We start from the raw sequence: 224,749 nt of genomic DNA, 5'->3' as shown, positions 1-224,749 counted from the left end.
TCACCATGTTGGCCAGACTGATCTCCAACTCCTGACCTCAGGTGATCCACCTGCCTTGGCCTTCCAAAGTGCTGGGATTACAGGCGGGAGCCACCATTCCAGGCCTAGCCTATCTATCAGTTTCAGCTGTTCTGGGAAAGGGCCTTCTTGGGTGTCCTCCTGCTTCCATTGGGCAGATTGCTCTTCGGGCTTACTGCACAGATAGTGCTCTGGGACTCCCCTGAGCTTTTCTTCTGTGTTAGATTTCCTTTTTACTGGATCCCAAGTTCCTCCTCTCCTTTTTTATTTTCTTGTCTATTATATTTTTTGGTAGCTTCCTGAGAAAGACAGCATAGGAGAAAAAACAATTGAGACCTTGAATACCTAAAAACAATGTCTATTCTAGACCAGTCTGGGCAACATGGTGAAACCCCGTCTTTATCAAAAATAGAAAGATTAGGCATGGTGATGCATGCCTATAGTCCCAGCTACTTGGGGGGCTGAATTAGGAAGATCACCTGAGCTAGGGAGGCAGAGGTTGCAATGAACTGAGATTGCACCACTGCACTCCAGCCTGGGCTGGAGTGAGACTCCAACTCAAAAAAAAAAAATTAAATAAAAAAAGAAAAAAGAAAGAAAAGTCTATTCCATTCGCATAATTTAAAATTTTTTTTTTCATTCTACTTGACTACAAGGTTGAATACACCACCCTCACAATTTTAAAACTAATTGTAGAATTCTAGGTCCAAAATTATTTTCCCTCAGAATTTTGGATGGAATTCTCCCCTGCCTTCTGCTTTCCAGGGCCATTCTAATTCCAAATCCTTGACTTCTTTTTCTTTGAAAGCTTTTTGGATCTTCTCTTTGTTTTCAATGTCCTAAACTTTCATGATGATGAGTACTGTGTGGGTCATTTTTTCATTCGTTGTTCACTTAGGGGGCTACTGCAATCCAGAACGTCATGTCCCAGGAAATTTTAGTTTATGAGTTCTTTGATGATTTCTCGTTTCAGTGTTCTGAAAGGTTCCTCAGGGTGGGTTTGTTTTTCTACTTCCTGGGAGAGTCCTTGGCTTTATCATCCAAAACTTTCTATTGTAATAAAATTTTAAATTTAGGCTCTATTGTTTTAATTTCCAAGAGCTTTTCATTGGTTTCTGATCAATCCTTCCCCCCATTTACACAGCATTCTGGTTGTGTTTCGTGAATATGAAAATCTGTTTATTTGGCTAGCTGCATTCTGTTTTCTTCTCATCAACTCTTTCACTCTTATTTTTTTTTATTTTTATTTTTGGAGGGTCTCAGTCTGTCACCTAGACTGGAGTGCAGTGGCGCTATCATGGCTCACCACAGCCTCAACCTCCTGGGTTCAAACAATCCCCCTGCCTCAGCCTCCCAAAGTTCTGGGGATTACAAGCATGAGTCACTGCACCAGGCTAGCTCTCACTGTTTCTTCCTTCCTTTCTTTCTTTTTTGTTTGTTAGCTTGTTTTTATATCTGGCTTTCATTCAGGGAGCTTTCACTAAATGTCTGAGAATCATTAGTTTTTCACGTTTAGAGTGAGACACTAGAAAGCTGATTGAAAGATCTGAACGCAAGAGGCATGTTGTCTGATTTGTGTGTTTCATTCTGGGTTGATCAGGCAGTAAGCTGACTTTTCAATATGTGGAGGATTTTCCTCAAGGGTCTCAATGTCAGTCTGCGCAGAACTTTTCCCAGGGGTCTTTCTTTTTCTCCAGGGAGTCACTTGGACTTCTGCCTGGAAGGTTAACTTTAAATATTTTTTATGGCCAGGTGCAGTAGCTCACACCTGTAATCCCAGCACTTTGGGAGGCCGAGCCTGGTGGATCACTTGAGGTCAGGAGTTGGAGACCAGCCTGGCCAACATGGTGAAACCTTGTCTCTACTAAAAATACAAAAACTAGGCCGGGAGCAGTGTCTCACTCCTGTAATCCTAGCACTTTGGGAGGCTGAGGCGGGTGGATCATGAAGTCAGTAGTTTGAGACCAGCCAGGTCAACATAGTGAAACTCCATCTCTACTAAAAATACAAAAACTAGCCAGGCAAGGTGGTACACACCTGTAGTCCCAGTTACTTGGGAGGCTGAGGCAGGAGAATCACTTGAACCTGGGAGGTAGAGGTTGTAGTGAGCCAAGGTCACTCCACAGTACTCCAGCCTGACAGAGGTGACAGAGTGAGACTCCGTTTCAAAACAAACAAACAAACAAAAACATACACACACACAAAAAAAAAACCTAGCCAGTCATGGTGGCCCTCACCTATAACCCCAGCTACTCGAGAGGCTGGGGCACGAGAATTGCTTCAACCTGGCAGGTGGAGGTTAAAGTAGCCAAGATTATGCCACTGCACTCCAGCCTGGGAGACAGAGCGAGACTCCATCTCAAAAAAAAAAAATTTGTTTTTAATCTTTAATTTTTTAACTTACCTTAGAGACAAGGTGTCCCTATTTTGCTCAGGCTGTCCTCGAACTCCTGGGCTCAAGTGCTTCAGCCTCCCGAGTAGCTGGGATTACAGGCATGCACTACCATGCCCAGCTCCTGGAAGGCTGACCTATGACTGTCTGTGTTCCTGGGGCTGAGTGATGTAAAGAGCTGGACTTCTTGCCATTTACTGATCCAGACTCCCCTGGATTTCAGCATGGCCTCTCACTCCTCCCTCTCCTGTTACCTGGCACTCCTGTGTCTGGAGAATTTCTTGTTATACTCTTTCACAGAACAAACCTGTCATCTCCAGCCATAGCGGGGAAGGGTGGCTCTCTCAACACAGTCCTAGTTCTGTAAGGAAGAAGGGGAAAATTGACTCCGAGCAGATGTGGGAGAGACTTTTGGCTGTTTACCCAAATCCCCTTCCTTTCGCCCTTCTTTCTGATTTTGTTCACCTCTGAATGGCCTTGGCAAGGGATTTGCTTGGATGTGAATAGATGACACAATTCTGGCCAATCAGAAGTGATGGGAAATCTGCCGAGAGCTTCTAGAAGAGCGTATCTTACTTGTTAAAAGGATTATAAAATAGGACCATTCCCTTTTCTGCACCTGGATGTTGTCCTGTGGAAATGGGATGCTTGGAACTGCTTCCATCCTTCTCAATCATGAAGGCAAGGCCAAAAAAAAAAAAAAAAAAAAGAATCACAGAGAAGGTGATCTGATGTCACAGTGTCTTTGAACCCTTACATTAACCATCTCTAGAACCAGACTAGTTAAAGACTCCTTAATATCTGGGGTAATAAATACACTATACTCTAAGCCCTAAAGGACCAGTCAAATCAGCATCACCTGGCATCTTGTTAGACTCTTGGCCAGGCACAGTGGCTCTCATCTCAGCACTACAGGATACTGAGGCAGGTGGATTGCTTGAGCCTAGGAATTTGAGACTAGCCTGGGCAACACGGCGAAACCCCATCTCTACCAAAAAACAAAAACAGAAACAAAAATTAGCCAGGTGTGGTGATGCACACCTGCAGTCTCAACTACTTGGGAGGCTGAGGTGGGAAGTCTGCTTGAGCCCAGGAGGCGAAGGTTGCAGTAAGCTGTGACTGCGCCACTGCACACCAGACTGGGTGATAGGGTGAGACCTTGTCTCAAAAAACAAACAAACAAACAAAACAAAACAAAACAAAAAAACAGGTTTCATTCCAGACCTACTGAATCAGGATCTATATTTTTAACAAGATCCTCAGGGGACTGACATGTGCACTAAAGTTTGAGAAGCACTTTAAGCCATGTTTAGCTGCTTTCCTTCTTATTTGTGGCTGAACACACATTCTAATCGATAGAATGGGTGTAATACACACCTTGAATGCCGTGTGTCACATCTCTTTGGTCCACCTTGATTTTAGGAACAGTTTTTAGGCAGAACTCTTAAGATGTCCCCCACCAAGATTCCTGTCCTCTAGCTACTCAATTAAAAATAATCTAGTTACTGTTGTGAAGGGACCTTGTGGAATGGAATGAAGTTTACTAATTAGTTGACCTTATATTTTATAATTTTTTTAATTAAAAAAAAGTTTTAGAGATGAGGTCTCATTATGTTACCCAGGCTGCTCTCTAACTTCTGGGCTCAAGCAACCTACACACCTTGGCCTCCTAAAGTACTGGGACAGGTGTGAGCCATTGTGCCTGGCCTTTTTTTTTGTACCAACAGGGTCTTGCTATATTGCTCAGACTGGCCTCGAACCCCTGGGCTCAAGTGATCCTCCCATCTCGGCCTCCCAAAGTGCTGGGATTACGGGCATGAACCACCACACTTGGCCAATAATTAACCTTTAACTGGGGAAGTTACCCTGGATTATCTGACGGCATCTCATATATCACATGAGCTCTTAAAACCAGAAGAGGAAGGTAGGAGAGAGAGGTAGAGAGGGAGGTTAGAGAGATCCAAAGTGTGAGAAGGACAAGATCTGATGTTGCTGGCTTTGAAGATGGAAGAAGGGGTCTACAAGCCAAGAAATGCAGCAGGCCTCTAGAACCTGAGAAAGACTCCCCAGATGACAGTCAGCAAGCAAATGGGGGCCTTAGCCCTGCAATTGTATGGAACTGAATTCTGCCATTGAGCTGGATGTAGATCCGTTCCTAGAGCCTAGAAAGCAGTGTAACCTGACAACGCCTTAATTTTGGCTTCGTGAGATTCCAACCAGAGAACTCACTAAGCCACACTGTGCCTAGACTTCTGACTTACGGAAATCATGAGACAGTAAACTTTTGTGCTGTTTTAACTACTAAATGTATAGTAATTTGTTACGACAGCTTAGAAAATGAGTACATCTAGGATGGATGGTTCTGTGCAAGCTTAGTCTTCCTCGCACTGGCGGCATCCCACTTGAATAAATAATGTCTGTCTCTCTTTATACCTGCTTCAAAACCTTCTCTGATGTCCTGGGAGTCTGCTTGGCAACAGGAGACCAGAAATACAAGGAAGTTAACTCCCCTAGGGAAAATGCTTGACCAGTGGAGGAGGGGGTCAGTAGATAATTGCTTCAGCCTCACACCTCCTAACTCTGAGAGGCATTTGTACACTTCTGAAACGACCTGGCAGAATTAAGGCCCCATTATCTATAGCAGCGACATCCTCAGTGCACCATTGGTTTGGCTTTTCTTTTGTTCTTGTCTCATTCTGTTCACTTCCTAACTCTTACTTCCTGAGATTATCTCCCAAATGACCTCCTGCTCCCAAGTCCCCTTCTTGGTCTTGTCAGAGATTGATAGGCAATCAATAGTCAGCTCCATCAGCTCACCTTGCTCAGAATAAAAGGGTAACTTATTGGAAGAATGGTCCGGGTTTCACACTGCAACTAGACTGCCGGGAAAACTGAAATCAGGACTCCAATACCACTAAGTTTCTCTCTGTCCCCTCCCTCTAATGGCATTATCTTGTTTGTTTGTTTGTTTGTTTGTTTTTGAGAGAGGGTCTCACTTGGTCACCCAGGCTGGGGTGCAGTGGTGTCATCACGGCTCGCTGTAGCCTTGACCTCTCAGGCTCAAGTGATCCTCCCACCTCAACCTCCCGAGTAGTTGGGAGTACAGGCGTATGCCACCATGGCACTAATGTATTTTAATTTTTTGTAGAGATGAGGTCTCACTATGTTACCCAGGTTGATCTCAAATGCCTGAACTCAAGTCATCCTCCCACCTCAGCCTCCCAAAGTGCTGCGATTACAGGCATGAGCCACCACACCCGGCAAATGGCATTATCTTTAAAGACAATAAAATCTCTCCTCCAGACCAGAGAGTAAAATCCCCAAAAATGATTGGAATTGATGCCCTTTGGGTCAGTATTCATGATTGGTCCAATGGAAGACGGGATGCTATCACTGGTCCAACTCTGACCACCAGGTCAGAGTTCTAGGCCTGGGTCAAACCATCATGGCCAGGTGGCAGTGTCAGGGACTCCAGGCATAGCCAACAGGGGAAACAACTGTTTCAGGGCATCCCAGAAATAGTGGGATGACTGGGAGCTGGGGAAACCTTCCCACTAGTTTTCCAAAACGACCACCACCCATTCCCTGTTCTTTTAGTTCCTAGTTAATGATTCCTTCTGTTTCCTTCTTAGACTCTCTCCTTCCTCTGCCTGTCCCAGAAATGCTGGTGTTACTGAGAGTTCCATCCTTACCCGTTTTCTTTTCTTCTCTCTTCTCTTCTCTTCTCTTCTCTCCTTCCTTCCTTCTTTCTTTTCTTTTCTTTTCTCTTTCTTTCTGAGAGTTCCATCCTTACCCGTTTTCTTCTCTTCTCTTCTCTCCTCTCTTCTCTCCTTCCTTCCTTTTCTTTCTTTCTCTTTCTTTCTCTCTTTCTCTTTCTTTCTTTCTCTCTCTCTTTCTTTCTTTCTGAGAGTTCCATCCTTACCCGTTTTCTTCTCTTTTTGGTTCTCTCCTCTCTTCTCCCTTTCCTTCCTTCCTTTCTCTTTTCTTCTTTCTTTCTTTCTTTCCTTCCTTCCTTCTGAGAGTTCCATCCTTACTCGTTTTCTTTTCTTTCTCTCTCTCTCTCTCTCCTTTCTTTTTTTGAAACGGAGTCTCTGCCATCCAGGCTGGAGCGCAGTGGTGTGATCTCAGCTCACTGCAACCTCTGCCTCCCAGGTTCAAGCAATTCTCCTGCCTCAGCCTCCCAAGTAGCTGGGACTACAGGAGCCCGCCACCTCACCTGGCTAATTTTTTGTATTTTAGTAGAGACAGGGTTTCACCGTGTTGCCCAGGCTGGTCTCGAACTCCTGAGCTCAGGCAATCCACCCGCCTCAGCCTCTCAAAGTGCTGGGATTACAGGCGTGAGCCACCACACCCGGCCTCTTCTCAGTCTTTCTATTCCCAGAGTCACCTCATTCTTTGGTAGACATGGTATTCTCTCCAACATTTAACCCACTCCACAAATGTAATCTAATCTAGTCAAGGTAATTCTATTCCCCTCGGCAACAATTTGTCTGGCATAAAAAGGCTTAAACCAGATTAGATCAATGAGATTCAATGAGATGTTTGTTTAGGACTTCTGGGAGAGAGAAATCAGTCTTACCCTTGCCTGTGGAATGGGAGGAGGAGTCAATGGCCATAGCAGCCACTTTGTGGCATGAGGGGAACAGGCTTTGTATATGAAGTCAGTGGTGGGGAGAGTAGAAGAGTGAGACGGGAACATCTCACTGATGACATTGTTAGATCAGAGAATATACCCACTCTGTCCTGCCATTGGGCTTCTTGCTTTGCAAGTTGATACATTGGCATATTCCTGAAGCCAGGCTGAATCGGGAATCTGCAACCTGGAGCTGAAGGCATTCCACTTCATTCACACTTAGCACCATAAGGTCTCTCAAGCTCACTTTCCTGGGCTGCAGATGTACCAACACTTCCCAACCTTGCTGCTCCTCTTCCTGGGTTCCCTATAATTCATTTTACGTAACCAATAAGAACTGGATGCCCGCCATCACCCTAAGCACTGTTTTAGACATGCAATGAAACAAAGTTGCTGTCATTGCGGATCACTGAAGGAGGCATATGATATTGCGGATCACTGAAGGAGGCATATGATAAACAAAACTATCTTCTGAATAAATGAAGTAATGAATAACGCAGTGTAGGAACTCTAGCAATATCCAGTGAAAAGCTTTTATCTACAGACTATCACACCAGGGGCTGGTACTCACTCAAACGGCACTAGGAAGCGAGTGTCAGATCCTGTCCTGGCAGCCCTTGGCGTCTAACAAGGTAAATAAGACGGGGCCTGTCCTCTGGAGCCCAGAATCCAGGAAGAAAGACACAAATGTACTGAGTAATTGCTTTTCAGATCGCGTGGAAGTGCTTTGGAGAGTGCGAGCTCTGGAGAGTGCGTCCTGACCCGGGGTCCAGGCCCAGTCAGTGTGACCTTGCCCGAGTCACGGTTGCCCTCCGCCCGCCAGTCCCCGGCGGGCGACTGTAGGGTCCGACTCATCGAGATTTCTCGACGCCCCTTCCACCGAGATTCAGGGGCTGCCTGGGGTGCCGGGGAGGGGGGCCGAGGGATGGGGTACGTGGGGCTAGAAGGGTGGCACTGAGACCCATAGGGAGGGGGCCAGTGAAGTGAGTAAAGAGGGATCGACAGAGAAGGAAATCCTTGGGGAGCGGACCACCAACGCGCGCTTCCTCCCCTTCCCGCCCCCGCCCCCGCCGCCCCAGCGCTGCCGCCGCGCCGCCCCTCTCCGGCGCTCCGGAAGGCCGGCGTCCCCGCTCCCCAGCGAGGCGCCGCCACCCGCCGCCCAGGCAGCCAGGCTTGAGGGGAACTGGCTTTGTATAGGAAGGACTCTTCCTCCGCGGGCCACGCGGCCTGTCTCAGGTCCCTGCTCCTGTGGCCCGAAACTCGCCGTTCGCTGGGCCTTGCGTCGCCCTCGGCGTCCAGTTCCCCCTCGGCTTGCGGCCACTTGGTCCGCGCCGCCTGCGTCCTGTGTGCCGAGCCCGCCCGCACTGCGGGGACAGGCCGGGCGCCGCCCACGCCGCGCTCTGCCGGGCGCACAGTCTCCCAAGGAAGCGTGCGGGCGGGCGGGCAGGCGGCCATGGCGCGGCGCGCGGGGAGGTAGCGGGGCGGCCGCAGGAGCGCACGGTCGGCCATGGCCCGGCGGCGGCGCCGCGCCTGCATAGCTCTGTTCCTGGTGCTGCTCTTCGCCTTCGGCACCCTCATGGGCCTGCGCACGCTCAAGGCTCCGGACGGACTCCCGGCGCTGGGCCCGGGCCTGGAGCTGGCGCCCTTTGAGCGACGCCCGGAGGCGGCCCCAGCGCCCGCTGCCCGGGCCCCGGCAGCCCCTGCCGCGCCGCCCCCGCCGCCGCCGCCGCCCCGCACCGCGGACCCTGGCGGCTCCCCTAGGCCGGCACCCGCGGAGGCCGAGCCCGCCCCCGGGCAGAGCCTGAGCGTCTACTCGGACCTGCACGCCTTCTACTACTCGTGGTACGGGAGCCCGCGGCGCGAGGGCCACTACATTCACTGGGACCACGTCATGGTGCCGCACTGGGACCCCAAGATCTCGGCCAGCTACCCCCGCGGCCGCCACAGCCCCCCAGACGACTTGGGATCCAGCTTCTACCCGGAGCTGGGGCCCTACAGCTCCCGGGACCCCGAAGTGCTGCGGGAGCACATGACCCAGCTCAAGGAAGCCGCCATCGGTGAGCGCCCCCCACCCCGGGCGACCCTGCCCCCCAGCCTCGCCCTTCCTCCTTCCCACATCCCAGCTCCCTCTGGTCCTGTCACCGGGCGTTTGGTCCCACTTACCCGCCAGCCTGGCTTCTTAGCTGTTCCCTCCCACTCTCATCCTGGGCCCACCATGCGACACCGCCCCCTCCGTCTAGTATTCAGACCCCCTACCTGGGCCCTTCGACCCCTAACATCCAGGGCCCTTCCATAGGGCGGACCTGCTGGGAGTTTGCACCAGGAGAGGGAGGCAGAGTCTTCAAATTTGTTGGGCAATGGGAAGTGAGGCCTGGAGTCCTGGCCCGCAGGATCTGGGGTTCAGAGGAGTGGAACCTACGGTCGCCTCTGCTTTCACGGCAGGTACAGGGTAGAGCAGCAGCCCTTCCTGCTTTTACTGGCTGCAGAGAGGAAAGTGTGCCCGTGTTCCATGAAGGCCTCTTGCTGTATTTGCAGTTGGGGGTAGTGTTGGGGGTTTAGAGGCTTTTCATCAAGCACCCAGCTAGAGGGAAGGTCCCTGGGCGCCTCCTTTGTAGGCTGGGGAGGGAAGGCTCACTTATTTCGGATATCATCACTGAATTCTGCTGGTTTTACAGATGCCCTCTGCTCAGGGCTCTTCTCCATGTGGCATGTTAGGGGTTAGGGGGCTTCTCTTTTTCAGAGGTAAGCCTGTGGCTTCCAGGTGGGTGTGGCACTGTCCACCCATTCCCTTTGTTCTACTACTTGCTGATGCACTCGAAAGCCTGGCTCCCTTCCGGCCTGGCGCGCTACGGTTCCCGCAGGCACTGCGCTTCAGCACCGCGGGCGTGGACAGCTCCGGGGCGCGAGGCTCTGGGACTCATCTGCCGGAAGTGAACCTGGCAGGAAGCTTGCTGCAGTTTTTTAGAAACCATTTTTGCAACTGGAGGTTTGTGAGAAAAAAAATCTCTGTTGAGGGGGGTACTGTGTGTCTCTGAAGTCGCCTCTGTATTGCGTCTCAGGCGTCCTGGTCCTGTCCTGGTACCCACCTGGCATGGCTGATGATAACGGAGAGCCCTCGGATGACCTGGTGCCCGCCATTCTGGACACCGCCCATCAGTACAGCATCCAGGTGAGTCTCCAAGAAGAGCCCACGTGCTCTCTGCCCTATTCTGGAGAGGTGCTCTCCTCCGCCCACAGGGTTAGTGCCTCCACAGAAGTTCTTGGCAGTAGCCCAGGGATAACAAATATGTGGCAAGTGTAGTTTTGGGGGAGGGTTCAGGTAAATGGTGCCTATGTTGCTCTTAGTGTTTTGAATTCTAAGAAAACTGAGAAAACTAAATATAGGACCAAGAGAAGACTAAATAATTATCACTTTTGTTAAATGGTAATAGAGGTTAGGTTGTAAACCCTGGTGGATAAAGGGTAGGCAAGAGCCAAAGGGACCTGCAGACTCAACTCTCTAGTGGGAGGCAGTGCTGGACCTTGAGGAGTAGACAGGTGTTCTCAGCAGGTGGGCTCACTTTCAAGAGGAAGGATGGAGCTGGACGAAGCATTTCCCTACATGTGCCAATCGAGTAAGTCATCCCTTGCTTCTGTGGTGAAGGAAGAAAAATGATAGAGAAGGAAGAAAAGCCCCACTCCCCATTCCTGAGGGGAATTCCACCACTGACATGTCTAACAGATCACAGCAGTTTCCCACCGACACAGCTTCAGCATACTTCTTCCACTGTTTCAGGCAGCTAGCACCAACCACTTGGTTGAAACCTATTAGCCACCAAAATGCTTCCCACATGCCATGCTGCGGGAGATGGGCAAACTGCTCAGCCCTGCTTTGGCCTCTAAGGACAGCAGCTGCCTTTATCTCTACTGTGCCCACCAGCCAGGCACTCTTTTGAACTCAGCCTCTCCTCCAGGCCATGGTTAGATCCTGAGCCTGATATGTTGTGGCCCCTGGATAGACACTCACCTGACCAGTTACTCCTCTGTTTGTGGCAGGTGGCCTTCCACATCCAACCCTACAAGGGCCGGGATGACATCACTGTACATGACAACATCAAGTACATCATTGACACGTAAGGCTGTTCTGGGGGCTGGGATTTCGGTGGGGATCAAAATGGAGGTAGGGATAGGTTTGGAGGGGCAGGTCAAGAGACACAGGGCATAATGTCTGTGTTCCCAGCAGCTGTTTTATAGTAGGAGAGTACTGGGCCTAAAGTCAGGCAGCCTGGGTTTCAATTCCTGTTCTGTGGCTTCTAATCTGTGATGAGGCAAGCCTCGTAACCTTGGAGTCTTGTGAGAATCACACGAGTTAATATATGTGAAAGTGACTTCTACAATGTAGGCACCTCATTTATTCATTCAAAAAGTATTGAATGAAGGCCAGGCGCGGTGGCTCATGCCTGTAATCCCAGCACTTTGGGAGGCTGAGGCAGGTAGATCACGAGGTCAGGAGTTTGAGACCAGCCTGACTAACATGGTGAAACCCCGTCTCTACTAAAAATAAAAAAATTAGCCAGGCATGGTGGTGCACACCTGTAATCCCAGCTAGTCAGGAGGCTGAGGCAGGAAAATCACTTGAATCCGGGGGGCAGAGGTTGCAGTGAGCCAAGATCACACCACTGCACTCCAGCCTGGGTGACAGAGCAAGACTGAGTCTCAAAAATAAATAAATAAGTATTGAATGAGGCTGGGTGTGGTGGCTCATGCCTGTAATGACAGTGCTTTTTTATTTTTTTTTTTCCTTTCTTTTTTTGAGACAGAATCTCACTGTTGCTCAGGCTGGAGTGCAGTGGCACAATCTTGGCTCACTGCAACCTCTGCCTCCCGGGTTCAAGTGATTCTCCTGCCTCAGCCTCCCGAGTAGCTGGGATTACAGGTGCCCGCCACCACGCCCAGCTAACTTTTGTATTTTTGTATCTTTACCTGGGCGTGGTGATGCACACCTATGGTCCCAGCTACTTGGGGGAGCTGAGGTGAGTGGATCACTTGAGCTCAGGAGTTTGAGGTTGCAGTGAACTATGATGGCACCACTTTACTCCAGCCTGGGGTTTCACCATGTTGGCCAGGCTGATCTTGAACTCCTGACCTCAGATGATCTGCCCACCTCAACCTCCCAAAGTGTTGGGATTACAGGTGTGAACCATCGCACCCGGCCTCCCAGGGCTTTGGGAGGCAGAGGTGGGAGGATTGATTGCTTGAGGCCAGGAGTTTGAGACCAGCCTAGGCAACAAAGCAAGACCCCATCTCTACTGAAAAAAAAATTAGCTGGGCATAGCAATGCATGCCTGTAGTAGTCCTAGGTACTTGGAAGGCAGAGGTGGGAGGATCACTTGAGCCCAGAAGTTCAAGGTTACAGTGAGCCACGATTATACCACTGCATTCCAGCTGAGAACAAAGCAAGACTCTGTCTCTTAAAAAAAAAGAGTATTGAGCGCCTACATGTGTCCAGGCATTGTCTTAAGCCCAGCTGTACAGTAATGGGTAGGACTAGCAAAGTTTCTAATTTCATGTTTACTTTCTAGTGTATGTTGCAGGTATTGTGGAGCAGACAGTAATTAAATGAGAAAAATCAAACTGATCTATACAGGATTTTGTGCTAGAGTATGCCCAAGAAACTACATAAGAATGGGTAGTCAGGTCAGGTGAGTCTGAAGAGACAACAGGTGAGCTAACACCTGAATGAGCAGTCAGGGCTGGGTGTGGTGGCTCACACCTGTAATCCCAGCACTTTGGGAGGCTGAGGTGGGAGTTATCACTTGAGGTCAGGAGTTTGAGACCAGCTTGGGCAACATGGGGAGACTCCCATCTCTACAAAATCTTTTTTAAAAAATTAGCTGGGCATGGTGATGCATGCTTGTGGTCCCAGCTATTTGGGGGGGCTGAGGTGAGTGGATCACTTGAGCCCAGGAGTTTGAGGTTGCAGTGAGCTATGATGGCACCACTGTACTCCAGCCTGGGCGATACAGTGAGACTCTATCTTAAGAATATTTAAAAAAAAAAAAAAAAAAAAGGCCAGGCGCGGTGGCTCATGCCTGTAATCCCAACACTTTGGGAGGCTGAGGCGGGTGGATTGCCCGAGGTCAGGAGTTCAAGACCATCCTGGCCAACATGGTGAAACACCATCTCTGTTAAAAATACAAAAATTAGCCAGGTGTGGTGGCGGGTGCCTGTAATTCCAGTTACTTGAGAGGCTGAGGCAGGTGAATCGCTTGAACCCCAGGAGGTGGAGGTTGCAGAGAGCTGAGATCATCTACTGCACTCCAGCTCTGAGCAACAGAGCAAGACTCTGTCTCAAAAAAAAAAAAAAAAAAGTAGTAAGAAGAAAAAAGAAAAAGGGTCAGCTCTGCAAAGATCCGGAGGCAGGGAGAAAATTCCAAGCAGAGGGCTGGCAGATGCAAGGCCCATAAGATGAAACAAGCTTGCATGACACGTGACAGCCGGATAGAAAGGCCAGATGGGGAGTATTAGGTGGGTAAAGAGGAGGAATGGGGTAGGCAGGGCCAGATCAAGTAGGTGGGAATAATGAATGGATTTTACGGAGGCAGGATGGAAGCCTGGAGACCAGTTGTTACAATCCAGATGAAAGATGGTAGTGGCTTGGCTAAGGGTAGAGAAGTGAGGCTTAGGAATGACAACTGGGGAGAGGGAAGGGAACGAGGTTCTTGCTTAGAGGCATGATGAGTCCAACTGTGGAGACTGACTGGCTCCAAAACTGGGCTGTGTGGCATCCAGATCTCATCCACGGCAGGTCCTACAGTTGTGCTGGTCTCTCCCATCCAGCTGAGGCTCTTCTTTCTCTTTCTCAGGTATGGCTCCCATGGTGCATTTTACCGCTATAAGAACAGCATGGGGAAGAGCCTCCCACTCTTTTATATCTACGACTCATACCTGACGTCCCCTGAGGCCTGGGCCCACCTCCTGACACCAAACGGGCCCCACTCGATCCGCAACACGCCCTATGATGGGGTCTTCATAGCGCTGCTGGTGGAGGAGGGTCACACCCACGACATCCTGGCCGCCGGATTTGACGGCATGTACACCTACTTTGCCTCCAATGGTTTCTCCTTTGGTTCTTCCCATCAGAACTGGAAAGCTGTGAAGAACTTTTGTGATGCCAACAACCTCATGTTCATCCCCAGTGTGGGGCCTGGCTACATAGACACCAGCATTCGGCCCTGGAACAACCACAATACGCGCAACAGGGTCAACGGCAAGTACTATGAGACGGCCCTGCAGGCGGCCCTGACGGTGAGGCCCGAGATCGTCTCCATCACCTCCTTCAATGAGTGGCACGAGGGCACCCAGATTGAGAAGGCCATTCCCAAGAAGACACCCACCCGCCTGTATCTGGACTACCTGCCTCACCAGCCCAGCCTGTACCTGGAGCTGACCCGCCGCTGGGCAGAGCACTTCATCAAAGAGAAGGAGCAGTGGCTCATGTGAGGGGCCTGTAAACAGGGGCGTGAGGAGCTGATGTCCTTGCCTTGCTGGAAGATGTCACCACGTGGGGTTCAGCTGAGGTTGTAGGCACTCACTCATTCCCAGGTCAGAGGTCAGCAGCTAGGTGCTTCTGGGTGGGCTGTCAGGCCTGGGCCTGTGCAGCACAGAGACCATTCCTCAGGCGAGTGGTGCTGGGGTGCTCTGCGGTGATGGGAATGGCAGAGGCTGGCAGGTGACTGAACTTAGCCCAGGGCAGCTCCACGTTCTGGGAACACTTTCATGTAACCCCTTCTAATTTTGAACTCTGCAGCAGGCTGGTGCTGTGTAGTGGCCACCCACTCACCACCCTTGGAAGGGTGTCAGGGTCTGGGCTCGCATGTGCCCTGCTCCCTTCTGCCAGTCTGCGTCCTCTCCTCAGGCCTCCTTCTCACATCATCTGTTTTCTCTAAGTTAGGGAACCCTATTTGAGACTTTCAAAAAGGGAACTTCTAGGTTTAAGCTCCTCCCAGTAGATTCCTGAACCCAATTATCAGGAAATCATCCTGAGCACTCACAGGTTCATGTAACACTCACTCATCAAGCACCTTCCTATGTGCTAGGTGCTGGGGAAAACTTGACCAAGGAAGAGTTCCTGTCCTGAAGCTTCCAGGACCCAGCTTTCCTTATCTGGTGTGGCCTTGTAGCTAGTGCCTGGGCACAGTTGTTTTTCTTTTTGCAGTTTTACCTAGTGCTGGGCATTCAGTTCTTTCTCCTCTAAAAAAATACCTCTGTGCTCCAGAGCCTCATTTTTCCCCAGATGCATATTTAGCTCCAGGGAGAGGACTAGGAGGAAACCCCCTCCCTTTAGCTGCCTGAACTGACTGAGGCCCACTCACTAGAGCCATGTTCAGTGCTACTGTGATTTGTAGTAATTAAATATGAACTGGTATTCTCAAGTAAGCATTCCTTTTGCTCTCTTTAAGACCTCACAAATTCTGACCTTAGATTCTGGGACAAACTGACATATGAGTTGGGCTGGCTATGGCTTTACCACAAGTAGGTTTGCTTAAGAAATTACTAACAAAGCCGGGCACGGTGGCTCATGCCTGTAATCCCAGCACTTTGGGAGGCTGAGGCGGGTGGATCACCTGAGGTCAGGAGTTCGAGACCAGCCTGGCCAACATGGTGAAACCCCGGCCCTACTAAAAACACCAAAATTAGCTGGGTGTGGTGCTGGGTGCCTGTAATCCCAGCTACTTGGGAGACTGAGGCAGGAGAATTGCTTGAACCTGGGAGGCGGAGGGTGCAGTAAGCCAATGTGGCACCACTGGACTCCAGCCTGGGCAAGAGCAAGACTGTCTCAAAAAAAAACAAAAAACAGGCCGGGCGCGGTGGCTCAAGCCTGTAATCCCAGCACTTTGGGAGGCCGAGACGGGCGGATCACGAGGTCGGGAGATCGAGACCATCCTGGCTAACACGGTGAAACCCCGTCTCTACTAAAAAAAATACAAAAAACTAGCCGGGCGAGGTGGCGGGCGCCTGTAGTCCCAGCTACTCGGGAGGCTGAGGCAGGAGAATGGCGTGAACCTGGGAGGCGGAGCTTGCAGTGAGCTGAGATCCGGCCACTGCACTCCAGCCTGGGCGACAGGGCGAGACTCCGTCTCAAAAAAAAAAAAAAACAAAAAAACAAAAAAAGGAAAACAAATTACTAAACAAGATTTCTAGAGGGAATTAACAAACCAGTACTTATTTACAAATAAATGAATATGCTAATTGCAGGCACCCTGATTAAAGTAGGCCCCTCCCTGTTAACACTTCACAAGATTCTTAGAATATACTTGAAAAGAGGTGCATTGGAAACCACTGTACTGAGAAGTTTATGGGCTCAAGACTGAATCGGGCGTGGTTGCTCAGGCCTGTAATCCCAGGACTCTGGGAGGCTGAGGTGGAAGGATCAGTTGAGTCCAGGAGTTCGAGACCAGCCTGGGCAACCCAGTGAGACGTGTCTTTAAAAAAATTAAAAATAGGCCGAGTGCCTTGGCTCACACCTGTAATCCCAGAACTTTGGGAGGCCAAGGCGGGTGGATCACTTGAGGACAAGAGTTCAAGAACAGCCTGACCAACATGGCAAAACTCCATCTCTACTAAAAATACCAAAAAAATTAGTAGGGTATGGTGGTGCACACCTGTAGTCCCAGCTACTCAGGAGGCTGAGATGTGAGAATCACTTGAACGTGGGAGGCAGAGGTTGCAGTGAGCCAAGATTGTGCCACTGCACTCCAGCCTGGGCAACAGGGATTCTGTCTCCAGAAAAAAAAAAAAAAAAGACTGAATTGGAATTTTGGGAACTAGGGTGCAAGAGGGAAGCGGAGGAAGGAGGAAACAGACCCCAGTGGTCACCTCAAGGACACCCAGCCCCAGTTAGGTAACTGGTATTAAACTCCACGGGAGAGATGAGCAGGCCTGGCCACCTGGTTTGGGGCTTAGCTGGGGAAACCAAGGCAGGCAGGGACAGTTGAAAGGGTTGGATGTTGACATATGGTAATTTACAGAGGGTAGCAACACAGGCTTCATTTCACACACGCACAATTTGAAAAATACTAAACATGGCAAGGCTAGGGGGCAGGGGCAGCCATTCTCACACATTGCTAATGGCAGTGTAACTTGACTCAGTTCTTCTGAAGGCTAATCCATATTGAGAGCCATAAATACTTCATACAGTTTGACCTAATCTCCTACCCTAAGGAAATAATTCAAAAGAAGAATAAACCATTTACAAATATGTTTAATAGCAGCATTTCTTTAAAGAAAAACAAAGTTCAAATGCCCAACAGTAATTATGTTTAACACTTGGTACACATATAAATAGACAAAAGGCTGCACAGAACACTGGATTTAAACAAGGCTATTACGGGTATAATTAACTATAATTTACGAATAAATAAGGAAAAAGTCCCTGGCTGAAAAGGGTAGTGGAGGTTTATTTCCCAGTATTCTTCAGTTTGGACTGAACCCTTGCCAACTGAGCAGACATCCCACTATTACACCAAAAAGACTGCTCTTCCTGCCAGCAATTACAATACATGACACCACTAGGCCCAGTGGCTCAGAGGGAAGAGTGGTCTGCGGCTCTTCAATCTTTATCCAAACCTGGTTCTAGCTTCAGGAGCCCAACCCATGCCTTTGGTCACCTGAGACTTTTTATTTATTAATTTTTATGAGATGGAGTATTCCTATGTTGCCCAGGCTGATTCTGAACTCCTGGGCTCAAGCAGTTCTCCCGCCTGGGCCTCCCAGAATGTTGGGATTACAGGCACAAGCCACCACACGCAGCCACCTGAGACTTCTTAAACAGCACCAGCACTTCTAGCTGGTTTGAACCTTAAATGCCACCACCCACCAGAGAGAAGGCTCTCACTAGATTCTAAATCTGTCATTTAAATTACTTTTCAACTGAAAAACAAAACAGACAGAAGAAATTTATTAGAATAAGGCCATCTAGGCCAGGCGCGGTGGCTCAAGCCTATAATCCCAGCACTTTGGGAGGCCGAGATGGGCGGATCACGAGGTCAGGAGATCGAGACCATCCTGGCTAACACGGTGAAACCCCGTCTCTACTAAAAAATACAAAAAAAAACTAGCCGGGCGAGGTGGCAGGAACCTGTAGTCCCAGCTACTCAGGAGGCTGAGGCAGGAGAATGGCGTAAACCTGGGAGGCAGAGCTTGCAGTCAGCTGAGATCCAGCCACTGCACTCCAGCCTGGGTGACGGAGCAAGACTCCTTCTCAAAAAAAAAAAAAGAATAAGGCCACCTAGGAATGTTCTTAACTTTTCCATTCAGCTTTTGGCTGATATATGAAACTACAAATCAATACATCCTGTCCCGAGCTGTAAACCAGCAGCTCCCAGTGCTCAGAAAGACACATTGCCTTAACAGTCAGGCTAGTGCCCTAGCTCCAGTGGCCTCTGCAAATGAGGCCTTGCCAGTCATCAGTGGACAGACACATAGTATCCAGCACCAGGCCTTGGGCCTTCCTGCTTCCCAGAGTTTCACAGGTAGGACGCATGTGAGGGAAGCAGGCCATACTTCTGTTGGAGGATGGCTGTAGTACTTTCCAGGGCACTGAGGAGGAAACAGGACAGTTACCAGTCTGACTTCTCAAAGTCCCAAGCCCACCAGAAGCTGGTGAGCAGGGACATCGAAACTGGCTAGCCTTGTTATGCCCTGTTCATCAATCCATGATGAAACCTTCTGAATCCTAAGAAAGCCAGCAAACTTAATCCCACTCCAACTACCACTTCTCCAAACCTGGCCCACACTCCCTCAGGGCAAGATAGGAGGCACCATCTTTATCTTGTCAAAGCTTTTTTGCATCTCTCCAACCTCCCTCAAATTATTTCCCCACGCCACAGGAATGAGACTTACCAGCCTGGACGAATGATGCCAAACTTTCCGGGCACAGACAAATCAACCACAGTTGAGCCGAGGCGACACTCGGGGCTCTGGCCACCCCCAATTTGTCCCCCATCAATGACCAAGGACAACTGAGGCCAGAGATCCCGGAACTCCTGAGAAGAAGGAGAAGGAAGAGCATGGACACTATCCCTGGTGTATGCAATAATGTTAAACTGCACGCAGTCATCAAAGGCCATATAGTCTCAAAACAGAAGTCACCTTCCTCCAAGCAGAGAAAGGAGCTTCATTTAGTTAAGGTCAGCTGTGCCAAGGACACTGCATTCTATGAGGTTTGGAGCCCTCCTGGGTTAGCACCCCAAGTAACACCTATCTAGGGCTTAAAGAATTCTTATTATGGCAAAAGGAAATGTCATACATTGCTTCAGTTAGGAAATGTAAGTACAACGAATGGAGTTCTGGGCACAGATACGGGCTCTAACTCTGGACTTTCCATTGTATCTCTGTGTGACTGCACGCAAGTTACTCTATCCAGGCCTACAAGACAAGTGGGCTGGACTAGATAATCCTATGTCTTCATTTGTTCTAATTTATGTAGCCAAGACAGGATTAGCATGACCTTTTCTTTGCCCTGGCTTGGGGCAGAGATAGGAGAACAGGGTCAAGAGTCAAAAACCAGGTAAAAAGGCTGGGCACGGTGGCTCACACCTGTAATCCCAGCATTTTGAGAGGCTGGATCTCTTGAGGCCAGGAGTTTGAGACCAGCCTGACCAATACGATGAAACCCCGTCTCTACTAAAATACAAAAATTAGCCGGGTGTGGTGGCATGCGCCTGTAATCCCAGCTACTCACTCAGGAGGCTGAGGCAGAACTGTTTGAATCTGGGAGGTGAAGGTTGCAGTGAGCCGAGATGGTGCCATTGCATGCCAGCCTGGGCAACAGAGTGAGACTCTGTCTCAAACAAAACAAAACAAAAAAACTAGGTAAAAATCTGGTCACTTAATGACTGTGTGACCTGGAGCAAGTGATTCCAGCTTCTTCTAGCTCTAGAACCATGCTCCTGGATCTCACTGCAACTCTGATCAGGGTATGAAGAATAGAACATGGTAGATTCTGCATGCCACCAGCACTCAGTCTTTGGGCTATGAGAAGGATACTCCCCTAGAACAGTGGACTGAATTGTTAACTGAGAAAGAGCTTCCCCAGTCCCTCCAATGAAGACACTGCAGTAGCAGTTAGGCCTGGGAATTTGGGACAGGAAATCATAAATACCAGTTACTGTGTTGGACAGGTCAAATGACTGCTGACAAGGTAAAAACCTCCCCTCTCTGTGCCACATCCCGATTCTTGCTCCTGGGGTACAGCCACCAGGACCAAGTCAAACCTGCACTCTGAGAATGGGAAGGGATGCTGAACTCTCACTTTCCAAGAACCCTGAGCCCCACTCTAGGTCTGGGCATGGAAAACCCCATCGAATGGAGTTCTGGGCAGAGATATGAGCTCCAACTCTGGACTTTCCATCCTATCTCTGTGTGACTGCACGCAAGTTACTCTATCCAGGCATATTAGCTGGATGTAAAAAGCCCAAGGAAGCCCAAGGCCTGATGCTGGATACTATGTGTGATACTATGTCTCTGGCCCAGAGTCTGGGGACACAATGTAGCTTACAACTACGTTTTACATCTTGGTAATAAGAAAAAGAACTGAAATTTCTACGTGTCCTCCTTTGTTCTAATCTATGTAGCCAAGAAAGGATTAGGATGATCCTTTCTTTGATCTGGTTTGTGGCAGAGATAAGACAACAGGGGCAAGAGTCAAAAACTGGAGCCAGGCGCGGTGGCTCACGCCTGTAATCCCAGCACTTTGGGAGGCCGAGGCGGGTGGATCACGAGATCAGGAGATCGAGATCATCCTGGCTAACACTGTGAAACCCCGTCTCTACTAAAAATACAAAAAATCAGCCGGGTGTGGTGGCGGGCGCCTGCAGTCCCAGCTACTCGGGAGGCTGAGGCAGGAGAATGGCGTGAACCCGGGAGGCGGAGCTTGCAGTGAGCTGAGATCCGGCCACTGCACTCCAGCCTGGGCGACAGAGCGAGACTCTGTCTCAAAAAAAAAAAAAAAAAAAAAAAAGTCAAAAATTGGGTAAAAATCTGAGCCAGTCACTTAATGGCTACGTGACCTGGAAAAAGTGATTTAACTTTTTGGAAGCTAAACTTCATCCTTTTTTTTAAGAGACAGAGTCTTTCTCTAGAGCCCTGGCTGGAGTACAATGGCACAATCTCAGTTCACTGTAACCTCCACCTCCCAGGTTCAAGTGATTCTCCTGCCTCAGCCTCCCGAGTAGCTGGACTACAGGCATGTGCCACCATGTCTGGCTAATTTTTGTATTTTTTATTAGAGATGGACTTTTGTCATGTGGGCCAGGCTGGTCTCGAACTCCTGATCTCAGGTGATCCGCCTGCCTGGGCCTCCCAAAGTTCTGGGGTCACAGGCATAAGCTACTGCCCTTGGCCTTCTTCATCTTTCTTTACAGCACTGTCGTGAAGATTTACAGCCTAAACTGTACTCTCCAAAAACTGTTATCTCCAGAAAAAGAGGAAGACACTGTTCTTACCATAATCTTTCCTATTATTATAAAGACAATAAGAAAAAAACACCAATTCTCCCCCTGGCTTTTCAGACTTTGAGACAAAATCAAATTCCTTTAATTTATATTGCCCCCCACCGCCTCCCTGCCAGCTGGGAAACCTTTCCACTGTTGGCCCAAGGACTCTCACGCCTGGCAATCCCAGTGCACTATCAATGCCACTGATTCACAGGAAACAGTGTTTGGGCTGGTGACATTTCCAGGGGAAGGACTGGGTAAACTCACCTCGACATTCAGAGAACTGGCCTGGGAGCTGAGGTTGGCGCTAGTGAGAGCAAGCGGACCCTCAAACATCTGAGCCAAGTCTTGCATAAAGGCATGATCAGGAATCCGAATGCCTACAAGCTATAAGGCAGGGGGAAGGGGATCATGAGAAAGGTTGGAAGGGGTAGAGGGTAAGTCTGATCTGGATCCTAGTGAAAGCCAAGTGGCCTGGAGTCTGGAAACACAAGAGAAAACTTGACTCACAGGCGTAAAAGGGTTTAGGTCCTTGTTGAGCTCCTCCGAGCGTTCCATCACCAGGGTCACTGGTCCTGGCAGTAGGTCTTTCAGGAGCCCCTCGGGTACTCTCACACGGCAGTATCTGGGAAACACAGGAGCATAAATCCATTCAAAATGAAGGACCACTGGTGGTCCTTTCCTAGACTCTAGGCACACGTAGGAAAGGAATCCTTCAAGTTTACAATGGGAGCCGCCTGTCTCCCTGCTTCACTTCCCTAAGAGCTTGAGCAGAAAGCAGGGCTCCAGAGGGGCACCCCTGGCTTGGCGCCTATGTGCCTCTGGTCTGAGGGACTACAACAGCTGCACCGCTGTGCTACCGTGATAGTGGGTGGGATCAAGCTCCACGTTTTATTTTCTACAAGGCATTCGCTATTAAATTAAGCTACTGTGTTTCTTTCCTTTTTTCCTGGGGGCCTCCCCGATTAGTACAAATGCGCCAAGGGTACAGGGCCCCCGCCTTTCTCGTGTGTTGCTGCCTCTCAGCAGCATGTAGTTCAGGGCCTGGGGCACGTTAAGTCCTCGGTACACACTTCCAGTTCCGGATTCCTTGGTAAGCCTGGACAAGCCCCTCCCGCTCTCTGCGCCTCAGTCTCCCAAGCCTGTCACCGGAAACCCCTCCCGCGGTGCCGCCCCCAGCGGGGCCGGGTCGGGGCGGCCTCACCTGTAGACGTCGGCCACGCGGCCGAGGCATACGGCCAGAGGCTTAGCCTCGCTGCGACCCTTGAGGCGGTACACAGCGCGCAGAGCCGCCGAGCAGCTCGCCGCGCAGGCCAGACCGTATAGCGTATCGGTGGGGACGGCCACCACGGCGCCGGCGCGCAGCTCGGCCACGGCGGCCCGCAGCGCCTCGGTCCAGCCGGCGCGCTCCGGGCTCGCGGCCTGCACGGCCCCGCTCCCCGGGAGCCGCAACAGCCGGGCCCCGGGGGCCGCCGGAGCGGGGCTCGGCGGGCGGAAGAGGCGGCCGCTCCGGGAGCCAGCGGACCCCTCGCTCAACCCCACGCTGGCAGCCACCGCGGCCCTCATCCCCCTGCACCGACGCGCCGGAGACATCCGCCCAGGCCCGCTTCCGGGAGGAAGTGACGCTCCCAGCCAGCTTCCGGTCCGGGAGACTCGGCCCCACCTCTGCGCCGGGCAGCTTAAAGGGACCACGACCCCCAGGAGGATTGAAGGAGACCGGTGGGGACGGGGCGGGGCCCGGCCTTGCGGAGCCCTAACACAGCGCTGGGGAGGGGGGCGGCCGAAAGGGGGGCGGTGGTCGGGCCGCGCAAGCGGAGATGGAATGGGGCCCGGGCTCAGACTGGTCACGGGGGTGAGAGGGGGCCCGTCGGGGCGGGGGGAAGGGGCTCGGCCCCGCGCAAGCGCCGGCCCTGACCGTCTGTCTCTTGCTCGGGCAGGGAGGCTGCCGGCGTGGACCGCGGGAAGGCGGGGCTGGGGCTCGGCGGGAGGCCACCCCCGCAGGCGCCCCGGGAGGAGCGCGCCCAGCAGCTGCTGGACGCGGTGGAGCAGCGGCAGCGGCAGCTCCTGGACACCATCGCAGCCTGCGAGGAGATGTTACGGCAGCTGGGCCGCCGGCGCCCGGAGCCGGCTGGTGGCGGGGTTAGTGCCCACCCTGGGCTGGGCCGGGGTGGGGTGGGGTCTGCCCACTGGCTAGGCTGGCCAAGCCCTAGCTTACCCTGGAGAGGGGAAGTATCTCTCCACTGCTTTGTCCCTAACCTCCGTTGATGTGGTGAGAGGTTTCGAAAAAGTTAATACTATCCAAATGCCAAATGGCCATATCCTTGTGGGGCCTAATCCAAGGCCTTTCCTCCCAGCCTCACTTTTTTCCTTTCTGTTCCAACTAGAACGTCTCAGCCAAACCCGGAGCGCCCCCGCAGCCGGCTGTCGCCACCAGAGGCGGCTTTCCAAAGGATGCTGGCGATGGAGCTGCGGAGCCCTGACCATCCCCAAGCCGGATGCCCTGACTTCTCTCCCTCCCCAGGGCCGATGGCTGGACTCTGAACAACTCCCTTCAGTAAAGGGGCCAGTCTTCACTGGCAGTGGCTGGTACTTGGCTGGCTCTCAGCCTGGAATGGCAGCTCTGCTAGCAGCTGGGTTCACTCCCACTTCATCCTGGCTGGAAGCAGTGCTGTGCTTTGAAATGTAGCCAATGAATACCCAGTCTGATTACCCAGATTTGGGCAGACCAGCAGTGCTCGCCAGAGTGGTCTGGCCTGCTATGGGGGATCCAGGTGATGTTACATGTCCATTTCATGCTTTGGGGGCTTTTAGCCCCACAAAACACCTTCAGCAGAGCCTTGATTAAAAGGAAACCTGCAGACTCTCCTGGTGACCGACGTTTCCTTTCTGTCCCCTCCCTCTCCAAGACTGATGGCTGGGAAGGGGGGAATGGTGGAAAAATGTCAACTATAGACAGGGTTGGGAAGAAATGCCACAGATACTACCAGATTTAAATAAGCATTTAATTAGGATTTCATTAGTATTTAATATTGCTTTTTCAATTCCAAAAAGTTAAATTTTCACTTCTTAGCAGATATTTTAAAGTACAATATTAAGTTTATACAAAATGAGCAATTAAGCAAACACCATTATTTCACATTCTTCAAAAATACAAATTCGTATTTATTCTTTTTTGGGTTTGGAGGTTTCTTCCTTTGGAAGTACTGAACCTGTAACGTTTTCATATCGCTCAGTGGAAGTCTGTTGTTCCCATGTTTCACACTTACTTTTACATAATCCAAATAAAACTATTTGGGATTTTAAAAGTTGTCACCAAGACCCCGGCCAATGATTAGTGTATGTCAAAAAAAAAGAGGGCTCTTGGGGGCTCTTGCCTTTCCTGGCTAGAAGATCTGAGCCAGAGATTAAGCAACAATCTGTTGCCAGCCACCTTCCCCAAACGGACTAGGAAGAGTTCACAGGAAAAGGGAACAGACGCTTTGAACTCTGACCCCCACCCTCACATTCTCCAAAACACAACTAAGGATGTAGACTGTTGAGTCAAACAGCCCTTGGGAGGCCTGAGAACACAGCAGGAAAAGGGCAAGAGAAGCCTCTGACTTGGCACACTACGAGGATAACAAGGATATTGCAAAAAACACCCCTGGGTTTTGGTGCAAAAAGGTTTTATGAAAAATTTTCCCATAAGAAAAAGTAGAAACTGCATTGAGCTGAGAAAGGGACACTACGTGATCGCCCAATTTTGGCCCAACAGGCACACCACCAAAAGGGCAGCATGTGGTTTTGAACCTCAATTCCAGTAGAAAAGCTTGTACTATGTACACATTGACATAAAGATCCAGTTTAATTTGCATTTTTCAGTGCAGACTGAGAAGCCCTCTCTTGAACAGGAGTAACAGTGAGAAATGCCCAGTGGTCGTTGGCTTCCCCTAAGGGCATGAGAAGAAATACAGGACCCCTTCCCTCCCTAAAAAAACATGCAAGAGGAAACAGGCTAATATGGCTAACCAATCAGAAATATGCTCCAGTTTTGTTGCCTCCACCCCGAAATATTAAGGAACAGATAATTTCTGATCTATGTCCCAGCAGAACCATTTGCATATTAGATCTATGAAAATCTTTCTGCTTTGGCTGAATTATATTTTAAAACTTGCCTATTCTATAGCCTGAGAATTTGAGAATTGAAGATAAAGTGGGGGAGATGGAGTAAAGGGTGGCTGAAGTATATTTTAAAACTCATCTATTCTATAGCCTGAGAATTGAAGATAAAATCGGGGAGGTGGAATAAAGGAAGAAAGTTGATAATGATTCATGGGATTTAATGTTTGTTTATAGGATTTAATGAAGGCTGGAGGCCTTTTTGCTTAAGGAACCAACACAGGTAGTATGGGGACCAGTATGGAAATGGCTCATGTTGCCCCCTGCCACCCATGCCCCCCCAAACATATTTCTGATTGGTGGTGTAAGACAATTGTAAACTCTTGAGAAATACTGTTGCAGTTCCACAAATCAATGGTTTCAATGACTCTGGAAAAGTCTTTAAGGACAATGGATGTGATTACAAATATCAAAGTCTAGAAGGTGCCAGGTTTCTACCTAGGAACAATCTGTTCCTTTCAGGCATCATTTTGTAATGGTGAAGAGGGAAAAGATGGCGAGAGACCAAGAAGTGATGAAAAAGGGCCTCAACAGTCAGCAGAAAACAGGACCCACAGCAGTTCTTCAGAGAGCCTGAGGGGGCGCCCTGGGGCACACAGGGAAGGCTTGCATAGATTGAGCGGTTGCTGAGAATGCATAATAGTGTTTCTCTATGGACAGCCTCATAGCACAGGGCTGATTGAGCGGAAAAACGCGGCCAGGCCAGGGCCACATGGGACAACGACCATCAAGCTACACATATTGCACCAAGGTAAGTGCTTTTCTTTTCACACCTCAATTTAACTTTTTATTCTGAGCAAAAAATAAACTTTGTGGAAAGTATATATATGTATATATACACACAAAAGAAATTGCAGCAATCGGGTTAAAGATAAAATAACCTAAAGTGCTTTTTTATTTTATTATTTCTTTAATATACCAATATGAGGTTCTGCAAACTTGTCCCTCTGGACACATTCAGCATTATACAAAGTCTCTCAGGAAAACCCACCCACCCTCCAATATCCCCATCAGTCCACAGCCTTGACCCTGAAAATAAAACTCTCCGATCTACCACCTATCCCAGAGGTGAAGAAGAGAAGCCCCTTGCCTTTTACTCAGAGAGATCTTCACATCTTAAGGCCCCTCCTGGGCTTTGTACCATGATCTCCTTCTAAACGGAGGTGGAATTCAATAAATGACACCACTTCTGTCACCACACTAGTGGTGCTCCCATGAGACTGGCCAGACCCTGCCAGGAAAGACTGGGCCACTTTCCCTCAATGCCCAACCTACCTGCCTGGGAAGGGCCAAGTTCACTAAGGCAGTTTGGTGGTGCCAGTCAGTTTCCTTACCACCTCCTAAGTCCATGAACCCCAATCCCTGGTGCTAAGCACCCTTTGAAGCGGTTGTCTAATTGGAGATGTTAGTAGGAACTAGAAGATAATGTACAGGGTGAAAATAGTTAAGTTTACTATGGGAGAGGAAAAAGGCTTGATTTTTACCTGCTAGAATTCTACAAATCCTCCCTAATCTCACCCTAGGTTCATTTCCCACGTTTGGGAAACCACACTCACCATGAAGGTTCTTTCTGGCTCCAGCTTAGCTAGGGGCCCTCTTTCTTCCAAGGTCCTTGGCACTAGAGACCAGGCTTACAGAAGGGCAGGTAGGAAAAAAAGAACTGGAAAAGGAGGGAAAGGAAGACTGCCTACCCTGGGAAATAAACCTGATCTTCACAACTCACTGGCATTTTAAGCACATTCCTGATTTTTCAAAAGCTGATTGGATCTGATAGTCTTTCTTGTAATCTAAAGTCACCCTCAAAAGGCAGATACTTCAGCTTCTTCAACTGGAAAAATCTGTCAGCCTAAATACTGTTTAAGATGCTGCTTCGTCACCCCTGATCTTTGAGAGTGAAAAGGCCACTGACCTGGGTAGGCCCCAACATGAGCACGCCCTGGCTAGCCAGGAAGAGTCGATATTTAAACCATGGGTGCTTCAAATCTCCTTCCCTGGGCTCCTATTTCCCACCTCCACTCCCAGGGAATCCAAATCCCAGGTGACCACAGGATGGGCATATGGGAAGGTCATTACTGCCCTCTGATACTAGCTTACTTTGGGGTCCCATCACTACTCTCTCAGAAGTTGTAAACACCAAGGGCCCTACCTCAAAGCTTCCTGTGGGTGCAAGGCCCAGAGAGATCCAAGGAAAACTCATGCTCAGCAGCTGGTTTTCCAGGAGGACTAACCCACTGTGTTAACAGGAAATTCCTCCTGCCTTATCAATTTCTGCTGAGGTCAGTGGTCATCAGAAGCCACAATCCTTTTGGAGAAGGGAGTGCAGAAGGTCAAAAAGAAGTCAATTCCCTAGACCAGGCACGGTGGCTCACACGTGTAATCCCAGCACTTTGGGAGGCCGAGGCGGGCAGATCACCTGAGGTTGGGAGTTCGAGACCAGCCTGACCAACATGGAGAAACCCTGTCTCTACTAAAAATACAAAATTAGTCAGGCGTGGTGGTGCACGCCTGTAATCCCAGCTACTCGGGAGGCTGAGGCAGAATTGCTTGAACCTGGGAAGCGGAGGTTGTGGTGAGCCAAGATCGGGGCCACTGCACTCCAGCCTGGGCAACAAAAGTGAAACTCCGTCTCAAAAAAAAAAAGAAGTCAATTCTTCTGGCTAGAGTCCTGGAATGAGAAATTGGCTGCTTGTAGGTAAGACCATTTCTCCTCATGGCAGTAACAACATTCACCACCACTGCCCTCTTTGTCTGTCCCTGAACATCCTTGCTAAAGCCAGGGAGGGCCCTTGGCTCCAAGGTAAATTATCTGCTCTCAATAATGTCTTGGCTGGCCCTGAGCAATGGCTCAGAGAACAGGAGAGTGACCAATGCAGATCCCTTTACATTAGGGAATGAAAATGCAAGGCAAAATTATGGCTGCTTCCTGCCTGACACTGTCAGTTTGGAAGAGCAGCCTTGTTTGTGGACCACCACTCTTTGCTCAGGGCAGGAAAATGGCTCTTGGGAGGCAGAGGCCTATTCTGCACCTTGGGCCATGCCTGGCCTCTGAGCTTGGTGAGTTTGGTCAGCACTCATGACTATGTTAATATAGCCTGTTGAGAGAAACCTTCATGCTAGTGTGGACTGTATCTTTTATTTTAAGAGGCAATGACTTGGAGCCAAAGGCAGACAGATGGATATAATTCTATACACACACACACACACAATTTTTTTCCTATAACACAACTTAGTGAAACATTCCAAATGAGATAACTTATTGCAACATTTCAGGCTTTTTGGTGGAAAGGGAATTTTTTTGTTTTGCTATACCCTGAGTAGAAGATCATCGTTTTGTGATTTTTCTTTTTTTTCTTTTTTTTTAAATAAATCACATGACTAAGCTGAGCAAGTCACATCCTTGTTTGCACTGTATGAGGCTGTATGCAAAATCCAGAGGGGGGCAGAGATGGAGGGGGCAACCCAAAGCCTGGCTGGAACCTGGAACCAGGACACCTGGCCTGCCAATTATATGCCACCTCATACGAATTCCCTTAAATCTGCACCTTCTTCTGATAAGCAAAATGCGGCCCTTCTGCTCTGAGGAAGAAAATACCATTAAAAAGAAGGCAGACCACCAAACAGCAACTGGCCATAAGCCACAAGTTCTCTCTAGGACAAAACAGCGATGTTCCCCAAGGAAAATTCACTGCGATCTGCAAGCCCTGGCAACCAACTGAGAGAAAGAACCAGGAAGGCAAAGACAGTGATCATGTTGCTAGAACCTGCTTTGCACATGTCATCGACAGACAGCAGTCAACAAGCTGCCTAGGGCCTCTGCAGAGCCAGATCAACCCCACAGCCTGTGAGCCAGGCCTTAAACTGCCTATTTGTGCTGAAGCGGGCTGCAGAACGACCCGTGTCATCCACCCTGAGCACCACCAACACTAAGCACAAATGACAACACCATCTCACCTGAACCCTGTCCAACTCACAGCTGCCTCACTGGCCTTTGCCACTGCCCTCTCTGATGAAGCAAGGGTCTGGCCTTCCAAGCAAATGTCAGCCTCAGATTCAAAAGACACACAGGAAGGAGCAACACCCAACACACTGAACTCTCCTGCCCAATCCACAAAGACCCCAGTGCAAGCGATGGGCAGCATCAGATTGATGGAAACCACACCCTTTCATTTAGAATTTTTATGCACACGAGTAACCTTAGTTTCCAAGTTCACATGACAACAAGCAAAAGTGACATACAGTGCAGCCAAACAGTTCACTTATAACTTAGCTTTTTTTGTTGTTTTTTGTTTTTTTCCAAAGATTAGTTCCTTAAAATGGATGCTCCTGGGATGTGAATAAAGAAAATACGTCTGAAAGGTGAGGATTTCAAACAGTAGATTTCTTCATCCTTCAAATTTCTGACCCATGATGGCAGGCATTGTACCTCATGCCTCCTGCTCACCCACTTTTTCCCGCAGGTGAGCACACACGGGCCCTTCACTTGGAGAAGCTGCTGGTGAGGCCCATCTCCTCCTCCCCCTGCAGTAGTGCTTCAATGGGAATCAGATTGGACGGAGTGTCCAGGCTCTGGAGGGACAGAAATTCTGACACATCCATGGCACTTAACGTTTCTGTCTGAGGGTCTGAAGGAGTCTCTGCTTGCCGGCTTTGCTCACAGGAGGAGGGTATGGTAGAGGATGATGACTGGGGAACAGGGGCTGAAGAGAAAGTCTGCGCTGGGAGCTGCAGGCTGGGCCCATCAGGAGCCTGAGGGCTCGGCTCTGGAGGGGGTGGGGAGGAGCAGCCCTTTCTCCTGCTGGTTGCCCGCTCCTTTGCAGAGTCCCGGCATGCACACTGACACTGACATGCCTCTTCTTGTTTGATGATGATCACAGGAACACTGAGGCCAATCTGCTGGACAGAGCTCCCTGCGAGAGAGGCGAGAGAGACTGCTCTTCAAGTAGCTGCAGAGGCAGGAGCATGAGGGACAGGGATACACGGGCTAGGTGAGAGCAGATTGCCATGGGAACCATGGGAAGGATGGTCACCACACTTCGGGGTTTGTTCTGCTTTAAATTGGACCACATGCCCTCTGAGGTAAAAGAGGGACACTCCCCAGCCGAAGACAAAGTCCCCTTTCCTTAGAAAGTCACACACACAATCTAGATGCACTCTGTATTTCCAGCTTCATTTCCAGTCATTCTCCACTGCACCCTCCATGTGGATGCCTACCTTGTTCCTGACACGTTCTTTACATCCCTGGGCCTGTGGGCTCTTCCTTATGCCTAAAATCCCTGGACACTACTCTTCTGGAGAACTGACACTCATCTTTCAAGACCTAGCTCACTCCCCCACTTCTGTAGGCCTATGCAGAGGGCTAGCTTGGATGAAGCACGTACCCAGCTTCCCAGCACACATGCACAGTGCTGCTATCTTCCTTCCACACCTCTCTCCTTGCGGTACAGGACCTGCTTGGTTCTGCCTGCCCAGGAGACTCTGAGCTCCTTTAGGACATCTTACTCATCTCTCTTTCATGTGTTGTGCGAACACTTGCTCCATATTCAGCCAGACTTTGTGTGTCTTGACAGAGCTAAGGACCAATGGGAAGGACCAGGTGCAGTGGCTCATGCCTGTATGTAATCCCTGTACTTTGGCAGGCTGAGGAGGGAGGATCTCTTGAGCCCAGGTGTTTGAGACCAGTCTGAACAATATAGTGAGACTTTGTTTCTACACATAATAAAGAAAAATTAGGCCGGGCTTGGTGGCTCACGCCTGTAATCCCAGCACTTTGGGAGGCCAAGGTGGGCAGATCACTTGAGGTCAAGAGTTCGAGACCAGCCTGGCCAACATGGTGAATCCTTGTCTCTACTCAAAATACAAAAAGTAGCTGGACATGGTGGTGAGTGCCTGGAATCCCAGCTACTTGGGAGGCTGAGGCATGAGAATCACTTGAACCTGGGAGGCAGGGGTTGCAGTGAGCCGGGATTGCGCCACTGCACTCCAGCCTCCGCAACAGAACGTGACTCCATCTCAAAAAAAAAAAAAAGAAAAAGAAAAATTAACCAGGCATGGTGGTGCATGCCTATGGTCCCAGCTACTTGGGGGGGCTGAGGCAAGAGGACTGCCTGAGCCCAGGAGGTCCAGGCTGCAGTGAGCTGTGATCGTGCCACCACACTGTGGCCTGGGTGACAGCAAGACCTTGTCTCAAAAACAAAACAAAACAAAGGCCAATGAGCAGGAGAACAGGGTGGGAACTGGGAGGCCTGACAACTAGTGCTTTGGTTCCACCATAAATTCACTTATAACCTTGGGGGAGTCATTTAATTTTTCTGGGTCCCAGTGTCTTAATCGATAAAATAAAGAATTTGAATAAAAGGAACTTTCAGCTCTCTATGTGTCTCTGACCCAGATGCTATTTCTTCATTACTGTAATTAGAAAAGAGTCCAGTGAATTAACAACTGCCCTCTTTAGCATTAACTGTGATTCAAAAATTTTTTTCTGGCTACATTTTAAAGCTGTATCTGAAAGAGAAAGAACTGTTACTAAAGAATGTTAAACACAGTATTTTGGCCAGAAGTATACTAACTTTTAATAGTTGTGAGAATATGAAATACTCTGGCCAACAATACAATGTGAAGAATTTAACTGAGGCTGTTTAAAGATTTTTAAAGTTTTAGAAACTGGGACAAAGCAGTAATTAGCTGTGCCTCAAGGGGCCCACAGAGTTGCCTTCTCTTAAGGCTAACATGGAATTACATACCTGGGCTACTGGCTACTGGTACTGCAGTGGTAAAAAACACCTTCTCAACTTTAGATGCTTGCTGCTGAAAAAAGAAAAAGAAATCCCATTTATAGCCACTGTAATATGGCAGATCCCCAGGGACCTGAAGCCTCCCTGATTGTAATGGTCATCCAAGACGACAGAAAACCCTTAGTGTTCAGGGGTTTTTGTACTGAGTGATGTTTTGTTTGTGCTCTGACATGAGGTCACTGCACTGTTTGACATTCAGTGCTGACAACGTAGCTAGCTTTGTACGCTACTAGTTGGCTGGCTCCCAGCTGCCTAATCCAGTAGGTTCTGTATCCAAAGGCTCCTCCTCCTCCAAGGTTGCTTTTCTCAAGCAGATGGTCTTCTCAGAGGGATCCCAGGGCTAGCTTTCCTTCAGATTCTCCACCTTCCCTGCTGCCTCCCAATACTTCTAAGAAAGCTGAAAAGTTTTTTTCCCCTCAGAGATTAAGTTGCATGCCAAGGACAGGCTAAGGCTTCCTCTCACAGGCAGACAGCCCTGTAAAGGCCTTGTGCTATAAGGTGCACAGCATAGTTCAAGGGTGGGCCCTAGATTTGGCCACACTTGGATTCAAGTCCAAGCTCTGCCACTTATTAGTTGTTGATGTTGAGCATGTGATTTAACCTCTTAGAGTCTTGTTTCCCCACCTATAAAAACAGGAATAATAACTGCTATGGATGGAGTATCTGTCCCCTCCAAAACTCATGTTGAAAGTTAATCCCCAGTGTGGCAGTATTGAGAGGCTGGGTTTTTAAGAGGTGACTGGGTCATGAATGAATTAATTCACTCATGGATTAATGGGTTATCATGGGAGTGGGACTGGTGGCTTTATAAGAAGAGTAAGAGAAGCAGGGTGTGGTGGTACATGCCTATAGTCCCAGCTATTTGGAAGACTGAGGGAGGATCGCTTGAGCCTAGGAGTTTAAAGCCAGCCCAGCCTGGAACATAGTGAGATTCTCTCTCTTAAACAAACAAACAAACAAAAAGGCCGGGCACAGTGGTGGCTCACACCTGTGATCCCAGCACTTTGGGAGGCCAAGGCGGGCGGATCACAAGGTCAGGAGATGGAGACCATCCTGGCTAACATGGTGAAACCCTGTCTCTACTAAAAATATAAAAAATTAGCTGGGCGTGGTGGTGGGTGCCTGTAGTCCCAGCTACTCAGGAGGCTGAGGCAGGAGAATGGTGTGAACCTGGGAGGTGGAGGTTGCAGTGAGCCAAGATCTCGCCACTGCACTCCAGCCTGGGCGACAGTGTGAGACTCCATCTCAAAAAAATAAAAATAAATAAAATAAATAAATAATAAGAAGAGAGTCCCGAGCTAGGATGTTCAACCCCTTGCCATGTGATGCTCTGTGCTGCCTCAGGACTCTGCAGAGGGTTCCACACCAGCAGGGCGGCCCTCCAGATGTGGCCCCTCAACTTTGGACTTCTCAGCCTCCATAACTCTAAGAAATAAATGTGTTTTCTTTATAAATTACCCAGTTTGGGGTATTCTGTTTTAAGCAACAGAAAATGGACTAAGACAATAACCAAAAACCTTTCAAAGGCCCCTGTGAGGATGAAATGAGATGATGCACGTAGGACACTTGGCGCATGGTGAACATTCAGTAAACATTATTATTTAAGGCCGGGCATGGTGGCTCACACCTGTAATCCCAGCACTTTGGGAGGCCGAGGCGGGTGGATCACCTGAGGTCAGGAGTTCGAGAACATTCATTATTTATATTATGACTAAGCAGGACTACAAACCCATGCCCAGAAAGTCACCCTTATCACTCTACTATACTTCCTATTACATGGGCTAAAAGGTTTCTACTTTCTTGAAGTCTTATCTTGAGGCAGCTTTGTCTTTTATCTCTCTAAAAAGGAAATTAAAAAGTGCCTCTAAGATGAGTGTGGGAGGAAAGTGAAAGCTTCTGGCTAAGTTATATAGCAGATGATACTATAAAATAATAATGGAGGCCGGGCATGGTGGCTCACGCTTGTAATCCCAGCACTTTAGGAGGCCAAGGTGGGCAAATCACCTGAGGCCAGGAGTTGGAGACCAGCCTGGCCAACACGGCGAAACCCTGTCTCTACTAAAAATTCAAAAATTAGCCAGGCGTGGTGGTGTGTGCCTGTAGTCCCAGCTACTCGGGAGGCTGAGTCAGGAGAATCGCTTGAACCCAGGAGGCAGAGGTTGCAGTGAGCCAAGACTGCACCACTGCACTCCAGCCTGGGCAACAAAGCAAGAATCTGACTCAAAAAAAAAGAAAAAAAAAGGAGAAGTGAGACCCATATTTAAATACCTGAAAAGAAAAGGGATGACTTGTTTCACTCAGCACCCCAGGACAGGGCCAGAGAAAACAATAAAAACCACATGGAGGCGGGCTGGGTCACAACACTGGAAAGCCCTTTCCAATGACTCTGGCTATCTAGAAATGGAAACAGGCTCTCTAGATCTAGAGAGGATTGGCAGCCTACTTCTGGAATTTGAGTGTTCTCCCTATTGAGCCCCAAATCGCCTTTCTAGTGTGTCTGATAGTAGCATACATCCACCTCTAGATTCTCCAACTTAGTACCATCCTTTTCTCCATCTAATTCCTACCCGTATCTCAAGGCTCACCTGACCTGTATGGTCACCCAACAAACCATTAGTGTCTGAACCCCTCAACGCAGTGGCCAAGAGCCACCAACTCTGGGATCAATCTGCTTATGCTTAAATCCCAGCTTTGCCACTTGTGAGCTGTGGGAACTTCAGCCAGTCACCAAACCTCTCTGGACCTCTGCCCTCCATTGGGAAAATTAGACCTACCTCCTAGGATTGTTGTAATATGTTAAAATGTGCTTTGTGTGACACACAGAGCTGCAGGTATACAGAGATAGTAAAAATATCAATGATTACTAGGGGAGGGGGAAGACGTAGCAGGGATGAATAAGTGAAGGACAAGGAATTTTTTAAAAAGTGAAACTATTCTGGATATTATAATGGTAGATAGATGACATTACGCATTTGTCAAAACCAGTAGAACTGTACAGCACAAAGAATGGACCCTAATGTAAACTATGGACTTTAGATAATAATAATGTATCAATACTGGTTCATCAGATGTAACCAACGTACCACACTGTTGCAAGATGTTAGTAACAGGGGACAAACACAAGATGATACAGATAAAAAATAATAATAATAATAGGGGAGGGAGGGCTGGGCATGATGGCTCACGCCTATGGTCCCAGCACTTTGGGAGACTGAGGCAGGCAGATCGCTTGAGTCTAGGAGTTCAAGACCAGCCTAGGCAACATGGCGAAACCCCATCTCTATAAAAAATACAAAAAATTAGCCAGTCGTGGTGGTGGGTGCCTGTAGTCCCAGTTAGGAGACTAAGGTGGGAGGATGGCTTGAGCTCGAGAGGCGGAGGTTGCAGTGAGCTGAGATAGCACCACTGCACTCTAGCGTGGGTGACAGAGCCAGATCCTGCCTCAAAATATATAATAATGATAATAATAAGAGGGGAAACTGGGGATGGAGAAAGGTTTATGGAAACTCTCTGTACCATCTGTTCAATAAAGTCCAAAAAAAAGTAATCTAAAAATAATGTACATAGGTAATAACTGACACGTTGCAAATCCTCAATTTTAAAAAATATGTAGCACATAAGTCCTTACACATAGTAAGGACTCAATAAATAATAGCTGTTGATGTTTTTTAAATTATCATTATTAGTATTTAGTACTTAATCTACTGGTAATATTAACTTTCTTTTTGGCATTTTTAGCCTCTTTAACTAGAATATACGTTTTTATAAAAAAATAAATCATGTTTTTTTTCTCTTTTCTGTATCCTCCAGATATTCAGTGTGGTATATGGCAAATATCAGGCTTTCAAAGTTGTGAGATTGGCCACCCTGAGACAATTCTTCACCATGAAGCATTAACTGAAAGACCAAGTCATTTCCCTAGTCATCAAGACCAAGCACTTCCTCAGAAAATGATTCTATGATGGGCTGTGGGAGCAGATTAGTTCTCTGACTTGGCCACTGCTATCCGGTGCCATCTGACTGGGTCACATCAGTCCCTCACATCAGTCTGACTCTGCCTTGAAGACAACCTTCTTTTTCTGGAATATTCTGGGGCCTCTGGAGTTTGCTGACTGCTTTTTTATACTAGAAGATGTGATTAGATTCCAGTATCAGTAGGAATATTTGTTCGAGTGCCTCCTGCTAGATAAAGACTGTTTCTCTGCCTCCTTATTGTAGGTACTGACCACAGCATTTCCTACATCTATACCACTTGATTATGTGGAAAATGACTAAAAGGTAGTCATTGACAAGTTTCATGGTGGATATGACAGCCACTTTTCTTTTTGAAGTAAAAACTTCTGAACACGTCACCTATGTAAACACACTTCACCCCACTGGGTATATTTATACATAATACTTACAATTTGTTCTTGGTTTTGTGGAGAACTGGTGGCACCATTTAATATCCATTGTAAGTTCTGTTCTCCCATGACTAGGCTGGATTGCAGGATAGCTGTGTTGGGAGTCGGGGTGATGGTTATTGTGGGATTATTAGTTAGGACAGAGTTGGCACCCAGGGGCAGAGTCTGGACCATGGCTGGCAGGGGCTCAGTAGTACTTTGTGGTGGGGCTGGTGCTGCCACAGCTGATGCCACTGCCGCTGCTGATGCAGAAGCCCCAGCAACAACAGAAAGTCCTGGTACGATGGGCTGCGGTGCCTGGGGGTGTGGAATAAACTCTTGATGATTAGCAGCAAACTGTGTGCTGTGGGGAACAGGCACTTCTGGAGGTTGTAAGAGAGCAGGGGGGTTGCCAAATGCAGCTTGCTGGGAGCCAGGTCCTAGGGAAGGAGCAGGCGGAGGAGCAGACGGAGCTGAGGCAGGTAGTAGAGGCTGGGGTGGCTCGGAGAGGCCAGGCTGCAGTACAAGTGGAAGAGATAAAGATGCTGAATTTCCTGTGGATGGCGGAACATCACTGACTGACTCTGCATCACCATTAAAACTTTCAATCAAGGAAGCTGGCAAGAAAAAGAAATAGAAATATATATATACATATCCCAAGCCTTAGATGAGCCACAAAAACAGTCATTATGGGCTAAACAAAACACAGCTGAAGTCCACTGAACTCATCTCTTCATAGCTAGCAGGCCAGCTTTCTGTCATTTTCATTTAGTGACACCTCTGGTCAAAGTATCAAGTTTCACCATCAACCTCACTTCCTAAATGTGAAGACCCAATGTAGGTCTAACCATTTTAAAAAGTGTCTTAAGGCTTTTCTGGCAAAGAGACTAAACATCCTTTTTTTGATATAACTAGTGAATATACTTTCTGACTAATGGGAAGTTTTACAGACAAATTTTCATCGAACACAGTATGATCGATGCATCTGAAATTTGTGAGTTTGTGGGTCCTGTTCATTCATAGACAGTGTATCACATCAGAAGAAAGAGCTCACAAGGCTGGGCACGGTGGTTCATGCCTGTAGTCTTAGAACTTTGGTAGGCTGAGGCAGGTGGATTGCCTAAGCTCAGGAGTTTGAAAGCAGCCTGGGCAACATGACAAAATCCCATCTCCACCAAAAATAAAATAAAATAAAATTAGCTGGGTGTGGTGGCACATGCCTGTGGTCCCAGCTACTCGGGAGGCTGAGGTGGGAGGATCACTTAAGCCTGGAGGTGGAGGTTGCAGTGAGCCAAGATCACACCACTGCACTCCCACCTGGTGACAACATGAGACGCTGTCTCAAAAAAAAAAAAAAAAGGCAGAAGAAAGAGCTCACAGCTCCTCCCATTTTGTTTTTTACAGCCAACAAAAGATTCTGGGAAAAGAGACTCTCTTCTTCAGGACTGAGGGAAGTAGGGGAAAAGATGGAATTAAACTGAAAGACTCAAACTTTTCTGACCCTTTATAGAAAGCTCACTTCATTTAAGCTAACTAGAATGATTCATTGTGCCTATGACTCAGTGTGTCAGCAAGTGCTGAGATGTGAGTAGAAAGAGTCCATGTGACAAACCTGTCTGTTGAGGATCTTCCTGAATTGCCGTATCATCTGAATTCTGGAACATTGATTCAAAGATGATTGCTGGTGAAATTGTGCTGAGGTCCTGGCCCTGGGTCTATTGGAGAAAGACAAAGATGTGAGATTGGCCATCTTGAGACAATTCTTCACCATGAGAGAAAACATTCAAAGCAGCAGAACTAGAAAGAAAATCTTTTTTATGCATCTTGTTTCTACCTTTTGCTATTTAAAGTAACACATATTTTCTTAAGCCTTAGACACTAAAGATTTGGGTCCTCAAATATTTTATTTTTATTTATTTATTTTTTAATAGAGATAGAATCTCACTATGTTGCCCAGGCTGGTCTTGAACTCCTGGGCGTAAGCAATCCACTCAACCTCAGACTCCTAAAATGTTAGGATTACAGGCATAAGCCACCATGCCCAGCCCCTCAAATACTTTAAAACAGGAACTGGCACACTATGACTTGCCAGTTATTTCCTGTTTTTGTAAATAAAGTTTTATTGGAACACAGGCAAACGCATTCATTTACATATTATCTGTGCTACAGATGGCAGAGTTGCTACTTTTGCTACAATGGCAGAGTTGACTAGTTGTGACATAGACCATGTGATCGACAAAGCCTAAAATATTTACTATCTGGCTCATTACCAAAAAACCTTGCTGACTTCTGATCTAAAAGACCAAATCTTACATTAAAAAATGAGATTATAGGCCGGGTGTGGTGGCTCACGCCTGTAATCCCAGCACTTTGGGAGGCTGAGGCAGGCAGATCACCTGAGGTCAGGAGTTCGAGACCAGCCTGGCAAACATGGTAAAACCCCGTTTCTACTAAAAATACAAAAATTAGCAGGGCGTGGTGGCAGGCGCCTGTAATCCCAGCTACTTGGGAGGCTAAGGCAGGAGAATCGCTTGAACCTGGGAGGCAGAGGTTGCAGTGAACCAAGATCACACCATTGCACTCCAGCCCGGGTGACAGAGCAAGACTCTGTATCCAAAAAAAAAAAGAAAAAAGATTATATAATATTCATTACCCTGCAACTTGCTTTCCTCGTGTAATAACATTGTGAATATCTTTCATAATATCTATGATATTCTAATATGTATGCATGGTAATAAATCAAACAAGACAATGATGATAATAGTGATAGCTTTATACTTAATAAAAGGTCAGAGGCATTAAAAACAAAAGGTAAAATGTGAGGGGGAAAAACCCAACACAATCCCTGAGGGCCTGCCTCCCCACAGGCACTAACTAAAATGAGCACTCTTCACTTTAGTTCAGGGAAGGGAAAAGACTACAGTTCTATCCATGGTCAACCTCCAATCCACCTCTACCCCTACAGTCTGTAGGGCAAGAGTGGTAAGGGCAACTGCCTACAAAGTTCAGACAAGGAACAGAAATACGTGAAGCAAGGGAGGTGGGTTGTGGCATACTGGAGAGAATGCATGCCAGTCACCTCAAGGGCTTCAGCCAAATGCTGTCACGGGACTATGCAGGCCAGGAATTACCAGAACTCAAGTGGCAAAATTTTGATTTTCTTTTTTTTGAGACAGGGTTTCTTTATTCTATTGCCCAGGCTGGAATGCAGTGGTATGATCATAGCTCCCTGCGGCCTTCAACTCCCAGGCTCAAGCGATCCTCCCACCTCAGCCTCCAAGTAGCTCGGACCACAGGTATGGGCCACTACATCTGGATAATTTTTTAATTTTTCTGTAGAGATAGGGTCTCACTATGTTGTCCAGCCTGGTCTTGACCTGGGCTCAAGGGATCCTCCCACCCCAACCTCCCAAAGTGCTGGGATTATAGGTGTGAGCCACCGTATCAGATGCAGAAATTTTGATTTTTACATGAAATCTACCAACTTGTGGCCAGGCGCAGTGGCTCAAGCCTGTAATCCCAGCACTTTGGGAGGCCGAGGTCAGGAGATCGAGACCACCCTGGCTAACACGGTGAAACCCCGTCTCTACTAAAAAAAATACAAAAAAACTAGCCGGTCGAGGTGGCGGACACCTGCAGTCCCAGCTACACGGGAGGCTGAGGCAGGAGAACAGCGTGAACCCGGGAGGCGGAGCTTGCAGTGAGCTGAGATCTGGCCACTGCACTCCAGCCTGGGCGACAGAGCAAGACTCCGTCTCAAAAAAAAAAAAAAAAAAACGAAATCTACCAACTTGTAAAGAAAAGCAAGTACAGCTGACCCTTGAACAATATGTGTTTGAACTGCACAAGTGGACTTACACTTGGACTTTTTTCCACTTCTGCCACCCCTGACACAGCAAAACCAACCCCTCCTCTTCCTTTTCCTCTGCCTACTCAATGTGAAGACAATGAGGATGAATCACCTTTACAATGATCTACTTCCACTTAATAAAAAGTAAATTTATTTTCTCTTCTTTGTGATTTTCTTAACATTTTATTTTTTCTAGCTTACTTCAAGAATACAATATGTAATACATATAACATTCAAAATATCTGCTAATCTAAACTGTTTATGTTATCAGTAAGGCTTCCAATCACCGTAGGCTAAGGCCATTGCTAGCTCAGTTTTGAGGGAGTCAAAAGTTATACTAGGATTTGGTTGTGCAGGGGGTATGGGTTGGGGGGCCAGCATCCCTAGCCCCTGTGTTGTTCAAAGGTCACATGTAATTGAAAATAACATAAACACACCATATACACCAAACTAAAACCTAATTTTAGGGCAGATCTTGCCCTAGTGACAACTTACGTTTTAAGGTCATTTTGCAACAACTCTGCTTCTAGAAGGGAGGACTCAGAAGGATCACTTTGGGATTGGGCAGAAGTGTGGTGACGAGTGGGGCTGTCCACCAATCTAGATGTGCTCAAAGATTAAATTGCCCACTGGAGCCAAAAGGCGACAATTATTCTCCCCCTACCCCTTTTTTTTGAGACAGGGTCTAGCTCTGTTACCCAGGCTGGAGTGCAGTGGCACAGTCAAATCACTGTAACCTCGAACTCCCGGGCTCAAGATCATCCCCTCGGCCTCCCAAGTAGCTGGAACTACAGGCACATGCCACCATGCCTGGCTGCTTTTAAAAATCATTGTTAGTAGAGATAAGGTCCTGCTATGTTGCCCAGCGTGGTCCTGAACTGGCCTCAAGCGGTCCTCCTAAAGCACTGGGATTACAAGTATTAGCCCCCACCACCAGCTGATGATTCTATTCTAAGTCTATCAGCTGAAGGAGGGGAAATTCAGTGATTTTTTTTTTTAAGTTCAGTGATCTTGATTGCCAATATGATAGAAGCTGAAGTCAGAAATTATGTGAGGCCAGGCGCAGCGGCTCACACCTGTAATCCCAGCAGTTTGGGGGGCTGAGACAGGCAGATCACTTGAGGTCAAGTGTTCGAGACCAGCCTGACCAACATGGTGAAACCCCGTCTCTACCAAAAACACAAAAATTAGCTGAGCATGGTGGTGTGTGCCTCAAATCCCAGCTACTCGGGAGGCTGGGGCAGGAGAATTAGTTGCACCTGGGAAGTAGAGGTTGCAGCGAGCCGAGATCAAGTCACTGCACTCCAGCCTGGGTGATGGAGTGAGACTCCATCTCAAATCTAGTGGGACAACTTCCAGCTTCCAGTCCAGACAGAGTTAAAGCTCATAGGCCAACAGTGTGACCTTCAAATTTTCATTGTGACACAAAGAAATACATTTTACACTGTATATACATATATTCTTCATATTATATACATATCCATATATGTAACTGAAACAAGTCTATGAAACAGACCTTATCCTTACTATGTGCAATGTCCTCTGATTTTTGTTCTATTCTATTATGTCTTTGAAATGCTGATTGTAAACCACTATTTTAAAACCCAATAAAAAGGTGCAATCCAGTTTGAAAAATAGTTGACTAACAACTACCATTGAGCATAAGCTTTGCAATCTCCTCACAGTTATTATTATTATATTATTATTTTTGAGCTGGAGTCTTGCTCTGTTACCCAAGCAGGAGTGCAGTGGCACAATCTTGGCTCACTGCAAGCTCCGCCTCCCAGGTTCACGCCATTCTCCTGCCTCAGCCTCCCGAGGAGCTGGGACTACAGGCGCCCGCCACCACGCCCGGCTAATTCTGTGTTTTGTATTTTTAGTAGAGACGGGGTTAGCTGTGTTAGCCTCGTTAACCATGACACAGTGTTCACTGTGTTAGCCCAAACGGTCTCGATCTCCTGACCTCATCATCTACCCGCCTTGGCCTCCCAAAGTGCTGGGATTACAGGCGTGAGCCACCGTGACTGGCCATAGTTATTATTTTTGTTCTGTTTATAAATCATTATAGGTAGTAACATAATTAAAAAGGAATGAGCTGGCCGGGCACAGTGGCTCAAGCCTGTAATCCCAGCACTTTGGGAGGCCGAGACAGGCGGATCACAAGGTCAGGAGATCGAGACCATCCTGGCTAATACGGTGAAACCCAATCTCTACTAAAAAATACAAAAAACTAGCCGGGCAAGGTGGCGGGCACCTGTAGTCCCAGCTACTTGGGAGGCTGAGGCAGGAGAATGGTGTAAACCCGGGAGGCGGAGCTTGCAGTGAGCTGAGATCCGGCCACTGCACTCCAGCCTGGGTGACAGAGCGAGACTCCTTCTCAAAAAAAAAAAAAAAAAATGGCCGGGCGCGGTGGCTCAAGCCTGTAATCCCAGCACTTTGGGAGGCCGAGACGGGCGGATCACGAGGTCAGGAGATCGAGACCATCCTGGCTAACACGGTGAAACCCCATCTCTACTAAAAAATACAAAAAACTAGCCGGGCGAGGTGGCGGGCGCCTGTAGTCCCAGCTACTCGGGAGACTGAGGCAGGAGAATGGCGTGAACCCGGGAGGCGGAGCTTGCAGTGAGCTGAGATCCGGCCACTGCACTCCAGCCTGGGCGACAGAGCAAGACTCCGTCTCAAAAAAAAAAAAAAGGAATGAGCTATATTTGTCAATGATATTAGGTTGATGCAAAAGTATTTGCAGTTTTTGCCATTACTTTCAACGGCAATTACTTTTGACCAACCTAATCTCTCAATAATACTAGGGAGAAGAAAAGGAATGGGCTGTGTGCCTCCAAAACATATGTACAAAAATGTTCACAGCAGCACTATTCATAATGGCTCCAAACTAGAAACTATCCAAATGCCCAACAGGAGAAAGAACAAATATTGGTATATTCATTTAGTGTATTGTGGTATATTCACTTAGTGTAATATTGTTCAACAACAAGAATGAATGACCTGTAACTGTATGTAAGAATATGGCTTAATTTCTTAAACATAATGTTATAAGAAGAAAAGCCAGACATAAACAAGTATATGAGTCTAATCATAAAAGCATAAAAAAAAAAAAAAAAAAAACAGGAAAAGCTAATCTTAGTTGCTAGAAATCAGAATAGTGGTTGTCTGCAGGGAGAGATCATAGCTTTTGGGGGTATGTAGTATGGGGGCCTCTGGGGTGCTGGGAATGTTCTTTCGTTTGTTTGTTTTATTTTGTTTTGTTTTGAGATGGAGTTTCCCTCTTGTCGCCCAGGCTGGAGTGCGATGGCACGATTTCAGCTCACTGCAACCTCTGCCTCCAGGGTTCAAGCGATTCTCTTGCCTCAGCTTCCCAAGTAGCTGGGATTACAGGCACCTGCCACCACGCCTGGCTAATTTTTGTATTTTTAGTAGAGACGGAGTTTAGCCATGTTGGCCAAGCTGGTCTCGAACTCCTGACCTCAGGTGATCCGCCCACCTCAAACTCCCAAAGTGTTGGGATTACAGGCGTAAACCACCATGCCTGGCTGGGAATGTTCTTTTTGATTGGGGTGCTGGTTACATGGGTGGGATGAATTGTGATGATTCATCAAGCTATACATTTATAATACATGTGCTTTTCTGTATGTGTATTGTACTACAATAAAAAGTTTGTGGCCGGGTGCGGTGGCTCAAGCCTGTAATCCCAGCACTTTGGGAGGCCGAGACGGGCGGATCACGACGTCAGGAGTTCGAGACCATCCTGGCTAACACGGTGAAACCCCGTCTCTACTAAAAAATACAAAAAACTAGCCGGGCGAGGTGGTGGGCGCCTGTAGTCCCAGCTACTCGGGAGGCTGAGGCAGGAGAATGGCGTAAAAACCCGGGAGGCGGAGCTTGCAATGAGCTGAGATCCGGCCACTGCACTCCAGCCTGGGCGACACAGCAAGACTCCGTCTCAAAAAAAAAAAAAAAAAAAAAAGTTTGTTAAAATTTAAAAAAAGGAAAATGCTGAAGCCCCCGCCAAGCTTGAGGGCAAAAACGCTGGGATCAGAGTGTGTAGGAACAACTTTCACAAGTAGAGAAGACAAGAACAGGCTGAGCTTTCCAGGCCTGGAGCAAGGAGCAAAGAGCAAAGAAGAGGAGAATACAGGTAGCTGTCTGGGACTAGGATGGAGGATCCTGGAGCTGAGCAGCCAAAACGCTTCGAGAAGGCCATGCTCTAGCACCTTCAACCCTCCTCTAACAAAAGATCTGAGCGAACCAAAGTTCATTTCTAGGACATGCATACAAATGGGCTGCTCAGAAACCCATAAAATCATTATCTCATATAAATTTACTATTTGATTTTAACAAGTCCTGATTCTTTTTTTTTTTTTTTTTGAGACAGGGTCTTGCTCTGTTGCCCAGGCTGGAATGCAGTGGTATGATCATGGCTCACTCCAGGGCTCAAACAATCCTCTTGCCTCAGCCTGCCAAATAGCTGGGACCACACCAGCTAATATTTTACTTTTACTAGAGATGAGGTCTCACTGTGCTGCCCAGATTGGTCTCAAACTCCTGGGCTCAAGCCATCCGCCCACCTCTGCTTCCCAAAGTGCTGGGATTACAGGCATGAGCCACTGCACATGTCCCTAATTTTTTTTTTCAAGCAAAGAAAAATTAATGCTATTGCTTCAAGGAATTGTGGCCTTAATTTGAAAGGCTAAAATCAATTTCTACATCTGAGATAAACACTGGGTACCAGGAGCATAATCTATAATTAAACCCCAAGGGATAGTGCTTCTCTCTCTTGATTATATAAATTGTGATAGGAAAGGCTTCCCTTTTTTATAAGTACTTGGTGTCCCCTTATGCCAGGGTATTTTCCTGGTGACCCTAGGGCTCCAGAAAGCTCCATAGTTATATGTCATAGTCTTGGCCAGAGAATAGACTCCTAAGCTATTTAACACAGTTACATGTTAAAGGGATATTATTCCCAGAAATCTTAGGCTGGGTAGCTTAGAGGGCATCTAGGCCACCTAGTACAGAAATTTCTTTTAGAACATTAGTTGTGAAATAGGAATATGCATAAAAATCATATGATGTACCCATTTAATCTTTTTCTCTTTGTTCTTTAGATTAGTTCATTTATATTGATCGATCTTCAACTTAACTGATTCTTTCTTCTATCATTTCCAATCTGCTGTTAAGCCCCATCCAGTGAATTATTTCAGCTATATTTTTCCGTTTTAGATTTCCATTTGGTACATTTTTTACAGTTTCTATTCCTCTGCTGAGATTTCCTATTTGTTCAATAATTACAAGCATATCCTTTACGTCCTTGAGCATATAATAGCTCTTAAAAATCCTTGTCCCATAAAAAAATAAAAAATAAAAAAAATCCTTGCCTGTTAATTTAGCCTTGGCTGGGCTGCTTAAGAGTCTATCACACACATCCATGATGCAGGGTTCAGCCAGAGATTTGGAGGGAGTTTATACACAGAACTTGGGACTCCCCTTTAGTGACTCTTTCCTTTCCAGGTTACCTGCCTGGTTACTGTGGCCACTCTGAACTCTGTCCTCTGGTTATTCAAGCCAGTAATATTGACTTTTTATTAGTTTGGCTGCCTCGTTGGGTGCCAACTGGGGCTTGTCCAAGGTGGATAAGCCATAAAACTTGCAAGCCTACCCGATGCCTTTACTATCTTCCAAGTAATCCCTTCTTCCAAGGTTACCTCTGCTTGCTATTGGTTGCTCACCAGTGCCTTTCCACAGTAGTTTTTTATATTTTGTCTAGAATTTTCAGCTGTTTTCTACAGAAGAGTTGGTCTCATAACAACAACTCTGCCACTACCCGAAGGAGAATTACACCTTGTCATGTTTACATAAAAATGCAGATTCAGATGCCACGATCAGACATGCTGACTCAGCAGGCTTGGGGGAGGCACAAGAACCTACAACTTTAGAAGTGCTGTTGTTGACTCCACTAATCACACACTGAAAAAAACACTTTTTCACAGCATTCCTGAATCATTCAGTCTCTGTTCAAATACTTCCCATCACATTTATTCATTATGCACATAATCACAGAAAATCTAGCCTATATTTACTTACCAGGAAAAACAACAACAAAAAAACCCGAACTCAAAATTAGTGTTAGCAATACTGTAAAACTCTCACGTTCAACATGGAGGAGGCTGCATAAGCTCAGACTCAATGCACTGGTTTGTATGTTGCATCACGGAGCCATGGGAATGGCAGTCAAATTTCCTAACAGCTTGAAATCAAAGCAATCAGATTAAGATAAAGTGGGTTTGTCCTTTAGCAGATAGAGGACTGTATATGTGTAAGAGGTTTCTTCAAAAAGTTAATAAACTTAAAGAAGGGAAATTTTTTTCTCCCCATGGCAGAGAAAAAAATAAGTAAAATTAAAATTAAAAAGGAAAAAGGAAAAAGACCAAGCCAGGTCACATAGATAGGGTTTGAAAAAGTCCAGAAACTAGAATTCTGGTTATGTCTTACAGTACTAGACTTCCTCAAGGAAGTTCCTCAAGGACAAACTATACCAACATTTTTTACTACTATAAGCTCAGTACTGGCATAGTGCCTGGTCAATACATATTTGCTAAATGAGTAAAAAAAGAAATTTTCTGGGGCCAGGAGGTTACGAAGTGAGTGACCTGGGTCAAAAGGAATGAGGCCTCAGAGAGAACAGCCTCTCCTAATAGAACTCTTATCAGGAGGCCAGGCATGGTGGCTCATGCCTGTAATCCCAGCACTCTGGGAGGCCAAGGCAGGTGGATCACGAGGTCAGGAGATCGAGATCATCCTGGCTAACACAGTGAAACCCCGTCTCTATTTAAAATACAAAAAATTAGCAGGGCACGGTGGCGGGTGTCTGTAGTCCCAGTTACTCGGGAGGCTGAGGCAGGAGAATGGCGTGAACCCGGGAGGCAGAGCTTGCAGTGAGCCGAGATCGCGCCACTGCACTCCAGCCTGGGCGAAAGAGGGAGATTCCATCTCAAAAAAAAAAAAAGAAAAGAACTCTTATCAGGAGAAGAAGAAAAAAATCCTACATGGTCAGTAATTAAACACAATTAAACCTAGAAAACTTCAAAGACTGGCCTGCCTCAATTTTCCCACCAAAGGGAGTGCTTAATTCTTGCCCTTATTTTTCTAGCACTGGTATTACAGATACACTTACCGTACTGGAATTTTCTCGCAATTCAGAATCTGTGGACAGAAGGCTCAAGTCACTTAGACAAAGTGAGTGATTTGTATCCTGTAAAAGAGAAAAAATTCTAATTGAGTAACAAAAATCAGGATTTACAGTGGCATATCATGTAACAAAACACTTGATTACAAAGTCCCTAATGTTCCACGTGTCTACATGTGTTATCTGAAGAAGTTTAAGCCAACCAAAGCAAGGGCTAAGTGAATTAGTTAAATTTGTTTTAAATTATACTTTAAGTTGTAGGGTACATGTGCACAATGTGCAGGTTTGTTACATATGTATACACGTGCCATGTTGGTGTGTTGCACCCATTAACTCATCACTTACATTAAGTATATCTCCTAATGCTATCCCTCCCTGCTCCCCCCACCCCGTGAATTACTTAATTTTTTAAAATCCTGATATTCTTAGAAGAATATCTTACATTTCTTAAAAATTATTAATAAAGAGTTTTAGAGGCCGGGCATGGTGGCTCATGCCTGTAATCCCAGCAATCTGGGAGGCCAAGGCGGGTGGATCACGAGGTCAGGAAATTGAGACCAGCCTGGACAACATAGTGAAACCCCGTCTCTACTAAAAACACAAAGAATTAGCCAGGCGCAGTGGTGTGCGCCTGTAATCCCAGCTACTTGGGAGGCTGAGGCAGGAGAATCACTTGAACCCAGGAGGTGGAGGTTGCAGTAAGCCGAGAGCGGGCCACTGCACCCCAGCCCAGGTGACAGTGCGAGACTCCATCTCAAAAAAAAAAAGAGTTTTAGGCTGGGCGCGGTGGCTCAGGCCTGTAATCCCAGCACTTTGGGAGGCTGAGGCAGGTGGATCACGAGGTCAGGAGTTCGAGACCAGCCTGGCCAACATGGTGAAACCCCGTCTCTACTAAAACTACAAAAATTAGCCAGGTGTGGTGGCAGGCACCTGTAATCCCAGCTACTCAGGAGGCTGAGGCAGGAGAATCACTTGAACCTGGGCGGCAGAAGTTGCAGTGAGCCAAGATCATGCCACTAGTGGCACTCCAGCCTGGACAACAAGAGTGAGACTCTGTCTCAAAAAAGAAAAATAATAATAATAATAAAGAGTTTTAATATGATCTCATGACTAAGGCTCCAGAGTAACAAACCTATAATAATGTGAAATTAATACTATCTGTATACCTGGTCTCATCATTTACAGTGATTTCACATGACCTCATTTGCCATTCATGTAAACCTTGGAAGTATTATTCTATATCCCTGTTTTTTATTCTTTTTGTAACAAATTGCCACAAACTTATATTCCCATTTTAAATATGAGAAAACTGATGCTCAGACAGTGGGAATGAAGTGCCCCAAAACACACAGCTAATTAGCAGAAGACAAATCTGGTGCTTCTGACTGAAAAGTAAATGGTCCTTCCACCACTGTGTTTCCCACATGGGCACCAAAGGGCTCCTTACTCAGAGTGGTACCTGGGATTTAGAATTCAAATTCCACTGCCCAGGCTAAGGGAACTCTGGAGTCCCAGAACGCCAGTCACAATTCACACTTTAGGTGGTAGCCCTGCTTACCTAGGATACTCCTATTCATGCACACACTCAACAAACATTCGTAATGCATCTGCTATGCATAAACACTGTTCCAGGCCCAGGGACACAATAATGAACAAACTAAAGTCCTGCCCCCATAGAGCTTACGTTCTAGTGGAGAGAGAGGACAAAAAACAAATAACTATACAGTGTGCGACAGGGTAAGAGAGGATAAGTGTTATGGAGAGTAAGGGTAGTAGGGAACTCTGGGATAGGAGTTTCTCTTTCACTGGGTGGTTAGGGAAGCTCTCTTAGGTAAGTGGCATTTGAGTAGAGAGTGAAGGAAAGAGGGTATCAACCATGCACATATCTAGAGAAGATGTTCCAAGCAGAGGGTACAGCAAGTATAAAGGCCTAGGGGCAGGAGTGGGCACTCCTTGGTTCAAGAAACCACAAAGAGGACCATATGGCTGAAATGAGAGGAAGAAAAGTAGGCTGGGCGCAGTGGCTCACACCTGTAATCCCAGCGCTTTGGGAGGCCAAGGTAGATAGATCACTTAAGCTCAGGAGTGCAAGACCAGCCTAGGTAACATGGTGAAGACCCTATCTCTACAAAAAATACAAAAAAAAATACCCGGGCGTGGTGGTGCATGCCTGTGGTCCCAGCTATTCGGGAGGATCCCTGAGCCAGGGAGGTGGAGGTCACAGTGAGCAGAGATTGCAGCACTGCACTCCAGCCTACATGACAGAGCAAGACGCTGTTTCAAATAAAATGAAAAATAAAATAATACAATACAATACAATACAATACGATACATAAAAAATAAAATAAAATAAAATAAAATAAAAAGAGAGGTAGATGAGATCAGAGAGGCAACCAGGCCAGAATGTGTAGGGCCCTGTAGCCTACTATAAAGACTCTGACTTTTACTTCAAGTGATACATACAAGAAGCTACTGGAGTCCAGGTGGGGTGGCTCATACCTGTAATCCCAGCACACTGGGAGGTTGAGACAGGAGGCGGGGGCGGGGGTGGGGGTGGGGAAAGGGAAAGACTGCTTGGACCTCGTCTCTATGTTAAAATAATTTTTAAAAATCTATGAAAATAAATAAAAATTTAAAAAGCTACTGAGGGTTATGAGCAGACGACAGACATTATCTGCTGTATAGTTCAGAAAGATCTCTCTGGCTAATATATGTAGAACAGTCTGTTGTGGAGTAGACAGAAGAGGGGGAAAAGGTCCTAAGAAGCTCACTTAACAGGTTATTGCAATAATCCGGGCAAAAAGACAATAGTAGACTGAATAAAGTAATCAGAAGAAGTGATAGTATTCTAGATAAATTATCAAGGATGAGCTGGCAGACTTTGCTGGTGGATGTGGAGTGTGAGGGGAAAAAGAGTCAAGAATGACTATAAGATTTTTGGCCTCTGCCACTAGAAAACCAGAGCTGCCATTTACCAAGATGAGGAAGACTGCAGGAAGAACAGGTTTGAACATGTTAAGTTTGACAAGAGTAGATGATATCTGGGTGGAGATGTTGAGTAGGTGGTAAAATACACAAGTCAAGACACTGATCTTGACCCTGACTTCTTCCCTTTCACTAACAGATATACAGAGAAGACATTTTAACCTTTGATTGTGATACACAAACAACTGCTGATGTTCTGTGGTACCCTGATCAAGAGACAAAAACACTACACACCTCTGATCCATTGTGTTGTGTAAGTGTACTGTATGAGGGTCCTTTGTTATCATGACCTTTCATGTGACTTTTGAGACTGTATTGAGTGCTGAATGTTTTCTCACAGCCATTACTGGGGCAGAAGAAGGGTCTTTCACCTGCAAGAATAACAAAGTCGTGTTAATTTACCATAAAGTCATTTCACTGGATGAAGAAATCTACCTTTCCCTAACAGAGGTATTTTTAAGAAACTTTGGCTAACAGTTGTTAAAACTTGAATAAATTACACATTAATCATCTCAGTCCTAAAACTCAATGCAGAGCAAAGCACTGGGAATGACTGCTGCTGGGAAGTTTAAAGAGAAGATTTGTTTCTCACAGATTGTTTTTTTTAGAGTGTCTCTGTATTGGTTTCATTTCTTAAGGTTGAACACCTGAGGTCCGCCTCTGACAGAAACCCAAACATTCTAGGTAAGGCTGAGCTAATTAGGCTCACCTGAATATATATAGACTCTTATGTCTCTTTATATCCACCTAGCTCTACAGGTCTCAATGGAAAACTGATAGTTACAGGCTTGATGAATGTTAAAATAAAAAATAAAAATTGGCCTAAACTCACCAGTATGTGTACGAACGTGAGTTTTAAGGTGGTGACTTGCTGCAAATGCTTTTCCACAGCCATCGTGATCGCACCTAAATTTGTTAAGCAAAGAGAAACAGGAGTCATTAGCTAATAGACCTTTACCCTGAACATCTTTTTTTTTTTTTTTTTTTTTGAAACCAAGTCTTGCTCTGTCCCCCAGGCTGGAGTGCAGTGGCACAATCTCGGCTCCCCGCAAGCTCTGCCTCCTGGGTTCACACCATTCTCCTGACTCAGCCTCCCGAGTAGCTGGGACTACAGGCACCCAACCACCACGCCTGGCTAATTTTTTTGTATTTTTAGCAGAGACAAGGTTTCACCATGTTAGCCAGGATGGTCTCGATCTCCTGACCTTGTGATCTGCCCACCCTGGCCTCCCAAAGTGCTGGGATTACAGGCGTGAGCCAACGCACCTGGCCTCTGAACATCTCTTATAAATATAAACTAAAACAAATATTCAGAACACTAAGATCAGATCAATGACACTGGTTTTAGAGAATGGGAATGATGAGAGGTCTTTGAAAAAGTAAGGTGGCATATCTGGGATCAGAGGGAACCGAGAGCCCAGGATAAGTATTTCTTGCCCTACAGGTAAGGCCCATGTTGAGAGCCCTGACAACAAAAGTCTTTTGATGAATTACTTAAAAGACCTCTATTGACAGTGACAGTCCATATGAAAAATCTGCCAGTGGAACATTAGGAATATCAAGAGTGAGCAAAGTGGCTCTCAAATATGCACATGGCGCCGGGCGCGGTGGCTCAAGCCTGTAATCCCAGCACTTTGGGAGGCCGAGACGGGCGGATCACGAGGTCGGGAGATCGAGACCATCCTGGCTAACATGGTGAAACCCCGTCTCTACTAAAAAACACAAAAAACTAGCCGGGCGAGGTGGCGGGCGCCTGTAGTCCCAGCTACTGGGGAGGCTGAGGCAGGAGAATGGCGGGAACCCGGGAGGCGGAGCTTGCAGTGAGCTGAGATCCGGCCACTGCACTCCAGCCTGGGAGGCAGAGCGAGACTCCGTCGCAAAAAAAAAAAAAAAAAAAAAAAAAAAAAAATATGCACATGGCTTGAAATATAAGAACAAAATCAATCAGAAGACAGGCTCAAGTAACTTATCTATAATCTTGTGTGTCGAGATCTACTTCATTCTCTTTTACTCTTGATAACCAAAGCTAAAAGGAATCTTTCCCTCCTCAGAACTCCTAAGGCATTTCTTTACATTTCTTTTATGGCACCTCTCATTTCCAATCTTATTTTCTCTGTAGATACATCTGGTATCTGCTTTCCTAGAGTGTAAACTACTTGAGTACAGGATCCACGTAGCTCTTTCTGTAGCTCCTGCACATAGCAGACATTCCTTAATTACTTATATGAATGAATGCATTTTCTTATAAACCAAAATATTTTATTTCTTTAAATAGAAAGCTTCTCTACAGCATTTTCATTTTTAATTACATATAATCATCTTCATGTCTAAAGTCTCACTGAATATTCAAGAAAAATGCAGTTTTAATCATCACAAAGAGAAATGCATGTGACTGGATAGCAATCAGAGTCCTCTCAGCAGCCTACGGGGTGGAGATGGGGAGGGAATAATCTAAGTTTCACAGCATCCATCTGTAGAGTAACCAATTACAATCTAACTACTCTTGCCCTTAAAGGGATCATGACTCAGGAATACATTTGTAACTTAAAAACACAATTCCTTTTTTTTTTCTGAGACATGATCTCTCTCTGTTGCCCAGGCTGGAGTGTAGTGGCATAACCACAGCTGACTACAGCCTTGGCCTCCCTGGCTCAAGCGATCCTCCCACCTCAGCCTCCTAAATAGCTGGGACCACAGGCATGCCCCACCACTCCCAACTAATTTTAAAATTTTTTGTACAGTTGGGATCTCACCGTGTTGCCCAAGCTGGTCTCAAACTCCTGGGCTCAAGTGATCCTCCCATCTCAGTCTCTCAAAGTGCTGGGATTACAGACATAAGCCACCACGCCCAGCTCACAATTACATTTGATTGGCATCTAAGAGTTGACTGTCCCTAAGACTTTTTGTTTCTAAGTACTCTGATAAAATGAGTGGTTTAAGAAGGAACGGGTAGCATATTTAATGCCTTGAATATAACTGTGATATCCCCTGACAAAATTCAAATACATTATTATTTTTATTTATTTATGTTTTTTTGAGAGAGTCTCACTCCGTCACCCAGGCTGGAGTGCAATGGCACAATCTCGGTTCACCAGATTGCGGTGGAGAACCTCCGCCTCTCTGGTTCTAGCAATTCTCCTGCCTCAGCCTCCAGAATAGCTGGGACTATAGGCACGTGCCACCACACCTGGCTGATTTTTGTAGTTTTAGTACAGATGGGGTCTCCCCATGTTGGCCAGGCTGGTCTTAAACTCCTAACCTCAAGTGATCCACCTGCCTCGGCCTCCCAAAGTGCTGGAATTACAGGCGTGAGCCACCATGCCCAGCCTCAAAGACATTGTTTATGGGCAGTTTTCAGCAATACATCTATCTATATTACATTTAGGGGAAATCCTTACAAACTGATTATCTCATTTAAAATGTCATATAATCATCCCAAAGCTGAGTTTGAACACCTATTAAATGCCCAGAATCATGTTATATACTATGAGCAGAGAAAAAAGTAGATAACCAAAGTCCCTCCTTCAAGTTTATAGTACGTGTATCTATTTGATATACATATGTTGACATATATGAATAAAAATGGATGCTCCTATATGTTTGTGTATACACACGAGATATTATTACAAAGCAATAACTTGAACAAGTAACAACTGCACCACTAAGCTAAGCATCCCTACCTCTCATTTCCTCTCTTGTCTCCTCATCCCCTCCCCTCCTTGATTCTTAGGTATCCCTCCTCTGGGCTGAAAGCACTTTGGCCATTTGCAGCCTCAGACATTATCCACAAATTTTGTGGGTTTTTTGTCACCAGACAAAGGTTCTTAAGAAGAAGGCCTGCTTTTGAGTAATTCTCTAGCACTAACAAAAGTACCTACCACATAAGTGAGTTTCAACAAATGCTTCTTGGAAATAAATGGAAACAATGAGGCAGAAAGGCCATCATCCACAGAGTAAGGATGTTCCTGGACTCCACCAGCACCCCTCTAATCTGCAGTGGTTGGTTACAGCTATCCTGGGGTGAGTTAACGCTGCCAAAGAAAGAGCTAGTAAAGGGAGTTTTCTTTCTCTTTTGAAAAATTTCAAAGTGTATCAAGACCCCCAGCTGAAACCCGGTCAGTGACAAATAGCAAACAGTAAGACCTACCGAAATGGCTTTTCCCCTGTATGGGTTCGAATGTGCTTCCTCAGATCACTGAGTGTGGTGAAGTATTTGCTGCAGCCTTCAGATTCACAGTTAAACGTTTTCCCTGTGTGAAGCCTCTGATGTGCTTTCAGCCTGCAAAATATTCCAGAGAAATTCCCTTTGTCATAAAATTCTTTTTTTTTTTTTTTTTTTTTTTTTGAGATGGAGTTTCGCTCGTGTCGCCCAGGCTGGAGTGCAATGGCACAGTCTCAGCTCACTGCAACCTCCTCCTCCTGGGTTCAAGCGATTCTCCTGCCTCAGCCTCCCAAGTAGATGGGATTATAGGAGCCCACCACCACGCCGGCTAATATTTGTATTTTTAGTACAGATGGGTTTCACAGTGTTGGCCAGGCTGGTCTCGAACTCCTGACCTCAGGTGATCCACCTGCCTCGGGCCTCCCAAAGTGCTGGGATAACAGGCGTGAGCCACCGTGCCCGGCCTCCCTTTGTCATAAAGTTCTACAGAGCCTCCCTATGCCAGTTTAATGTGCTTCAGGATCAAGTGTGTAAGAATTCTATACCCATAACATATTAGTATCCAACATATTTTGCCCCAAAAGAAATGCAGAGAATAGCATAGTGATATGAGTGTGACTCTGGAGACTGACTTCCTGGGATTCAAATTCTGACCCCACATCCTGCTTGGATGGGGAAACCTGAGCTAGTTATAGAACCCCTCTGTGCTTCCACTTACTTATCAGCTGCTATGGGGACTAGCACTTAGAATCATGCCTAGCACACAGTGAGTACTTTTTAAGTGTTAGCTATTGTTATTTCTATTACTTTATACTCAATACTAAAGACTATTAAGTCTCCTGATACAAACATGAAAAAGAGAATTGGCTACTGAATGGGCCACTCCCCATTTCTCAGGATAGAAAAGTCCTTCAAGCTGAGGTAGGACAGAAGCCTTAGTACAAAGATCCTGAGCCATGGGGAGATAGTACTCTATGCCAAGCACTGAAATGCCCAGGCCAGAATGCTGCTCCATGAGATGCAAATCTAAATACAAACGTACTGTCGCTTCTAACCAGCCCAAGATACGTTCATCTTTAAGTAACAAGTTTCTAAGGCCGGGAGCCGTGGCTCACACCTGTAATCCCAGCACTTTGGGAAGCCAAGGCGGGTGGATCACGAGGTCAGGAGATCGAGACCATCCTGACTAACATGGTGAAACCCTGGCTCTACTAAAAATACAAAAAATTAGCCGGGCTTGGTAGTGGGCGCCTATAGTCCCAGCTACTCGGGAGGCTGAGGCAGGAGAATGGCATGAACCTGGGAGGCGGAGTTTGCAGTAAACTGAGATTGCACCACTGCACTCCAGCCTGGGCGACAAAGCGAGACTCCATCTCAAAAAAAAAAAAAAGTAACAAGTTTCTCTAATGCATTTTTTAAATTTTTTCTTTCATTTTCTGAGATCTGGCAGAAAGGAATTTTACATAGTTGAACACAGCTGCGGTCTTTTAAAGCCCTGAAAGTGAATAACTCTCCCCTGCAAGGAGAAAGAGCCCTGCAGTCACAACAAGGTCAAGGTCAGAAGCTGGCAGAGCAACGGAGATGAGGCTGACCTGTACAGTGTGTTGAATGCCTTCTCACAGCCCTGCACGTCGCACTCAAATGGCTTTTCCTTCGTGTGCACTCGCACGTGGATCCTGAGGCTGTAAGAGGTAAGGAAGGCTTTGCCACAGCCCTCCTGATTACAGACAAAGGTGTACTCTCCTCGGTGAGTCTTCTGGTGGGTTCGCAGGTTGCCTGCTGTGCTGTAGGTGCGGGGACAGCCCTCAAAGGTACACTGGTACCGCTTTACCTGGCAGACAGAAGACACCTCATCAACAGGACAAAAGAGCTGCACAGGGCTTAACTTTCCGACCCAGAGCTCAGCTCCCAAGAGACGTTGTAGACAATACAAATGGGTTTTCATCATAAACACAGAAAACAGCCTCTAGCAGCAAAGCGGAAAAACCTTATTGTTGATCAAATCATACCTGGACAACACATAATGATTTATGGGGAAGAAATAAGTCTATATGTATATGAATATTCTAAATGAATATAAGAGTGTTTTCAGACTCTATATACATCTATGCACTAAAAGTACACTATACTGTTACAGCTACCTGTATTCAAATAAGATCTGAACTTATTTTAAGGCTTGACTAAACACCCTGACCTCCAGAACTACAACTTGATAGACCAATATTAAATTGAGTTTAAAACATCTTGAAATTTACATACTTAACCATCAAACATATTTCCCTAGATCATTTCCACTGCATATTTTCAAGCCTACAAAATGACAACATATTGCAAATTTCTTGGAAGATTTGGTGATGTGATAATTCTTAAACTGCCAATCTCTTGTTTCCTTTCACCATCAAACTTCTTGAAAGGCGAGTCAATTATTCACCTCATGGTAGAAGGTTAAGAAAAAAAAAAAAAGCTGCTTCTCTGACAAATACCGAACGGCAGATGACTCTAGTGCAGTGGAGGGCCTGGAATGGGAGGCCCAGCAGCTTCACCAGAGACTTTGGCAGGGATATTGGGGCCAGGGTCATGGCTGTGGTTGGCCAGGAGCCAGGGCTGAGGCCATGGAGCTCTCAGAGGCAAGGCTGAGAACAAGGAGTGGATGCACATCACCAAGCTGGGCTGCCTGGTCCAGGACACAAAGATCATGTCCCTGGAGAAGATCTAGCTCTTCTCCCTGCCCATCAAGGAGTCTGAGATCATTGACTTTTTGCTGGGGTCACCTCTCAGGGATGAGGTTTTGAAGACTACACCTCTGCAAAAGCAGACCCGCACTGGCCAGTACACCAGGTTCAAGGCCATCGGGGACTACAGAGGCCACATCAGTCTGGATGTTCAGTGCTCCAAGGAGGTTGCCAATGCTATCCAAGGGGCCATGATCCTGGCCAAGCTCTCCACTGTTCCTGTTTGGAGAGGCCACTGGGGGAACAAGATCAGCAAGCCCCATGCTGTCCCTTGCAAGGTGACAGGCTGCTGTGGCTCTGTGCTGGTATACCTTATCCCTCCCCCACCCCACCTGAGGCACTGGCATCATCTTGGCCCCTGTGCCCAGGAAACTGCTGCTGATGGCTGGTACTGACAACTGCTATACCTCCGCCAGGGGCTGCACTGCTACCCTGGACAACTTCACCAAAGCCACCCTTTAGGCCACCTCTAAGACCTATAGCTACCTGACCCCGATCACTGGAAAAAGACTGTATTTACCAAGTCTCCCTATCAGAAATTCACTGACCACCTCACCAAGACCCACACCACAGTCTCTGTGCACAGGACCCAGGCTCCAACTGTGGCTATAACACAGGGATTTTACACAAGAAAAATAAAGTGAATTGAGAAGAAGGAGGAGAAGGGGAAGGAGAGGAAGAGGGAGAGGAAGAGGGAGAGGAAGAGGAAGAGGAAGAGGAAGAGGAAGAAGTCAGGGTGTGGTGGCTCATGCTTGTAATCCCATCACTTTAAGAGGCCAAGGCAGGAGGATCACTTGAGGCCACGATTTCGAGACAACCTGGGCAACACAGCAAGACCCTGTCTCTACTAAAAACAAAGAAAACCACAAAATCAGCTGAGCATGGTGACATGCGCCTACAGTCCCAGCTATTTGGGAAGCTGAGGTAAGATTGCTTGAGCCCAGGAGTTCAAGGTTACAGTGAGCTATGATTGCTACTGCACTCCAGCCTGGTGAACAGAACTGGACCTGACCTCAAAAAAGAAAAAAAAAGAGGGAAGAAAAAGTAGATAAACAATAATAAGGCCGGGCGCGGTGGCTCAAGCCTGTAATCCCAGCACTTTGGGAGGCCGAGACGGGCGGATCACGAGGTCAGCAGATCGAGACCATCCTGGCTAACACGGTGAAACCCCATCTCTACTAAAAAATACAAAAAAAAAAACTAGCCGGGTGAGGTGGCGGGCGCCTGTAGTCCCAGCTACTCAGGAGGCTGAGGCAGGAGAATGGCGTGAACCCGGGAGGCGGAGCTTGCAGTGAGCTGAGATCCGGCCACTGCACTCCAGCTGGGGCGACAGAGCGAGACTCCGTCTCAAAAAAACAAACAAACAAACAAACAAAAAAAAACAATAATAAAAATAAAAGTATTAATAAAGAAAATCCCAGCCTGGGCAGCATGGCAAAACCTCATCTCTACAAAAAACACAAAAGTTAGCCAGGCGTGGTGGCATATGCCTACAGTCCCAGCACTTAGGAGGCTGAGGTGGGAAGATCACTTGAGCCTGGGAGGCTGAGGCTGCAGTGAGCTGTGATCACACCACTGGACTCCAGCCTAGGTGACAGAAAAAATAATAATAACATTTTGGGCTGATTTAGAAAAGAAATAAAAGAAAAAAATTTTTTTAAATTAAAAAATGGCAGTTGACATGTGTGCCTCCATTTCCATTAATGCCCACGTATTTCTTAACCAGTTGGCAAGATGGCTTCACTGTATGAAATTATTCTCTTAACTTCCCGGTAGTCTAATTCTTTCGTCCTTCCCTATTTTCCTCGACTATTTGCAAACATACCTCATTGATCATGTCCTCAATGTCTGAAAACTTGTCCTTCACAACATAGTAATGCCTTGGGGTACTCTTTAACTCCTTCTCTGAGACACTTCTTTCCCTTTACCCCTAAGCGTAGGTGTAGTGATTCCAAATTTTGTCTCTCATCTCCCAAACATTCCTCATATCTATACTGATGCAGTAGAAGCACTAGACTTGGCAGCAGAAGACTGAATTCTGGCACTTTTGTTCAACATATATATGTGTGTGTGTGTATATATAGGTATGTATATGTATATGTGTGTGTGTGTGTGTGTGTATATATATATTTTTTATTTTTTGAGACAGAGCAATGAAGAACAATGATGTTACCGGAGCTAAAGGAAAAAGGGTCTCAAGGAAACATGATCAACATGTTAAATGTCAGAGAAAATAAGGAAGGTAAAGACTGGGGAAGTGACTGGATCCAGCAGCTAGGAATTCACTAATGACTTAGCAAGACTAGTTTCAGCAGACTACTGGGATCAGGGTCCAGATGCAGGTGACTGAATGAAAGGTAAAGTGGAGGTAGAGGCTAGAGATGAAGTACAGCAGCACAAGTGAACTCCTGAGTTGATAAAGTTTTTTTGTTTTTGTTTTTAAGACACAGGGTCTTTGTTGCCCAGGCTGGAGTGCAGTGGTGTATTCATAGCTCACCGTAACTTTAAACTCCTGGGCTCAAGTGACCCTCCCTCCTCATCCTCCATAGTAGCTGGGACTACAGGCACATGCCACCACACCCAGATAAGTTTTAAATGTTTTGCTGTGTTGCCCAGGTTGGTCTGGAACTCCTGGCCCCAAGCAATCCTCCTGCCTCAGCATTCCAAAGCGATGGGACTACAGGCTTGAGCCACCACACCTGGCCTGGTTTTTTTTTTTTAAAGTAAGTCAGTTCTTGAACATATTTGGGGGCAGAAAAGTCCTGGAAGAAGAAATTGAGGATTTAAGGAGGAAAATGAAGAAGAGAAACATTCAAAAGCTCGGGAGGAGGGGAAAGCCTCAGGTAGGAGAGGGACATTTCGTTTCAGAGAAGAGATCTGAGATAAGGATGAGTGTGACTCAAGGATGGACAAAGTTTTCTGTAAAGGGCTAAACAAAAACTAGTTTAGGCTTTGTGGGCCTTATGGTCTGTGTCACTAGTCACCTCTGCATGTTAAAGTAGCAACAGACAATACATAAATGAAACAGCAAGGCTCTGTTTCAAAAACGTTATTTATGGACACTAAAATTTGAATTTCATATATCATGATATACTCTTTTGATTTAAAAAAAATCATTTAAAAATGTAAAAACCATTCTTAGGCTTAAGGGCTGTGCAAAAACAAGTAACCAGATGGATCTGGCCTGTGGGCCACAGTTTGCTAACCTCTGAAACCTGTGGGAGTAGGGTAGTAGGGAGGGCCCCTACTCCTCCTGTCTCCCTTCCCACCCCTCCCCCACCTGTCCAACCCCCATCTGATCTTGTACAAGTCTTTAGGTTCCTTAGTCAAGTGCTCTCACCTGTTCATTGGGTTCTCTTTCCACTGCCACACAGGAGAAGCTCCATAAATATTTGTTAAACTGAATTCCTTATTGAACCACTAATCCAGGTATTCTTCTCATGTCTCAGGACCTAGCTTTGCAGTCATTTGTTGCCAGATTAAGTCTAAAACAGTTTTCCACATATTTCATCTCTGCTCAAATGATAAAAGTCCCAATTCCTTTGCCTAACATTCAAAGATCTTTCCAGGGCTTCTTCTGTCTTCTATCACATTACTTGGTAAGCAGCCAAACAGAAGACTCTGTCTAGGCCTACAAGCAACAGTACACTTTTACCCATTTGCAAGACTGATTCCTACTTCCCTGACTTTGTTCTCTCCTTCTCTGCTGGAAATGCCTAGATCCTTTCTTCTCTGCTTTTCTGAGTCCTTCTCTTCCTTTAACGCAAGCCTCAGGAACTCCAAGCTCCTTCACAATCACTCCACGTCTACATGACAGTACCCTTCTCTGAATGCCAGTAATATTTACTATACCACTCATCTGACACTTAGTTTATACTGTTCATTATCGTCTCATGCATATATTCTGACTTCCCATCAAGACTAAAAACCTCTTTAGTGCTGCCAGATAGAGAATTGAAAACGATCACTCACCACTAAGGAGAACTGGGACTGTGGATGCTGGGATAAAGGAGTCTGCATGTCTCAACCATAAAGCTTACAACAATGCTGAATGATAAGAGCAGAATTTCACTCTTAAGATGCTACAGCTGTTGATACCTTTTTACGTAACTGCAACAAATAATTAACTACCCCCTCCTGTCTCTCTGCCCCGCCAAACTCTGCTCCCATCCAGGTTTTTTCACTTGCACAATTCAGGCTTCCACTAAATGACCCTTCCTCTAGAAACTCTTCCTGATTGACCCTTCCTTCTATCCCAAACTAGAATAGGTATCCTAATTATAGGTTTTCAGGGCTTTCTGTAAAGCACATGACACAATTAAGATGCCATAATTACACGATTAAACCATTTACATCATTATGTTTCATGGTAGGCACAACAGTATCTGAAAAACAACAGGCACTAAATAAATATTTGTCCAATTAAATGAATGAATAGCTACTTCCCGGCTGGACTGTAAGCTCCATGAGAGCAGGGACCATGTTTATCCTGTTCACTGACACAACTTCCAGGACCAGCCTTGTGGAGAAGTGGTGCTTGATTTACATTTTTTGAATGAATGAACAAATGAACAAAACCAGTGGGACTGAAAAGGTAGTGACAAGGACAACAAGTGACATGTGACAAAGGAACAGTTTCAAGGAGAATGGTCAAGTAGGTCAAATGTAGCAGAGATGATTGATAAAATACCTCTTGGATTTAGCTGACTCACAAAGTCATAATTGCTTCAGCACAACTAGCTTCACTGGAGTGGTAGGAACAGAAGTGAGAATGTAAGACAATGAATATCAACTACACTTTCCAGAAACTTGGCTGAGGAGAGAGAGAAAGAGAGGGGGAGGGGATAGCAAGTTAGAAAAGGACACAGACTGGGAAAAGTATTTGTTTGATCTTTATTTATTGGTTGATGGATTGATCGACGGAACAGACGGAGTTTCTCCCTGTCACCTAGGCTGAATACAGTGGCATGATCTCAGCTCACTACAGCCTCAACCTCCTGGGCTCAAGCAGTCTTCCTACTTCAGCCTCTTGAGTAGCTAGGACTACAGGTATGTACCAACATGCCTGGCTAATTTTTGTATTTTTTGTAGAGTACGGGGTCTCACTGTGTTAAGCCAGGCTGGTCTGGAACTCCTGGCCTCAAATAAATTTCTCATCTCAGCCTCCCAAAGTGTTGGAATTACAGGCATGAGCCACCACACCCGACCTGAAAATATTTGTATTTAAAAGTGGGGGAGACAGTTCACTGTCAAAGCAAATGCCTGCTCCCCCCATAAAATGCTGAATAAACGAGTAATCGCTCGCCTCATTTGGAGGAAGAAGAAGTAGTCACTATTCTGTCTTTCAGAATCATTTTAAAATAGCACAAAATTTCACAAAAAGGGAAAACTAAACCTCCTCAAACTGGATCAGAGCAGGAAGTTGCAAAAAACGTGTAGGTTTTCATGGTTACATACAGGAGGTATTGCAACATTTGGAACATTTCAGTACAACTAAGGTTTATCATTCATACATCCTAAAAATTATGTTCCAGAAATTATACTGTCCTGGGTGCTAGGAATACCAAAAAAAAAAAAAAAAAAATTGTCCCTGCTCTCAAAGAGCTCAAAGTCAAATGAATCGAACAAGAACAATATGGTTTGAGAAGTTGTACTAACAGATATTCAGCATACTATGGGAATATATCAAAGAAACGTCTAACTTAGACTTCAATGACCTTAGAAAGGCTTCTTGAAAGTGGTGATCCCCAACCTGAATTTAAAGACATGAGCAGCTGGATGACAGAGTGAGTCCCCATTTAAAAAAAAAAAAAAAAGGAATGAGAGTATCTATAATATGAACATAATGTTACCAAAGATTCCATTAAAAAAAAGAAAAAAAGTGTTCCTCCAAAAGAGTTTCAGGCTCTAAGCATAACTTTAATCTTCCCGAGTGGCCTCAAACAGCTGTCGATTACCCTGTTAGGGAACATGGAAGGAGCACAGGTTAGGTTCACTGAGGACAGCATCTCATGCTAGTAATGGGCACAAAGTAGGAGCTTTCAGAGAACTGATGCTGATTTACAAAGTGTTCTGAGCAGTTCTAGAATACAGAAATATTTAACAAAGATGACTGCCTTGTTAAGGTAACAGAATCAGAGAAGAAAGGTGAATGGGATGAGCAAAAGTGAGAAAATTAAACACTGCGACCCCAGAAGGCAAAAGCTTTAAAAAATTAGAAAAAGAAAAAAGTCAACACCTGTGGAAAGAAAGAAAAAAAAAGAAAGAAAAAAGAAAAAAAGGCTGGGTTTGTCCTAGAGGAAAAGAAAGTGAAAGTGAGAAGTAGATTTTACACACATTTACAGCCCCCTATTCCACAAGAGAGTTCCTGTTTCTGGGCACCTAGCATGTGAACATTCTCATAAATAAATGACTGGCCTGCCGGGCGCGGTGGCTCACGCCTGTAATCCCAGCACTCTGGGAGGCCGAGGCGGGCGGATCACGAGGTCAGGAGATTGAGACCGTCCTGGCTAACATGGTGAAACCTGGTCTCTACTAAAAATACAAAAAATTGTTCCAGGTGCCTGTAGTCCCAGGTACTTGGGAGGCTGAGGCAGGAGAATGGCCTGAACCTGGGAGGCGGAGCTTGTAGCAAGCCGAGATCGCGCCACTGCACTCCAGCCTGGGCAACAGAGCGAGACTCCATCTCAAAAAAATAAAAAAAATTAAAAAATAAATGACTGGCCTGGCTGTTATGGCTGTAGAAACTGCCTTTTCCTCCCTATCACTAGGGACTTCCCTTCCCTCTCCCTGTGTCCGACTCCATTCCCCACAATGGCACTGATATAATTTCTTCTCCATAACGGACAAGCAAAAAGCTCAGAAATATAAGAACCCTGAAGACCTCATTTCGACAGGCCTCCCATCCCCCACTATGAGAGCTGACTTCATCCAGCTGTTCCCCACACTTCAAACCTTTACCCTTACAGAACAAATGCTGCTGTCCCTTCATTTCTTAGCCCTTTTCACAGCCAACAGGTCTCAATACCTGATTCTTATATCTTTGCAAAAGTGGTGTGTGATGGTAGAAAGCATAGGCTTTGGCATCAGAAAGTCCTCAGTTCAAATCTGTTCTACCATTTGCTAGTTGTGTGTTTCTAAGCCTCAGTTTGTCATCTGTAAAATGGGGGCTAATAGCATCTATGTTATAGGATTGTTATGAAAATTAAATACAAAACTATATTAAAGCCCATAACATAGTGATTGGTACATAGCAGTTACTCAGCAGCCAGCCATCTCCCTCTCTCTATCACCGTTGCGAGCAAAATAGGAGTCCTCATTCTTTGACAGCCATTTGCTCTGCCTGGTGCCCCAAATGCCCATCATGGAAATAATTTCAGTGGCCTGATACTAAGTCAAAGGAAGCCAAGTATAAGAGAGAGGAGTGGCAAGAGCTGGTATCCACAGAATGCCTGCAGGCGACTACAAACAGGTTCTCATTTTAAAACACTGTTGTATGGGCCAGTGAGGTGGCTCGTGCCTGTAAGTGCTCACCTAGCACTTTGGGAGGCTGAGGTGGGAGGATTGCTTGAGCCCAGAAGTTGGAGACCAGCATGGGCAACATACCAAGACCTCGACTCTCCAAAAAAATAAGAAATTAGACAGGTGTGGTGGCTGAGGTGGGAGGATCGCTTGAGCTGGTGAGATCAAGGCTGCAGTGAGCTGTAATCACTCCACTGCACTCAGCCTGGGTGACAGAGTGAGACCCTGTCTCAAAAAAAATTAAATGAATAAAACACAGTTATAAATGGTGGTTTATGTTCCACAGTGGCATTAATACAACAGTTCAGCTAATTAGGGGTTACCAAGATTTCTATGGGCTATCCTGCAACCTAATCACAGTTTATATGTAAACTCGTCTCAAGGAGAAAACACCTCCCAAAGAGTACCTAACAAAGAACATTTTAACCTCTTGTGAAACTGGACATTACCTCTTTACCTCCTTCAAGAACCATGGAGGCCTATGAAGAAAAGAAAGCAAATGAACATCCACCGAACAACCATGATGCACCAGACACTACGCTAAATGTTTTACACATATTACATATGAATAAATCTCATTTAATCTTCACAAAATGCAATGGGATATTTTTATTTCAATTTTATAAAAAAGGAAACAGAGCAGCTTGCCCAAGGCCACATAGCTAGTACATAACAGAACAAAGCTGGAACCTAGGTTGAAACTATCCCTTTGCACATCACAGAAGAAATGAATAAGCCTGATTTAAGTAAGAGGGGAAAAAAATAAAATTCAAATTCTTTTGCCAATGTCATATAATAGTAAAATGTTAGTAGTACTTAAAATGTACAACCTATGTAAAACGTACATCGAGACCTATAATTCCTATAGCACCAAGTTTGAAACCCAATTGTACACAAAACCACTCTAGTCCCTTTTCCAGGCCAGTGGACCTGAGTGATGGAAATGCTGATTACTAAGGAGAGGTACATAACACACATGCAGACACACTGATAAAATGGCTTCATATGGGGGTAAATGGAAAATGCTTCTTGCTCTGGATTCCTACAGAACCTCACACTTACAAGTTCATCGGAGTTCAGAAGGGAATCTGCAAAGAAATGTAATCACAGTATGCAAAGACTAAAAAGTGGGTAGTTCTCCTCTAGGAGAGTCAACAACATCTTGGTCTGTCTGAGTGGATCATTCTATTGCCTAAGGAATTTATAATAAGGCATGAGATTGGAACTAGGTCTCCCAAAGTAAAGGACATACACTGCAAAAAGGTTCCAAAACACTGGAGTCAGATTTTTCCTGTTATTCTTATACTTAAAATCTGTCACACTAAAAAAAAATAACTCTCCTCTTGGAATGCCACTGGCCATACAATTAGTTCATAGTGTGTTGAGGAGCAATACACCAAGCAGCCTAAAAGCATCACTGTAGGCCAGGCGTGGTGGCTCACACCTGTAATCCCAGCACTTTGGGAGGCCAAGGCAGGTGGATCACCTGAGGTCAGGAGTTCGAGACCAGCCTGATCAATATGGTGAAACCCTGTCTCTACTAAAAATACAAAATTTAGCCAGGCCTAGTGGTGCATGCCTGTAATCCTGGCCACTCGGGAGGCTGAGACAGGAGAATCTCTTGAACCCCAGAGGCAGAGGTTGCAGTGAGCCAAGATTATGCCAGCCTGGGCAACAGAGCAAGACTTCATCTACAAAAAAAAAAAAAAAAATCGCTGTAACTGTGCTTCTTGAAAGAAAACGACACCTTTCCTAATCAATGCACTGGAATACTTTGGTGCATCATGTAGAATAAATTTGGCATATGATTCCTAGGGTTTTTTCATGCTCCTTGGCCAACTACTCTATAGAAAACTGGCAAGGTCAGTTAGCTATGGAGGATATATCATGTCATTAATGTAGTTCAGACAGAGGTAGATGAACAGGTAACCAGACAGTCCTGGCAGGTTCTCTGGAAGGGCACGGATTCAAGAATGGACCGCACAAACCAACTAAAGAAAACACAGTTGCCGGGTGTGGTAGCTCATGCCTTTAATCCCAGCAACTCAGGAGGCTAAGGAGTGAGAATTGGTTGAGGCCAGAAGTTCCAGGTTACAGTGAGCTATGATCATGGCCTAGGCAAACACAGCAAGACCCAGTGTCTTAAAAAAAAAAAAAAAAAGTACACAAACAAACAACAGTAAGACACAGCTGCTTAGAGACTTAAAGTAGAAAGTCCTTAAAGGGTCAGACATGGTAGCTCATACCAGTAATGACAATACTTTGGGAGGCCAAGCTGGAAGGACTGCATGAGCCCAGGAGTTCGAGACCAGCCTGGGCAACATAGGAAGACCCCTCTCTACCAAAACAACCAAAAAGTAGCCGGCACAGTAGCACATGTCTGTGGTCCCAGCTACTGTGGAGGCTGAGGTGGCAGGATGGCTTGAGCCTGGGAAGTGAAGGCTGCAGTAAGCCATGACCATGCCACTGTACTCCAGCCTGGCTACAGAATGGAACCCTGTCTCAACCAAAAAAAAAAAAAAAACTTGTTTTTGGGCAGAATGAAAATATTTTGATTAGAAATCTCACAAGCTGGCCAAGTGCCATGGCTCATGCCTATAATCCCAGCACTTTGGGAGGTTGAGGCAGGAGGACTGCTTGAGCCCAGGAGTTTGAAGTTATAGTGAGCTATAATCCCACCACTGTAATCACTCCAACCTGTGTGACGGTGTGAGACCCTGTCTCAAGAAGGAAAGGAAAGAAGACAGAAAGAGAAAGGAAGGAAGGAAGGGAGAGAGGAAAGGAATGAGAGAAAGACAGAAAAGAGAGAGAGAGAAAGAAAGAAGAAAGAAAGAGAGAGAAAGATAGATCTCAAAGCTACCAAATCAGTAGGGAGACAGTAATGAAATAAAAAGCATGAGAATAAGATACGTGAAATTTGAGTCAGAATGACCAGTGGCTTTGTGGTAGGAAAAGACTATCTGTGGCAAGGTTCTGGTTGGTTTATTTTTTGCATAAGAGAAGCATGAAGAAAAGAAAATGAAGTAATAGGTAAGCCAACTCCACACTATATGAAACAATGAAAAAAACAAGAGTAAACAGGAAATTCAAGCTAAAATGTGACTCAGAAAATAAGCTGCTTGGGAAGCCAAGACGACCAACTAGTTATCAAATGATTTGATTTCTCAAGAGTAACACCTGCGCATGGAGGGAAAAGAAAAAAACAAAAACCAAGCTGAAAAAAAAAACCCGAAAGGAAAAGGATTAAGGAAGGGCTAAAGGATCATGAAGTCTGTTATCGAGTAGTGATAAACATCAGCCTCTTCAGGCCAATTAAGTGGATTTTAATGCCCAAATAAAATCACTGCCAAAACAAAAGCTAAGCTAAAACAGTGCTTCAGGAAGGCAAGCCTCCTGAATGTCTGGTCATTAAGCAAGACTTTCAAAGACTAAAGCTACTGCTACTTCTCCTTCAAACTCCACCCAACCCCAAACCTACTGATTTCAAGAATACAGCATCTTCCACAAAGGTCTCATGGATAGCATGGAAAAATGTGGGTGGGAGGAAAGTGGAGTGAGCTAAATCCCCAGCAAACTGAACAAAGTGCTCATATTATCCTTCACCCTGTGCTATTCAATATGATTATCAATGACCTGAAGACATGAATAGCAAACCAGACTTGCAAATAGAATAAACCAATTTGAACAGTACAAAGTGGAAAAGTGACAGCTTTTCACTGATTGCATAATCATTCCTTCTGTACCATCTCCTCCTTTTCTGCCTAGATCAGCATTTCCCAAAATGTGTTCCACAAAACACTGATCCCTGGAAATTGGATCCGAAAAAATGGTTTCTCAAGTTTAAAGCATTTGAAAAATTCTGTTTTCTTCCTTCTTAGTTAGTGGCACATCAAAGGCTCTGAGAAGTCCTAATCAACAAATTTCTGTCTTGGTTTAACTTAATGTTTCCTGACCATTCGCTCATGAAACACTTTCACACAGTAATCATTAACGGAGGATGGCCTAAAGTTTAGGTCCTAAACCATGTCCAAATTACCTATGCTAAATAAAAATGATACAATCCCCGTGAGCTAGCTACTACTGCCTCATCACTCTTCTTCCTCTAACTACCAAACATTAAAAAAAAAAAAAAAAAAAAAAGGCCAACTTGACATTTCCTGCCTCCTGTTTCCTCATCACTCACTCACTTCTTCATCACTCATGCTCTGCGGCAAGTCTTCTCATGATATGTGAACAACTGCACAACCAGCAGAACTAATGGCTTCTTTGGGGCTCCTCAGTCCCTCTGCAGGGTCACAGAGGAATATCCTCATTTGTTGACACTCTCTTCCTTCAGCTTTCACAACACTGCAGTCGACCCATCCCATTGACTACTGTGATCTTCTTGGGTTCCTCTTTCTCTTTCCAACCCTGAAGTTAGTTCTCTGGCCAACTCTTACTTCTCCCTTAAGTAAACTACCCACAGTTTGAAGGCCCCTTTCTACTACCATTCTAACTCCAAACCATTTCTTTGACCTCGGATACATGTTTCCAATGAGCTTTCCATTTGTTCATCTTACTTTTCTCCAAGGACTATATGTTCAATACACTCCTACCAAACTCATTAATTACCCCACCAAAACTTTTTCCTTTTCCCATCTTTCTTGATTCCTATGAATGGGATCACCATTTGGAGGGTGCAGGGAGCAGAGTTAGCCACTTTCTCCTCAGCATGCACACAGCACTTCGAACAAACCTCTGTTAAAATATCTATCACAACAGATTCTTAACTGCTTAACTCTTCACTTAGATTTGAAGTTCCATCAAAAAGCTGTGCTAAGACACAGCAGAAACTCAACAAATTTGGGAAAATGGATGAATCCTTTCAATCAACATGATTCAAAATCTTTTTTTTTTTTTGAGACAAAGATTCTCACCTTGTTGCCCAGGCTGGAGAGCAGTGGCAGAATCTTGGCTCACTGCACCCTCTGCCCTCTGGGTTCAAGTGATTCTCCTGCCTCAGCCTCCCAAGTAGCTGGGACTACAGGCATGCACCACCACGACCAGATAGTTTTTGTCTTTTTAGTAGAGACAGGGTTTCACCATGTTGGCCAGGCTGGTCTAGAGCTCTAGACCTCAAGTGATCCACTCACCTCAGCCTCTGAAAGTGCTGGGATTACAGGCACAAGTCACTGCGCCCGGCCTATTCAAAACCTTTGAATCATGCCCAACTCATGGCTCATTCATCAAACTCCAATAACATGTACGAAGTTCTCTCATACCTCTACAAAAGCTCTTGATTCTTCTCATGAACAAGGCCACTATCCTTTCTTCAGATTTAAATGAAACCCCAAACATAAACTACAACTGTCTCCTAACTGGGCAAAAAGTCTCCAGTTTTCCTCTGCCTCCAAGCTACCTCTGCTGCCAGACCAGTCTTTCTAAAATGCTACTCTAACCACATTCTCTTTCTAACCACTCTAGCCTTGGCTTAGACACCTCCAATGGTTTCCCACCATTTCTAGAAAAGTTACAGTTCAAAACCCATAGAAGGTTATCACTGCCTTCCATGTTTGGATCTTTGTTATCTCTCCATCCTTATCTCTTTCTACTCCTATGTTCTAGTCTAAGGGTCGACACACTACAGCTAGTGAACCAAATCCACCCCACTGCCTGTTTTTGTAGTCTTATCAGAACTTGGTCATGTTCATTCATTTATGTATTGTCTATGGCTGCTTTTGTGCTACAATGGAAGAATGGAGTAGTTCCAACAGAGACCTTTTAGCCTGCAAAGCCCAGAATATTTACTATTTAGCCCTATGCAGAAAAAAGTGTGCTGACTCTGTTGTAACAGGACAACTGGCTATTCCCTGAAAATGGCCTGTTTCCCACCTGCATTCCTTGTTTCATGCTGTTCCTCTCTCTTGGAAAAACCTCCTGCTTTTTTCCTAAATTGTATGTATTCTTTAAGACCAGCTCAAATGCCACTTTTTTCACAAGACTTCCCTGATCCCAGGATTAAGGGTGAGCTTCCCTGTGCTCACAGTGCAATATTTGTACCTCTCCTTCACATTTACCACATTGTGTTTGTTGCTATGATTACTGGTGTAAACAATTTCTGCTTCTATGCTATAAATCTACTACCACAACCATCTGCAGCGTCCACAGAGCATAACAGCATTTTGCTCTCTAAATGTTTGTGGAGTTGAAATGAACCCCCCCACAAGCTCAAATATTGGACTGAAATCAACAAGATAAAATTTCATAGGGAGATATTTTTATTTTTTATTTTTTGAGACAGAGTTTTGTTCTTGGTGCCCAGGCTGGAGTGCAGTGGCACATCTTGGCTTATTGCAACCTCCACCTCCTGGGTTCAAGCAATTACCCTGCCTCAGTCTCCGGAGTAGCTGGGATTACAGCCATCTGCCACCACGCCCGGCTAATTTTTTGTATTTTTAATAGAGACAGGGTTTCATTGTGTTGGCCACGCTAGTCTCGAACTCCTGACCTCAGGTGATCCACCCGCCTTGGCCTCCCAAAGTGTTGGGATTACAGGCGTGAGCCACCATGTCCGGCCGGGAGATATTTTTAATAAGGCCTATAGGCAGGTCCCCATTTTCATTTTTGTAAGATCTGACAGGTGCATACATGAGAATAATCTAGAGCAGGGTTTCTCAATCCCAGTACTATTGCTATTTTGGGCCAGTTCTTTGTTGTAGGGGGCTGTCCTGTGCACTGTAAAACATTTAACAATGTCTTTAACCTCTACCCACTAGATTCCAGTATCACCTCCACAGTGTGACAACACAAAATGTTTCTAGACATTGCCAAACATCTCCTGAGGGCAAAACTGCCCACAGTTAAGAAGCACTACTCTAGAAATTTCCAACTATAAGCTAACAGTAAGATGTTGCTGATAAAATATAGACTATATAGTAATCATAGTACAGTGTCCATATTGAGATAAGAGCCATACTGTTTTCAATGCTAATTGACTCACACTTATGAGACAGTGCTCAACTGCAGATTTTAAAAGGACTTTGGGGCCAGGCATGGTGGCTCATGCCTGTAATCCCAGCATTTTGGGCGGCCAAGGCAGGTGGGTCTCCTGAGGTCAGGAGTTCGAGATCAGCCTGATCAACATGGAGAAACGCTGTCTCTACTAAAAATACAAAATTAGTTGGGCGTGGTAGCACATGCCTCTAATCCCAGCTACTCAGGAGGCTGAGGCAGAAGAATCGCTTGAACCTGGGAGGCAGAGGTTGCAGTGAGCCAAGATAGTACCATTGCACTCCAGCCCGGGTAACAAGAGCGAAACTCCGTCTCAAAAAAAGAAAAGAAAAAAAAAGCACTTTGGAAAACTGGAATTCATATAATCAAAGGTGACAAGGCTGATGAGAGACTGGGGAAAATGTCACAGAGGGACATTTAAGTAAATGGAGGTGGTCAGCCTATACAAGAGGAAGAAAAAACCATGATCTTCAAATAGCTGATGGACTGTCCTGTGGGAGGAAGTTTACTCAGGAAGGCAGATCTAGAACCAGTGGGAGGCACCTGCAGAAAGGAAGGTTTTGGTTCTATACAAGTAAAAGCTTTCTAACAATCAGAGCTGGCTAACAAATGTATTGGGCTGAGGTATGAAACACTGTACTCTTGTAATTCTGGATGTCTTCAAGCAGAAACAAGATTAACTGATGTCAGAGATGCCATAGGGAAATTTCTGCATAGGGTAGGCGGTGGGACAAGATGGTCTCTCTAAGGTTAGCAAAAGTAAAGTAATATGCCATCAATAAGCCATATGCAATTTCAAGACCTCAACCACAGCGAAAAAGATATTGCTAAATCATTCACCCTATTTCTGTTTAGTAACATCTTACATTTAGTCCTTGGTACTGTAACTACCAGTGACCTATTTTTTTCTAACTGACCTGTAATAGTTCCTGGATAGGCCAGGCGTGGTGGCTGATGCCTGTAATCCCAGCACTTTGGAAGGCTGAGGCGGGTGGATCACCTGAAGTCAAGAATTCGAGACCAGCCTGGTTAACATGGTGAAACCCCATTTCTACTAAAAATACAAAAAATTAGCTGGGCATCGTGGCACCTGCCTATAATCCCAGCTACTCAGGAGGCTGAGGCAGGAGGACTGCTTGAACCCAGGAGGCAGAGGTTGCAGTGAGCCAAGATCGCGCCGTTGCACTCCAGCTTAGGCAACAAGAGTAAAACTCCGTCTCAAAAAAAAAGTTCCTGGATAATGTATTTCACTACCTTTAAACCAGAACTTTTATTCTGCTAATAATAACCACCAATATAATTTGTAAAATGCTTTGCAGTTTTCAAAGCATCCTGACATGCATCACCTTACTCACATTAGCTAAACATGAAAATGAAAACTTATTTTAGATAACCTGCTCTCATTTACTGCCTCTTGCCTGAATTTCCCTTTTTTTTTTTTTTTTTTTTCCGAGACTGAGTCTCTCTCTGTCATCCAGGCTGGAGTACAGTGGCGCGATCCTGGCTCACTGCAACCTCCACCTCCCGGATTCAAGTAATTTCCCTGCCTCAGCTTCCCAAATAGCTGGGATTACAGGCACCCACCACCATGTCTGGCTAATTTTTCTATTTTTAGAATAGACGGGGTTTTACCATGTTGGCCAGGGTGGTCTTGACCTCAGGTGATCCACCTGCCTCAGCCTCCCAGTGCTGGGATTACAGAAAGTGTTGGGATTACAGGCATGAGCCACTGTGCCCAGCCCGAATTTCTTTCTTTCTTTTTTTTTTTTTTTTTTTTTTTGAGATGGAGTCTCACTCTATCGCCCAGGCTGGAGTACAGTGGCATGATCTCGGCTCACTGCAACCTCTGCCTCCCGGGTCCAAGTGATTCTCCTACCTCAGCCTCCTGAGTAGCTGCAATTACAGCCATGCACCACCACGCCTGGCTAATTTTTATATTTTAGCAGAGACGGGGTTTCACCATGTTGGCCAGGCTGCTCTTGAACTCCTGACCTCAAGTGATCCACCTGCCTCAGCCTCCCAAAGTGCTGGGATTACAGGCATGTGCCACGTGAAATAAAAGTTCATTAAACATTCACTAAGATAATAAAACATATTCCAGCAGATACTCATCTCCAAAACAAATCATTTAAACACAACCCGGAGATAAGCCAAATATAGTTATTTCTTTATCAAATAAGCCAACTCTAGTTATTTCCCTGTTAGATAAGCTAAATAGTCATTTTAGCACCAGAAACGTGGGCCTACTTAAGTAAAATTTCTGTTTTATTTATGATTTGGGGAAGGAAATTCAAGAAATTACAATTTCATATTCCCAAATTTCAACATGGCTATACAACCCAAAAGTTCCAGAAGCAATCACAACAAAACCTGAAGCATATGTGTTGCTGATAAGCAAAACTACTGTAAGTCCTAACCCCATGGACTCCTTCACTCCCCAGCTAAAATTTGCACCAAGAATTTTGTAAGGACTTGCCCCAAAACCAAACTAGGCCCTCACTGACTGCTTTACTTACTTCTTTACGTTTTGTTTCCGGACATTCCGACTGCAGAGTGAGGGTTGCACCTTCGATATTTCTTGGCATGGGTGTGGAACCAGGGTTTATTGTCAAATGAATCTGATCTGGTGAGATAATGTGCTGTACATAACCCTGGGACATTGCTTCATGATCTATCAGGTGAAAGCCCTCTTCACCCCCTACTAGAAAAGGCAAGTGTTCTCCACACTGTCCGTCATCATCTTCATCCTCCAAAGTGCCAGGGTCCTGCTCAATAAGAACAGTGGTCCTATCATAAACAGTTCCAGATGAGGAAGGCACCAGTCCGTTTTTATCCACAAACCTGAGCATTTTATCATCAGGGGTCAGCTCATCTTCCTCTGCCTCAAAGTAGATGATGTTGTCGTCTGGACTGTGTTCCCCCATGGTTCAGTTGTGCTCAGCCCAATTGTGAGAAATGAAAACGTAATGACTTGTCTGCAACAGAACAAAGCCAGAGTTAAGAGTCATACCACAAGACCCACGCAGCTCCTCAGCAACCACAAGGTTCATTTTCCCTCTCATTTAAAGAGCAAGCTAAAGCAAATGAAAAACCATCCTTGGAAATAATTTTTTTTTTATTTTAACTTTAAAACCATCAAGTCATTTTTTTTTTTTTTTTTGAGACAGACTCTCGTTCTGTTGCCCAGGCTGGAGTGCAGTGGCGCGATCTCGGCTCACTGCAAGCTCTGCCTCCCGGGTTCACGCCATTCTCCTGCCTCAGCCTCCCAAGTAGCTGGGACTACAGGTGCCCGCCATTACGCCTCGCTAATTTTTTGTATTTTTAGTAGAGACTGGGTTTCACCGTGGTCTTGATCTCCTGACCTCGTGATCCGCCCACCTCGGCCTCCCAAAGAGCTGGAATTACAGGCGTGAGCCACCGCGCCCGGCCCATCAAGTCATTTTTAAAGAAAAGCAATGCTGGCCGGGCGTGGTGGCTCACGCCTGTAATCCCAGCACTTTGGGAGGCTGAGATGGGAGGATCGCTTGAGGCCAGGAGTTTGAGATCAGCCTGGTCAACATAGTGAGACCTCCATCTCTACAAGAAAGGAAAAGAAAAGAAAAGAGCTTTTCAAAAATTGAAGTAATAAGTTCATAAGACCCTCTGAATACGCCTGTCAAACAATTTGAAACTTGGTCAAAATATTTAAAGGGGACAAAAGAGCAAACAGAACAGTAGCTGCTTAAAGGCTGAGTTGCTACAAATCTTAAGAGAAACTCCACTCAAATGCCCTCCAAATCAGACCACGAAGCAGTAAATGGTTTCATGTAGTTTATGGTAGAAGGAGCAAGGCTTTGGAGGCAGAGTCATCTACCTACAAATCCTGGCTTTGCCTTTTACTACATGGGTAACTTTTCTGTGCCTCATTTTTCTTATGTGCAAGGTGGGACTAGTAATTCCTGTTCTCTCAAAGTTTTTATAAGGAATAAAAGAGGCAACATATGTAAAGCACAATGTTTGGTAAATAGTAGAGGAACAAGTGTGAATTTCTTCCCTCCTACCTAGAACAGATGTTTCAACCTTCTGGGTTGAAGGGCTAATCCCCAGTCAGGCACAAACAATGAAGATCACTGTATCTATTTATGTCCAATATGGTGTTAACAAGAAGTTATGGTTGTATAGTGGGCTCTCGTCCCTGAATGAATTGAGTCTTATTATTTTTGTTTCTACAGCCCCTAGCATAGTACACTGACACAAATGTCAGCTAAATGAATGAAAGACATGGCGACATACTCTCTCGTGAAGATATACTATCTTGGGAAGATACATTCTCTTGAGAAAAATACCACATTTGAAGCTTTCATGTTCTGGAATAGTGATTCTTCCTTCATCTGCAAACACAGGCTCTACAAATGTGGGTCTGGCAGGCAGAACAGAAAATTTTAAAATAATCAGCACATCCCTTTTAGTTTTCAGTCTGGCTTTGCATTTTATCTTTCTCTTCTGCTCTGGGTTAGAAAGTGAGCCTTTACTTAGTGGGGTGGCTAGACAGTTACCAGAAACAGGCCAAAGAATCGGATCCGGGAGGTACCGGCCCGACCCCTAGTTCTGGCTTACGCAACCCCACAGATGTACATTTCGCTGCATCTGAGAAGAGAGAAGAGAGCACCGAGGACCCCAGTGGGCTGCCCGGGCACCCTCGGCGGCAACGCGGAGACCAACTGTCCGGAACAAACAAGACCAGGAGGTTTGAAGGTAGCCAACGAGGAGTGCGAACGGAGCCCCCTTGAGAGAAGGCTGGGAAAAGGAGCCTGTCTGGGATAGCCCCCAGCACAGCGCTACACAGAAAAACCCGAAGACAAGCTGGGGGTCTCCAAGCACCGAGGAGAGGGGCAGGGTCCGGGTCTCCATGGAAACAGGAAAGGGGGGCTGGATACCCATCCCCATGGAAACGGAGAAGGGGTGGGGTCCCTATGGTGACCAGACTGAGGTCTCTATTGGGAAATGCTTCAGGAGGGAGCCTAAGTCCCGCGCCCCCCGGTAAGTCCCAAGCCCAGGCCAAGTCTAGTTTCGCCTTTTACCTCCGCGGCTCCCGGCAACGGCGGCAGCAGCAGCTTCTCCCCTCCCCAGCGGCACCATGATTGCCCCCACCTTCCCCTAACGTCACTTCCGCTTCCGCTTTCCGGAGGAAGGAGGGGACAGCGGATCCGCCCCTCCCTGGCGCCTCTGGTTGGCTCAGGTTGTCAGGGGGCTGAGCTGCAGCCTCCAATTGGCGAGCGGGAGGGGCGGGGCGGGGCACCGAGGGGAAGGCGCCCAGAAGGTGAGTTTATTCGCGTGGGGAAGCGCCCGGGGTGTCACGGGCGGCCCGCAGGGTGTCGCCCTCGCGGCACTGGAATCAAGGAGAAGGGAACGAATCCCCAAGGAAGGATCCGAAATGTCCTCAGCCAGGTTTGCGCTGCCCGCCCTCGCCCTGGCAGCCACAGCAGCAGCGGGAAGGACCACAGTTGGCAGTCGGAACCCTGGCTCCAACCCGCCAGGGGAGCCTGGACGACCGCGACGTGCCCAGGTTTCTCCCGCCGGGGCCTCGGCCTTCCCTTCAGCACCCATCAAAGTTAACACAGACGGGAGGCCCAGAAAGGAAGACAAGACCCCAAAGGCAGAACTAAGAGTATTCTGAGCCCAGCTAGAGAGGACGCCACCGCCTCTTCCCTTCTCACGCGCTTGCCTAGGACGCCCAGCTGTCTTCTCACACTCTGGCCCAGGCTGGCGGTCCCAACTTTCTTCCCCTGCAAGAGGACGCAGCTTCGGCGGGACTCATGCCCGGGCCAGTTAGCGCCACCTACCGGCCACTCCCTTCTTTAACCTTTCACATTGTTCTGCTGGCCCGTGTCTTAAACCCATTTTACAGTGCCCAGTAGTGGGCATTCGTACCCAGGAAGCGATTCTGCATGTGCCTTCGTTATGCCCCTGTCCTTTCCAAATGCCTGGAGGATCTAGCTGTTAGATCCTCCCAGCTGCCACTGCCTGTTTTAACCATAAGCTGCTTCTCTCGAATATTCAGAGTGGGACAACTCCAAAGACTAGACCAGGGGTCAAGGGGTTCAGGCCAGTGCCATAACCATTTCTTGCTGGAAATATGTGAATAGTGACCGGTACCCACCAGACTGCCAGGAATATATCTCTTTGGCCCCAAGGCTTGAGCCACAAAGTCCAGCTGCAGCGAACTGCCGTCTCTTAAGAGAGAAAAACATATACAACCACCACTGTTAAAAATACATTTATCATTAAAATATATTACACACGGAGACGGGAAGCATTATATACAGTTTGGAAGACTTGCTGACCCAGAAAATCCCACTTGTTTCACCGAACACTCATTTTTTCAGTGATTTTACATTTTTAGAGACGGGGTCTCCCTCTCTCACCCAGGCTGGCGTACAGTGATGTGTTCATAGCTCACTGCAGCCTCAAGCTCCTATGCTCAAGTGAGCCACCCCACGTCAGCCTCCCAAGTAACGCACCACAGGTATGCATCACCACACCCAGCTAATTTTTTAAAAATGTTTTTGTAGAGATGGGGTCTCCCTGTGTTGCCCAGGCTGGTCCCAAACTCCTGGTCTCAAGTGATCCTCCCACCTTAGTCTCCCAAAGTGCTGAGATTACAGGCGTGAGCCACTGTGCCTGGTCATTTTAATTTTTTAAATGCCTGTATTGCCCTCAGAGGCTGAGCAACCAGCTTTAGAGTTATCGAGCCATTATCTGGGCAGGAACGGGGGTAGAGTTTGCATATGCATATACACGTCCTCAGAGCACTGAAAGCATCTGGGGTGGCTGTGGCCTGTTTCACCCAGCAGCTTCTGCCTGCATTCTTGCCATCCAACTCATTGGCCTTTCATGACTTTCCATCAAATATCTGCTCATAGGGATCTCAGCCCAGGCTATAGGGAAGGCACTGACTATGCCCTGGAGGTAGGGTGAGTGAGTACAACAAATACAGTTATTTAAAAACATTTTAGGCCAGGCGTGGTGGTTCACACCTGAAATCCCAGCACTTTGGGAGGCCTGGATCACCTGAGGCCAGGCATTCGAGACCAGCCTGGCCAACATGGTGAAACCCTATCTCTACTAAAAATACAAAAAAATTAGCCAGGCGTGGTGGCAGACGCCTATAATCCCAGCTACTCGAGAGGCAGAGGTTCAGTGAACCAAGACCACGCCAATGCACTCCAGGCTGGGCAACAAAAGTGAAACTCCATCTCAAAAAAAAGATCAATCTGTGTTAAATAACTAAAGTTGAAAATTGAATGTCAGTTTTATTATGGTGGATTTTCTCCCGTGTCTTCACGACTCACAGCACTGAGTGTGCTAACCAATGGTGAGCTTAGTCAGGGTACTAGGCTCAGGAAATAGCTGCCATTCTTGCTACCAAGTGGCCTCACATAATTATCTTAAGGGAGCTCTTGAGCTGAAACAGGTGGGGCTGGTAATTGGCAGCCTCAAGTAAAATAGGAGGAGAGATATAGAGGCTCAGAGTGGGTTGCAGAGGAACTGGTGAATAAATTCTTGAGCCTTTTTCTTCTCTGTCATATCAAGCTTTTGGTGACCAGCTGGGTTTCGAAGCAATAAGCTGCCAAATATGCTAGCTGCAAGAAAAAACACAGAAAAGAAACGATTCAGCAAAAGAAGGTACTAAAGACACACATCACTTAACAACAGGGATATGTTCTGAGAAATGTGTCATTAAGTGATTTCGTCATTGTGCAAACATCATAGAGTGTACTTAAACTTTCACAAACTTACACTTGTACTTACACAATTCTATATGGTATAGTCTATTGCTCCTAGGCTTCTGTACAGCATGTTACTATACTGAATACTACAGGCAGTTGTAACACAGTGCTAAGTATGTGTATATCCAAATATATCTAAACATAGGAAAGGCACATCAAAAATACGGTATTATGAGCCGGGCATGGTGGCTCACACCTGTCATCCCAGCACTTTGGGAAGCCAAAGCAGGCAGATCACTAGAGGCCACGAGTTCAAGACCAAGCTAGGCCAACATGATGAAACCCCATCTCTACTAAAAATACAAAAATTAGCCTGTCCTGCCAGTGGGCTTTCCAATGGGAATGGTGCTGTGTCAGAGGTGGCTGAGGCTGGGAGGTTGTAGGGGAGACGGCCCTGCTTGGTGTCCTGCCTCTCTGGTTCCCGCCTCCTCCCCCCACCACCCCCTGTCCCCAGTGGGGGCTCGTCCCCAGGCTGAGACAAGGTTCCATGAGCGTGGTAGGGATGGCTGAGGTGTGGGCATTGGAGGGTGTGGCCCTGTGGCCCCTGTCCAAGCGGTGGCTGTGAGGGCCGGGGTGGCCATCTGGCTCCCAGCCCTCTCCCATCCCGCAGCAGGGAGGGTGGGCACGTTGGGCTGGTCACTGCCCTTAAAAAAAAAAAAAAAAAAGGGCCGGGCGCGGAGGCTCAGCCCTCTAATCCCAGCACTTTGGGAGGCCGAGGCAGGCGGAATCATGAGGTCAAGAGATTGAGACCATCCTGGCCAACATGGTGAAACCCTGTCTCTACTAAAAATACAAAAATTAGCTGGGTGTGCTGGTGCACGCCTGTAGTCCCAGCTACTTGTAAGGCTGAGGCAGGAGAATTGCTTGAACCCGGGAGGTGGAGGTTGCAGTGAGCTGAGATCACGCCACTGCGCTCCAGCCTGGCGACAGAGCGAGACTCCGTCTCTAAAAAAATTAATTAATTAATTAAATTTAATTAAAAAGCTAGGCATAGTGGCAAGCGCCTATAATCCCAGCTACTCAGGAGGCCAAGGCAGAAGGATCACTTGAACCCAGGAGGTGGAGGTTGCAGTGAGCTGAGATCACACCACTGCACTCCAGCCTGGCTGACAGAGTGAGACTTTCTTAAGCACACACACACACACGCATACACAAACACACACACAAAACCACAGTATTATAATCTTATTGGCCCTCCATCATATATGTGGTCCTTTGTTGACCAAGATGATATATGGTACATGACTATATTTTTTTTGGGGGGCGGGGGGATGGAGTCTCAGTCTGTTGCCCAGGCTGGAGTGCAGTGGCATCTCGGGTCACTGCAGCCTCCGCCTCCCGGTTTCAAGCAATTCTCCCAACTCAGCCTCCCGTTTAGTTGGGATTACAGGCATGCGCCACCACACCCAGATAATTTTTTTATTTTTAGTACAGGTGGGGTTTCACCATGTTGGCCAGGCTGGTCTCAAACTCCTGACCTCAGGTGATCCGCCCACCTCAGCCTCACAAAGTGCTCGGATTACAGGTGTGAGCCACCACACCCAGCCCATGACTATACTTATTCTTGTGTTGTTAGGAGTAGGGAGGAGTGTCCAAATGCAAAACTTTCTGCTTTAAAAAATCTTTGCCCAGAGCTTGCCATTTTAGTTCTACTGCAAGGGACCTGGGATCCTCCTCAACCTCATTTCTCATTACGAGTCTCTCAGTTTGCAGAAATGCTTTCCATAGACATTTGGCTGCTTACCTAGAATATTCTCATCCAAATGATTTTTTGCTGAATTTTTCAGCAGTTCTTGTAAAAACGCCATCAAGTAGTGGAAGACATTTCTGTAGAATGTGGGGAGAGTAGAAATGACCTGAAAGAGAAAGAACTGGCATTTGTCTTTTGTTCACTGAATTATTTGTCAAGTGGCTACTATAGTCCAAGAACTGTGTACACGATCCAAGTGCACGAGAAAGACTGTGCACAGAAAACTGGTTGCTTACTACTTGGCATAAGTACCAAAAGAGAGGTAGGGGTCAAATGCAACATGAATTTAGAAGTCAAACTTTTAACTACATGTTCCTGTAAGACTGAAGGAAATAAGACATTTTAGTTGGGTCTTGAATATAAGACAAAATTGGACTTACAGAGATAAGAACTGGGGTTATTTAGAGCAAAGAAAGTATAAAAAAGGGCAGGAGAAGGGAAATAGTGAGATAAGTAGAGAGAACACTTTATGAGAAGTCAATTTTGGCAGGAGCATAACTAGAAGGGTTGATCAGGCCCTGACCAATGAGTACTCCAGCTATCTGCATATCAGAATCAGTTTGGAAGCTTGAACAAAATAGATTCCAAAAGTGATTATGGGCCGGGCTCAGTGGCTCATGCCTATAGGCTGGGCTCAGTGGCTCATGCCTATAATCCCAGCACTTTGGGAGGCCGAAGCAGGTGGATCACCTGAGGTCAGGAGTTCGAGACCAGCCTGGCCAACATGGTGAAACCCCATCTCTACTAAAAATACAAAAATTAGCCAGGCGTGGTGGTGCACGCCTGTAATCCCAGCTACTCAGGAGGCTGGGGCAGGAGAATCACTTGAACCTGGGAGGCAGAGGTTACAGTGAGCCGAGATCGTGCAATTCATTCCAGCCTAGGTAATACAGCAAGACTCCATCTCAAAAAAAAAAAAAAAAAGTGATTGTGATTCAGTGGATTTGGGGTATGGCTTTAGAATCTCTATTATTGGCAAGTTTTCTAGATTATTCTGCCAAGGCCTGTTGTATGTGTGAACCACCAAGCTAGATCATAGAAAGTCTTCGATATTTAAGATCAGTAATTGGCAATAGAGAGCCAAGTATGGTTTTTGACCAACAGTCACATGACAATAGCTTTAGAATACACAATCTGATGGCAGTGTGCAAAACAAATCAACAGGAGACCGTGAATGCAGGGCACTGAGCCAAGCTAGGTACAATGAGAATGGAAGAGAGAGGATGGGGGATAGAGCAACGAGACTGGCAATGAGAATGGAAGAGAGAGGATGGGGGATAGAGTAACGAGACTGGGCACGCGGGAGGCAAGGAGAGGGTGGAGTCAGAAATGACTCAGGTTTTGAGGTTGACTCACTGGAATTAAGGTTGATGCCATTAAAAGAAACAAAGACATAAGAGAAAGAACAGGTTGGAGAAGGAAAGATAAGGTGTTCAGTTTCTGAGATGCTGCACTTGAGGAACTGTGTCCACTCTGTTCCCTCAGCCCCACGGGGTCTGGGGCTAACCACATGATGCTCAATGCTTCCTCTCACCTGTTTGCTTGCTGTGTAGTTGCCAGAACACTCCAAGCAGTTATGGTAGGCGCTGTAACAGATGACAGGCTCTGGAAGGCTCTCCAGGAAAAGCAGCAGGGCTTCGGCTACAGAATGATTGCTGGCAGCTTTTGGCCCGTTGTTAAGGAACCGATGATGCTGCTGCCCATGGTTAGGAAAAGGCCCAGGAGCAAGCACATGCCAGAAGTGCTGACTGCCCTGTCAGGCTCTCTGCTCAGGGCTAGGATGCCAGCCTAACTTCTCGAAGGGGCCACATTGTTTGTCAGGTGAGCCAGGCCCTCCTGAGTTCCTGCTCTATTGGTTGCTTAAAGTTGTAAATTCTTAGCCTGGGCTACATGGTGAAACCCTGCCTCTATAAAAAGTTCAAAAATTAGCCAGGTGTGGTAGTATGTACCTGTGGTCCAAGCTACTCGGGAGGCTGAGGTGAGAGGATTGCTTGAGCCCAGGAGGTAAAGGCTGCAGTGATCCGAGATCACACTACTGCACTCCAGCCTGGGTGAGAGAGATGGACCCTATCTCAAAAAAATAAAATGAAATAAAATTGTAAAGCCTTCTCTATGCAAACTTTAAATAAAACATGGTAGCTGAGGATACAATATCAGATTTTGAGCCATAAAATACTTTCCTTTTTCTCACCTGTCTCACTCACATTCTCTCTCTCTCTCACTCATATTCTCTCTCTCTGTCTCTCTCACACACGCACAGTTGAATGTCTGAAGGATACAGAGGTTATCAATCATTCCAGTATCCAAGCAGTCCCTGACATGTTCAAATTCTGACCTCAGGCCTGGTTGCTGAAACAGATCTTCCTGCAAAAGGGAACACAGTAACAAAACAATTATTTTCTCAGAAAATCATGAATGATTTCCTGACCTGGCAATATCACTAGCAGAATGCAAAAAGGAGCAGTGTGGTGAGGCCTCTGAATCACCCTGACAGATGATCTGATTTAGGCTGATGTGGCTAATTCATCTTGCAGGACTTCCCAGGCAAGTTTCTACAATAGGTCTTCAGGCATCTACTATAAAACTATGGGTAGGGCACACAACACACAAGAAGATCCAACATTGGAGAAAACATAAAGGCAGCTATGTTTCCTGCAGTAGTATAGAGGGATTACCCAGGGGGAAAAAAATGAAGAAAATATACAGTGCATAAGAGCATAAGAGAACGCTAACAAGGCACCTCAATGCTTTGGGCAAATAAGATTATGGCAGCGGTCAGGCATGTTGGCTCACGCCTGTAATCCCAGCACTTTGGGAGGCAGAGGCGGGTGGATCACGGGATTGAGACCATCCTGGCCAACATGGTGAAAGCCTGTCTCTAAAAAAATACAAAAATTAGCTGGGCTTGGTGGTACATGCCTGTAATCCCAGCTACTTGGAAGCTGAGGCAGGAGAATTGCTACAACCCGGGAGGTGGAGGTTGCAGTGAGCCGAGATGGTGAACTGCACCCCAGCTTGGTGACAGAGCAAGACTCCATCTCAATAAAAACAGATTATGGCAACAAAGCTATTTCCATTAGTCTCAGGATACTTTATGTTCATTTGTTTTATAAAATGACTTAATACCATGTAACTGTATTAATAATAACAATATTATATGTATTGCTCAAAAGTTTCATTTGAAAGGAGGGCTACAGAGAAAGTAGAATAGTACAGCACTGAAGAATATGACTTCTCTAGCCAGATTCACTGTATTCAAATTCTACCTCTGCCCATTTATCAGCTTGGGGACATTAACCAAGTTATTCACCTTTCCAGGCATCTGTTTCCTCATCTGAGAACTACTGTGAAAACTAGAGGCAATGCTGTAAAAAAGTTAGAATAGTGATTGGTACACTGCAACTCTCAATAAATGTGAGGAGGAAAAAAATGGAATATCATAAGAATGCATATTTAAAAAAAAAAAACAGATGTTGCTCTGAAGTGGTCAAGTGGGCTTGTAGTTGGTATAGGTCTCCCTGAAACCTACATAAACAGGTCAGTGAAACTAACTGATCTGATTAGTGAAGCCTGCCCTAGTCACTCTAGAAATCAGGCCTCCAAATTTGTGGCCCAGGGGTTGCATCTGGTCCCCTACCTCTGCTTGGTTTATCAACAAGTTGGCCCCACCCATTCCCAGAAGCTGGTGAGAGTTCCTGAAGGAGAGCGATGACATCCTGAGAGGCCTCCAGGCAGCTTTCCGGCTGGAGGACCCCAGAGGCCATGGGAAGGAACATGCTGTGCTGTGCCGGGATGGCCTTCCTATGCAACGCTGCTTCCCTTGGGGGTAATCAGGTACTGCATGTAATAGCAGGGCCTCTGGCAGGGCCTGGTGGCTCACACCTGTCATCCCAGCACTTTGGGAGGCTGAGGCGGGCAGATCACCTGAGGTCAGGAGTTGCAAGACCAGCCTGGCTGGCCGGGCGCGGTGGCTCAAGCCTGTAATCCCAGCACTTTGGGAGGCCGAGATGGGTGGATCACGAGGTCAGGAGATCGAGACCATCCTGGCTAACACAGTGAAACCCCGTCTCTACTAAAAAATACAAAAAACTAGCCGGGCGAGGTGGCGGGCGCCTGTAGTCCCAGCTACTCGGGAGGCTGAGGCAGGAGAATGGCGTGAACCCGGGAGACGGAGCTTGCAGTGAGCCGAGATCCGGCCACTGCACTCCAGCCTGGGTGACAGAGCAAGACTCCGTCTCCAGAAAAAAAAAAAAAAAAAAAGACCAGCCTGGCCAACATGGTGAAACTCCATCTCTACAAAAATACAAAAATTAGCCAGGCATGATGGCGGGTGCCTGTAATCCTAGCTACTTGGGAGACTGAGGCAGGAGAATCACTTGAATCTGGGAGGCGGAGGTTGCAGTGAACCGAGATTGCACCATTGCACTCCAGCCTGGGCAACAGAGTAAGACTCTGTCTCAAAAAAAAAAAAAAAAAAAATAGCAGGGTCTCCCAGGAGTGTGAAACATGGCATACTATCTATCCTTCCTCCCCTCCCTGGGTGAAGAACAGTTCTCCACAGGTTCCTTATGCAAAAAGTTCTTGGGGCTGATGGTCCTTCTCAAGGCAACCTGGCCTCAACCAGGTCTGAATGCTTAAACACAACCTACCTGCTGGATAGCATTTCGGTACAGGTAATCAACCATCATCCAGAGCTCTTTGGGGATTTCCATGGGGCTCTCCAACTGGCTGCCATCATCTCCAGTCCGTATTGGCATCAGAGTCTGGAAAACAATCAAGATCATGACAGAACTGCCAGGCTGGCTCCAGGAAAATGCATGGCATGGGAACGGCAAACCCACGGAAAAAGGAAAACATTTCACTGCCCCTAACCACACATTCCACAGACAGAAATGAAATCAGGTGGTATGATCAAGGAACAAAAGGTAATTTTTGAGAATCAGGAGAGGGTTATGACAAGCAGTTTCAATGAATCAGGTGAAATATGCACCATCTTTTTAGGAAAAAAATCATTCCTATAGCATTTCACTATAGAACCAGAGAGAAGATGTGGTCTGGTGAGGAAACAGCACAGACTTGGAAGTCCAAAAATCTGAGTTCAAGGCCCAGGACCACTGTTTTGATTTTTATTTTTTATTTTTATTTTTTTGAGATGGAGTCTCACTCTGTCGCCCAGGCTAGAGTGCAATGGCACGATCTCGGCTCACTGCAACCTCCACCTCCCAGGTTCAAGCGATTCTCCTGTCTCAGCCTCCCTAGTAGCTGGGATTACAGGTATGTGCCATCACGCCTTGGCTAATTTTTTGTATTTTAGTAGAGACGGGGTTTCACCATGTTGCTCAGGCTGGTCTCGAACTCCTGAGCTCAAGCAATCCACCTGCCTCAGCCTCCCAAAGTGTTAGGATTACAGGCGTGAGCCACCACGCCCGGTCTGATTTTTTTTTAATTGATTTATTTATTTTTTTAATTTTGAGATGGGGTCTTGCTATGTTGCCCAGGCTGGTCTTGAACACCTGGACTCAAGTGATCTACCCATCTCAGCCTCCCAAAGTGCTAAGATTACAGGCGTGAGCCACCGTACCCAGCCTCCAGGTCCACTGTTTTTATTTATTTATTTATTTATTTCAGACAGAGTCTTGCTCTGTCGCCCAGGCTCAGTGCAGTAGTGCGATCTTGGCTCGCTGCAACCTCTGCCTCCCGAGTTCAAGCGATTCTCCTGCCTCAGCCTCCCAAGCAGCTGGGAATACAGGCACCCGCCACCACGCCCAGCTAATTTTTTTTATTTTTAGTAGAGATGGGGTTTCACCATCTTGGCCAGGCTGGTCTCGAATTCCTGACCTCGTGATCCACCTGCCTCGGCCTCCCAAAATTCTGGGATTACAGGCGTAAGCCACTGTGCCCAGCCTCCAGGTCCACTGTTAACTCACCATATGACCTGTGACAAATCACTCTCCTTGATTGGGCCCGTTTTCATCTACATGATGAAGAAGAGGGAATTCAAGACTCCCTAAATTTAAAAATGCATTGGAAAAAAAGCGTACATATTACCATAGATATGCTCCAAATTAGTTCCCTTGTATTAGAATTGTCTCCATAGGAACCTTTTAGATCGCAGCAAATTTAGTTTAGGATGATAACCTACCAATGATGATTTAAAAGAAACAAAAGAATAATATCATTGACAATGGAACTTTCATTATTTTGGAGTTCATGGCTGAGTTTGTCTTCTTTTTTTTTCAGAGATAGGGTCTTGCGCTATCGCTCAGGTACTGCAGTCTTGAACTCCCAGTCTCCCTCCCACCTCGGCTTTCCAAGTAGCTAGGACTACAAGTGCACACCCCCGTACCCAGCTCATTTCTTAATTGTTTTGTAGAGATGGAGTCTCATTATGTTGCGCAGGCTGGTCTCAAAGTCCTGGCCTAAAACATTTCTCCTGCCTTGGCCTTCCAAAGTGCTAGGATTACAGTTGTGAGTCACTATGTCCAACCCATGGCTGAGTTTCTCTAATGTGCTGCTACAGACTGAATATGTATGTTCCTCTCAAATACATACGTTGAAACCTAATCCCTCAGGTGATGGTACTAGGAGGTAGGGCCTTTGGGAGATGGATAGAGCATAAGGGCTCTGCCCTGATGAATGGGATTAGTGCCCCTAAACAATACACCTCAGAGACCTCCCTCACCTCTTCTGCCATGTAAGAACACAGTGAGAAGATGGCCCTCTATGAACCAGGAGGTAGGCCCTCACCAGACACCAAATCTGGCAGTGCCTTGATCTTGGACTTCCCAGTCTCCAGAACTGTGAGAAATAAATTTCTGTTGTTGATAAACCACCCAGTCTATGGTATACTGTTATAGCAGCCCAAACAAAGACACGTACTATAAGTGAAATATTGAAAAACATGGCCGCAGTATTTTGCAGCTTTTCTTTCCTATCAAGAAGTGGAGGGCCGGGCGCGGTGGCTCAAGCCTGTAATCCCAGCACTTTGGGAGGCCGAGACGGGCGGATCACGAGGTCAGAAGATCGAGACCATCCTGGCTAACACGGTGAAACCCCGTCTCTACTAAAAATACAAAAAACTAGCCGGGCGAGGTGGCGGGCGCCTGTAGTCCCAGCTACTCAGGAGGCTGAGGCAGGAGAATGGCGTAAACCTGGGAGGTGGAGCTTGCAGTGAGCTGAGATCCGGCCACTGCACTCCAACCTGGGCGACAGAGCAAGACTCCGTCTCAAAAAAAAAAAAAAAAAAAAAGAAGTGAAGTTAGGAAGGGCATGGTGGCTTATGCCTGTAATCCCAACACTTGGAGAGGCCAAGGTAGGTGGATCAGCTGAGGTCAGGAGTTTGAGACCAGCCTGGCCAACATGGCGAAACCTCGTCTCTACTAAAAATATAAAAAAATTAGCTGGGCATGGTGGTGCACACTTGTAGTCCCAGGTACTGAGAGGCTGAGGCACGAGAATCGCTTGCAACCCAGGTGGCAGAGGTTGCACTAAGCAACCTTCCAGCTACTGGGGAGGCTGAGGCATGAGAATCACTGCAACGCGGGCAGCAGAGGTTGCAGTGAGCCGAGATCGCTCCACTGCACTCCAGCCTGGGTGACAGAGTAAGACTCTGTCTCAGAAAAAAAATAAAAATAAAAATAAGGGCCTGGCACAGTGGCTCACGCCTGTAATCCCAACACTTTGGGAAGCCAGGGCGGGTGGATAATCTGAGGTCAGGAGTTTGAGACCAGCCTGGCCAACATGGTGAAACCCCGTCACTACAGAAAATACAAAAATTAGCCGGGTATGGTGGCGGGTACCTGTAATCCCAGCTACTTGGGAGGCTGAGGCAGGAGAATCGTTTGAACCCGGGAGGCAGAGGTTGCAGTAAGCCACGATCATGCCACTGCACTCCAGCCTGGGTGAGAAAGTGAGACTCCAACTCACAAAACAAAACAAAACAAGCCAGGCGTGGTGGCTCACACCTGCAATCCCAACACTTTGGAAAGCTGAGGAGGGCAGATCACTTGAGATCAGGAGTTCAAGACCAGCCTGGCCAACATGGTGAAACTCCGTCTTTATTAAAAATACAAAAATTGGCTGGGTGCAGTGGCTCACGCCTGTAATCCTAGCACTTTGGGAGGCTGAGGCGGGCGGATCACCTGAGGTCAGGAGTTCAAGACCAGCCTGGCCAACATGGTGAAATCCCGTCTCTACTAAAATACAAAAATTAGCTGGGCATGATGGTGGGTGCCTGTAATCTCAACTACTCGGGAGGCTGAGATGGGAGAATTGATTGAACCCGGGAGACGGTGGTTGCAGTGAGCCAAGATGTGCCACTGCATTCCAACCTGGACAACAGAGAGAGACTCCATCTCAAAAAAAAAAAAAAGAAAAAAGAAAAAAAAAGTCAGGCGCGGCAGCTCATGCCTGTAATCCCAGCACTTTGGGAGGCTGAGGCAGGTGGATCATCACCTGAGGTCGGGAGTTCAAGATCAGTGTGACCAACATGGAGAAACCCCATCTCTACTAAAAACACAAAAAAAATTAGCCAGGCATGGTGGGACGTGCCTGTAGTCCCAGCTACTCGGGAGGCTGAGGCAGGAGAATCACTTGAACCCGGGAGGCAGAGGTTATGATGAGCCAAGATCACGTCATTGCACTCCAGCCTGGGCAACAAGAGTGAAACTCCGTCTCAAAAAAAAAAGTGGAGTCTTTCTCCACTCGTAGAATCTCTAGTCTGGCTTCACAACTTGCTCTACCAATAAAACATGGCAGAAGTGGCCTTGTATGCATTTTGGAGCCTATGCTACAAAAGGCCTTACAGTTCTTCTCTCATGTTCTTGCTACTGCCTACAGAAGCCTGAGCTAGCCTTCTGAATGATAAGCCCATGTGGTGAGTGAAACCCAGAGAAAAGCTAACACCAAGACATGTGAGAGAGGCCATCTGGAGCCCTCCGGCCATCACAGCTGCCATCTGATTATAACCACACAAATGGGGCTAGGTGAGACCAGCAGAAGACCCATATTGGAAACCCACAGAATCATGAGAAGCAATAACTCAGTGTTAAAAACTACTAAAATTTCAGGATGGCTTGTAGCACAGCAATATACAGCTGATACACTAAGCAAGCTCTAGGAGGCTGAAGAATGTCTAAGTCCCTAGGAAGGTAGGCATAGGAATATCTTGTTTTTTTTTTTTTTTTTTGAGACGGAGTCTCGCTCTGTGGCCCAGGCTGGAGTGCAGTGGCCGGATCTCAGCTCACTGCAAGCTCCACCTCCCGGGTTCACGCCATTCTCCTGCCTCAGCCTCCCGAGTAGCTGGGACTACAGGCGCCCGCCACCTCGCCCAGCTAGTTTTTTGTATTTTTTAGTAGAGACGGGGTTTCACCGGGTTAGCCAGGATGGTCTCGATCTCCTGACCTCGTGATCCACCCGTCTCGGCCTCCCAAAGTGCTGGGATTACAGGCTTGAGCCACCGCGCCCGGCAGGAATATCTTGTTTGACTGGCTTGGCTGCTACAAAGTTCTAGATGTTTCTTTGTGGCATATTACTCACCAGCTCACTAATAGTTTCAAGTGGTAGGTCCAAGATTGGCTCTCTCATGTAACACAGTGTATGAATGGGAGACCCGAAACAGCTGGGCAGGTAATTCCCAGACACAGATAAAAAGTAATCCTTTCCCCTGTCCAAGTGCAAAACCAGAATGTCCTCAATTTTGTCTTCACCCGAGTTGAGCTTTGTAGCTGTCGTCTTATTTACGAAGAGCTCCAGTTCAATCTCAATGTCAGAATCTGCAGAGAAATTTTAAAAATAATGTTGACTGAGGGGAGGCCAAGAGGAAAGGGGAAAGAAAATAGGAGGGAAGCGGGTAAGCCATAAAGAGTTAGGAAAAGGAAAGAAAAGGTATCAGCCAACCAACAAGCATCTAAATGTGCTTAGCATGCAGGAGACATAAGAACAAAGAGTTTATAGTCCAACTGGGAATATGAAAACAACAAACAAAAACATTTGAATAGACAAATGCTATAAAATTCAAGTACTAAGGAGCATAGCTCAAGCTAGAAATACTAACAGAATAAGAAGACATGGATCAAAGAGCCTTCCCTGAGCCAGGTAAGATGAAGATGCCTGATTCAGTAGAAGTGTAATGCAATTATCAGCCTATGAATTATCCACAAAACACCCTTCATTGTTCCATCACATAGTACCATGCAGAGTGCGAAGGAGAAGTCAGGAAAAATGTGGATGGTACGTTCCAGAGCCAGATATAATTTCTGGATCAACTTCCCCATTATCAAGAGCAGATAATTGGGAGTTGATTATAGCAAGATAGCAAAATGGTTCCTTTAACAGCAGCACCTGATTTACAGCAATCTTATGTTTTCTCTTTCTGTGAAATTATGGAACATATAAATGACTGAGAATGCTTTTGAAACTGAACTCATGCTCCCCACTATTTTCTATTTTATTTATGAATGGGTTCATCTATAGGGCTTTTTAAAAAGCCTCAAGCAGAGAATAAAACACTCAAGCAAAAAGCTCATTTTAGGAAAATGAGCAAATATAGAGTAAGGCATTCCCCAAACCAGATACCAAGAAGCTAGGAACAGAGGGCTTACCAGGCAGGAGGAAGCCTCTGCTGGGGTTGGCATTCAGCCACTGCTTACAGTAAGACTCTTCATCAGGCTTGTTGATGAATTCAAAATGACAGGGTACTTGTCCATTATGAATTGTAAAGGATTCTACTTTCAATTGCATGTACTTCACATTCTGAAAACAGAACTGGGAAGAAGCCCGAGGCCAGTAAAAACCAGTGCCCTTTCCTCGGCAACCTGCCCAGCCACCCCAACTGGGCAATCCTTACCATGGAAAGAAAATGAAGGACCATCTCTTTTAAATGTTTCTGCTTTAAGTATTTACCTGGGAGGCCACAGTTCCCACTAAAGACTAGTTATCTGTGTTTAACCCAAAATCCAAAAATTCCATTTGTTTTTGTATGTCTATTTCCTGAAGAAAGTCAAAGTTTATATCTTCTATACGCAAAAACCATTTACAAAATACCCTTCACAAATTCCACTTCTACACATGAAGATCAAGCCCATCCTTCCAAGTAGCTGGACAACTAGGGCATTAAAAATGCCATCTGCGGCTGCCACAGTGGCTCAGGCCCATAATCCCAGCACTTTGGGAGGCCAAGATGGGCAGATCACTTGAGCTCAGGAGTTCAAGACCAGCCTGGCCAACATGGTAAAACCCCATCTCTACTAAAAATGCAAAAATTAGCTAGGCATGGTGGCACAGCCTGTAATCTCAGCTACTGGGAGGCGGAGGCAGGAGAATTGCTTGAACCTAGGAGGTGGAGGTTGCAGTGAGCCGAGATCATGCCATTCCACTCCAGCCTGGGTGACAGAGTGAGACTCTGCTTAAAACAAACAAACCAAACAAAAAAACGCCCTCACCTTAAACCCCGGTTTAACTTTGTAGAATGTCAAGTTTAATTGATCTTCCATGTGGCTCTTCCACAAAAAACCTTCAGACCTTATTCAACCTCCTATATTACCTATTCCTTTTCTATACTGTCTTCCCTCCCATCAACTCATGGGTATCCAAACTCAATTTAATCTCAAAGCAAAGCATCAGTAAGAAGAAAACTCCATTGCAAGAATACACAATAGTTATTCTAAAACCAAAACACATTTTGAACCGTATTCTGGTTTAGAAGAGCAGGACATGATGACCTAAGCCAACAACCTCTCTCTTCTCAGCTAACACCATCAGCCTCACTTTATTTAGAAGCAGTCTATGAAAAGACCACAGTCCAAGAGTGCTATAGGTGCCTCCTAGAACTCTGAGCTCCAACAGATGAGGAGATTTAAGCTCTAGGAATAGAAGAGCCCAACGCTTTTTTTTTTTTTTTTTTTTGAGACAGAGTCTAGCTCTGTTGCCCAGGCTGGAGTGCAATGGCTGGATCTCAGCTCACTGCAAGCCCCGCCTCCCGGGTTCACGCCATTCTCCTGCCTCAGCCTCCCGAGTAGCTGGGAGTACAGGCGCCCGCCACCTCGCCCGGCTAATTTTTTTTGTATTTTAGTAGAGACGGGGTTTCACCGTGTTAGCCAGGATGGTCTCGATCTCCTGAACTCGTGATCCGCCCGTCTCGGCCTCCCAAAGTGCTGGGATTACAGGCTTGAGCCACCGCGCCCGGCCTTTTTTTTTTTTTTTTGAGATGGAGTCTCACTCTGTTGCCCAGGCTGGAGTGCAGTGGCACAATCTCGGCTCACTGCAAGCTCCACCTCCCGGGTTCACGTCATTCTCCTGCCTCAGCCTCCCGAGTAGTTGGGATTACAGGCGCCCGCCACCACGCCTGGCTAATTTTTGGTATTTTTTAGCAGAGACGGGGTTTCACCATGTTAGCCAAGATGGTCTCAATCTCCTGACCTCGTGATCTGCCCACTTCGGCCTCCCAAAGTGCTGGGATTACAGGAGTGAGCCACCACACCCGGCCAGAGCCCAGTGCTAATATTCTTAACATGTCCTTCCTACCTCTCGCTTGGACAGGGACACAGAAGGAATGTTGGCATTTTCCATCTTATCCAGGGAGCGAACAATTTCCTCCAGAGTCTTCCGGTAAAGCTCGTCATTTACGACCCTCACCTGAAAGGGAAACATCAGAGACTGAGTACCTTGGCTTCTGCCCATTTCCTCTTTCTCAGTATAGAGGGCATTCACAGCACTGGGAAATAGCAGTTGATAGCAACACAGAAAACAAAGGCTATAGATTTAATTAATTAATGAACTCCATTAACAATTGACTTAGAAGGATCTACCAGAGGCAAAGCTTGTGGTACAGGCATCTGCTTCCTGGTTACCAGAAAAAAGACGTGGAAGTGAAAGCGTGGTTAGCAGTTAGTTCTGCCAGGTCTTAGGCCCAGGGCAGAAAAATGTTTGCCCAGTACCTAGCCCTCTTTTGCTTGCTGCCACCAACAGGCCAGCAGTGAGAACCTTTTCTAGGGCTTTGATTTAAAGCAGTGTTTCTTAAGCTTTGTTTGTTTGTTTGTTTTTGCAACAAGGTCTTGCTGTCACCCAAGCTGGAATGCAGTAGAGTGATCTTGGCTCACTGCAACCTCCGCATTCTGGGTTCAAGTGATCCTCCTACCTCAGCCCCCAAGTAGCTGGGACCACAGACACAAGCCATCATGCTCAGCTAATTTTTTTATTTTTTGTAGAGATGAGGGGTTTTGCCATGTTGCCCAGGCTGGTCTTAAACTCCTGAGCTCAAGCAATCCACCCACTTCAACCTCCCAAAGTGCTGCTATTACAGGTGTGAGTCATTGTAATGATAATAAAGTATCACTGTAAATAGATAATAAATAAATGAGAAGGCCGGTGTGGTGGCTCATGCCTGTAATCCCAGCACTTGGGGGGCCAAGGCAGAAGGATCACCTGAGCCCATGAGTCACTTGAGACCAGTCTGGGCAAGATAGCAAGATGCTGTCTCTTAAAAAAAAAAAAGGCCCAGCGCAGTGGCTCAGGCCTGTAATCCCAGCACTTTGGGAGGCCGAAGTGGGCAGATCATGAAGTCAGGAGACAGAGACCATCCTGGCTAACATGGTGAAACCCCATCTCTACCAAAAATACAAAAACTTAGCCGGGCATGGTGGCAGGCTCCTGTAGTCCCAGCTACTCGGGAGGCTGAGGCAAGAGAATGGCGTGAACCTGGGAGGCGGAGCTTGCAGTGAGCTGAGATGGTGCCACTGCACTCCAGCCTGGGCAACAGAGCGAGACTCTGTCTCAAAAAAAAAAAAAAAAATTAGCCAGGTAAGGTGACACACACATACAGGCATGCCTGTAATCCTACCTACTCAGGAGGCTGATGTATGTGGGAGGATTGCTTAAGCCCAGCAGATCGAGGCTGCAGTTCGCTGTGACTGTGCCACTGCATCACTGCACTCCAGCCTGGGTGACAGAACAAGACAGTGTCTTTAAAAAAAAAAAAAAAAAAAAAGGCCGGGCGCAGTGGCTCACACCTGTAATCCCAGCACTTTGGGAGGCTGAGGTGGGTGGATCACGAGGTCAGGAGATAGAGATCATCCTGGCTAAGACGGTGAAACCCCATATCTACTAAAAATACAAAAAATTAGCTGGGCGTGGTGGCAGGCGCCTGTAGTCCCAGCTACTCGGGAGGCTGAGGCAGGAGAATGGCGTGAACCTGGGAGGCAGAGCTTGCAGTGAGCCAAGATCGTGCCACTGCACTCCAGCCTGGGCGACAGAGCAAGACTCCATCTCGAAAACAAAAAACAAACGGGCCGGGCGTGGTGGCTCATGCCTATAATCACAGCACTTTGGGAGGCCGAGTCAGGTGGATCACGAGGTCAGGAAATCGAACACCATCTCTACTAAAAATACAAAAAAATAGCCAGACGTGGTGTAATGTGCCTGTCATCCCAGCTACTTGGGAGGCTGGGGCAAGAGAATCACTTGAACCTGGGAGGAGGAGATTGCAGTGAGCCAAAATCGCGCCACTGCACTCCAGCCTGGGCGACAGAGCAAGACTCCATCTCAAAAAAAATAAAAAATAAAAAAATAAAAAGGAAAGGAAGAAAAAGATGTCGACCTCATAGGTAATCAGGGAAATGTAATCTAACATAATAAAATATCTGCTTATTGGGTTGGCAAAAATTTTGAAGATTGATAAAACCCAATATTGGCAAGGGTATGGGAAAATAAACTCATACATGGTTGGCAGAAGTATAAAGTGGTAAAACTGTTGTGAGGATAATTTAGCAAGATCTAATAAATTTAAAATACATTTTTTATCTAAACCGCTAATTTCATCTCTAATAATTTCATTCTATAGAAATACACTGATACACAAAGACACATGTGAAGGGTGGTCACAACAGCACTGTGTATAATAGCAAAATTTGGAAATAACTTTATGACCATCAATACATACATTATGGCTCATCCATACTATGGAATACTTTGAAACCTTAAAAATAATGAGAAGGACGCTCTACCTTCACTGTCATGGAAAGATCTCCTAAGACATATTCAGTTGGGGGAAAAAAGATGTCCTCAGAGCAAAATGTATAATATGATCTCTTTTACAAAAAAGGAAAAATATCCTCAATGTTGTATACAGAATACTGACACACCCATTTATAAACATGTAGAGAAAGGTCTGCAAAAAGACAGTTCAAAAATGCAAAAGGGAACTTCCATGTATGAGGAAAACTACAGAGGCATACTAAAACAAACTTGGTTAAGTTGTTAATAACTGTTTTAAATTGTCCTAAAAAGGGCTTCCTCCCATTCAAAAGGAGAGGAAGAAACCAGAAAGACAAGAAATGGTCTTAGTTGTGAAAGCCAATTCCCTCCAGAACGATTACAACAGATACCAGCTGCCACCTACCCCGATGTTAAACACTGAGCTGACAGGCTTGTGGTCACTGGTCTTCAGGGCCATGTGGCTCTGGTAACTCAGCTGAGTGATGTTCTTCCCTTTCCAGAGGATCCGGTCACACCAGGCGGGAGCACGGCACTTCTCACTGAAATGCAAAGTCCACACTGGAAGTACTCACAGAAACAGCAGTGCCCGCTGCCTGGCAAGTGCCCTGGCTTAGGCGGGGAGTGATGAATCAGGGCCTTCATGACCACATGGCTAAGTCATCTGAGGCAGCAAGAGCAATTCAGGCCCATCAAGGGATAACATGTATCCTATGAGTATCATCCAAAATAACTATGAAAGCTCAAAGCCAAAACAGAGTTCAGACTGATTCTCTGATCTTTATCCTCCTATGAGAATCAGGAGGGAATAAAAAAACCAATCTGACAGTAAGCACTCTACTGTCTTTTTTTTTTTATTTATTTATTTTTAATTTTTCTTTTATAGAGATGGAGTCTTGCTCTGTCACCCAGGCTGGAGTGCAGTGGCATGTCCTTGGCTCACTGCAACCTCTGCCTCCCAGGTTCAAGCAATTCTCCTACCTCAGCCTCCCAAGTAGCTGGGACTTCAGGTGTCCTCCGCCACAGCTGGCTAATTTTTTGTATTTTAGTAGAGGTGGGGTTTCGCCATGTTGCCCAGGCTGGTCTCGAACTCCTGAGCTCAGGCAATCTGCCTACCTCGGGCTCCCAAAGTGCTGGGATTACAGGCGTGAGCCACCGCACCCAGCCTATGGTCTTTAAAAGATCCTGGTTAAGGCCAGACGCAGTGGCTCACGCCTGTAATCCCAGCACGTTGGGAGGCCAAGGCGGGGGGATCACGAGGTCAGGAGGTCATGAGGTCAAGAGATTGAGACCATCCTGGCCAACATGGTGAAACCCTGTCTCTACTAAAAATACAAAAATTAGCTGGGTGTGGTGGTGTGTGCCTGTAGTCCCAGCTACTCGGGAGGCTAAGGCAGGAGAATCGCTTGAACCCAGGAGGCGGAGGTTGCAGTGAGCCGAGATTGTGCCACTGCACTCCAGCCTGGCGACAGAGCAAGACTCCATCTCAAAAAAAAAAAAAAAAAGACCCTTTTTAAGCTAGTTAAGAGAACAGGCTCGAATTCCCACTGCCTGGGTTCAAATCCTACTTGTACCCCTTGTCTGCTTGGGGGCCTCTTTAATTTTTCTATGCTTCAGTTTCCAATCTCATAAAATGAGGTTAATAAATCATACCTACTTCAACAGGTTCTTGAGGATTAAATGAGAAAATAAGTACATCAAATAGTACATGGCACATGGTAAGCACTAATAAAAAATATTAACTGCTGACTTTGGGAGGCTTGAGGTCAGGAGTTCAAGACCAGCTTGGCCAACATAGTGAAACCCCGTCTCTACAAAAATACAAAAATTAGCCGGGCCTGGTGGCACATGCCTGTAATCCCAGCTACTTGGGAGGATGAGGCAGGAGAATCGCTTGAACTTGGGAGGCAGGGGTTGCAGTGAGCCAAGATCCAGCCATTGTACCCTAGCCCGGGTGACAGAGGAGACTCCATCTCAAAACAAACAAACAAAAATATTAACTACTGTGTAATGTCCAAGTACCAGCTAAGTTAGTTGGAGTCATCTCATCCTAGGCATAGCTGAAAAGTAAATCAGTATTAAAAATTATTATGAAACAAAAGGCTAAGGCAGTCACAAAGTTAATACATGGGAAAGAAGGCTGCTTCATGAGCAGATACTGAGAGAAAATCTTTGACCAGAGTACAAAACATGGGGAAAAAGTCACAGGAAGCGTTTATTCTTCCTTAGGTCCAAAAGGGCAAGTGCTTCCCAGAATTTCTGGGTTTCCGTTTGCTCAACCCTTTGAAGCAACCTCTGACCTACCTGGTATCCCAGTCGTCAGAGCCCGTATCATACTTGTAAGTAGGCTGGAATGTGAGCTCACCCTCTGTGAAGCCTTCAAAGACAGTCTTTGCGGCCACTTGAATTTTCAGCTATACACAAGGATGGAAGAAAAAACAAATCTCAGAATAAAAAGGTCAAACTCTGAATTAGTGGAGAAAAGGAAATCAATCGGGAATTCAAACTCTAACCCAAAGGAAAAAGCACCAAAAGAAAGTTATTCTGTAAGTTTTTTTTTTGTTTGTTTTTGTTTTTGTTTTTTTTTTTTTTGAGACAGAGTCTTGCTCTGTCGCCCAGGCTGGAGTGCAGTGGCCGGATCTCGGCTCATTGCAAACTCCACCTCCTGGGTTCACACCATTCTCCTGCCTCAGCCTCTCGAGTAGCTGGGACTACAGGCACCCGCCACCACGCCCGGCTAGTTTTTTTTTTTTGTATTTTTTAGTAGAGACGAGGTTTCACCATGTTAGCCAAGATGGTCTTGATCTCCTGACTTCGTGATCTGCCCGTCTCAGCCTCCCAAAGTGCTGGGATTACAGGCGTGAGCCACCGCGCCCGGCCTTCTATAAGATCTTAAGTTAGCTAACTCCTAGGAAGTGAACAAGCTGAACACTCCTTTGCCTGTATATGGTTTTTATTTTTTATTTTTTACGTTTTTAATGTTTTTAATTTTTATTTATTTATTTATTTTGAGACAGAGTCTCGCTCTGTGACCTAGGCTGGAGTGCAATGGCGCGATCTCAGCTCACGGCAACCTCCGCCTCCCAGGTTAAAGTGATTCTCCTGCCTCAGGCTCCTGAGTAGCTGGGATTACAGGCATACGCCACCATGCCCAGCTAACTTTTGTATTTTCAGTAGAGACAGGGTTTCACCATGTTGGCCAGACTGGTCTCGAACTCCTGACATGATCCGCCTACCTCGGCCTCCCAAAGTGCTGGGATTACAGGCATGAGCCACTGTGCCCGGCCTAATCTTTTTTATTTTGTAGAGTCTCACTCTGTCACCCAGGTTGGAGTGCCATGGTGTGACCATAGCTCACTACAGCCTCCATCTCCTGAGTTCAGGCAATCCTCCTGCCTTAGCCTCCCAAGTAGCTGGGACTGCAGCTGTGCACCACAACACAGCTATATTTAAAAATTTTTTAGAGACAGGGTCTGACTATGTTGCCTAGCCTGGTCGCAAACTCTTGGCCTCAAGTGATCCTCCCACCATGGCCTCTCAAAGTATTGGAATTGCACGTGCAAGCCATTGTGTCTAGCTAAGGCTCTTTCATAAGAGCATAGCTACACCCAAAGGGCCTGAGTATCATCTTACTGAGATATCTTTAAGATGATTAGGTACCACTTAACAAACTAATAGTTTTTCTCTTCCAGGTATCAAACACTTCATCTGTATAGCACAGTTGCTGCAAATATACACAAAGATAGAACCGCATTGTCAAATTAGTTATGTGAACTGGGGGAAGCTCTGTGCCTTGGTTTCTCCATTTGTAAATTTTGGATTTATAATAGAATCTACCTCATAGGGTCTTTAGAAAGATTCACTGTCAACTTAAACAGTGCCTGACACATTAGGAAAACAGCTAGCATCCTTCCTATTAATTTTAGGAGCGTCTTCCAGATCACACTCTCAGCAAGATCAAAACCACAGGTGCTCTTCTCTCTTCCCTGGAGCACCACACTTGGCACTGCATGGACTGGTGAAGAACTGTCAGCTCTACCATTGCACACGATCAGCTATTTAGTAGATACTACTTGCCAAATTCCTGAAAAAAACTATTTAAAAAGCAACAGAAAATAGTAAAAATGTAGGTATGAATGTAAACTGATGCTTACGTATAGACCTTAAAACCATGTAGTAGGCAGATAACACACAAAATGGGTACTATTACTTCAGGAAAGACCAGAAAAGAAGGCAAGTAGAGATAGGTATCAAACTACAAGGGAAAGTAGAATGCCTCATACCAGAACACAGAGGAGATAAACAGACAAAGACATAACTAAGTTGAGATTCTTTATCTTTAATTAATCTGCACTGGGGAAAGTAAGATAATAGAGGCCAGGCACGGTGGCTCACGCCTGTAATCCCAGCACTTTGGGAGGCCGAGGTGGGTGGATCATGAGGTCAGGAGTTTGAGACCAGCCTGGCCAGCATGGTGAAACCCCGTCTCTACTAAAAATATAAAAAGTTAGCCAGGCATACTGGCACGCGCCTATAGTCCCAACTACTTGGGAGGCTGAGGCAGGAGAATTCCTTGAACCCAACAGGCAGAGGTTGCAACAAGCTGAGGTCACGACACTGCACTACAGCCTGGGTGCCAGAGCGAGACTCTGTCTCAAAAAAAAAAAAAAAAAAAAAAAAGATAATAGAAAGATTTAGATTAATGACAATACCAAGGTTACTAAAAGGGAGGATACAGAACAACAACAACAAAAAAGGACTTTAACATTCTGAACAACATGACCACCTGAACAGGTCTGAAATCTACTGAGAGAAGTAGCCAGAAAAAAGTCAGAGAAAGAGATTCTCTTGTACTGTGAAACAGCGAGTGCTCTGAGAAGGAAATGCTACGTCAAGCAATGATGGAGAACAGCAGGTTACAGAACTGATTCCTATAGGAAGTGAGGAAAGCCATTTAGGAAGAGCTGTCACACACTGGAGAAGTCTGCTGAGGAGAAGCACAGAGGAGAAGGAGGCTCATTCTAAAAACAATTATTACATCATCTTAAATATACCAAGTCCTTTCTTTACAGAAGCTTGGTACTCTTTTAGCCTTAACTTCAGACCTCTTGAATAAATGAATGAGAAGATGAGACAGAGAACACGCTCTTGCTCCCAAAGGAGACAAGGTGCTTCAGGAGAGAGCCATGGGAGACAATTATGGAAGAGGGAAATGCAGATGAAATGAAGAAATGACTGGACAACATCAGGAACTCAGGGAAACCTCCCAAGCCAAAGAAGAAGAGGCTGGGAGTCTGGAAGCCAGGCTTTTCTATGCCCTCACGGTAGAGGACAGCCGCTGGAAGGGGGCACAGGTGGCCATCTGTACCTGATCATATGCATACAGGGTTTGAAAGTCCTTCTCTTCGATGAGCTTTTTCACTTTTTCCACATCCAGCTCTTCTATCCTGTAGTTGAGGTCCCCCAGCCACAAGATCACGCTGTGAGGACAGAGCACAAAGGTAACAGGGTTTAGGAGGAACTTTAACCTGACCTACCCAGAGTGCTTCTGACAGAAGGCCCCTGAGGCTCAGCCTCTTGGGAGGTGGGTGGGAAAATGGCTCAACTGTTTGGGAAATTTTTTTCTCTTGCCATCCCATTTAATATTATAATGTGATGCTTGCTCAATTATCTTGGTCCAAGTTCATTTTAAACAGCCTTGTGTTCTCCTTAATTATTTTATTCTTGTAGGTTGGAAAGACAGTCTAATAAGATCTAAAAGAGAGTAATTTACCCCATTCCTGGGAAGAGGACAAAAACATCAAGAATCGAGAGTCATGCCAATCACCCAGAGACCCCAACTCAGATGATGCCACGATGCCACCTCTGCCTCTGTGTATACTGCAGTCCACAAAACACACTCTCAGCCTTTGTTTCTAGAGCAGAGTTCCTCTGAAACAAAGTTCAAACTTTATAGTGGAGCCTGGATTTAACCACCGGTATATCATCGGTTGGCTCTTTCCGCACTGCTGAGTGGAGTGTAGAAGGTGTTTTATTCCTTCTGCTACTTTGGGAAAAAGCTAACTGAAGCCTCTCTGATGATACTGTACATCTCATTAAGTCTAATACTGCTGTATCTGAAGCCAACAACCACGTCATTAGAGAATATGCACAGCAGTACACGCACACCAAAATTAATGCATCCACAAACTAAAAGCAGACAAACTGACACATAAGCTGTGACCTCACAAACTAGGATGCTGCAGGTTCACCAGAATGGAAGAGCTCGGCTGCAAGACACTTCCTGCTAGGCTCCCTGGAGAAGAAAAACCATCCTGTCAGCTTCCAGAACACCAAAAAGCTCCAGACAGTTCCACCTCAGCAGGCAGGACAAGAGGCGTAACTCTGTTTGCTCCTTGGCAGATATCATGGCCCCGGTGGCTTCTTCCTCTTCATAAAAGAAGTAGCAAAGCTTCGACTGTTACCGTAAAGTCTAAAATTCTAAGTCTTTGACTTTAGACAAATAGGAAGTTGTAGAGATAAATGAGATAAAGTAAAGAGAAGAAACAAAAATTAGCACAAGATGCTCTCAGCAGCTGCAACTATAGCTTTGTAAAGTTGGATTAAGAGGAAAAAAAGACCAAGTGGAGGCAAACAAATGTAGTCCAACTCTCAATTATACATGCTCTGGAAAGAACAGATATATAAAATCCTAAAACATACTTCTAAAAACTGGGTTTGAGATGCTCATTCTTTGGTTGTTTTCTTCATAATGTTGGATGTAGGCAGACCCAAATTAAAACAAATCTTAAAAAAAAAGAAAAGAAAAAAAAAAGAAATCTTAACCAGAACTCAGACGACAATATAGCTGTCAACTGCTGTTTTGTCATATTCCCTGCTCAAAATAAACTTTTCTCTCTCCTTTCCTTTCTTTTTTCTTTTTTCCTCTCCTTGTCTTTCCCCTTCCCTTCCCTTTCTCTTATCTTCCTGCCTCAGCTTCTTGAGTAGCTGGGATTACAGGCATGCAGCATCACACCCAGCTAATTTTTTAATTTTTTTCAGAGACAGGTTCTTACTATGTTGCCCAGGCTAGCTAGTCTTCAACCCCTGGACTCAAGTGATCCCCCCACCTCAGCCACCTAAATTGCTGGGATAACAGGCATGAACTACTACATCCAGCCTCACTTTCTTCTTATTTCTGCCTGCTATATACTATAGCAGCCAGGGACTCTCACACATGTTGATAAAATTAAATACTGAAAAAATAAATGGCCGGGCGTGGTGGCTCATGCCTGTAATCCCAGCACTTTGGGAGGCCGAGGTGGGCAGATCACGAGGTCAGGAGTTCAAGATCAGCCTGGCCAACATGGTGAAACCCCACTCTCTACTCAAAATACAAAAATTAGCCGGGCGTGGTGGCACGTACCTGTAGTCTCAGCTACTCAGGAGGCTGAGGCAGGAGAATTGCTTGAACTGGGAGGTGGGGATTGCAATGAGGCAAAGATCGCGCCACTGCACTCCAGCCTGGGAGACAGAGCGAGACTCCATCTCAAAAACAAATATATAAATAAATAAACCTTATACTTTCCCAAGAACACATGATACTTGAGAAATACTGTAGAGTGTGCTTGCTTCGGCAGCACATATACTAAAATTGAAATGATACAGAGAAGATTAGCATAGTCCCTGAGCAAGGATGACATGCAAATAAAAATTTAAAAATAAAATAAGAAGGCCGGGCACAGTGGCTCACGCCTGTAATCCCAGCACTCTGGGAGGCCAAGGTGGGCAGATCATGAGGTCAGGAGATCGAGACCATCCTGGCTAACACAGTGAAACCCCGTCTCTACTAAAAATACAAAAAATTGGCCGGGCGTGGTGGCTCAAGCCTGTAATCCCAGCACTTTGGGAGGCCGAGACGGGTGGATCACGAGGTCAGGAGATTAAGACCATCCTGGCTAACCCGGTGAAACCCCGTCTCTACTAAAAAATACAAAAAACTAGCCAGGCATGGTGGCGGGCGCCTGTAGTCCCAGCTACTCGGGAAGCTGAGGCAGGAGAATGGCGTAAACCCGGGAGGCGAAGCTTGCAGTGAGCTGAGATCCGACCACTGCACTCCAGCCTGGGCGACAGAGCAAGACTCCATCTCAAAAAAAAAAAAAAATACAAAAAATTAGCAGGCGCCTGTAGTCCCAGCTACTCGGGAGGCTGAGGCAGGAGAATAGCGTGAACTCAGGAGGCGGAGCTTGCAGTGTGCCGAGATCGCACCACTGCACTCCAGCACTCCAGCCTGGGCAACACAGCGAGACTCCATCTCAAAAAAAAAAAAAAAAAGTAAGAAAAGAGAAAGACTCTAGAGATCTGCCAGATGGCAAGTTAGGAAACTAAATGTTTTCAAGAGATATAATCCATGTATAACCAAGAGGTGGCAGCTACCACCATTGCATCAATAGGAAACCACCACCAGGCATCTCCGCATGAAAAGACAGAGCCCACAACTCTATGTACTCATGGTGAACCACATAGGGTGGAAGCTCAGACTCACTCATGCTTGCTGATGGTGAGAGGGGGACGGCTTGGGTCAAGCTGACAAAACTGCATTCGAGAACAAATGTCCTTATAGTCCTGGTTCCTCCTCTCATACTCTTCAATGTGGGCTGCCAAGTGAGAATTCACAACGCAGATGCTGGTGTTGTGGAACTGGAACCTGATCGCCACGCCTCCCTTGTTGCCCTGTGGAAAGGATCCCCAAAGAAATCCAATTCAAACTTAATTGTGTCAGTCATTTAAACCTACAGACTTTCTGGTTGGGCGCAGTGGCTCATGCCTGCAATCCCAGCACTTTGGGAGACTGAGGCGGGTGGATCATGAGGTCAGGAGTTCAAGACCAGCCTGGCCAAGATGGTGAAACCCCATCTCTACTAAAAATACAAAAATTAGCCTGGTGTGGTGACAGGCACCTGTCATCCCAGCTACTCGGGAGGCTGAGGCAGAGAACTGGTTGAACCTGGGAGACAGAGGTTGCAGTGAGCTGAGATGGCGCCACTGCACTCCAGCCTGGGTAATAGAGTGAAACTCTATCTCACAAACAAACAAACAAACAAACAAATCCCTACAGACTTTCAAAATGTTTTATCTTAATCTTTATAATAATCCTGTGGGATTACCTATATTGTACAGATTAAAAAAAAAAAAAGAAGGCAGAATGACTAGCCAGTCAGCGGCAAAGCTGAATCCACAACCCAGCTCTCTCGATCTCCTGGCCTCACTTGATCCACCCACCTTGGCCTCTCAAAGTGCTGGTATTACAGGTGTAAGCCACCGCGCCTGGCCCCAAAATCTAGCTCCCTTAATCCAGTATTCTTTTCACTAAATCACAGGCAAACCATAGGTGCCCTTTGCCACACAAAGCTAAGTTCTCACAGAAGAACCTAAAAACAGAACTTTAATGGCCTCAATAAGAAAAGGAAATTGCAAACCTACTATCAGCATTCTTTGTTCTTCTGAATGACCCAGCATAGTTTCTGCAAGATACTTCATGGGTGAAATGGGAGGATCAACTGGAGGCTCTAGTGTTGGTGAATATGAGGACAGGCGCAGGCAGTCCACTAAAATACAGTTTCTAAATAGTTTGCTCGACTGAGCCCTGCTTGAGGGTATGATTCATCTTGGAATATTGGCACCTTCCAACTGGGACACGTGTAGTGACTGTGTCATCAGAAGTGGTCAATACCTCAGGCGCTAAGGCCCTCAATGTGCCAAACATACCAACCAAGGACTCACCATCCTCCCCATGATTCCTGTCCCCACAGTCTCAGCTTCCACTTCTGAGACATAAGCTGCATGCTCCTGTTTGACATATAACAGCAGCATAATCCCAACCAATCGGATAAGCTTCACCTGGAAAAGAGAGACATGGCATTAAATAGAAACTGCAAACAGGAATAAATACCCCAAAGGAAACATGGTCTGGAAGCTGGCTGAGGGTATTAATGTGCCTCCTTCTCCACACTAGAACACAGGTAATCATCTGTTCAACTCACCAAGCACGCTATGTGCTAACCTACGAGTGCCAAGACCCTGCGTCTTTCCCACCCAGTGGCACCCCTTCTGGAAGATCTGGAAATGAAAATTGTGGGATAATTAAGACTGGCTTAAGATAAAGGTCATGGAAAAGGTGAAAAATGATCTTGGGATTTCCCTGCATAGCCACATAAAATTAAGAAGTCCCTGACTCCTCTTTTACCTTTGCATATTTGGCATCTGGATGAAGACCCTCTGACACAGCTTTGAACCACTCTTCTTCCTTTGGGGTATCGTGAAAGAAAAAAGCTTCCTTACTCAGATCGAGCTCCTGGAACCTATTTTGAGAAGCAACCAGTTAGATAGTAAAGAAAACTAATGTGCAAATGACACATTCTCAGATTGGTTGAGGTGCATAAGCCGTAGCTTTCTAGCTAAACTTCAGGACCCTCAGGAGGAAAAAATAAACAAACACTTAGAGCCAAGGAACTAAATGCCAAGGAACTTTCCAGGTGCTTTTGCAAACAAAAACCCATTTCTTTTTCATGACCAGCTTATGAAGTAGTTCGAAGTGTCCCTATTTTACCTGTAACCCCTAGTTCACACAAGCACCAAGTGGCAAACTGGAATTCAAACTTTGGTCTATATAAATTACGAATTCTAGTTCTTTTCAATATACCATACAAGCTCTGCTGCCCCTTCCCACCAGTAATGCCCAGTATAGTGATGAGAAGATAAAAAAAAATAAAAAATAAAATACAAAAAAAAAAAAGACTAACTGATGGGACTTTCTTCAGCTAACCTTCCTTCTCTGGCAAAAGATAGTTTTGCTTTGTAACCAAAAATGTATTGAATGTCCAAGCAATAAAGTTCAGTTCAGGATGCACTGAGTTCAGGATGCAATTCAGGATTTTAACAGAAGATTACATTAAAAATTAAATATTAGCATTCAAATGCCAAGCACTCCACTTTAAGAGTGGCAGACGCTTGCTTGCCATGAGGAAGAACATCAAACAGGGAAGCAGCTGTTATCAGGCACCTGTTCGTTTTTCAAATCCTTCACCTGCTGTGAAGACCCATCCTTCAACCACAGCTCTGTGTGCTTGAAGATGAAGAGGACTAGAAGAGAAGCACTCACCCTACGCAATAGACATCTGGGGCCTGGACACCATCGCTCAGCCAGGGCCGGAGGCATTCTTTGGGGGACTGCCCATTTACATTGTATGTTCCCACAAAAAACCTGTCACCAAAGAGAAATAATTAGTGACTCCGAATCACTATGGAGATAACAGGAGAAAGCATTTCATGCTGATTTATGCTGGTTTCAGTCTCTGCGGACTGGCATTTTAAGACAAAAGAAATATCATTTCTAACCTAGACCAGGACTGCAGCACCAAGGGGTGACTTGTGGTCTGTCATGGTATCTGTTGCTTTTGTGATAACAACTTCAAACAGTACAGGCCTACTCTGAACCTTCCTACTTCCTTTAAACAGCCATTACCCAGCCATTATCTGCCTAATTATTTGCCTTGTATATACTACTGAAATGAAAAAATGAAAAGTGCTTTGGTAATTACTTTTGGCAAGACAGCAACTCCAGTATTCAAAAAACTACTTCACCATAATTGACAGTTTATATCCCTAGAAACAATGTTATTTTATCTTATAGTCCCAATGCAATCATTTTGAAAGATCTAGCAGAATCTCACAACCTTTATTCATTTAGCTTTTAGTAATCTTGCCTAAAAAGATTACCAAACACCAGCTAACTTCATTTTACTAATTTCATTTTAAATGACTTTCTTCAAAGGCCCAGAATAACCAAGGGAGTATAAAACCTTGGAGGGATACATAAGAATCAGGAGGCCAGGTGTGGTGGCTCACACTTATAATCTCAACATTTTGGGAGGCCAAGGCGGGAGGATCGCCCGAGCCCAGGAGCTTGAGACCTGTGCGGGCAACATAGTGAGACCCTGTCTCTACAAAAATTAAAAAATTAGCTAGGTGTGGTGGTGCACATGTGTATTACCAGCTACTCCAGCAGCTGAGGTGGAAGAGTTACTTGGGCCCAGGAGGCTGAGGCTGCAGTGGGCTGCAGTGAGCTGTGATGGCACCACTGCATTCCAGCCTGGGCAACTAGGTGAGACCTTGTCTCAAAAAGATAAAACATAAAAAACAAATAAATAAAAGAATCAGGATGGTGCTCCTTCTTCTGTACCCATTTGCATGTGTCTCTGCAAATATTTCTGTAACTATCTGCAAGTCGTGTCACTCCCACTATACCACACCTACCACAGTGCCCACCTAGAAAGGGCACAGAATAAATGCCTGTTAATGAAGAGTGAATGGAATCACTCATTTCAAAAATGAGGGGAGAGATTCTATAGAAGAGTATGCCTCCAAATCCAGGTATAGGGGGAAGTGACCAAATTCCAGAAAGTCAAATGATCATTCTGCTCTGAAAACATCCTAGAACCCAGTTAGCTTACCTGAAGTTCTGGATATAGGTGTAATCCTCTTCTTTTTGTACTAGATGTGATTTCACAATTGTATCTCGCAGTCCAAACTTCTGCATGGATAAAATATGAGCCTTGTCTGACACCGTGATAGTGGAGGAGCGAACCATGCCAGTAATTTCGGACTTGGATTTATTCTGTCTGGAAAAACAAAATATTTTTTTCATATGTGGATGAGTCCCTATTGCAAAATGAATGAATACAAAGCTAAAAGTTCCCATATACAAGCATCTAAGTCACAGAAGACTAAAGGAGGCCAAAGTAAAATTTATTTACTAAAACAACACTATTTCTTTGTGGAATTAAGTAAATTTATATTTTGTTGATTGTATAATATATTGGTCTGGAGATTTTCCTGATAATAGAGTCACAGAATCTCAGACCAGAGGGGCATCTTAAAGATAATCTAATTCCCTCAGTTCTAAATGAGAAAAATGAAACCCAGTGTCATTAATGCCTCACCCACATGAATGGTGGCAGAGTATGGGATTCGAACACGTAATTGACAGGTCGGGTGTGGTGACTCATGCCTGTAATCCCAGCACTTTGGGAGGCCCAGGCAGGTAGATCACTTGAAGCCAGGAGTTCGAGACCAGCCTGGCCAACATGGCAAAATCCCATTGCTACCAAAAATACAAAAATGAGCTGGGTGTGGTGGCGCATGCCTAGGCTGAGACACAGAACTGCTTGAACCTAGAAGGCAGAGGCTGCAGTGACTGGGTGACAAAGTGAGACTCTGTCTCAAAAAAAAGAAAGAAAAAAACTGTAAAACCCTCTAGATCCTTTGACTTGATCATTCTATTCTGTACATCTATTCCACAGAAATAATCCAAAATAAAAAGAAAGGCAATGAAAATTTATATTTTATTACTATTTGCGTTGTACTGTATTTATAGTTGTAACTAAAATACTGACACAAGTAAGTGTTTTATCTTGACCAGACAGATTCCGGATATGTTCAGTAGGGGGCACTGGAGTACAGACTTCAGATATTTATATAATAACACACCTCGGGGGCAAGTAGGGAAAGAGTAAATAAAACAGGAAAAAAGTCACTTCAGAGTCAGGAAACACCTAAAAGAATGAAAGAGTGAAATCAAACGTTTCTAATCTACATTTTCAAAGAAGCGCTAGACTGCCAGTTTCAAATTCCAGATTGGCCACTTGCTAATTCTGGGACCTTGGATGAGTTATGTAACTTCTCATCACCTGAATTTCCTTAATTGTAAAACAGAAAAAAGTACTTACCTCTTAGGCTAAAATAAGATAGTCCAAATAAGAGCAGGGTGCCTGGCAGTAAGTGCAAATAAATGTCAGGTTTTTGTGTTTTTTTTTTTTTTTTTTTTTTTGAGACAGAGTCTCACTCTGTCGCCCAGGCTGGAGTGCAGTGGCTGGATCTCAGCTCACTGCAAGCTCCGCCTCCCGGATTCACGCCATTCTCCTGCCTCAGCCTCCTGAGTAGCTGGGACCACAGGCACCCGTCACCTTGCCCGGCTAGTTTTTTGTATTTTTTAGTAGAGACGGGGTTTCACCATGTTAGCCAGGATGGTCTTGATCTCCTGACCTCGTGATCCGCCCATCTCGGCCTCCCAAAGTGCTGGGATTACAGGCTTGAGCCACCGCGCCCGGCCAAATGTCAGGTATTATTAAGAACATTTCCAGCCAGGCATGATGGCTCACGCCTGTAATCCCAGCACTTTGGGAGGCCAAGACGAGAGGATCAGATGAGGCCACGAGTTTGAGACCAGCCTGACCAACATGGAGAAACCCCATCTCTAATAAAAATACAAAATTAGCCGGGCTTGGTGGCAGATGCCTGTAATTCCAGCTACTCAAGAAGGCTGAGGCAGGAGAATCACTTGAACCCAGGAGGTGGAGGTTGCAGTGAGCCGAGATCACACCACTGAACTCCAGCCTGGGCAACAAGAGTGAATCTCTCTCAAAAACAAACAAACAAACAAACAAAAACATTTCCTAGGCCAGCTACCCTGGGACAAGTTACATTATGCCCAAAATGGTCTCAGTACTATGAGGAGAACCTCAGTCTTACAAGGGACAAATGAAGGGAGAGTTGCATTACCTTGGTTGCAAACTTTCTGGTTTATCTTGACCCCTGGAGCTTTGGTCCACAGGCAGTCCCTTCCCATTTGGCCTCAAACCATCAAAGTTAGAACCACCTAAAGGGAAGGGGAAGAAATTAAAATATACATACATAGGCTGGACACTGTGGCTCATGCCTGAAATCCCAGCACTTTAGGAGACCAAGGCAGGTGGATCACCTGAGGTAAGGAGTTCGAGACCAGCCTGACCAACATGGAGAAACCCCATCTCTACTAAAAATACAAAATTAGCCAGGCATGGTGGTGCGTGCCTGTAATCCCAGCTACTCAGGAGGCTGAGGCAGAAGAATTGCTTGAATCCGGGAGGTGGAGGTTTCAGTGAGCCAAGATGGCACCACTGCACTCCAGCCTGGGCAACAAGAGCGAAAATCCATCTCAAATAAATAAACAAATCATACATATGCTTTAATATACAGAAAACAGCTTCAGAAATTGTAGTCTAGGAATTATTGGTAGTCCAGATATTCCTTGAAAAGGCCTATGCTGATGTCTGGGTGAAGTCCCACAGACCATACATAGAAGAAAAAAGTATCTCATTGAGGTGTCTCTACTGCTGAAAACGTAACTATTCCAGCTAGTCTAACTCCCTTTTCTTGGATACAGGGTACATTAAGGAAAGCATAAAACTACGAAATCTGAAAACCTACCTAAGTTTTATCACCTGCTTTACTATTTATTACCTCCTGACTTTGGAAAAGCCATCTAACCTCTCTCAATCTCAGTAATTTGACCTGTCCTGCCTTCTTCACAGGTTTACTGTAGGGTCAACTGAGTTGACATATGAGTAGGGACTTTAAAAGCTATACAACATATTATAAAACATAACATAGTGACTTCCACTCCAAAGAGGAGAAAGGCAAGGGTTAGAGATTAAAACTGGAAATAGTCGAAGAGCTCTAGAAAATGAGAAGCGCTTGTCATTGTTGACAAATTGCCGTGAAAACCAGAGCCCAAGGGCCCAATCCAGAAATATTCTGGGAAAGTCATTAAACCAAGATAAACCTGGAAAGGAAAATTAATCTGCCAATAGCTTCTCTGCTCTTTAAAAGCCAGATCTCTTGTCAACAGGGAACAACATGAAGAGATCACAGAGATGTGATTTTAAAATCCATGTTACGGGAAGGAGCTCTGGAGGAATGAAACACCACTGAAGAATTTTGCTCTGCGGACTATTACTAAAATGGATTTCTCAACCATGCATTCACATGAACCAGAAAAAACAAACTTTTGAAAAAAGAAAGCATAATCATTTGAACATGAAAATAATTACACTTCAATGCCTCCAATCAATCACCAAATGCTATAGACTGAATATTTATACCCCTGCCTAAAGTCATGTTGAAATCCTAACTCCCGGCCGGGCGCGGTGGCTCAAGCCTGTAATCCCAGCACTTTGGGAGGCCGAGATGGGCGGATCACGAGGTCAGGAGATCGAGACCATCCTGGCTAACATGGTGAAACCCCGTCTCTACTAAAAAATACAAAAAACTAGCCAGGCGAGGTGGGGGGCACCTGTAGTCCCAGCTACTCAGGAGGCTGAGGCAGGAGAATGGCGTGAACCCGGGAGGCGGAGCTTGCGTGAGCTCCAGCCTGGGCGACAGCCTGGGCGACAGATCGAGACTCCATCTCAAAAAAAAAAAAAAGAAATCCTAACTCCCAAGATAACGTACTAGGAGGTAGGACCTTAGGAGGTGTGAGGTGTTTAGGTCACAAGGGTGGAGCCCTCATGATTGGGATTAGTGCCCTTATAAGGGTTCAGAAGATCAGAGTTCCCCTTTTGCTATGTGAGAACGCAGTGAAAAGACAGCTGCCACTAAGCCAGAAAGCAGGCCCTCACCAGACATTGAATCTGCCAGTACCTTGATCTTCAACTTCTCAGCCTCCAAAACTGTGAAAAATAAATCTCTGATCTCTGCTTTTGTTTTGTGGGGTTTTTTCTGTATTTTTTTTTTTATTATTTCTTTTTCTTTTTCTTTTTTTTCTTTTTGAGACAGGGTCTCCATGCTAGAGTACAGCAGCCTGATCATGGTCCACTATAGCCTCCACCTCCAGGGCTCATGCGATCCTCCCACCTCAGCCTCTCTGTTATCTGGGTTTAACAGGCACACACCACCATGCCCAGCTAACTTTTTGTATTTTTTTGTAGTGATGGAGTTTTGCCATGTTTCCCAGGCTGGTCTCGAACTCTTGGGCTCAAATGATCCTCCCGCCTCAGCCTCTCAAAGTGCTGGGATTACAGGTGCGAGCCACCACACCCAGCCAAATCTGTTGTTTAGAAACCACTCAGTCTATGGTATTTTGTTATAACAGCCTATAGACTAAGGTTAAACTAAGACACCAAAGCCTTTCAATTGTGCTTCTTAAATGCCTCTCAAACCAATATATTCCTATCCCCAGGGTCACTGTGCTAGTCTAGGTTACCAGCATCTCCCCTGAATGACTATAAAAGCCTCAACTAGTTTCTCTGCCTCTTTTCTCACCCCACCCTCTCCAACCCAATCTCTACACTGTTGCCAGAGGATTTTTTTAAAAAGTAAATCGGATCACATCACTTTAAATCTTTTAAAAGCTTCATACTGGATAAACCCAAATCCCTACATACAATTGCCAAGGCTCTTCCCAGTTTGGATCCTACCCACTTGTCTAGCTCCAATACTCACCACAGTCCTTCAGCCCCTACCTCCTTTATGCCATGTCATAAGCATATTAAGGTTACTGCAGCTATACAAAGATCCCATCAGAAATCAACTTCCCTTTTCTTCACTCTGCTTTATAAGGCTAACACCTACCCATCCTATCCTGTGCCAGGGATCAGCAAACTTTTTCTGTAAAGGGCCACAGAGTAAATATCCTAGGCTTTGCAGGTCATACAGTCTCTTGCAACTGTTCAACTCTGCTGCTATAGTGCAAAAGCAGCTGTGAGAGTGGCTGCATTCTAATGAAATGTTATTTATAGACGCTGAAATTCGAATATCATACAATTTTCACATATCACAAAGCATTATTCTCTTGAATCTTTTCAAATATTTAAAAATGCAAAAAAATCATTCTTAGCTCATGAGCTAAAAGCAGATGGCAGGCTGGATTTGGCCTGTAGGCTGCACTTCACCAACTCCTGCTATAGGCCATATCTTAGAGGTCATTTCCTCCAAGAAGACTTCTCTAACCTCTCCTAGGCTGGTCAAATGCCCTGACATTGGTGTTTCCATAGCTCCCTGTACTCCCCATCAGTCTTGATAGTTGTGTATTGTAGGTGTTTTTTCTTCCCAGTTAGACTGTAAGCTTACTGAGGACTAGACTTTGTCTGATTTATGCATCACTGTAGCCCCATCATTCAGCATACTGGTAACCCAGCACATTATAGGCAGTGCAGTCACACAATTCAATATTAAATGCGCAATGAACCTGAATTCCTATGTGTGAATATGTTTTTTTGTTTGTTTGTTTTTTGAGACAGGGTCTCACTCTGTTGCCCAGGCTGGAGTGCAGTGGCGCAAGCTTGGCTCACTGCAACCTCTGCCTCCCAGGTTCAAGCTATTCTCTTGCCTCAGCCTCCCAAGTAGCTGGGATTACAAACGCGCAGCACCACACTCAGGTAGTTTTTGTATTTTTGGTAGAGATGGGTTTCGCCATGTTGGCCAGGCTGGTCTCAAACTCCTGACCTCAGGTGATCCACCCACCTTGGTCTCCCAGTGCTGGGATTACGGGCGTGAGCCACTATACCCGGCCCTTTTGTGCCTTATATATTTAAATACATAACATCCAAGTTCAAGTCTGTAGCATTCTTTTGGAATGTTTGAGGTAATCTTCCCACGGTCTTCAAAATAAAACAAAAATAAGAAAGGAGAACTAGAATGGGTTATGTCTAGAGTTCTACTACCCCATAGTTACTTAATAATTATTTCTGGAAATGAAATCACCAGCTGGATTCTACTTCTCTTTCTTTACTCTCACTGAGCTTAGAGAGCTGAGCTGAGAGAGTTAACTAACTCAAATGTTAGTAATGGTGTACTGGGACATCTATTAGAATGACTGAAATTTTAAAAAAAGAAAACCAGCCGTGCACAGTGGCTCACACCTGTAATCCCAGCACTTTGGGAGGCCGAGGCGGGCGGATCACGAGGTCAGGAGATCGAGACCATCCTGGGTAACAATGGTGAAACCCCGTCTCTACTAAAAACACACACAAAAATTAGCCGGGCATGGTGGCAGACGCCTGTAGTCCCAGTTACTCAGGAGGCTGAGGCAGGAGAATGGTGTGAACCCAGGAGGCGGAGCTTGCAGTGAGCCGAGATTGCGCCACTGCACTCCAGCCTGGGCGACAGGGCGAAACGTTGTCTCAAAAAAGGAAAGAAAAAAAAAAAGAAAGAAAGAAAACCAGCTGACAATTCCAATTGCTGACAAGGATGCAAAGGAGCAGTGACTCTCATCCATTGATAGTAGGCATGGAAAATCATAGAGCCACTTTGGAAGACAGTTTGGCAGTTTCTTAAAAAGTTAAACAGTCTTACCATATGATCTACCCATCATACTCCTAGGTATTTACTGATATGAAAACATGCTGGACACCATGACTTGTGCCTATAGTCCCAGATATTTGGGAGGCTAAGGCAGGAGGACTGGTTGAGCCCAGGAGTTTGAGACCAGCTTGGACAATAGAGACCCCCATCTCTTAAAAAATAATAAAATAAAATAAAATAAAATTTAAATTAAATTAAATTAAATTAAAAGTCGTGGCACATGCCCATAGTCCTAGCTACCCGGGAGGCTGGGGAGGGATGATTACTTGAGCCCAGGAGTTCAAGGCTGCAGTGAGGTGTGATCTTGTCACTGCACTCCAGCCTGGGTGACAGAGGGAGACCCCACCTCTAAAAAAACATGGCAAGAAAAATAATTTTTGTACACATAAAAACCTGCACAGAAATATTTATAGCAGCATTATTTATAATCACCAAAAACTGGAAGCAACCAATATGTATTTAAATAGGTTAATAAACTGTGATACATCCATATAATAAAATATTCAGCAATTTAAAAAATTAGTTATCCAGCCATGAAAATATGTGAATGAATCTTAAGTACATATTGCTGAGTGAAGGAAGTCCATCTGAAAAGGCTATATATTATGATTCCAATTACACAACATTCTGGATAAAACTATAGAGATGGTAAACAGATCAATGGTTGCCAGGTGTTTTAGGGGTGAGAGTGGGGTCAAATAAATGAAGAACAGTGGACTTTTTAGGACAGCAAAATTGTACTCAAAGAAACTGTAATGGTGGATACATGGTACTATCTATGGGTTTCAAAACCCACAAATTTTTATAGCACAAAGGGTGAACCTTAATGTATGCAAAATTTAAAAAAATAATTTAGGATATCAGGAAGTTCTGGAGTAAAATGCAGAAAATGACAAAAGTGTCTAACCTATATCACCAACGTATGAAACCACCTCATTGAAGGGGGTAGAGGAAAAAGTGTTTACCTAAGTAACTTTGGAAATGAGTGGAATCTATAAGAATAAAGGTGCCAGGAGTGGTGGCTCACATCTGTAATCCCAACACTTTGGGAGGCGGAGGCAGGCGGATCACCTAAGGTCAGGAGGTCCAGACCAGCCTGATCAACATGGAGAAACCCCATCTCTACTAAAAATACAAAATTAGCCGGGTGTGGTGGTGCATGCCTGTAATCCCAGCTACTCGGGAGGCTGAGGCAAGAGAATCACTTGAACCCGGGAGGCTGAGGTTGCAGTAAGCCGAGATCGCGCCACCGCACTCCAGCCTGGGCAACAGAGCGAGACTCCGTCTCAAACAAAAAAAAAAAAAAGGGACCTTTTGCCTGCTAGCTGTGCCTGCTTATTAGGCCATGGAAACTGCATTCTTTACTGGCAAATGAAAAGTCTTACAACTACTGGATCTTTTTCTGTGTATTTATATGTGTTGTGCATGTAATGTTTACATATGAAAGAGTTTTAACTAATTGGTTTAAGATAATAAGTGCTTAGCCTGGGCGCAGTGGCTCATGCCTGAAATTCCAGGACTTTGGGAGGCCGAGACAGGCAGATCACTTGAGGTGAAGAGTTTGTGACCAGCTTGGCCAACATGGTGAAACCCTGTCTCTACTAAAAATACAAAAATTAGCTGGGCATGGTGGTGCACGTCTGTAATCCCAGCTACTTGGGAGGCCAAGACAAGAGAATTGCTTGAACCCAGAAGGCAGAGGTTGCAGTGAGCCGAGACTGTGCCACTGCACTCCAGCCTGGACGACAGAGAAAAATTCTGTCTCAAATAATGATAATAATAATAAGAGCTTAAATAAGGCCAGGCACAGTGGCTCACACCTGTAATCCCAGCACTTTGGGAGGTCGAGGCAGGTGGATCACCTGAGGTCAGGAGTTCGAGACCAGGCTGGGCAACCTGGTGAAATTCTGTCTCTACTAAAAATACAAAAAAACATTAGCTGGCATGGTAGTGCATGCCTGTAATTCCAGCCACTTGGGAGGCTGAAGCAGGAGAATTGCTTGAACCCAGGAGGCGGAGGCTGCAGTGAGCCAAGATCACCGCATTATACTCAACAGAGCGAGATTCTGTCCAGGAAAAAAAAAGTGCTTAAATAAAGTATTTTTTGTCAGAAAAGTAAACAGTATAATGCCTTTTGGTTCCATGACTTAAGTAATCTTTGGGAAATAAAAACAGTTTTATATGCAAGGTGTGTAAAGAAAGTGAAATGTGTTTTTCATAAAAGATTATAAGAAGTCGGTCAGGCATGGTGGCTCACACCTGTAATACCAGAACTTTGGGAGGCCGAGGCGGATGGATCACGAGGTCAGGAGTTTGAGACCAGCCTAGCCAACATGGTCAAACCCTGTCGCTACTAAAATACAAAAAATTAGTCAGGTGTGGTGGTGCGCACCTGTAGTCCCATCTACTCAGGAGGCTGAGGCAGGGGAATCACTTGAACCCAGGAAGTGAAGACTGCAGTGAGCCGAGATCACTCCACTGAGCTACAGCCTGGTAACAGAGCAAGACTCCGTATCAAAAAAAAAAAAAAAATATATATATATATATATGTATATATATATATATATATATATAAAAGAAGTCATGGGAATGTGGATTTGTTTTTTCACCTAAAGAGTTGAAAGATTAAGTTAAATAGAATAAAGCTGAAAGTTTAAGTGTTTGTGAAAAATTAATCTTGTAAACCAAATTTTGTGTGTGAACATACTGGCTAAAGTTGAGGGTATTATTCAGTTTTTCTCTAAATTAAACATTAGAATAAAAGTACAGCCGGGCGTGGTGGCTCACGCCTGTAATCCCAGCACTTTGGGAGGCCGAGACAGTTGGATCACGAGGTCAGGAGATGGAGACCATCCTGGCGAACACAGTGAAACCCCGTCTCTACTAAAACTACAAAAAACTAGCCGGGCGAGGTGGCGGGCGCCTGTAGTCCCAGCTACTCGGGAGGCTGAGGCAGGAGAATGGCGTAAACCCGGGAGGCGGAGCTTGCAGTGAGCTGAGATCTGGCCACTGCACTCCAGCCTGGGCAACAGAGCGAGACTCCATCTCAAAAAAAAAAAAAAAACAATAAAAGTACAGTAAGTTTTTCATAGAGCACTAATCCGCTCTTTAACAAAAAAAAATTGTAAAGGGTGAGCCAATCATGTTGACTCATGCCTGTAATCCCAGCACTTTGGGAGGCTGAGGCGGGTGGATCACCTGAGGTCGGGAGTTCAAGACCAGCCTGACCAACAAGGAGAAACCCCATCTCTACCAAAAATATAAAATTAGCCAGGCATGGTGGCTCATGCCTGTAATCCCAGCTACTCAGGAGGTTGCGGCAGGAGAATAGCTTTAACCCAGGAGGCGGAGGTTGCAGTGAGCCAAGATCACGTCATTGCACTCCAGCCTGGAAACAAGAGCAAAACTCTGTCTCACAAAAAAAAAAAAAAAAAAAAAAAAAGAAAGAAAATTGTAAAGGGTTATAAAAGGTTAATGAAAATCTTACCTTATGGTCAGGCATTACAGTTGGAGAGATTTGTCTATAAGGTTTCATTAAGAATTGGGTTTAACATTAATAGTATAGTAATGCAAAGTGAAATTTGGCTTATTTGGTATATAAATCATAAAGGATTATCAAATATGAAATAGTGTTTGGCTTTCTTTGGGCTGTATTTGCATAAATATGTTATTGAGGCCAGGGGCGGTAGCTCAAGCCTGTAATTCCAGCACTTTGGGAGGCCAAGGCAGGAGGATCACCTGAAGTCAGGAGTTCAAGACCAGCCTGGCCAACATGGTGAAACCCTATCTCTACTAAAAATACAAAAATTAGCTGGGCATGGTAGTGCACACCTGTAGTCCCAGCTATTTGGGAGGCTGAGGCAGAAGAATAGCTTGAACCCAGGAGCCAGAGGTTGCAGCAAGCCAAGATCATCATGCCACTGCACTCCAGTCTGGGCGACAAAGCAAGATTCTGTCTCAACAATAAATAAATAAATAAATAAATAAATAAATAAATAAATAAAAATATGTTATTGGTATACGTTCCAAAATTATGGAAAACTCTCATAATTCTCTCATGACTTAGTGTATGTTCCTAATAATTACAATTATTATGTAAAATTGTTATATGCCACTGCAGTGACCAAATTTCTTTGTCAATCGTATTTTTGACTGTGGCTGCCTTAAAACATTTTGTCATCCACACACAATTGTTGTCTTGTTTTAATCCTGTTTCAAAGGTGGTTTCAATCAGCTATAGGACTTTGAAAAGTGCTCTTGAATGCAGGTTTCTAATAACTTTGGAGACTGTGACATTAGAATTGAGGAAAAACTTTCAGGACTCATGTAAAGCTGAAATGTTCTTGAATATCAATCAGAACAGAAGTTAACTGCATGGACTGAACTAATAGAAGACTAAAGTAATCTTTTTGACTTTGCTTAAAATGTTGCTGATCCCTTGTTTTGTTTTTCAGAGTCAAGAAAACTTTTGAGCTAGTTACAGCTTTTTTTTTTTTTTTTTTTTTTTTTTTTTTTTGAGAGGGAGTCTCGCTCTACCCAGGCTGGGGTGCAGTGGCCGGATCTCAGCTCACTGCAAGCTCCGCCTCCTGGGTTCATGCCATTCTCCTGCCTCAGCCTCCCGAGAAGCTGGGACTACAGGCGCCTGCCACCTTGCCCAGCTACTTTTTTGTATTTTTTTAAATAGAGACAGGGTTTCACCGTGTTCCCCCAGGATGGTCTCGATCTCCTGACCTCGTGATCCACCCGTCTCGGCCTCCCAAAGTGCTGGGATTACAGGCTTGAGCCACCGCGCCCGGCCAAGTTACAGCTTTTAAAAATTGAGTAAAGTTAGCCGGGCATGGTGGCAGGCGCCTGTAGTCCCAGCTACTCGGGAGGCTGAGGCAGGAGAATGGCGTGAACCCGGGAGGCGGAGTTTGCAGTGAGCCGAGATCACGCCACAGGACTCCAGCTTGGGCGACAGAGCAAGACTCTGGTATCAAAAAATAAAAAACAAAAATAAAGGGGGGGGTGGGGACTCTGTATATTTTTAAATGAAGAATGTTTTTACCTAAATCAGTCTGGCCTGGTATATGATACACAAAAAAACTCAAGGATAGAGCCCCAAAACTTGCCAACCAATCAAATAATTACGCTGAACCCCCTTGGGCACTCTAATTGGATATCCTGGGTCCTCCCAATTCTTAGTCCTTTAATGCCTGTTTTTCTCCTTATCTTATTCAGACCTCGTGTCTTCCGTTTAGTTTCTCAATTCTTACAAAACCGCATCCAGGCCATCACCAATCATTCTATATGACAAATGCTCCTTCTAACAACCCCACAATATCACCACCTACCTCAAAATCTTTCTTCAGTTTAATCTCTCCCACTATAGGTTCCCACACCACCCCAATCCCACTTGAAGCAGCTCTTCAGTTTAATCTCTCCCACTCTAGGTTCCCATGCCGCCCCTAATCCCACTCAAAGCAGCCCTGAGAAACATCGCTCATTATCTCTCCATACCACCCCCAAAAAATGTTCGCTGCCTCAACACTTCACCATCATTTTTTTTTGTTTGTTTTTCTTATTAATATAAGAAGACAGGAATGTCAGGCCTCTGAGCACAAGCTAAGCCATCATATCCCCTGTGACCTGCACATATACATCCAGATGGCCTGAAGCAACTGAAGATCCACAAAAAAACTGAAAATAGCCTGAACTGATGACATTCCACCATTGTGATTTGTTCCTGCCCCACCCTAACTGATAGGATATATTCTCCCCCTGCCCTTAAGAAGGTACTTTGTAATATTCTCCCTGCCCTTAAGAAGGTACTTTGTATACCTATCCCAAACCGGTAAGAACTAATGATAATCGCACCACCCTTTGCCGACTCCTTTCTCGGACTCAGCCCGCTTGCACCCGGTGAAATAAACAGCCTTGTTGCTCACACAAAGCCCATTGGTGGACTCTTCACATGGAAGCACGTGGCATAATCCACCTCTTGTTTAGCATATAATCAAGAAATTTTAAAAAATTAAAACGGGCAACTAGTAGCCCTCAGGGCTGCTCTGTCCATGGAGTAGCCATTCTTTATTCCTTTAGTTTCTTAATAAATTTCCCTTTACTTTACTCTATAGATTTGCCTTGAATTCTTTCTTGCTCAAGATCTAAGAACCCTCTCTTGGAGTCTGGCTCGGGACCCCTTTCCGGTAACAATTTTTGGAACAGAACCCAAACCTCTGAGTATTGCATGAAAAGACATTTATAAATAGCTTCAGACTTCCTCTCCAGCCCCATTTCCCATGCCCACTGGAAGCTTCTCTCTCTTACCTCCCAATCCAGTCACACCAAACTTACCTTTTCAGACACTGCCTATTCACTCCACCCCTGATCCTGATCATCTTTCCATATCCCAATTCCACCTTCACATGATGAACTACAAACTCATCCTTCAAGACTCAGTTTAGGAGTTATCTTCAAAAAGCTTTCTCTGGCCCTCTCCTTACATTCTCACATAATGATTCCATGATAATGATTCCATTATGATAACGGAACCATACCTGGGTTTCACTGTTCCTATCTGTCTTACCTCTACACCTAGACCACAAGATTCTTGGAAGCAGGGACTGATGTGCTCTCTCTGTGGCCCCAGCTCACCACAATAGATGGCACACAGCAGGCAGGCAGTAAACACACCCTAAACAAGCAGCCCCCAGGCAGATTAAGCTCAGTGTGATTTTTCTGTGTACTCATTGACCACCTTTCATGCTGACAATTGAAACCATTTCCCCAGGAGCAGCCTACCAAGTAAGTCAACAAGCTACAGTAACAACTGCAGCTTGATTTGGATGTGTAAAAGTGCAAGTGTTCTATTTTTCTTGCAAATTCTATGCTTTGTACTGCATATTCTGTAGAACCAAAACTCGCACATGCCTCACTAAATAGACAATGTTGACCCTCGAGGCGCCTTCCTTAGCCCAAGCAGCAACATGGCCTAATATAGACCCATAAGCTCTTATCTGAAGCCCCTTGGGCCAAGTGTATTTTGGAATTCAGAATTTGGGGGACTTTAGGAAGATAACACATTACCTATATCAAATACTATATAACCACCGCAGCAGGGTCTGAGGCAATACCCAGTTAATCAAATGCTTTTATATTTCCACAGTATAACTTATGAATAGTAATACTGAGTGGGATAAACAAAGCCTATAAATAGTCTTATGTCAGTTCAAGCAAGTCTTACTGCCAAATTGAGCTTAGGTCAAACTTACAAGAAAAATTTGTTCCAGCCTTCAGAGCTTTCAGGACTTCAGAACTGCTGATAAGGGATTGAGGATGGTAGTTAATGAGCATGGCCTGACATACTTATATGCATTAGAAAGGACTGGAGTATATGTCTATGTGCATAGATACCATGCTTATAAATATTCACATATGCTGTATTTGTATGGACCCACACACAGACACATGGAAAGTCTGGAAGGGTGTACAGCAAAATGTTTACAGTAGTCATTTCTCAGTGGTTACATTTGTTTTTATTTTTGCTTATATGTATTTCCTAGAGTTAGCTATAATAACCTATTTTTTGTGTTTTATATACATACACAGGCTTTGGAGTCAAAGACACGTTTTATTGAGAAAGTTATCCAACTTCTCTAAGCATCTGCTTCCTCATCTGAATAAGATAACAGTGTCTGCCTCATATGATTGCTGTCTTATTTTCCAGTGGTTAACTTGAGGGTATCCCTCACTGCATGACCAAGAGGTGTTCTAGAAGCCAAATAAGATGTGTTGGGGCCGGGCGAGTTGGCCCACACCTGTAATCGGAGCACTTCAGAAGGCGGAGGTGGGCGGATTAGGTCAGGAGACCATCCTGGCTAACACAGTGAAACCCCGTCTCTACTAAGGAATACAAAACATTAGCCGGGCGTAGTGGCGAGCGCCTATAGTCCCAGCTACTTGGGAGGCTGAGGCAGGAGAATGGCGTGAACCCAGGAGGTGGAGGTCGCAGTGAGCCGAGATTGTACCACTGCACTCTAGCCTGGGCGACAGAGCAAGACTCCGTCTCAAAAAAAAAAAAAAAAAAAAAAAAAAAAAAAGATCTGTTGAAGGCCCAGACCTATGAAACAAAGATAAGCAGCAAGGCCTTGATTTTAACATCCTGTAGCCAGGCCTACCACTGAATTGGAGCCTGGGTTTTTCTTTTTCTTTGAGATGGAGTCTCACTCTGTCGCCCAGGCTGGAGTTCAGCAGCGCAATCTTGGCTCACTACAACCTCTGCCTCCCAGGTTCAAGTGATTCTTGTGCCTCAGCCTCCCAAGTAGCTGGGATTACAGGCATGCACCACCACCATGCCTGGCTAATTTTGTACTTTTAGTAAAGATGGGGTTTCTCCATGTTGGTCAGGCTGGTCTAAAACTCCCAACCCCAGGTCAATCCGCCCGCTTCAGCCTCCCAAAGTGCTGGGCTTTTCTAAAACATGCCATCATACAAGGAAAAAATAAATTCAAACTAAAATGGAAATACCGCATTTCTTTTGAGAATCATCTGAGAGGCAGCAGCATCATTTCTTCATTCAGTTGCTCCTTCTGTCTCCTTTTGCTATTTTCCTCCTTCATGCCCCCTAGTTATTTGTAGGTACTCCCCAAGCCCTAGACCAGTACTGTCCAATAAAACTTTTTTGACCGGGCGCGGTGGCTCACGCCTGTAATCCCAGCACTTTGGGAGGCCGAGACGGGCGGATCACGAGGTCAGGAGATGGAGACCATCCTGGCTAACACGGTGAAACCCCGTCTCTACTAAAAATACATTTAAAAAAATGAGCCGGGCGTGGTGGCGGGCGCCTGTAGTCCCAGCTACACGGGAGGCTGAGGCAGGAGAATGGTGTGAACCCGGGAAGCGGAGCTTGCAGTGAGTGGAGATCGCGCCACTGCACTCCAGCCTGGGTGACAAAGCAAGACTCCGTCTCAAAAAAAAAAACAAAAAAATAAAAAATAAAAACCTTTTTTGATGATGAAAATATAACTGCGCTGTCCAATATATATTGAACACTTAAAATATGGCTTGAGGCCGGGCGTGGTGGCTCATGCCTGTAATTGTAGCACTTTGGGAGGCCAAGGCCAGCGGATCAGGCAGTCAGGAGTTCGAGACCAGCCTGGCCAACATGGTTGGCCATGGTGAAACCCCGTCTCTACTAAATATATAAAAATTAGCTGGGCACAGTGGTGGGCACCTGTAATCCCAGCTACTCGGGAGGCTGAGGCAGGAGAATTGCTTGAACCCGGGAAGCAGAGGTTGTAGCGAGCCGAGATCGTGCCACTGCATTCCTGCCTGGGTGACACAGCAAGACTCCGTCTCAGGGGGAGAAAAACAGATATATATATATATATATATTTTTTTTTTTTTTTTTAGGAAATGAAAAACTGATTTTTTTTCTTTTTATTTTTTTTGAGAAAGGGTCATGCTCTGTCACCCAAGTTGAAGTGCAGTGGTGCAATCTTGGCTCACTGCAACCTCTAGAGCCTCCCGGGTTCAAGCAATTCTCCTGCCTCAGCCTCCCTAGTAGCTGATATTACAGGCACGCACCACCACACCTGGATAATCTTTGTATTTTCAGTAGAGACAGGGTTTCACCATGTTGGCCAGGCTGCTATCAAATTTCTGACCTCAAGCAATCCGCCGGCCTAGGCCTCCCAAAGTGCTGGGATTACAGGCATGAGCCACTGCGCCCAGCCAAAATACTGAATTTTTTATTTGATTTTATCTAAATTAAGTTTAGTCTGTAATCTCAGCACTTTGGGAGTTCGAGATGGGAGAACAGCTTGAGGCCAGGAGTTTGAGACCAGCCTAGTCAATCAACATAGCAAGACCCCATCTCTTAAAAAAAAAAAAAAAAGCCATATATGGCTAGTGACTACCATATTGGACAGTGCAAATCTAGACCTTGTTCTTCCTCCTCTACGAGGAACCCACCAGCCATCCTGGTTGATTATGAATGGGGATGTCCAGCCCTGTCTGAGCTCAGCACCTCCACTGTCCCCTGGGCATTTCTACAAGATATTCTGCATGCAGGGGGGACCCAGGTAAAACTGTAGTCTGATTCTGGACTCTTTCCCTGAGCTCTCCCGCCTGTTACCAGCACCATCATTCTTCCTATCAGCCACGTGTACAGCAGTCTTGCCATCGGCTCACCTCTCTCCTTAGGCCCCCCCAGAGAGAGTTACTCATCTGTTTCTTCAGTCTCACAGCTGCCTTCCTCCAGGCTACCATCTCCTCACTTGCTACCTCAGGAGTCTCCCAACTAAGAGATCTTCCCACTTCTCCCTACGCATTTTGCCTCTGCGCTTGGCCTGATTAAACTGATTTCATCTCTCTCTGCTCTAAATCTTCCTGTATTACACCACTGCCTACAGGTTAAGACCCAAACTGGTTCAACTGGCACCTGACACTCTTTGCATATTGGCTCCACTCCCCCTCATCAATCCATCACCCACAGACAGCCCGATCTAAAAGGATAGATTCCTCATACACACCATCCGCACTCCTGCCTTCATATGACGTTCCTCCTACTTTTTGGCCACCTCTCCTTCGAAGCCCAGCCTCAACTCCTACCTCCACCTTCATGAAGTCCTCCCCAGCCACATAAGTCCTCAGTAGTCATTTCTCCGAATTTGAGTGTCTTCCTGTCTATATAACATGCCTGGCACTTTAAAAAAACAAAGTGTTTTGGAAAACGCCTTGGGCTTTAGAATAAAATAGAGCTGGTGATGTTACTGACTCCATCCATCACCTCATATGAACCCTCAAACAAATTATTTAATTTGCTTCCTCATATGTAAAACAGAAGTAATGCTACCATACTTATGGGGACCTCAAAAGGATAAACAAATATAATCTACATGAGTCACGAACCTAGCACAATGCCTGGTACACACCAGACATTCAGGAACTGTTCTTTTCCCTCTTCTCCATCACTCCTAATCCCCCACTGCTTTAATAATGATGACTACCATTTATCAAGTACCTCTCATAGTTAGGTACCATGTTCAATGCTTCATGTATTGTGTTTGATTATTAGCCTTGTTTTACAAATAAGGATATTGAGGTCTACAGCAGATAGCAGACATGCTCCAGGACATAGAGCCAGTAAATGGTGCAGCTGACATTAAAACCCAGATCTGCTTGACTCCAAAGTCCCACAGCCTCCCATTTTGCATACATGAGGACAACATCATCAATGAAACTATAAACTCCCAGGGGTAAGTATGATGTGAAGAGAAGGTTTAAATCTGTTTGGATAACCAAGCAAAAGTATCAGCACAGTCTGTACAGGATATGTGGGAGTGTGGCTGTCACTGCTGGGTGGAGATCACATCCTACCCTTCCTGAGCACCTACTAGACAGGTCTAGGAGGAGGTGTCCCCTTCTATCTTCTCAGTCACCAGACTTTGCAATGCATCCCATTTCCAGCATCCTGGAAGAACCTGCAAAACCACGTGAGCAAAATACCTGCAAACCATGTAATTCAAAATACCTGACAGTTCAAACTGACTGGATTAAGTGAGTAGGTTCAATGCTTGCCAGCAATATCATGCCCTGCACACACCACCAGGGGGACATTCCCCAGGCTCTCTCAGTCTGAGACAGGGCCTTCCACACTAGCAAAGAATTCATGGGGAAATAAACCAGTCTAGATCCAACTACCTAGAATACAAGTCAGGCTCTGTTGATGATGACAACGATAGTATTAAAAATATTAATAATATTAAAAGCAAATACTTGGCTAGGTGCAGTGGTTCATGCCTATAATCCCAGCACTTTGGGAAGCCGAGGTGGGCAGATTACCTGAGGTCAGGAGTCCGAGACCAGCCTTGCCAAAATGGCAAAACCCCGTCCCTACTAAAAATACAAAACAATTAGCCAGGCGTGGTGGCGGGCGCCTATAATCCCAGCTACTCGGGAAGCTGAGGCACAAGAATCACCTGACCCAGGAGGCAGAGGTTGCAGTGAGCCAAGATCACGCCACTGCACTCCGGCATGGGAAACAGAGCAAGACTACATCTCAAAAAAAAAAAAAAAAAAAAAAAAAGAACAAATACTTAAGGCTTACTGCACATCAAGTGCTGTTTAAATCACTTTACATATATTTTATCCTCACAACTACTATATGAGGTAGGTGTTGTTATTACGTCCACATTACAGACCAGGAGATATACATAGAGGTTAAATAACTTGCCCAAGAGCACACAGTAGTAAATGGCACACAGCCAGGGTTCAAACCTAGGGAATCTGAGCCAAGAGTCTGTGTTCTCAACCAATAAACTATATCACCGAGGAGCAAACGAGGGGCTCAGAAAGCATTTCTGGCAGAGAAAATAACTTCACCAAAGCACAAAGATAGGGCATTATAATATGCTTGGAAACAAGTAATAATAAGTAGGATAAATAAGTAGGGAAAAGTTTTATTTGAGAAGCACTAGGGATACAAAAGAAGAGTGTGGCCAGGCGCGTTGGCTCATACCTGTAATCCCAGCACTTTTGGAGGCCGAGGCAGGCAGATCACTTGAGGTCAGGAGTTCAAGACCAACCTGGCCAACATGGAGAAACCCTGTCTCTACTAAAAATACAAATATTACCCAGGTGTGGTGGCGGGCACCTGTAATCCCAGCTATTTGGGAGGCTGAGGGAGGAGAATCACTTGGACCCAGGAGGTGGAGGTTGCAGTGAGCCGAGACTGCACCATTGCACTCCAGCCTAGGTGACAGAGTGAGACTCCGTCTCAAAAAAAAAAAGAAGAAGAAGAGAATAAGAGTTAGGGCTCCAGTGTGACCTAGGGCTCAAGTGTGACCTGAGTTCTATTTTCGACTCCGCCAATGACCAGGTGAGTGACTACAAGCATGTTACCGACCCTCTCTAAGCCTCAATCTCCCAGCTAAAAAATAGAGATTCTCGGCCAGGCACGGTGGCTCACGCCTGTAATCCCAGCACTTTGGGAGGCCGAGGCAGGCGGATCACAAGGTTAGGAGATCGAGACCATCCTGGCTAACACGGTGAAACTCCATCTCTACTAAAAATACAAAAAATTAGCCGGGTGTGGTGGCGGGCACTTATAGTTCCAGATACTCAGGAGGCTGAGGCAGGAGAACGGCCTGAACCCCGGAGGCGGAGTTTGCAGTGAGCTGAGATCACACCACTGCACTCCAGCCTGGGCAACAAAGCAAAATTGTCTCAAAAAAAAAAAAAAAAGTAGAGATCCTCTTATGGAACTTTTGTGACACAGTGTAAGGCCCATGGACTCAAAGTAAGTGCTTAATAAATGGTAAGTGCTACTAACAATGATAACAACAGTAGTAAATTTAGGCTAAGCTGTAAGACTTCAAACACCATGTGGAGTTTGGATTTTACTCTTATGACAAAAAGGAGCTAAGTGTTTACCTAGCATATAGTACACAGGGCAGGTAACTCTTGAGTGACATTCATAACACAGGACACCTGGCATTAAAAAGAATGGAAAAAAAACATTTTTTTCCATTTCAGCTTTGCCACCATCCCAAATTGTTTTGTTACTTTCTTCAAAGTTAAATAACCATGTTTAGTTTTCTTTTTTCATTTCTTTTACATTTCTCAATTATCTCATAGCTTTAAAAAGGAGTGTCATAGATTCTATTATTTAAAATGAACACAGGGCCAGGCACAGTGCCTCATACCTGTAATCTCCACACTTTGGGAGGCTGAGGCGGGAGGATCACCTGAGGTCAGGAGTTCGAGACCAGTCTGGCCAACATGGTGAAACCCTTTCTCTACTAAAAATACAAAAAAAAATTTTCTTAAATTAATAAATAAAATAAAGACCACGTGTACTGGCTCACACCTGTAATCCTAGCACTTTGGGAAGCCGAGGCAGGTGGGTCACCTGAGGTCAGGAGTTCAAGACCAGCCTGGCCAACATGGCAAAACTCCATCTCTACTAATACAAAAATTAGCCAGGCGTGCTGGCGGGCACCTATAACAGGCGTGCTGGCGGGTGCCTGTAATCCCAGCTACTCAGGAGGCTGAGGCAGGAGAACTGCTTGAACCCAGGAGGTGGAGGTTGCAATGAGCCGAGATTGCACCACTGCACTCCAGCCTGGGAAACAGAGCAAGACTGTCTCAAAACAATAAAAATAAATAAAAATTGGCTGGGTGTGGAGGCAGACACCTGTAGTCCTGGCTATGTGGGAGGCTGAGGCAGGAGAACCACTTGAACATGGGAGGTGAAGGTTGTAGTGAGTCGAGATCACGCCACTGCACTCTAGCCTAGGTGACAGAGCTAGAATCTGTCTCAAGAAAATGAAAATTAAAATAATAAAAATAAACAAAAATTAGCCGGGCATGGTGGCACACGTCTGTAGTCCCAGCTACTTGGGAGGCTGAGGCAGGAGAACTGCTTGAACCTGGGAGGCAGACATTGAGGTGAGTCAAGATCACGTCACTGCACTACAGCCTGGGCGATAGAGCGAGACTCCGTCTCAAAAAATAAAATAAAATAAAATAAACACAGACATCTCTAAAAACACATCTCATGCCAAGCAAACCTGTAAGCTCTAGACTGAAACTCCAGTTTGCACCCTGTGCAAATCCAATTTAGGCTGGCAAGGACTAAATATGACCAGTTTAGCTTTCAAGGAGGAAGACTACAGTGCAATTACTTTACAGCAACAGGTTGGTTAGCAGTGATAGGCCCCTGGAGAGATGACTTGAATTTTTCCTTCTCAGGCTTCCCTTCAGCGGGCCTTCTGTGAACTGTCTGTGGTCTGGTGATAAAGCTAAAAGAGAAGTGGGCAAGAGCAAACCAGGAAGGGGGGAGGGCAATGCAGAGACGCAGAGCATGCTCAAAGAGGAACAGGGCAGGAGCTGTTCAGGCCACAAAGCACCTCAGGCTAGAAACGGTATGGGTCTCTACAGTTCAACCAGAGACAGAGATTTTTTGAGCACCTACTGATGTACAAGGCATTCGGCTGTCATTTGGGAAGGAGAGAGAATGCAAAATGCTAAAAGCAGCAAGTTGAAGCTTACAAAAATGTAGCTGAATGAGAAGTCAATAAAGAGGTGAAAAAGTATAGGGCTTTATCCAGAAACAATAACCAGTGAAGTCTGAAGTAAAAGGAAATGAAGACAACTTGTAGCAGATAAGACCAGAGAAGCAGGTTGAGGTCAGTCAGTGCAGGACTTGACCACTACACCAAGGAATTTGAACTTTATTCTATAGGCAACAGGGAGTGGTACAATATTCAAGTTCACATATAAAATAGTAAAACACGATCAAAGTTATGTTCTAAGGAGATCCCTAAGGGAGAGGGAAACTTGAGGTTGGGAAGACTTACAAGAAGACTACCGCAACAGTTCAGCTAAGAGGATATCAACATGAATGATGGGGATTTTGAAATGTGGGTAGATAGGAGAGACACTGCAGAAAAAAAATGAACAGAATTTGCTTATTAGACATGAGAGCAGAAGGAAGAGTCAAGGATGCCCTGAGGTTGTTAGTGATTGCATTCAGAAATATGAAAATGGAGGGAGGAAGGGAGTAAGTGCAGTTCTTTTTTGTTTTGTTTTGTTTTGTTTTTTTGAGACGGAGCCTCACCGTGTTGCCCAGGCGACTCCGTGTTGCCCAGGCTGGAATGCAGTGGCGTGATCTCTGCCCACTGCAACCTCCGTCTCCAGGGTTCAAGTGATTCTCCTGCCTCAGCTTCCCAAGTAGCGCGGATTACAGGCGCAAGCCATCACACCTGGCTAATTTTTGTATTTTTAGTAGAGACAGGTTTTCACCATATTGGCCAGGCTGGTCTCGAACTCCTGACCTCAGGTGATCCACCCACCTCAGCCTCCCAAAGTGCTGGGATTACAGGCGTGAGCCCCTGCACCCAGCCAATGCAGTTCTCATCAGGAAGAAATCCCCCTAGGACAGACCCTGAAGACAGCAGCCAGGTTCTCAGTTCTCCGAGGTGAGCATTTACCATTTCTTTTTCTTTTTCTTTTCTTTTTTTTTTTTTTTTTTTTTTTTTTTGAGACAGTCTTGCTGTGTTGCCCAGGCTGGAGTGCAGTGGAGCGATCTGGGTTCACTGCAACCTCCACCTCCAGGGTTCAAGCAATTCTCATGCCTCAGCCTCCTGACTAGCTGGGACTACAGGCCCATGCCATCCCGCCGGGCTAATTTTTGTATTTTTAGTAGAAATAGGGTTTTGTCATGTTGGCCAGGCTGATCTCAAACTCCTGGCCTCAAGTGACCCGCCCACCTCAGCCTCCCAAAGTGCTGGGATTACAGGCATAAGCCACCTCTCTTGGCCCGCATTTCCCATTTCTAATTGTATTTCCCAAATGAAAGCACATCTAAATAATTTAGCATTGCTTAAGTCCTGTGTGACTTTCCAGGAGGCAAACATTCACTCCCATTTTAAAGACATAAGAGGAAAGTTGAGACACATGTTTAATATTGTACAAAGAAGTCAGGCGTGGTGACTCATGCCTCTAATCTCAGTACTTTGGGAGGCTGAGGCGGGAGGATCACTTGAGGCCAGGAGTTTAAGACCAGCCTGGGCAACACAGGGAGAACTTGTCTCTAAAAACAAAAAGACGCTGGGCATGGTGGCTCACACCTGTAATGCCAGCACTTTGGGAGGCCAAGGCAGGCGAATCACTTGAGGTCAGGAGTTCAAGACCAGCCTGGCCGACATGGTGAAACCCTGTCTCTACTAAAAATATAAAAATTAGTCCAGGCATGATGGCTCATGCTTATAATCCCAGCACTTTGGGAGGCCAAGGCGGGCGGATCACCTAAGATCAGGAGTTCAAGACCAGCCTGGCCAACATGTTGAAACCCCATCTTTACTAACAATACAAAAAGTAGCCAGACATGGTAGCACATGCCTGTAATCTCAGCTACTTGGAAGGCTAGGGCAGGAGAATTGCTTGAACCCAGGAGGTGGAGGCTGCAGTGAGCAGAGATCATACCACTGCACTCCAGTCTGGGTGACAGAGTGAGACTCCGTCTCAAAAAATAAATAAATAAAATAAAAATAAAAATAAATAAAAACAAAAACAGAAAGTAATAGTGCACCAAGGAACAATGATAAAAAGAAAAAGAAAAATGTCCAGGCCACTTGACATCCACTTTGTTTAAATTCTCATTGTTGGCATTCCAAGAAAGTCTCTTCTCATTCATATCTGCTAGCTTCAGTTCATGTATGGATCACCAATAACAAAACTGTTAGAGTGTAATTTATTTTATATGTTTATCTATTTAAATTCAGAGATATCGCTATGTTGCCCAGGCTGGTCTGGAACTCCTCAAATAAGACTCCCGCCTCAGGCCGGGTGCGGTGGCTCACGCCTGTAATCCCAGCACTTTGGGAGGCCGAGGCGGGTGGATCATGAGGTCAGGAGATCGAGACCATCCTGGGTAACACGGTGAAACCCTGTCTCTACTAAAAATACAAAAAAATTAGCCGGGTGAGGTGGCGGGCACCTGTAGTCCCAGCTACTCGGGAGGCTGCAGCAGGAGAATGGCATGAACCCAGGAGGCGGAGCTTGCAGTGAGCTGAGATCGCACCACCACACTCCAGCCTGGGCGACAGAGCGAGACTCCGTCTCAAAAAAAAAAAAAAAAAAAAAAAAGACTCCCGCCTCAGCCTCCTAAGTACCTGGGACTACAGGTGCGCACCACTGTGCCAGGCTAACAGTGTATTTTAAGTAGCAAAGAAAAACATGCAAGTCAGCTAGCATCTATCCTCCAACAGTACAGTAACTTTCCTCTGATAAATACTGATGCCTCCCTCTTTCTGAACTGTCCCTCCCTGAGGATTTTTCTGTTCAAAGCTCCACTTCTAACTGAGTGTTTGTGGGTCACCTCACTTGCTCTCAACAATCACTGTAGAATTCCAAAACAAACTGTTTTCAGAAGAAAAAAAGAATCTTTAGGGGTTTCTCTTGTACTAGAAACAAAAAACTGGGTTAAGTGGCACAAAGAAGGAAAATGGAGAGGGGAACAACAAAAGGAAGAAGAAAAACGAATACAGTTCTCTTTTGTTTAAGGAAACAAAGTGACCTAAAATAAGTTACTTAGGAGCCTGCAGAGCTTCCCACAAAGGTGGAAATTATGGGCGATATTTGTACTCTAAGATAAACAAAAGCAAATTTATTTTCTCCATGCTAAAAGGATATGTTGGTCACACAAGTTTTACCTATTAGTACTGACAAAACAAGATGAAAGAGAGAGTGAGAGAGAAAACCAACCCAGGGGCTATTTTGCTAACATGCTCTCTGGCTTCTACTCTGGTAAACTAGGTTACCCTTCATGTTACCCTCAGATATAAATAGCATTCATTTCCTTTCACTGGCCAGACAGACTTTAATACTTTGTTTCCTGGGTCCAGAAGAAAAAATACTTATAACACATCTCCTTTTAAATTTGAGTTACTAAAAAGCTGGCTCATTTCTCTTTTTCTTTTTTTTTTTTTTTTTTTGAGACGGAGTCTCACTGTCACCAGGCTGGCGTGCAGTGGCGCGATCTTGGCTCACTGCAACCTCTGCCTCCCGGTTCAAGCGATTCCCCTGCCTCAGCCTCTCGAGTAGCTGGAATACAGGCGCACACCACCATGACCAGCTAATTTTATTTTAGTAGGGATGGGGTTTCACCATGTTGGCCAGGATGGTCTCGAACTCCTGACCTTGTGATCCGCCCACCTCGGCCTCCCAAAGTGCTGGGATTACAGGCGTGAGCCACCGCGCCCAGCGAAGCTGGCTCATTTCTAATCAATTTTGGATTAAAAAAAACAAAATGTATTTGCTATTACTGCTTTGTTAAAATAGCCCAGAATGGCCCCCGTGGGACTTCTGAGTAGCCATAGCCATTTCCTTTTTAGTGCATAGTTCAAAATCCTCCAGAACACAGCTCCAGGTCTCTGCGTGTACCCAGGATGCAATGCAGGTGAACATTTTACGGACTGACTCGGATAAGTGCTAGGCCCTGTGCAGGATCCTCAATGGGGTTTTCTGAATAAGAGCAACTTCAGTTGCTAGATGGAAATAATGAGGCATTTCTCCCAAATCAGACTTCACTCTTTTTAAGGAAAGAAACAGCTGCACAAGGAAGTTAACAGCATCCCTGGTCATCTAGTGGTTAGGAAGAAAAAAAAAGGAAAAGAAAAAGATATTAAGAACAGTTAGGCCAGGTGCAGTGGCTCACGCCTGTAATCTCAGCACTTTGGGAGGCGGAGGAGGGCGGATCACGAGGTCAAGAGATGGAGACCATCCTGGCCAACATGGTGAAACACCGTCTCTACTAAAAATACAAAAATTATCTGGGGGTAGGGGTGTGCATGTAGTCCCAGCTACTCGGGAGGCTGAGGCAGGAGAATTGCTTGAACCTGGGAGGCGGAGGTTGCAGTGAGCCAAGATCGCGCCACTGCACTCCAGCCTGGTGACACAGCAAGACTCCATCTCAAAAAAAAAAAAAAAAAAAAAAACCGGCCGGGCGCGGTGGCTCAAGCCTGTAATCCCAGCACTTTGGGAGGCCGAGGCGGGTGGATCACGAGGTCAGGAGATCGAGACCATCCTGGCTAACATGGTGAAACCCTGTCTCTACTAAAAATACAAAAAACTAGCCGGGCGCGGTGGCGGGCGCCTGTAGTCCCAGCTACTCGGAGGCTGAGGCGGGAGAATGGCGTGAACCCGGGAGGCGGAGCTTGCAGTGAGCCGAGATCGCACCACTGCACTCCAGCCTGGGTGATAGAGCGAGACTCCGTCTCAAAAAAAAAAAAAAAAAAAAAAAGAGTTAAATAAGTGAAGGAGCAGAAAGACTCCTACCAATCTACAGATTCAACTACCAATCTAATGTCAGTGCAAGTTGGGCTTGGCAACTTGCACCTGAAGCAGTTGAAGAGGCCAAGAGAATCAAATGAACAGGCTGCCACTCAACCAGAAGCATTACCTCACTTCAACACCACAACTTGGCTCCTAGACACTGGTCTGAACCTGAAGACATGGATTCCAGTCTGGAACTAGCTTCATTTCATTTTTCTACTATAATTTCTACCAAGCTCAACCTAACACTCCTGAATTCAGCAGAGACAAATCAAAGACAAGAAAGGACATTTTGGAAAGCATCATCAAAGATCATTCCTATCTCTACCAATGCAAAGGCAAGGAATGAAGACCAGATTCACCTGTCCCCCAAAATACCTGGGCCTCGAAGGTGCTCTGTGCCCTTGGCTCACGGTACAAGGAACGCTGTCCTGCTGGGCCAACCCTATACTCTCTTACCTCTATCTATGTATTATCAGACTCCTCCCCGTCAGATGGCCAGCTCCTGAGGGGTGCCTTGTTTCTCCTGCCGTGCATCAAAACCAGCATTTTTTCTTTTCTTTTCTTTTTTTTTTTGAGACAGAGTCTTGCTCTTGTCGCCCAGACTGGAGTGCAATGGCACGATCTTGGCTCACTGCAATCTCCACCTCCTGGGTTCAAGTGATTCTCCTGCCTCAGCCTCCCAAGTAGTGGGGAATACAGGTGCCCACCACCATGCTCAGCTAATTTTTGTTTTTTTGGTGTTTTTTTTTTTTTTTTTTTTTTGAGATGGTGTCTCACCCAGGCTGGAGTGCAGTGGCGCAATCTCAGCTAACTGCAACCTCCGCCTCCTGGGTTCAAGCGATTCTCCTGCCTCAGCCTCCTGAGTAGCTGGGACTATAGGCGCACGCCACCATGCCCGGCTCATTTTTTTTGTATTTTTAGTAGAGACGGGACTTCACCGGTTAGCCAGGATGGTCTCGATCTCCTGACCCTGTGATCCGCCTGCCTCGGCCTCCCAAAGTGCTGGGATTACAGGCATAATCCAACGCATTTGGCCTAATTTTTATATTTTTAGTAAAGACGGGATTTCGCCATGTTGCCCAGGCTGATCTTGAACTCCTGACCTCATGATCTGCCCGCCTTGGCCTCCCAAAGTGCTGGGATTACAGGCATGAGCCACCGCGCCTGGCCAGAAACAGCATTTTTAAGCAACCGTTTGCCTTGGGTTCTCTAGGCTATCAAGAAGTGGGGACTTTGGTCATATGCATATAGGAAAAAACAAATCTACTACTCTATTTCCCTTGGAGCCTGTATCAACAACCAGAGGCAGCCCAAAGGGTTCTTCCTACCTGTTATAGAAGATGTAACTCTCCTCTGAGGCCAGAATAACTCTGGAAACAGAGATGACCCAACTAGAACTGGGGAGCTTGATACCATTTCTTACCAATTTTAGCAGGAACAACTTAGCAATTAATAGTGTCACCCTGGCCGGGTGTGGTGGCTCACGCCTGTAATCCCAGCACTTTGGGAGGCCGAGGCGGGTGGATCACGAAGCCAGGAGATCGAGACCATCCTGGCTAACATGGTGAAACCCCATCTCTGCTAAAACTACAAAAATTAGCCAGGTGTGGTGGCAGGGACCTGTAGTCCCAGCTACTCGGGAGGCTGAGGCAGGAGAATGGCGTGAACCTGAGAGGCGGAGCCTGCAGTGAGCCGAGATTGTGCCACTGCACTCCAGCCTGGGTGACAGAGCAAGACTCCGTCTCAAAAAAAAAAAAAAAAAAAAAAAGTGTCATCCCACTTACTGTAGGTATTACGAAAAGACAAAATTTTTTCTTTTTTTTTTTTTTTTTTTTTTTTTTGAGATGGAGTCTCACTCTGTCTCCCAGGCTGGAGTGCAGTGGCACGACCTCAGCTCACTGCAACCTCTGCCTCCCGGGTTCAAGCGATTCTCCTACCTCAGACTCCCGAGTACCTGGGATTATAGACATGCACCACCACACCCATCTAATTTTTGTATTTTTAGTAGAGACAGGGTTTCGCCATGTTGGCCAGGCTGGTCTCGAACTCCTGACCCCAGATGATCCGCCCACCTTGGCTTCCCACAGTGCTAGGATTACAGGCGTGAGCCACCACGGTGCCTGGCTGACAAAATTGTTTAAACTATTTCTTTATTTATTTTAGAGACAGTTTCACTATGTTGCCTAGGCTGGAGTGCAGCAGCCAATTCACAGGATCAATCATAGTGCACATCACCCTCGAACTCCTGGGCTCAAGCCTCCCACCTCAGCCTCTCAAGTGGCTGGGACTACAGGTATGCACCACCACGCTCAGCTTTCAAATTATTTTAAAATAAAAATAAAACCGAAACCTTAACAATAATTCCTCTCCAGCATATGGCTAGTCTGTTTTTTGAAAGGAAATGAAAGACTGAAATCCCTCAACATTTCTCACTCCGGGCAGCTAACTGGTTTCAGAGCTGGCTGGCCTGACTTCTCATAGAAGACTAAGGGAATGAAGTGCCTGCATGGCCTGGCTCTGGTGTACTGGCTGAGAACACAGCACCCACCTCTTTCTGCTGCCATTGGCTTTGTCCTCCGCCAATTGTCTGGATTCTGGCAGCCTCTTGTGAAGGGGCAAGGAGATGATGTGCTCTTAAACTCTCACCCGTCCCAGCACCATAGCCCAGAATGTCATGGAAACTCAAGCGATAGTGAACTCTGAGATAAGCCCAAGGAAGATGCAAACTATCAGCACCATCAGGCGCTTCAATCGCACCTTGTGGTGGCTGCAATGAAGGAGAAACATAAGCACTGAGGAAGTCCTCTGCTCACCTCGTTTCCTCTCATTTTACAAACTCTTGTGCAACATGCCACTCCTCCCTGCCCCTCATAGTTTCCAAGTCTTGTAAGAGCAAGTGGAGTGCTGGCCCACACTTTACACAGCTACTTGACAGGCTCTTCATTGCTGGTAGATGACTGTCACAAATAGGTACTAGGGGTCATGCCAAAGTTCGCACATAAATGGAGCCTCACGGACACACCCAAGGGGAAAAAAGCACCAGGGGCCCTTGCAGAAAACCCCGGAGCTAGACAAAAAAAGACAGGTCTGCAGGTCCTCCCAGAGCACGGACTCACCCAAATTTCAGCCCTGAGCCCCCCATCTCCAAACGACAAGCTCCTGCTCAGCAACTGGCCTTCTGTGCTCCCCATTATCCACCAACAGCTGGGTGGGAAAAACCTAGTCCCTTTACAACCCGTAACCTCATCGTGACCTCTGGTCCCAGAGTAGACAGGACTCCCCAAGACTCCAGCCCTGTGCACTCCGCTATCATCACAGGGGCTGAGGACGGAGGACGGACAGAGCCCCAACACATACCACACCTCACCCAAAGGAAGGCTCTTTCATAGGCAGTGCACCCCCCCTCCACCCGCCACGCGACAAACTCAGAAGGTCAGGATTGAAGAGCAAGCTGAGATGGAGAAACAGGCCCAGAGAGGGGCAGCAAGTGGCCCGAGGTCACACAGCGAGTTCGGAACGGGGCTTTACTAAAACCCTAGCCTCCGGATTCCCGAGTACCCCATTCCCACCCGCCTACCCTCGTCAGGCCCGCCTGAGAAGAACATCACAGAACTTCTGCCCCAGTGTCCCCGCCGCCGGAGGGCCACCAGGACTTTGGTCTTCGTCCCGTGCGTCCACTGGCCAAACCGCAGACCCTGCCCACCCAAGGGCCGGGCCCACAGCCGCCCCCGGCCCAGCTCCCGAGCCCAGCTTCCCGCCGCCCGCCGGACCTGCAGAGTCGCACTCCCTGGAGCCGGCGGCGGCAGACATTTCCCTGCCTGCTTCCTCAAGCTCTTCATCCCGCCGCCCGCCCCGCGCGCTCCGCCCCCAGACGAACCCGCCCCATGTGCCCTCTCCATCAATCGAAAGCCTGTCTTTTCCATCGCTCCGCCCCAAAACAGAACGGAGCCCGCCCCCTGTGGGCGGGTCTCCTCCAATCCCCACCGCTCCTTCCGAGACGGATACCTGCCTCCGCCAATTGTCGCGTACCCTGGCCAGGTACCTGGCGCCGAATTACAACCGCGCGGCGTTGGCAGCTCCAGCTCCGGCTCTGCGCACCTGTACCGAGACAGCCACAGGAATTCAGGATCCCGGGTCGTAGGATCGAAGCCTGTGCAGGAACAAAGGGGGCGGATTGAGCCACGGGCTTGATGAGCTAGTTCTGCATGACTGTATTATCCCGAGAGACTCCAGCCCTCTACCTCTCGCGCACAGAAGGGTTCTGTGCGCACTAAGGTTCAACTGCAAGAATAATTGTGAACACAAAAGTACTATTCCAAGGCAGAGACCACCGCCATTCCTTGAACCTCACGGTAACTATGTGCCAAGGTCTGTGCTTCGTATAAATATTATCTTCCTACTCCTCGTAACACACCTTTTATGAAGGAGGAAACTATTATCCCAATTTTCTTTTTTTTTCTTTTCTTTCTTTCTTTCTTTTTTTTTTTTAGACGGAATCTCGCTCTGTCGCCCAGGCTGGAGTGCAGTGGAGCGATCTCGGCTCACTGCAACCTCTGCCTCCCGGATACAAGCGATTCTCCTGCCTCAGCCTCCCGAGTAGCTGGGACTACAGGCACGTGCCACCATGTCCAGCTAATTTTTTGTATTTTTAGTAGAGACGGGGTTTCACCATATTAGCCAGGATGGTCTCCATCTCCTGACCTCATGATCCACCCGCCTCGGCCTCCCAAAGTGTTGGGATTACAGGCGTGAGCCACCACCCCCGGCCTATTATTCCAATTTTATATACAAGGCAACCAAGTTCAGAGAGATTAAGTCTGAGGTCGCAGACTGACTAGCAGAGTGGAGGATTCAAACAAATGCCAGAGGGTTGGGGGATTTCACCACCCATAACCTCCACCAGCAGTTGGCAGCCCACGCCAGAGAAACACACACTCTAAGTAAGCAGTGTGTTTACTATGAAATATATCAAGACAAGTCCTCTGTTTCTCCCTTAATCAGACTGCCACTCTACTTTCTATAAATTCTTTTTTTTTTTTTTTTTTTTTCTGAGACGGAGTCTCGCTCTGTCGCCCAGGCTGGGATCTCAGCTCACTGCAAGCTCCGCCTCCCGGGTTTATGCCATTCTCCTGCCTCAGCCTCCCAAGTAGCTGGGACTACAGGCGCCCACCACCTCGCCCAGCTAGATTTTTGTATTTTTTAGTAGAGATGGGGTTTCACCGTGTTAGCCAGGATGGTCTTGATCTCCTGACCTCGTGATCTGCCCGTCTCGGCCTCCCAAAGTGCTGGGATTACAGGCTTGAGCCACCGCGCCTGGCTCCTAGAAATTCTTGAGTCACCTCTGTCTCTGACTCAAACCCTCTGACTCAAACTATCTGACTCTGGAACAATTGCTCTTAACCCTTCTGCTATCCTGCCTGCTCTGTTTGTAGAGCATCATGAACCTGACCGAACTGAATGGGATGTGCAAGGACATGATATATAAGAAGACTTGAGTTCCAGTCCTGACTATGGCACTGCCAGACGCAACTTTTAAGTTATCTTCAGCATTTACATACTATTAACCCGTACTTGGCCTTGTCTGATCCTCACAAAACTCTTGGATTATTGGAGAAAGCAAGTTTATACTTCCATTGTATAAATAAAAAAGCCAAGGTCTGAAAAAATAAAATATAGTAGGACCAGGCGCATGCCTGTAATCCCAGCACTTTGGGAGGCTGAGGTGGGAGGATCATGAGGTCAGGAGATCGAGACCATCCTGGCTAACATGGTGAAACCTCATCTCTACAAAAAACACAAAAAATTAGCTGGCCATGGTGGCTTGCACTTGTAGTCCCAGCTACTCGGGAGGCTGAGGCAGGAGAATCCCTCTAACCTGGGAGGTGTAGGTGAGCTGAGATCACACCACAGCATTCCAACCTGGGTGAAAGAGTGAGACTCCGTCTCAAGGAAAAAAAAAAAAAATACAAAAATTAGCCGGGTATAGTGGCGGGCACCTGTAATCCCAGCTATTCAGGAGGCTGAGGTAGGAGAATCACCTGAAACCAGGAGGTAGAGGTTGCAGTGAGCTAAGATTGCACCACCGCACCCCAGCCTGGGTGACAGAGCTAGAATCCGTCTCAAAAAATTAAAATAAAATAAAAAATAGATAAAATGTAGTGTTCACATTCACATCTAGGAAGTAACAGAGCTGGGATCTGCACTGAAATCTCTGAACTCCGAGGGCTTTGGCATCAGAACCTGAAGTTTCAAACCTGGTCCTATTCAATTTTATTTTTATTTTACTTATTTATTTTTTTATTTATCTATTTATTTTGAGACAAAGTATTCCTCTGCTGCCCAGGCTGGAGTGCAGTAACATGATCTCCGCTTACTGCAACCTCTGCCTCCCGGGTTCAAACGATTCTCCTGCCTCAGACTCCTGAGTAGCTGAGATTACAGGCACGTGGCACAACGCCTGGCTAATTTTTGAATTTTTAGTAGAGACGGGGTTTCACCTTGTTGATCAGTCTGGTCTCGAACTCCTGACTTCATGATCCGCCAACCTTGACCTCTCAAAGTGCTGGGATTACAGGGGTGAGCCACCACACCCGGCCCCTATTACTTCAATTGATGATTGATCTTGGGTAAGTTACTTGCCTCCTCTGTGTCAATTTACTCGTCTGTAAAACAGGATATCTACTTCTTAGTATTGTTCAGAAGACTAAACGGAGAAATACAGTTGTTGTGCATTGTCTCGATATCTAGAAAAATGTCTGGCACACAGTAGGTGCTCAATTAATGTTAGCTAACTGTGATCCCTTGTTAGCCGAAGTTTCTCTAATAGTAGACTCTTAGCCAAGACACTTCCATTCTCTGGCCTTTCGTGCTGTACAACATTATCCATCAAGGACTGGGTGAAAAAAAACTAGTTCCTTTTGCCTCTAGTGCCTCTAGTAAAATGAAAGAGTTGGGCTGGTGGATATTTAAGAGTCTGTCAATACTGAGAGTCCTTTCTCACCCAGGTCCCTCCCTAAGGAAATCCTCATCATGACAAGCACTCGGAGAAGTTGGTTGGTACAGAGTTTCTCTGCTGGTTACCCCAGGTGTGGTGTGGACTTCAGAAGGATGAGCAGGTAAGGGGACTGCAAGACACACACCCAATCCTAAAAGAAAGAAGTCATCCTTGACTCCTCTCTCATTCTCATAGCTACCAACCTCTGTTCATGCAGTCAACAAATACTTATTAAGTGCCTGCTATATGCCAGGCACTGTTTTTTGTTTGTTTGTTTGTTGGGTTTTTTTGTTTTTTGGGTTTTTTTTTTTTGTTTTTTTTTTTTGGAGACGAAGTCTCGCTGTGTCCCCCAGGCTGGAGTGCGGTGGCGCGACCTCGGCTCACTGCAAGCTTCGCCTCCTGGGTTCACGCCATTCTCCTGCCTCAGCCTCCTGAGTAGCTGGGACTATAGGCGCCCACTACCGCGACCGGCTAATTTTTTGTATTTTTAGTAGAGACGGGGTTTCACCGTGGTCTCAATCTCCTGACCTTGTGATCCGCCCGCCTCGGCCTCCCAAAGTGCTGGGATTACAGGCGTGAGCCATCACACTCGGTTTTTTTTGTTTGTTTTTTTGTTTTTTTTTTAAGATGGAGTCTCGCTCTGTCACCCAGGCTGGAGTGCAGTGGCACGATCCTGGCTCACTGCAACCTCTGCCTCCCAGGTTCAAGCGATTCTCCTGCCTCAGCCTCCCGAGTAGCTGGGACTACAAGCACGTGCCACCATGCCTGGCTAATCTTTTTTTTTTTATTTTTAGTAGAGACGGGTTTCCCCATATTGATCAGGCTGGTCTTGAATTTCTGACCTTGTGATCTGCCCGCCTTGGCCTCCCAAAGTGTTGGGATTACAGGCGTGAGCCACCGTGCAGGCCGGCACTGTTCTTATCTCTGCAGATGAAGTTGTGAAAGTAACCCAAACTCACTGCCCCCATGGTGCCCTCATTCTCATCAGTTGCAAGATGCCTCCGTATCTTGCAAGTCCACCCCTTCTTCCCCATTCCCATCGCCAGGGGTCTCCCAAGTCCCAGCCTCATTTTCCATTCCTTAGCCATTCCAATACATTCCTATCTCCCTGCTCTGGCCTCTCTTTTTCTTTTTTTTTTTTTTTTTTTGAGAGGGAGTCTCGCTCTGTCGCCCAGGCTGGGGTGCAGTGGCCGGATCTCAGCTCACTGCAAGCTCCGCCTCCCGGGTTTACGCCATTCTCCTGCCTCAGCCTCCCGAGTAGCTGGGACTACAGGCGCCCGCCACCTCGCCCGGCTAGTTTTTTTTTTGTATTTTTTTAGTAGAGATGGGGTTTCACCGTGTTAGCCAGGATGGTCTCGATCTCCTGACCTCGTGATCCACCCGTCTCGGCCTCCCAAAGTGCTGGGATTACAGGCTTGAGCCACCGCGCCCGGCCTGGCCTCTCTTTTTCTATACTATTGCCAGAAGAACTTTTCTAACTTGCAAATCTTGCCTTATCACTCTCCAGCTTAAAATTCCTTAATGGCTCTTTAGCCTTCATGAGATGCTCTCTGCTGACCTTTCCTGGCTTAGCTCTCTCCACAAAAATTCACCTCCTACATGAAGGCTTCCTGAGCTGTTTACAGGCGAGAGGGTACCATGAGTTAAAGAAGCACTAGAGCAAAACACGCAAGAGCTCAGGTTCTGGAGTAGAACTTTTTTTTTTTTTTTTTTTTAAGGGGGGTGGGGAGACAGAGTCTCGCTTTGTCACCCAGGCTGGCAATCAGTGGCATGATCTCGGCTCACTGCAACCTCCACCTCTTGGGTTCAAGCAATTCTCTTGCCTCAGCTTCCCAAGTAGCTGGGACTACAGGTGTGGGCCACCACGCCCAGTTAATTTTGTGTTTTTAGTAGAGACGGGGTTTCACTATATGTTGGCCAGTCTGGTCTCGAACCCGTGACCTCACGTGATCCACCCGTCTAAGCCTCCCAAAATGCTGGGATTACAGGCGTGAGTCACCGTGCCTGGCCTGGAGTAGAACTATATAATCCTGCCTAATCCTGGCTCTGTCATTTACCAGCTAGGTACTCAGGCAACACTCTTATCCTCTCTGAGCCTGTTTCCTCATCTATGAAATGGACACATAGATAATACTTCCCTTGTAAGATCGTGGTAAAGAGTAAATGAGGCCAGGCTGGGCGCGGTGGCTCACACCTGTATTTCCAGCACTTTGGGAGGCTGAGGCAGGTGGATCACAAGGTCAGGAGTTCGAGACCGGCCTGACCAGTATGGTGAAACCTCGTCTCTACTAAAAATACAAAAATTAGCCAGGCATGGTGGCCTGCGCCTGTAATCCCAGCTACTCAGAAGGCTGAGGCAGAACAGTCACTTGAACCCAAGAGGCAGAGGTTGCAGTGAGCCAAGATGGCGCCACTGCACTCCAGCCTGGGCAACAAAGCAAGACTCCGTCTCACACACACACAAAAAAAGTAAATGAGAGGCTGGGCGAGGTGGCTCACGCCTGTAATCCCAGCACTTTTGGAAGCTGAGATGGGCAGGTTACCTGAGGTCAGGAGTTCGAGACCTGCCTGGCCAAAGTGGTGAAACCCCATCTCTACTAAAAAATATAAAATTTGGGCAGGCACAGTGGCTCACGCCTATAATCCCAGCAGTTTGGGAGGCCAAAGTGGGCGGATCACCTGAGGTCCAAAGTTCGAGACCAGCCTGGCCAACATGGTAAAACCTGTCTATATCAAAAAATACAAAAATTAGCCGGGCGTGGTGGCATGCACCTGTAGTCCCAGCTACTCGGGAGGCTGAGGCAGAAGAATCGCCTGAACCCAGGAGGTGGAATTTGCAGTGAGCTGAGATTGTGCCACTGCACTCCAGCCTGGGCGACAGAGCCAGACTTTGTCTCAAAAAAAAAAAAATTAAAAAAAAAAAATTAGCCAGGCATAGTGGCAGGTGCCTGTAATCCTAGCTACTTGGGAGGCTGAAGAAGGAGAATCACTTGAACCCTGGAGGCAGGGGTTGCAGTGAGCTGAAACCGCACCATAGCACTTCAGCCCAGATGGGCAATAAGAGTGAAACGCGGTCTCAAAAAAAATAAAAAAAAAAAAAAAGCCGGATACGGTGGCTCATGCCTGTAATCCTGTAATCCTAGCACTTTGGGAGGCTGAGGTGGGTGGATCAAAAGGTCAGGAGTTCGAGACCAACCTGGTCAACATGGGGAAACTTCATCTCTACTAAAGATACAAAAAATTAGCTGGGCATGGTGGCACGCGCCTGTACCAGCTACTTGGGAGGCTGAGGCAGGAGAATCACTTGAACCCGGGAGGTGGAGGTTGCAGTGAGCCAAGATCGTGCCATTGCACTGTAGCCTGGGCAACAGGGCGAGACTCCATCTCAAAAATAAATAATTAATTAAATTTTAAATTTTTTTAAAAAAGGAGTAAATGAGATAATGTGTGAAAAGTTCTTGGAATAGTGCCTAACACATGCCAAATCAACAATGAATGCGAGCTATGAGTCTTCTTGTAGAGGGGAAAAACATTTTCTGAGTTCTTGCTCTGTGGTAGGCACTTTTACATGTGTTATCTCATTTAATTCTCACAACCCCATGTATAAGGTATTCATTACATACAGAAGCCTATAAAAACTACAGTTCAGAGAGGTGAAGTAGCTTGCCCAAAGTTGTCAGCTAGGAACTGGCAGAGATGGGTTTCAAACTCAAGGGGCTGTATAGCCTCAAAACCCAGGCTCTTTGGTGTTATTTCTATATTATACCTCCTACAACTACTAATAATAATCATAAAATATGTTATCATTATTTTAAGATTTAGAGATAAATTTCCCACTGCTTAATAAATTTTAAACCTCTTGGCTGGGTGCCGTGGCTCATGCCTGCAACCCCAGCACTTTGGGAGGCCAAGGTGGGTGGATCACCTTAGGCCGGGAGTTCGAGACCAGCCTGACCAATGTGGTGAAACCCCGTCTCTATTAAAAATACAAAAAATTAGGCTGGGCGTGGTGGCTCATGCCTGCAGTCCCAGCACTTTGGGAGGCGGACGCGGGTGGATCACCTGAGGTCAGGAGTTCAAGACCATCTTGGCCAACATGGTGAAACCCCGTCTCTACCAAAAATCCAAAAATTAGCTGGGCGTGGTTGTGGGTGCCAGTAATCCCAGCTACTCGGGAGGCTGACGCAGGAGAATCGCTTGGACCCAGGCGGCAGAGGTTGCAGTGAGCCAAGGTCACACCATTGCACTCCAGCCTGGGCGACAAGAACGAAACTCCATCTCAAAAAAAAAAATTAGCTGGGCATTGTGGCAGGCGCCTGTAATCCCAGCTACTCAGGAGGCTGACGCAGGAGAATTGCTTGAACTGGGGAGGTGGAGGTTGTAGTGAGCCCAGATTGCACGACTGCACTCCAGCCTGGGCAATAAGAGCAAAACTCGGTCTCAAAAAAATCAAATAAATAAATATCTTAACCAGGCATTCAAGGCTCTACAATCATGTTTCTACTTCCTTTTTTTATTTTATTTTTTAGAGACAGGGGTCTCATTCTGTTGCCCATGCTGCAGTGTGGTAGAGCAATCATAGCTCAATGTAGCTGTGAACTCCTGGGCTCCTGTGATCCTCCCGCCTTAGCCTCCCAAGTAGTTGGGATTACAAGCAAGCTACTAAGCCTAGCTGCTGCTTCTGCTTCCTTTTCCCTTATCCCCTAGTTTGAATCCAAGGGCAGTCCACTTCCTGGCACAGCAAGCAAAAAAGGTGAAATCCCTGGAGGCTCAGGCTCCACAGCAAGACCACAGAGAAGACCAGCCCTCTCCCACTGCCACAAAGACAAGAGATAGCCTGAAAGAAGACAGCTAAAAGTGCTGGGTAAACACTTAAGCCCCAGCACCTGTTGGCTTGAATTTGCATGTTCTATGACTAATCCTCTGCTCTGTACACAAACTCTCCTTTACCTGCTGGGCTAACTTCCCATTCTAAACAAATTTTGTCCTAGAGGCCACTAACCTTTCACTGCTAGCCCAAAGCTAGACCATTTTCTCAGCTGCAGTGAGTGACAGCAGGGTTCAGGGGCAGGAAAGCCAATATGACAGATGGTTCTAGCTGTGAGTTCTAGCTGTGGGTAGCAGACAGAGGGAAGCTGGGCTGCTGGAAGCTGCTTAGCCTGCCAACTTGTAAGAGATTCTGCATCACAGTCACAACCTACCCTGTGCAACCCTGCCCAGAGCCAGGAGGGCAAAGGGGCCCTGCTCTGGTTAACACTCAACTCCAGAAACTGTAAACACAAAAGCAAACACCATGGTTGGCTGGCAGCCTGGGGGCACTGTGGCTTTACACCAGCAGCTTTGAAAGGACACAGAGGCCGGGCGCGGTGGCTCAAGCCTGTAATCCCAGCACTTTGGGAGGCCGAGACGGGCGGATCACGAGGTCAGGAGATTGAGACCATCCTGGCAAACACGGTGAAACCCCGTCTCTATTAAATACAAAAAAACTAGCCGGGCGAGGTGGTGGGTGCCTGTAGTCCCAGCTACTTGGGAGGCTGAGGCCGGAGAATGGCGTGAACCCGGGAGGCGGAGCTTGCAGTGAGCTGAGATCCGGCCACTGCACTCCAGCCTGGGTGACAAAGCGAGACTCCATCTCAAAAAAAAGAAAGGACACAGAAACCATGGGGTATGAGTCTAAAGGGTGGAAAGTCAACTGGCGTGGGTGGGTGAATACCCAGCACCCACCCACCCCCAGGGAGCCTGGGGTCTTACCTACCTGGACAGGCTCTGGCAACTTCGTGGAGGAACATCCTGGTTTGTGAACCAAAAGGTAGCTGGAATACGAGGCTAAGCTCTGCTGTGTCCAGCTGGATGGTCACATCTGAGCCTGCACAAAGGAGTCAGGAAATGAACCCTTGGCTGCCAGGAGCTAAGTGTTTGATGCAGCCTAAGGCTAGAGTCCTCAGAATGGAGAATCAGCAACCCGGACTCCCAAAGCCCCTTCAGTCCTTAAGCAACTTACCTGGGACTGCTGCTGGCACAAGGAAACCCTCTGTACCCTGAGTTCCAAATTAACATCATCCCCTCTTTATAGAGGAGGCAGATGAAGGCTCTGAAAAGTCAATAAGCCTCAACTGCAGTACTAGATGGAGCTGGGAGAGGGAGAGAACAGGTTCTCTGGATATGTAGTCTGTACCCCTCCTGATGAAATGAAAAGCACATAGAGGCAGACGAGGGGATGTCCATGGGCCAGTCTACCTGACTGTGCCAGGTAGTGTGATAGGCACAGGGAATACCATGGTGAAGAGAATACGCGTGGGTCCGTCTCAGGGAGCTAGACTGTAGAAGGCTTCCCTATTCATAGCATATACCCAATACTGGGCACATGGTGAGCACTCAAAACATCTGCTGAACTAAGAGACAAACAGAAGTAACCTAGCACAGCAATTAAGAGTGTGGGCTCGGGCCAGGCGCGGTGGCTCACACTTATAATCCCAGCACTTTGGGAGGCAGAGGTGGGTGGATCACAAGGTCAGGAGTTCGAGACCAGCCTAGCCAATGTGGTGAAACCCCGTCTCTACTAAAAATTCAAAAGTTAGCCAGGTGTGGTGATGGGCACCTGTAGTCCCAGCTACTCGGGAGGCTGAGGCAGGAGAATGGCGTGAACCCAGGAGGCGATGCTTGCAGTGAGCAGAGATCACGCCACTGCACTCCAGCCTGGGTAACAGAGTGAGACTCTGACTCAAAAAAAAAAAAAAAAAAAAAATGTGGGTTAGGCCGGGCACAGTGACTCATGCCTGTAATCCAGCACTTTGGGATGCCAGGGCAGAAGGATTACTTAAAGCCAGGAGTTTGAGACCAGCTTGGAAAACATAGTGAGGCCCCCCTCCCCCATATCTATAAAAAATTAGCCAAATGTGGAGTCCCAGCTACTTGGGAGGCTGAGGTGGGAGGATTGCTTGAACCCAGGAGGCTGAAGCTGAAGTGAACCATATTTGTGCCACTGCACTTCAGCCCAAGTGACAGAGCAAGATCCTGTCTCAACAAATAAAATAAGAGTGTGAACTCTAGAATCTGGATTCTCTGAGTTTGAATCTTGGTTCCACCCCTTACTAAACTGTTTAGTTTCTCTGGGCCTCAGTTACCTTGTCCATAAAATGGAGATGAAAACAGTGATAACCTCATAGAGCTGTGAGAAAAGCCTGATTTAGGCCGGTCACGGTGGCTCACGCCTGTAATCCCAGCACTTTGGGAGGCCGAGGAGGGTGGATCACGAGGTCAGGAGATCGAGACCATCCTGGCCACCATGGTGAAACCCCGTCTCTACTGAAAAAGTACAAAAAATTAGGCCGGGCGCGGTGGCTCAAGCCTGTAATCCCAGCACTTTGGGAGGCCGAGACGGGCGGATCACGAGGTCAGGAGATCGAGACCATCCTGGCTAATGCGGTGAAACCCCGTCTCTACTAAAAAATACAAAAAACTAGCCGGGCGAGGTGGCGGGCGCCTGTAGTCCCAGCTACTCGGGAGGCTGAGGCAGGAGAATGGCATAAACCCGGGAGGCGGAGCTTGCAGTGAGCTGAGATCCGGCCACTGCACTCTAGCCTGGGCGACTGAGCGAGACTCTGTCTCAAAAAAAAAAAAAAAAAAAAAAGTACAAAAAATTAGCTGGGCGTGGTGGTGGGCGCCTGTAGTCCCAGCTACTCGGGAGGCTGAGGCAGGAAAATGGCATGAACCTGAGAGGCAGAGCTTGCAGTGAGCCGAGATCATGCCACTGCACTCCAGCCTGCGCGACAGAGACTCTGTCTCAAAAAAAAAAAAAAAAAAAAAAAAAAAGAGAAAAGCCTGATTTGGTGTATATAAAACTTTTAGCATAATGCTGGCATAGGATAATCACTGACTCATTATTTGCTTCTATTATTATTGTTGTTGTATAGCAAAGAAGACAGACATTAAATATGTCAATATAAATAATTATATCACTGATTGAGAGAGGCTGGCAAAAGAAAAAGGCATGGTGGCTCATGCCTATAATCCCAGCACTTTGGGAGGCTGAGGCAGGTGGATCACCTGAGGTCAGGAGTTCAAGACCAGACTGGTGAACATGGCAAAACCCCGCCTCTATGGAAAATACAAAAATTAACTGGGCATGGTGGTGGGCGCCTATAATCCCAGCTACTTGGGAGGCAGAGGCAGGAGAAAGAGAGAGAGAGAGGGAGGGAGGGAGGGAGGGAGGGAGAGGGGGAGAGGCGGGGGGAGAGAGAGAGAGAGAGAAAGAAAGAAAGGGAGAAAGAGAGAGAAAGAAAGAAGAGAAGAGAGGAGAACAGAGGCACATGTATCCAGTGGGATACAAAACAATTTCAGGGTTTTTTGTTTTTGTTTTTGTTTTTTGAGATGGAGTTTCGCTCTTGTTGCCCAGGCTGGAGTGCAATGGTGCGATCTCGGCTCACCGCAACCTCCGCCTCCCAGGTTCAAGCAATTCTCCTGCCTCAGCCTCCCAAGTAGCTAGGATTACAGGCATGCACCACCACGCCTGGCTAATTTTGTATTTTTAGTAGAGACAGGGTTTCTCCATGTTGGTTAGGCTGGTTTCGAACTCCTGACCTCATGATCTCAGCCTCCCAAAGTGCTGGGATTCAGGCGTGAGCCACCGCCCTGGCCTAATTTCAGGGGTTTAACAAAGGCTGCCTGGGAAGAGAAATGCATGAATGGAAGCCCTGAAGGCTGAGTAGGAGTTGACTAGGTGAAGAGATGTGAGGCTTGTAGGAGGATGGGACAGCGTGTGCAGGGGCTCCAAGGTGAGAACGTGTGATATCGGCGGGGGGACGGAAACAGCAGCAAGGAGGAGAGTGATGAGAGATGAGCCCACGGAGATGGGTAGTGCCAGATCCTACAGGGTCTTACTTGCTGCAATAAGTTTACCAGGGGGTGCTCTTACTTTACATCATTCTCTCTCTGAAGATCAGGTACCCTCTGCCCCAAGTGAGACCCAGACCAAGAGGACCACTCACCAAGGATGTAGAGTTCACCATCCGGGGACACTGTGGGGAGGGAAATGAGAATGCCCTTAGCAATTGAGCTTACTCCCCCTTACCCCCCCCATCAAGGACAAAGATGACCTGAGGGGCCCATAGGAGAGGATTCATACCACCCAGCCTCCTGTGGCACCTTCTTCCAGCGTAAAATCCCGCGAGACTGGCACTATCTGGTCCAGAGAGACATCGTCCCCAGTAATGGCCATCCTCCGGTGCGTATAGAGGAAGAGACTAAGGGCAGGAAGCAGAGGTGAGGATGGGGGCCCGCTGGCTGTCCCTCAGTCCTATCTTGGAGGCCTCGGGGTGCTCACACTCCCTCCTTAGTCCCTAATACTGTGCTGGTGGTGCCCTGGCTAGGCACACTCCTCATGCCATCTCTGTCTATGGTGCCCATCAGAGACTGCAGTTGTATGGATGAGGTCATCAAACCAGAATTTTTCTCATCTGCAGGAGCCCCTGATTGTTAGTAAAACACAAACACATGTTTGATCTAACCATGGTGCATTCTAGCACTGTGTGTGACAGAAACAGTGTAACCTTAGCTACCCACTTCTCTCCCTGAACCTGTTTCCCATCTGTAAAATTGGGGTGATGGATCAGAAAATGTCTAAGGCCCCTCCCTCCCAGCTCCTAGACCCTGAGTCACTCACCAGCTATGAGACCTTTGACAGCTATTACTCTCTCTCTGCTTCTGTGTGGTATGTGGGTGTTACTAGACAACATTTATCGAGCACTTTCTTTTTTTTTTTTTCTTTTTTCTTTATTATTTTTTTAAATTATTTGAAATAGAGATAGGGGTCTCACTATATTGCCCAGGCTGGTCTTGAACTTCTGAGCTCAAGTAATCCTCCCAGCTCAGACTCCCAAAGTGTTGGGATTACAGGTGTGAGCCACTGCACCCAGCCTTATTGAACACTTTCTGTGCACCCCATGGTGTTTGTTTTTTTTTTCTTTCTTTCTTTCTTTTTTTTTTAATAGAGACAGGGTCTTGCTGTGTTGCCCAGGCTATAGTGCAATAATAGTTCACTGTAATCTCAAACTCCTCGACTCATGTGATCCTCCCACCTCAGTCTCCTGAGTAGCTGAGACTACAGGCATGCACCACCATGCCCAGCTAATTTTCTTATTTTTTGTAGAGATGGAGCCGGGGGGCCAGAGAGGGAGGTCTCACTTTGTTGCCCAAGCTGGTCTTGAACTCCTAGCCTCAAGCAATTTTCCTTCCTCAACCTCCGAAAGTGTTGGGATTACAAGCATGAGCCACTGCACCTGGCCTAACTCACTTTACTCTCTAATCTGGACAAATCGAGGAGTAAAACAACTTGCTCAAGATCATGTGGTTCCACCAGGTGCAGTGGCTCTTGCCTAAAATTCCAACACTTTGGGAGGCTGAGGCGGGAGAATGACTTGAGGCCAGGAGTTCCAGCGTGCAGCTATGAGTGCACCACTGCACTCCAGCCTGGGTGACAGAAAGAGACCCTGTCTCTAAAAAAAAAAGACCATGTGAGGCTGGGTGCGCTGCACTTTGGGAGGCCAAGGCAGGTGGATAACTTGAGGTCAGGACTTCAAGACTAGCCTGGCCAAAGTGCTGAAACCCCATCTCTACTAAAAATACAGAAACGAGCCAGGCATGGTGGTGGGCACCTCTGTAATACCAGCTCCTCAAGAGGCTGAGGCACGAGAATTGCTTGAACCTGGGACGCAGAGGTTGCAGTGAGCCAAGATCACGCCACTGCACTCCAGCCTGGGTGACAGAAAGAGACCCTGTCTCTTAAAAAAAGATCGTGTGAGGCTGGGCATGCTGGCTCATGCCTGTAATCCTAGCACTTTGAGAGGCCAAGGCAGGTGGATAACTTGAGGTCAGGACTTCAAGACCAGCCTGGCCAACGTGGTGAAACCCCCTCTCTACTAAAAATACAGAAATGAGCCAGGCATGATAGCAGACACCTCTGTAATACTAGCTCTTCAAGAGGCTGAGGCACAAGAATTGCTTGAACCTGGGACACAGAGGTTGCAGTGAAACAAGATCACGCCACTGCACTCCAGCCTGGGCGAAGAGCAAGACTCTGTCTCAAAACAAACAATAGATCATGTGGCTTGTTAGTAACAAAGCCTAGGTTTGAACCCAGGCAGTTGGACCACGAGGCTCAAGATCTGGACCAGTATGTTAAACTCTCTCTTCTCAAGAAACTTCCTCCTTAGATCTTGAGGATTATAAGTTAGTACCTGTGCAGGGTTTAGAATATAGTGTTCAAAAAATATTAACTGTCATTTTGATAATTATTCTAGGAGACTCAGACCCTGCCCTGGAGTGACGGTTGAAGTTGAGCTGGAGGGTGCCGTGATGAACAACCCCATGGCCCAGACAGGTGGGGACCAAGCCCCTCACTCACGCATGTTCCTGGCTGCCGTGCTCCAGGCGGTAGCGCACAAGTCCCAGGAGGCGGCTCTGCCGGCTGTCCCCTTCACACAGCACACCTTGCACCGCCTGCGGCTCAGAGTCAAGGGAAGACAACCCAGAGGCGAGGCCGCTCCCCACCCAGGTTGTCCCACCTTCCTCCATTCCCCTGTCCCCCAGATTCACTGTGTGGCCTTGGGCCAGTCACTCTCTAAGCCTTCCTCATCTATTAAATGAGGATAATAATCCCCAACTTCATAGGGAGTTAGGAGGATGACTGCATATTTAAAGCATCTGGCGGAGAGTCCAGGACTCAGTAAGTACTTAGTAAATACTGATTTCCTTCTCCCCTGATGGTTCAGAGAGGCAGGAGAGGGGATAGACGCCTCGACACCTTCCATTCCTCTTCCCAAGGCCAGGGCAGGCTCAGGGCTGCAGTTAGCACAGGAAGGATATGATGACGCAGTATTCCCCCTCAGCCAGCGTCTCCTGGATCGCCACAGACTGGTCCATGCTGGCTCCTGCTGAGTGCACACACCCTGTGGGAGGGGAGATGGGAGCCCCCTTTGGTCAACAAGTTACGCATGGGGTGATGGAGCTGCCTCAGAGGGGTGGGATGCAGGAGGGAGGGGCCTTTGCGGCGGGAGACAGTACTGGGGAGGCCTGATCCTTCTCCTCCTCCTACTCCTTCTCCTCCCTAGAATAGGCCTTTCAGTTTTTAGGGTTAGGGGTCCAGTCCCTTTGCCCCTGCTGGGATCTACAGTTTGTTGTACTGCCTTTGTCTGGGAGGGCATCCAGTTGCTCTTGAGTGTGGTCTACTTGTTGGAAGCGGGGTATGTGGATTGGAGAAGGGGACCTGGTCCCTTTGCTCCTAGGACAGGGCTCTGCCTGTCTTTTGGGGAGAGTTTTTGTTCTGCTGGCACCTCTCTGGGAGGTGTCAGTGGTGTGTCCATGTGGGGTTCAGGGAACATCCCCTTACTGTCATTCAGGAGGGTCCCATTCCTCTTTCCTTGGAGACAGGAAGTGTCCCATTGCTGCTTGCCCTTCACCCCCGCCCCAGCAGGCCCATTGCATCAGCTGCAGGCCGGTGGCGGGGCGGGTAGGGGGTGTTCCAGCCCTCAGCTTGCCCACTCCCTCCTGCCCAGCCCTGCCCTGGCTTTCCTACTCTGCTCCCACCCACAGCTCCCTGCCATTGCCACCTACCTACCTCCTGAGCTGTCACCGCAGGGCACACAGGACTCCGCTGCCCCAGGTTCCGGGACAGTGACTACATTTCCCAACAGCCCCTGCGCCACTCGGTGGTCAGTCAGCCTGCAAGTCCCAGCATGCCCGAGTCAGTCGTGGGGTGGGGAGTCTCTCCATCCCCATTAACCCCTTAGGTCCTGGGGTACACTGGGCTCCCTATTCCAGAAAGGTTTTCAAATGATTGCCCTCACTCCCATCCCCAGCCCTCTAGGTCATGGGGCCAAAGCTTCCTGCCCAGGAGGAAGATGGTCACATTTTATCTTAGGGGAAGAATATAATGCATTTTTATTTCCTCCTTAGTTCCATCATCAGCTCTTCTCACTCCAGGGTAAACAGCCCGGACCTCTGCTGAAACTCTTTCCCTAAAATAACTACCCTCTCCTGGTTTAATGGAGGGAGAACCAGACTATGAAGAACCATTATGTCCGTTTTCCAGGTGGAGAAGCTGAGCCTTGGAGAGGGTAAGCAGTTTGACATTAAGTCTTGTAGCTAGCAGGTGGCAACACTGGGACTCCACTGAAAGTCTGACTGCAACTCCTGGGCCATTTGTACCGCCACACACTGCCCTATTTCCTCCCTCAGCCCCACCTAGCCCTCCTGCCACACAGTGCTGTTTGAGGCTACTGGGTGTGAATGCACTTTATAAAGGGTATGACACTGTTCCTGTCTGACAATGTCCTTCCCCTGATCCACCTGGCTGTGTGACCTTGGCCAAGACCTTTCTTCCCTTGGGACTCAATTTCCCCATCTAAGATAAGGAGGTTACCCCAGATGGACAAAAAGAGCCAGCACAGGGACTGGGCACAGTGGCTCATGCCTGTTATCCTGGCACCTTGGAAGGCCAAGGAGGGAGAATCGCTTGAGGCAGGGAGTTTGAGACCCCATCTCTAAAAAAAATTTTTTTTTAATTTAGCTGGGTATGGGGTGCATGCCTGTAGTCCCAGCTACTTGGGAGGCTGAGATGGGAGGATCACTTGAGCCCAGGAGTTCAAGGCTGCAGTGAGCTGTGATTGCTCACCCAGCTCAGATAAGGATTCTCACTTGGCCTATTGGCCTTTTTTTTTTTTTTTTTTTTTTTTTGAGACGGAGTCTTGCTCTGTCACCCAGGCTGGAGTGCAGTGGCCGGATCTCAGCTCACTGCAAGCTCCGCCTCCCGGGTTTACGCCGTTCTCCTGCCTCAGCCTCCCGAGTAGCTGGGACTACAGGCGCCCGCCACCTCGCCCGGCTAGTTTTTTTGTATTTTTTAGTAGAGACGGGGTTTCACCGTGTTAGCCGGGATCGTCTCTCGATCTCCTGGCCTCGTGATCCGCCCGTCTCGGCCTCCCAAAGTGCTGGGATTACAGGCTTGAGCCACCGCGCCCGGCCCCTATTGGCCTTTTAATTAGGCTGTAAACTCCCGTTGGACAGGACTATGCCTTTTCATCAATACACCAGCAGTTGCTGGCACACAGTTATCTATGGAGTTAGTGAATTCCTTACTGAAATATTTTAATAAATACACCTTCTCTCAAGCTTTGACCCAAACTGAAGGAGTGGGCGTCGGCGCTGGGGAGTGGGTGACTGTTGTGACTTGTGAACGGTCTCCCCTCCTCTTTCCCCAAGTGAAGTGGCTGTCCTAATGACCAGTTCAACTTTGCATATGTAAACCCCTTCCAGAAACAGTCATTGCCTTCTTCTCAATCCATTCCTTTTCCTGGAAACATCCACAGCACAAATGGAGCTCAAGTTTATTTGAATTCATTGTCAAAGGCATGTGGAGGATGAGGGGAAAGGGGATTGACTCAGACCCTTACGATCAAGGGGTGGGTCACTGCAGGGAAGCAGAGGAACCCCAATTCCAGCCCTGCTCTTAGTGTCAAAGCCTGGGGAGGAGGGTCTGGGGAAAGTAGATGGGGCTGTGTGCTTTTTATGATGAAGAAACTGTCCCTGCAGGATTTTGGGGTCCTCCCACTGGGTGGGGGTCAGGCAGGAGGTTTTCTGTTTTTCCAGACAAACCCCATCCTCTCCTTGAGATTAGGGCTGAGGCCCTACCGCCTTGGAAGGTTCCGTGGTCAGGCCTAGGCCCTAGAAGGGGAGAAGTCAGGAGCCTTAAGCCCCAGAGCTGTGGGCTTGATAAAGCCCTTTTACTAAAGATGCAGCTACAGGAATCAGAGCTGGAGGGGGACCTGAAGGCTTGTAGGTCCTACACGGTCTTCTTGGCTGCTGCTCCCGGATTCTGCTGGGCCCAGCTAGGGGAGCAAGAACAGGAGCAGGGCAGAGTGGAGGAGCAGTAGCATAGCCACAGCCAGGGCCCAGTGCAGGGGGTTTCTGGTGGCCCCAGGAGCTGCCTGGTTGAAGTGAAGTTTCCCACCCAGGGGGAGGCAGCTGCCTGAGGTTGAGGCTTGACAGCACTCCTGGGAGCAGGGTGGGGCCACAGCCCCATGATTTTGGGAGGTCCCTGCTTCACAGGCCTGGCTGCAGCCTGCAATGTAACCTGAGCTGGAGCATTTCAGCTGCAAGAAGAGGTGGGACCATTCATCTTCCCCTTGCTCCTCTTCCCCACTCAAAGGCAGAAAGTGTTAAGGGGGTCATGGGTTGAGCTCAACCTCCTTGGAACCCTAGCTTCCTGCCCACAAGATCAGTGAGTCCCTAGTGAACATACAGGGTGGTCAGAAACAAAGGGGCACATCGTGGAGGTATGGCAAATTCCAGTTGCTGCCTTCGGTGTTGGCATCATACAGAGCTGAGGGAGTCAAGTTTGCTAGACCCCAGGCAGCCTGGCTCCCAGCAGGTCTAGCTCCATCCAGATCCTACTGCTGAGCTACCCACTCCAGGTAGAAGGAGAAAGCCATGCAGCTCTGAGGGAGGACAGCTCCCTAATCCTTGGAGCATCGCAGGGCTCACCTCACGGAAGTCCAAGCCCTCAGGGCACATGGCCACAGCTTTCTGCTCTTTGAAACAGTCACCACCTTGGCAGGAGAAAGTGGCACAGATTTTCTCCTGGAAGAGAAAGCAGGAGGAGGTTTGGGAGCTCTGTGCAGACTGAACAGGTGGTAAATGCTGGACAGAGGCAAGGCTGAAGCCCTATCATGCCCGTGTCAATGGCCCCATCCACGACACGCTGTCTGTTTCTGCATCCACTTCCCAGAGCAGGCAGGTGAGAATGAGACACTCCCATTTCCCTGGAGGGCTGGCAAGGTGGTGGTCACCAGGGGTAGAGTGGAATGTAGCTTGTCCTTTGGGATCATCAGGTGGGCGAGGCCTAGGAGCAGAGCAGGACTGCCTGAGGAAGTGCTGTGACACCTCTGCAAAGCCCTGACCCGCCTGCCTTGCCCCCAGGGAGAGCATGATGTGTGTGGGCAGCTCACAACCTGACATCTCCCCCACTGCTGCCTGGATGAGCACAGGTGCTTGCCCCAGGCCTCTTTGGAGCTTGTTGGGGACAGGAGTGCTGGATGGGCTGGACTGGGGAACAGTGGAGATATTAGGAGTGGGGAATCTGAGAAGGGGTGGGGCACCAAAGGTGGAGAGCTCAGACTTGGGGAGCTAATGAGGAAGGAAGACTTTTTTTTTTTTTTTTTGGTGAGACAGTGTCTCACTCTATCGCCCAGGCTGGAGTGCAGTGGCGAGATCTCAGTTCAATGCAAGCTCCACCTCCCGGGTTCATGCCATTCTCCTGCTTCAGCCTCCCGAGTAGCTGGGACTACAAGTGCCCGCCACCACCATGCCCAGCTAATTTTTTGTATTTTTAGTAGAGATGGAGTTTCACCATGTTAGCCAGGATGGTCTCAATCTCCTGACCTTGTGATCCGCCCGCCTTAGCCTCCCAAAGTGCTGGGATTACAGGTGTGAGTCACCATGCCTGGCCTAGGAAGACATTAAAGTTAGGGGTCAGACAAGGCTTAGAGGTTAGCATATTCACAGAGGTTGGGGGGCTGGTGAAAATTGAGCTGAGATTTGAGGGCCTCTCAAAGGGCTGGGTTCAGAGTTGAGGGTTAGTGGGCAGAAGGGCTCTGAGCTTGTGGATGAGTAGGAATGGGAGTCAGAGGTGGGGGCTCTGAGGAATGGGGCTCGGAGCTGCAGGTTGGCTAGGCAGGGCTGAGTATTAAGGGTGGGGCTGTCTCACCCCAGGTGGACTCTTTGAGCATGAGACAGAGTGGCCCTCCACTGCAGCACTGCAGCCTGCAGGGGTCTGGGCTGGGGGCTGAGCTGTTGGACAGAAGGCAAGGGCTAGGACCCGTTTCATTTCCCCCTTCACAGCTGAAGCTGCACCAGGCCAGGTAGTGGAAAGCATTGAGTTGAATCAGCTGGGTAGAGAGAATGCAGGCATGTCCAGGAGGATGGGGGCACAGCCGGGCCTGGGCCATAGCTCCACGTTCCCAGCATCCCAGATACTGACTCCTCTCCCTCCCGCTTCAGGATCTGTTCCTGCCCCTTACTGTACCTGAATGTCAGTCTCTCTTCCAATGGCCTCCCTCCACTCCCCTTCACCTCTGAGAAGTGCCCTGTCTTGGGTCCATCACAGCCCCAGCCCCATACCTCACTGTGGTGCTGCCCAGGCTCGCACTCTGTGGTCTGGTTGGAGAACTTTTCCGCCTGGTAGCGCATCTCTCCAAGGCAGTGGAAGTTGTGGCATATCTGTGGACAGGTTTGACCACTGTGGTCACACGCCCAGGGCTGAAGGCATTAGGAAGGTTGTCCCCTCCCTCATATGCTGCTTACCTGGACAGGAGCAGTGGTCAGCTGACTGCTTGCCAGATTCCAGGCTACCAGTAAGGCCATGATAGGACTTATAGGAGGAAAAGGAGAGAGGGAGCCACTGCAGAGGCCGAGGCAGGTGGATCATGAGGTCAGGAGTTCAAGGCCATAACCAGCTCACAGGTCATAGGTCAAAGAAAGGTCATGCAGCAGTTAAGTGGAAGAAGTCATGAACTTAGGGAAAAGTAGGGGCAGGCCTAGGGTCTAGCGGTAGTCATGGTCCAGGAAAGGCCAGGGTCCCTGGGCTGAGGACAGCTACCTCTGAGCAAAGCAGATCTGTGGCTACCATTGGCCACATACATCTTCAACTGAGGTGCTGCAGGAGCAAGCTAGAGAGAGGGAAGGACCAGTTCTGGGTGACTGAGGAAATCTACAAGCAAAATTTCCATTATTGTACTATGCAGATGAATAAACTGAGGCTGGGGAACTGGGGTGGGCGTGGGTCAACCTTTAGGGAATAAGAGGTCTCAGGGGCTCAGCTGTCACTTCCTGCAAGTCATACTGTCAGAGTGACACTGAGGCAGGCACAAAGGGGCCTGCATTCTAGTAGCAGCCCCCCTGAGACTACATGTTGTCACTGGCATGTCAACGGCAGCATCCCAGCCTGAGGGGAGGCAGAACCGGAGCAGGTGCAGTGACAGGAAATAGATATCCAGTGCCTCTGATCTGGCCTCATTTGCTGCCAACGTCAGAAGGTGCCCAGGGGTGGGAAGGTGGGGGTCATGGGCTTCTTCAGAACCCAGGGCAGGGAAACCCTGGGCCACAGAGAGTCAAAAGTCCGGGCTCACTTTGTCCAAGTGTTCTTCAGGATTCAGACCCCAGCCTGTCTCTTAATGAGTGCTGAGCCAAATATGGGAGGTAGCTCTGAGACTTTGGGTTCCTAGATTTCAGACTCTGCCCCCTGCAACACTAAGGGATCAGACCTAGGAGGGTCTGCTAAGCCTGGGTTTAGGTTTTTCCATACAAGGTAGGAAACTGCTAGAGATGAGAGTGGGGCATTATTCCCATCTTCTTGCCCAGCACTGGAAGCTGAGCACAACCCAGACCCTACCATTCCCAACGCTAATGGGACATCCGTTTCCCGGCCCTCAGGGATGTAATCCTCCGTCAGCACTCAGACTTGTCTCTCAAGTGACAGCAGCCAGGGTGATGCGATACACGGGAGAGTGTGCAGCAAAGACTCCTGGGTTAGGCCCTTCTGATGGCGTCAGCCTCTCTGTTGCCCATCTGTCCCCCTGACCAACAAACACTACACTCAAGAAACAGTTCTCTTGCTGGGCATGGTGACTGACACCTATAATCCCAGTGACTCGGGAGGCTGAGGCAAGAGACTTCTTCAGGCCAGAATTTCAAGTCCAGCCTGGGCAAGATAGAGAGACCCCTTTCTCTACAAAAAATTAGCCGGGCATGGAGGCATGCACCTGTAGTCCTAGTTACTTGGGATGCTGAGGTGGGGAGGTCACTTGAGCCTGAGAGTTGGGAGGCTACAGTGAGCTCTGATCATGCCACGGTACTCTAGCCTGGGTAACAGTGAGACCTTGTTTAAAAAAAAAAAGTTTGGGCCGGGCGCGGTGGCTCAAGCCTGTAATCCCAGCACTTTGGGAGGCCGAGACGGGCGGATCACGAGGTCGGGAGATCGAGACCATCCTGGCTAACATGGTGAAACCCCGTCTCTACTAAAAAAATACAAAAAAAAACCTAGCCGGGCGAGGTGGCGGGTGCCTGTAGTCCCAGCTACTCGGGAGGCTGAGGCAGGAGAATGGCGTGAACCCGAGAGGCGGAGCTTGCAGTGAGCTGAGATCCGGCCACTGCACTCCAGCCTGGGCGACAGAGCGAGACTCCGTCTCAAAAAAAAAAAAAAAAAAAAAAAAAAAAAAAAAGTTTTTAGGGCCGTGCACAGTGGCTCACACCTGTAATCTCAGCACTTTGAGAGGCCAAGGCAGGTGGATCATGAGGTCAGGAGTTCAAGGCCAGCCTGGCCAATATGGTGGAACCCCATCTCTACCAAAAACATGAAAAAATTAGCCAGGCGTGGCAGCGCACGCCTGTAGTCCCAGCTACTCGGGAGGCTGAGGCAGGAGAATCGCTTGAACCCGAGAGGCGGAGGCTGCAGTGAGCCGAGATTGCGCCACTGCACTCCAGCCTGGGTGAGTGAGACTGTCTCACTCTGTCACCCTTTGTCTTCTCGCCCCTCTCCTTCTCCTTACTTTGCACAGATGAGGCTGGAGGGACAGCTCAGGAATATTATGGGGCAGGTAGACAGATACTGAGCAGAATCAGAAGGCTGGGCAAAGATAGATGGGTACCTCCTAGGCTGTATTAATCCAGGCTTCTTGTCCATCTGCTTTAGTCTGTGTGCCCCTCCATGGCTAGAGCATATTGTCAATATTCTCTGTGCCCCACCCTATCCCAGCTGTAGACCTACCTGCACACTTGAAGGTTCAGAGGGCTGTAAGTGTGCACGCACAAGGCAGGGAGGCTACAGCTGCTGCCCCTGGAAACCGGAAGCTGCCCTTCCTACTCCCCTCCAATCATTTGTCAGCTCTGGGAGTTGCCTCTCACCTTGCTGCCACTGGGTACACATAGGGACCACAGAAAAGAAGAAAGCACAGCTGCTGCCCAGACTGTAGTTGGAGGGAGAAAATAAAGCCAGTTGACAGCTTGAGCAGATCAAAAGACCTCCATCCCAACATCCCACTGGGAGGTGCCTTATTTGTCTGGATCGGAAACCTGGCAGGTGGAGAGGGCTCTCAGAAGAGATCAGAGGGAGAGGAGACCAGTGTCTTCCCAGACTGGACCTGTAATGGGAGGACTCTTCTGGATGAGGGTGGAGAGGGTCACAGGCTCATTCCCACCCTGAGAACTCTGAGTTGAGGCTGACAGTAGGACCTGAAGAATGAGGGGAAAGGTTGCTATCATCCCAAGGATTTGTTTTTTTAATGCAGAGGGAGAGAAATACCTCAGAACTTCACTTCCCCAACACATTGGTTACCTTTAAGGGTGCTCCCTTCACAGGGCCTTCCAGCAGGGAGGGAAATGGACAGCAAATGGAGAAGACAGGGATACCTGGTTGAGGCCAGAGACAGATTTATTCACTTCCATCCGAGAAGTAGGGAGTAAAGACTCCTCCTGGGAGGGCTCATCCCAGGCACAGCCTCTGGGTTTAGCAGCACCAATCTGAGGGTCAATCCCAGGAACAACTCCCTAAATGCTCCCTGCAGCTTTCCTCCGTGAAGAGCTAATTGAATTAACTGTTCTCAGCAATAAGTGCATTGGCAAAGGTTCCGACTCCATGTCTAAGAAAGATTCTTGGCTGGGCACAGTGGCTCGTGCCTGAAATCCCAGCACTTTGGGAGGCCGAGGCAGGTGGTCAATTGAAATTCTCTTCTTCCTTTGGCTGACCCTAGGGAGTCCAAACCTGAAGGAATCACCTCTGAGAACCGATGCTGATGTGGTTTGCCTGCACCTCAGGAAAGAGCTGTGCCCCTTGCAGCTGGATGGAGCTGGCCCCATGGCTCTTCCTGTGTGCCCAGAGGCTGCTGAGCTTCCTCACCTCTGGCTTCTGCCCCCACTGTCTCACCTCCACTTTAATTTTCAAGGTTTGATCTAGCTCTGCCTGGCACATGGAAGGCACTAAAAAAGCCCTGAATGAATGAAGGTAACAAATGAACAAGCCTTTGCTATGACAGGTAAGCCCATTTCCCTCCAAGGCTGTTTTGGCACAGAGTTCGCACGCTGACTGCAGTTGCTGGGCAAGGGGATGGCAGGACTCTGTAGGACTTGGTCCTACTTCCTCTCCACACTGTAGAGGGAGAGCCCATTAACCCTGGAGTCCCAGGTAGCTTCAAGACAGGGCTTTGAGGACTCCAACAACTGGAAAGCAGCAGGTGCATTCCTTGGTAGCCCAATGCAGTCACCGTTCTGACGAGCGGTCTGAAGGGGCCATCTTCTCCCCACATTTTCCATTCCAAGGCTTTAACTCTCTTCTCAAATGGCAATGTCTCCTTGCCCCTTGGGCCAGTTTCCACTAATCAGTGTTTCTAGTTGGCTCAATTAGGTTTAATTATTCACTCTGCTTCAGCTCAGGCCCTGGAGAGGTTGTCCAACTGGAGTCTTACTTATTTTTTTTGAGACGGAGTTTCACTCTTGTTGCCCAGGCTGGAGTGCAATGGCGTGATCTCGACTCACCACAACCTCTGCCTCCCAGGTTCAAGTGATTCTCCTGCCTCAGCCTCCCTAGTAGCTAGGATTACAGGCATGCACCACCATGCCTGGCTAATTCTGTATTTTTAGTAGAGATGGGGTTTCTCTATGTTGGTCAGTCTCGTCTCGAACTCCTGACCTCAGGTGATCTGCCTGCCTCGGCCTCCCAAAGTGCTGGGATTACAGGCATGAGCCACCACACCCAGCCTGGAGTCTTAAATGGAGTGAAGGCACAAGGGAATGAGTTGCACAGGGATGGGGTGAACCGGGAAGGAAAATACCAACCTAGACTGCAGTGCCACTGGGGTGGGGGTGGTGAAACTTTACTGCCATGGAAATAACCAGGGCAAAAGATTGGTGTGAGGCAGAAGGCTAGTTCCAAGTTGGGATTTTTTTTTTTTTTTTTTTTTGAGACGGAGTCTCGCTCTGTCACCCAGGCTGGAGTGCAGTGGCCGGATCTCAGCTCACTGCAACCTCCGCCTCCCGGGTTCAAGTGATCCTCCTGAGTACCCGGGACTACAGATGCATGCCATCACGGGTGGCTGATTTTTGTATTTTAAGTAGAGACAGGATTTTGCCATGTTGGCCAGGCTGGTCTCCAACTCCTGACCTGAAATAATTCGCTGCCCTCGGCCTCCCAGTGTTGGGATTATAGGCGTCAGCTACTGCGCCTGGCCTGAGCTGGGATTTTTAAAAGTAGATATATCAGCCAGCCTGCCTCTACATGGGGCGAGTGCGGCACTGGTCCTTGGCAGGTTTTTAGACAAATAAGATATAAATGTATAATATAAAGAAAAAGATTAACATTTTTTTTAAAAAGTAGATTTATTAAAAACAGGTGAAGATCTGAGTGTTGAGAGGCAAATGGGGTCTCTGGGGGATCCCGTCCTGCAGCAGGCCTGACTTTCGGATGACTATGCTTATAAGGCGGATCAGTGCCTTCCTGCTTGCCTTAGTTCTTTCCATTTCAGACACCACATTTGGATCCTGGAGCAGCTGCTTAACTACCCAACTCTACCATGGCTATCTGGGCTTGGAGAACATGTGAGTATTAGCTACTTTTATAGTCAAATAGGGATCTTGTAGAAGAAACAGGTAGACAGACCCACCAGTCTCTCATTCTGACCTAGCAAGCTGGTGAAGTCTCTGTCGGTCCTAGTTCCCTTGTATGTTGGGCTGCAGGCCCATTCCAATACAGCCCAACTCTTTTTTTTTTTTTTTTTTTTGAGATGGGGCCTCACTATATTGCCTAGGTTGGTCTCAAACTCCTAGGTTCAAAGGATCTTCTAGCCTCAGCGTCGTGAGTAGCTAGGACTACAGTGTGTGCCACCATGCCTATTTTTTTTTTTTTTTTTTTTTAAATGAGACAGGATCTCACTATGTTACCTAGGCTGGTCTTAAGCAACCCTCCTGCCTCAGCCTCCCAAGTAGCTGGGACTACAGGCACAAGCCACTGCACCCAGCTCCAACTCCTTTCTTTATGCAAATACAAAAGGCAAACCGTGGTGCCACACTTAGTCCTTAGTAGCAGCCCTGGCTCATCCTCCTAGTCTTTCCCTAGTATTTGCATCAATGGCTAAGCTGATGGCAGACCTCATCCTGGGGTAATACTCATTCAGGGAAGCAGCAACAAAGGAGGGTAGGGTAAGAGGTCAGGTCAGATTTGTAGCAAAACAGGTGCCCATTAAATCTCAGCTACTACTAAAGTTGGTGAGAAAGAGGTATGGAGGCCTTAAGACCTGAAGCACTGAGTTGGTCCATAACCCTGGGCTTTAGAACAAGGTGTGGTTTTATTTTCTGGCAGAATCTTTTAAAATATAAAACAGATAAAACACATCTCAACCCTGCAATCTGCCAGCATGTCTTGTTTCTACAAGATGCATGCTAGACCATGAGACTACATAGCAAAGGGTCTTTAAGAGGATTTGGTTGGGAGAAATAGAAAAAGCAGATCTCAGGGAAGCCTGGGCTAGCCCAAAAGCTGAGCTACATCCCAGAACACTAGAGCAGTCCTTGTCTTTTCAGATCCTCATAGGTCTTCTTATTCACAACATTCCCACTTGAATCTTCATATTCTTCCTGAAAAGGAAGGGGTACACTTTGTTAGATACATCTCCTAAAAGAAATGTTTGGAACCAATCTCTAGGTACCTGAGCTCATCCTGGCCTGATTCCATGGCATACCCTGGTACACTAAGACTGGCATTTATCTAAGACAGCCTTTCTCAACTGGGGTTCCACAAGAGAATTAAGTCCCACTGCCCCAAAGCAGCCACGGTGTTCAATGAATTAACTTCTCTCGTAGACATCTAAAATGGTATCAGTCATGACCCATCATTAGAGTATCTGAGAAAATAGTTTATTTAGCTCTCTGTGTTTAAGATGAGAAACCATGGTTGAGAAAGGCTGACCTGCAACAGCAAGTTTTCAAACAGTTCCCAAGAATCCCAGGTTTCTGCTCAGAGGCCACTGAAGGGTTGAAAGGGAGGCGAGGAAGTCTGAGCTTCCCCATGTCCAGAGCAATTCTGCTTGATTCTATTTTATATATCGGAGTACTATATTACAAGTGGAAGACAGTTTTGCTGCCAAAAAGAAAAAAAATACTGAAAACCACTGACTCAAAAAAAGGGAGGCTATTGCCAGTTACTATGGGACTTGGAGTGAGTCAATACCATTCCTTACATACATGTCATTCTTCATCTCTGAAACCTGCTGCTTGGGATGACCATCATAAGACCAACAAGACCCTCATAAGACCAATAAGACCATCATAAGACCAACAAGACCATCATAAGACCCTGTTGCTATGGGAGTACCATCTCTCATTAGATGCTTTCCTCAAAGGAGATCTAATACATGATGCAGAGTCTCGGCATTTTAGTCTATAAATCTCCACGGCAGAACATGAGATATGGGTACTCCCACTTGCCATTTCAATTTTTTTGTGTGTGTGAGGCAAGTTCTTGCTGTCACCCAGGCTGGAGTGCAATGGTGCGATCATGGCTCACTGCAGCCTGGGCTCAAGTGATCCTCCTGCCTCAGCCTCCTGAACAGCTGGGACCACAGGCATGTGCCACCACTCCCAGCTAATTATTGTATTTTTTGTAGAGATATGGTTTCACCATGTTGCCCAGGCTGGTCTCCAATTCCTGGGCTCAAGCAATCTGCCTGCTTTGGCCTCCCAAAGTGCTGGGACTACAGGCATGAACCGCTGCACCCAACCCATTTCAAAATTTGAATGGGAGAATACAATCTGCCTTTTTGTTGTTAAAGAGACAGGGACTTACTCCGTCACCCAGGCTGAAGTGCAGTGCTATGATCATAGCGCAGCAGCTGCCTCAAATTCCTGGGCTCAAGTGTTCCTCCTGCCTCAGTCCCAATTAGCTGGGACTACAAGCATGCACCTCCACACTTGGCTAATTATCAATTTTTTTTTTTTTTTGAGACAGAGTCTTGCTCTGTCACCCAGGCTGGAGTGCGGTGGCACAATCTCAGCTCATGCAACCTCCACCTCCCGGGTTCAAGTGATTTTCGTGCCTAGGCCTCCCAAGTAGCTGGGACTACAGGTGTGAGCAGGTGGATCACCTGAGGTGAGGAGTTTGAGACCAGTCTGGCCAACATGGCGAAACTCTGTCACTACTAAAAATACAAAAATCAGTCAGTGTGGTGGCGGGCGCCTGTAATCTCAGCTACTCGAGAGGCAGGAGAATTGCTGGAACCCAAGAGGTGGAAGTTGCAGTGAGCTGACATTACACCACTGCACTCCAGCCTGGGCAACAGTGCGAGACTCTGAGTCAAAAAAAAAAAAAAAAAAAGGGAAAGTCAATTGGTAGATATTGTCACATTCTACTAGCTGCTGCAGTACACCAGGGACCATCTTTCACCTCCCTTCTACGTGGTGAGGGAGCTCTCTATCACTTGACACTATCCCCAACACCATCCACATTAGTACTCACCTCAGTGTCAGGCTGCCATCGCTCTGAAGCCTTCTGCAATTTCAGTTTGGCCCACACTGCGGGATGAGAAATGAACAGCAATCAGGATGGACTGAACATCTGTCGGGTAGCCAGTGTTATAATCCTCTCTCCCTGCCATTAGGATGCTCCCTAGAAGACTCTGCCTGTGAGATTTTTGCCTACCCCAAACCAGAATTTTGGTTCTGGACCACCTACAGACAAAACCCCTTCCACTGCAAAACTCATCATGACCTTGCTTTGCTATAAAAGTTGGATCAAATATAACCAAAGACCTCCGAGAACAAAAAACTGCTACTCTTGAAGGAGGTTAATTGTGGAACAACCTATGAGAATAATGGGAGAAAGTGACTTTACTTTCTTAAAGCTCATAATACAAAATTCTAACAGTTCAATAACAATCTCTATGAAGGAGAAAAGGTAAAGACATCTGAAAAAACCATCATAGCTTCAGAGGGAGTGATCAGACATGTATACACAAGAAAAAAACTGATACAAACTGGGGAAAGAACAACTTGAATCTTTTTTTTTTTTTTTTTGAGATGGAGTTTCGCTCTTTTTGCCCAGGCTGGAGTGCAATGGCGCGATCTCAGCTCACTGCAACCTCCGCCTCCTGGGTTCAAGCGATTCTCCTGCCTCAGCCTCCCAAGTAGCTGGGATTACAGGCATGTGCCACCATGCCTGGCTAATTTTGTATTTTTAGTAGAGACGGGGTTTCTCCATGTTGGTCAGGCTGGTCTTGAACTCCCGACCTCAGGTGATCCACCTGCCTCGGCCTCCCAAAGTGCTGGGATTACAGGCATGAGCCACCACGCCCAGCCAACTTGAATCTTAAAGCATGGTATCAGAAAGGTGAACTCTTAGATCAGATGAGAACAGATGGCTACATGGAATACATAAGACAGGTCCACTGCCAGAAAGGGAAGATAATAAAATATTAATAGATGATGAGAAAACAGAACTTGATTCCTGTGTTTTCACCTTTCCCATAAAGTAGAATAATCTCAACTTGACAAGATTAGAAGAAATATCACAGAGAGACAGCTGAAGCCTAAGATGGGTGAATGAATAGTAAATGAAACAATATATGATAAAATGCTTAGCTCTGCACCTGGCACATAGGTGGCTCAATTAATCAACTTTTCCTTCTTTGCTAATTGCTTTAAATTAGCTGAAGTTGGCCAGGCACAGGGGCTCATGCCTATAATCCCAGTACTTTGGGAGGCCGAGGCAGGTGGAATACCTGAGGTCGGGAGTTCGAGACTAGCCTGACCAACATGGAGAAACCCCATCTCTACTAAAAATACAAAATTAGCCGGGCGTGGTGGTGCATGCCTGTCATCCCAGCTACTCAGGAGGCTGAGGCAGGAGAATCGCTTGAACCTGGGAGGTGGAGGTTGCGGTGAGCCAAGATCGCACCAGCCTGGGCAACAAGAGCAAAACTCTGTCTAAAAAATAAATAAATAAAAAAAAATAAGCTGAAGTCTTCAAGCCCAGATAATATGCATATCAGGAAGGAATGGAGAAGTTATGTGCTTACTATGTGACAGGGCAGCCCTGTCATATTCTTTGCTGAAGCCCTTCAAGAATCTAACCAAGAATTCAGCCTGGGTGACAGAGCGAGACTCTGTCAAAAAAAAAAAAAAAGAGGCCAGGTGTGGTGGCTCACGCCTTTAATCCCAGCACTTTGGGAGGCTGAGGCGGGCAGATCACCTGAGGTTGGGAGTTCGAGACCAGCCTGACCAACATGGAGAAACCCCATCTCTACTAAAAATACAAAATTAACCAGGTGTGGTGGTGCATGCCTGTAATCCCTGCTACTCAGGAGGCTGAGGCAGGAGAATCACTTGAACCCAGGAGATGGAGGTTGCAGTGAGCCGAGATCGTGCCACTGCACTCCAGCCTGGGCAACAAGAGCGAAACTCCGTCTCAAAAATAAATAAATAAATAAGAATATTAATAAAGTGCGACCAATCACCTAAATGGCGATTTCTGGTGGCAATTTCAGAGGACTCTTTCTTAGCTTTTGTACAATTAAAAAAAACATAAATCTAAATAAATGGAATAATTAACATAATAAATTTATAAGTAAAACCCTCCATTTAAGTAAAAAAATAAATAAACAAAATAAATCACTGCGGCTGGGTGCAGTGTCTCACGCCTGTAATCCTAGCACTTTGGGAGGCTGAGGTGGATGGATTGCCTGAGCTCAGGAGTTCGAGACCAGCCCGGGCAACAAAGTGAAACCCCGTCTCTACTAAAATACAAAAAAAATTAGCCAGGCATGGCGGCGTGCACCTGTAGTCTCAGCCACTCGGGAGGCTGAGACAGGAGAATTGCTTGAACCCAGGAGGTGGAGGTTGCAGTGAGTGGAGATCATGCCACTGCACTCCACTCACAACAGAGCGAGACTCCATCTCAAAAACAAACAAACAAAATCACAGCAACTTAAATGACAGTACAGAATCTCTTCCTCCAGGCTAAAATCTCCAAGAGAGAAATAAAAATTTCTTTTTTTTTTTTTTTTTTGAGACGGAGTCTCGCTCTGTCACCCAGGCTGGAGTGCAGTGGCCGGATCTCAGCTCACTGCAAGCTCCGCCTCCCGGGTTCACGCCATTCTCCGGCCTCAGCCTCCCGAGTAGCTGGGACTACAGGCGCCCGCCACCTCGCCCGGCTAGAGAAATAAAAATTTCAAAAGAATGATCTAAACAAGTTAATCCAGGCCAGGAATGGTGACATGAGAATCAGTTGAGCCCAGGAGGCAGAGGCTGCAGTGATCCAAGATTGTACCACTACACTCCAGCCTGGGCAAAGAGCAAGACCCTGTCTCAGAAAAAGAAAGAGAGAGAAGACAGGGGCTGGGTTTGGGTGCAGTAGAAATTGAGGTAGAAATAAAACTACAAATGCTATGTGGTGAACCTAAAAAGATCAAGGGAAGACATGATGGGTAGAAATAATACAATTAGTCAAAACAGTGGCAATAACAACATTCATAGGGAGAAACTGACTAACCTAGACAGCTGAATAAGTAGATAAATTCTGAAAGTAGTAATGCAGTTGAAGAATCATGAACCTGCCAATGATATTTTTTTTTTTTTTTTTTTTTTTGAGACAGAGTGTCGCTCTGCCTCCCAGGCTGGAGTGCAGTGGTGTGATCTGGGCTCACTGCAAGCTCAATCTCCCGGGTTCACGCCATTCTCCTGCTTAGCCTCCCGAGTAGCTGGGACTACAGGCGCCCGCCACCACGTCCGGCTAATTTTTTATATTTTTAGTAGAGATGGGATTTCACTGTGTGAGCCAGGATGGTCTTGATCTCCTGACCTCGTGATCCGCCTGCCTTGGCCTCCCAAAGTGCTGGGATTACAGGTGTGAGCCACCACGTCCGGCCCTGCCAGATATTCTAAAAAAAAAAAAAAAAAAAAATTAGGGCCAGGCGTGGTGGCTCACGCCCGTAATCCCAACACTTTGGGAGGCCGGGGCGCATGCATGACGAGGTCAGAGATCAAGACCATCCTGGCTAACACGGTGAAACCCCGTCTCTCCTAAAAATACAAAAATTGGCTGGGTGTGCTGGTGTGCGCCTGTAGTCCCAGCTACTTGGGAGGCTGAGACAGGAGAATCGCTTTAACCTGGGAGGTGGAGGTTGCAGTGAGCAGAGATTGCGCCACTGCTTTCCAGCCTGGTGACAGTGCGAGACTCTGTCTAAAAAAAAATACTATATGGCTAAGAGAATACAATTCCTTTCTAGAAAAACTCTTAATGACCGACCCTTAAAAAAAAAATCCCCTGATGAGTGTGATTTCAAAGAAGGCAGTATGGCATTGTGGAAAGAGGAAAGACTGTTTTAAGACACACGTGCTGTAATCCCAGCACTTTGGGAAACCAAGGCAGGCAGGTCACCTGAGATCAGGAATTTGAGACCAGTCTGGCCAACATGCTAAAACCCCATCTCCATTAAAAATACAATTAGCCAGATGTGGTGGCGAGTACCTGTAATTTCAGCTACTCGGGAGGCTGAGGCAGGAGAATTGCTTGAAACCAGGAGGTGGAGTTTGCAGTGAGCTGAGATCACGCCACTGCACTCCAGCCTGGGCGACAGAGCAAGACTCCGTCTCAAAAATTAAAAAAAAAAAATTAAATTAAATTTAAAAAAGAAAAGAAAAAGGCTGCCATGAAAAGGTTAATGGCAGAGAAAGCTACCACTGCTGGGAAAACAGGAAGCCTGGCAGCAGTCCTCTATGTGCTTCAGCAGCACATTCCCTGACACGTACTCTACTTCACTTTCCTCAAGAGGTATTTGGCTGCTGTGTTTCTATAGCCTCAAACACAAGCTTACTGAGGGCACTTCTATTTTTTCCTTTATATCAGTAATTCTTTAACATGAGCATGGTGGCTCATGCCTATAATCCTAGCACTTTGGGAGGCCAACGCGGGTGCATCACTTGAGGTCAGAAGTTCCAGGCCAGCCTGGCCAACATGGTGAAACCCCGTCTTTATTAAAAATACAAAAATTGGCCGGGCGCGGTGGCTCAAGCCTGTAATCCCAGCACTTTGGGAGGCCGAGACGGGCGGATCACAAGGTCAGGAGATCGAGACCAGCCTGGCTAATACGGTGAAACCCGGTCTCTACTAAAAAATACAAAAAAAACTAGCCGGGTGAGGTGGCGGGCGCCTGTAGTCCCAGCTACTCGGGAGGCTGAGGCAGGAGAATGGTGTGAACCCGGGAGGCGGAGCTTGCAGTGAGCTGAGATGCGGCCACTGCACTCCAGCCTGGGCGACAGAGCGAGACTCCGTCTCAAAAAAAAAAAAAAAAAAAATACAAAAATTGCTGGGCGTGGTGGTACATGCCTATGGTCCCAGCTACTGGGGAGGTTAAGGCACAAGAATTGCTTGACCCCAGGAGGCAAAGGTTGCAGTGAGCCGAGATCAGTCACTGCACTCCAGCCTGGGCAACACAGCAAGACTCTGTTTCAAAAAAAAATAATAACAAAAAAAATAAGGTTGGGTGCAGTGGTTCATGCCTATGATCCCAGCATTTTGTAGGGCCAAGGTGGGAGGATCACTTCAGCCCAGGAGTTTGAGACCAGCCTGGGCAACATAAGGAAACCCCATCTGTACCAAAAAAAAAAAAAAAAAAGAAGGAAAAAAAAAATAAACTCAGAATAGATATAAAACACTTGGTTTCCTACTTTGTCATAAGAAGTCAAGAAATTATGTAAGTTAAAGAATCTTAGCACAGTCCCACTGAAGAGGTAATCTCTGTCAATATAAACAGTCTCAAATGACAGACAGGTTGTAGCATGTTGCATGCTGGGCAGGGATCACGCCTGCAATCCCAGCACTTTCAGAGGCGGAGGCAGGCAGATTGCTTGGGTACAGGACTTTAAGACCAGCCTGGGCAACATGGTGAAACATCATCTCTACAAAAAATACAAAAATTAGCCGGGCATGGTGGCACAAGCCTGTAGTCCCATCGACTTGGGAATCTGAGGCGGGAAGATCACTTGAGTCTGGGAGGCAGAGATTGCAGTGAGCTGTGATTGTACCACTGTACTCCAGCCTGGGCAATAGAGTTGGAAGCCCAAGGTTCAAGCTGACCAAACAGCTGAATAGCCTGCTAAGCATAACTGAGAGTAAAGTGCCTGTAATTTAACAAAGTGGAGGGGTAAATACCTTACTTCTGTCTAACCAGCCAACAGTGAAATGTGACATAGATCCACTGAAAAGAAAATAAAAAGCCAGGACAGGCATGGTGGCTAATGCCTATAATCCCAGTACTTTAGGAAGCCAAGGCAGGCAGGTCACCTGAGGTCAGGAGTTTGAGACCAGCCTGGCCAACATGCTAAAACCTCGTCTCTACTAAAAATACCAAAAAAATTAGCCAGGCGTGGTGGCAAGCACCTGTAATTCCAGCTACTTGGGAGGCTGAGGCAGGATAATCGCTTGAAACCAGGGGGTGGAGGTTGCAGTGAGCTGAGATCACGCCACTGGACTCTAGCCTGGGCGACAGAGCGAGACTCTGTCTCAGAAATTAAAAAAAAAAATTAAATTAAATTTAAAAAAGAAGAAAAGAAAAAGGCTGCCATGAAAATGTTAATGGCAGAGAAAGCTCCCACTGCTGGGAAAACAGGAAGCCTGGTGGCGGTCCTCTATGTGCTTCAGCAGTACCTTCCCTCACATGCACTCCACTTTACTTTCCTCAAGAGGTATTTGGCTGCTGTGTTTCTATAGCCTCAAACACAAGCTTACCGAGGGCACTTCTATTTCTTCCTTTATATCAGTCATTCTTTAACACATTAAAATCAATTCAGAAAACTATATATACAACCATTCAATCAAAATCTTGCATACAAGGGAGTTCACAGACCCAGGCTAAAAGCCCTGGTCTATACTCAGCACAGGGCTCTTCTCAAAGGAGAAACAATCAGTATTGCCGACTAATTCATTCCCCTTAAAAATGCAATAATTAGCTGGACGCGGTGGATCATGCCTGTAATCCCAGCACTTTGGGAGGCCAAGGCGGGCGGATCACCTGAGGTCGGGAGTTTGAGACCAGCCTGACCAACATGGAGAAACCCCGTCTCTAAGTAGCTGGGCATGGTGGCACATACTTGTAATCCCAGCTACTCGGGAGGCTGAGGTAGGAGAATCGCTTGAACCCAGGAGGCAGAGGTTGCAGTGAGCCGAGATCGCACCATCACACTCCAGCCTGGGCAATATGAGCGAACTCCATCTCAAAAAAAAAAAAAAAAAAAAAAAAAAAAAAAGCAATAATTAGGTGCGGTGGCTCACGCCTGTTATCCCAGCACTTTGGGAGGCCAACGTGGGTAGATCACTTGAGGTCAGGAGTTCGACACCAGCCTGGCCAACATGGTGAAAGCCCATCTCTACTAAAAATAGAAAAATTAGCTGGGCGTGGTGGCGCTTGCCTGTAATCCCAGGCACTAGGGAGGCTGAGGCAGGAGAATTGCTTGAGCCCAGGAGACGGAGGTTGCAGGAGCCAAGATTGCACCACTGTACTCCAGCCTGGCGACAGAACAAGACTCTGTCTCAGAAACAAAACAAAGGCTGGGCGTGGTGGCTCACGCCTGTAATCTCAGCACTTTGGGAGGCCAAGGCGGGCAGATCACGAGGTCAGGAGATCGAGACCATCCTGGCTAACACTATGAAACCCCATCTCTCCTAAAAATACAAAAAATTAGCCAGGCGTGGTGGCGGGCGCCTGTAGTATCAGCTACTGGGATGCAGAGGCGGGAGAATGGCATGAACCCAGGAGACGGAGCTTGCAGTGAGCTGAGATCGTGCCACTGCACTCCAGCCTGGGTGACAGAGTGAGACTCCATCTCAGAAAAAAAAAATTAGCCAGGCACAGTGGCGCGTGCCTGTAGTCCCAGCTACTCGGGAGGCTGAGGCAGGAGAATCGCTCGCACCCAGGAGGCGGAGGTTGCAGTGAGCTGAGATCACGCCATTGCACCCCAGCCTGGCGACAGAGCGAGACTCTGTCCATCCCAAAAAAAAAACAAAAAAACAAAAAACAAAAAAAAACAACCACAAAACAAAAAACAGAAATGCAATAATAATACAACTGTCTCAGATTTTACATATCCACAACCTACTGCCTTTAATCCTGGATACACAAGGTATCAGGATGCTGACTCGAAGGAGGACAGGCCATTTGTACTGGCCTAGGAGACAGTAAATAAATGTTACTTACAGGAGACAGCATCTTCAATCTGTGTCACATTAGCAAAGTGAGCAGTGTTTGGGATGCCCAAACACCTCATGCCATGAGCGTGACGCCATTCCTGGGAGAAGAGAGAAGCAAAAGGATCATGTGAAATGGGAATAGCTGAACACACAGAGCACTAACTCCATTCTACTCATAAATCCTAACGTGGCCCTTTACAAGACTCCACCGAAAGGCAGCATTCCTTTTGTGTTTCATGTTTGTAAACCGCTGGCTGTGACTGACAAAAGGCTGGTATTTCAAAGACACATCGCATTGTTTGCCTCACTGGGTTGGCTTGTAAACCTACATTCCAGACCCAGTAGTCTTACACATAAAACCTCTGGGTCAAGATCACAGGAAAATATCACAACTCTAACTACATCTCCCATATTGCGGGAGAACTCACCAAAGCCCCAGCAACTCCAAACACCTGCATGAATAGGGTTACTAATGGCAGGTCAGCATCATCTTTGTAGGTAAAGGAGAAGACTTTTATCAGGCACAACGATGTGGGGAGGAGAGAGCAGGGAGATTATACACTGACATGATGGCAGTTTTAGCTAAGGGATGGTAAATGGCACAGGCTTTATCTGGATGCCAACTCCAATCATTGTAGGAGGTGCTAGGAAGGATTCAGAACTCACTCATGGGCTCAGCAAAAAAGACCCAGGATCAATTAGTAATATGTATGACTCAGAGAGGGGGAGAGGAGTTCATATAAATTTGTCATCCTTGGTCTAGCATAAATCTTTTCCATTCTGTAAAATGTCCTTCCAAAATCTAAGAACTAAAAGTAGAGCCCACTTAGAGATGAGCCCACTTACAGCAGTACCACCTGGACAATACCTTGTCTCAAGAATGGTTTGATAAAGATCAGCCCCTTAATTTTTTTTTTTTTTCTCAAGAGGCAAAGATCCATTTATGATCTGAAAGAGGTAAGTCCTATTCTTGATCTTGAGTATTAGTAATGGGGTAGAGAAATAACCAAGAAGTCAGAAGTTGGTCTAAAATGCTAGCAGAACGACAAAAACAGAGAAGCGTTAAGAGCAGGCAAGAGAAAACCAAGTAAGGTTTAAAGAGCAGAGTGGTAGAATTCCTCCAGAAACTATCTCAGGTATTTAAGACTAACATTGGTGCCAAAAGTCAAACACCATGGGCTTGATTTTAAAACCATCCTTCTCTGATTCCCTTCGGCTCTGGACACCAGAGGTCCACATAGGCTACTTCTACTCTCTTTCTCTAAAAGTCTCATGTTTTTACTTCAATTCCCAGAAAAAATGGCTCTGAATTCCTTACAGCAAAGTGTCGCTGGAAGGCTTTGGGTCCTCGGTAGGTGTAGTTTCCACAAATCTCACAGTTGTAGTTGATATTTAGGCCATGAAGTTTATACAGCCAGTAGGGAATAGGCTAAAAAAGAAAAAAGAAAAAAAAAAAAAACAAGAAGTAGTGTTAGCCTACTAAACTCTGTATCTGTTTCCAAAATAGGGAATGGGGAGAAAGTGGTAGTTCTGAGACTTACTTTGCCATCCCAGCCAAGTGGCAGGTTTTTGGGGTTGTAAATGATCTCGTTCTCTTCATCTTCACTCTCACTCTCACTGATCTGCTCTTCTTCCTCCTCTTCTCGCTCTTCTCCTGTCCTGGCTTGCTTGCGCTGTACATTTTCATGAGTGAGATGTCGCTGTTCCTAAGGCAGGTCCATAAATGAAAAGTCAGAAAAAACTAGTGCAGAATAAGAAGGGAAATTTCCTGTTTTCCTACAACTTTTGCTGACCCCTTACTTCCAAAGATAAGGTTCTTTCTTATAGAATAAAGGAAAATCTTGCCTTCATATCAGAACTCCTTATCAGCAGGCTCTACCTGAACCCAAAGCAAAGAGTAAAAGGTTTTACATTACTTGCCTGATTACTCATCTGAGGCTATTGTAGAACAACAGAAAACAGTCTCATCTATTCTGACTCTAAAATATTTCCTGGCTGGGTGTGGTGGCTCAAGCCTGTAATCCCATCACTTTTGGAGGCTGGGGTGGGAGAATCACTTGAGGCCAGGAGTTTGACATCAGCCTGGGCAACACAGGGGGATCCCATCTCTACAAAACATTTACAAATTGGCTAGGCATGGAGGTGTGCACCTGTGGTCCCAGCTATTCAGGAGGCTGAGTTAGGAGGACTGCTTGAGCCCAGGAGTTTGAGGATGCAGTGAGCTATGATACCACCACTACACTCCAGCCTGGGCAACACAGTGAGACTCCATCTCAAAAAAAAAAAAAAAAAAAAAATGCACCCAATACAGGAGCACCCAGATTCATAAAGCAAGTCCTTAGAGACCTACGAAGAGACTTAGACTCTCATACAATAATAATGGGAGACTTTAACACCCCACTGTCAACATTAGACAGATCAACAAGACAGAAAGTTAACAAGGATATCCAGGAATTGAACTCAGCTCTGCACCAAGCGGACCTAATAGACATCTACAGAACTCTCCACCCCGAATCAACAGAATATACATTCTTCTCAGCACCACATCACACTTATTCCAAAATTGACCACATAGTTGCAAGTAAAGCACTTCTCAGCAAATGTAAAAGAACAGAAATTATAACAAACTGTCTCTCAGACCACAGTGCAGTCAAACTAGAACTCAGGATTAAGAAACTCACTCAAAACCGCTCAACTACATGGAAACTGAACAACCTGCTCCTGAATGACGACTACTGGGTACATAACGAAATGAAGGCAGAAATAAAGATGTTCTTTGAAACCAATGAGGACAAAGATACAACATACCAGAATCTCTGGGACACATTTAAAGCAGTGTGTAGAGGGAAATTTATAGCACTACATGCCCACAAGAGAAAGCTGGAAAAGATCTAAAATTGACACCCTAACACCACAATTAAAAGAACCTGAGAAGCAAGAGCAAATACATTCGAAAGCTAGCAGAAGGCAAGAAATAATTAAGATCAGAGCAGAACTGAAGGAGATAGAGACACAAAAAACACTTCAAAAAATCAATGAATCCAGGAGCTGGTTTTTTGAAAAGATCAACAAAATTGATAGACTGCTAGCAAGACTAATAAAGAAGACAGAAGAATCAAACAGATGCAATAAAAAATGAAAAAGGGGATATCACCACGGATTCCACAGAAATACAAACTACCATCAGAAAATACTATGAACACCTCTACGCAAATAAACTAGAAAATCTAGAAGAAATGAATACATTCCTGGACACATACACCCTCCCAAGACTAAACCAGGAAGAAGCTGAATCCCTGAATAGACCAATAACAGGTTCTGAAATTGAGGCAATAATAGCCTACCAACCAAAAAAAGTCTAAGACCAGACGGATTCACAGCTGAATTCTACCAGAGGTACAAAGAGGAGCTGGTACCATTGCTTCTGAAACTATTCCAATGAATAGAAAAAGAGAGAATTATCCCTAATTCATTTTATGAGGCCAATATCATCCTGATACCAAAGCCTGGCAGAGACACAACAAAAAAAAGAGAATTTTAGACCAATATCCCTGATGAACATCAATGCAAAAATCCTTGATAAAATACTGGCAAACCAAATCCAGCAGCACATCAAAAAGCTTATCCACCACGATCAAGCTGGCTTTATACCTGTGATGCAAGGCTGGTTCAACATACGCAAATAAATACACGTAATCCATCACATAAACAGAACCAAATGCAAAAGCCACACGATTATCTCAATAGATGCAGAAAAGGCCTTTGACAAAATTCAACAGCCCTTCATGCTAAAAACTCTCAATAAACTAGGTATTGATGGGATGCATCTCAAAATAATAAGAGCCATTTATGACAAACCCACAGCCAATATCATACTGAATGGGTAAAAACTGGAAGCATTCCCTTTGAAAACTGGCACAAGACAGGGATGCCCTCTCTCACCACTCCTATTCAACACAGTGTTGGAAGTTCTGGCCAGGACAATCAGGCAAGACAAAGAAAGGGTATTCAGTTAGGAAAAGAAGAAGTCAAATTGTCCCTGTTTGCAGATGACATGATTGTATATTTAGAAAACCCCATCATCTCAGCCCAAAATCTCCTTAAGCTGATAAGCAACTTCCGCAAAGTCTCAGCATACAAAATCAGGGTGCAAAAATCACAAGCATTCCTATACACTACAAACAGAGAGCCAAATAATGAGTGAACTCCCATTCACTATCACTTCAAAGAGAATAAAATACCTAGGAATTCAACTTACAAGGGATGTGAAGGACCTCTTCAAGGAGAACTACAAACCACTGCTCAATGAAATAAAAGAGGACACAAACAAATGGAAGAACATTCCATGCTGATGGATAGGAAGAATCAATATTGTGAAAATGGCCATACTGCCCAAGGTAATTTATAGATTCAATGCCATCCCCATCAAGCTACCAATGACTTTCTTCATATAATTGGAAAAAAACTACTTTAAAGTCCATATGGAACCAAAAAAGAGCCCACATTGCCAAGACAATCCTAAGCCAAAAGAACAAAGCTGGAGGCATCACGCTACCTGACTTCAAACTATACTACAAGGCTATGGTAACCAAAACAGCATGGTACTGGTACCAAAACAGAGATATAGACCAATGGAACAGAACAGAGTCCTTGGAAATAATACACCACATCTACAACCATCTGATCTTTGACAAACCTGACAAAAACAAGAAATGGGGAAAGGACTTCCTAATTAAATGGTGCTGGGAAAACTGGCTAGCCATATGTAGAAAGCTGAAACTGGATCCCTTCCTTACACCTTATACAAAAATTAATTCAAGATGGATTAAAGACTTAAATGTTAGACCTAAAACCATAAAAACCCTAGAAGAAAACCTAGGCAATATCATTCAGGCCATAGGCACGGGCAAGGACTTCATAACTAAAACACCAAAAGCAATGGCAACAAAAGCCAAAATTGACAAATGGGATCTAATTAAACTAAAGAGCTTCTGCACAGCAAAAGAAACTATCATCGGGTGAACAGGCAACCTATAGAACGGGAGAAAATTTTTACAATCTACTCATCTGACAAAGGGCTAATATCCAGAATCTACAAAGAACTTAAACAAATTTACAAGAAAAAATCAAACCACCCCATTAAAAAATGGGCAAAATGCATGAACACTTCTCAAAGGAAGATATTTATGCAGCCAACAGACACATGAAGAAATGCTCATCACTGGCCATCAGAGAAATGCAAATCAAAACCACAATGAGATACCATCTCACACCAGTTAGAATGGCAATCATTAAAAAGCCAGTAAACAACAGGTGCTGGACAGGATGTGGAGAAATAGGAACACTTTTACACTGTTGTTGGGACTGTAAACTAGTTCAACCATTGTGGAAGACAGTGTGGCGATTCCTCAAGGATCCAGAACTAGAAATACCATTTGACCCAGCCATCCCATTATTGGGCATATACCCAAAGGATTATAAATCATGCTGCTATAAAGACACATGCACACATACGTTTATCGCGGCACTATTCACAATAGTAACGACTTGGAACCAACCCAAATGTCCATCAATGATAGACTGGATTAAGAAAATGTGGCACATATACACCATGGAATACTATGCAGCCATAAAAAAAGATGAGTTCATGCCCTTTGTAGGGACATGGATGAAGCTAGAAACCATCATTCTGAGCAAACTATCTCAAGGACAGAAAACCAAACACCGCATGCTCTCACTCATAGGTGGGAATTGAACAATGAGAATGCTTGGACACAGGGTGGGGAACATCACATATTGGGGCCTGTTGGGGGGTGGTGGGAGGGGGGAGGGTTAGCATTAGGAGATATAATTTTATCTAATACTGTTGTATCTTTGTGTTTCCTGTTTTCTCTACCAGAAACTTTTTCTTCTCCCTCTTTCTACTTAGAAGACTCAACCTCACTGTATTCAGGTAAGTATCAAATTATATTGTAATTATTTGTCTCCACTAACCACAAAATGAGTTTCTCAAGGGCAAGAGGCTGTGTCATATTCACTACTGTATTAAAAAAATTTGCATAATGTCCAAAAACCAACAGACATCAACAAATAGTATAATAACGGCAAAAATCTTATCAGTTCATAGTGAGAGCAACTTCTGGAAAGCATTTGGCTAGAACTGGTTGGAATTCCAAAGAGAATAGTGCCATCTCCTGGCAGGGAAAGCAAAATGCTCTTAAAGGATGGAGGCCGGCCTGGTGGCTCCAGCACTTTGGGAGGCCAAGGCAGGCAGATCACTTGAGCCCAGGAATTCAAGACCAGCCCGGCCAACAAGACAAAACCCTGCCTCTACCAAAAGTACAAAAATTAGCCAGGTGTGGTGGCACACACCTGTAGTTCCAGCTACCAGGGAGGCTGAGGCACGAGAATCACTTGAACCCAGGAGGCGGAGGTTGCAGTGAGCTGAGATCCCGCCACTGCACTCCAGCCTGGGTGACAGAGTGAGGTGCTGTTTCAAAAAAAAAAGGGAGGGAGAAAGCGGACAAACCTCATGTCAAGGGCATGAGTGGCCTCCCAGCCACTCACAAGACTGGCAACTCAGCCTGCTGCCCACACTAGCACAGCCCAAGGTCACAGTGGAGAATATGTCTCTCCAATGTCCAATGTCTAGCTAGCCTTTTACTGAAAGTGGTCCTAACAGAATCACAGGTGACTAGTTCTACAGCTATTATATGAATGGTCCTCAGAAGCAGAATGAAAATGTCCATGGCAAAAAACAAAAATATGTAAACAAGCTATCTGACCCAGAGCCATCCACTAAAAGGACCATGCGAGTGTGTGTAAAAGGAAAGGCTCTGAGATAGTTAAAAATCGGGCTGGGTGTGGTGGCTCACACCTGTAATCCCAGCACTTTGGGAGGCTGAGGCAAGCTGATCACGAGGTCAGGAGTTCGAGACCAGCCTGGCCAATATGGCGAAACCCCGCCTCTACTAAAACTACAAAAAACTAGTCGGGCATGGTGGCGCACGCCTGTAGTCCCAGCTACTCAGGAGGCTGAGGGAGGAGACTCGCTTGAACCCTGGAGGCGGAGGTTGCAGTGAGCCCGGATTGCACCACTGCACGTCAGCCTGGGCAACAGAGCAAGACTCTGTCTCAAAAAAAACCAAAAAACAAAAAACAAAAAAACTGTACACAGCAGACACAATCAGAAAGGCTGGTCTTCTGAAGGACTCCAAAGACATTGATCATCTTCTCTGGATGAGTGCTGCCATTTCTTCCACTTTTTCTTTCTAGAAAGAGATTTCTTTTCCTCCTACTCCTCTCCCTACTTTCTCTCTGAGACAAGCATACTGGTCAGGCTAGGCCTTTCTCTACCCCAACCCACACTTCAGTTCTTCCTAAAATATTCAAGGAGAACATTCACTGCCAGCTTTGTACTACTAATATTCTAGCCCTACTAATTTTCTCACAATTTTATGAACATGTAAGTTGACTTACATAAGATGACTTACGAAAATGCCTTTTTATAAGTCATAACTGAAAGGCTGCTTTGAGTAGCCTTTGTTACTTGCCCTTTTGAGTGTCTGCTTTGTGGGCTACCCCTGAGTATTTTCTGAAGCTCAGGCACAGAATCTGCACTATTCTGGACATTATATTGCGAGGGGACTCTATTCTCCATGTCTGGCTTTATGGGAATTGGACAATTTTGGAAGTATTATCTAACAACAGAATAGGAACTTACTGAAGAGCCTCATACCCTGACCTCTATTTTGTGCCATACTAGTTTATCAGCTATCCACTCCTCTTTTGAACCTAATGAAAAAAATATCTTCCGTGAGTTCCTCTCCCTTTAACTCCTGTGCTTTATACCATTTTCCACTTTCAGCAGTCAGTCACTTACCCCAAGAATCTCTACATATTCATAGATCTGGGCTTCTAGAAAAGCAATGTCTTTGTTCCTCTCAGTGTCTCTGAGAAAAAGAAACAAGCTGTATCACTCAAGAATTCTCTCATCCATTGCTTTGTTCCCTATATCTGGGAACATTTATTGCACAACTGCATTAAAAATTATAAGCACATGAGAAATACTATGCTATGAAAGCAAATGCTCTGTTCATCTCAGGACTCTATTGACAAATACTGAGGGTATTTCTCAGAATGCATGGAGGCTTCCTCTATGACCTCACCTAGAAGATGAAGGACATATCAAGACTGCTTACATTGCCATCATTATAATCTACAAAGGAAATGTGGTATGTAAGAGCAAGCTCTGCAGCAGGTAGACCTAGGCCCAAATCCTGACTCTGCTACTTAGAACTATGAGAGTGGACACATTCCATAACTTTTCTGAGTCCTTATCTGCAAAAACTCAGGATAACAACTAATTTTCTGGGTTGTGAGAATTAGAAAAAAAAGTACATTAAGAAAATACTGGGCCAGACACGGTGGCTCATGCCTATAATCCCAGCATTTTGGGAGGATGAGGCTGGCGATCACTTGACGTTGGGAGTTTGTGACTAGCCTCACCAACACGGTGAAACCCTCTCTACTAAAAATACAAAAATTAGCTAGGCGCGGTGGCTCACGCCTGTAATCCCACCACTTTGGGAGGCTGAGGCGGTTGGATCACGTGAGGTCAGGAGTTCATGACCAGCCTGGCCAACATGGTGAAACCCCGTCTCTACTAAAAATACAAAAACTAGCCAGGCATGGTGGCGCATGTTGGTAATCCCACCTACTTGGAAGAGTGAGGCAAGAGAATCGCTTGAACCAGGGAGGTGGAGGTTGCAGCGAGCTGAGATTGCGCCACTGCACTCCAACCTGGGCGACAAAGCAAGACTCTGTCTCAAACAAAAAAACAAAAAACACACAAAAATTAGCCAGTGTGGTGTTGCGTATCTGTAATCCCAGCTACTCGGGAGGCTGAGGCAAGAGAATCGCTTGAACCCAGAAGGCAGAGGTTGCAGTGAGCCGAGACCGTGCCACTGCACTCCAGCCTGGGCAACAGAGCGAGACTCCATCTCAAAAAAGAAAAAAAAAAAACCACCCTGGGTCAGGCGCAGTGGCTCACACCTATAATCCCAGCACTTTGGGAGGCCAAGGCAGGTGGATCACTTAAGCTCAGGAGCTGCAGACCAGCCTGGCCAACATGATGAACCCCCATCTCTACTAACAATACAAAAAATCAGCCATATGTGGTGGTGTGTACCTGTAGTCCCAGCTACTCAGGAGGCTGAGGCAGGAAAATCCTTTGAACCCAGGAGGTGGAGGTTCCAGCCAGTAAGCTGAGATTGCACCACTGCACTCCAGTTTGGGTGACAGAGTGAGACTCTGTCTCAAAAAAAAAAAAAAAAAAAAAAAAAAAAGAAAATACCTTTTCTAGGCCGGGCGCGGTGGCTCAAGCCTGTAATCCCAGCACTTTGGGAGGCCGAGACGGGTGGATCACGAGGTCAGGAGATCGAGACCATCCTGGCTAACACGGTGAAACCCCATCTCTACTAAAAAATACAAAAAACTAGCTGGCCGAGGTGGCGGGCGCCTGTAGTCCCAGCTACTCGGGAGGCTGAGGCAGGAGAATGGCGTGAACCCGGGAGGCGGAGCTTGCAGTGAGCTGAGATCCGGCCACTGCACTCCAGCCTGGGCGACAGAGTGAGACTCTGTCTCAAAAAAAAAAAAAAAAAAAAAAAAGAAAATACCTTGTCTAAGTATGTAGCTCAAGAATTAGATTCAACTTTACCAAAAATAAGCTTAGAAAAATAGTTCTTGAACCTATTTAGCCTTTTAGCCTCTATAACCTATTAAAGGTGCCAAGAACACGGTTTCAAACTTAGAAACTTGATGTGCTCTCAATCAGATGAATACAGTCCTTTGTTTATATTAACAGTGATAGTATTTTCTATTAGCAAAGAGAAAGAGCAGACTGGATCTCTGTCGACTAATAACGCGGATAAAGCAGGCTTTAAAGTCTCCACTGTGGTTAAAAATTCGGCATGGGAATAACATTTAAAAGCCACAAGCAGCAGTGCTACCCCAGCCACTCACCGCTTGGTGCCCTTTGACTTGGGATTTTTGGCAAACAAAGAGGTATCAAGTGACTCCAGGGACTTTCCTTTGGTGCTGAAGAGTCTCTGGGCTCGCTCTTCTAGGGTCCTAAGGAGACAGGATGGCAAAGGATTTCAGGGTTACTTTACCACAGAGGCTCGCTTGTTTTTGCAGTGTGGAGCAACAGAAAAAAAATGGAATTAGAGCTACTTAGAAGACTGTGCAAACACACAGCAAATTGAATAGTTTTGATAGAAAAACCATTCCTTACCCGCCACATTTCAAGCCTAAAGCTAAGAGAGCAGATTTCAATCTGTCCAAACCCAGAGAGGCCAACTCCTGTACAAAGAAGAGAAAAATTACAATATTACATTAACAGATTTTTGGGAAACCCCAAATGCAGGCCAGAGGGTGGGTGTTCCTGAGGCTGTGGCAGGACCACACATTTCATAGCCAATCTGACAGTAAGTCTAAACTCTCCAGAGGACTGAATCTGTAATTATCTTCAGACTTAACCATACTGGTAGTGTTCCATTTACTTTACTACAGCTTAATGTAGTTAGAATGATTATTTCAGTTTCCCAAGTAGTAATTTTTTTCTTTTTACTTTGCTACTTTCTTTGTAGATGCTTGATCCCAAGAAATAGTGCCTTATCACAACACAACCATGGTATTAAAGACAGCAGAGCAGTCTTTAAAGATAGAAAAATAGACAGGAAGAACAGTACTACTGCTGAAGGAAACATACCTCCCAGGAGGAGAATGCAGAGAGGTCAAGATGGGCTCCAGCATGGGTCAGAGCACTGCTTGTCTCTTTCTGGAAAGAACAATATGGTATTTATTAAGATCCAGGTTTAGGCCAGGCGTGGTAGCTCACACCTGTAATCTCAGCACTTTGGGAGGTCTAGATGGGTGAATTGCTTGAGTTCAGGAGTTAGAGACCAGTCAGAGCAACATGGTGAAATCCCATCTCTACAAAAAAAACACATGAATTAGCTGGGCATGGTGGCATGTGCCTGTGGTCCCAGCTACTCAGGAGTCCAAGGCAGGAAGATCTCTTAAGCCCAGGAAGTTGAGGCTGCAGCAGTGAGGTATGATCATGCCACTACACTCCAGACTAGAAGCCAGATGGAGACTTTGTCTCCCAAAAAACAAAACAAAGCAAAACAAAACAAACAAACAAACCACCAGGTTTAGGATGAAGGTAAGGTTGGTCCACATTCTCTCCCTGGAGAGTTCAGGAAAAACCCATGTTTATCCCCAGAAGTGAGAATGTAGATTCCTAACATATGATCTGATAGGCTCTTGGTTGGCAGGAACCACGTAACAGTAATGATGTGATTGGTGAAAATCTGGGCACAGTCAAAGGCAAGTGGACCCTGACAGTCTTGCTCCAAAGTACACACAAAAAAACCTCACATACGGCCGGGTGCGGTGGCTCATGCCTGTAATCCCAGCACTTTGGGAGGCTGAAGTGGGCAGATCACCTGAGCTCAGGAGTTTGAGACCAGTCTGACAAACATGGAGAAACCCCGTCTCCACTAAAAACACAACATTAGCTGGGTGTGGTGGCGGGTGCCTGTAATACCAGCTACTCGAGAGGCTGAGGCAGGAGAATTGCTTGACCCAGGAGGTGGAGGTTGAGGTGAGCCGAGATCCTGCCATTGTACTCCAGCCTGGGCAACAAGAGCGAAACTCCGTCTCCAAAAAAAAGAAAAAGAAAAACAAACAAACAAAAAAACATAGCATACTTGGCAGGGAATACCTCATTGTCACAAGTGATACCAAGGAATTGATACCTAATGCCCTAAAGTGGAAGCTCAAGATAAAGGAAAATAATTACTTCAATTCCTTGGCATGTCCATCATTCACACCCCACTGAAGCTCACCGGCCATCCAGGAAAGGTTCCATTCTCCCATTTCTTCTCAAACTCAGCCTGAATCTTCCCAAAAAGTTCATTCTGATCTTGGAGAGGCTTCACTCTATCTGTGTAGTCCTGAAGGTACTCGAGCAGCATCTCTAGGTATCTACAGAGGAACATACAATGCAGAGAAAGCAAAAAGGGTTTCTATTTTTGCTATCTTGTTATTCCCTGTAGAATATATAGTACTTATAATTCTAGTAATGCTATCTTTTTAATGCTTTTTTTTTGTGAAACGGACTTTCGTTCTTCTTGCCCAGGCTGGAGTGCAACGGCACAATCTCAGCTCACCACAACCTCCACCTCCTGGGTTCAAGTGATTTTCCTGCCTCAGCCTCCCGAGTAGCTGGGATTACAGGCATGCGCCACCACGCCCGGCTAATTTTTTTTTTTTTTTGAGACGGAGTCTTGCTCTGTTGCCCAGGCTGGAATGCAGTGGCACAATCTCGGCTCACTGCAAGCTCTGCCTCCCAGGTGCACGCCATTCTTCTGCCTCAGCCTTCCAAGTAGCTAGGACTACAGGCGCCTGCCACCACGCCCGGCTAATTTTTTTGTATTTTTAGTAGAGATGGGGTTTCACCGTGTTAGCCAGATGGTCTCGATCTCCTGATCTCGTGATCCGCCCGCCTCAGCCTCCCAAAGTGCTGGGATTACAGGTGTGAGCCACCGTGCCCCGCTAATTTTGCATTTTTTTTTTTTTTGAGACGGAGTCCCTCAGTCGCCCAGGCTGGAGTGCAGTGGCGCGATCTCAGCTCACTGCAAGCTCCACCTCCCGGGTTCACGCCATTCTCCTGCCTCAGCCTCCCAAGTAGCTGGGACCACAGGTGCCTGCCACCACGCCTGGCTAATTTTTTGCATTTTTAGTAGGGATGGGGTTTCACCGTGTTAGCCAGGGACGGTCTCAATCTCCTGACCTTGTGATCTGCCCACCTCAGCCTCCCAAAGTGTTGGGATTACAGGCGTGAGCCACCACGCCCGGCCTAATTTTGTATTTTTAATAGAGACAGTGTTTCTCCACATTGGTCAGGCTGGTCGTGAACTCTTGACCTCAGGTGATCTGCCTGTCTTGGCCTCCCAAAGTGCTGGGATTACAGGTGTGAGCCACCGTGCCCGGCCAATATTCATTTTTTTTTTTTTTTTTTTTTTTTTTGAGACGGAGTCTCGCTCTGTCACCCAGGCTGGAGTGCAGTGGCCGGATCTCAGCTCACTGCAAGCTCCGCCTCCCGGGTTTACGCCATTCTCCGGCCTCAGCCTCCCGCAATATTCATTTTTAAATGAACTTAGAATGGACATTTTTCCCAACATGTCATTTTGATTCTGACCTTTCCCACCTCCTTTTATTCTCATAAAATGATGCTAAATACTAAGGTCTTAATTACCTCACAAAATACAAGATTTCATTAAAAAGAAAATGAGAAAAAGAGGAGAAATTAAAAAATCACTAATCAGGGGAGTAATTAACAAAAACATAAATTTTTCACTTATACATCACACCTAAGCATCTCACTTCAGTCACAATCTGAGAAAGTCTAATTTTTTTCCCATAAAACTCCGAAAACACAGAAGTCCCAGAGTGGGAGAGTTCCTTATACAATGAGACAAAATTAAGAACAGTATGGGCATATAATGGAAGATGTGCCCACAGACACACTTTTGTTCACATCCAGAGCATCGCAAAGGTTTTAAAACCACATCATTCATAACCCCATCCTCCAATGAACCTGGAAGTACGCCTTCATGTATGCATTCCAGGCAACAAATTCAGAACTTCACCCTCAAAAACTTCACATTATCTTCTAATCAAATCCAGGAGAGACCTAGAAGCTATTAATGCCTACCTCTTATACTCTGCGTTCTTCCTTTCTTTAGGAATGTCAAATAATTGGTCAAAGATGGACAGGTATGTGATATAATCCAGTTTCTTCAAAGAGGGAAGAAATGACAAGAAATTCAGTTAGGTATTTATACTGTAACAACTTACAATATAATCTCCAATAAGTGAGATCAAAATTGAATGTTTTCTAACAAAGTAATAAGGGCTGGCTAATTTTTGGTTTTTTTCTGCTTTCCCATCATTCAATCCTACTACAATTGGAGTGTTAATTTCACTGGACTGAAGGAAAATATCAGACATAATTAACTTTATAAAATAAACATCAAGTTAATGAACATTAAACTAAAAGAAACATTTGTCGATTATTACCTAACGCTAGGGTCTTGGTTAAAGACTCTGACATCCTAAAACAAGGTCCTCAAAGGTGCCATTTGTTCACGCAAGTAACTACTTATTGAGCATCTTTGTACCAAGTATGGGGTACAGAAGACAACAAAACAGGCAAGGGACCTGACTTGCCCACATGGAACTTGAAGTTTGGTCACTGCACTTCTGGAACATTTCCTCACAACTCCATGAGGAATCTAATCACGTATATCTTTGTGATCCTTTTGAGATTGCCATATTAAACCTCATCTCGTCCTAAGCTATTTTTTTTTTTTTTTGAGACAGAGTTTGGCTCTTACTGCCCAAACTGGAGTGCAATGGCATGATCTCAGCTCACTGCAACCTCCACCTCCCAGGTTCAAGCGATTCTCCTGCCTCAGCCTCCTGAGTAGCTGGGATTGTAGGCATGCGCCACCACGCCTGGCTAATTTTTTCTATTTTTAGTAGAGACAGGGTTTCTGCATGTTGGTCAGGCTGGTCTTGAACACCCGACCTCAGGTGATCCACCTGCCTTGGCCTACCAAATTGCTGGGGTTACAGGTGTGAGCCACTGCGCCCGGCCCGTGATAAGCTATTTTTAAACATCTTTAAGAAAAGACATTAAATAGCTTTTTGCTGACAGAAAGATCACGTTGTTGTGTCTTTCATGTACCTAGTATTGTTTGCGTCTAAACCAGGGACACCTAGAAGAAAACATAAATCTAGGTGGGCACAGTGGCTCATGCCTGTAATCCCAAGGCTTTGAGAAGCTGAGGCAGGAGGATTGATTGAGTTCAGGAGTCCAAGACCAGCCTGGGACAACATGGTGAAACCCTATTTCTTTGTGTTTTTTTTTTGGAGACAGAGTCTCGCTCGGTTGCCCAGGCCGGAGTACAGTGGCGCCATCTTGGCTCACTGCAAGCTCCGCCTCCCGGGCTCACGCCAATTCTCCCGCCTCAGCCTCCCGAGTACAGGCGCCCACCACCACGCCCAGCTAATTTTTTGTAGTTTTAGTAGAGACGGGGTTTCACCATGTTAGCCAGGATGGTCTCCAACTCCTGACCTCGTGATCCGCCCACCTCGGCCTCCCAAAGTGCTGGGATTACAGGTGTGAGCCACCGCGCCCGGCCAGTGAAACCCTATTTCTACAAAAAAAAATTTTTTTTTTTGGATGGAGTTTTGCTCTTGTTGCTCAGGCTGGAGTGCAATGGCGCAATCTCGGCTCACCGCAACCTCCGCCTCCTGGGTTCAAGTGATTCTCCTGCCTCAGCCTCCTGAGTAGCTAGGATTACAGGCATGTGCCACCATGCCCAGCTAATTTTGTATTTTTAGTAGAGACAGGGTTTCTCCACGTTGGTCAGGCTGGTCTTGAACTCCCGACCCCAGGTGATCTGCCTGCCTTGGTCTCCCAAAGTGCTGGGATTACAGGCGTGAGTGGCTGTGTCTGGCCAGGAAAATGGTATTTATTAAAAAAAAAAAAAAAAATTTTAAAGAAATCTTATGTAAGGCTGGGTGCAATGGCTCACGTCTATAATCCCAACACTTTGTGAGGCCAAGGCAGGCGGATTGCTTGAGCTCAGGAGTTTGAGACCAGCCTTGGCAACAGGGCAAAACTCCATCTCTACACAAAATACAAAAAACTAGCTGGGCATGGTGGCACACGCCTGTAGTCCCAAGTACTTGGTGGGGCTGAGGCGGGATCCATCACTTGAGTCCAGGAGGTCTAGGATACAGCGAGCCAAGATCACGCCACTGCACTCCAGCCTGGGTGACAAAATGAGACCCTGTCTCAAAAAAAAAAAAAAAAAAAAAAAAAAAGATTTATTTTGGCAAAGGTAAAATACGCTTGTTGTATTGATAATGGGCTGGGTACAGTGGCTCATGCCTATAATCCCAACACCGTGGGAGGCTGAGACAGGAGGATCACTTGAGGTGAAGAGTTTGTGGCCAGCCTGGGCAACACTGCAAGACCCCATCTTTACAAAAAATACAAAAATTAGCCAAGTGTGGTGGTGGTATGCACCTGTATCCTCAACTACTCAGAAGGCTAAGGCGGGAGGATCACTTGAGCCCAGAAGTCGAGGTTGCAGTGAGCAACGATCACACCATGGTAAGACCTCATCTCAAAAATAAAAAAATAAAATTTATTAATAAATAAATATGCTTGTTTTCACTGTAGAAAACGTCATTTTGAATAGTATTTCATTCCAAGAAAGCGTATCACCTCTTTAATATTTACATAACAGTTTTAAAACACAAGGAAGACATTTTACAATGGCTTCATGTCTATGTCTACTAGTTCCAGTCTAGTGTCCTGACTCACTTCGAGAATCAGAACCTCTCTGCCCGTTCCCAGGTCTTACCTCAGATGCCTTCAGGTTAATGTACTTCAGGTAACAGTCATGGAGATCGAGATAACGACCATATCCCTCTTCATCTGTGAACTCCACCAAGTCTGAGGGAATCAGATACATCAATGATTCAGTTTATACACACCACTCTCTTGGACTTACCTTTTCAAATGGACTGCTTGTTCCTAGTTTCCTGAGGCAGCACTTCACCCAAATGTCCTCCCTTTGCTCACAATATAACCTCCAATAAGTTAAGTGAGATCAAAAGTGAGTGTTCTCTTACAAGGTAACAAGGGCTGACTCATTTTAGTATCGTGACCTAAAGTGAACAATCCTTGGCTTTCCAAGCCAGTAAATTTGAGGTAGGAGAGAACAAAATGAACATTGTGCGCCCAAGACCAATTTAGGATGTCACTCTAGCCCAGAAACCAGCAAAGACGAAACCAGCAAGAAATCCTGGCTATAAATATATCTGAGGCCATGGCTGCAAATCTGAGCTGTAATTAACCTGTACTTTTGCTGGTGCTGAATGAAATTTTCACCTCTACTTACTTTGTGCCTCTTCACTCGGATTCTCTCGAGCCTTCAGGAGCTCCTCAAATTCCACTGACATTGGCACACAGATCTGAGGGGAAAAGTAAAAGCTCAGGTGGATTTTTCTTTTTTGTTTTTGAGACGGACTCTGCTCTGTTGCCCAGGCTGGAGTGCACTGGCACAATCTTGGCTCACTGCAACCTCTACTTCCCAGGTTCAAGCGATTCTCCTGCTTTGGCCACCCGAGTAGCTGGGACTACAGGCACGCACCACCATGCTTGGCTAATTCTTATATTTTTAGTGGAGACAGGGTTTTGCCATGTTGCCCAGGCTGGTCTTCAACTCCTAAGCTAAAGTGATCTGCCCAGCTTGGCCTCCCAAAGGGCTGGGATTACAGGCATGAACCACTGTGCCCGACCTTAGGTGGATTTTTCAATGTAAAAGTTGCAAGATCACAGAAATGAAATACACAGAAAGTTGGACTTCTGATGATTTGGCCTTGATTTTTCACTAGGAAGCTACTACTGTTCTCCAATTACCTTGTTTTTCCCCGCTTTTTTGTATTGTTTGAGTAAAACTCACTAAAGTAACACATGCTCACAAAACCTCAAAAGTCCACCTTTATTAATTCTCCTGAGAACAGGTAACCACTGTTAACAGAGCTTTTCCTATGCCAGTGGTTCCCAAACTTTGCTGCATATTAGAATCACCCGGGGAGTTTTTTTTTTTTAATTCTGATGCACCTGATACCAATTAAATCAAAGGAAGGCAGGTATCAGTACATTTTAAAGATCCCCAGGTGGCTCAAATATGCAGAAAGTTTGGAAAACAGTGCTCTATATATTTAAATATATGTATTTGTATTAGTACATTCATGCCTGCATACGTTTTTATTATTTTTTTTAGCATAAAAGACTTGCTTCTGACACTTAGTATATCTTGGGCATCCTTCTAACCAGTTATTTAAGCATTTATTCCTCGTTACCTTTTGACCATGGCTGGAATAAGGTGAACACATCAGAATGGTATTCATTTATTCTCTCTTGGTTAGCAGAAGACCTCACTCTCCATCCTCCAAGGGGGCTATGTGTGTGAGGATCCCTTCGTTTACCCCCACACTATGTACTGCAATAAACAGCCTCTATTTTTTTGCTGTTTTTAATCTCTTCCTTTTTCCCTGTGCTCCTTCAAATAAGTAAGCTGCTTCTTTTTTTTTTTTTTTTTTTTTTTTTGAGACGGAGTCTCGCTCTGTCCCCCAGGCTGGAGTGCAGTGGCCGGATCTCAGCTCACTGCAAGCTCCGCCTCCCGGGTTTACGCCATTCTCCTGCCTCAGCCTCCCGAGTAGCTGGGACTACAGGCACCCGCCACCTCGCCTGGCTAGTTTTTTGTATTTTTTAGTAGAGACGGGGTTTCACCGGGTTAGGCAGGATGGTCTCGATCTCCTGACCTCATGATCCGCCCGTCTCAGCCTCCCAAAGTGCTGGGATTACAGGCTTGAGCCACCGCGCCTGGCCATAAGTATGCTTCTTTATCTTCCCCAATACCCTCCTGTTTCTCCCCTTCTTTTTCCTACCAGATTTTTTTTTTTTTTGACGGAGTCTTGCTCTGTTGCCCAGGCTGGAGTGCAGCAGAGTGATCTCAGCTCACTGCAACCTCCATGTCCTGGGTTCAAGCGATTCTCCTGCCTCAGCCCCACAAGAAGCTGGGATCACAGGCGTGCACCACCAAGCCCAGCTAATTTTTGTGTTTTTAGTAGAGACGGGTTTCACCACGTTGGCCAGGCTGGTCTCAAACTCTTGACTTTGTGATCCACCTGCCTCAGCCTCCCAAAGTGCTGGAATTACAGGTGTGAGCCACTGAACCCGGCTGCTACCAGCCTTTCAAATGCATGTTCCATACTCCATACTTATATTTCCCCATTACCCATCTTTACCTTGTGACCAGATTTCCATTCCTACTACTTTAATGAAACAGCAATCCTGGCAGTTATCAATCAGTAAGTTGACACCATGACTGCCTTTCTGAAACTCTCTTTTGCTTAACTTCTGTAAGGCAACACCACCTGGAGTGGTCATGTGACCTTTCTGATGAAAGCCTTCCCAGGCCCTTTTTCTCTTAACTACCTTATTATAAGTGAGCTCCAGGGTATATGAGGGCTAGGCGCGGTGGCTCACGCCTGTAATCCCAGCACTTTGGGAGGCCGAGGTGGGTGGATTATGAGGTCAGCAGATCGAGACTATCCTGGCTAACATGGTGAAACCCTGTGTCTACTAAAAAATACACAATATTAGCCGGGCGTGGTGGCGGGCACCTGTAGTCCCAGCTACTCAGGAGGCTGAGGCAGGAGAATGGCGTGAACTCGGGAGGTAGAGTTTGCAGAGAGCCGAAATCGTGCCACTGCACTCCAGCCTGGGTGACAGAGTGATTCCATCTCAAAAAAAAAAAAAAAAGACAGAGTTAGGAGCATAATTTATTGGGGGGAGTAATTTCTTTTTTTTTAAATCTTTTTTTTTTTTTTTGGTTGAGACAGAGTCTCCCTGTGTCGCCCAGACTGGAGTGCAGTGTCCGGATCTCAGCTCACTGCAAGCTCCGCCTCCCGGGTTCACGCCATTCTCCTGCCTCAGCCTCCCGAGTAGCTGGGACTACAGGCGTCCGCCACCTCGCCCGGCTAGTTTTTGTATTTTTTAGTAGAGACGGGGTTTCACCGTGTTAGCCAGGATGGTCTCGATCTCCTGACCTTGTGATCCACCCGTCTCGGCCTCCCAAAGTGCTGGGATTACAGGCTTGAGCCACCGCGCCCGGCCTGGGGGGAGTAATTTCTGTGAAAGACAAAAAGGAGGAGAAAGCAGGATTAGGCCAGGATAGCCTAGACCACAATGCAGATTGGACAAAATCTTGACCCACCCAATGGGGAGCCGTGGAGCAAAGATAACTCATCAGAGGAGTCTCACAGTGGACCAAATTGCTGGGCCCTAGTACCCATACTGTGCTTAGTCACTGGCCAGGAGCTGCCCACGAAATGTGGCCTTGGCTTTTTTTTGAGATGAAGTCTCACTCTTGTCCCTCAGGATGGTGTGCAATGGCGCAATCTCGGCTCACTGCAACCTCCGCCTCCCGGGTTCAAGTGATTCTCTTGCCTCAGCCTCCCAAGTAGCTGGGATTATAGGCGCATGCCACCATGCCTGGCTAATTTTTGCATTTTTAGTAGAGATGGGGTTTCACTATGTTCGTCAGGCTGGTCTCGAACTCCTGACCTCAGGTGATCCGCCGACCTCAGCCTCCCACAGTGCTGGGATTACAGGTGTGAGCCACCGCACCCGGCCAGCCTTGGCTTCAAAGCTGAGGGAGATGCTGAAAACACTGCAGTTGTAGGATGTCAGCTAACTATGGTCCTTGCACCTAAATGGCAAGTTCTTTCTTGAAGTGCATTTGAATAGCACATGTCCAGTTTCCTTTATACCTTTCCTTTATATGCTTTAAAGATAGGTCTGGAGAAAATACTTTTCGGAGGACATACCTCATTTGGGTGCTTCCGGTGGAATTCCTTTATTTGCTTGAGTCTATTATAGAATTCAGCAAACTCATTGGGTCCTGAAATAGCATTGAGCTCCTCCTTTCGTAATCTGCAATTTCAGGAAAATTTCAAAGATAGAGCACAAAGTCAGTCCTCTAACCATGGCTCCTCAGAAGCACTAACTCCTAGATTAGCTGTGACTGTCACTTACCCATCCTTATCATCATACAAATCCCTCAGGTTCCCACTGACCTCCATATACCTCTGAAAGGCAAATACAAAACCATCAGAATGAGGCAATTTGCACAAATGTAGAGCTAAGCAAACAACAAGGGCTCTCCAGTCAAAGCCCAGGGCAATCTCAAGAGATACGGACATGGTCTTAACAGTTCTGTGCTTCCTAGTACCTTTAATAGCCCTGTTTCCTGGTTAGTTTTTCAATAGCCCTTTAACAGCCCTGATTCCTGGTTAGTTTTTTAAGCAGGTCGATTGGAAGATTACCTAAATGATAACATTTAAGGGGTGGCTCCTATTTTTACATACCACCGATGCCTAACTTTCCCTGTAACAGACTCACCCTCTTTGGCTAAACACTAGCTCCCACCTAACATCCTCAAAGATAAAGATGATATTCACTATTTCAAAAAGCTTGACTGAGGAGTAGACAGGCTAAATAAACATTACATAGGCTTCCTTTGTAGTCAAAATATACTAATTCGGGATGGTACAGGTACATAGTCCCCTCCTCCAAAACTTTTGGGCCCAGATTTGTTTCAGAATTTGGAATTTTTAAGTTCAGAAAAGGTATCACATATTATGTAACAGCCCTAGTGGAATCTGGAGCACACAGTTCTGCAGTAAACCTTATACCTTATTTACTAAGTGGGGTAAATTAAAGACCATAAAAAGCCTATCACAGGTTCAGGCCAGTAAACCTGTCAAGTGAGAGCAGGTCAGATTTTGACACCAAATAATCACCCAAGGGGAAAAAAATAAAATCCTTGGTTTTCAGAGTATTTTGGGGCTGAGGGCTTGTAATCTGATCATCTCCTGAAAATCAGAAGGTCCAAGTAAGTCTTTTATTCCTTTTTAAACAGGTTTCAAACGTACCCAAGAGTAAGGAACGTAGTAAAATGAACCTCCATTTACTCATCACCTTGTTTAAAAATTTAAATAGCATCTTGTTTTTCTTTTAAGTAATAAATTGAACTACTACCAGACAAATGCAGTTTAGTAGTCCAAAATGCTTTAAAGCAGTATCCTGGGAGAAAAACACTAATATACGGTATACATACATACATATATATATATATATATTTTTTTTTTTTTTTTTTAAGGCAAGGATTGTAGCTGTGCACCTGAGTCATGGACTCCTCATAACTATTGTTTGCACATCCAAGGGATACAGGATGCTGTAAGAACGGACACGTGTAAGCCAGGCGCAGTGGCTCAAGCCTGTAATCCCAGCACTTTGGGAGGCCGAGGTAGGTGGATCACGAGGTCAGAAGTTCGAGACCAGTCTGACCAAAATGTTGAAACTCCGTCTCTACTAAAAATACAAAAATTAGTTGGTGGCGAGCGCCTGTAATCCCAACTACTCCGGAAGCTGAGGCAGGAGAATCGCTTGAACCCGGGAGTCGGAGGTTGCAGGGAGCCGAGACCGCGCCTGGGCAACAGAGCGAGACTCCGTCTCAAAAGAAAAAAAAAAGGGGGGCACCTTTCCGATTAACGAAGAATGCGTAAGAGTTCCCCATTCAGAGAACTGAGGAAGCACCCTTACATCCGGCAGCCTGTGGACATCTGTCCAGGCAGAGAGCTCGCGACTGGCCAATCCGGTTACCTTTAGCCAGTGCTCATACTGAGACCCCGCACTTCACTTCCCCTCTCTTTTCCCGCCCTCGCCAACCCAGAGTGACAGACAGCTGGGCACTCACATCTTGCATGGCCCGAGTGCGGTGATCAGAATTGATCTGGTCCCGGAGCTGAAAAAGCAAACGGTGACACAAACGCCGTTAGCTTGCGTTCTGGAATAGAAAAGGCCGCCCGAGGGCGGAGCTTACCCGCTCAGGTTTTATCCGCTCAGGTTTTAGCAGCTGAGGAAGAAAGGCCTCTGGGGCTCTGGACCCCGGGAGGAGGTTACCAAGACCGGAGCTCGGAGAGGGAGCCCCGGAGGAGGCAGGAGGCGGAGTGCGGGGAGGCGCTGAGGGCCAAAGCAAGCTCTCAGAGGTCAAACACGGGATTGAGGCCCATGCCCCTGCCGCAGCCCCTGCTCAGACCCCACTCACCGTGGACTTCTTAGTGAGCATCTCTTTAGCCATGACGTCCATGAGCCGTTCCTTCTCCTCATGATAGCGCCGCTGCTGCTCCAGTATTGTCTCCATCTTCCCTTAGCCGCAGCCTCCCAATTCAGACCACCTACACGGCCGGAAGCAACTCCTGCCGCCCGGCGCGCCTGAGTCCCCACGTTGCGCATCCAGCTGCATCAAAGTTCCGCGAGTGCCGGAAGTGCCCGGGGACTTAGGAAAACATGAGCACCACAAGGAAGGCCAGTCTATGTTATGGAGATGGCAACAGTGCCACCTGCTGGTCGGAGGTGTGGTGGAGCGATGCCGAGAGGTTTGCAGATACCTCCAGGGGGCATAGGAAAACCCAAGAGCCCGAGGTTCAGCGGACCGCTTCCTGGGGCTTGCTGGGGCCGGCTGGTCGGGCAGGTACACTGTGGGGACTGCGCGAGCAGTTGGAGTGCAGCTGGGAGATGGGAAACCGGAACTTGAGGACGCAGCTTTCAGCGTAAATTATGAGAACATTTTCTGCTTCTCTGGACTTCAGCACCTTTCTTAGTAAAATGGGAATAGTGGGGTTTTGCTGGTGGTGTTTTTAAAGAAATTCACATGTGAGGCTGGGCGCGGTAGCTCACGCCTGTAATCCAGCACTTTGGGAAGCGGAGGCGGGCGGATCACTTGAGGTCAGGGGTTCGAGACCAGCCTGGCCAACATGGTGAAACCCCGTCTTTACTAAAAACAAACAAACAAAAATTAGCCGGGCGTGGTGGCACACACCTGTAGTCTCAGCTACTCCGGAGGCTGAGGCAGGAGAATCTCTTGAACCTGGGAAGCAGAGATTGCAGTGAGCTGAGATCGTGCCACTGCACTCCAGCCTGGGCAACAGAATGAGACTCAGTCTCAAAAAAAAAAAAAAAAAAAAAAAAAAGGAAGAAAGAAATTCACGTGTAGAAACGACTTGTCTATCGGCAGGGAATATGTTAAATAAAATACTGTGCATCCAACGGGCCAACGAGGTCAGATCAAGACCATCCTGTCTAACATGGTGAAACCCCACCTCTACTAAAAATACAAAAAATTAGCCGTCATGGTGGCACACGCCTGTAGTCACAGCTACTCGGGAGGCTGAGGCAGGAGAATCGCTTGAACCCAGGAGGCAGACATTGCAGTGAGCTGAGATCAAGCCACTGCACTCCAGCCTGGGCGACAGAGACAGACTCCGTCTCAAAAAAAGTAAAATAAAATAAAATACTGTGCATCCAAGCAGAGGAAGACCAGCTGTGAAATGCTATACAGCCTTAAAAAAAAAAAAAAAAAGATTGTGTCTATATATCTTCACTTGTAAGTAGAGAAATGCAAACATGTCCATGTGTTCACATGTTCACGGCGGCATTATTCATAATAGACAAAAACTGGATGCAACCCAATCGTCTATTAACTGGCAAATGGATAAAGTGTGGTATATCTATACAGTACAATGGAACATTATCCTGCAATAAATGAATACTACAATGATGAACCATGAAAGCATCATGCTAAGTGAAAGAAGCCAGATAGAAAAACAACAGTGTATGTTCAGATAAAATGTCCAGAACGGTGTTAAAAGAAAAACACTGGTGCTCACTATGGCAGCACATATACTAAAATTGGAACCATACAGAGATTAGCATAGCCCCTGCGAAACAAAAAAACCAAACCAAAAACACCGGTTACAGCTTGGCCTTTGCCTTATTTGAACACGGTTTGCATAGTTTGCCATTTGATTGGCCAAAACTCGGTGATTGGCAAAGGGTAGGCTATGGTCTGTTTACAACTCCATTTAGGTTATAGTTCACCATATACAGAGAAACCTTTAGGCTAAATTTAAAATATGTAAGGAGGCAGCTTTAGGCTAAACTTGATTTAACAAAGGCAAATCTATGGAGGCAGAAAGTATATGAGTGGTTGCTTGTGACCGGCGGAGAGATTGGAAGTGATTACAAATGCGCACAAGGAATCCATTTTGGACAGATAGCAATGTTCTAAAATTGGATTGAATACAGTTGCATAACTCTATTCACTTTACTAAAATTAATTGCACTGTACTGTTAAAATGGGTGAATTTTATGGTATATAAATTATACTTCAATAAAACTGTTAAAAACTCTATATGAACTCACATGGAGAGATGGCCACACAAACTGAAAAAAGCTAGATGCACAAGTGTGTATAAAAATAGATGTGCAAAGAGATTATTTCTGTAAGGATATCCAAGTAACAGTAAACAGTGGTTGTTCCTGAGCAGACAGCCTTGGAGATCTGATATGGGAGATTTTTCTTTGTATACACCCCAAGCACAGCATGAAAAGTTATTTTTAAACACACTTTTTCAATTTAAAAATTAATTTAAAACTGAAAATACATATGTGCACATTTATGTTTAACAAAAAAGAATGAGGACATAATACATCACATTATTAGTAATTTACCTATTGTTCACTTTTTTCTTTTTCTTTTTTTGATAGGGTCTCTCTCTGTTGCCCCAGGCTGGAGTACAGTGGCATGATCATGGCTCACTGCAGCCTCCACCCCTGGGGCGCCCACATGTGGGGGCCACCACCCTGGTTAATTTTCTTTTTCCCCACGTAACAAAAGCCACATTTAAAGTTTTGTTTTGGGAGTCTCGATCTGTCGCCAGACTGGAGTGCGGGGGCGCGATCTCAACTCACGGCAACCTCCACCTCCCGTGTTCAAACGATTCTCCTGCCTCAGCCTCCTGAGTAGCTGGGATTACAGGTGCATGCCATCACACCTGGCTTATTTTTGTATTTTTAGTAGAGACGGGGTTTTGCTCTGTTGGCCAGGCTGGTCTTGAACTCCTGACCTCAGGGTGATCTGCATGCCTTAGCCTCCCAAAATGCTGGGATTACAGGTGTGAGCCACTGCACCCAGTCAAGGATTTTTTTGTTTGTTTGTTTGTTTTGAGACAGGGTCTTGCTGTGTCATCCAAGCTGGAATGCAGTGGCACGATCTTGGCTCACTGCAACCTCCGCCTCCTGGGTTCAAGCATTCTGCCTCAGTCTCCCTAGTAGCTGGGATTACAGGTGTGTGGCACCATGCCCAGCTACTTTTTGTATTTTTAGTAGGGATAGGGTTTTGCTCTGTTGGCCAGGCTGGTCTTGAACTCCTGACCTCAGGGTGATCCGCCCACCTTGGCCTCCCAAAATGCTGAAATTACAGGCATGAGCCACCACACCAGGCCGAGGTTTTTATGTTTTTTGAGACAGGGTCTTGCCAAGCTGGAGTGCAGTAGCATGATCTTAGCTCACTGCAGCCTCGACCTCCTGGGCTAAAGCTATCCTCCCACTTCAGCCTCCTGAGTAGCTGGGACTATAAGTGCGCGCCACTACACCCTCCTAGTTTTTGTGTTTTTTGTAGAGACAGGGTTTTTTGCCATGTTGCCCAGGCTGGTCTCAAACTCCTGGACTCAAGCGATCTTCCTGCGTTGGCTGGGATTATAGGCATGAGTCACCAGACCTGCTGTAATTTTTGTTTGTTTGTTTTTGTTTTGTTTTTGTTTTTTACTAGAGATGAGGTCTCACTGTGGTGCCCAGGCTGGTCTGCAACTCCTGAGCTCAAGCAATCCTCCTGCCTTGGCCTCCCAAAGTGCTGCGATTACAGGCATGAGCCACTGCACCCAGCCCAATTTGTCTACAATAAACATGAATTACTTTTTGTTTCTAAAAGTTTGAAAACAGGCTGGGTGCGGTGGCTCACGCCTGTAATCCCAGCACTTTGGGAGGCCAAGCTGGGAATTTCGCTTAAAGCCAGGAGTTCTAGAACAGTCTGGGCAACATAGCGAGACCTCATCTCTACAAAAAAATAAGAAAATTAGCTGGGCTTGCTGGCACTTGCCTGTACTCCCAGCTACATGGGAGGCTGAGGCAGGAGGATCACTTGAGCCCAGGGGTTCGAGGTTATAGTGAGCTATGATCATGCCACTGTACTCCAAGCCTGGGTGACACGGTCTCAAAAAAGAAAAAAAAAATGTTTGAAAAAACGGAGGCCGGGCATGGTGACTCACGCTTGTAATCCCAGCACTTTGGGAGGCCGAGGTGGCAGATCACAAGGTCAAGAGATCGAGACCATCCTGGCCAACATGGTGAAACCCCTGTCTCTACAAAAAACACAAAAAAATTACTGGGTGTTGTGGCGCATGCCTGTAGTCCCAGCTACTTGGGAGGCTGAGACAGGAGAATCACTTGAACCCAGGAGGTGGAGGTTGCAGTGAGCCGAGATCACGCCACTGCACTCCAGCCTGGCGATAGAGTGAGGCTCTGTCTAAATAAATAAATAAATATAAAATTGAAATAACGACCTGTGTTCTGCCCACTCATGGGGGTGTTACGAGGATCTTATTTGTATATCGGAAATTTAAGCAGGACTGCCAAGCTTAGGGAAAGGAACCAGTCACAGTGCATCTGGGGCTTTTCCTGGGACATTAGGAAAGAGGTAAAGTAGAAATCTCCATTCAGGGAGTGTGGAGACTCAGCAAATATTTTTTGTTTTGTTTTGTTTTTTGGGGGTATAAACTTCGGTATTTCTTGAATATGAGATGCCATCAAATGTAAACTCAGTATTATTTTATGCTTTACTAAGGAAGAGAGAAAAAATTGTCAATTAAACAATGACACATCTTTGATTATACGTCTGGGTTTCTTCTTTTTTTAAGATGGAGTTTTGCTCTTGTTCCCCAGGCTGGAGTGCAGTGGCGCGATCTTGGCTCACTGCAACTTCCACCTCCGGATTCAAGTAATTCTCCTGCCTCAACCTCTGGAGTAGCTGGGATTACAGGTGCCCACCACCACACCCAGCTAATTTTTGTATTTTTAGAAGAGGTGGGGCTTCATCATGTTATCCAGGTTGGTCTCAAACTCCTGACCTCAGGTGATCCACCCGCCTCGGCCCCCCAAAGTGCTGGGAGGCGTGAGCCACTGCGCCTGGCCTTGATTATATGTCTGGGTTTCTAAGATGTTAAGTCTGAAAAATGTTTGTATTGAAATAAATCAAACAGTTTCGTGGCTGTACATCTCTTACTTCCCGTGAGGTGGGTGGACTGCCTTACCACCACCATCCTCCAGTCACTCTGTCTCAAACCTGATGCCTTTCTGCCCCTAAATGTTTCTCCATCCCCACTCCAGGGAGTAAGTCTTGCCTTTTCCATTCGAGCTGCTACCTGCTGCAAGCTGTCTCACCTGGACCACTACACTGGCCTCCAAACCAGCCTGCTCATCTTACCCCTCCACTCCATTATTCATGCTGCAGCCAGCATGATCTTTCTACAACTCCGCTCACCCCAGGCCCCTGCTTAAACAGTTCCATAGGCTGCATTTCCTGCAGGGTGAGGTCTGTGCAACTTGGCATTCAGCTTTTAAGGACCTGGGCTCTGCCTGCCATTTTACTCTCCTGGCACTTCCTCCAAATGGAATTACTTGCTACTTCCCCAAAACACCGTATGTTCTCAGACCTCCAGGCCTTTGCACCAGTTGTTTTCTATGCTTGGACTGCTCTTCCTCAACAAGTATTTATTGAACACATAGTAAGTGCCAGGAGCTGAGAACGAGGCGGGTGCAAGGCAGGCAGGATCTCAGTCCTTATTTAGGCTGGTGGGAGAGAGAAACAAAACCGTAAGCCTATATGGTAATTATTAAGTATAAACACACGTGGTAGGCATTCATAAAGGTTTCCTGAAAATGTCGGGGAGGGTGGGGCGCGGTGGCTCACGCCTGTAATCCCAGCACTTTGGGAGCCCGAGGTGGGCGGATCACTTGAGGTCGGGAGTTCGAGACTAGCCTGACCAACATGGAGAAACCCTGTCTCTACTAAAAATGTTTACAAAAACAACCCTGGGTCGGGCGTGGTGGCTCACGCCTATAATTCCAGCACTTTGGGAGGCCAAGGCGGGTGGATCACTTAAGCTCAGGAGTTGCAGACCCGCCTGGCCAACATGATGAAACCCCATCTACTAAAAATACAAAATTAGCAGCATTTGGTGGCACATGCCTGTAAATCCCGCTACTAGGGAGGCTGAGGCAGAAGAATTACTTGAACCTGGGAGACGGACGTTGCGGTGAGCCGAGATCGCGCCACTGCACTCCAGCCTGGGTGACAAGTGAGAAACTCCGTCTCAAAAAACAAAAAAAAGAAAATGTCGGGGAGGGAACTTAGAGGGCGGGTCAATAGGTGCAGCAAACTGCCGTGCAGACGTATACCTAACAAACCTGCACGTTCTGCACACGTGTCCTGGAACTTAAAGTAAAATTAAAAAAAAAAAAGAAAGAAAGAAAAAGGAAAATGTCAACCACGGCTTCAGAAAGCGATTGGAGCCCAGGATCTACCAGTGACTACCTATGTGACTTGGGGCAGCTGACTGCGCGCGTCTCCACTTCTGTGTAATGGCAGTAATAATGCCCCCCCACAGGATTTCGGGGAGGATTTAATACGCGATACATACAATCTCGCGGTTTCCGCTGGGCCGGAGGGGCCCCCCTACTCCAGGGCGCCGAGGGTCCGCCTGCCCAGGGCCGGGCCCCGCCGCAGGCAGCTGTGGGCGCCACTGTGTGCGCGTACCTGCCCGGAGAGCCGGACTGCCAGGCCCAGACCGCGGACGCCAGGGTCTGGCACAAGGGGCATCGGACGCCAGGCGAGGGGAGCGTCGCCCCGCCCATCTCCCCACTTTGGGGGACAGCCCCCCTCGCTCATTCCCGCCTCCACCCTTGACTTGAATCACTGTTGGGGGGGGGTGGGAGGGGGTGGGACGGGGCGTGACCCATTCATGCCGGGAATCGGATCCAGATGTTCCCGTGGCGTGTGCAGCTGCATCCTTGCCTTTTTTGGCAAAAAACGTGCGGTCGCGAGCCGATCCCGGGCCGCCCTCGTTAATCCTTGGGAAGAGGGGGAAGGGGGCTGAGAGGGTCTAGGCCCAGACTGGGGATCGGAACCGGGTCCTTGCTCTGCGGGCTTTGGGAAGGGCTGTTGGCGGAGGGGACTATTGGTACCAGCCAATTAAGGCACCCCATCGCCACCCTCGCTTTCGTCTGGAACCTCCCCCAAACCCCTCCCTTCCCTGCATGGAGGAAAAAGCCCTCTGCCAGCAGGGAGGCAGGCCGAGCTCCAGAGGGACGGTAGCCGTGGCGGGGATCCCCTTCATGGGGAGAGACTTCCCACCCCGTGGCCCGGCCCCCCTCCACCCCGCCCTGCAAGGACGAGGTCTAGAAGAGATTCTGAGCCTCCCAGTCTGCAAAAACCCTTCCTTCCCCTTTATACCCTGCGCGCGCACGCGCACACACACACACACACACACACAGGCACACACGGAGGCCCCTGCTTCCTCACACCGCTTTATTGCAGAATCTGGAAGGGGGGTGAGCCAATCTCACCCCTCTGCCCATCTATGGGCAAAATGGAGCTGAAATAAAATGAGAAGACACTCGGTGGCCACCAGCTGGGCAGCACCCTGTACCCTAGGGCCCCCTCATCGGTGGGCCCCTGATCGCTGTCCCCACAGCCTCAGCCCCGGGGGGATGGGGTGGGGCAGGTCAAGCTTGAGAACAGTCCACTTTTGAGGACTTCTCAGGCACCCATAGGAGACCTAAAACCTATAAAGAGAAGTCTAGATTTAAGGGGGCCTAAGTCCCAGAGCCCAGGTTTGGAGGGCTGGGGTCTAGAGCCCTGATTTGGGGAGAGGACTCAGTCTGGGAACCCAGACTGCAGGGGAGAGGGTGAGTTCTGGAGTCCAGGTGTGGGGAGGCAGCTTGACTCATGGAGGCTCTATAAGAGCCCAGGTTTGGGGGCCTGGGTCAGGGAGTACCAGTTTGGGGATGCTGGCGTGGAGAAACAATCCTGGAGCCCAGAGGGCGACCCATTTTTTTTGGTTGGGGGGTGGGGCTAAGTCCCAGAGGTGGTTTAGAAAAGGAGCTACAGTCCTGGGCCCGTGGTATGGGAAAGCCTGGGTCCAGGAGCCTGGCTCAGGGCCCTGCCTGGCTACAGCCCTGGCAGAGCACTTGGTCTCCATCCGGCACGAAGCCTTGGCCCACCAGGGAGGTAGAGCAGCGGGCGCAGGAGAAGCAGTTGTGGTGCCAGTGTCGGTCTTCAAAGGACACATACTTGCCTCCACCGAGTCCTGGAGGGAGGCTGGAAGTTAGCTCTGCAGATCTAGGGATGGTCCGGCCCTCAACTTCACCCAATACCACATCCCATTCCCTTGCCTGCACCCTACCCACTCCGTTCTTTGACCCTTGTCCCACCTACGATGGGGCGCTTGCAGCTGCTGCACTTAGGTGCAAAGAGTTCTCCAAAACAGGCCACACAGTAGGGATCTTCATCCCGGGAGGTGAACTGCTGCCCTGCCAGGGGCGTCTGGCAGCCGGTACAGACCAGACATTCTCGATGCCAGGGCTGATCACGGTATGTCACTCCACCCTGTGTCAGCGTCTGTGGGGGCAGCATTCATTAGTAGGTATGAGTGGGGATTCCCACCCCACGACAGGCCTTACTCACCCCCACCTGGCTGGCCCAGCCCCCACCTTGCTGCAGCGGGCGCAGCGAGGAGCAAACTTGTTCTCATAGCAGGGCACGCAGTAGTGAGCACCCTTGTCGGGCACAAAGGAACGGGAGCCCAGCGGCTGCTCACAGCCACTGCACAGGAAGCAGTGCTCATGCCATGTCTGGCCTCCGTACTCCAGCTTCCGGGACCCTGTGGGGAACAGGGGTCCCATTTAGAGGCTGTGTCCCATGCTCCTGAGGGCCACCCTCTGTAACTTCCCCGGGAGTCTCCACTCCTCTCGCAGCCTGAGCAGGGTGGTGTCCAGTGCACATGCAGCAAGAACCCCCCTGCCCCATGTACATTACACATGCTAACCTCTCCCCAGACACCGGACATGATGACCCAGCTAGACACGAGGATTTTGGCATATGTTAAGCCCCCATATGTCCCAGAAATGACAATTTCAGCACATATCGAGCCTCCATGTAACAGTCATGAAGTCTCACTATGAGCTAAGCCCTCATATAACAGATGTGATGATTTCAGCACTCACACGGGACCCCACATGTACCAGGCAAGTAAGTATATGCCCTAATGCCCTCGGCATGACAGGTTCAGTACATGCTAAGCCCTCGCATCTCCTTGGCACACCATTCTCCATAGGTACTGAGTCCCAACATTTCTATTAGGCATGCAGGTCCCCACACATGTTAAGCCCTCTGTTTACCTGCCTCTGCACACACTAAGACCCAATGCAATAAGCACGACAGTCTCAGCACACCTCTAGTTCCTACATGTACTAAACATGCAGATACTCACACATGCTAAGCCCCCAAGTATGTATCACATGTGTCAATCTGCCTGCACATAGTAACCCCCAGTATACCAGGCAAACAGATCCTGCATATACTAAATTTCCAGAAACATGCTGTGTGTGCAGGTCTTTACACAGACGAAGTCTCCATGTATCAGACAGACACATGCAAAGACCCTATGCAGATGCCAGGCATGCCAGTTCTCACACAAGATGAGCCCCTGAGGACATACCAGGCATGACAGTTTCCCCACAGGCGGAGCACTGCGAGGAAAACGCACTGCAGTAGCAGTCATTGCAGAGCAGCTCACTGTCCTGGCAGGTGAAGGGTTCATCGGCTAGTGAGCGCTGGCAGCGGCAGCAGCGGAAGCAGCCCTCGTGGAAATGGCGGTCTTCATAGAACAGCTCCTGTGGCGAACACAGCGGGGGCACTGGCACCCAGGCCTGGTGGATCCATCCTTTGCCCCCTTCCACTGGTCACCACCCACCTCCTGCCTGGCCTGGCCCTCTCCTTACCCTCGAGTCATGCCCGATAAGCTGCTGGCACTCGGCGCAGGTGTTGGCAAAGGTATTGTCATAGCAGGGCACACAGTAGGGGCCGCTGTCTGTCTGGATGTACTTGCGTCCATACAGGGACTCGCTGCATTTTGCACAGTCAAATGACTCGCTCATCGTGGCAAGGAGAGAGAACCCTGTTAGGAGCACAAGGTGGAACTGGGGTCACACAGAGAGGCTGTGACTTGGCTCCTGGCAAATAGGCCTCTGCATTCAAAACACAGAAACAGACCCGGCATAGGAAATGCCAGTTCAGAGTAGGTGGTGATGGGGAAGGGGTGCTTCCGGGAAACCAGGAGTCCCGCATGTTTCTTTCTGTATTTAACTGGGGATAGGAAGAGGTCAGAAAAAAAACCAGGAAGCAGAAGTTGTTTTCTTATCTAGGCCCTAGCAGATCTAGGGGGAGGGGGCTTTTCCTGGGTCGGTGACTCATTTCCTGCCTCAGCCAGCATTTAGCCTCCACTGTCCCGACTGTCCCCAGCGTGGGAGAAGCAGGGGCAGGGAGCCACCCCACTCTACTCCAGATGAGCAGTACTCCCACCCTCTCCTGACTCGGGACTTTAGGAATATGGATCAAGGAACCCTTACCCAGAGCTCTGGAGTACGGAACTTAAGAGATGGGAATGGGCTGTTCCTAGCCCCTCCTGATCCAAAAAACAGTGGAATGCTAGAGAGGTGCTGGACTGATGAATGGTGGAGGAGGCCAGTGTGAGAGGTTAGGCCTTCCCTCCCGGGGCATCAGCCAAAGAGGCTCAAGCAGGAAGGAAATCCTGCAGGCTGGACACAGCCAGGCTTCCCCAGCTAGACCCTCTGCCCTCATCCCCCTACCGCCACTGTGTCTCTGGTCACACTGGCTTGGACAGCCTTGGCCTGTAACATCTGCAGCAGCTGTGGCAGCACAGATGGCCAGATGTCAGGTTTTGCCAGCAATGGGGAGAAAAAAGGAAAATGAAGTGTCGGGTGAGGCAGAGGGGAACTGGAGACAGACTGAGAGTGCAGTGTGCCCCCTGCCACCTCCTGCTAGCATCTGGCAAAACCCCAGTATCTTTCCATCCCCTGGGGTCATGATTTCCCTCCCACTGCCTCTGGGAGAGAAGGTCTCTCCCACCTTTTCTGATTTCTCAGGGTTTGGGACTAGGGAGCTGAAAGCAGAGACAGCAAGAGCCAGTGAAGACATTTTGTCCCCAGTCAGGCCCCATCTTGGGTGGGGAGTAGGACAAGGGGGAGCCCTGAGAGCTGCTGCTGGAGACACCCAGCCCCCGACCAAACCTCAGACACTTTCCATTTTCTCAGGAACAAAGCATGTTTGTGGGATGAGGTCATCCACACAGCTGCCTCTGGAACAGGAGCCTGGGGAGTAGAGCGGTAGGGAAGTGGGGTTCCCAAACCTTTCTGCTGCCTGATTCCAGTCACTAGCCCCAAAGTCAGAGCTCCCACCCCTGCTCTCTTCTATCATGAAGCCTGCTCTCTAAGAGCTGGGATACTGGGCTAGTGGAGAGGAACCACCAGGACCCATAGGAAGGAGATGTTCTCACAGCTGTGGATGAGCCCGGGGAAGTTACAGTGACACACAAAGGAATCCACCAACCCACTCTCCCACAAGGCCCCAGTGCTGGCAGTCACCAGGGCCTGCCCTGGCTCAAGCTGAAGGAAAAGTCCTCCTTTTCTCATCCACCCCCAGTGCGAAATTCTTGACAAAAAGCGCTGCTCTGGCTTGAAGTTCAGACTCCAGGCACCAGCAGACGCCCCCAGCTTGGAGGCCTGACTCTCCATACATCAAGCCTCTGTGCAATGGGAGAACAGCCAGCTCCCACTTCAGGCCAGGGTATGAGGCCACCAGGGGCCAGGGTCTTTAGAGCTGGAACTCCTGGGCTGGGGGCTACGGTGAAAGGTAGAGAAGATACTCTTCTTTCTCAGCCCCTTTCCTGCCACTCAGGCCCAGGTTTCCTCTGGCCCAACATCTGAGGATTGCCTGGGCTGTCAGCCACGGGGCAGCAGGGGGCCACACAGGTGGAATGTGTCCACGGGGGGTGCCTGGGCCTCTTCCTTCCTTCTTGGCTTGGCCCACTGCAGCTGCCACCTTCTCAGGCCCAGGCTAGCCTTGGGTCCACCCCCTGGGAGACAGTCAGCACTCAGAAACCAGGGTAACCCAAATAGGGTATGGGCATCGCTTCTATTTCCTTCCCAGAATCCCCCAATGCCCTAGTCTATCCAGCTGGACTCTGGTGAGGACAGAGTAAAGGGCACCAACAAGGCCCACCTGTCTCTGCCCATACCCCTCTCCCCGCCCTTTTCCCTGGCAAGGCTGGCGACTGAGGAGACTGAAGGGAGCCAGTCTTGTATTTCTTCCTGACTGGCAGTGGGGCGGGGTTTGGGGGAGACTGTTCCTCTACAGATGGCTCACAACCCCTGCACCTCCAACAATCTCCCCTCACAAGGCACCTCCCAGTGAACCTCCTGGAGCTCAGAATGGCTGTGTAACTGGCTATGGTGTATGAAGCCGCTCAAGCTACAAGGTTTGCATCCTGGCTCCTACACGTACTGGCTGGATGATCTTGCACAAGTCACTTAAGCTCCCCAAGCTTGTTTTCCCATCTAACTAAATGAGATACTACTACTTCCTACCTCCTAAGGTTGTTGTCAGGCTTAAATGTAATGATACTTGTAAAGCACCTGGCAGATAATAAATACTCAGAAAATAGTAGCTATTATTTTACTATTAGCACCCTCACTCATACTGGGGCCAGATAGCCCCAGTATAGTTTCACAGGCAGGTCTAGGTCAAGGAGCTGGACTGGAATTTTTTTTTTTTTTTTGAGACAGAGTCTCGCTCTGTCGCCCAGGCTGGAGTGCAGTGGCACAATCTCGGCTGTCTGCAACCTCTGCCTCCTGGGTTCAAGTGATTCTCCTGCCTCAGCTTCCCGAGTAGCTGGGACTACAGGTGTGTGCCAACATGCCTGGCTAATTTTTTGTATATTTAGTAGACATGGGGTTTCACCGTGTTAGCCAGGATGGTCTCGAACTCCTGACCTCATGATTGCCCGCCATGGCCTCCCAAAGTGCTGGAATTACAGGCACGAGCCACGGCACCCTGCCTGGACTGGAATTTTTAAATAGAGATAGGGTCTTGATATGTTGCCCAGGCTGGTTTCAAACTCCTGGGCTCAAGCTATCCTCTTACCTTGGGTTCCCAAAGTGCTGGGATTACACGCGTGAGCCACCATGCCAGCTCAGATTTTTTTTTTTTTTTTTGAGACAGGGTCTCACTCTGTCACCCAGACTGGAGTGCAGTAAGTCCATCTCAGCTCACTGCAATTTCCACCTCCCGGGTTGAAGCGATTCTCCTGCCTCAGCCTCCCGAGTAGCTGGGATTACAGGAGGGCACCACCACACCCGGCTTAAACATTTTTGTATTTTTAGTAGAGACGGAGTTTCACCATGTTGGCCAGGCTGGTGTCGGCTAGGCCTTTTTGTTTTTGTTTTTTTGTTATGAGTTGGGGTCTCACTCTGTTGCCAAGGCTGCAGTGCAGTGGCACGATCATGGCTTACGGCAGCCTTAAACTTCTGGGCTCAGCCAGGTGAGGTGGCTAATGCCTATAATCCCAGCACTTTGGGAGGCTAAGGCAGGTGGATCACCTGAGGTCAGGAGTTCAAGACCAGCCTGGCCAACATGGCGAAAACCCACCTCTGCTAAAAATACAAAAATTAACTGGGCATGGTGGCAGGCGCCTGTAATCCCAGCTACTCAGGAGGCTGAGGCAGGAGAATTGCTTGAACCAAGAAAGTGAAGGCTGCAGTAAGCTAAGATCATGTCATTACACTCCATCCTGGGTTACAACAGCAAAACTCTATCTCAAAAAAACAAAACAAAACAAAAAAAACCTACTCTGGGCTCAAGCAAGCCACCTGCCTCAGCCTCCTGAGTAGTTGGGACTACAGCCACATGCCACCATGCCCAGCTAGGTTTTTCTGTTTTTTGTAGAGATGGGGTTCTCACTATGTTGTCCAGGCTGGTCTTGAACTCCTGGTGATCCTCTGGCCTCAGCCTTCTAAAGTGCTGGGATTACAGGCGTGAACCACTGTGCCCAGCCTTGTCTGAAATTTGACCTGGACATTCTCAGCCTAGGCCCAGGGAGAGAATAGGAGGCCCCAGGCCCATGGGGCTTGCTGAGGACACCAGTGGGGGCAGTGGTTGCTCCAGCCCAGTCAGCCTGACTCTAGTAAGCATAACTCTTGAGATCTCCCACACAGGTCCACAGGTGTAGACACCTGCATGCTGCTTTGCCACTCACAAAGTCCATGCCCACCACCATCTCATCAGATCTCACAAAAGGCAGGCAGGACAGAGTATCATCCCCATTTTACAGATGAGCACAAGGAGGCAGGAATAGAGCAGGCTTATGCCCGAGGTCACTCAGTTATCAGGACCCAGGTCCCCTGCCTCCCAGGCCAGAGCTCTTCTGTCTCCCTAAAAATACTGCCCTGGTGATGAAGGGGATGATCAGCTTTTAAGGGCAGGGGGACAGGAGATGCACTAGAGCCTGGCTCTTCTCCCCAGCTGCCAGCCCTGTGATTGGAAGGCACCCAGAAGCCTTTCCAATGCCCCATGCCAACCATTCAACTCTTCTGTCCCCCACCCCCAACATGCCCACTATCCAGGAGGACCCCGGCCAGGTCCCACAGCTGTGAGTCAGGATCAGAACAGACCCCTCCCCCACCTTCTAGAAGCTGACAGGAGACTTAAGGGGAGAAATTCAACTCCCTCAACCCTCACCCTCTGCTACCGGGCACCAACCCCAAGCTCTGCTCTCCCCCATGGGACCTGGAAGTCAGAGAAGTCTAGGGAAGGGGGCTGGGGAGCAGGATCCCGCAGCTGCTCTGGGGACAGGAGAGGAACAGTTCATTCACCCTGGGTCCCCCAGGGCAGAGGCAGCCTGTCCAAGATTTGAGTTTAAAAATAAGTTGGGGCTGTCTTGGTGGCTGTGTGTGTCCACGGGGTTCTTCTTGATCTCGAACTTACTGTCTCAGGGCCTCTGCCCCATGGGGGATTGGTGGGCTCAGAGTTTCTGTTTCCCCAGAGCCTCACTTCCCAATGGTTCAGGTCTGGGTAAGTCAGGGGCTGTCCTGGAAGCTGTCAGCCCACCTAGGTCTCTCTGCCCCCACTAAGTCTCAGTCTCCGGTGTCTGTCTCTGCTTCACTCAGCATCTCTGTGTCTGGACACAGCTTCTGTCTTTAGCTTTTGGACGACTCTGTACCTTGACTGGCTGTCCCCCGGCGGCCCATGCCTCTGTGGATCTCAAGTCTTGGTCTCTTCTTGTCTACATGGCTGAATGTCTCAATCCCCACCACATCCCTTTCTCTGTCTCTATATCCAAGTCTCTTTCGCCACCTCTGCATGCCTGAGTGTCTCTGTCTCTAGTCTCTGAGTGTCTCTGCAGGCCTCAGAGAGCAGATTCAGCCTGAGGCCAATGACGCCCAAGCCTCAGGGCACCTCCAAGGCCTGGGGAAGGGCCCCAGGGAATGTGTTCGCTGGGGTCCCACGTATGTTTTCTGAAAATGCTCCAGAAAGCCTGGGACGGCCCCCATGTCTCGGGTCTGTCCACCGGTAACACTGTACGCCCGGTGTGTCCTTGTTTCAATGGTCTCGGTAGCCTCCTCCTGTGCCTCGAGTCCCTGCCTGTCTTGGTCTCTCGCTCCACTGGGCTCTGCGAGAACCTCAGTTTCTCCAGCGCTTCTGGTCGGTCTGTCTCTATCCGGCTTTTCTATTTCAAACTTAGCCCCCTCCCCCGCCCAACTCTCGCTGCCACCCCCGCCCCCGCCCCGCCCCGCCCGGCAGCCCGGAGGGGTCTAGTCCGGGCGGGCGCTCTCCCGGGCTCGGCGTGCCCCGGGCACCTGTGGCCAGAGCCTGGCGGGTACAGGGGGCCGGGGCCGCGGCTGGCCTCAGCCCTCCGCGGGTCCTTTCGCTCCCCGGCCTGGGCGCGGGGGCGGACTGCCGGGGCTGGGAGCCGGGGTCGGCGGGGCGCTCACCTCGAAGCGGGCGGCGGGAGCGGGGAGCGCGCGGCGCGGGCGGGGCGGGGAACCGGGCGCCGCGTCCCTCGGCGGCTCCTACCTGCGGGCCGGGCCAAGCGGGGGCCGAGCGAGCTGCCGGCTAGGCTGCCGACTGCAGACGGACCGTGTGGGCGAGTGGGAGCGCGGCCCCAACCCCTCCCCGAGGAAGTGAGCGCGGGCCCGCCCCGCCCGGACCCCGCCCCCGGCCCCCCAGCCCGCTGCGGGGGCCAGACCCCGCCCCCACCTCCCTTTCGGCCGCCAGCGGGCCCGGCCCCCTCCTCCTGCCCGGCCTAACCTGGCTCTCCCAACCTTCAGGCGGCCGGGACCCCGCCCCTGTCCCCTCCCCGCAGCCTCTGCTCTCCTCCCCTCCCACCCCCCCCCCCCCCCCCCCCCCCCGTCCCCAGCTGCCAGAGGGAGACTGTTGTATTCTATCTCAGGCCGGGGACATCAGACCCCACAGACCATGGTCCACTGGGGAAGAGTCCTGTGGCCTCCTCGGATTTCCCCACCCCCTCACCTTACCCTTAGGGGTGACACTCAACCTGGCCTTAATCCAGCCTGGAGGAGGAGGTTTTGACTCTACTGTCATGAGCCTGTCAGCGGGCACCAATGTGTTCTCTGAAAACATGGGGCGAAGAGAGGACCCCTCCCCACCACAGGGCCTTGACCTCCAAAGGGTTTTACTCCACAACTTTGAGTAGCAAAAACAGGGGTAACCACCTCCCCACCTCCAGTGGCCTCCTGACGCTGAGAAGTCCTGTCTTGCCTGGGTTTCCGCAGTGCCCAGGAATAGTTTTGACCTTTGAGGCCCAGGAGAGACCCTAATCCTTGGCCCCATGATCTTTGGGCTTCTAGGGTGGGGTGTGAGGAGTGTGAGAGGATGGGGCACTGCAGGGGTGGTGGAGGAGAGGGGAGGGGACCTCTGCAGTGTCTAAACCTCTGGCTTCCTCCCTGTGTCCGTGAGGGAGGACTGGCGCCTGCTAGGGACACGAGGCCCCTCCAGGTCCTTGAGGCCACCCCCCCTGGGATCCTCAGGCTTGTCACTAGGAATAAATAGCCTCGGTCTGGAAGGGGTGGGGGAGGGAGGGAGGCAGGAGGCTCTACTGTGCTGTTAGTGGAAACAAGAGACAACAAAGCAACCCTGGAATAACCTTAGCGTCTAGAGTGAAGATTCAGGTGCCCACAGAGGCCTCCCCACACCCCAGGCTGGGTGCAGCGGAGCTCTCACAGAGGAACTAACACCCTCCCAGGCTGGGACTCCTGAGAACCTTTCCCTCCCATCTCTGTGTCATGCCTGGGTTCCTGGGTCCCAAGTCACCCTCCAGGCCTGGTTTCCTTTCAAAATTAAATTATTGCTTGTTTATTATTGCTGTTGTTGCCTAAATGGTAAGAGCCATGAAGGCAGGGCTCCGTTTTGTTCCCCACAGCCTTCTCAGTACTTACTTCAATATCCGGCACATAATAAACATCTGATGAATGAATGGATAGCAGACACTGCTTCAGTATGTATGCCCGTCTAACATCCTTGGTTTGTATCACAGGCACCTGTTATCTGGAGTCCAGGCAGTGAGCATCCAGCCCATGGATGGGGACTTTCTCTGGGATTTTTTTTTTCTTTTTCTTTTTTTTGAGACAGAGGCTTGCTCTGTCACCCAGGGCGGAGTACAGTGGCGCAATCTCGGCTCACTACAACCTCCACCTCCTAGGTTCAAGCGATTCTTCTGCCTCAGCCTCCTGAGTAGCTGGGACTGCAGGCACGCACCATCACACCCAGCTAATTTTTTTTGTATTTTTAGTAGAGACGGGGTTTCACCATATTGGCCAGGATGGTCTCAAACTCCTGACCTTGTGATGTGATCTGCCTGCCCCAGCCTCCCAAAGTGCTGGGATCACAGGCATGAGCCACCATGCCCGGCCTCTCTGGGATGTATCTGGCAGGTGTAAGGGACTCCCAGCCCAGGGGAGTGCAGTGAAGACTACTCAGCCTTGGTGGAGTGGGTACCAAGAGGAGGTCAGCTCTGGGGGACGGGAGCGCAAAGGTGGGGAGCCTTCAGAAAGCAAGGGGAAATGAGTGAGTACAGAAGAGGCCTGATAAAAGGCAGAGTATTGGAATCTCTGTTCTTGATGCATGGCTCTAATCTCTCCTAAATAGTCTTAATGAGAGCCAGTACTTACTGAGTTCTTTCTTTGCACCACTCCTAAACACTTTACATATATTAAAGTGATTATTCAATAACTTTATTAGATATATGTGCATATATATTTGTTTGTTTTTGAGACAGTGTGTTGCTCTGTCACCCAGGCTGGAGTGCAGCGGTGCAATCACAGCTCACTGTAACCTTAACCTCCTGGGCTCAAGTGATCCTCCTACCTCAGTCTCCCAAGTAGCTGGGACTACAGGTGTGGGCCACCACACCCAGCTAATTTATTTTAATTTAAATTTTTTGTAGAGGCAGGGGTCTTATTAAGTTGCCCAGGCTGGTCTTGAACTCCTGAGCTCAAGCGATCCTCTTGCCTCAGTCCCACAAAGTGCTGGGATTACAGGCATGAGCCACTACTCCTGGCCTAAATATATATTTTCATCCTCATTTTAAAGATGAGAAAATGGAGGCACAGAGAGATTAAGTAACCTGGCAAGGGTGACACAGGTAATAATGGCAAAGCTAGGATACAAATCCTGATGGTTGGCTGGGCATGGTGGCTCTTGCCTGTAATCCCAGCACTTTGGGAGGCTGAGGCAGGAGGATTGCTTGAGCCCAACAGTTTAAGACCAGATCTGGGCCAGGCGCGATGGCTCACACCTGTAATCCCAGGATTTTGGGAGGCCAAGGCAGGCGGATCACGAGGTCAGGAGATCGAGACCATCCTGGCTAACACTGTGAAACCCCGTCTCTCCTAAAAATACAAAAAATTAGCCAGGCGTGGTAGCGGGCGCCTGTAGTCCCAGCTATTCTGGAGGCTGAGGCAGGAGGATGGCGTGAATCCGGGAGGCGGAGCTTGCAGTGAGCCACTGCACTCCAGCCTGGGTGACAGAGTGAGACTCTGTCTGAAAAAAAAAAAAAAAAAAAAGACCAGATCTGGCAACATAGTGAGACCCCCATCTCTATTAGAAAAAAATCAAATCAACTGGGCGTGGTGGCTCACGCTTGTAATCCCAGCACTTTGGGAGGCTGAGGCAGGCGGATCACGAAGTCAAGAGTTTGAGACCAGCCTGGCCAACGTGGTGAAACCCTGCCTCTACTAAGAATACAAAATTAGCTGATCGTGGGGGTGGGCGCCTGTAATCCCAGCTACTTGGGAGGCTGAGGCAGGAGAATCGCTCGAACCCAGGAGGAGGAGGTTACAGTGAGCCAAGATCGCGCCACTGCACTCCAGCCTGGGCGACAGAGCAAGACTCTGTCTCGGAAAAAAAAAAAAAAATCAAATCTAGACAGTCAGAAGTGGTAGTGCCCTATGCCAAAAACGAGCTTCACCATTAGGCTCTAGTATCTGTAGTCATTCATTCTCTGTAAACCTCAGTCTTCTCACTGTGAAAAGTCTGCCTCACAGCATTGTTTTAAGGATTGGATGAGAGCACACAATAGGTTGTCAGTATGTGGGGACAGTCCCCCTTTTCATGGTCAAATGTTAAGGTTCAGCTACTTGGACTTGGAGTCTGGGGGCCAGAGAAAGTTAGCTCTCTGCTTGGGCCACCTGGGCTAGGGAAACCGGCCTAGGGGCAAGCCTCCCACAGTGAAGCTGTGTCTCCCTGTCTCAATTTCCACTCCCCAGTAGGCTCACATTTCCCTGCTCACTCTATTTTCGTTGGCCCAAGAGGACGTGCCCCAGGGAAGTCCAGGGATCAACCACATGGACTCCCTGTTCCTGTTCCCTATCTGTCCTTCCCCCTCCCTGGGAAACAGGTGTGTCTGAACTGGGGCTGGAAGCAAAGCCTGAGAGCTGGATGACTGGCCTTGGGTGAGTAGGATCCTGTTGTCCCTCACTCACCCTAGAGGTCCCCACACACTCTTCTTTATCTCATGCTTAGGACACCCCTGCTGTTTTTTCACTCTGCAAGGGTTTTCAAAAGGAGGCCCTGGGTGGCTACTGACAGGCCTCTCATGGTTTCCTCTGGGTGCTGAATCACTCTCTGATGCCTGTAATCACAGGCCCTCCTTCCCCCTAGTGAGAACACAGCCTTTCTTCTCTGGGTGTATTGCTCACTCTTACTTACTGGCTGCCTAGAGCCCTTGAAGGCCTCAAGGCTTTGTAGATAACCTCTTCCAAATTGTATTTTTAGTGGAGACGGAGTTTCACCATGTTGGCTAGGCTGGTCTCGAACTCCTGACCTCAAGTGATCTGCCCGCGTCAGCCTCCCAATATGCTGTGATTACAACCATGAGCCACTGTGCCTGGCCGCCTAGAAACTTTCCTTGTGACCCCAAGCTGGACACTGAATTTGTGGGTGGAGAGGGTGAAATAAGTAAGTGACTTTCACAGAGCTTGGGAAGTGGGAAGGGCAGAGCAAGAATTAATGTAGTTAAATGTTGACTGTGTGAAGGGCACCATGCCATGTGGTACTCATTACCTCCTTCTGTCCTCACAAAAAATAGATGAGGTGGCTATTATTATTATCATCATCATCACCATTTGACAGAGTAAGACAAGCTCAGAGTTTGACATCATAGCCTCAAATCACAAGACAATAGGTGATAGATATAAAGCCAGGGCTGACACCAGGGTCCCCCTGTCTAATGTACAGAGCTAGCTTCTCTTGGGTATACTGGTTACCCAGTGCCTTCTTCAGGGGAAGAGGCAGGAGTGGCTGGGGCTGCCACCTAGTCACCCTGCCTGATAGCTCGTCTTCTTAATGGAAATGAGGCTGGAAAGGTGAGCATGGGCAGATTATAAAGGGCCTTGTCTTCCAATGATAAGTGATACATGAGATGGAATTTTGTTAATGCAGGAGGCGCTAAATGGGCAAGGCTCAAACTCATACTTTCAGCTCTTTCATACCCACTGGTCGACTGGACTGGCATTTCTGGGGACTAAGGAGAGGATTTCCCTAGAGCTCCTGAGCTAGAGGAGTTACCCCTGTCATGAGAAATGGGTGCAATTATACACCCTGTTTCATGTGGTGGAAAAGAAACCAAATGCCTCTGGAACGCTCTACTGTGCCCAATCCTCTCTCTAAACTTAAAAGCAGGTTTAGTAATAATAAAAATAACAATAGTAACTCCATTTTATTGTGAACTTGCTAAGGAATAAAAACAGCATTAAGCACTTTAAACATATTTCATTTCATCATCAAAACAGTCCTGTGGGTATAGTATTATTATTACCTCAAGATGGGGAGATGGAGGCTCAGTGAATCGAACTTCACCTTGACTGGGGTGGCATCAGAACACACCTCATGGGTCATTACCTTGTACTGCCTCTGATTCTCGTATCGTCAACCAGCCATTCCCTTGGGGATGTGAGGGACTCGGAACTTTATAGCTATTGTCATTGGGTGATTCCCTTCTATGCTCTTTACAGATATGACTCCTCAGTTCAACTGTGAGCTCTTGACAGCAATATGAGGCAAGAAGTGCATGTTATTATTATCCTCATTTTATGCTTGAGAAAAATGATGCTCATTAAAGTCAAGAAACCTGCCAAAAATCACACAACCTGTAAGTGAGTGGCAGAGCCAGGTATGGTTTTAAGGTCTCTTGTCTCTCTATAGAATGTTTTTTCCAGTACACTGTTGTAGAGGAGCAAAAAATGGACAGGTCAGAATATATAATGTCCTGAGTCACAGAAAAGAATAGTGGCATGGAGCCTCTGGGGGCCGGTGGCAACACAAATTATGGGAAGGTGAGAGGAAGAAATGTCCTGTTACGGAGATAAAATTTCTCAGGAAGTAATAGTTGTCAGCCCTCTTCTTGACACAGACACCTCACTAAAAATGTAGATTTCCTTTGTAGGTGTAAATTTATTTCTACAAAAGGAAGGACAGCTTTTCAGAGCAACTCCCGTGTCTGCAGTTTCTCAGCATAACCAGCTGAAAAAAATAAGCCAGAGAAATATATATTTTGGGGTGGCATATTCTGGCCTCCCACAGTCATATTTTGGAGTGGCGTGTCCTGAGCACCAACACTGTTTTTTTTGTTGTTGTTGCTTTTTGAGACGAAGTCTCACTCTATTGCCCAGGCTGGAGTGTAATGGCGCAATCTCCGCTCACTGCAACCTCTGCCTCCCAGGTTCAAGTGATTCTCCTGCCTCAGCCTCCCGAGTAGCTAGGATTACAGGTGCACGCCACCACGCCCAGCTAATTTTTGTATACTTTTTTTTTTTTTTTTGAGACAGAGTCTCGCTTAGTCGCCCAGGCTGGAGTGCAGTGGCGCGATCTCGGCTCACTGCAAGCTCCGCCTCCCGGGTTCACGCCATTCTCCTGCCTCAGCCTCCCGAGTAGCTGGGACTACAGGCGCCCGCCGCCTCGCCCGGCTAATTTTTTGCATTTTTAGTAGAGACGGGGTTTCACAGTGTTAGCCAGGATGGTCTCGATCTCCTGACCTTGTGATCCGCCCGCCTTGGCCTCCCAAAGTGCTGGGATTACAGGCGTGAGCCACCGCGCCCGGCTTGTATACTTTTTTTTAAGGAGTGACAGGGTTTCATCATGTTGGTCAGGCTGGTCTCGAACTCTTGACCTCGTGACCCGCCTGCCTCGGCCTCCCAAAGTGCTGGGATTACAGGCGTGAGCCACCGCCCCCGGCCAGCCCCAACACTGTTAAATCCTAAAATCCGCTTTAAACTGCTCTAGCTTTAAACATACCGCCTAAATACAGCAACCCGTGCCGAGCCGTAAGTGACCGCACATGCGCACACTCCGAGCCCAGCTCAGACGGAGACCAGTGCCAGCCACGTGTTCCCAAGTGCCCACGCGGACCGAGCGCGAAGGCGAGATCTGGGTAGCGTGGAGAGGCGCTAGCGAATAAGAACTGGTTCTTGGAGAGTCACGAGACTAGATCTAGGAAACTACACTTCCCAGAAGCAGCCTGCGGTGACTGCCTGTGTTGGATGGCGTACATCCGGAAAACCGGCTCCGGATAGGTTGCTTAGAGGAAGTGGGCGGTTCTAAACCACGGGGGGCTAGGCCTGTTTCCGGTAGGAATTAGTGGATTCGGCGGCAGAGGCAGTGCGGATCCGGCGTTGTCCAGTGAGTTTTTCAAAGGCTGCATAGAGATGGCGGCGGCTTTTCGAAAGGCGGCTAAGTCCCGGCAGCGGGAACACCGAGAGCGAAGCCAGGTAGGACCACACAGGCCCCACGAGTGCTGGCCCTTGTCGCCATGTGTTACTCTCTCCCCAACCCTGTCGCCACTGTGGGATCCAGGTCCAAACTGTATATAAATGCACGCAAATGTATGCTAATGACGCTGGTGTGTCTGGGGCGGAGCTTCGTGGGAACGAGTGGAGGGGATTTGTCGTTTCCGTTCTAGGAAGAGCAGGGTTGCTCCCCTTTCCTTGGGGATATAAAACCTACTCTGGAAGATTTCAGTGTGGTGATTGAGTAAGATAATGCCTGTCAAGTGCCTGGCCTTTTCTGAGGAGTTGAGGTCAGAGCTCATATAGGCAAAATTGCCGGGCTGAAATTGGATCCCATGTCTAATGCTCAGCTCCGCCTGCTGCATATGGGGGTCCTGACCGAAGAGACTGTCCTTACTAATGTGTTATCATCATCACACTGGGCTTGTGGTTCATGAAGATCTGCCACATGTGCTATTTGTTTATGTCTTACCCTTTAATGTTGGCCTTTTCCATTCCCATTATACAGATGAGGAAACTGAGGTCCAGAGTGATGACTTGTCCAGTTACAAACACCAGATTCAGGCAGAGTAAACAGTTCTAGGATTTCTATGGTGGGTGCGTCTGTGTAGGGAGGTTGAGTAGAAATAAGCTTATATGCAGAATCAATTGAAACACTGTCAGGAATCCCGTGCTTAATATCTTTTTTTTTTTTTTTGAGACGGAGTCTCGCTCTGTCACCCAGGCTGGAGTGCAGTGGCCGGATCTCAGCTCACTGCAAGCTCCGCCTCCCGGGTTCACGCCATTCTCCTGCCTCAGCCTCCTGAGTAGCTGGGACTATAGGCGCCCGCCACCTCGCCCGGCTAGTTTTTTGTATTTTTTAGTAGAGACGGGGTTTCACCATGTTAGCCAGGATGGTCTCGATCTCCTGACCTCGTGATCCGCCCGTCTCGGCCTCCCAAAGTGCTGGGATTACAGGCGTGAGCCACCGCGCCCGGCCCCCGTGCTTAATATCTGATTCAGAAAGGCCCTTAGCATACGTGTTTGCTCCCTCTTAATTTTACAGATGAGGAAGAGAGAGGAAAGAGTTGTGCAGCTGACTGATGGGATAGAACTAAGGCCTCTTAACTACAGTTCAGTCTTCCTGCTTAATAGCATATATCAAACTTTTTTTTTTTTGAGATGGGGTCTCGCTCTGTTGCCCCGGTTGGAGTGCAGTGGTACAATCTTGCCTCACTACAACCTCCGACTCCCGGGTTCAAGCGATTCTCCTGTCTCAGCCTCCCGAGTAGCTGGGACTGTAGATACGCACTACCATGCCCTGCTAATTTTTGTATTTTTAGTAGAGATGGGGTTTTGTCAGGTTGTCCAGGCTAGTCTCGAACTCCTGACCTCAGGTGATCCACACACCTTGGCCTCCCAAAGTGCTGAGATTACAGGCATGAGCCCCTGCACCTGGCCAAAACTATCACCTTTTGAGCACTTACTATATGCTAGGCACAGCCCTGCATTTTACAAATGAGGAATCTGTTGCTTAAAGATTAAGATTGAATAGTATATCCAAAGTCACAGTTGTAAGTAGTGGAACTGGATTAGCAGAGAAAACAGAGGGCTTTCAAAGCTGGCTGTGGACATGGCATGGCCATGGCTGAGTAGGAATGGAAGGCCTATGTGGAAGAGGTGAGAAAAAGGCCATCCTGAAAATGTGGGTAAACCATTGACACAAACGTTCCATATTTGAGTCGTTTGGACTTTATCCTGTAGATCCTTCAGTGGGGCAGTGGGGGAGCTACTGAAGATATTTTATATGAAAGGTGTATGTGTTATTACGTAAACTGTTTTAGATCCAATACCAGGTTTCCTTCTGTAATGCGGGTGTACATTCAGGTGGACATGAGAGATTTCAAGAGTTCTGCCTCACCTCATGTTGTTGCTCTTTTGACCCTTTAGCTTACTTTCTCTACTCTGTCAACCTCCCTTTGTCTGCTGTAATTAAAGTTAAAATTATTAGGGGAAGTTTGGTGTTATTTTACTTATTTTTTTGAGATAGTGTCTCCCTCTGTTGCCAAGGCTGGAGTGCAGTGGGGCAATCACGACTCACTTCAGGCTCGACCCACTCACTCAAGCCATTCTTTTGCCTCAGCTTCCTGAGTAGCAGGGACCACAGACGTGTACTGTGACACCCAGCTAATTTTATTTTATTTTTTTAATTTGTGGAGATGAGGTCTCACTGTGTTGCCCAGGTTGGTCTCGAACTTCTGGGCTCAAGTGATCTGCTCATCTCAGCCTCCCAAAGTGCTGGGATTGCACATGTGAGCTTGGCCTTAAATAGCTATTTATTGCATCACTTGAAGGATAAAAGATGAGAAAGATGACTGTTAAAAATCCTACCCAAATTAGGCTGGGCGCAGTGGCTCACGCCTGTAACTGCAGCACTTTGGAAGGCCAAGGTCAGGAGATGGAGACCATCCTGACCAACATGGTGAAACCCTGTCTCTACTAAAATACAAAAATTAGTGGGGCATGGTGGTGCACACCTGTATTCCCAGCTACTCGGGAGGCTGAGGCAGGAGAATTGCTTGAAGCCAGGAGGCGGAGGTTGCAGTAAGCCAAGATCGCCATTGCACTCCAGCCTGGCGACAGCAAGACTGTCTCAAAAAAAAAAAAATCTTA

The 224,749-nt window shown here is 47.0% G+C and overlaps 8 protein-coding genes, 1 non-coding gene and 1 pseudogene across 17 annotated transcripts in view; 5 read left to right on the top strand and 5 right to left on the bottom strand.

Moving 5' to 3' along the window:
- The first annotated feature begins 8,452 nt into the window (after nucleotides 1-8,452).
- Nucleotides 8,453-15,457, top strand: MANEAL (mannosidase endo-alpha like). Of its 3 annotated transcripts, XM_015135743.3 has the most exons (4): nucleotides 8,453-9,100; nucleotides 10,103-10,212; nucleotides 11,079-11,155; nucleotides 13,889-15,457. In XM_015135743.3, the coding sequence occupies exons 1-4, from the start codon at nucleotides 8,551-8,553 to the stop codon at nucleotides 14,523-14,525; spliced, it is 1,374 nt and encodes a 457-aa protein (XP_014991229.2). In that variant the 5' UTR covers nucleotides 8,453-8,550; the 3' UTR covers nucleotides 14,526-15,457. The 3 variants fall into 3 exon arrangements, with proteins under 3 accessions (XP_014991229.2, XP_028691621.1, XP_028691612.2); XM_028835788.2 differs by lacking the exon at nucleotides 11,079-11,155 and having other exon boundaries at nucleotides 8,859-9,100; XM_028835779.2 differs by lacking the exons at nucleotides 8,453-9,100; nucleotides 11,079-11,155 and adding an exon at nucleotides 9,352-9,485.
- Nucleotides 15,458-17,269: 1,812 nt separating this feature from the next.
- On the bottom strand, nucleotides 17,270-23,141 carry YRDC (yrdC N6-threonylcarbamoyltransferase domain containing). The gene is made up of 5 exons (XM_002802325.4): nucleotides 22,725-23,141; nucleotides 22,031-22,145; nucleotides 21,788-21,907; nucleotides 18,927-19,069; nucleotides 17,270-18,623 (listed from the first exon to the last, which is right to left on the bottom strand). The coding sequence occupies exons 1-5, from the start codon at nucleotides 23,111-23,113 to the stop codon at nucleotides 18,551-18,553; spliced, it is 840 nt and encodes a 279-aa protein (XP_002802371.2). The 5' UTR covers nucleotides 23,114-23,141; the 3' UTR covers nucleotides 17,270-18,550.
- Nucleotides 23,002-24,385, top strand: C1H1orf122 (chromosome 1 C1orf122 homolog). Of its 2 annotated transcripts, none has more exons than XM_028835796.2 (3): nucleotides 23,002-23,239; nucleotides 23,458-23,659; nucleotides 23,905-24,385. In XM_028835796.2, exons 2-3 carry the CDS (start codon nucleotides 23,612-23,614, stop codon nucleotides 23,998-24,000), a joined length of 144 nt encoding a protein of 47 aa, XP_028691629.1. In that variant the 5' UTR covers nucleotides 23,002-23,239; nucleotides 23,458-23,611; the 3' UTR covers nucleotides 24,001-24,385. The 2 variants fall into 2 exon arrangements, with proteins under 2 accessions (XP_028691629.1, XP_028691624.1); XM_028835791.2 differs by having other exon boundaries at nucleotides 23,002-23,372.
- A 3,897-nt stretch (nucleotides 24,386-28,282) lies between these two features.
- MTF1 (metal regulatory transcription factor 1) lies at nucleotides 28,283-79,477 on the bottom strand. Of its 3 annotated transcripts, none has more exon segments than NM_001257795.1 (11): nucleotides 28,283-30,585; nucleotides 32,419-32,482; nucleotides 36,873-37,468; nucleotides 38,464-38,566; nucleotides 47,888-47,965; nucleotides 51,119-51,255; nucleotides 51,717-51,790; nucleotides 55,032-55,163; nucleotides 56,639-56,877; nucleotides 74,806-75,264; nucleotides 77,350-77,389. In NM_001257795.1, coding segments are annotated over 10 exon segments (2,262 nt in total). In that variant the 5' UTR covers nucleotides 75,214-75,264; nucleotides 77,350-77,389; the 3' UTR covers nucleotides 28,283-30,154.
- INPP5B (inositol polyphosphate-5-phosphatase B) lies at nucleotides 78,530-155,449 on the bottom strand. The gene is given in 25 exon segments (XM_015135734.3): nucleotides 78,530-79,911; nucleotides 81,803-81,914; nucleotides 83,343-83,470; nucleotides 84,088-84,172; nucleotides 86,458-86,571; nucleotides 91,346-91,581; nucleotides 92,410-92,572; nucleotides 94,331-94,441; nucleotides 97,203-97,338; nucleotides 99,101-99,210; nucleotides 102,165-102,276; nucleotides 105,321-105,508; nucleotides 106,559-106,675; nucleotides 107,022-107,136; nucleotides 107,937-108,038; nucleotides 109,288-109,455; nucleotides 111,395-111,491; nucleotides 139,549-139,662; nucleotides 139,665-139,928; nucleotides 148,528-148,638; nucleotides 151,760-151,789; nucleotides 151,917-152,014; nucleotides 154,174-154,268; nucleotides 154,635-154,717; nucleotides 155,386-155,449. Coding segments are annotated over 24 exon segments (2,979 nt in total). The 5' UTR covers nucleotides 154,692-154,717; nucleotides 155,386-155,449; the 3' UTR covers nucleotides 78,530-79,795.
- On the top strand, nucleotides 104,400-104,503 carry LOC114674869 (U6 spliceosomal RNA). The gene has a single exon (XR_003725953.1). It is a non-coding gene; the product is annotated as a U6 spliceosomal RNA (small nuclear RNA).
- Nucleotides 155,450-166,134: 10,685 nt separating the features above from the next.
- On the bottom strand, nucleotides 166,135-199,025 carry SF3A3 (splicing factor 3a subunit 3). Its single transcript, XM_015135763.3, has 17 exons — nucleotides 198,873-199,025; nucleotides 198,522-198,569; nucleotides 196,799-196,851; nucleotides 196,591-196,696; nucleotides 193,092-193,164; nucleotides 192,552-192,643; nucleotides 189,827-189,909; nucleotides 187,956-188,094; nucleotides 186,815-186,883; nucleotides 186,338-186,405; nucleotides 186,067-186,174; nucleotides 183,926-183,995; nucleotides 177,585-177,749; nucleotides 177,362-177,472; nucleotides 176,051-176,141; nucleotides 168,319-168,374; nucleotides 166,135-166,442 (listed from the first exon to the last, which is right to left on the bottom strand). The coding sequence occupies exons 1-17, from the start codon at nucleotides 198,966-198,968 to the stop codon at nucleotides 166,365-166,367; spliced, it is 1,506 nt and encodes a 501-aa protein (XP_014991249.1). The 5' UTR covers nucleotides 198,969-199,025; the 3' UTR covers nucleotides 166,135-166,364.
- A 1,460-nt stretch (nucleotides 199,026-200,485) lies between these two features.
- LOC114674983 (U6 spliceosomal RNA) lies at nucleotides 200,486-200,581 on the top strand (annotated as a pseudogene).
- Nucleotides 200,582-206,235: 5,654 nt separating this feature from the next.
- On the bottom strand, nucleotides 206,236-215,151 carry FHL3 (four and a half LIM domains 3). Of its 4 annotated transcripts, none has more exons than XM_077994332.1 (6): nucleotides 215,106-215,151; nucleotides 208,724-208,899; nucleotides 208,441-208,615; nucleotides 207,434-207,603; nucleotides 207,155-207,341; nucleotides 206,236-207,030 (listed from the first exon to the last, which is right to left on the bottom strand). In XM_077994332.1, the coding sequence occupies exons 2-6, from the start codon at nucleotides 208,877-208,879 to the stop codon at nucleotides 206,876-206,878; spliced, it is 843 nt and encodes a 280-aa protein (XP_077850458.1). In that variant the 5' UTR covers nucleotides 208,880-208,899; nucleotides 215,106-215,151; the 3' UTR covers nucleotides 206,236-206,875.
- A 6,789-nt stretch (nucleotides 215,152-221,940) lies between these two features.
- Nucleotides 221,941-224,749, top strand: part of UTP11 (UTP11 small subunit processome component) — a 13,540-nt gene continuing 10,731 nt past the window's right edge. The window contains exon 1 of the mRNA XM_015135769.3: nucleotides 221,941-222,079. Within this exon, the coding sequence (XP_014991255.3) occupies nucleotides 222,017-222,079 (63 nt within the window). The 5' untranslated portion in view covers nucleotides 221,941-222,016. The remainder of the gene's footprint in view (nucleotides 222,080-224,749) is intronic.

This window comes from Macaca mulatta, chromosome 1 (assembly GCF_049350105.2).
Source record: "Macaca mulatta isolate MMU2019108-1 chromosome 1, T2T-MMU8v2.0, whole genome shotgun sequence".
NCBI classification, from domain to species: domain Eukaryota; kingdom Metazoa; phylum Chordata; class Mammalia; order Primates; family Cercopithecidae; genus Macaca; species Macaca mulatta.
The sequence above is the reverse complement of the archived record's forward strand: the minus strand, read 5'-3'. Positions and strand labels throughout refer to the sequence as shown.

Excerpts from the sequence above, each read along its gene's own strand:
- C1H1orf122 (XM_028835791.2), top strand. The coding sequence starts at position 23,338 with ATGGAATGGGGCCCGGGCTCAGACTGGTCACGGGG. Across the intron at positions 23,373-23,457 it reads GGCTCAGACTGGTCACGGGG|GGAGGCTGCCGGCGTGGACC; the intron begins GTGAGAGGGGGC and ends TTGCTCGGGCAG. Across the intron at positions 23,660-23,904 it reads CGGAGCCGGCTGGTGGCGGG|AACGTCTCAGCCAAACCCGG; the intron begins GTTAGTGCCCAC and ends TGTTCCAACTAG.
- MANEAL (XM_015135743.3), top strand. The coding sequence starts at position 8,551 with ATGGCCCGGCGGCGGCGCCGCGCCTGCATAGCTCTGTTCCTGGTGCTG. Across the intron at positions 9,101-10,102 it reads GCTCAAGGAAGCCGCCATCG|GCGTCCTGGTCCTGTCCTGG; the intron begins GTGAGCGCCCCC and ends ATTGCGTCTCAG. Across the intron at positions 10,213-11,078 it reads CCCATCAGTACAGCATCCAG|GTGGCCTTCCACATCCAACC; the intron begins GTGAGTCTCCAA and ends TGTTTGTGGCAG.
- MTF1 (XM_015135552.3), bottom strand. The coding sequence starts at position 75,213 with ATGGGGGAACACAGTCCAGACGACAACATCATCTACTTTGAGGCAGAG. Across the intron at positions 37,469-38,463 it reads GGAAGATCCTCAACAGACAG|CTTCCTTGATTGAAAGTTTT; the intron begins GTTTGTCACATG and ends TTTTCTTGCCAG. Across the intron at positions 30,586-32,418 it reads ACCAGTAGCCAGTAGCCCAG|GGAGCTCTGTCCAGCAGATT; the intron begins GTATGTAATTCC and ends CCTCTCTCGCAG.
- YRDC (XM_002802325.4), bottom strand. The coding sequence starts at position 23,113 with ATGTCTCCGGCGCGTCGGTGCAGGGGGATGAGGGCCGCGGTGGCTGCC. Across the intron at positions 22,146-22,724 it reads CGCGTGGCCGACGTCTACAG|ATACTGCCGTGTGAGAGTAC; the intron begins GTGAGGCCGCCC and ends TGTGTTTCCCAG. Across the intron at positions 21,908-22,030 it reads ACCTAAACCCTTTTACGCCT|CTTGTAGGCATTCGGATTCC; the intron begins GTGAGTCAAGTT and ends CCTGCCTTATAG.
- FHL3 (XM_028845301.2), bottom strand. The coding sequence starts at position 214,159 with ATGCAGAGGTGGCGAAAGAGACTTGGATATAGAGACAGAGAAAGGGAT. Across the intron at positions 208,616-208,723 it reads TTATCGGGCATGACTCGAGG|GAGCTGTTCTATGAAGACCG; the intron begins GTAAGGAGAGGG and ends TGTTCGCCACAG. Across the intron at positions 207,342-207,433 it reads GCTGCGCCCGCTGCAGCAAG|ACGCTGACACAGGGTGGAGT; the intron begins GTGGGGGCTGGG and ends CTGCCCCCACAG.
- SF3A3 (XM_015135763.3), bottom strand. The coding sequence starts at position 198,968 with ATGGAGACAATACTGGAGCAGCAGCGGCGCTATCATGAGGAGAAGGAA. Across the intron at positions 189,910-192,551 it reads TTAACCTGAAGGCATCTGAG|AAACTGGATTATATCACATA; the intron begins GTAAGACCTGGG and ends CCCTCTTTGAAG. Across the intron at positions 186,175-186,337 it reads TTAGGCTTGAAATGTGGCGG|GACCCTAGAAGAGCGAGCCC; the intron begins GTAAGGAATGGT and ends CTGTCTCCTTAG.